Source organism: Cuculus canorus, chromosome 3 (assembly GCF_017976375.1).
Source record: "Cuculus canorus isolate bCucCan1 chromosome 3, bCucCan1.pri, whole genome shotgun sequence".
Classification (NCBI taxonomy): domain Eukaryota; kingdom Metazoa; phylum Chordata; class Aves; order Cuculiformes; family Cuculidae; genus Cuculus; species Cuculus canorus.
The window spans coordinates 56,070,446-56,358,803 of NC_071403.1; the positions used below are offsets into that span (position 1 = coordinate 56,070,446).

General features: G+C 38.7%; 1 protein-coding gene and 2 long non-coding RNA genes across 9 annotated transcripts; 1 reads left to right on the forward strand and 2 right to left on the reverse strand.

Annotated features, from left to right (window-relative positions):
• Positions 1-1,796: 1,796 nt before the first annotated feature.
• Positions 1,797-8,965, reverse strand: LOC128851779 (uncharacterized). The gene is made up of 2 exons (XR_008449219.1): positions 8,829-8,965; positions 1,797-8,243 (listed from the first exon to the last, which is right to left on the reverse strand). It is a non-coding gene; the product is annotated as an uncharacterized LOC128851779 (long non-coding RNA).
• Positions 8,966-9,543: 578 nt separating this feature from the next.
• QKI (QKI, KH domain containing RNA binding) lies at positions 9,544-162,417 on the forward strand. Of its 7 annotated transcripts, none has more exons than XM_054063932.1 (8): positions 9,544-10,062; positions 47,612-47,754; positions 71,364-71,480; positions 111,877-112,020; positions 149,280-149,367; positions 151,687-151,983; positions 154,677-154,751; positions 159,256-162,417. In XM_054063932.1, exons 1-8 carry the CDS (start codon positions 9,921-9,923, stop codon positions 159,270-159,272), a joined length of 1,023 nt encoding a protein of 340 aa, XP_053919907.1. In that variant the 5' UTR covers positions 9,544-9,920; the 3' UTR covers positions 159,273-162,417. The 7 variants fall into 7 exon arrangements, 6 of the variants coding, with proteins under 6 accessions (XP_053919907.1, XP_053919908.1, XP_053919903.1 ...); XR_008449392.1 differs by having other exon boundaries at positions 9,789-10,062; positions 153,902-154,751; XM_054063928.1 differs by having other exon boundaries at positions 9,789-10,062; positions 151,690-151,983.
• Positions 162,418-228,927: 66,510 nt separating this feature from the next.
• LOC128851889 (uncharacterized) lies at positions 228,928-236,741 on the reverse strand. The gene is made up of 3 exons (XR_008449421.1): positions 236,579-236,741; positions 234,880-235,083; positions 228,928-229,044 (listed from the first exon to the last, which is right to left on the reverse strand). It is a non-coding gene; the product is annotated as an uncharacterized LOC128851889 (long non-coding RNA).
• Positions 236,742-288,358: the final 51,617 nt, after the last annotated feature.

A 288,358-nucleotide genomic window follows, 5' to 3' on the forward strand; every position in this document is an offset into this window, starting at 1 on the left:
TCACAGAATCATTTAGGTTGGAAGGGATCTCTTGAGAACATCTAGTCCAATCACACACCTGGAATTCTGCATTTTCTTTTTAATTTTTAAAAATGAGGGAATCTGCAATACACTCAATAATTATCTAATTTTTATTTCACTATCTGAGATCAAATTACTTCTGAAGGATTACATCACACTATCAACACAATAAGTTGTGATCTCTGACCGCTGTGCTTAGGTATCCTTTTCACCCGAAAAGCCACAAGGGCCACTGAACAGCAATGTTTGTAATTAGATGCAAATAATATGTATAACAGAATTCTTGATAATAAGGAGCCAAAAGACAGCACTGTTTTGGTTGTGAGGACAAAAAATGAAATAGTGTAACTCAATTCATCAAGCTCCACATCAATCATATTAAGATAGAACAGGAGAATTACATCAATACTATACACAAAATGATCAGGTTTAGTAATTTAATATATTTGTAATAGTCACTTATTTTATTACATTGCTAATTACCATCTTGTACTGATAACAGAAAAGTCCATTTTTTCAAGTTAATCTCTGTATTTCAGCCTCTTTCTTAAATGAACTGAGCTTTTTTTAAATTTTTTTTAATTTAATTTTGGGGTTTTTTTATTGGTTGGTTTTGGGTTTTTTTTATAGTGGTGTTTGTTGTGAGGTTTCTGAATTACTTTTGTTTGGTTGCATTTTTTGTTGTGCCTTTTTTTTTTTGTGTGTGTTGTTCTTTTTTTTCCCCACCAGATCCCCCCCAGGTCCCTAGTACTGGCACAAAATAGTGACCTTATCAATGCAGGATCATGTCAATCCTGATGATGCAAGCTGAGCATACAATGCTATGACTCCCCCTCTAATCACCTGTTGTCTATCTAACACAACGGACTCCACCTACTTTGACACAAACTTCTAATGAAGCACCAAGATACATCCGTAGCCAAAGGCAATAATTGATTTCACTGCTAACCTGTAAGGCAGGTGTATACAAGCTTCAAAACAGGACCAAAGATCAATTATGCCTCTAGTAATGAAAATCAAAAGACTAGTTGTAAACAGACTACCTGGAAGGAAAAACAAAATAGGGTTGAATACTTTAACTGACTTGCTAAGGGGAAAGACAAACTTCTGGCATGCAAATTGGCCATCTCATTGGCTATGTCATGACTTTTTAAAAGCAAGCAGAAAAAAATCTAGAGAAGGAGAAATTCTTTAAGTCTAGTAGTGCATCCTCCCCATCTCTAACAGAAGTAGTTTGCTAGCTTCCCAAATAAAGGTGACTTTCCAGACATTTCTAAGATAGGAAGAAGGAAGGCTGCCTAATTTGCATTACTTACCTGCTTTCATGCTGACTTTCTTTAATCAAAACAGAATTACAAAACTTCAAGTTAACTTTTTTCCTGCCTTGCCTCAAGTAGTTCCTGCCACAACCTGCTGGTTTTGAGCATACTGTCAGATCAGACCAAATATTTATTTGTTAATACATAAAACAGTACTGTTATGCAAATTGGGAAGTGGAATATACTCTTTCAGAAACTTAGTTTTTCATTTCTCTGCTCCTTAAGCTACAGCTTAAGACAACAGCTCTTCAGTCCTATCAGATCTGGAGCGTGTGTGCTAAAAAAACAGAGACAACTGTCACACCTGTTCTGTAAAAAACAAAAACCTGTAATCAACAGGTGTACTAACTTTTCAAACTAAGAAAGAAAGGTTATGTAAACACCTGAAAGGTGAAGGAAACTGCCCATGAAACTTTCAAATTATATTTTTAAACAAATACAACACCAGAAGAGATGTTAACATTTCAGTGATCATCTTTATTTATGAGTGATACAATTCCATAATATAAAGCCACCTAAATTATAGGAAAAGTTGTAACATGTACATAGAAGCGTCTCATATTCTAAATGAATAGGAATACCTAGACTTGTGAACTGAATCTGTACAAAAATCATTTGAATAAACAGAAAATGCATTGTTTCCCTTTGCTATATTTCAGTCACAATCGGAGATCAACCATTAGACATTTCAAACTAAGAATAATAATAAAAAGTTCAGAGAATTTGGGAGATTGTCAGCAGGGTAAAGTGTAATTTATAGACACTTCAAATTTCACTGCAGTGATTTTTTTTTTAAATCAGATGACTATAAAAATCTTGGTGATTACTCCATTTTGCATGCATTTTTGCCTCTACACCATTGTGAACTCTTCAGCTTACTCCCATTCCCCTTTACTCTGTGGTCTGTCCAACATAACGACTTCATGAATGTAAAATATGAACACACTTCCGAAAGCCAAAGCTAGGGAATGACTGTATTCTCAACAGAGTAATTCAGCTGTGCTCAAAATCCTGAACCCGAATATTGTTTAGACTATTCTGAGACCAAAAGTAGTTAATAGAAAAGTGTTTCTCTATGCTTACAGTGAGATTAGGCTGACCATTCAACAACTTGCAGTGGTGACTCCAGATGTCCAAAAGGTGTAAGAGACATCTGCACAGAGCTGGTATACCTGATATAGGAACTAAGAGACAAAAGTGACCTCCTCGAGATACAAACGGACACCAAAAAGCAAGCAAATCCCATCCTTTATTGTGCTTATAAACTTCTAACAAGGAATTACTGTAAACAAGCAATGGATTAATTTTAAATAATAATCAGAAACAATATTAGCTAAATAAGGTCATATGATCTAGTATGACTGTAGCTCAAAATGAGTCAGAGTTCCTAGATGAGCTAACAAGCCAGAAATACTCACCTTTTAGCTTTGGGACTGTCTTGTTTTACTGATTGGTATGACTTTCCTGTGAGCTCTAGTGACAGATGAAGACTTATGATGCACCAGCCTACAAATGCCAACAAAGATGGCATGAAATTTGGAATGCTTCCTGTTTCTATGAGGAAGTTCTCAATGTACACCCAAGTGCTCAAGCAATAACTCTCTGCACTTTCAAATTAGTTTCATCCACGCAACTTGAAGTACTTCAAAACAAAGCATTTCATATCTTCTGAAAAGTAGAAAACTGTGAAATGGGCTCTGGGGCCTATGATATTACAATATATGTGGTTACTATATTCCGTGAAAGACAACCTACACTCAACAGAAAGACAGTAAGCAATATATCATGTTTTACCAAAGGATGCTGTACCTGAAAAACAGAACATACTGGTTTCTTTAGCTGCCAGCTCTCCGCCATCATGGTTGCCAAAATAAATCTGCAAACCTCCCTAACATGAACATCTTTTTTTTTTTTTTTTTGCAATCCTATAGGGAAGGCAAAATGCTTCTCATTATGGTGAAAAGCAAAAATACTTTTGTTTATATATCTTACACAGAAACACGTCTTTCAAAATTGTCTTTTTAGTTATATGTAACAAATAAAAAAGAAGCTGCTGAAGGCACTACTGTAATTGAGATGACTGCATCAGTCAAAATGCAGAATGTTATCCTGGACAGTTTTAAGGTTAGGTATCTAGCACAAATTGGATAGAAGGTAAAGAACAAAACAGGTGTGTCTGAAATAACAGCTAAGATCTCTTAACAGTCTTAATTTCCAGATACCCTAGTCTTTTAAACTAGAATGTATGTTAACAGGACTCCAATTACAGATATTACATTTAGCAGTGGTCAATTCAGTGCCTCCAGAGTTACACAGCACTTAACAGTACACGTATTAACTGCTACTCCCACTTCTGCCACACATGGCACAGCCTCGCCTCCACAGTGTTTCCATACATGAGTGCTCCACAAGGGACAAACCAGAAGCCATTTGAAGTTCTACCCTATGCAAGCCTGCAGCTGTATAGCTAAGGCAGCAATTTCGTGACTATGCAGATGGAAAGCGTAGTACCTATCAGGCTGACTAAAGCCGTAAGATTGTGCACAGGATTAGCAACACTAGAAACACGCATGGTGTATTTCAAGAGATTATTTGGCTTCTTTTAGTGAGCTTGGAAGAATAGTGACTAGTCATAATCCAACAGTAAAATGCACAAAAAGAATGCAAGTGTTTATAAATTACAAAATGTAGGGAAGTTTATAAGCTTAGAAGTAAAACATACCTTCAAAATACACAATTCAAGTACATTCTGTGAATCATTAGCTTTCTCCCCCAGCTTTTAAATTTAAGTGCTGTTATGGAGATGATAAAGTGGGCATATGTTATGTTTACAATGTAGTACCTTAGTTTAGTTTCCTCTCTCTAATTGCTTTTAATTTTTTTCTTTTCTATGCTTTCTCAGATTGTTTTTCTCTCCCTTCTCTCTGCATTTTTATTTTACAGCAACACTGTAATAAAACTGGCATACCAGACTTAAATTTTCATTCCCTACAGATGAATAAGAAGTGAAACCAATCTAAACTTTGGTTTTCATGCACAGAGATTTCTTGGGAACTTAGCAGAGCTACCACCCTCTCTAAAGAGATACACCTTCCCCACTGGTAGAATGCTATCTTTCCCGGAGAAAAGCCTACACAGTAGTACATGAAGAAATAGCGTGTACAGCCATTACATACCCATGGAAATGATTTACTTAAAAATACTATCTACTGGGCAACTACACATACCGCAATCTTGGAACACTGATACAATACATTCTCGACCATATTGATTTACATCTTTTCTGTGCGTAACCATGACTATTTAGTAGTTAGATACAGTGAATCCCAACACAGAGATACTGAAGCCTTCATTAACTACTGAGAGTTAATCGAAATGCTTAATAATTTATTAAGCAGACTTTAGGCCCTTCCATCCTATCTGTGTTAACAGTATCCTTTCACGGTAACCTAAAGTATATGGAATACAGGCCTCATCGAGAGAACTGCCAGGTACAAGATTCAGGTCAAAGGTGGGAAGTACTTTTTTGTTTGACTCAGCTTTTTCTTTTCTTCCCAACTTAATGACTGCATAATTAAAACACAATCACAAGAGCAGTGTGAATGCAGCTCCTCCTACTCTTGTGTAATTGGATGAATCACAAAGGTATCTCTTCTGTCTCTTTTATTCCAACCTGAGGAATAGCCAGTTCTAACAGGACTGATACTGTTGGTTACTACATCCTTCTTCACAGCTGTACAGCCTGAAGTACCTTAAGCACAAATCTGAATCCCTCCAGACTAAGGTGTGCTTGAGACCTTTTATCTTCCACTTCTTCAGCAATCACTTAGCATCGAGAAGATTTAGGCATTCTCTTCCAAGATTACAAACAGTGCTCAGAAATGTTCCTTTTCTGGAATACAAACACAATGCCTTCTGCTTATTACTTTGACTGGTGCACTACTATGGCTTCTATTTGAACAGTTACCTGCTGGTTTGACTTAATGTCAAAAGAAATATGTTCTTGTTGTCAGACACATCACAGAATTTCTATGTAATTTGTTCTTGAGATTTTCAGTCTAGCTTTAGCCTTATTTTATCTTAATATACCTCGCAGAGATGACTGAATGTCATACGTCCATCTGGTGTGGCCATATCTGACTTTTGCATTAGTTACAGCAGCTACAATTTTGCACACCATGAATGATTCAATACCGAATTGCAAACACAGTATTTTTTTTCCGAGTGACCATAGTGGGTAGATGAAGAATTGCTTCTTTCCCTAAAGAGCAGTGGTATAGCACATCGGTACCTTTCTGTTGTGGACAGCATTGCAGAAGGCTGATGACATCCAACTGTATATGCCTATGATTTGGTCAACAGACATGCTGGGAGTAATAGACAACCCTTTAACTGAAAGAGTATGTTTCCCAGTAGTCATCAGCCTTCAGCTCTCCCATTTCCCAAGATGCTATCAGCTATGAACATTATAACAGTAATTGAATTTGCTTTTTATGATCATTGCAGGCCTTTATTGTAACATACAAAGGCTGCCGCTGGCATTATCATAATTTTTCTTACTTCAAGATTAGATCAATGCAATAAAACTTCACCTTAAAAGAGAAACTGTTGGAGAATACTACAGGTTACATGATACAAGAAGGGCTACCTAGATCAAAACCCAGGAGTTGAAGATAGACTTCTGCTTACGCCCAGACAGAAGTTAGGGTGTTAGGTAGCTACCTAAAAAACTTTACATGGACCACAGGACCTGGTTACCTTGAAACAAACAAACCAACATTCCTCTAGCCCCGAATATCAATAACATATCAACTCTCTCCCTTACCCACAGGACCTATTTACCCAGCCCTGTGTTGCATCCCACCCACCCAATTTCTTTCCCCATGGGAAAGTCACAAGTTCAATACAGTGCAGGAGTATTTCTAGTGCCTCTGTAGATACACCAGTTTTGATGAGAACTATCTTGAACCAGAACGAATTTAACTTGCATCTTCCAGGCACTCTTAAAATAGCCTTTCCTGGGATGCAGAAGTGTGGTAAGGTGAAGGAAGAGAGAATTAACGTGAGGTGTGCCGAAAGAGGCTTTTGGTAGCTTTTTTGTTTTTACTGTATACTTGATGAAGAAAGATACCATGCTGATTTGCTTATTTAAATAATAAATTAGTTTTAACTAATGGTGAGTTATCTACATTTTGCTAAAACACTCAGCTTGTCCAAGGGTAGTTTCCAATGATTTAATTCAGAATCTTGAAGTATTTATGGAAAAACCATGGATGACAATTTTCCTTAAGTCATTTATGCCTAATTACATGGTCAGCTTCAGCACATGGCTTTGCCTCTATTTCTATACTCTTCAGACTGAGAAAATAATTCAGATTAACACAAAGCAATTGAGAGCTTGAATTTTGCATTGCACTGCATGAGTGATTCCTCAATAACTGCTGTTGTGCACCATCTCATTCTCCAGTAAATAAGTGCAAAATAGCTTAGGATACACTACAGTACTGCTATTAGTAGGTAGGACAACTGACAGCTACTGCACAACAACTTGTGCTGGTATTGCTTTACCTTATATTATCCACTCATATTCAAGTGCTGGAAGCACTTTATGTGCGGAAAGCAATAATGAAGTGGTATGGAAACAGCTGCACCAAATGTCTTGAAAAAAGTCTCCATATGCTATTTTTACTGTGAGAATCAGCAGTCCGGAACAATTATCCTAATGTTATCCAAGTTCACCTAATTTTAAGGCGAACGCTTGCCATCTGACAGATGCCCTTAATCAAATTGAAGAATTCCACAGCAAGTTTTCTCAGGGTTAAAAAAGAGCCTTCACTCACGGGTTAAAAATTAGCAAATCAAGGGCTACAAAAATGCATCATCCTTCAGACTGATCAACCATAAATAAAAGATGGCAATTTTGTTAAACATATAAGGTTGTGTTTTAGCTTGCCACAATTCTAAAGCAGGGTTGTAAAAGGGCACACACAATCTTGCTACTAGACAGAAATTGTTTTGTTTCATCATCCATAGCCATACTGCAGTGTGCTTTGGGCACACTATCGATGCACTACGAATCTACATTAAAAAATAGCTGGTTTGTAACATTGCTACTCTTTCTTTGATAACAAAGATAGAATTTTCTTGCTGAATATAGTGTTTTAAAATGATGGAAGCAGTAAGTCTAACTTACCTTAGTTAAGTCATTAATTTTCAGTTAATGTAAAAAAAACCCTAAAATGAATTAAAAATGTTCACATCTAAATAATAAATTCTACACGTTTAAAGGTGAAAAATTCTACGATCACTAGAAGGAATGCAATAATCCAAGACATTTTTACTATTATGAGAACTACAATTTTTCTGCATTTTTGCCAATACACACCTTTCTGGAAAAGCAGAATAACAGAGCCTGACAATACCCAATACAATTGCACACCTGTTAAGGTGACGACGCACCTGTGCTTGTTCTCAGTTTTGGAAGCATTGTTCGTTGCTAATATATAAAGTTTCTTCAAATACCGTGCAGTACGTATGAAAATATACTTGAGTTTATACAGAACTCCAAACAATATCTGATTTTATACCTAGTCCTATTAAAAATACTGTTTTAAGAGAAATAAATGAAGCACATAGCGATTTTTTATCTAGGTTTCTAACATAAGCTCTACCAAGCTACCAAAAATTACACCAAAGCCCTCTGACAACCTCCTAAATAACAAAAATCAAGTAAGAACACTAAGTAGCGACGCGGGGAAGGAGTAATACGTACAAGCAGCCGCGTCGCCCTGCTTTGCCTCGGCGGCTGCAGCGGACAAGCACGCTGGCTCTGGTGCCGGACACCGCTGCTCGCATCCCAACCCGTCAAACCAGCCGCGCCTGATGCCAAAACACGGTGCGGCCCTGTAAGCGAAAGAGCGTCTGAACTGCCTGCCGGTGGGGTTTCAACAGAGAGGCAGAGCTGCGGCCGGAGCGCGGGACGGGGCCGTCGCTGCTGCGCGGGGCTCGGGGCGCCCCAGCCCACTTTTCTCCCGCGGCGGCCGCGACCCCCCTCTCCGCTAGCACCCCTCCCCTCAGCCGCGAGATACCGCTCCTCTCCGCGCCCCTCCTTCTAGGGCCGCGAGACCCCACTCCCCGCCTGCCCCTCTCTCTCTCCGAGGCCGCGAGACCCTGCTCCGCACCCCTCCCTTCCTCCCACCGCGGCCACGAGACCCCGCTCCGCGCCCCACCCTCCCCGTGAGGCCCCGCTCGGCTCCGCGCCCGCCCCTCCCTCCGGGGCCGCAAGACGCCGCTCCGCACCCCTTCCTCCCTCCCTCTCTCTCTCTCTCCGAGGCGCGAGACCCCGCTCCACATCACGCCTCCTGCCTGACAGAGAGGGCGAGGGGAGAGCGGCTCCAACGTCCCCCCCGCTTCTCCTTAGACCTCCCGGTTACGTTTCGCTTCCCTCAACCCCTCAACCCCTCTCCCGCCCCCGCGGCCGCTTATTACCTATCAGAACGTATTCAGCCGGCACCTCTCCGCCACCCGCGGGCGCATGCGCGGGTGTAAAACACCCACACCGCCCGCCCCACTTCCCCACACACCCACCACCAGCACGCGGGACAGGGGCCGCGCGCGAAGCGGCAGCGCCGTCGTAAAAAAGGCGGGCGCAGGCGCGCGCCCCGATCGGGCTCCTCCCCCGCCCCCCCCCGAGGAGGGCGCACGTGATCCGGCCCCACCTCCCCGCGCGCAAACAGGGGGGGAAAAAGCAACGCGACTTTTGTTTATTAGTAATAAGAGTTCCGTGCGCGAGCGTTTCCGCGGGTGGGGAGGGGCGAAGAGGAGGCAGAGCGCGACGCTGCGCGCCCCGTCCACGCGCAGGCGCTCGAAGGGAGGGGGGGCGTGGGCTGGGAGGGGAGACACCCAGGGCAGCGTCGTTTTCCCTCCTCTCCGCTCCCCCCCCTCCCGCCCCCCGAGGCGGCAGCAAAGGGAGCGGCGTCCGCGGCTCCGCCAAGCGGCGCTGCCGCTGCCGCGCGCCCCCCGCGCGCCCCGCCCGAAGCCCCGCCCCCCCGGCCATGCCCCCGCCCCCCCCTCCTCCTGCCGCCGCTGCTGCCGCTGCCGCCAGCGCAGCCTGAACTGAAGCGAACTCCGGAGCGAACTGAGGAGAAGTGAGGAGGAGGCGGCGGCGGGGCTGAGACTCGCCGGGCGGCGGCGGCGGCGGGAGGGAGGGCAGGCGGGCGGGCAGCGAGGAGGGCGCAGCGCGGCGGCACCACCGACAGCGAGAAGCGGCACCGGCGGCTCCCGGGAAGCGGCAGCAGCGCCCGCCCGTCCCCTCCCTCCCTGCCTCCCTCCCCGCCGCGGAGGCAGCGGCCGGGCGCACGGCGAGGACCGAGGCGGAGGGCGCAGCCTCGCACCAGTTTCCCTCCGGTTTTTTTTTTCTTTTTTTCCCCCTGTGCCTCGGCGGGTCTGCGTGGGTCTCTCTCCGGATTTGAATCCTCCTCCTTCTTCCTCGGGGAAGCTCCCCCCTTCCCTTCCCCTCCCCTCCCCCGCCCGCGCCCCGTGCCGCGGCCGCGCTGCTCGGCGGAGCCGCGGGATTGGAATATGGTTGGGGAAATGGAAACCAAGGAGAAGCCCAAGCCGAGCCCCGATTACCTGATGCAGCTGATGAACGACAAGAAGCTGATGAGCAGCCTCCCCAACTTCTGCGGGATCTTCAACCACCTCGAGAGGCTCCTGGACGAAGGTAACGCCGCTCGACCCTCCCCCCTTTTCCCCTCTTTCCCGGGGCCTCGGCGCCGCTGCCGGGATCCCCTCGGCTCCCCGAGCCGGGGCCTCTCCCCGCCGTCCCCCCCGCACGCTCTCGGCGCCGAAAACAAAGGGGAAGTGCGGGCTCTCCCCGCCCTGCCCGCGGTGCGGGGGAAGGGGCAGCCCTTGCCCGCTCCGCTCGGGGGGTTTCCTTTCCCTTCAACCCAACCCCCCATCCCCCTTTTCCTTATTTTTCCCTTTTTTTTTTTTTTTTTCCGCTTTCCCCGCACCATCTCGGAGAACCGGGGAAGGGTAACCGCGGAGGGGAGGGAGCGAGGAGAGGCGCTCAGGAATGTGCTCTGGGGGAAGGCAGGGAGGAGGGGAAAGGCTCCGCCGGGGGGAGCGGGGTCCTGCCCGCCGGGGAGCGCCACTGGGGGGGTGGGGGGGGCGGGCTGACAGGGTGTTCGGTTTCGAGATTTGGCCGTTCTGGAAGCTGCTTGAACTTGAATGACTAAGGCGGAGGGGCCTGAGCTTATTCTTCAGCTCTACCCCACCCCAGACCGGCCACAAACTAATTATAATTTTCCTGCGTTGCAAGGGAAGCGAACAAATTCTTCTTTCAGCTGTCCTTACCTTTTAAAGAAACTTAACTTGAAAGACTCCTACGTCTGACTTTAGTGAAGGGAGAAAAAAGAAAAAAAACCAACAAAAAGAAACTACGAAATTCCCTCGTCTTCCCCAGCCAAATGCTAGCAGCCCGCTCCTGCCGCCGAGGGGCCGCTCCTGTGGGTCCCCTCCCGTGGGTTCTTTCCCCACCCCCCTTTTTTGTCCAGAATAGATCCCTTGAAGGTTACGTTTTTACAAATAAATAATCGCATTTTAGAAATTAAAAAAAAAGAAAGTACAAGTTAATGCGTCCCACATGTCTTCCTACTACAGCACCAGACCCACTGTGTTAAAAATAAGGCCATACGCTTGTTCTTAGTATTTTAAGTTCTCTTTATGCTTGGGTTCACGGGTTTGTTAAAAGCATTTCCTTTATGAACACCTTAATTTAGGCTTTCTGAAGAGTTACAGAGACCCGTTTGTTTAATCGTATTTGGTGGTTTTGTAGAATATGATAAAACTAGAAGTTATTTACACAGTTTCCACTTGTTGGTATTCTCAGCGTTCACTGAAATACTGAATTTTGAGATTTCGAGTTAGGATTCTTGTTTGCGGGTGTATTCCTCCTTGCTGAAAGAAGTTTGGGAAGTTATTGACCTCGGAAGATGAAAGAGCTGGTTGTATTTGGTGGAACAATCCCCCGCCCTCTCCCAAGACTGTAAAAATGAGATAGTGACTGTAGTGCAACAAAAATTAGCATATCGAGAAAATGCTGCCTTCTGAAAGAAATGATAGAGGAGTGGAAAAAAAAAAAAACCAACAGCAAAGAATACTGAAAGATGGACTGTGGGAAACAATATAATGGGAGATTCTATTTTTATTTTGAAGATTTTTGGTGAAGTTTGAATTTATATTGGAGCAAGTACAGATGTGAAAAGTTAAACCATTTAAAACTTAGATTCTTGGTCACCATAGGAAACAACTTTGTCAGAATAGTTAGGTTTATGGTATGCATTAAGAAACTGGACTGAGAAGCCTGCTTTTTAGCACGGATGAGCTTACCGGAGGCTTGATGCTGGATTTTTAAATTCCTGAACCTCTTCAAGTTTTTGTATTTGGCCAGAGGAGGCCAGATTTTTTTTGTTGGAGAACAAAAGAAAGAAAAACGATTCCCCATACAAAAAGGACACTGCAAAAGGAATGTCTGAAATCCTTACATCTTTGAAGTATTCTTAAATATTGAAAGCTTTGGAATTCTGTCTTGTGAAGTGTTGGAGTTCCAAAATGAGGGCCGTGGAGCCTCTTGCTGAAAAAGTTAAGGATTGCGTTGGAGTTACTCTTCATATTCTTTAACAGAAAAAAATGAATAAAATACTATCTGTGTTTCTAAATAGTCTCAGGAAGAAGTCTGCTATTCCTTTAAGCTTTTCTGCTTTTCCTGTTTACGTTGGCAATTGGGTGGAAGTATTGTGGAGGCAGAAAACTTTATGGAATGTTGAAAAAAATGTTTCATGCAAATGTAGTAAATTGCTTCAAGACTTCAAAATTTGAACACTAAGGGGCGCCAGTTATTTTTCTTCCTGAGGCGTGAGACTGGCCTTAGAACACCATTTCTGGCTTCAGTAGTGAAATTAATATATCTAGTAGAAGGTACCAGAGAATGACAAAATACCTGTGGATTTGTGCAGGTGTCTGTGTTTGCATGGACTTACATATGTTGTATGCTTGCACGCAGTGTTATGTAGGTGCAATAGTCAATAATGAACAGTTGAGAAGTTGAAATAACTGTTGTTCTGTAAAACACCTATCGCAGTATCCAAGGGACACTACGTTAAATATCTTAAAATGTATGCTACACTGACATCCTCCAGAAGTGTTCTGTAGTCTGCTGGAAAGGTTTGCAAGATTTGAAATGCTTACTTAAAACTATAATATTTAATAGTTTCATGGTTGTTTCATGGCACCTTTGAGAATAGCAAATATTAGGGGCGGGTGTATGTATAGATTTTCACTTATATATACGTATATATATGTCAAAAAATAAAGCTATGGTGTTCACGTTCCCTCTTTGCCTCCCCCCCACCTGTGATTTGTTGCTTCTAATTTGTTTTGTGCTTTAGGTAGGTGGTTTTTGGTGGGTTGTTTTTTCTTTGTTTCTCAGGTTTTTTTAAGTTTCTATACCATTTTTCTTATTGTATTTAGGTTTTGTTTACGCTGGAGGATAATACTATTATGATCAGCCTTTGTCTTTTATTTCATACTAGTCAAGCTGAAGAAATAGTCATAACCGTGAGAATTCCAACATGTAAAACATGGGATTGCTTTCTCTACTGGGATCCTAGGGCCTTTTTTTTTCATTTATTTACTTTTACGTGCCAGTATTTAAAAACAACCTAAATGGGCCTCTGTTGTGATTACATCTCATAGTTGTGTGTGAGATAGAAATATAGCTGTTGGTTTAGATGAAGGACGGTACATCTAATCTAGTTAGGTTTCAAAATGTACGTCTGCTTTTTTTTTTGGCCCTGTTCTGTGCTGTGTGTATTATCCAAAACACATTTTTCTTTCTGAGCTCTATCCTAGTGTTTGATCTTTGAAAAATTGTAGCGCTTAACTTAGTAGATGGTCTGTGCCTTACAGCATTTTGTTTTGAAGACCAGTTTAAATGTGAGAGGTATGTGGAGGAAATTTCTTTTAAAAAAAAATCTACTTTATAATAAAATCTGAAAGTCATAGTTTTGTTTAGGGTAAAGATACTTTTGCATATGTGTGCTTTCAACTTCTTATGTGTAAATAAGGCTTTTGTGAATTAACAAGGATGTTTAAAGTGTGCATCATAATAACTAGGAAGCTGGATTGTTTTTATCAGACTAGTGCAAACCTGTGGGAAGAGAGGGTTCTTCCTGAATGTGGAATAGGCTGTATTTCCTGTAATTGTTTGCACCGTCAAATGTGACCTGATTTTTTTTTCTCTCCAGCTTCTCAGATACTCACTTTTATGATTCTAACCTAGATTATTTTTTTCTGACAACGTGTGTATTTTAGTGGTCCCCTTTGTGAAAAGTGAATAAAGCTGTACCTTTTTTCTTGTGCTTTTTAAAAAATAAATTTGGCTTTGCAAACTCTGCAGTTGCACTCTGACTTAGGGAAATTAATGAAGTAGCTTAGCTTTATTCTTCCAGCAGACTATGAACAAATATGCCTAAACAATTAACTGAGATCTGAGTAGTGTGATTTTTATATTTGCATTTTGTTTTCTTGAACTTCTAAGTGGTGAGAATGTTGTACTTGATTGGAACCTGTACAGATCAAACTGGTGGCCTGAACTTTTTTTAAAAAGTTATTGACGCAGACTTTATTGGGATTTCATTTTTGCTCTGCCCTATCTTCTGCCTTCCTGTCAAACTTGTGTGGAAGGTGGCTGAGAAGTGTATTCTACTTTTAAATGTAAATTTAACGTTGCATCTGCTGTTTGGAGACAAGTGTAATTTCATGTCGAATAGGCTGTGTCTTTCTGACTAGCAGTTACACAAAAGCTAACATCTAGGTGGGGGTTAAGGAGCATAAGCTTTTCTTGGATGTTGCTCTCTCCATTTACTGTACTTTTTGAGAAAAGTGCCTGTGAACTTGCAAAGCCCAGAAATGGAGTTTTCACGTCAGTCTCATTATATTAATGAAAACAGCTGCATGAGTTAGGACTGAAGAACTGTGTTCTGGAGGTGTAAATAAGTTCTTCCTGAGAAGTTATCTGGTTACTTTTGTGCATAACCTTATTGTTTGTGATTATGTAAATGTAGCCTGTGATTAGCTGAGGTTTTGCTGACATGTCAGATTTGATGAAGGGCATTGGCCACAGTGTATCTGTTTTTCATTTTATCAGATCTTGCAATAAAACCCCATTATTTTATTACAAGCTATGCCTCTTAATGCAAACTTAGGAGAATAATATTCTATAGGATAAAGACCTTATGGTACGGTTTTTTTCCAGAGTCTCAGACTAATTTTTAAACTTTGAGTTTTAACATCAGCATTGTACAAAACAGTATGCAGCAAGGACATTAAGTATTTTGTGTGCTGTTTTTCAGTAGCACTGTTTTGAATATGGTTCTTTAATCATCTGTAAATCATAAGATAATGGTCCGAGGGAGTTCTCCGATTTATATGTAACATGTTTTCATATATATATATAAAATAATGAGGTGGTAAAGTTTCTGCAACTTACGTGTTTAAAATCTTTGTAGGAGTTGTTCTGAGGTGTGGTCGTTTTTCTGTTGTAATTCCTTGGCATCCTCTTAGAACATCAAAACAAAATATCCATTGCACTTAGGAAAAAGTTTATTTTTTTTCAGCTTGGGGAGAAAGATTCAAAACTACACCACTGCCTCCCACCCCCCCATTCCCCTCCCCCCCAACAGTTCAGTACTTTTAAAATAAGTTATTTTTGGAGCTGTATCTGCAACATTTATAGCATTGCAGTCACCTGGCTTGTAACTTAAAAAGATGTGTGCTATTTTCACTGATAAAATGTAAGTTAGCAAAGCAGTTATTTTAAGCTCATGTTTTGAAAGCAGTTTGTTCACTGTTGCTTGCCAGTAATTGATTATTAAAATGTCTGTCAGAGTTTTTTTTAAATAAGGATAACTATAGTACACTTAGTTCTGTACAAGAGCTGCCTAACTTATTTGTCTTTAAATTGGGAGAATTTTATCATTTTTGTTTAGTGTTACTTCTTCCTTTAAGTTAGAATTAAGTTGTATTTTTATCACTTTAAATTGTAGGCAGTAGTTTTCAAAGTAACTAGTGTCATAGAGAAATCTCTTGCTACAGTTAGAAGCGACTGACCAAGTGGGAATTAGGTTAGGGAGTGGAATGTGATGTTCTCATAGTGCACAAAGGGAAAAAAATGAAGATGTGTTGGTTAGTATTACAGTAGAGTGACCCCCCACCAGCAAACAACAGCTGAGAAACGTTTAAAAGATTTTAAGAGAGCACTTAGAATCTCTCAATTATTAAAATGAAATTTACATGCCTCAAAAGAGAAGAAGTCCAATCGTAAAAATGTTGCTGCTGTTCTATGGGCATTGCCTGCGTGAAGAGAAAGCTGGACATTAAATGAATGGTAACTTATGTAGCTCGGTAACTTCTTTGACCGGATTATCAGTTTGAGTCTTTCTTAAACTTTCTTCCTCTGGATACAATAAACAATGCTGAATCACAAATTGAATACTTACAGTGATTTGAATTGTGTAGACAAGCAAGTACATTTTGATTGTCTTTAATTACTGTCTGTAACCTTACAATGCTCTCCTTTTTTTGAGAATGCAGCTATCCTATTAATTAGATATATTATTTGATGCTGATCTAGTGTATATTCTGTGGCTGTGACAAGATAGACCTGTGTCCGTGTTAATTACCAGACTATCCTTACAGCTCAGGCTGATTGAAGTACAGCAGGAGTCTGCCATGGAGACCGATGGTTTATATTTGACTACTTATATGGAATGCGGGGCGGGAGGGGAGAGAGAGGAGGCAGGAGAAAAGCCTTACTTGGAAAGCTGTGAGGTAATGAAATGCCCTCATTCACTGACCGGTGTCTTTACTGAAAAATAACTTGCAACATTTTGTTCAGGCCGTGTGACTTTTTCTGTATTGATTTTTATCAAAATGCATATTATGAAAATCTTCCATTGGTTTTGACATTTTGTTGAAATTTAATAACCCATTGCTAAGAAAACTAGTAGGAACAGTAGAAATGCCAGTGTTTTTTATCTCATTGTGCTTAGTGCAATTGGTTAGGCCAGTAGCTGCACCATCTAAGATACACCTGTGGCTTTGTAGCAGGAACATCTAGGTTTGTGAAGCATATTGGAGCTGTTTTTTGAATCCAAAACAGGCAATAGGTGTAGTGTTTACAAGCTGAATTGTATCCCTTTGCTCTGGTGAGACGAAGAGTTGTGTTGCTGAAAATTAGGTGTTATTGCATTTCTACTTTGGACTTCAGAAAATACACTGTATTACCATTTGCAGTGCAGTTGAAGTAATTTCTGGGTTTGGGTTTCTTTTGGTTGTTTTTCTTGGAAACACTTAAGAGAAGTGGAGATAGCTTTTTAGTAGCAGAGCTTAGATTTTTTTTAGACCATTTATGCTTGCATGAACAGAATGGTGAGGACAGTTTAAAGAGAGTTAATATCCAGCTTCATTAGCAGAGCTGCCCCTCCACTGTGGTGTTCTTTCCATTAGAAATTTGTCTGTTGCAGGCTAGTTGGGTGGCCGAGAACACCAGTGACATGGTGCTAGTTAAAGCACTTCTATTCGGGTGGCTGTGTTACTAAACCTCTGTCATCTGTGTCTGGTGCTAGAAGTTGCGGCTTTTTTGATACTCTGCAGTCATTTTAGCTGGTGTTAGTGCTTGGGATGACTGTGGTAACACTATCAGGTTTTTAATTTTATTCTCCTGGTTATACTGCTGATTAAAAATTGAAATTTTTTTTAATTACTTTACATTTGAGAATTGATTTTTATACTTACTAAAATAGTAAGTTTTCCTTAGTTCATTTAAAAAATAATTTCCTTGAAGGGAGATCACAACAGTTAGCTATTAATGGATTTTCTCTTAGCATTTTTGGTGGGGTATAGTTGATTGACTAAATAGCACACTGGAAGTCATTTTTTTAATTACATTTTTTATTAAATTCTAAATATTTTTTGTTGTTTTGCAGCTGGACTGGAATACTTTACCCCATAGTGTGGTGGACTAGGGAAGACTTTCTGTGTTTCCAGCACAGAGTGTACCACAGCAATGTTTCAGTTCTTTGTAACTTCATAGCACTGCTCCAGGAAGTGCATGGGTGGGAAGATCCTCAGGATACCCTTTTTTAAAGGGGGTAAACTGTGAAGTGATTTGTGTGGTAGCTGACTGACATCTGAGCATTTTAATAGTGAGGCAGTTAATACTTTCAATGGTTTATAGCCTTATAAGTATTTACACTTTAAGACTTGATTTGAAAAGGAAAAAAAAAAGTTGTATCGTGACAAACAAAGTCTTGTTACTTCCCTAAGAAGTTAACATGGAGGTAGTTGTAAAATGTGATGCATCAGAATGGCTGCTGATGTCAGTGCAGAGGCAGAGGAAGATAATAAAGCATTTTATACTCTGATCTTCTGGATGAGTTTCTGGCTTAAAAGGCCAGCTGCCATTCTGGACTGGTGTTGGGGTGTCTTTCTGTGGTGTTGGCTTTCTTCTCAGTCAGCAGAGCTGCGATCTAACTGTCCATATGTGATCTTGGAGTAGTTGTGTTGGCGCAATGGCTGAGGTAGCTCAATACTGAAGGTATAGAGCAGAGCCATAGAGAGAGAAGTACGTTTGCTTAAACATTTAATTTAAAGTCTTAATTGATATCAGCTGATTGTGCATCTGGTCCATTCAAAATATAAAGGATGTGACTATTTTCACACTAGCCAACACTAGATGGAAGCCAGTCTTTGTTGAATTCTTTAAATCCTTCAGCTGTTGAAACGATGAACCTTAATGTTTTACCTAATTCGGATTAAAAATCTATTTTAGAAATTTCTGTAACCATTGCTTGGTTGAAAAGTCCTATCCTAACCACATTGTATTTTCTTCATTAGGAGACGGAATACACCTGAACTCTTAAGAAGCAAGCAACAGATCTGTCTAGCAGAAGTAGTAATGAAAACTTAATGTTCTGATTCATTTATTTAAATGGAAACTTAACTAGAACATTTAACTTATTTCATGGTGTTTCCATTTATTTATTAGACTTCAAAGCAGTAGCTTTATTGGTTAATATTATTTTTAATACAACTTAATCTAATAACCTGCAAATAATTATCTCGAAAGTTAATGCATAACCTTCAGATTTAAGATGCAGAGCAAGCCAAATCCACTTTTGTTTGCTGTGGAATATCTTAGGTGTCTTTGGAAGAATGGGGAGCAGGAGAACACAAGGAAGAATTCCCTGACCGGGTGCTATTTGCTTTTCAGCAGTGCTGCTCATTTATGTGCACTGTTTTAAGTTAGTTTCAGTTTGTTTTATTTTGAAGTATCATGAGCTGCACCCATACATCAGAAATTAGTAGGAAACGTTTTTAAAAAAAAGTTGTCAAGCTATTGTCCTGTCCTCCCCCACCACCTTCCAAACTAACTTTACCTAAATAAATGTATGATCTATTGACAAGTGTGTTCTCTAACAGTTGGTTTGTATGTTGAAGGTTAAAATGCTGTAAAAGATTCAGCTGTCTTGTATAAAGTATGATATTTTTATGGTGAAGACTGTGTGGTGAGAAAATGATGTGTGTTAGATGATGGTAGGGACAAATTGTTGGTTTTTCTTTAATTGTTTAAGTATCATATCTATAAAGATAAGAGACTCATGCAGTCAGTTTACGAGGGAGTTACTACTACTTTAAATTGCTCAAGGCTTTTATGGAAATCTGATACTGTGAATCAAACTGAAACAACGCTCTCTAAGTTTCTTTTGTTTCTGCTTTTCACATAGTTCTGTCAACTTTTTGCTTAACAAGTAAATAGACTTGAACAAAATCTGGGCACATGATATGATAGGGATGAGAAATTATTCTAATCAAGAATCTATCAGGAAAACTGATAATACATACTTCAGTATCTCTCAGGTATAAAATTAGTGACTGCAGTTGGTTTTAGAAGGAAAGTGTATTTAGCTGTTGTGGTATTTAGATTTGAGTCTTGTTTTGAAACTTCTTGTGATGTTTTTGTTCTCTGTAGATAAATTTTGTTTTTGTGACAAGACTAACATAATCCTTTGGGAAAAACTCTGGAGCAAACATGAGCTAAAGATCAAATCCAGCTTGGAAGAAACTAAAAGTACAACTGGCTTTCTTGAGAAGAGCTTATTAAGCTTATGGACTTCAATGCACCTTTTTCAGAGAGACCTGTGGCCTTTGAGAAATATACTGATATTATGAGGAGCAAGATCGGAGAAACTTCTCTATATCAACTTAATATAGGGCTAGTGGAGGTTAAATTCTATATGTATCAAAATACTTAGAGTTTCTGCTGATTTGAGTATAGCTTCCAGGGAAGCAAAGAATTGTGCGGAAGCTCCGTCTATAGGTAACGGGCTATATAAGCCTAGTGCTTATTGATTTAGTAACTGTGTTTTATTCATAACAGTTCATGACGAAGCTTGTTGGTTCCAAGTGGGAGGTTTAATGCACACTGAGGGCGCTTGGTAGTGCAGAGTTTTAATACTGTTAAATGTCTTCAGAAAGGTATTTTTGCATCAGCCTCAGATTAACATAGGATGAATAACAGAGCAATTTATCAACTAGGCAGCTCAGAAGAGTGTCAGCAAGAAAGCTGATGATGATGAATTGGAGAAAAATGGATGCTGCAGTAGATAGCCACTACAGCTAACTCTGGGGTGTTGAGGGATGGTGGTTGGTATTTAGCTGTATGCCGAGTAATTAAGCAAGGAGGGACTGCACTCCTTTGCTCAGCTGAGTAGAGAAGAAACATGTCCATTCTACAATTCAAGACAATTACTGAATTTAACAGCTTAAAATGACAGATGAAAAAGTGATTTGTACTTATTGAAAAATCTTAAGGACTGGTAAATGGGAGTTATGTTTTGAAGACAGACTCCCAAACTTCCCTTGATGCCTGCTGTTTTGATGGCCTTATTCAACAACAAAAATTTGGATAAATTAACTTTGAGGCTGATTTTGTTTTTCTTAATTTTATTTCAAGTTTTGCACTAACCTCTCTTAGATCTCACAGCTTTCAGGTACTTCCATTAACTTCAGTTATTGGTTACTTTCAGTTTCAAGTTTCTTTTGATCTCTGGGGTTTTTTTCCTTCTATCAATGTAATAGCATAACTAAGTGGTTTTTGTCTTGTGCATAGGTCTTTTTAATCCTGTTTAATATGGTTTGTGCTAGAATAGTTCTTGACTGCTTGTTGTATTAAATTGTTGAACACTTGACACATGGAGAACAGTTTAAAACAATAACATTCGAGTTCTTTACTCTGGGGGGGGCTATTTGTATGTGTTTTTTCTGACTTTAGTTGCTGTAGGTAACTAAGCCTATATGTGCAGGCTTTCTCAGCTGTGAGCAGAATTCAATATTGAGGTCAGCATCGAAGACAAGTGTTTCAGTATGTTGTGTAGTGGTCATAACTAGTATAGTATGATGGTATATTATAGTATAAACTGGTATGAAGTTCAATCTATGTTTTTATTATACTTTTTTCTCTCTGGATTAAGGAACTTTGCTGCAGAAAGTTTTGAGTGATTATCGTCTCTTTTCTGATTTTAATTGTGTGCTGTTAGTATAAATTTCAGATACAAACCCAAGATACTACTAAAACAGTAACATTTAAGGTGCATTTTTCCTAGTCTAGTTATGGATTAGTAGATTCTGTTAGTATGTAATGTATGTAGTTGAAACACAGCTTATGCTGCTATAAATGCCTTTTTTTTTTTTCTTTTTATGTTGTTTGGAAGGTGAAAGAATGAATATTGCTAGTAATGAAACCTGGATAATTTCCAGGCTGTTAAATTAATGAATGCCACAAATCTGGATGCAAATACCATGTCCCTATCAATATTGGTATCATGAAAAAATTAACGCAAAGGACATAGTACACTTTAAGAACTTATTACTATATAAGTAACTACAACAATTATGTATCGATCTTGAAACTATTCAATTAATCAAATAATTATATGAAAGGAGCAGAAAAGTCAGAATACATTTTCTGGAAGTACTTCCAATTTGTACTAAAATGTCTTTCTGCTCAGACAGTGTTTCCAGTTTACAAAAATAATGTAACAGTTTAATTAGCTTTCAAACATTATAAGATTATACACTACATTTGATGTAGGAAAAGATGATAATACTGAGGCATAAAGGTGTCAGTAACTGTTGTGGTGTGAGATTCCAAGTAACCTGTCATTTGATTCGGTTCACCTGTTATGCAGAGTATTTGTGTCTCTTTATGCAGCACACTTTTAAGGCTTAGCTTGACAGGATGTTGGGCCATCTCATTTAAACTATGTATCACCTAAAAAGGTTGGACTAGACGGCCCTTGAAGTCTCTTCCAACCTGGCATTCTATGATTCTCTGTTATTTCCTTAAGATGGGAGAGATGGAGGTGCTTCATAGTGAAGTTAATATTTGTTCAGTCTAATCAAGATTTCCTGTGCATGTTGTCATTTTTCAACTTAATCTATGCTGTTTTTTCCTCCTGCTTGTCACACTGACCTACTTTAACCATTCCTTGTCCTAAACTTTTCTGTCTCAGCCAAGAATTGCAAAGCAGGCGTATTTTACTTTGCAGCGCTATCAGTGAAACTTGCACAAAAACTAACATCAAAGATTTTTTTCCTAAATTTAACTCTTGGGGATTTATATTTTGATATTGCATGAGAACAAAATAGTGTTTGATATGAGACCTCTGAGACCACATTCACTCTGAAACAGACAGCATCTTTTTTGTTTGCCAACTTAATGAGCTAAGTGAAAAGCAGTATGAGTTACCAGAATGGTGTCTTTCAATCTATGATTTGGAGAACCGCTGCATATGAAAAGTTGCTGAAGATAATGAAGAAGAAGGAAGTCTGTTGTTGGGAGATTTAAATAGGCTACACTGAGCCTTCACCTCTTTGGGGAATTTTTTTTTTAGTCTCTTAAGTTGAGAAGTTTGAAGACCAGTGATTTAAAGGCATTTTCACTATAGCAATTGCCCTAGTCCAAGTGCCACAGTAAGATTTGGAACAAAAAACTTAAAGGAGGTCATGAAAACAGATTGCATTCACCTTTATGTAAATTGAAACTTGTTTCACTTATCTGCATTTACTCTTTTCTTAGGTCTTCCTGTTATTATGTATTTAGTGAACTAATGAGTATGATGATATTTTCTCCAGATGAGATGTTAGAGGATCTAAATATATTTATTGATAGAGTCCAGTTTGCAGCACTGGAACTACGGAATATTAAGATGTTAATTACCAAGAATAGATATAAGAAATGTAACCTACTAAATTCTGTTTGCCATGCTATTATTATAGAATAATTTTGGCAGTAAACTGCCTTTAAGGACATCTGTGACTTTCAATTTCAATTTCATTAAAACAGCCCCACTGTTGCCATTTATGAACAGGGAGCTCAAAGAAAGTTCCAGGTACCTTTAGCTGTAAATATTCAGAAAATGTTTTTTCCCAAACTTTCTCCCCAATGTATAGCTCTGTAAGGTGATAGGACCTGTTTGGTGTTAGTGATAAATGAACTTTAAAAAAAAAAAAGAAACTAATGTATAGCATCGTTTAATACATCATAGTCCAAGTGCAGATTCTGCGGATGTAGTAAATGCAGTCTTTAAATCAATCCTGAATATAAAGAATTAATTTATACTGTCCTTTCTGGTGGATGTGCGAGATAGGTGGAAGTAGTGTAATTCAAATCTATGTTGTATTAGAAGCTTATAAAATTTAGATTAAAAAATGTGATTTCTAGTTAGCATTCAGTTTAGATATTATTTACATGGTGGGTTGCACTTCTTTTTGACTGTTTAGTTTGCTGTTCTTAAACTCCCTGGAATTTGTCAGCTAAAGAGAAAATTGATGATTCTGTAGCAACTCAGTAAAAACTTAAATTATCTTTAACAGTAGGTAGCAGAGATCTTGGCTACCAGATTGTTAAAATAAGTATTAGTTCTGTTTTAATGTTCTCTGTTTCTGCCATGCATGTAGGTAGTCACTCTTTCTCCCCCTCCCTGCTTCCCCTTTCTTTCTCTTATAGTAGTGGTACTGATCAGTACCTCAGCTACTGATCAGTACCTCAGTCTTACAGTAGCAGGAAAAGGTTACCCAGTTATGAATGTTGTCTCTGCAGACAAGATTAGATTATTAGAAATTGTTTGTTCTGATGTAATGAAAAGTTATGCATGAGATTACTATAGTTGTAAACCTAAAGGAGGGGGAGGTAGAATCTGCTGTTTGATTAACCATAATGCTATCTTTGTGAATGAAGAATGTTTTCACGTAGCTTTGAAATGTCAGATTTAGAAGGTTTTACTTGTATTTTCTTTAAAAATAGAACTTGGTGTTTCATAATAAGTGTAAATACATTTTGAATTTTGACAGCAAAAATGAAACTTTTATTTTGTTTTAAAAACACCATTATTTTTAAAATACAACATTGAAACTTAATTGTGGATTGTAGCAGATATCATTGTGCGAACTTGCACACAATTTTTTTCATGCCAATTGTTGCCCGTTTTCTGATGATATTAGTGTCTCGTGGAGCACTTTCCTTTGTGATAAACCACATTTGTGGAAGTCCAGAGAATTAACCTAAACCAGTAATCCTCTCATCGAGGTTTCAGTTAGAAAACCTCAAATCTCAGCTTTTGCAGTAATGGCAAGAGGTAAACACTGATGCTGCATTATCTTATCTGGCTGATAATTTCGTCTAATAGCCCCGGAACTTGATGTGCCAATTGTTAAATGCACTGGGCTGTGAAATAATTAGAACTTCGGCTTGCAAATACCAAGCTTTTGTTTTCAATAAAGTTGAGTTGAAATCAGCTTTCTATGCTGCTTTGCAGTGGAAACCAATTAATTAGTGTGACAAGATGCCATTTTTTTATTGCCAAAAGAAAGTTTCTAGTATTATCCTGCAATATGAACAACTCTTTGGCAGTTTTGGTTGAAATTCGGAGTTAATTTCATAGACAAAATTTAAAGTTGATTTTATAGAGAGCCTTTAGTTATTTAACTTTGATTTTTAGATTTCATGTTAGTAAAATATCTTCTCAGGTAATTTCTCTAATTTACACTGCTGACAATGTCATGGAATATGTCCTTTTTTATTAGTCATTCGTGTCTGGATGGCACATCTGTTTTATTTCGCGTGACCCATCTGATACGGTACAAACATCAGTTGTGCAAGTTTTAATAATTTGATAGGTGTCCATGATTGTCTTAACTTCTACCAGTTAAATATCAGTGGTCTGTGGTTTATGAGGTTTTACCTATGCTTTAAAAAGGCATGTAAGAATTGACCAGAACAACATCACTACTATTTCCAGTGTTATCTTCACTTGTGTGGCCACATAAAGTGAAATGAGTAAAGATATCACAGGATAGTTGGACTGTTGAGATACATCAGCTTTGCATGAGATACTGTTTGCTACTGTTTGTATTTTTGAAGAACTATGCGCAAGAAATGCACCTTTTGAAATGCAGCATTAGTTAATGACATACATAAATAAGCTAACATGAAATGAAGTCATACTGTGAATATAGATTGGTTAGCTCTAATACAATTCGATTACTTTTCAATGTGACCGATATAACTATTTCATATGCTAAAAATTATTCTAGTGAAAAAGCACAAGAATGTCAAAGGCCTTAATATTTTAAGTTGCTGATTGCATATTAATTTTCTTTTTTTGTAGTTGTTTTATTGTAGTTTCAAGTCTTTTATTCAATGAAGCACAAACTAATATGAATTTAATTCCCATGCTTCATAAAGATTTGGCATATGGCTTTTACTTAGCTCTTATTCCTGTTGATGACTGTCACTTTGCTGCTGTGTGTTTCCAGTAATATTTTTTTGTTTTCAAGTACAAATTTTATATTGAATCCCACTTATTTCAGGTAGCATTTATAAAGAGAAGCAAAATGAAGATGGAATATTTCTTTTGGCTCTCAGCAGAGGAGGACATTAAAACGTAGTAAAGTTTGCTTGAATTGTGTTTGTTCCTCTGACTTTCATATCAAGGGATAGCAAATATATTCAGTGTTTTGTTTCTGAGTACTTGTCAGGCTTGCCTAAAAACTTCTAAGGAAAAGTAGGTCATGTTGAGGTGGGAAAAATGAGTGGAAATTTGAAAAGAAAGTCTGTGGGAAAGGGACGCTTAATATGAGTGAAAATGTACATTAAAAAAATCCCTGTAGAGTGGTTACTAAAAATTACAAATGTTTCAAGGCAATTTCATGTGTTTTAGTAAGGATTGCAAGGTTTATGTGAACACGTAGCCAATATGAAGACTGATTTTATTCTCAGAAATGTTTTGATTATTGGAAGTAGACAAGTTTAATGCCCATGTATTTGCTTTTAAACTGTTGACTTCCAGAAACACTTAATGTAGGAGTTTATGGTGACTTTTACTGAAAGAGTTGAACTAAAGGCACCTGTGAAGAACTTCCTCTGAGGTATACCTGCTGCTAGAGCTGCTTCATGTGAGTGATAGATCCTTACATTGCATTGGAGACGCTAATGTCTGAATGGATGTGATGGCTGCCTCAGAATGATGCTGCTGTTAGCAGTGAAAAATGTCTTCCTTACGATTCTTGTGCAGCAGGCCGTGGAGTGCAGCACATTTTTATAATAAAGGTGATGAATTTAATCGCAAACTGGCAGCCAAATGGAAATTGCAGACCTTGATACTGGGAGAAAATTGCCTATAAAGCAACTCCTGAGAGAGCAGGCTTTAAATTTATCCACCCATTTCGACATTGAGGAGAACACAGGAATTGCAGGGTATTTTGGTTGGCCTCTTTAGTTCAGATGGATGACACTTCAGGCTTCCTTTATTTAAGAACTACATACAGTGTTGTGCTGGGTTTTTAAAAAATAGAAAGAAATTGACCTTGCTGCTTAATCTTTACACAATAAGGCTTTTGGAAAAAATCTATTCCTTTATTAGCTTGAAATTTGCCCCTGTTATAAAGTAGGACCTAATATGCATGATTAATTAAAACTTACTAACTGCTTCACAGATTTCCCCTTAGGTAAGATTTAACCCTAATGTGAATTGAGATTTAAAAAAGCATATCCGTTTATTTGAAGGCTCTATGTAGCATTACACTGGTGTCTGAAGCAATGCCATAAAAGGTTTAATTGGCCTTGAAGTCTGACTGGAAGTGGGATACTTTCTTTTAATAATATGTATCATAATTTCTGATACAGACACAGCATTTTTCAAAATTCTTGGTACTGATGAATTTCAGCAAATCATCCTTCTAATCTCTTATTTTCAGTTGTGTCAAATGCTGATATTCTTCCTGTATGTTAAGTAGGAACTGAATTTACAAGTATGCTTCCCATGTATGCTAAGTGCTATATTAAAAAAAGAAGACTAAACATCCTTTAGGGGTCTTACTAAAAGGTGATGTGCTTATCATCTGTTCATAGAAATAATTGCAGATAAATTAATTTAGAAATATATATTTTATTAGAGACTTAACTGAATGTCCATATTGCAACACTTTTGGACTGCTCTTTTGGGTGCTTTAGATGTGATCATTATTCAGGCAGAATTAAGATTGAATAGCATTGGATTTTGTCACTGTCTCTAAGGTGAAGAGAATAGGAACACTTAATCGCAAAATATTGTGTGGCACTTGGAACAGTCTGCCAGGAATATTGTTTCAATATTTCATTGGTCCAGTTTCTCCTCTTAAATGTAGTCAGAAGTATGGTCTCTTCTAGAATGATTGTCTTGGCTGTATGATCCCTAACGTAAAATTCCTAAAGGCAGAGTATGGCCTGATTTCTGGGCCAACATTGAGAGTCTTTTTAGCAAGTATGTGAAATGGGAGCTGCTAACTTCTTACTCTCTATTTAACTTTGTTCTGCCCTTTAAAAAAAAATCAAGTCTGTTACCACTCCTGACATCCATATGTCTGTCTACTTATTTTAGTAAAGTAAAGCTTCCTAAGTAGTACCTTTCATTACTAGAAATCACAAGATTAAGTAGTTGTGTGGTGAAAACACAGCCTCATTCTGGCAGTTGTTGGGAGTCTACCACGCACCATTTCTGTAGTTAATGAATAGCTTATCCATATTCTTTTGTTTGAAGTATAGATTTGTAGCAAAACAAAATGAATCTTTGAAAAATGCTTGAATGTATTTCACCGGTTTTTTTTTTAATTTTTATATTTCTTTGGACTATATAGAATATTTTTCTGTTGAAAATATAGAGTAGAATTTCTACAGAATGTATTTTCTGTATTATTTACAGGTCATTACTGTTATTTACACAGGAAAATTGTGGTGTAACTTGCTGGAGAAATGTGCACTAGCGTTTATAATCTTGTTTTATGCTGTGTTAATTTGCTGAGACTGCAGTAGATTCACATGATCACATTGACTGGGCTTTGATGCTTTGTAAGAGGGACCATCTTTTCCTCAGAATTCTTACTTTACTGCAGATTGGCAACTTCGGATGTATACACATATCCAGAGTTGGTGTAACTTTGATTCCTGCTTCTACACTATCATTACTTTTGTAAGCATTCAGAAGCAGCCGTTCAGTTAGGAGAGACCAAGTCAGGTCTTGAGTACAAACTGGAATGTATGGAAAAAGGATTGTGGGTGGGTTTTGAACCTTGGAGGGAAGTTATGGAAGATAAATTAAATTACTACTACTAAATTAGTAGCACAGTAAAGCAAAAAGTATATTCTTGTTTGGAAAGGTATACCTTTTACTTCCTTTCACAGAATCACACAGAATCACAGAATCACAAGGTTGGAAAGGACCCATTGGATCATCGAGTCCAACCATCCCTAACACTCCCTAAACCATGTCCCTCAGCACTTCATCCACCCGTTCCTTAAACACGTCCAGGGAAGGCGACTCGACCACCTCCCTGGGCAGCCTGTTCCAGTACCCAATGACTCTTACTGTGAAGAATTTTTTTCTGATATCCAACCTGAACCTCCCCTGACAGAGCTTCAGGCCATTCCCTCTTGTCCTGTCCCCTGTCACTTGGGAGAAGAGGCCAGCTCCCTCCTCTCCACAACCTCCTTTCAGGTAGTTGTAGAGAGTAATAAGGTCTCCCCTCAGCCTCCTCTTCTCCAGGCTAAACAACCCCAGCTCTCTCAGCTGCTCCTCGTAATTTCGGCTAATTCTGGCACTCAGTGGATTCTTCAGTGATCTCCTTTAGCTTGGTAACCTGAAAGAAAGCTAATAAAGCAAAAAAAGAGAACTTCTTTTGCTGGATTAATGAGTTGAATTAGGGAACTATGCAGCTGGGAATGGGAAGACAGACAGTGATGACTGTTTTTCAGTAGCAGTGTACTGTTAAGATTAGTAATTTTTCTTACCCTTCAAGGGAAGGGTAAGCATAGCAGTCCTGACTTTCTGGAGTAGTGCTCTTCTGATGGCTTGGATTTCTGATTTCTTCTGGACTTGTGTGTAATTTGGGATATGCAGTCTCCCATCTTTAGAGTAGAGAATTTTCTTTAGTGTCATAATTTTTTCTCTATTTTTTACAGCTTTCTCAAGATCTGTAATTCTTTTCTGGGCTGAGGAGTGTTCAGCCTTTGTAATGATGTAGTTTTTTGCTTTTGTAAAGGAGAGCAGGCCTAATTTCATAGAGTTTGCAGTGGTAGTTCTTTAGATCTTCGGTTTATGATTAGTCTTATTTTCATTGTTCTTTCCACTTGTTGATTAAATGTCTCTTGTAGACTTAAACTTCTGTGTTGGTATTCATCTTTCCTAAGTTTCAGATTAAAACCAAACAAATGTAAAAACCTAAAAAACCCAAAAGAAAGTAATAGTCTCTTAAAAATGAGTTGCAACTCATGTTACAAATAATGGTGAAGTGTAGCAAAACTGGTGTTCCTAAGGCTTTATTCTCACTACAGTGTATGATTAATGCTCTGGTTTCTTCAAACACTAGTGTAGATTGAATTTCAAGTTAATTTTTTTTCCTACTGGCTTTTGTTTGTATTGCATTTATCAACAGAGAGCAAATCAAGGAAAAAGGGAGTATATTCCAACTTCTTGTCACTATTTATGTGTGCGTGGGATATACTTATGTACCCTCAAGGTCCATTTCTAGTGACAGTCATTACATTGGCGTTTATCCTCTGTAGTTGCATAAAGTCATGTTTGCAGTTTGGCAGTATTCTCTGTATTATATCAAAATGGGTTTCCTTTTGCTGCTTTTGTTTCATTCGCTGGTCTTGCCCTTGCTTTTCAGCAAGGGAAATTTGCTTGGTTTACTTTTTGTCATTCATCCTATCTCATCTTTACCTTTTGTCTAAACTGTTTTTTCTTTTAGGTGTCTCCTTGTAACCAGTTATATTGTGCTGACTACTTTCACCTAATTTTTCTACTTCCACATACTGATACCTACATTATAAGCTTTCTGGTAGAGATTTTTCATGAGATAGAGCAAGAGATTATCTCTACAATGCCCAGTACAAAAAGTCTTGCTGCTGTTATAATATGAACTGCAATAAAGACGCTCTATTTTTTTTGTCTGTCTTACTTATTTCAACTTCTATGTATTCTGTGCTGCTTATTTACTCTGCAGTGGTAACCATTCTTTTATTTTCAGCATGCTCTGTTGTTATTTTCCATTATGTTTCTTTAGGAGTCCTAAAATTCATTATTTTTAAAATGTCTTTGTTGTACTACTCAGAATGACATGGATTTTTTTCTGAATTGTTACTGTTGAATCTTAAAGTAATGTGTAAGAGAACACGGGGTTTTTTTCATTAATGCAATTTACTTTGTATGTAGCATCAGATTTAATCTGCCACCTTTTAGATTCCAGTCCTGCTGAAGAGTCTCAGTGTATTCTAACACTTCATAGCTTTCATAGGCTTTGTTTACTGCAGCCTTACCATTCATGGTTGAGCTTCAGCTTTGCTTTGGCTGAATCTGAAAAGCTTTATTTTCATTTGTCTCTAGTAAATACATATGTTGGAATTTTTCATTAAGGAAGACTTTTAAATATGGCATCTGGTCATTCCCAAGTTTAGGAACTGATCTATATGTCTGACTGTGGGCCAAAATCTGTTGACTTGAGAATTAGTATCTTTTGAGAAATCTGTATAAGGAATTTTGAAAGTCCAGTTTCTGTTGTTCTTTATTTAATTGAAATATTTTTTCAAAAAAAGAAACACCTTCCTATTTGCCCTCCCCCCAACTTTTTAGCTTTCATATTCTTAACCAGATGTGAAAGTTATGTTAGGAGCGGATTATTTCAGAAAGAGAAGATTGATTGTTTAGTACTATTTAGGTATGAGAAAGAACTAAAACAGTGAGATGTGAATCTGTAAAATTCAATTAGCATTTTGGTTGACGGGAAAGAATGGAAAATGAAGGGAAAGAGATAGATAAGTGAGTTTACTTCCCGGTTTTACTGATTGCTGCTACTTCACTAAGTGGACAAAACTCAGTTTACTGAAATCCAGAAACAAAATAAATTTTAATAAGCTTCTCCAATACAAGCTATGTGATTCACAGTCTTAATATGATTTGGCAAAGTCTTATGAGAAGTAGGTTGCTTAAATACACTGGTCTTTTTTTTTTTTTTTTTATCTTGCTGCAGAATGTGCTTCTATATTGATACCAACTGAAAACTTTAAATTAGGTTCTCCTCCTAGTATTGGAAGTCCTGAAGAGTTGTCCAGGTATCTATATTATTTGCTTTTCAACCTTCATCATGCAATCTGTAATATCTCCATGCTTCATTTTAAATTCATTAGTGACCTAAAGGGGAAATGCTGCAGGTGGCAGATTATTCTCAAAAATATTATGTATGGTGGTGTGTTTTTTTGTTTTTTCAAATGTGATCCTTGACTTGGCAGATCATGGTAGCTACTCGCCTAAATGGAGTGCAAGGCCCCCGATATTTATATTCCCGTTTGAAGGGCACAGCTACAGTTTGCAGTTCACTGTTAATTTTTTAATTATTATTTTTGAGGGGAAGCATGACAGATGATATCAATAATGCTGAAAAAAATTTTTTTTTCAAAGCTCAAAAAATTATACCAACTAAGATCTTTTCATCCAATACTCATTATTACAATAATGAGGGAAGCTTAATAGAATTTAGTCATGAAAGCTTTTCCTGACAACCTAAGGTGTATTCAGCAGGTGTCCACACTATTTTGAATAGCAATTGTAACTAGTGTTATTGGTTGTATTTCTAGTTTCTTGCTACACTGTATGGAACTTCATAAACTTTACCTACAGTACTTGTTGGGACTTTCAAGAACACTTCATGGTTGGATAGTCTGGTTCCATTTTCTCTAAGAAAATCACGTTGGAATGAATTTTTGAAGTATCAGGAATGGATAGAGGACTCTAAAAAAGTTCTTGTATGCGCTTCTGTTCCATGGGGATATTCTGTTTGTTTGGTGGTTGATTTCGCCCCCCCCCCCCCCCCCCCCCCCCCCCCCCCCGGCACAATGTAATTGAAAGCAGTTAAGCTCCTATCAGATGCTCTGCAGGTCTAGTGGCAGGAGGGGACTGACTATTTGCCTATGCTTTTCTCTTTATCCTTCAAAGATGATTTCACAAGAGAATTGTTTCCCTCTGCAGCCAGTAAGTGGGAACAGATGGGTGAAAAAGAGTTAGTGGGAAAGATGGAGACTAGAAGAAAATATAAGCCTGAAAGGCTGTTTCAGTTTTTAGCTGTCTTCTTACTCAGAGCTTATAAAACCAATTTTTGAATGTTAAATGGAAGAAGAAAACAAAACTTTTCTACTCTCATTCAACACAGTAGGTGTTAAAATTTTAGTTCCTTTCTGGTAGTGCAACCTCAGCTATATGCCACTGGTAATTGTGCGTGGCTGTGATTTAATGAGCAATGGTTCATCTGCTTAGGCCAGAATATAGTTCTGGGCAATTAACATTGGAAGGAGTAGTGTAAGCTGGTGCATGGTTGAAGCCTCATTTCAGTTCCGTTTTGATACTTTGTATTTAATGTTGAACTACATCTTAGCATAGTGGGGGTGGTGTTTTTTTGGAGGGGCAAGGGTAGGGAGGATTATTTGTGGGTGGTTAAGTGGTGGTTGGTTTGGTGTGGTTTTGTTTGATGTGAGGGATTTTTGGTGTGTGTTTTTTTGTATGTGTGTGTGTGTTTCTCCTTAAGATGCATAACATGAACCATGAAATGAAATTCAAATACTGAAGTTTTTGGCAGACTGGCACGTATGGTATTATTGTTCACTGTGGTATCTGGTCCTGAACACTATTCCTGTTGATGTGATACCAGCAATCCTAGTACTTATAGTGCATAAATTGAGGTCGTATTTCAGCCATATAGGATATGCCTGTGTTTCTGAAGAAGTACCTAATTCTGTAATGTGAAGCTGCTCTGGAATGTGCTGTTGTATGTTCATTACGTAGCTCTAATACAACATATGATTAAGGTTACATTATATGTTCCATTCGACCTATTATGGTCTAAGTAACTTTGCAGAATCACCTAAAACTTCTCATCCTGGCTGTGTGCTTTAGGCTGAACTATGCTGAAATCTTTAATTAAAACAGTGAAAATGTTTTCAAGAATGATCATAGGGGATAAAGCTTTCGTATTTTAAAACAAAAGCCCCCACTTCTCAAAGTTTTCTCTGAGACATTGCTGAAGTGAGTGAGCTTTTATTATTTTGACTAGCAGTCTGCCTAGATCCAAACGAGGCAGATTGCAGGTTTGCATTGGAGCACTTAAGTGTCCAAAAAGACTTTCCTGTTCAGTACATGCTGCATCTCCATCCAATTTATCTTATTGAGCTATCTTGTTGTGGATATGCATGCTTTACTTCAACCAAAGAAGGCCAAGTAATTACGGCTTTCAGTTTCTGTGGATCTGAGGAAGGGACTTCAGTGAACAGACTCACTTTCCTGTGTTGAGAGCGATTGCTTAGCTTTCTTACAAAATCTCAGGTTTTGAGAGGATATTTTCTTTTATAATAAAAGCAGGCAAGGAGATGCCATGTTTGGACGAAGTCTGGTGGTGTAGCCATCCTTCTTAGTTTGCAGACTGTTTGGAGATATAAGGGAATGTTGGACGGGAACTAGAACTGACTGAAGAACTGAAAGAATAAAGAAATAAAGACTCTTATCTTCCATAGGTAAATAATGGGACTTGAGCGTGGAGAACAGAGTAAGTGAGCAGGAGAGGTTTTGGAAAAACAGGCAAAAGTGTATGTCTAGTAGAGGAAACAGCTTTCCAGAGCCTGGAGTAAACTCAAAGTTTTGGAGTCTAGCCATGTCTTTGCTGTCAAGAAGTATCTGTGAAACCCAGAGGCAAATTGTCTCTTTCTTCCTCTGCTGCTGGACAGTATTTTCTGTTGATCAGTTAATACCTTATTTCATGTGACAGAGGTCTTTGAATGTAAAAATGCCTGCTTAGCTGACTGGTTATGTTTAGCAAGTTGCCAGATAAGAGTGCAGTGGTGGTGATAAAACTGATCCATAAGGGGCACGCAGATGAGACCTTTGAGGCAGCTTTTCTTCCTCACAGGAAGAGTGATATTTCTTGTACTGGAGGGTCTCAGGCAGCAGTTCTCTGAACTTCGGGTTTGTTTGGGTTTTGTTTTTTTTTTTTTATTTTCTTTTGGCAAAGGAGTAAGGACCAGGCCTGTCTCTGAAAGGTGCAGTATCCTACCATCTTGCTTGTGGATTTGAGGGACTGTGACAGGGATTCACAGAATAATGATGAGTTCATTAAGGAAACAAAGGATAGGTAAGGACACTTAAAAAAAAAAAAAACAAACCAGAAACAACCCTCATACTTTTGCTTCATGAATAATAGTTGCAATTACCTGAAAACTTGTCAGTTATCTTAACTACATGCATCTGTGGTTTTGTTTTGCTGTGTATGCTTATTGTGCTGGATTTTTCTGTCTCCAACTTGTGAAAAGAAAAAAATCCACCAAATGAAAAGAAAAATTAATCGTTTAGGTAGAGAAGATTTATTTAATAAAGGGTCTGAATGCTTCTGTTCACTTTTCTGCCCTTAAGTGTGTTGTCTATAGGCCTATACCCCTAATAGGGTCTAACAGTGATAAAGATTTATACAAAACAGTGTATATTTATGTATGTGGGAAGAAGTACTGTGCTTATTCTTGAAGATATCTTGTAAATGTGTTGTCTCAAGGCAGGGACTAAATATCTGATAATGGTGGTAGTTCTTGTTGCAGATTAGTAATAATTTTTGATTAAAAATCTGAAGAACAATTTTAATTATCAATGGCATTTTCCTCCATATTTTGGAATAGGGGGTATATGAGAATATGATGATAGTTATGTGGTGCAACTCTGAAAAAGTTAGTAGTAATTGGTCAAGAAATACCTCTTCACATGCGTGAAGAGAATGCAAATATCTTCTGGTGAAAGGCTGTGATTTCATTTTATTAGGTTTTAGCTGATTGCTATTGTAACAGTGTACACAGTTGTGCCACTTGAAGTCTTCTGGCAAGGTGTGTAAATCAACTTTGATGTATCTGTAAAGTGAGATGTACCTTTTTGAAGATATCTTCAAGGTAGTTTTGACTTGTATTGACCAAAATACTTTGGCTACCTCACCTGTTAAGGCAGATCTGCCCAATGGGGATCTGATGTTATATGCAAATCAAGTATTGTGTGTAAAACAGGAAAAAAGGATTGGCAGGCCCACTGTAGTCTATTTTATTTTGATTACTTATAGAAGTAAGAGTAGTAACACTAACCAGATACTTACTACTGTTTACAGAGTAGGCAGGCCATCTACAGTCTCGTTATTCTTAGTGAAAACTCTTATGGTTGAAGGGAGTGAGCATGGTTCTGTGTTTATTACAATATAATCTATCTGCAAGAGCAGCTACTCACTTTGCAAAAAACTACAGTGTTACTTGTTTATCATGTAAAGGAGCAAAAAGATTGTGATTCTACCTGTACCTCTGATAGTCAACAGGATTTTGTTGTAGTATAAAAATACTCTTACTGGCGGGTTTTTTGTAGTTGAAGAGCTGCTTCTTGAAGGAAATTCAACTTGGAAAGATAGGCTAAGTATGTTTTAATATACCCAGCTACAAATTAAATTGAACATTCTCTTGACTATGTGGAAGAACAATTAATAGAGCAAATAACAGCTAGTACCCTTCACCGCAGTAAAAGAAATCCAAATAGCAATATTTGTTTCTCACTTTATCAGAGGTTGATGCTTTACTGGTAGTTGATTCTCTTCATTAAAGATATGCTGGCTGTGCATGTTTGGAAAACGATAGTTGCCTTGCTGATTTCCTGCCTGCTGGTAATGTGTTGAGTCAGATGGCTGAACTAATGCATGGTACAAAAGGATGGATAACAGTAAGATTAGTATACTAGTGTGTCTCTTTAGTTTAACTTATGTTCAAGTCTGGGAAAAATACTCAAGTCTAGTAAAAATGACAGTTGCAAACAGCCTATTCCTTTAACCTTGAAGTTAGACCTCAGTTGTGTAAGATTTAGTTTGATTGTTGCGAGGTTTCAGTTCCCTGGAGAACCATGTTTATATAGGTATATTTATCTTTTAGAAGATTATTCAGGTGTGTGTATTTGCAGTGAATTTAAACACTTTTTTTTACACTGGGTTGATGAAAAATGAACAGCTTTTCAAAGCTGACTGGTTATCTTAATCACTTCAATGTGAAATTGAAGTTGTTTAACAGTTGTAGTAGAGGAAATCGGTGACAAGTCTTAAGTGCCATTTTCTGTATGTACTACAGCATAAGTACAAGCAAGTTTGCAGATGGCACTAAGCTGGGTGGAAGCGTGGATCTGCTGGAGAGTAGGGAGGCTCTGCAAAGGGATCTGAACAGGCTGGACTGGTGGGCTGAGACCAATGGCATGAGGTTTAACAAGGCCAAGTGCTGGGTCCTGCACTTGGGGCACAACAACCCTGTGCAGTGCTACAGACTAGGGGAAGTATGGGTAGAAACATGGCTAAAGGAGAAGAACCTGGGGGTGTTGATTGACAGCCAACTGAACATGAGCCAGCAGTGTGCCCAGATGGCCAAGAAGGCCAATGGCATCTTGGCTTGTATCAGAAACAGCGTGACCAGCAGGTCCAGGGAGGTTATTCTCCCTCTGTACTCATGAGGGTTTCACTGTACTGGTGAGACCACACCTTGAGTACTGTGTTCAGTTCTGGGCCCCTCACCACAAGAAGGATGTTGAGGCTCTGGTGCGTGTCTAGAGAGGAGCAATGAAGCTGGTGAGGGGGCTGGAGAACAAGTCTTATGAGGAGCATCTGAGAGAGCTGGGGTTGTTTAGCCTGGAGAAGAGGAGGCTGAGGGGAGACCTTATTACTCTCTACAACTACTTGAAAGGAGGTTGTGGAGAGGAGGGAGCTGGCCTTTTCTCCCAATTGACGGGGGAACAGGTCAAGGGGAAATGGCCTCAATCTCTGCCAGGGGAGGTTCAGACTGGACATCAGGAAAAAATTTTTCACGGAAGGGGTCATTGGGCACCGGCAGAGGCTGCCCATGGAGGTGGTTGAGTCACCTTCCCTGGAAGTGTTTAAGGGACAGGTGGATGAGGTGCTGAGGGGTATGGTTTAGGAAGTGTTAGGAATGGTTGGACTCGATGACCCAGTGGGTCCCTTCCAACCTAGTCATTCTATGATTCTATATTCTTTTTATCTTTTCAACACTTTGAGTAAGGTATTTAATGATATTAGTGAAATTTTTACTTGGTAGTTCTCATATAAATTTCTGTCACTGATTCTTCTTGTATAATATGATTCATGTGTAACTACAATTTGCAGCAAGGTAAAACTGTTTATTAGCATATTTAGTCTTCTTAATGGATTCTTTTTAAGACTGGTGCTTGAAAAAAGCTTAATTGTACTGTACATATTGTACAGCAGTTTCATAAGCCATCTCCACAGGTTTTCTTATTGCTGTGTAACCTGTCTGATTTGTTGTAATTTGAAGACTGTCTCCGTAAGGAATTGCAATCCCAAGTTATGTATCATAAATGTTATCTGAAAACAAATAATATTTTTGTTTAACATTTGTTTCCCACCAAAGTAATAATGTGTCTCAAATTCAGAATTTTTTTACTGTTACACTTGTGGCCAGTTAAAAGTCTATTTAATATTACAGCATATGTTGCCCTTTTAGCTCTTATTCTGGTGGTAGTTGGCAGTATATTAATAATGAGAAAATTTCTTGGTGAGTGTTTTTTTTTTTAAAGCTAGTAAGTCGATGCCCATTTCTACAAGATCCAAATATCCTTTCCTGTCTGAATGAGGATGACCAAATTTCATACAGCATTTTAATGGTTGTACATGGATTTCTTCCTTTCTTTGTTGAAAATACCATACAGAGCTACATTAGTTAGGATATGTACTTTTTCACTACTGTCATTGCTTGGTACTTCTTGATCAGTGTGAGATTCATAATGGGTTCACATCCTGTCATTGTCAAACAGAACATTCTTCATTGGAATGTGTGTGTGGGGAAACCTCCTAGTTTTGCAGCATTAACAATTAAGGGCGAGATTCCACTTTCAGTACTTTAACTTTAGACATTATTCAGTTCACCCTTTATGAGGTTTTTCAGTCACCTTTGATCTACCTCCTTTTAATTGGTTCTACTTTTAGCACAGCTATTGCCACTTTGTTTTAGAATCATAGAATCAAAGAATGACCTGAATTGGAAAGAACGGTCAAGAATTACTTAGTTCAACTCCTATTCCTGCATAAGACAATCTCAACATTCACACTGAGTGCTTTGTCCAAATGCTTCTTGAGTATTGTCTTGCTTGGTGCCATGACTACTACCGTGTGATAAGGAACAGTGTATTTTAAAGCAGTATTGTATTACTGTCATACATGGTCAGTTTAAAAAATGTAAACTGGGAATGAGAGGAACTAGTCAGTCCTATTCAGATGGGTTAGATTCCAGTTGAACTGATGCGAGCTGTCAGGTCAGTCACTTCTGAAACAGTATTTTATGTAGAGACTTTGCTTTTAAAAGTACTGGTATAACTTTGGTTTGTTATGCTAGCAGGTGAGAATTAGAGATGTTCACTTTTTAACTGAGTCATTAGCTTATGAATAGGTATGTTTGCCTTCTCAGTTTTTCATGTCTTGCTCTATTGGGTAAATTGCTTGGTTGATAACCAGTGATCACAGGTCATTTTTAGATGTTACAGGAACAAAAGCTTGATGCCAAGATTCAGATTGATATGATTATGAGGTGTCTTCATCAGCATCTCAATAGCAGTTTATTTCTTTAATATTTAAAATGCATAATATTCTTCACGACTAATCAACTAATGCTGACTTTTTCTTTTTTTTTTCCTTTAACTCACCTAAATATGTATGTATAGTTCAGGTATTTAGCTTGTTTAATGTATGACTTTGTGCATATGCTGTAGAAGATTCAGTTTTATGACAAGGAAAAGACTGATACAAAGCTATGTGGAAAATTTAGAGAGGATATAGAATATGCATCTTCACTTGCGAACAATTCCTGAAATTCATTTTTAGCTACAAAGTTTTCTGTTCCTTCAGGTTGCCTTTGTATGTGGAAGATCTCCTTTGGCCTTAGGGGTAAAACTCCCATGACATTACTGTGTTAGTGAATAGTTAATTATTTTTGGGTGATCATGGAAGTAAAAAAGTTCTCCCTTCATACAAAAGAGAGTGTATTAACCAATGGATTGCTTTCTTGTAATTGCTAACTCTGTGCAGAATGGTTTCCAAAAGTTTGAGAAAATTAACTGTGTTAATGTGCTTTATGTTATTCTTTGTAAAAGGTGAGTTTTAAGATGCATCCTTGGAAAGCAGGAAAGAATCCAATGGTGCTGTTTAGATCTTTGAAGCAGTTTTTCTTTCACTGTTTGATTTCCTCTCAGTTCCAAGAATAAACAAAACTGAAATTGAGTTAAGTCCATTACCATTTTAATTCTCCACTGAAGTTCAAAACTGGTTGTTTTGGAGGGTCTCAACCATGTATTTGTTTAGTTTTTGCTTTAAAGGTTGTAAAAGAGCATCTGTCTTTTACTTTTCGACACTCCTTGCAGGACAGCAGAGAGTGTGGAGATTTCTTTGCTGATGCCAAGGGGGATTCTGATGAGAGTTAGGCTATTGTTCTCTGAAGTGCTCAGTATAGTTTTTGAGAGAATGTCATTCTGGCTTTAATTGGATAGCTTGCTGTTACATGACTTTGTATTTGTTCAACTTAAATACATTTCTTACGCTGAAGATACCTGTAGAAATTGGACAGCAATTAACTCTGTCATGAATGGGTGGATTTAAACATGGGGAGCATGGAATAGTATCTGGGTAGAAAAGGTCAGTTGCAGACCAATCAGTCTGCATTGTTCACAAAGAGCAGTTTCAAAACCAGACAGTAAACTGAGCTAAAAGATTGTTTTTGCTTTAAAAAAAATGCAGCTGAGGAAATAAAACCATGGAAGTTCTGTCTGAGATGATATTGTTAAGCTGATGTTTTTCAAGTATCAACAAGTGATGTTGTTTAAATCTCAGAATGGATAGCGCATTTCATTTTTCTGATCAAGATTAGTATTTTGTACAGAATCATGTTACTGCTGATTCCCCTGCAAAGTTATCCAAGTTGCTTTTTTATTATGGTTAGCTGCCAAACATTTGATTCATGCTACTGGTTATGGATAGAACAAAATGTCAAACAGATTTAGCGGCTTAATGCATGTGTAACTGCGCCACTTGTAACTAAGCGTTTGAGGGCAGCTTGCTGCTAAAGGGAGCTAGGGTATAAGATTTTTTTTTTTTAAGTGTAATAATTTAAGTTCTGTAACAAGCAGAACAGTAAATGTTAATTTACTTTTACTGAGCTATTGTAAGTTTGAAGCAATATTGAGACTTAACAAGAGATGAATATTCTGGATCCATTTTCCTAATTTTTAATGTTGACTTTAAAAACATAATTTTCCTTGACTCTTAGAAGTTTTGTTTAGTTGTACTGTTTTCTGTCTGTTGGCTAGTTACCTCAAGAAGTTTTCAATTTTAAAAAGATACTCCTTTGGATGTTTATGGATACTGTTTGTCAGTTGCTAGATGATGGCAGTTTAAAATACCAAGTAGACTGTTGAAAGGATTGTTCAACTATAATATTAGGAACTTATCAACTGATTTTTATGTTAAAGATGTTTAGGGTTTTTTTGGAGTGTAGTGCTGGGATGTGAGGAGACAAAGGATTTAATCTCAAATGTACTTTTGAGTTTACCAAGAAAATGAGACTGTTTAATCCTCTTATATTATTTTCTTAACTACATGCAGATTGCCACTATTGGATGTAATGCAGGGTTGATGAACTTTTGGTCAGACCTATTCTGGCTCTTCTGACATACCACTGTATTAAATAATGTAAATACAGGGTGTAGTATGTGGAAACAAACACATGACTTAAGCTTGCCAATTACTTATGTTAGAGTTCAATGTTGTGCTCTAAACCAAAACTACTGAGGTATGAAAATTTGTCAGAAGTGGACTGGCTGTTTTATCAGCTTTGATGCTTGATCACGCTTGCCTGAATTTTTATTTTTTTACTCTGTATTTATTTATGAAGGAAAGATGATAGCAATATTCTTTGCTTGATGCTCAGGCAATACTAGCAGAGGATGGGTAGTGTAAGTGCTTGCCAACATTTTAGTGTGTTCACTGATGATGCGTGTAGGGTGCAGGTCCACATGGCACGGTATTAAAAATGACTTGTTTTTTTGCTAGCGTTGCTATTTCTGCTGCATCAGCAGAATAGTAAATCACACTGGTGTTAAGTGAAGACTGTTAAAATTGTGATGAATAAAAACAAGTATTTCTTTGCCAAGTAAGCATGCTAAAGCTGCTAGATTAGAAAACACGAGTTGCAGTGTTCCACCAATAATAAAGCACTTAAAAGCTTATTGTTGACATTTATACAAAGAGAATAGATGAGTGTGTTCTACTTAGTTTTGAAGTCACTTTGATGTAAACCTTACAACTACCCACAACAGTAAGTTTTGCAAACTGCTCTTGTAAAAAGAAATGGCTGAATTTTGATTCTGAGAGTGCTGACAAATTGCTGAAAGTGCTGCCCACTTATCATTGGACTGACAGTTTAATCATCAAAAGTGTACTGCTAGATTGGGCTCAAAGGAACAAAGGAGAACAAACTAGAGTTTTTCTAAGGCATTAAAAGATGAACTGAAATTTGAAATGCAAACACTTTTTTTCCCATGACACTGTTGCATGACTTGTGTGCCATATTCTCAGTGGTTGTGTCCAGAATTTAGTTAATTTTCATTTCTTCTGAGAGAAAGTGCTGATCCAATATAGTGCATAAATGTGGTGATGTCATGGTTGTTTTGGTTCCTGTTTTAATTTTCTATCATAAAAGTTGTATTTAGATTTGGTATGTGCTGTGTCAGCAAGGTTCTTTTGGGGCAAGGGGTGAACATCAGCACGCTGCTTGTCTTGTAGTTTGAGCACATGCTCTGTGTTAGCCTCTTTTTTCTGCCTCCCCCCCCCTCCATTCTTAGTTACAGTTTTCAGGTGCGTTGTTTACAATATTATTGGATGTTGCTTGGAGAAAACCTGTCTGTTATATAAAACTGGTATCTAGTTTCATTTGTCTAATTGATGGGTAAGGCCTCAATGGAACATGAAATAGATGGTCTGCCTGGATAAACCCTGGATCTGTATTCAGTGGATTTGGATCCTCCAAAGTGATTATTGTACGTCTGTATGTTAAAATATTTGTAACCTTTGTTTGCTAGTTTGGGGAACTGATAGCAAAAGAGTTGGAAAAAATATGTTTTGATTAAAAATACCTCTTAAACTCCTGAATGGATGATCCAGTAACAGTTGCGTGTAGTAAAAGTGTTTTGTGAAAATATTAACTTTCTGGCACGCATTTTGTTGCATTTCACATTTTATAAAAACAACAAACAACTTTAAACTTCTTATTAGCGAAGAATAAGAAAAGACTTGAATCAGTCATTTTCACTACCCGACCCTCAGCTCCTTGTATGCTTATCTCAGGAATTTTAATAGACTTACTAAAGTTCTGTGATGGATAGTTATTGGAATTTTTCCCAAAAAATTATTCTGGAAAGGTTGAAGGCATTACGTATGCTTGGTTTTAGTGTTGTAGTTTGCAAGAAGCATTTATAGCATATATTATATAAGAATTAAATTTTCCTGTCAAAATACATAAAATTATGCTGTTACTTAAAAAAAAATCGGTGTCATTGATATTTTGGGCATAACTTTGATTTCTATGAAAAAGTAGAAAACTGAAACTCGGTGTTCTATGCATCACTGAGATCCAAGTACAGTGTAGATTTTTAGCTGTATGAACATGACTGTTTTTCTGGCTGTACCTCTTAGATTTCTAACTGTGAATACTTTGCTCATAACTTTTTTTTTTTTTTCACAGAAACCAGCTTGTGGTTGAGAATCTAATTGTGCAGTGCTTTGCTTCCTTAAGGAAGTGTGCTTAATGGTGTTATAAGATGCTTAGCGTTTGGAATCATTCTAAATCTCTTGCTGATTGTGGCTGTTGGTTTGTTCCACCCACATTTGCTGTGTATTGTAAGAATCAAGAATGATGGATAATTAGCTCTTCTGTGACAGATAAACACTTCTTATTTCAATAATAAAATTCTGTTTGCATTGATGGCTTAACATTTTGTTACACTTAGGAAAGGAACATAGGCTGAGAATGGCATTAGTTTAGCTCTGTTTAAATGACTATAGCTAAATTAGAGCAAATTGTTAATGTCAGAAGATTTATTTCAGTTCTTCAAATTCTTAGTTATAGTTGAAATAACAGTAAAAAATGCATTGGCTTAAAAAGTGTCCGAGTCTGCTTCTCTTTCAAAAGATAAAGCTTTATAACTTAAGAAGAAGCCTTGATGAATAAAAATTCTAAAGCTGAGGGCACCGGGGAGAAGAATGTTTTGCAACTATGAAAGTGATAGGAGAAGAATAATTTGAACCTTTTCAGTGATTTCCTGCTTTCAATATGCATGCCGAGTGGTTTATGTAAACCATTTTACATAGCAATTGAACAGACTTAAACGCATGTGCAGAATCTTACTTCCTCTGAGGGAATGATAATTGACAGCTGAAAACCAGTAACTTCTTGGTAGGTTTTGATGTGATGACAGATATTCATCTGAGCACAGTCCTTCATGTGTTCAAGAGGGAAAGAATACCTTATTGTTGACTGTCATGAAGAAATCAAAGTAGTACATCTCTGAAAGCAAATGTAGTCAGTATAAACAGTGTGTCCTGCTTCAGATCATATCTTAGAAAGGTGTCAGAGAGGTTGAAAAATACTGTGTGTAGATGAAGGAAACAAAAGATTACATTACTTGCATAGTTTTCAGAGACAGTGAAAGAAAAATGTTCTCCTGGATGAGAATGTGTGTCATTGCCACTGTAGGTGACTGTCATGCTTTATTAAGGTGGAACAAGATAATTATATTGAGACTAGTTCAGCTTTTTTTTTTTGGGTCTGTTCCTTCACTGCCCTGCTGTGAGCAAGACAAATTTGTCATTTACTACTAAACTTATTACTTAAAACATGGGCCAGAGTATTGCTAAAATTGAATAATGTGGAGTTTAAAATTCATCTGAATTACTGCTTCTACCTATAGTAGAGATGAGTACTTAGATCTTTTCAAAGGGAGATTGATTCCTGCATTTGCAGAGCTCACAAGTTTTAGTGATAGGGTGAAGCTGCTGTGTGCTTTTTTTTTTTTTTCTCCATATCTACTATTGTAATTAAGTATCTGCCTTTATTAACTCCTTTTAAATCCCTGGAGTGTTGTACAAACTAATTACCACTGCGGAGTTAAGATAGAAGTAAAGTAGTTAGAACTGTACTTAGATGTTTGCTTTGAAAGCAAAGCTTTCCTTGTTTTGGAATCAGTTGGCTTCCTGTGAGATACCATGATGGAAGAACTTGTAGAGAATTGTAAATGTAGAGGAGCTAAAGCCTTGCAAATTAACTTGGGAAGTGTAATTTCATGAGGCATACCAAAGAAGCTTTTGGGACAGAAGCTTGGTTATGCATCCGATTATGTGAAATAAATCTAAATAAAAGTCCATTTTCTTGAGTTCCTCTTACTGCAATGATGGGTGGACTCAGTGGTAAAAATCAAAGAGGGGTGCTTTGAGGGTGTGACCTTCCTACTTTTCTACTGCTCCTGTCCTTAGGTTTTTAAGTATTTTAGAACAGAATAAACCAGATACTTGATAGAGGTGTAAGCATTTTTTTCTAACTTTTCTAACGTGCTGATGCTGAGACTTTCTGAACTCTTACTGCTGCACTTCCGATAAGCTGCTGAAGGAGGTGCTGGAAATACAGTAGCGGATAGTTCTGTAGATAAATGTAGCTATCTAAAGTGAGTGACAAATTTGCAAGATACTGAAGAGACAAGAAGCTTGAATTTGGTTTAATGGAAACAGTCAAGGGAAAGGTGGTCAAAATTCAATACTTTTATATGGACTCTTGTTGAGACACAAGAGATGTGATTAAACAAGAGGAAGGTATCCGAAAAAAAATGCTGTTAACAGTAGAAGAAAATAAATAATCTTCAAGATCTATAAAAAGATTGAGTTGAATCTGGAAAAACCCAGGATGCACATTAAGCAGATAAACTTCAAGAGTTGTGGTTGGCTGGGCTAACAAGTTCGTAAGAGAAATAGATCGTGTTCCATCTGTAGTTAGAAGTGAGAGAGAATGGATGAACTGGAGATTCAATCTATTTACTTTATAATTTAAGTAGTAGTCCTTCAGTTCTGCTAAATTACAAGATAAGTGAAGAGAGAGGCTCCTAGGTGTGTTATACAGAAAGGGAGTTTGGAGACCTAATCAGCAGTTAAAAGAAAAACTGGAAATACTTGCTTGTTATTTTGCCTTTTGCTTCTGAATGCTTATTCTGAGGTCTTGGGAAAAGTATCTAAGGCAAGAGAGAAGATAAAACACCAAGAAGAAGAAGAAACAGTGACACTTGAAGAGCAAATGATAATGCTGAGTTGACTCTGTCCCTGTGCTGATGTTAGTCAGTGTTACCATTGACTTGAATGCAGAGGTGTGATAGAATTTGGTGGTAGTCCTCAAGTCAGCTCATCCTACTGTCTATGCGTGTTCTGAATGTTTGGCTTTACAGTGTCATGAATGTGGTGTTACAAGCGTTTGCAAAGGAAAGATTAAAATAAATGTTCTTTCTCTCCTGTGAATACTTGGGAGTGTAATGTTTATGATGGTATTCTACATGAAAGACACAATTCAAAACGAAATTTTCAGTGCAGCTACTCTGTAGCTGCTAAATATAAATAAAAATGACTGTGTTGCTACTTATGCTTCAGTACTTCAGCAAACTGCCTAACTTTGTTTCAGTGTTGTGTAAGTTAATGGAAAATCTGAAGAGAATGAAAAGGAAACAAAAGTCTGCCAGGAGATAATAATATTTGTTCAAAGAGATGTGCTAAAGAATTTCTTTATGTACTGAAGCCAGTATAAATACTGCTTGTAGTTCTGAGGACTTTGTGCTTCTTGCCAAAATTCAGTGTAGAAGCAGCTGTGGATTTTTTCCTTGAGCTGTGATTATATGATGATGAAATCTGTGTTGTCAATTTTAAACAGGTGTTAACCACCAAAACATTATACATGATTGAGTATATCAGTTTCCAGTGGAGAAACATCTTGTTCTTGAATATGCAGAGTAAGTTTCTTAGAATTAATTCAGACTAACTTGGTTGAAAATTAGGTTTACTGCATTTCAGAGATTTGTCATTTCTATTGCTCTCCCCCCCCAAGCTTTTCAAGTGGTGAAATCTCAGCTATAAATCATTTGCCAAAGAAGAAATTGATTATGAAACAGGCCTCGTTAATGTCTTGTCTGCTGCTAGAATTTCATGTGGTTTCCTGTGGTCAGATGAAACTATAAAATTTCTGTTTCCAGTTTCATTTCAATTCTGGTATCTTGAAAGCAGTGGTAACAATTCAAAGTAAAAGTCTGGAATTATTGATATCCATTTTTGCTTTACAGCACGCACTATCATAAGTCAGTGCTTTGGGAACAATACCTATTTAAACGTTAGTTTTCAGTTTGGAACTTGGTTAAAGCATTCATTTTAAGTAATTATTTAGTGATATTGGAATAAACTAATAGAGGAAAAATTTATACTAGTTGGAATTCTTTTAAGTTACAAAATGCGATTTTTTTTATTCTTACAACAGCAAATTAAATTACAGTTTAACGGTTCTAAAAATGAAATATAAGCTCTTGTTAATTATGGGGTTTGGCTCAGTAGGAGAAAGCTGTGTGTCTGTTATCAGATTGTGACAGTATGCTGGATTTGAATTGTATCCATTTTTAACTGTCTGGGTTATAACTACTCAACTACATCTTGAAAGTAAATAACTCTGTGGGCAATACAGGTTTAGTTGGTAGAAAAAGTACTTGTAAGTCCACTTGTCACTTTCCCTGGTACTGTTGAGGAGTTTCTCATTATGTTGCGATGAAGTAGTAGGACTTTTGGGCATGTATAGAGGTTCCCTCGTCCATGATGCTGTACTTGGCTTCATTTTTTTTATTATTTTGCTAGGGGTTGTCAGTAGAACAATATTTGCTGTGTTTTCACACCACTTGCTCAGTAACAGCACCCTTGAGTTGTCAAATTTCTCATTGCTGAGAGATGCACCATTTTTTGTTTTCAAATGCTTTAGTTAATCTCATAACTAACAAGTAGTATTTTTTATATTAGGCACAGATTTCTAGTTTTTTTCCTATAGTTTCTTTATTGTAAAAAAAAAAAACTTTTATACACTTTTTAGGTGATGTGAACAGAAGGAAATGCAGATAATTTTAACTTCAATAACTGAATTCCATAAACAGGATGAGTAGGCAGCAAATGTAGGCATAAAGAAAATGTGTGCTGCAATTTGAAAGGAAAAAAAAAAACAAAACAAAACCCAACCATTGTCCCTTCCTCTCCCCCTAAAAAAAAACTAAACAAAACCAGACTAGATTTTTCCTTTGAGTTACCATGATGCTCATTAAGAGAGGAAAAAAAATGACATTAATCTTTGGGAAAGATTAGAAAGATAAGACTGTCATACTAGATTATAATCTGTCACTGTTTTTAATACCTAATATACCTTTTTTTTCCTCCCACAGAAATTAGCAGAGTACGGAAAGACATGTATAACGACACATTAAATGGTAGTACGGAGAAGAGAAGTGCAGAATTACCAGATGCTGTGGGACCTATTGTACAGTTACAAGAGAAACTATATGTGCCTGTAAAAGAATATCCAGATGTAAGTATATCTTTTTAGTCCCTAAATTATTTTTTGATTCTTGTGGTTGTCTTAGATGTAAATTTCATGTTATGTGACTGTTGGATCACACTGAATTGCTTTTGATAAGATGCTTCTTAGGGAAGCAGTTTTGGCTTGATTTGTAGTGTGTGAATGGAGAAAGGTTGTGTTAAATGCCAAACTTTGTATGGATTATAAAACCATAGGCCAAGTGTAATGTCCTATACCTGGGTTGGGCAATCCCGTTTTCAGTACATGATTGGAGATGACATGACTGAGAGTAGCCCTGCAGAGAAGGACTTGGGGGTGCTGGTCGATGAGAAGCTCAACATGAGCCGACAGTGTGCACTTGCAGCCCAGAAGGCAACCGTGTCCTGGGCCACATCAAAAGAAGCATGGCCAGCAGGTCGAGGGAAGTGATTCTGCCCCTCTATTCCTCTGTTGTGAGACCTCATCTGGAATACTGTGTCCAGTTCTGGAATCCTCAACGTAAGAAGGATATGGAGCTGTTGGAATGTGTCCAGAGGAGGCTACAAATATGATCGGAGGTCTGGTGCTACGAAGACAGGCTGAGAGAGTTGGGCTTGTTCAGCCTGGAGAAGAGAAGGCTCAGAGGAGATCTTGTAACAACCTTCCAGTTACCTGAAGGGGGCTACAGGAAAGCTGGAGAGGGGCTGTTCACAAAGGCTTGTGGTGGTGGGTCCAGGAGGAATGGCTATAAACTGGAGAGGGGCAGATTTAGACTAGACATTAAGAAAAATTTCTTCACCATGAGAGTGGTGAGACACTAAGATGAGTTGCCAAGGGAAGTTGTGGCTACGCCATCCTTGGAGGTGTTCGAGGCCAGGTTGGATGGGGCCTCGGGCATCCTGATCTACTGGGATGTCATGTATGTCCATGGCAAGGGGGCTGGAACTAGGTGATCTTTGAGGTCCCTTCCAACCCAAACTATTCTATGATTCTATGATCTAATATCGGAATTATGTTGTTCATTCAGTATTGTCTGTCAGTCCTGAGACACTTCGTAGTGAGTTTTATGAGGGAATTAGCTCTTGGGACAGTGGTTTTTTTGGTCTCACTATGTCTCTAAAAGTCAGTTGAAGAATACTTGGAGACCTCTTAGAAACTTTCTAGAGACTATACTTAATCTGAATTACTGATTTCTTTGTACCTGTGTAACCGGTTCTCTTGCGTATTGAAGTGTCTTTATCTTGCGATTGTTCCCCCCGCCTCATTAAGCAAAGCTCCTTGCTTGTATGCCAATGTTATGTTCTCCATTATATGTACTCTTCTCTTTTGAGGGAGGATGGTTTCATTTAACTAGAAGAACTATTTAGAACTGTGGTCTGAATTGTTTATTAAAACAACTTGGGAAAAATAGTCCTGTGAAAGTCTGACACAAATATTTTCATTGATCACTGGCAAGATCAGAAATGCTGTTATTCCTCCCTACTAGAATCTAACTGTCCTGTTGCAGTGGAGGAATGCAGCGACTGAGTGAGGCATTTGCACATAAGTGTTTTAAAGTGGAGAAAAGTACAGAACAGCAAAAAATGGAAGTAATGCTTGTGTATTTCTGTGGCTCCTCTTTATATTAAATTAATCTCTCCAAATTGAGCTTTATTGTTTTAATAGTGCTTATAACATACAACCTCAAAGTAAAGCCTCATTGTGCCATACTCCATTAAGAAAAGTGCAAGTCTCTCAAAACGGAATATTTTAGACAAATGTAGTTTCTCCCTTTGCAGCGCTTACAAACTTATTTTGTTGCTTTTAGGTTAAGATACCTGCACTGGAATGTACAAAGAACTTGCATAGGGACAGTAAGGACATCTTTAATATATATATGTTCATATACATATATATATAATATAATATATATATATGTTCATATCTCTGCACATATGTATATGTACATGCACACATATCCCCAAGCCAAAACTAGTGATTCTTTAGGAGCTTTGTGAAGCTGCAGATTTTTGAGAGGAACTATGCTATGCAATTGTTCCGTAAAGTGATATAAGTAGCTCTGTACTTGGATATCTCTATATATTAGAGTTATATTGCATACTGGCTTTATAAAACATAGCTTAGTTTTTGAACTCTTTATTTTGTGACTCAACAATGCATCCTTCGTGAAGAGTTGCCTTAGTTATCAGTTTTAGTTTTTACAGAACTTGATGTTTGCTGCACCAGTATCATGAGATAGGAGAAAATCAAAAGGGTTGGATTTCCTAGAATTATTGTTAAACTTGTTCTTCTAGAAATCAAGGGTGGAGTAGCTTAGCTCTTCACTGCCATTTAATTATCAAATACAGTGTAAATAAGCAGGAAAGAGTTTCTCTAGTTGCTGTCAAAGCACTTGAGTAACTTCAGGCGTACAATTTCTCTAGCTACTGCTACCTCTTTGCCTGCCTTCAGAATGCCCTTGAAGTGGTCTAATTTATTTTAATAGTCTCTTGAAATTCTGAATTTGTAAGAGTTTGATTTGTATACATGTGACTTGGAACAAAAAGATAGTTGGTTGTTGTGGGATTATGTGAAATGTTTGCCAGAAAATGTACAAGTTTGACCACTATGGTGGTGCTTGGCAGTTCAAGCTTCACTCGGGAGCCAAGCCAGTGTTCTCTCCATGCTTCTGCCCGTCTACATGTTGCCTGGATTTGTTCCTAGCTACTCAGAATGGGATCTGTGCTGCACAGCCTCAGTAATTGGCTAAGCAGCTAGAATATACCACTACATACGAATTAAAGCTGTGATTTTGTATGTAGGCCCTTTTTAAGTTCTTTCTGCAAGTTAGAAAGCAAATAACTTGCTTTACATTCAGTCGGGTACAGTGTTCAGAAGGTCTGGAGTAGAGCAATTCAGACTTGTCTTTAAAAAAAACCCAAAAACTGTAAAGTTCACCTCTAAAGTTAACTTCATAGTAATCACACAGTGTTATGTGAAACTTTGAACTTAAATGGATTTAATTGCTATCAGATACAGGGAAGACATGCTGTGCAGACTATCAGAGTAAGTTTGTCAGATAAATCCAGTTAATTCTATTGCCATCGTTATTTTCCAACTGATAGCGTTGTATACCTTATGAAGACATGAAGATGGATAGAGTTAAAGATTATTCAGAAACTGTTTTCTGATGTAGATTTAGTAATAATTTTAATAACAGAAGTAAAAGTATTCAAAAAACTGTTATGATGTTCTAACAAACTTTTATTCTGGTAAATATTTTTTGCTTGTAATTTTTTTGCATATAGATTAGTTGACTGTAGAGAACACTGAGTAGTATTGTTGTGCTATTTTGTGCACAGAATCCGAAATTAATTGTGACGCATAAGAATAAGTCTGCTATAAGTTTAAATGAACTTGTGTTTTTATTTATGTATATATAAACATAGGTATAAAAGATGAAATGTTACATTTTCATAGCTTAGATCGCTTCATTATTACAGTTTGATTGTCCTTTGAGTACCTACGCGGAGGAAACAATATATAAAACTTAATTAAAAAATCTAAAATGTATATATAGAGACCCCCCTATAGTCTCTTAATAATTTAGGGGTTTTATTATACAAGTATATATTGAGTATTTTTATTCTAATTTTTTATCCTAAGACGGTAGTTGATGCATGGTCCAACTTCACAAAAAAACCCTGTTGTCTGAAACAGCCTGTGGTTTTTAAAAGCAAACTGCATCTCTGCATTTCTATGTCTGTACTAGTAAGTAGAAGATATGTGAAAATCTTGCTAAAGAATAACTACTTTTCTTTTTTATGTCATATTAATAAGGAACATTTTTCCATGCTGCAATCACAACCAGATAAACTGCATAGTTATTGAGGTGGTCTGCTTTCTGGCTCATTATTTTTGGAATGCAAGCCACAGTAATGCAGTTGGTTTTATTTGTATATATTATTTTCTTATAGCACTTATGGTGTTGTGTGGTTATAGGTGTTAGATTTTTATAGACATTTTAGTCTTAAAACTGAGATTTGAGCTACTTAGTTTTTCTGAACCATGCATGTGCGCTTGAAATTTGAGAGAGGAATTGTGCAGAAGGCACCTAGAAGATTAAATTTGCCCTTCACTTAAAAATGATTTTTCTCTGTAGTTAAATCTTTATATACTCATTTAAGTCTTTGGTGTTACAGTTTGAAGTCATTTCCAATTCATGGAGAAAGATCCTCCATTAGAGTTTAAAGAAGTAAGAAGAGAAGATATTGGGGAAATCAATGAGCTATTAGTAAGCAGAATAATTGAGGATATGCTATTGTTTGTGGGTGAATAGTTAATAGTCTTTAGCATTTCTTATGCTTCAGATAAATGATTAATTTTCTTGAATTTCCCTAAAGAGCTCAGACTAAACTTTGTCTGATATCAATTTAAACAGTTTTTGGAATTAGTGCCTACAAATGTTAGACTGAATAAATGTTTTTCTATTATAATCATGGCTTTATTATTAATAAGTACCCTGTTAGCTCTGATTAATGTGAAATTCTCTGTTGGAACTCTTCTGTGCCTCTTCAGTAAAAATGTAAGAACTCAGTAATTATCGCATCTAGAGTAGCGTGTCCTTTGAGTATACTGAAGCTCAAAGGCCAGCAGTGATAAACAGCTTGTGCGTACTTTCTGACCATTTTAGTTTAAACTGTTTAATTAGTACCACAGAACGATGAGCACAGGGGTTCATTTTACTATGGGGAACTTACTGACAAAACGTTTAAATCCTTTTTCAATTTGGTAATATCAGAGTTTAATAGCATCCGTAATATGGATTAGGAAAATGATAACATCCTCTTTATTTATTGTTCTGATTCTTTTACTTAAGCTCTTCATTCCCTAGTGGTAAACAGAGAAGGAGGCTAAAAGAGCTGGTCTTGTTTATGCTTGCAATAGAAAGGATATATAGAATATACCAATCTCTGTGAATAAACTTAGGCTACAGAGTACTAGCAGGGCTGTCGGAAGGTTTGGCCAAAGGTCAACTACTGGTACAAGTACAGATGTATATGAAAGAACTAAAATAGTTTGATTACTAATTTCCAGTCTGAGTGAAATATTTGCAAAAACATTTTAGTAGTAGTAGTGGGAGCAAAAAAACTTAATTTTTCAGTTGGAATACAAGAGGCTTTATGCACTCTGGCTGCAAACGGTAAGGGAGTGGACTCATTGAGAAAGATCCCCTTTGTTTAGATACCATTAAAACTGAGACATGACTAAATATTTTTATGAAGCTTTTATACCCTTTCTGGCTAATGTTTTATTGGGTATTCTTCCTTCACTGACAATCTGATTCAGGTTTTGAATTAAGGGGTTTTGACCCCTTGTTCACATTCAGTAGCTTACTTTTTTTTTTGATTGCACGTTGCTGAAAGATAACATATGCTGTTGTAATTCTATTCAGAAATAAGCCTGCCACATCTTCAGAGTGTGTTTGTCCTCAGAGGCAAACAGATGGAAGCTGGTCTAGAATAAAACCCCTGTCCTTTAGTCTGTAATGGTAATCTTGCAGGTTCAGCATCAGTTCAGTGGTACCAATGAACTTGGTCTGTATTTCATCCTTGTGAGAGTTTTCTTCCTCATTTAATTAACTCTTAGACAAGTGATTACCTAGTCATTTATCAATTAATATTCTTATTCTCATTTAATTCTTACTTAGGAATTTTGCTCTTTTAAATGTTTGCAGATATTCTGTTTTGTGTGTGTGCAAATAAAAAAAAAGGAAGGCAGGATTGGAGGTAAGACAAGTAAAGACTAAGTAAATAGCTCTTTCTTTGGCTAGGGACAATATTTCCCTTAATACTTTTCAAAGTATACTTTTTAAAAATACTTTCCAAATCTAAAATTGTAGTTGGGATAAATGAATCTTATGAAAAATGGCTAACTTCAGAAATTACAAAATTTGAAGTTGTAAAGGATGTGTCATGTGTCCAACCGAACTTTTTGAAGAGCCATTTAAGACCCTAGTGGTCAACAACTGTCATGCTTGTTTTTTTGCTTGCAATGTACCTTTAGTTGTGGCTCATCTCAATTGTAATTGTCTCTGCAGAGTTAGGCTTTCAATGGGCAATCTGTTTGATCGGAGCTGTCTCCGAAATACCCTCCTTTGTTCTAGAATTCTCACTTTATGTGCATAAATTTCTTTAGTTCATGGACTACAAAAGTATTTGGGTGCATGCTTTTAGTTGATCGTGTACTACAACTCTGTGTCAGTTTGCCTTTTGCTGACGTGTTTTCTCTCAGAACTTCTGCTTTGTGTAGTAGCCCTTGCAAGACTAAGTACTGAAGAGTTGTGTGCAAATATAAATAATGAAAGGTCAAACGTGGGGCAGAGAGATTTACGGAGTATTGATTTAGTTTTTCATGTTGTGGGTTTTTTTTGTTCAATCTGTTCTTTCAAATGTTTATTGTAGTAAAGAAGAGTTTCATACATAGAGAAAGGCATGCTTCAGTATGACTTTTTGATTGCTGCTATGAATAGCTGACGTACACTTGGGTACACGTGCTGAACTTGTTGGTAGTTTTTTGCGAATTAACATGCTGTATGCTTTAACTAGGATTGGGGACTGCAGTAAGTATGGAAATACATTACCTAATACTGGTAAATTGGAAATACATACTTAATAGAGCAAGGTAGGCTGTGTTTAAAATACACATTGGATTTACAAGGTACTGTTTAGGCATCAGAATCCCTAGTAGATGCACCCAGTTATTTGAAGTCAAGAACAGATCTTCCCTTTTCTTCAGAGAGCTTAAGCTGACTCCTGAAGGATGGAGTTTTTAGTTGAGGAGTACAATGTTTTAAGGAGGTAGGAAGTACCTAGGGGAGAGAAGCCCCCTTTCTTGAGAATGAAGAGTGTTTCAAACTTTTTTTTTTCCTCTCTGGTTAGTTGACAAAGAGACTTATAGTGCTAAGCTGTGGCACTTTCCCCAGAAAATTAACCTGGCAGTTATTGTACCATGCTGTTTTCCTTTTCTATTCCCTGCCCCCCATATCTGCTGGTCAGTAAGCTTCTGACAGGCATATTAGGTATTTCTTCCTTTTTAGTAGGTCTGTTTGTATTCTCAGATTTTTATGAAGTTGCCCTTGCAAAAGTAATTCAATACTTTGTTGTCAGAGGACAGCATGAGTTCTGAAACTTTGCGTAGGTAGGTATGTGAAATACAAGTCTTCACTAATTACGCTTGCTCAGTGTTTCACTGGAATAAGAAAGGACCAAGCCTCATCCTGAGTTGCCATTAAAAGTAGTTTCGAGTACCAGTCAAAATATTAGCTTGATGTTTTCCTTGTATCTCTTCTAAATTATACATTCAGGTTAAAATCAGTTCATGTGTCCTCAATACTAGAAGAACTCTTGTTACTAGAATAAATCTGTCCACAAGTCGTCATGGTGCATTTTAATTAAAAAAGGTTGCCTTTTAAGCAAGAACATGGACTAGCGGTGTGCTTGTTTTCAGTTCTGCTGTTTCTGAAGTTCTCAACTCATTAATACATTTTAAAGTATATATCGCTTGTCAAGGAAGAATCTTCAGTGTAGTTCTATATTTATAGCATTCATTTTTGCTTTGAATTTGATCCATAATTTAAATGAGCAGGATTGGTGTTAGCTGTATTTGCATCTTGCCAATGTTGGTCACCTGGTCTTTTTCTGTGATTCTTGTTGAGACGAAGATTGTACTCGCATACCAGCTTACGGAGTAAACTTTCTGTTTAGATCTCTCCTTTTTTCTTCTGTGTTTTGTTTCATAACCATATAACTGCTGTTTACTTGCCTTTAGTTTTGAACACTGAATTTAGAATAAAACACAAATGCTACCTCAATAAGTGTCTCTGTTTTGGAGATTAAGATTTTGTAGGTAATAATAGGTGTTTGTCCATTTTTTTATGGATCTACTCAAGTTACTCAGTCTGCTATTTTTTTAAAGCTAAGAACAGTAGTTGAACACAGTTATTTTGTTTCAGTTATTCTGGCATAATACTAATTCACAATTCTAAGCTTTTATGTTTGGTTTTTTCTTATTAAGAGCAGTGAAAATAGTTGAATTCTGTGAAAGCACTGATTACTTTTGAAATTTTCTACACTTTTTTGAAATTGTGTCCTTTGTTTTTCTTTCATATACACTCAATATTTTAAGAAAAATAATGCTGGTTGATGAGCAGCCAGCTCCTTTTTACACCTTATGTGCACTCATTTTAGTTATCTCTTATTGCATTGCGTCTTACTCCCTGTCTGCCAGGAGGGCTTATGCACCTGTCCTAATGGTGTACATTCATCCACCCAACTCTTAGTTTTAAGTTGCTTAGGTTGATTAAAGCTTTTTCAGAAGCTTCTGTTTCTTCAGATGACTGATATAAGCTTGTGCAGTTCATAAGCACTCGGAACATACTGGCCTAAAAATCCATGTTAGTTCTAATTACAAACATTATGACTTGTGGGGTCAAAGGACACTGAGGGCTTTGCCCTGCTGTCAGTGATACAGGGACTGCTTGCTGAGGAAGATCATCAACTGAATTATGATTTGAAGTCTTATGTAGCAGTTTCTCTTTATTTTTTTTCCCCACCAAATACAGGTGGTCTGAAATGTGAATGCTGCATGAAATGGATATCTCTCTTGTTTTAAATTTATTATTGTGATTAGTGGAAATGACCAATTGTTATCTTGCTAAGTACTGTTGATAATCAGTGTATTATTGAAATTAACTACATTTCTGGGTCATACTGTTTAATGTAATTGAGTGGTTTATTTTGAACTCATTTAACTCTGATTACTGTGGTTTTTAAAGTGAATGTCACTAACATTAAAAGTAAAGCAAAGTAGCTGTCACTCAACACATTTCCTAAAATAGTGTTCCTTGGGCTTTGATCTCTTCAGTTTTTTTTCAAGCTGTTGTGGCCAAAATAATATTTGCCCGCTTTTTTTTTCCCCCTTTTTTTCTTCCACAAGTGCAAATTTTGTTCTTGATCTGGAAAGTTGTAAACAAGGGTTTGTGAGTCTTTCTGAAAGCTTTCAGTTTCTTCAGGGAGTCAACAGATGGGCAAACTGAATGACAGACACCCGTAACTCTGACTTGGTAGCATCAATAGGACTGGATGGTAACTTAGGATATAGAGATAGATATTACTGACATGGCATGTGAACTTGAAGCGCATCTCTGAGTTTTATGATCACTGTTAGGCCTTTTTCCTGGGATAAATATGGAAAGATAAAATAGAAGAGGAACAACCTCTTCTATTGTAATGACTGTGGTGGTCATCACAGAACTTTGCAGGGCTGATTCAGTGATTGGACTCAATAATCTTAAAGGTGTTTTCCAACTGAAGTCATTCTGTGAATCTGTAACTGCTGAATATGTTGATGTCTGTCTCTCTCCTTGCTTTAAAAGTTCCAGTATAAAAGGCAAAAGCTAGTTAGAAATGAAGCCTGAATGTATTAATTGTTTATATGCTGTTATTTTAGAGTGTTGGGATTGTAAACGTTTATGATAATAGATTCAATATGACATGGTATGTATAGGTGCTGTTACTACTATAATACCAGACTGTGATACTGCTGCTTTTTTACTGCTGGCTGAAGAACATAACTCTATAATGCATATGTTGCGAGAGTTATGGCATTAAATGCTCCTAAGCACTTGGGCTTTTAAAGAAGCTTAAGGCACCTTTCAATTCAGTTTTGCCTTATTTGTCTTTTTATGTATTACCTTATTACAGATAGAGCACAGAGTTAAGGTTTGGTAATATAATGGCTTTTAGCAGAAGTAATTTAAAGCAAATAAGGTGCATTAAGATCTTAAAGCACTAAAGGAAATACTCAGAGGGCCGTAATTTAATATCACTTCTCCATTTCTGACCTGTTCTCCTGCAGTTCTAGGCTTGAATTTTGCAACCTTACAGATTCTGGCAGCTGTGCATGTGTATTGAACACTTTTATAACAGCCTTTTGAGAAGGTGAATGGAGTTGACACTGAGAAACCTACTTAGGATTTTTTTTTTTAGAAGAAATAATTGGGCAACAGCAAGCAGGCATTGAGAGCTACTAGTCTTCTTTTCTTTTACACTTGATTGAAGCATGTCTTTTAAAGTCTAAACTTTTGGAAGGGGGATTGCTTTTGTTTTGATGAAACATTTAAAAATTATTTCTGTGACATTTTTCAGTGTTTTCATGGGATGAAGTTCTAAGACCTAGTTGGTAAATCGACTCCTAGTGAATCTAATGCAGTGCAAACTATGTACGTAGAAATTGATTGCAAAGTACAAAGTTCCTTTGGCTAAGCACTATCACCCTCTGTTTAAATCCTGAGTTTTTTACAATTCTGATGGTTGACATATTTGGAGCCTTTTCATAAAATTTAAATATATCAGTAGGTATTTCAGAAGAATTCTGGTAAATCCCCGCCATGTGATATAAAGCAGAGTTTATCTACTGATTCTATGAATCAGGTTGTGTTACCAATACTCAAATGTATGTAAAAGTTAAAGGAGCAAAGCAAAAATTATTTAATATCAGTTGTGATTATAAATTACAATTTAGTCAGCTGAATTAGATAATTAAAATCAGTCACAGGAATGGAAAGCATGTTTGTGTTTCGGAAGGCTGAATACCTCAATTCGTCACTCACCACAGAACTTTCATGAACTCTTCTTTCTGGTGAATATCTTGCTTAAACATGGAAATTTTCATCCCGGCTGTCATTGATAATACATAAAACAATATTATCAGTCTTTTTTCATGGATTTAGTTGCTCTGTTTGGTGTAGTGCTTTACTTTTTTTTTTTCCCCCCTAAACTTTACTTAAAAAAAATGCTAATGTGGAGGGAAAAGCTAATTATTACTACTTTATATAATGAAACTTTAATAACTTCTCATTTGTGAGAGTGCAGTTTGTTTCCTCCCACCTTTCAAGGTGACTAATAAATTTAATTTTGGAACCTAGAGTTATGACAATAATTCAGCATAAAATCTGTGGGCTGAAAGAGATGCAGAACTTCGTTTAAATTTCCAGTAACTAATAAAATGAAGTGGTTACTGAGCACCTCTCGTTTGAATTAACTTAAATATAGCCTCAAAGCCTGTTTCTGCTCGGTCAGCCTTTCCTTCTTAAGGGGAAGAAGGTGACTGCATTTCTCTGATAATATTAGAAAAGGGAATCATAAATATTAAGAATTTACATTTCAGCTAAGTATTTGTGACAACAATGTCACCATCTGCAATGGTACTCCAATTTAAACGTATCTTTCTCACTTCTAATTACTGAGAATGGGAAGTAGTCTGCAGCAAAATTGCCAGCTTTAAGCACCTTGGGTAATGTCACATGTAGTCACATCTAATTAAAAGGTATTATTATGGAAATTAGTTGTTGGACTGTATATCCTGAGGATCCTTTTTATTGGAATATGAGTTTAATGATGTAAACTGTGAGGCTTAGAGGGCACTGCTGGAACCTGCAATTAGGTTTTGTAGACCGATTTACACACAGCACAACTTGTTAATTCTCTAGATAAATGTATCACAATTCCCAAGAAGAGCATAGAATTGAACAATTTTTACCCGTCTCCTGGTGTTATTGAAACTGATGTCTTGTCACTGTTCTGAAAGCCTCATCTAAGTGAGCAAGATGAAGCAGATTATTCGCTATCTCACTTAAGCATGCCTACTATTAGATTGTTCATGGGATCTGCTTTCCTGGAAGAGTTTCTGTTAACAATCTTTCAATTACTGTTTAAAGGTTTTTATGACCACTTAAAGGAGGGAACTACCAAACTGTACCGTGGTCCTTTAAATCATTGCAAATGGGCCTCTAACGATAACAGAGATTCCTATTTTAAAACCATGAAATTGTTAATTTGTCTATCTTTACAGCTTTCTCACTTATGTTGATAATTCTAAGCAATTTTAAATCCAATTATTTCCAAAATATGACAGTAATTAGATTAGTGTTTTGGCATGAACAGAACATGTAGCATAAAATTCATTTAGAGAGATACTATTTTATAGTTACTTGAAATGGAATTGAAACTATGCTATTAAGATTTTCTTTAAACTTGCACCGAGAGGAAAAGGGTTAATATTTAAAACACTCTTAAAGGGAAGGCAAATATGACTTTAATGCAAAGTTTCTATTAGTGTGTATGAAGAGCCTTGAGGAAGCAGAAGTGAAGCAAACTGCAAACTAATACAGCACAAACAGGATTTCTATCCTATTAGGTGAAGGTGAGTAATGCTGATTAAACATGGTAGATGAACAAACGACTGCTTTACTGAAGATCTAAAGTTACTATTTATATAAACAACTACACAATTTATGAACAGTGAAAATGAGATCAGAAGCTGGGGGGTGGGATGACAACACCAAAACGCAAAATGTTTTTCACCTTGAATACCTTTGACAAGGCATGGCTTTTGTCTTTGATAACTGATAAGGTCTTTGCTTTGTTGTGTGTTCTTGTGCCTCCTGACTGCTGATCCAGCCCACACTGTTGTCAGCTAAGTGAGGAATGTTAGTAGACTGGAGCAAAAGGGGCATTAAATAGTTGGCAGTGAAGGGATGGCAATAAATGAGATAGGAGCTAAATATATAGGTTTGTGACATTCTAGCAGCTGGCTTAAGTCCTGCTGTTTGTTGCTTGGGTATACTAGCCTTAAAAAGGAAGAGAATGCATTGTAGCACGAGGAAGTAAAACAGCTGGTGGCTTATCAGTCAACCCTAATGACAGAGAAGGTTAAAGAGTTTAGAAGGGCAAACTTTGAAAGAGTGCTTCTATTGGTAATATAAATTCCTTAATTTTGTATCAAGTTTTATAAAACTAGTCCTAAACTTTGCAGTTTTCCATGGCTCGTTCAGTGAAAAAAGAAAATGAATACCTCATCAACTGTCCAAAGAAACTTATTTCAAAAATTAACAACTTTCCTTGTGATTCAGACAGCTCGTTAGGTGGTTTTACAGTAATGTTCTTCAGATGTTTTCTGGCTCTTTAATGGGACTTTGGAAACATTTTGATGCTTGATTAAGTATCTTGCAGTTTAATACTTAATTTAGGGATGAAATGTTTAATTTTGTAATAGAGGAAAGCATGAATGCTCTATGCTCTTGAGTGGAATAAACTTTGTATCTTAATCCCAGTCTTTTCTTAGGGATGTAGAAAAGTATTGTGATTTAAATGATTTTATATTTGATACATTTTCAAAATGAATATTAGCATTTGGAAAAACAGGGTTTAATTGTGTAAATGCCTCATTTGATGTCACTTAAAACTACATCTAGGTTTTCTACGTGCAGTGAAGGCTATTAGAATATAAGCTTGAAATGAGTCCTGCACTTAGCTGAAAAATGAATCCTGCTTGGTATTGTTTGCTGCTGCTTGTTGATTGAGGTTTCTACTGTTTGTTCTCAAGAACTTGTTTAGTTTTTGAATCCAAACTTGTTTGTTTCTCCCGGCTTACTGCTGTCAGAGAACCGAAGCACAAAGCCTATTTTATAGTTCCTCAACAGATAAACTAATAATTGACAAGCCTTTCTGTCCTCTCTTTTGTAATAAGCGTCTTTGTTGGTGGAGCACCCGGGAGGCAGTCCTCCCCTGGGTTTAACAGATGAGAAGGAATGGGCCCAGCCTTTCCCTGAAAGAGGTTGTGGGATGAGGAGGGTGAAGCTATACTCCTGCCTGAAGTAGTGGAGAGGATTTAGACCTTTTTTGTTTGTTTGTTTGTTTGTTTGTTTGTTTTTAAATGTGGATAGGGTCCTTGTGCAGCAGCATAATCTGACATGGTGGGAAGAGATCAGGAAATTAAAGATCTCCTCCTCTTGGGAGGAGCTGGTATGTCCTCTTTCTTAAAGTTATTTGGAGTGTTTGTAGAAGAGAAGTGTAGTGCAGGAGCTTAGTAGTAGCTTTTAGAAGACTGCAGTAATTACAGTAGAGTCTTATTTGTCTTAATGTTAAGAGCTGTTTTTTTCACTGTGATAGGAGCAGCTTCTTGTTATGACAGCACTATAAGAGTGGTTTCAGTTAATTTGAAATGATCTTGCATTGATTTGTCATTGTATGTGTTTATCTTTTCTAAGGGGAGTAAATAAAATAGGGTATCCATATTTCACGTGGCCTGTACTTGGCATGATGATGCACCAAATATAGTTTTCGGGCTTGAGTAAAAGAGATTAGAGTGATTTGAGCTTCTTTGCTCAGGGAATTTGATGTATTATTTTTAGTCAGATTTACTTTTTTTTTTAATATACTTCTCTAGAGAGAGATTTATGACCAGGGAGCTATATAGACATTTGAAAATCTTCTCTTACATTTAGTACATGATACCTTTTATGAAGTGCTAGTTACCTTTTGAATTAGCACAGCAGCCCTTTGTCAATCTCCGTTTTGAATTCTCTTAAGTTTTTTAGGTCAATGCAAATATTACCTATGTGATATTTATTAAAAAAAAATCAGAATAAATGTCAGTAAAAATTGTGGCTGATTTAGTAAATTTACCTTTATTCTTTTTATTTATCTAGTGTAAGTGCTGATTGTTTATAATGTTTTTTCTAGTGATTATTTAATCTGTACAGTAAAAAAACAGAAGCACAAATTTTATAGTTTTGTATTAGAAGTCAGTAATTTAAGAGTTATTCTTAAATTCTGTCTGACTTCTGCTGCATCTTTTTAAAGCAGCTTAAGCAGTGCAACTTCTGCAGTTTTTTAAAGTTTATTAACTATAACAATATAAGGTCTTTATAGTGGCAGTATATAATTTGTTTTCACAAAAAATGTGAATCTCCTTTTCAGTTTGCTTAGATCACTTTGTAGCTTTCATCTTAAGGTTGTATTATTTTAAACCAAAATTGTATGATGGAGATGTAATTTTTCTACAGAAATATGAAAAAAAAACCAAACCCACCCTCCTTTTACAATTCTAGGACAGTAAAACTCCTTAGTATTCACTTAACTTTAAATGGGAAATGTCTTGACATAAAGTTAATGTATTAAAGTTAATCCTGAGAGTTTTTTTAGAAAGCTTTTAGAAAATTAAATTGAGTATCTAGTAGGTTAGGATATTTTTTTTTTTTTGCATGCTGTTAGATAGGATGGTCAAATAAAGCACAGAATTTGTGAACAAATGGTGTTAACTCTAACAGCTAATTTGTTTTAGCAAAATAGTGCCCTTGAGATTAAAGATACTAACTCTGTGTTAATGTATAAAAAAATATTACTTTTGTCTTTTTCACCTTTAACACATCTACACATTATGTTTAAAAAAAGCAGGTGAAATAATCTACGTAGAGGAGCTGATAACATATTTTTTTTTGAAGACTGTGTGGTGTTTTGTTGTGGAATGTGTGGATGAAATGTCGGTACAGTAGATAACAAGAGAAACATGTTTTGTAGATTTTGATTTTTTTTGAATGTACAGGAATTACTGCATCGTGAATTCCTATGACTGCATTTAGATGACAATTTTTGATGGATACCAGTTCAAACAGATAAAGAAACTCTGGATAGTTGTAAATCATTTATTTAACTAGGTTTAGCTGCTGCTGGAGTGATTCTGTTGTGCATTATTAAAAAAGTTGAATGTCTGAATGAAATACTGAGAACTTAATCTAAATACTTGATAATTTACCTCAGGTTATTTTATAAAATGCAAGTTAAGAATTTGGAGAAAAAAGTTCTACAATTCATTGTGTTACTTTGCTCTATTACCATTATTAAAATGACCTGGAAAGTTAGCATGATTTTTTTTCCCTTCCTTTTTTTTTTTAACAGATCTGATCCATTGTACTTACATGGGGTTTGTAGAGCTATTTGTCAGTTAAACAAGCTCTCATAGCCTTCAGCAGAGAGGTTATTAGAGGTGAATAATGTGGATTTGATGGATTTAGTAATTCATTCTAAATCCCAGCTATACTTTTAAATGCATTTTGTTTTGTTTTGTTTTGTTTTTTTTTTGAAGGAGCATTTTAAGCGTTAGCAAGTGGTCTGCTGAGTAAAAGCTATATTTTATTGACATCACATGGATAATCTGGTTGTCTAGTTTACAGCTACAGTGATGAGAAAAAGATCTGGAGCTTTGTGAATGATCACCAGTGGCTGATACTCTACTCAGTCAGAAACAAATGTGAATAATCTGGTAATAGGCAAGTCAACTACAGCCAGAAAATTAACCTTACAGAACTGTGGCATCTTTAAATGGAATAAAGTGATATTTTTATTTTTAGATAATTATGTTCTTTAATGTTTTGCTGTCTTGGGGATTAAAATGTCCAGTACTGCCTTATTAAAAAAAAAATTAGTTTTTACAGTAGCTAACAATAAATTTATTCAAATTGGTCACTTGATTAAAACAGCCTCAGTGTTCCGTTTGAAATTATATGGTGTACTGTTTATTTTGACATATTACTGAACACAATTTGAAGCAGTTTTTAATTTGTTAAATAATATTGTGTTGTTGGAATATAGGTACTAACAAAGAGAACTTCGTAATTGAGTACAGCTCGGGGTTGCCTTTTGGAGAATGTAGTACCTGTGACTGTTGTAACTAATAGAATTACTTCTAAGTGAAAAAGAAAAATCTAAATTAAATAAAAACCCTGATTTCAGTACTAAAAATTCCTAGAAGTTCTTATTTTACCACCTTTTTTAATAAACTTCACTAATAAGAAATAGTAATAAACAGGCAGTTCCTAAGTTTAGACCAAACTCTTTATTATGGTAATCTGTCCTTGAAATTATGAAAGCTTGTATTGCTGGTGTCCTAGAGGAAAGGCTGTAATTCTTAATCTCACAGGGAGAATGAGCTGTTACTGTTCATCATGGATTCATTACTGACTTATTATTAAAACTTTACTAGAAAACATAGATAAATCTGTATCAGCATTTCTTATTAAAAGACTGTGTGCAGCCTCTACATAGGCAAGGCCTGTTGACTAATTGGCTAACAAATGCTAAATATTATGCTCAGATTTGGTTAGACAACTGGCTTGCAGATGTGTGTGCTCTTTCAAGAGGTTTGAATTCTGAACATAATGTTAACTATTAAGTGTCTGAATTGCACTGATGCCATTTTACTAATTTTCTAGATGAAGTGAGTTCAGCATGGAGGAGGACTGACTCATGGTTGCCACACAACATAAATACCCTAATACTTAGAAGTGAGATTTAGGTATTCTAGTCTGCATCAAATAGTGCTCGTTAGGTGAGCTTAAACTTTCTGGAGTTCTTTCTCCTTTTTGGACATCCTATGTGTGTCTCTGACAATGGAATCTATACTGTTGCAATGGAATTAAAGGTTGTCCTTAAAATAATCTAATTTAAAGGTACTTGAAATGTTACCATAATTACTGCTACAATACCTGCATTATATAATACCTAGGTTAGATATAGGTTTGGAAGGAGTAATAGATGTAGGTATTTGTATGAGGAGAACTCATTTCCTCTTTGTTACTGGTTTTTCATTGTAGTCTCTGAGATTTATAACATGCATAACCTCTGCACTACTGTGTTATTTTCCTGTGCCTCTGGATGCTGATATTTTTATGTAATATATTATGGACTTCAAACCACTGAATGTTAACTTTGTTCTCCTGCTGTGAAAATATTATGTTTTAGTAATATATTGCAATTATGTTAATCTCTTTTATTTTTGCATTAATAAATATTCTACTTACAGGAGTTCTTGAACTAGACTAAGCTTGTATTACTCCCACAATAATTATCAGTTCTTACCCATAACAAGATAAGTTTACTCTTTGGCTTTGATGTTGAGAAGTGATTCTGGTAACTGAATTAGGAACACAACAACAAAAAAATATCCTGTAATCTAAAGTATACAATGAACTGAAAAAGATATAAGCAGTGTTACTGAATTACATATGCGCTGAAAATGATGCCTGGGCATTTACTAAACTAAGAAAAAGAAATCTTTTTGTTACCTCCTTCTTCACCTGTGATAAAGATTTTTCTGTTTTCTTTGTGACGACTCAAATTTTAGGGAGTTTAAATTACTTTAAGTATTTTTAGCTCTAACCATCCTTTTATTAAATGTCAGGAATTAAATTTCTCCCACTTGAAGTAATCTCAAAGGTATTCCAAATGGTGTGCTAGCGTCTTTGCTTTTGCTTATCCAGCACAAAAGTGCCTAATTGGAAATATGACAGATCCTAACTTTCGGAGGGTTGCTACATTCTATATTTTGTTCTCCTCTACCTTAATGGTTTTATTTTTGTGTTTTAAGTAACGAGGAGATTATTTAATGATAATTTATATGATTGTGTTTCTTACAGCACAGAATTTCTAATTTACTACTTCGTTGCTTAGGTGCTTCATTAGTGCTCATTTAGCTTTGAATATAGTATTAGAATGACGTATGTTGGATATGCTCAGCAAATACAAGTGGATGTATTTGAAATAAGCAGATTATATTGTCATGGTGGGATTCACTACATAGGTACTTTTGACATTTACTTGGTTATTTTGCTTAGAAAATATGTTGTATTAAGGGATGGAGGAAACGTTTTTCCATGCATTGTTCTCTGCAGCCTTTCTTTTATTACTTCCAAAACCAACTTCATTGCTGTCACTAGCAGTCTTAACAACTACCTGAAGTTAGTTTGTATGTAAAAACTGACTTCTTTATGTGGTAACTATTGTCTGTGTTCACTGTATTGACAACGATAATACCATCTGCTTTGTCAGCCTCCCCTCCCTGTAAAATCTCACTGGATAGTCTGTTTTTCTTAACTAGGGAAAACACCTGCCAGATTCCACTGGAGCGTATTTAATCTTCAAAATACATGCTAACACGGTTAATGAAAGATTATTTCAAAATTATTTTATTTCTGAAACAGGATAATTTTCCCACTTGATTTCTTAGATGTGTACGAGTGGCTTAATTTACAAACTTTCCATTGTTAGTTTTCAGTTTCTGGTGTGGTCACGGAGTAATCTGTGTATATGATGCATTTGTTTTTATTTGGTTCTTATGCCTGCTTTTCCTCAACAGAAGCAGTGTAGCTGTTTTCTTTTGTGATGAGTGTAGTGTTGAATCACTGAAAATCCTTAATATGGCATAAAATATATTTGAGGTTTTCTGTTAAAGGGAGAAATAGTATTTGTTTCCTTAATCGCCACTTATCAAAAATCTAGTGATATCATGTTCTGTACTGGATAAGATAGTGGCAATAGTTTCTTGTTGCAGTTTCTGTGTGACTCTTAATGACTTCATTTCCATGGTTAGCACTTTAGCATGTAACTCTGTTGGATTAAGTTATCTCAGAAACAGTCTTGTAATAGGACTTCTGTGATCTGAAGACACAGAAATTCCCTCCAAAATGGCTAAACTGTCAGCATTAATGCTTAGGATATAATGGAGAACATCTGGTAATTTTAAGATCTAGTTTTCAGTTGCTTCTTAGCTTTGACTGACGTACTTTAACCACTGAACGTGCAGAGTCTTGGTCTTCAGCTGCTTTTTATTTGATAGGAAAAAGCATATGAAAACGAAGTGAGCAGAAAATGCTGCTGTGTCTTTAAAAAGCAAACTAAACCACAGAGACATTTCTAACCACATTTTTTGGATGTTTTAGTTTGTTCGATTTATCAATATACAATCCGAAAGCTGATTTGGTTATGGGAAGGGTGAATACAAGGTACAGTTTTCTATCTTCATGAAAATCCATTTACAGCTGGCAGAGATATCCAACACTTAACAAAGCTGTAAAATAAAATCCTGTAATTTGAAAGAAATGTGAATAACGTAAGGGCTAAGCTCCTTTCTAACCGATGTTGAATAATCTGAAGTTTTTATGTCCTGTTATTGTTAAAAAAAAAAATTCATTATATGTAAAGGAAGTCTCAAAATGGTGAACATACTTTCATGTGTGGTATGACTGTTCTGAAGGTGACTTCTGCAGGCAGTTAAGAATTAAACATCATCAGGAGTGGACATTTATGGTTACAAGTACTCAGTTGTTGTATTTCCACTGTTTTTTAAGGAATTCAAAGGGTTGATGTGGCTTTTCCAAGTTAGAGATTGAAGGAGAGACCAAATGCCAGATTACTAGACACACAGACTTAGTGCAAATCAATTGTGGCGGAATGTTGATAAAGGAAGGGCTTTCTTTTCCAATTAGATTTTTTTCTGAATTTAAACATCTATTATTATAACTTAAAATATTCTTACATGAAGTCAGTGTGAAGCATAGACATCTTTTGGGCTTGGTATAATGAGGTACTACTGAGGTTTACTTGATACTTTCCTTAAAATAATGATTAGGCTGTGTATAAAACATTTATACTCAAATACACATTGTATCTGAGGAACAGATAAGCTTTCTAAGACTTCTTTTTGATTTCCTTAAGCTGAAGTGGACTCAAAGAACAGCTTGTTTTGGCTTTTTTCCAGTGATAAGTAACTAGCTCTGCGCATTCAATATATAGTAAATCATTAGAACATTTGCTAAGGAGATGGTAGAATAAATTAGTTTTTAATTGAGCAAAATAATTGTTTAACCAAATGCATGTACTTGTGTTCTTCTTGCTAGATTTGGATATTTTAATCCAATTAGATTTTTTCAAATTCTTCTCTAGTAACGGAGGAAAGAATTTTTTTTCATCAGATAAATTAGATCTTGTCATATCTTACTGTTGTGTTTCAAAGGAAAACCCACAATACAAAAGGCATAATAATAGTATGAAATTTATTACTGCTGGACTCCCTCAGGTTCCTCAGATTTTAACTTGCATGAAAGTTTCTTAAACACTGCCTATGCCATAGCCTGTAAAAAAACAAACACGCTTCTTTGCAACCTTTTATTAATCAATGGCTTTGAGTCTTTAGCATAGTTTGGTCTTATTTTCCTTTTCTACATTTGTTATGAGCATAGGGGCTAATGAGTCATAGAAGACCGTGAAAGCACCTGATGAGCTTGGGAAATAGTGCTATGCGTACAGAAAACAAGCTGTTTGTATTTAGGACTTCCTGATGCAGTGGTCTTGTTAGGTAGACACCAAATAGAAATTTTGTCAGCTCTTGGGACAATCAGTCGCTGCGAAGTAACCATTAATATTCCACAGTAGGTACAAACATTAGCATTTAGAGTAACTTTTCATAATACATTTGGTTCTGCTGTAACACTTTTAGGAATGAAGATCCTAATGGAGAAAGGTATCTGGGGTCAAGGAATGTTGAACTAAATATCATAACTGTATTTTGAGAGGAGGGGAAAAAAGTAGAAGGTGTGTACCAATAGGAATGTGGTTTGTAAGATATAGTTGTTCTGAGTAACTTAACCTTGTTGAGGTCCAAGTTGAAGTATTAAATTGTCCATGCATCCTGCTTTTAGAAATTAACAAATTGGAGGGAGGACCCAAAAGAGGAAATGAGAATGGTCAGAATTTTACTTATCCAAAAAGGTTCAAGGTAGTGGTTACAGTTTGGAAAATAAAAAATAGGGTGGTGAACTCCCTTGGAACAATTTACGAAGGCTCTTTTTAAGGAGAATGTACTGGGAGTAGCTGGAAAAGAAACTGGCTTAGCATTTTCCATAATGTGTTGGTCTTTAAGACAGCAGTTTCCCAACTACAAGCCACAGTTCTATGTAATGTTCAGACAATGTGAATGAGGTTGCAAGCTAGGGAGTAATACAAAATCCCTGCTTTTTTTTCTTAGTAGCATAAATTGTTCTATTTAAATTTTTTATCGCGGTGATCTAGTCTTAGGATTTGATTATTCTTCTTATCATAATCAAAGTTAAAATATTCGAGGCTGCTGTTTTTCTTGGGAGATAAGAGAATGTAATGGTAGTCACCTTGTTTGGTTAGAAGAGTGACTTAAAGTCAGGTTTGCTGTTTTGTTTCAACTTTACCAGTGGAATGGGATAGATAGCTAAGGATTTAGTGGTGGAAAAAGGCAATAAAGATGCTGTTTATGTAAAATACAGTATGATTTTGGTACTGAGCATGAACGTGTAACAAATGCAGGATTTTGATAATATTTCAAGGCTGAACTGTAGCACTTGAGCCTATTTCATTGCTTTATCTAGTCTTGGTGAATCTTCCATAATTTCCTATGACTCAGTTTATGTGTATGTTCATAAGTGCCTGTAATCTTTAGTATTTTCCCCTGAAGGTTGACTCAGACTTCATAATATGTCTTTGGTTTTTTAATTTGGAATACCAAATAGTTTTGGGAGTCTGTGTTCCATATGAAGAATATAGCCGTTAATAACACAGTGATTTTCATTGAAGAACTTGAATCTGTTTGTGTTTGCTTGTGAGTTTCTGTTCAGCTCTAAATCTTTTCTGGTGTTTGCAGTTCTAGAAGGATTTCAAATGTGTTGAGTTGCAGTACTCAAAACCAATTTTAATTAGCTAAGGAAATGAATTATGAACTTCTTCATAATTCCATCAACTAGCTTGTTTACCAGGATCTAAAGTATCCAGGCTTCTGTCCTTGCTTCAGTGTCTTTATCTTCCTTGAATTTAGTGTTCAGCCTGAAATGTCGAGGTTTATGTATCCTTTGAGCCTGGTGCTTCATGTTTGCCCTGTAGCTGTCACAGAGAACTGCTATATGTTCTTAATGGTACCTTCACTTAGTGCTTTTTTTGTTTGTCATAGTTTCCAGAATGTGTGGTTGAAAATGAAAGGTAAAAAATACTGGAAAATAACTGAGAAATAATGTTATGTATGCCTAAATGGCAGTATTACTGCGTTAAGCATAGGCACGGAGTTTTTGGTTGGTATTGAAGCGAGCCAGCTAAACATGAAATACTTGCGCTATTTCTATGCACAACTGAGTAAAAGGATACAACTTGGAAAAAATGGTGTGCTTGTTATGTGTCTGTGTGTATACCAATATACATACATATACACACACAACTTTGGTGTGTATGTGTGGCAAATACAGTGTTTTCCAGGAAAGTTACCCATGTAACCTAAAGTGAATATGTAACAAATATTGGGTGGGTTTTTTTCAGAGGAGAGGGTTATAGCACAGATAGGTAAACAAGAGTTTCTGCACGTGAGTGGCCAGCCAGCAGCGTACTGACTGAACCAAGCCCACCAGAACAACACAGGAGGGTGAAAAAGAATGTTTTCTTCAAGCTCCTCTATCTGTAGGCAGAGAGCTAATGAATAGTGGGTCTAGGGGCCTTTCCTGAAGGCCCTGTGCCATTTGGGTATGAGGTGTAGGTCCAGTCCCACATCAGTCCCACCAGCTGGAATTTGTGTGCTTATCTGGTCATGTAACTAGAATCTGTATGTTTCCTGTGATGTGGTGCACACTGTTGGCCTACTAATGAGTATGTCTGGTCATGTTAATAGTGAGGAAGAGCGGTTTGTAGTTTCTGTATGAGCTTATACAACTTAACAAGGAGGAAATTAGGAGTGCCACTGTCCTAGATTACTGGGTGTTAAACTTAAAAACCTATTTTCACCTGAAAACTGTATGCCTCATATTAGGGTCACATGTGTGTCTAATGTACAGAAATAGCACTTACATCATTCTTTAACTTCAGTGTTCTAAACTGATGAACACTTGATGATATTTTAAAGACAGAAATGCATATGGTGAAGTTTTAAATTAATTTTGTATACTGGCTTTTATAGACATAATATTTTTTTTCCAGTTTAACTTTGTTGGAAGAATCCTTGGGCCCAGAGGACTAACAGCTAAACAGCTTGAGGCAGAAACAGGATGCAAGATAATGGTGCGAGGGAAGGGCTCGATGAGGGACAAAAAGAAGGTAAGCTCTTGAGAGGTGGTGGTGTAGTTTCAGGTGCATGTTTTCATTTCCTAGTAGAGTAATATCGTGTCTCTCTTGTTTTCTTAATATGTTTTTTCATTATCTGTTTGTTTTTTTTTTTACAAGCTTGGTAAATCACACAGCCTACCCTAAAGAAGTTAAACGTGCATGCTCCATAATGGTGTAATTGGGAGTCTAACTAGCAATTATAAAATATTCTTCAGTAATAACTAACTTCTAACTGTGTCACATTTCTCAAGGTAAAGGTAAAAATTGAAGTTAAATTGTATTTTTTAAACAAGAGTTGTTAACCTTAAAGGTGTTCTTAACTTTCTTGTGTTGAAATATCAAACTAGTTTTTTTACAAGTACTATGGATTGGAAAAAAAATGTACAGTGTATTTCTGGCAGTGAATTCTGTCCAAGTTAAACAAGAAGCACTATGTTTCTGGATTTGTCTTCTGTTCAGGTGGAGTTGCAATGTAATTAAGGCTGTTACTTTGCCTGCCCTGTAATACACATACTCTGCCTATATAAATAGAGTAACTACACTTTAAAGGACAGAGCCATCCTGAATGTCAATTTGTTCTGCTGGTAACTCCTGGAAGTAATTTATTTCTACAGATCTATTTTCTAGCTATTCCCCTCCACCTCTCATTACTACTGGTGAAGTTGCATCAGCCTCTCCACTGCTGGTTTTCCTCTTTGTTTCCATAAGAATTATTTCTTTTGGTTCTTTCTTTAGAACACCCTCCCCCCTTCTGTTCATTATCTGATCATCAACATAATACAAACTTTGATTCAAATGTAGGACATAAAATAAAAAGCTAATTTTTACCCAGTTAAAAATCTCAGTCTGCTTCCTGGAGCTTTTGACTGCCACCTACAAACTTCATTTGAAGCCTCTTGTTTTCTTCATCTGCAGTAATATTGTCACTACCCTTTCTTTTATTCTACCTATAACTTTTGGATGTTTAGATTGCCAGCATTTGAGCAAAGATCCATTTTGACAGTATTTCGTTGTCTGAGTTCTGTGTAAGTAAGAGGATGATATTTTCTTAAATGCTTGATTTATATAATTATAGTTTATAAATAACTATAATTAATAATTATAGTTTGTCCTGAATTCCTTCTGCCTCATGGCTGGGGGTACATTGAATATATAAATGAGTCCTACTGTTATGGGGCTTTAAACTGTAAATGGGTAAATAGACGTTGGAAGAGGTGATACTTTTGTACAGGATTTTAAAATACAGGTATCCCATAACTGGAGGAGATGGGGGGGAGTGTGTCAGAGAGAGACATTATAATTACAGAGTATTAAAATTTCAGTATGCTTCACCTGACATGCCAAATTCTGTGGATGTAGATGCCATGTTTTGAAGCCAAGTGTATGGTTGCCAATGTGGGAACTATCTTAATTACATAGCTTTGTGGCTATTAATAGTAGTCAGGTTTTTACATTTTTTATCTTTTTTTCTTTAAAAAATGGTTATCTTAGGGCAGGAGGTTTAGTGGAAAATATTGCTTCCTTTTAAGAGTTTGCAAACTTCACCTGATTTTTATAGAAGAAGAACATTTGATCTACTCTTGAAAACTACCACTTTTTAGCTGGTAGATTAATTAGGTGTTAAGACTTCTGATTACATGTGTAACAGTAAATCTTCATTGTGCTAAACTAAAATTTAGTTTGTAATGGATAAATTTTATCAGTTTCCAAGAAATGTACTCAGACCTTAAAAAGAAGTGAAGTGAGTACTTTAAAGTTCATTAGCTTTTTTTACTTATTTAAATATAGTTCTTAAAAGCTATAGGATTTTTATTAATAATACAATTTCTACCTTCATTTATGGGTAGAATTTAAGTTTATTGCTGCTCTCTTTGTGTTTTAGGAATGGAAGTTCTAGGTCAGAGTAGTTAATCAGGAGTTAGTTTATGTAACCTTTTCCTGAATAAAAAGGTTAGTTCTGGTTCATTTATGTTCATAGATATCATAAGCTAAAACATTTAGGCATCTGTTCTTCAGAAAGCTTATCAGTGTAGATTGAGGCCCCAAGCTTAACAGTCCAGAAATAATGTCTCAGTTAACAGTGAACTTTATGTATATAAAGATAGTCATTAGCAATAATGGTCTGATACAGCCTTAGAAGTTCTGCAGGTTGGCTTTGCTGTGTGGAAATGCACACTTAGTTGTGTTAGCAACAGCTATCTTGCAAAGAGTTTACAGTGGTGTAAAAAGAAAGAAAAAAACAATCTGCACTGAGGCTTCAGTTTTTCTTCTGAAGATACATGTTCCCCTATAAATGTTTCGTTTGCAGACCCTTTTGTCGAAAGCAATTACATATTACTTCAGATTCCTGAGAGTTGTGTTACTTGGGCCATGTCATAATCCCTTCCCCCAGTCTCTTCCCTTTCCTTCACTTCATATTATCCTGAATAGAAACCAAAGTAGACCAAGGAATTCCATGTCTGGTATGGTAGCCATTTTTCAGGGTGGGAGTAGTAGTGCATTTTTGTTAGAGCTGTACAGTCTTCATTCTTTGCATGCTTTTGTATGTCCAGCTTCTGAGGACATTCTTTTCCTGTCCTATCAGCAGGGCAGGCAGTTATACACCACCAGCCAGAGTAGTACATGTGCATGCGCTATGTCCTTCATTACTCTCAGCTGCCATCTAGGATAAGCACATTCTGTGCGATGTTGTTAGTCACCACTGTGTGTTCTGACCTGTCCATTGAACATTCACGTAAGTCTTGGAGTCTGTGTAACGTCTGTTATAGAACCATAGAATGGAGGAGGTTGGAAAGGACCTCTGGAGGTTCTTTTGTCTAACACTCCCTCCTCAAGCCAAGGTCACCTACAACAGGTTACCTAGGACCATGTTCAGATGGCTGTTCAGTGCCCACAACCGCTTATCACTGTGCTTCAGAACCTGCCCTAGCTTGAGCAGGTTTATTGTCTGGGGAAGTTGTATTTTTGGACTAATTGCCCCCACTGTCCACACAGTGTTTTTTTGTTTGGTTGAGGGTTGAAGATTTTTCCAGTTTTTGACTGAATTATTTTGACATTTGGAGAACATAAGAAATGCAGGTTAATTTGTTTGTGTCTTTTGTAAGTATATTTCATATCTACAAACATGGTCGCCCAGTGCTAGTTACAGCAGAAACCTTATTGGATGTGTGAAGGAATTAATTACTAAACCAGGGTCAATCTGTAATGTGGCAGCTACTGAGTGCTAAATACCATCTCCTAGAGTAACCTGTCCATCTACTTTTCTCTTCCTACTTTGGTAGTGGTTGCTGAATCCAAGAGAAAATACAGACTGACATACTGGGAAATAAACCATCCAGACTTGCCCTGTTGAGAGTTTTACTCTTCCTGCATGAACAAGTAATGAATTGGGAATCTTTGTCAAGACACTTGAACTAGCCTCAAATCTTGAAACTTTCTGACAGATTTACCTCAGAAAGCAAGGGGAAATCCTCAAATTGTTTGTATCTGAGGCTCAGCTGGTAATCAGAACATCTCTCTAGGCTGCTTTAGACCAATTTAAAATCAAAACCTTAATTACTGAGAATATTGTGATTGGAGCCTGGAGGTACTTGAAGGAGATTATTTGGGAGGGGAGAGGGGTTGCAGCCATTAATCAAAAGTTAATGAATGTGTAACTTTATTAAGACCAAGCGATTTTTTTTTTTTTAACTCAGTCCAAATGCACTTCATTAGGTAGTGAGTAAAACTAGTAATTTTCACACCAGTCAAAGAATGCTGCTTCAAAAAAGGGAAGACTGTCCAATGGTGGATAAGCAAAACATTAGTTTTTTTCATCTGCCTTGTCTTACATGAATTCCATTGAACAGATTGACACACCCGTAGAGACTCAGCTATGTGCTCTTGAACCCATTGACTTCTGTTATCTAACTTAAGAGGGGTGTGCAGCTTTATGGCATCAGGCTGCTGGCTTTTTGCAGCCTTGGTCAACTACATTGTTTTTTTCCCATTTTTTCCTACTTTTAGTCAAGGATCTGTAGAACTGTGTGAGGAGAGGGCGTCATTTGGTTTTACTTCATGAGGAAGCATCTTATGTTACACAAAATTTTTTTCTTGAAGTCGTTAGTTTCAAAGAGAGGCGGGCATCTATGCCATTCTAAATTTGAAGAACTCTATGCTTTCATTCACTGCAATAGCTTCAAATCTGTTACAGTTTGCTCCATACTAGATCATTTGAACTGATTTGTGCTTCCTGACGTACAGCCTACTTGTTCCTACATCACTGTTCATCTTGCAAGCAGAAATTACATAAGGTTTCACGAAAGACAAGATCTCAGCACCAGTCTTGACCTTTGGCTGGTGCAGAGTTGTCACACTAAATCAGTAATTCAATTTCTTTGAACTCTCTGGTTTTGTGGGCCCTTTTTATTGTGTTTAGTTTGGTCAATTTGAGATCTTGGGTTTTTTTTTGGTTTTGGTTTGGGTTTTTTTTGAAAGGCTAAAAAGAAATTCAAAAATTACACTTGGTACCTATGCAAAACTTGAGGGGGAAAAAAAAAAGTAGAAAAATTTGGCTAAACTCATGTGTTTAGCATATGGTAGCAAATGGTGATGTTGGTCTGCCCTTAAGAATGAAAGGTTGACCAGCCATCATTATTCTTGTCTTCTGGGAATAAATTGCATGGTTCAGGCCTGCTGATTCTAAAATTTGCCTCTACACAAAACCCTGCTGCCACTCCTGTTTGACAGTTTCATATATCTGTGTTTGAGAAATCATGGCTGTGGTTTCGAATGGCAATTGAAAAAAGAACTGTAGGTGGTTGTCAAGGTGGGATTTAAGTATTTGTCAGTGCTGTCAGGAGTAACAGAAAAGATGTTCTAAGTTGGGGACACTGGCATGTGAAATTGAAAGACAAGACAATGTACATAATGCATGATGAGCATTGCTGTCCTTTTATTTAAAAAAAAAAAAACCAAACAAAAAACTAACCACAAACCTCTCTTTCTAATAATGCCAGTGGGGTTTCTGGAGGTCAGATGCTTATTCTTCCACTTTGAACTGTAACTCTCAGGATTCCTTGTCAATATCCATTTTAAGGCTACTGTTCATTAAAATTAATTGATTTCTAACCAGAAACTTGCTGGCTGAGGCAGTGTGTGGTGGCAGGTCAGCATGTTGGTTATGGATCGTACTTTGTTGCATATGAAAGCTGCGACTTGTTTATATAAGAAACTGCCAAACCAATGGTTACATTCACTTGTAGTTGCTATCAGCTTCTGTCACTGCTCATTAATAGTGACTGCATGAGCAGGCCACACAGCCAGGATTGAGATAGTACCTTTACAGGATGTTCCTGGATCTATTGCATTCCGGTTACAAACTTTTAATAGAACATTATTATGTTTAAGACATTCAGAATGCACTATTTAAGATATTACCCTGCGAATAATTAACTTTGGCACTTAGCATCTTCTACAGTGACAATTTTCTCTAAAATCAGTCTCATAAGTATGCATGTCAGCATTAAGGTTTGATTTTTTTCACACTGATTTACCAAACTTAGGGTTTTTTCATAATTTTTGACCACTGTAGTAATCACCTTTTATTCTTAAACTAACTTTAAACAAAAATGTCGTAGTCATATAAAGTTACTACTGAGCTTACATATTCAACGTGTCACAACTCCCATTTCAAGACACAGTGAAGAATGTACCATATTAAACTATTAGAATTTGTGTAGCTGTGTAGTGAAGAAAAGTCCTGTAGCTTAGAGCCCAAACCTGTTTAAGACTGTTTAGTGGTCAATACCACTTTGCCTTCCTAGAGGTTCATTGTAAAACATAAGTTGTAATGAAAATAATTTCGGTTGCTTGTAGGCTAGTGTGTTTTTCCAGTAGTGAGTACTTCAGAAAATAGGCTTTTCGGTTCCCATTTTAAAACCTTTATTACGTTTGTAACCACTTCTTTTGAATGCAGGAGGAGTTGTAAAACTGGATATTGTTATTGTTGTTGTCGTTGTTGCTTTTTATTGGAGAATGACTGAAGATGTCCTTTTTCCCTTTTTACCCACAAGACAAAAGTCTGTTGAGTTATATATATCCCTGGTAGTCTGGGAGTGGTGACCCTCTGAAAAGGCAAGTTTACAGTATTAACTAAGATATAAAAAAAAGAGTAAGTCATGACAGAAAATAAAAAAAAGATTCCTCTTAGCAAATTACTGATTTAGTTACATAATTAAATACTAAAAACTGACTGGTAGAAACTATACTTCAGGAAATTTGAAAGGCATCAATGTTGAAGGTAGCAAATGTTCTTTCTTAAATTACCCCTGACTGACTCCTTTTAAGCCTGTTTTATGGGAGTTTCATCATCCAGAGCCTCTAGAATATCATCTTTGAAATCCTACCTACATACATCTTTAGGTAAAAAATGTTCATTTCATATTGACAGTACTGAAGAATACACTGTAGGCACAATTAGCGTAGTTGTGTACGGGAATGTGGATTTTACAAGAGGAGAATGTTTTCCTTAAAATTGCTTATATTATTTGACAAATGCTTCTTATTTCAAGTAATTTATTGCAAAACACTTTTCAGTTTAACAGTCTGAGAGATGCTTTCTTTCAAGAGCAGAATGATTTTATTTTAAAAGTGAGAAAAATGTAGGTGCCTAAGGGCCATAAGAAATTTTGCAAAGCAATATCAGACTTCCAGAAAATATGTATCTGATACAATGAATCTTATAGATAGGTTTATTTCATATATGTCTTTACTTCTTATTGGCTACATACTGAATATATCCAGTATATATTTGGTGTACTGGATGCATATTTCATTTCTGCATGCACTCAATACAAAGTTGCAGCTTTGAGACGACTTTAACACTATTAAGACACATGTTTTCCTATATAATGTGTAAAGTAGCTGAAGCCTTTGATTATAGAATCACAGAATGGTTTGGGTTGGAAGGGACCTTAAAGATCATCGAATTCCAACCCTTCTGCCGTGGGCAGGGACACCTCCCACTAGATCAGGCTGCTCAAGGCCCTGTCCAACCTGACCTTGAACACTTTCAGGGATGAGGCATCCACGGCTTCCTTGAGTGACCTATTCCATTGTCTCACCAACTTCATTGTGAAGAATTTCTTCCTAATTGTGTAGTCTATAAATCTTCCCCCCCCTCCAATTTAAAGCCATTCCACCTCATCCTATCACTCCACGCCCTTGTAAAATGTACCTCCCCAGCTTTCTGGTGGACCTCTTTCAAGTGTACTGGAAGGCTGCTCTAAGATCTCCCCAGAATCTTGTCTTCTCCAGGCTGAAGAACCCCAACTCTTTCAGCCTGTCCTCGTATGAAAGGTGCTCCAGCCCTCTTATTTTTGTAGCCCTCCTCTGGACCCCTTCCAGTAGTTTCATATCCTTCTTATGTTGAGGATTCCAGAACTGAACACAGAACTCCAGGTGGGATCTCAGGAGAGGGGAGTAGAGGGGCAGAGTTGATTCTCTTGACCTACTGGCCACGCTTCTTTTGATGCAGCCCGGGTGGGATTGGCCTTCTGGGCTGCAAGTGCACATGGCCAATTCATGTCAAGCTTCTCATCAGTGAGCACCCTGAGAGTGTTAAAATGTTAAATAATTAATTGGTTATTGAGCTAATTAGGTATGGGAAAAACAAACTTCAAGGAAATTGAAGAAGTATTTTATTAAAGATACTGGAAACGGTAGACTGAAAGAGTGTAATCAAAGCCATGCTAGTAGAAACCAACTTCACTTTCCTTTTGTTTGTTTTTATATGTCTCCTGTGAGCAAAACTCCTTATCATCAAGAGGCAAGAGAATCTAGATTATCTTGAAATTGGAGAAAAGTTGCATGAAATGTAGTAGAAAATGTATATGTCAAGGGATTCTTGAATCATTGCCTGAACATCTGTGTATAAATAAGTCTCTTTTATGGATTTAAATTCTGTGTTTATTGTATAGTAATTGACTCATCTTATTCTGTACCGTAGTAGAAACAGTCTTTCTGCAAAATTATTTCTAAGCTTTTGCTATGTGGGAGGCACCTAGAGTCTTAATTGAGTTCTATGAAGTTGACTAGCCTACAGCTCACAGCTGTTTGTATCTGGCATTTGAATAGAAGATTTGAAGGGCTTGGCAGACAATTATTACTGAATAGTTTTGAGGCATCGACAAAATTGTTTGTAGATCTACCTGGATTTTACTGTGTCTAGCAAAGTAGTGAAAGAGGTGAAGGGTTTAAATAGTGAGAATCTACTGTAATCTGGAAGTTTTTCCAGACTTATTCAGCAGAAGAAGATGAGACACAAGTTACTGAACTAGGCAGGATTTTGTTTTGGTGGAGTAAGAGTATTGTTATTTACAGTCATATGATTTCAAAAATTTAAATCTTTTTTTTGCAGAGGCAGTAGAGTTGAGTGTTATCTAATGAAGGAGTTGATTCTTGTGAGTTTCCACAAATGATAGATTCAGTGATATTTATTGTCATGATGCGCTGTGAAGGCTACTAGTGGCTTTGCAGACTTTACTGCTGTTCTCATTTATCATCATTGCTAAACTCTTTCTGGATTCTAGGTTTTTCTAGGCTATAACCTTAACTTATTGGGCTGCCCTTCAGTGGATGATTTCATGTTTGGTATATGGCTGTCTTTTTTGAATTTTCTTTAAAATTGAAGTTGTGATATTTTAAACTTCCCTACCAGAAGTAAGTTGTGTTCAGGGTTGTGCTTCGAGTGTGTTTGCTGAGTGTCGTGGCAAAGACTGTACTTAGTTTGAGGCTTATGGGAATTTCCCTGTCCTGCATGAAGATTGAGTCCACTTAAATGTGAGAATGGGATTCAGGGAAGAAAGCAGTGTGCCTATGTGTTTCCCAAGTAGGTATCAGTTCTTGGCAGCTCTTGGTTCCCCATATTTTTAGGGGGAGCTGCTGGCAGGTTTACCGTCCTGCATATGGCTCTTGAGGGTCAGATTTAGCAATTTTATTTGAGACTGATAGGAAGGCTCTTTTGCGTGGAGCAAAAGAGAATCACAGAATAAAATACCTCTATTGCTGAAGCTAAATACTGTAAATGCTAATTGAGCACTTTGAAGGTAGAGATATTTGACTTTCTGCTACTTTTCTGGTTTCTAGATAGAGAAAAGTAACCTGTAGTGCTTCATTGTGGCAAGATGCGATTCCTTTCCAACCTTGAAAAGTCAGCTGTATGATAACAATCACAAATTGTAATTCCTAAAATGTCTGAGTGGTTTGCCATTTAAACATTTTTAGATGGTGACAATTTTCCACTTTTCTTACATCTCTTGGCTCTGTGTTAGCCTGTCTTGCCTATACTTGGATTAAGATGGATGTTATTAATCACTGGTTACCCTTTTGCTATATGTGGCCTACAATATATTAAGGATATGAATGAAATTCAAATACCTATGTGGATGTTAATGGGTATGCAGTGGTACAGTATCCTTAATTTACAGTATATCCAATTATGGTTGAAAGATTTGTTGGTCTTTACTCTTTTCTGATATAGAGAGGGATTTATTGACATTTGCACTTTATTAGTCTTTCCTGATAATAATTAACAGCTTCTTTCAGCTAATTATCCACATTTTTCACATCTTTTCAGGGCAGTAAATGGGGAATGTTTTGATGAACGTAGGACTTGCTGAAATGCTTGCACACTGTGAATATATCTTAAAAAACCGCATGTGTTTAAAACTTGTAACAACTCAGTTTAAAATCTGTGGTAAGTACTTCCATGAAAGGATGAGAACTTACTCCAATTTTTGTTAGGACCAGGTGCACAAATCTGGTTTTCTGTTAAGGATTCCTTGTTACTCTTTCAGTAGTAGAACACAGCAATGGTCAATACTGAACTTGAGTGGCATTTGTTTAGCTTAATAGAATCTGACATTCTTTGTCTGATTTGATTAAGTGCCACGAACTTGCTATAGAACACACACACCACACAGTATCCATGCATGCTTGACGGGTTTGTTAATGTGAATAATTATTGAATGGAATTTGGATCATAAATCAATTCAGTACTATATTCCTATAAGACCACCACAGTCTTGCCCTTTAGCCTGAATAGCCTGAAATGGAGAGAACATCAGGCTGGTTTTGGCTGTTTAAAATAAAATTGGTAAAACAATGACTTCATTCAGACAATAGCTTGTGTGCCTGATAGAATGGAATAACTGGCAGCTTTTTCTGTCTTGGTTCTTGCTGGCCTCCTTCTGAATGGTCATGGGCTTTATGAATCATCATAAAAGGAGGGTTAATTTTTGTGGTGCTTCATTTATCCTCTGAATATATGGTGAACTGCCTTGAACGTGCACTAAACTGAGTTTTAGAGTTCTAGCAACACTGAATATATTAGCATGAAGGCAGTTAAATAATTAAATACTGGAGTTAAAATAGTGTTACAACTGAGGGACTTGAGTCTATAATAACATGAGGTATTAGAAAATTAATAACAGACTTCTCCTGCTACTAACAGTTAAAATGATTTAGCATCCAGAAGACCACCTGAAAGGGAAGAAAAAATACAACAGAAAAATTATAATTAAAAGTATTTCTTAAGAGTCAGGGCGATTGGTAAATTTGCACTCTTTACTTGCCTCAAAGCTACTGGTACATGAACTCTGATTGCAGTAGCTTTTGAAGAGACAAGAAGTGTAAAAAGTAGATACCGATGTTGCCCTCAGACTTGGCTAGAGGTCTGTATAGGTAATTTGTAGATGTGATGTTAGGAATGAGTAAAAATGAAAGATTAAAATTAATTGGTAACTCAGCTAGAAGTCTTGAAATCCTTTTTGATTCCTGACAGAAGTGAAATAGGCAATGTAATTATGAACCAAACTGTACTAGCTTTTATGCATAATTTGAAAGTATGCTAGTGATGTTTTTTTCAGACACAAATGGAAGGAATTTTTCTTCAACGATAGAGTTGAGTTAATTGAATGCCTTGTCCTGACATGTGGCCAGGGAGTGCATATAACTGTTTTGCGGAATCTTCTGCTTATCATAACCTAAATTTTTCTGTAGTTAGTAAGTCTAGTGCAGGTGTTACTTTTTTTTCCCCAGTCTTTTGCGACTGTTTTGACCATGCGTTGTGGTACAAGGTTGGTATGACTGTTTCCAGTGAGGAGAGCATTTCATGAATTGGATGTTCTGATGTGGAGTTATTTAATTATTTGGAAGGTTTTTTGAAATTACTTTCTTTGAGTGTTGTATTGTGGTGGGATTTTTTGCTAGATTTTTTTTTACGCTATTAATAGCAATATATCTAAGTGTATATCTTTCAGCTTGATACCTAGCAAAATTAGACCCCCATGTTATGAATGAAAAGTTGAAAACTGATGTTCCTTTTCTCCTGGCCTCTTTTAGTATAGTCTGTGTGTTGTACATGTATTGTCTCTGCAGTCTGGAGCTCTGGGAACTGTTCCAAAAATCGTGTCCAAAGCATGGATGTGGTTATTTTCTGGCTCCCATGTATGTTTCTCCCTGTCAAAATCCTGATTCCATTTCAATCCATAGGATCTTTAAACTCTGGATGATGCATCTTGACCTTTGGGCCTAGATGAACCAGGTTTTTTTTGTTAAGTGTGGTCATGTACCATAATTTATTGGTCCTTATTATTTCTGTGGTGGCACTTAGTATAAGGAAAGAAGTGCTGACTACACCTGGTCCATTGTGTGAAAACCTGTTCACTTTAGCAATTGCATGTTTGTCTTGAATAAGGAAGAGGTGATTTTTTGAAAGATGAGACCTCTAGCACATTAATACCAACTCTTGTCACTGCTTGTGTACTATTCAGAGTATTTTTATAAGTGGTTATCTGGAATGTTTAGTCCTGCAGCCATAGAAAAAAAAGATAAATTCTTCCCTGGCAGTCAGATGTTGCTGAAGGATTAGAATGCCAAACTACATATAACTGCCTGTCTGAGTCTGTCAGAAGTACCTGACTGATTTAATTGATCCATTTGATGGAATTATTTGGGAGCCACTTAAGGTGCAGGACTACTGATTTCAAATGCCCCATATATTTACAACCATATGTATTCAAAGAAATTTAAGTTTTAAGTTGCTGGAGGTCTTGGGGAATATTTGTTTTAGCTAGCTTGCTGGACTGTCATAATATGTTGTAATTATACAATTTGAAGAACTGAAAGCTGATAGTTGATGAGTTTAAGATTTAGAATGAATTTTTATAGGGTAAAGCATAGGTTGCTTTGTGTTTATTATATATGTTGTGTTTGCTTTCACTAGTGAGTGAGTCTCAGATGACCAAGCAATCTTTGAGGTGCCTTTGTAACAATCATGTTTCAGATTGACAACACTGGAATTGAACCTTCACTTATGTTATATGTTAACTCACACTGACTCATAACACCATTAATCAGAGAAGGTCTATAGATAAGCTGTGTTACAAGCCAAAATAAGCGATAAACTTCATAGTTATTAATACCATTGGAAATACTGAAGCTAATCTGGGAATTGGTCAGTATGTGGTGAGGAGACAAGTGCCAGAATTCTGGGGTTTTGCAGCCTGACTAGTGAAATTTTTCAGTATCCAGCTTTTTGAATGTTCAGTTCAATTTAGATTGAAATGCACTTTTTATTAATGGTTAATTTAGTACCTAATTAGCTTCTGAAAACTTGAACACCTCTTCCTTTCTAAGAAAAATCTGATTTGCCATGTCTTTTGTATACACCTGAAGAAACAAATGTTTTGAAGAGAAAAACAACTTTCCCGTTGATTGTGTTTCAGTTCTCTTAGGGAAGCTTATTTTATTTGTTTACCGTAGGCTTCAGACCTATTATTTACAGTCTAATGGAATATGTATTTCCTGAGTTATAGTAGAAGGATCTACCAGGTAGAATAAAGTGTAAAGGTTAAAAATTAATCATATATGGCCTGTTAATTTACTGAACCCACTTTCCATTGGCTGTTTTTGCAAGTTGGAGTATTAAATATAGTAAACTTGACTAGATAATACTGTACTACCAATCTTGCCAAATGCACAAACTGGCGAGAATGTGATGTTTTGAGTATGCTTTTTGGATCCTGGGCTTTCACAGTAGCAAGTACCGGATTTTTCTAGCATTTTCCTTGGAGAACCACATAATACAATAGGGGATTTTTTGCAGGGGCTTCACTGGGAGGGAATACTCAGGCTCCCCTGTCAGCAGTATCATTCACTAGGTCAGATTTTAGTGGGTAGGAGTTCAGATACACAGGTTACATTTGCTGCCTCTAGCAGTTGTTTATAGGGACCCTTACTGAATAAGCAACAGAAGGTGTATAAACATTGCATGGGCAACAACGGCAAGCTGACAGACAGTGTGTTTTGCCTTACTGGCTGGTTAAATAAGGCTGCTTTATTGCGAGAGAAAGGAAAGATAAAATCAAGTTGAAGATTTGAAGGAAATAAACAAGAAATGAAGTAAATTGGAAGACCCTCAAAACGTCAAAGAATGTGTCACACACATGCATGTATTATCTCACAAATGTCAGTTTTTAGAAAAAACCTTTCTAGCCTTTCCTTGGATTTGAGTTTCCAGAACATTTCAGGGCCTACAGCTGGGCTTCAGACTTAAATTGATTTTTTTTTCAGGTTTTTAAACAGACCTCTGAATCAAGCATCTCTTACTTTTGCTGGTTGCCTGACCTTGAAAATGGGTCTGTGCTCCTGTGAGAAACATCTTGAAGAGTGATTGGCTATCATGGAATCAACTGTTTACTTGAGCTGCTTGGCTTGAAAGCTAAGCCTTAGGAAAGAACTATTTCAGTTTCCTTTGTTAGTGTATCTTTCCTCACAGTTAGGTCACTGAAAACACAGGCTTGCTTTTAGGGATCTTTTTTCCACTCTGTTGTACTGGAGGTGATTTTGTGATCATTTAAGGAAACAACTGACCATCCTCGCCCCATCCCATTTTGTTCTTGCTTCTTTAGAGTTTCGCAAGAGCAAGCTTTCAAACTGTCAGTGGCAGACCATAGTTGTAAGTATGTAATTAGTCCATCTAATATTACAGTAGTTCTGCTTCCCTGGGCTCTTCAGAGTTGCTGCCAAACATCCTTTCCCACCATTTTAACCTGTGATCCATGGATCTCTGAAGCAGTGGACTGCTTCTAGAGGCCCGTGAAATGTGTCACAGAGAACCAAGCTTGTACATGTAGGACCATGAAATTTTATTACTCCCAACTTTAACCACTATCACGTATGTATTAAATGAATTGTAAGATCATTTTCATTCCCTGATCGACTGTGTTCTAGGTAATGTGCACTCCCGTATTTGCTTCTAAACCCTTGATAAATGCAATCTATTGGAATGCTTTTAAGACAATAGCTATTTAATGAATAGCTTGTGTGTACAGGAGAAAAGAATAAGCTTGATTGCTTACAATCTGACATTTGAAAAAGCGTTTTTTTAGATCTCTTGTATTTGCATATCTAATTGCTATGTAATCAAAACTAAGTGAACTGTAGCTACTTGAAACTAAAAAATGAAAGGCAATCATCTTTACGGGGGAAATATCCCACTCTTATGCAAGCCTGTCTGAATATTAGAATTATATTCTTCTTGTGTTTAATTATAGGTGTCTGACTGAGCAGTAAATTTATGCCTGTGTATTAAAGGAGTGAATGTGACCCTGAAACATCAGCTTTCCTTTGTTGAAGCAAAGCATTGGCATTGAGAGAACTTAACAGTGTTGTGTATTTTGGTGATAAGGGATTGTGCCAGAATAGCTGTTAATTACCTGCTTTGTTTGATATGGAAAGTAGTGGTTCTGCACTTTTCTTCCCACCAGTGACAGTACTCAATTAAAACTTGTATTAAACAGTGATAATGCCCTCGTTTATCTGGTGGGGAAGACGTGAGGTGAAGAAAATGAACAGAATTTTTTCAGCTGTTTGGAAGTGGCTTTGGGTTTGTTTTTTTTGTTGTTTTGGGTTTTTTATGAAACTAGTGACAGTGAAGAAAAACTAGTTTTGTCTTTTTGGTGTGGTGAGGTGTGGGGTTTGTTTTGGTTTGCTTTTTTAATTCTTTGACTCTAAAATCTTGCACTTTACGAATAGTAGCTACAGTAGGAATTGAGAAGATACTTAATTGTGATGTGGAAGTTATAAATTTGGAAGACAGCTGCCTTAACGTGTTCCATGTCATTACTGTGTGAAGTATCTATTGCGATAGGTCCTTATTTCACATTTTTTCAGAGTTTTATTGAATTGATTATACAACAGAAAAAGAAGCATTTTAAAAATCTGAGCATTTCTATTCCAGGTATTGGAAGCATGTTTTCTAAAGAAGTTGGTTTTCTCAGCTTCTGTTAATATCTGTTATTTTATAAAGAAATGTCCTCGGATCTGATTTTGCAAGACCTTGTTATCAGCTTAATACTTTGCTCTTCGATTCCTCAAGTATGTGACAAAACTGAATGCAGTATTTTGGCTGGGAACTCTTTAGTCTGAGACAGGATTCTCTAAGCAGCAGCGGTTTTTTGCATATCTAAACAGAAATAGTGAGGAGGAGTAAGGCAAGGAAGCTAATGGAGAAAAAAGATTTTGTAATCTCTGTAGATCAGGCATCAGTACTGATGAACATTCTAATATTGAAAATGCGCAAAATAAATCGGTAGACATTAAGAAAAGGTATAAAATTGTTGCAGTAACACATAAATGCTTTTTACTTCATCCAAATTAAGGTATGGTGTGATTGTTTTACTTATGAATTTTGGAAGGTCTGTGTTCAACAAGCTTGAACAGCTTCATACTGGAGTGAAAGGAGAATATTTGGTGCTAGACTAATTTGGCCAAAAATGTGAAACAGTAAGTGAAAGGAGTAATTACTGTAATACAAAATTCTTTTGAAGATTTTAGTGGATATGGCAATGCATGGCAATTCAGCTAGAACTTCAGAGCCTCAGCTGTTTGGTGAATAGAGGTCATTTGCAGAAAGTAGGATCAGTTGCCTGCAATAATTAGGCGCAATAAATAATTTTTTTTCGGGTGGTATATGAGACATACTGAGTGGTTAGCAGTAATGACTAGCTGTAGATATAATCTTAGAATTAAGCTGAAAAAATCATTGCAGATAAAACAGTACCTTAAAAGGCTTTGTAAGCTGTTGGTACACTTGAAAGTTTTTCTTGTTTTGTTGAAAACCCAAACAGTGGTGGTGTTAGAGTAGAAGCTACCTTTTATTTGGTACTGGAACTTTGTAGTCTCACGGGATGAAAGCAAACTGCAGTGAAAAGTCAAGTTTAAAAAAGAGGGATTTTGTATGAATTTATCATGGCTTACAAAAAGAACTGTAGAAAACCTTGCTTAGATGAGATCTCATAAATGGTGTGGTTTTGAAGTAGTCAGCCTTTCATTTGAAGTAAGTGTGCTTTTGGGCATACTAAGTGATAGATTTCATTAAATTATTTATTTGCGTATAATCAACAATAAATTTTAACGTGACTATTGATTACATTTTCTTTAGATTATTCATAAAGTCAGTAAATGGAAACTTGTTCCTACTTGCCACACATTGTGAAAAGGAAATTCCGCTTTCACACAAAGTAAACAGTGATAAGCATTAAATAGCATCTTATAAGGTGTTTTATGATCTAGCATTTTGAAGCAGAGTTATCTCTGCTTCTTTAACTGTTTATCAAATTCTTTCTTCTACATGGTGAAATTTTTTTAACTATTTGAGGTACATTTAGATTGGCAGAATTATTTCATGGCATAGCAGTGCAGGAATACATTATTAGTATAACTATGTTAGCTGATCCATGTAGGATTAGGTTCTGCAGTGATTAGGTTGCTATGATCAGACATGCTCATTGAATAGTGATTTAATTTTATAGGTGAGTGTTGCAACCCACACTGTCCAGTCACAGATAGTTTCTCTAATATCAAAGATTATGTGAGGCTTCCTTAAGTTTTCATGTATTTAATATAAAATCCCAACTTCAGATAAAATTGAGGACTAGAGTGAGATTCCCAAGACTAACACTGAATGGAAATTCTCTTTTCCAGTTTAACTTTTTTTTCCATTTGAAAGATGCCAGCTGGAATGAAAAAAATCAGGTAGTTTTCTGTCACACCACTGACAGTTTCTCCTGAATTTAAGTTTTAATTTGGCCCAAGATGTTAAAGTCATACGCTTGTTCAAGTAGCAAAAGCTTACTGTCTTGGTAACCCTTGAAAAAAACTTTCATATTATTTCTACCAGGCAGCTTTAGGACATGAAAAATCTAGAAGCTGAGAGTTGATTTTCAGCTCTGCAAATAGTCCTCCAGAAGAATACTCTTTAAGCATCTTGGTGACAGGGTTTATGTACCACACGAAGAAAAGTCAGACCCCTTATCTTCCCCTGTAATCTGAGTTGATGGTATTTATCATTTGAAATACATTTATACATCTACTAAGCATGTTGGTTTTTTTTTTTTCTCTAATGCAACCAGTACTGCTGAAAGCATGCAATAAAATTTGGGTTTATTGCAGATGTGCTCAATGAATCATTTCCAGTAGGCTCAGGTTCTGCCTATGTAGAAAATACATGATGATAAATGGTTTTTTATGGTTGAGACCTGTAGAGCATGTCTCATGTTTTTACTTCTGCCATTTAACTACATAACAGCATACTTGCATATATCTGGTATTTGAAGTGTTCTCTCTACTGAGGTCCTTCTGAGAAAAACTGTGTAAGATTTTTGAGTAGATGGTGATGATATGGGTGTTCATCAACCCCTCTCTCCATTCTGTGAGTCATTTGAACAGTTGAGAGGAGAATGCAGTTCTCTAAGGGGTAAAAATTTACTGTGAAAGTAAGTAAAGAGAATTTTCCATTTAGGACTTGGAGTGTCTGTGCCTCAAAGCTAGGGTCTTGGGGTTTTTTTGTGGTTTGTTTTTTTTTTTGTTGTTTGTTTGGTTTTTTTTTACTTTCTATTAACTAGACTTTAAGTGATTCGGAATTCTCTTCAAGAAAATGTGAACAATCTATCTAGAAACAAACTTTATTTCTATCTGTTAGCAGAGTCAAGTTATAATGACTTTGGATGTACTCTAAACCAGCTTTTCTATTGAAAAGTGTTGGCCTATGATATATTGGAAGCTAGATTTGATCATCCTGATTATTCTTTCTGGTTAAACTCTCTGAAATTGTGAAAAACATGACTTGGAGTTAAGCTTAGGCATAAAAAGAAAGATAACAGTAAGGTGTAGTGAATAAAATTTCTAGAGAGTTTAATGGAACGCTTACTTTATCAAAGTTTTATATAAATCACAAAACTTTTCATTCTCCCTCTACATATAGTGTATGTGTATGTTACTGAAGTATGTAGCAATTCTACAATCAGATTGAAGAGTGTTTTTGCTCATATCTAGCTCTGAGTATCATGAACTTCATGCATATATTTCTATAACCCAAAATGAAAATAGTTTATTGCTGAAGATCAAGCTAAAGTTTTTGAGGGTCCAGGATGGTTTGGCTCTATGTAATCTCAGAGAAATTAATTTTTTTCTCTTATATTATAATATATTTGTATTGTTTTGTCATGCTCCAAATACGGTGCTTCTCTAGTAGCTAATGCTCATGAATCCTGAATTCAAGAAGAGTGTTCAGCAACAAGTTTTAATGATTAAAGTAGTGGGCTTTTGTACTGTGCATTGTTACTGGGCTTAACTTAGCTTAGGAAAATGTCTTAAACAGGTTTAGCAGGGGTTTGGGACAGTTTGTTTGTTTGTTTGTTTTTTATTTAAAAGAACTAAAATATGTTCACTTGTGTGACAAATATCTTCAAGGATTTTTACAGAGAAAAATGAAGCGAGGCATGAATGAAGTGAGGAAAAATGAATGATTGTACTAATAGGTAAGAAGAGATAAAATTCTGCAGCAAGTTTGGGATGAACAAGATCGGGCCTGAGAGATCAGGAAGAGACTAAGAACAAGGTGTTAAGGCTCCACAGAATACTTAACGTAGCAGAAGGCATTTTTCCCCCTAAATATATTCATAAATACTGCTGTATCTCTGGTTTTTAAACATAAATTTTATATGTTGATAAACAATTTCTTGCTTTCTGCAACTGAGAAGAGCAATTTTCGTAATGTATCAAATGAGATATTTTGCCACTTGAAATTACAGTCTGTTCTCTCTGTCTTCAGCTGCTCTTTGGGCTCACGTTGAATATATACAGCACAAACTTTATTTCTTAGTTTAATTCTTTATTTTCTTAGTGCCTGTACTTACGTGCCTTTTCCTGTGGGGCCATATGGTTTTGCAGTAAGAACTTTTGAGTGTGTGGCCTAGGCACTATTTGTAAATTACAGCAGAAGATAAATTTCTTTGTTACTGAAGAGCAGAGCATCTAAACTGATAGTTGGGATACTTTGATTTAATTCCCAGTTCTTTTCAAAATTCTCTTAGTCACTTATTCTGTTCCACGATATTTAAATGAGATCTAGTACTTTGTATGAAATAGTTGCATAGGTAGGAGGGTATCGACATGAATACTTGCATGGGTAGGATATGTTGTGTAGTAAAAATAGTATTAAAAGCATTGCTTAAAAAAAAAGATATTTTTGTATTATTGGTGTGTTTAGTAATCTTAATGTGAATTCAGCTCAGTATAAATGTGTTTTTATTTAAGTGGGATGTACGGTGGGTATGGAAATAGCCACAGATGTCCTTAAATCAGAATTTAATTTAAAAGGTCTTTACTTACTTTTTCGTCAAATTATTCAGGATTGAACAAGCTCACACACTCTTAAGCAGAGTAATGCCTGAGCTCTGCAAGTTAATCATATTAGTAGTCCTCAAAGGACAAAATCTTCCTGCTGTCACAAATTGTTGTGGGTTTTCTGTGAGTGGTACGGCACTATATTTGGATTGTTCTAATGGTCAGTTCCCATGAAAAGCACCGCTTCATGTGTATCCTCAGGAGTCAGTTCAGTTTGAGTTTCTTAAATTGTCCCCTGCACGATTGTCTAAGTGGCAGGGGCAGCTCAGTGTAAGCAGCAAGGTCAGGGCCACTGTTTTCAGTGACAGCTGGTTGTTAAATAAACTTCATTTGCAGAGTTAAACTTCACCTCCACATTCCATGGTGTGAGATACATGAGCGTTGACATTGAGATGTTTCTATTTTAACTCCTAGTTTGCTATTTCACCATTAATTTCACCCAGTAAAATAAGAAGTTTTTGATGAAAAGGGTTCTTGTTCCACGTTAAAGAGAAAATAGTATAATTTTGTGAATTTTTTCTTCATGGATATAGAACAAGAATCTTGTGTATAATCCTGTAATCTTATGTTTTGTGGACCTCTAAGTAACTCTTCTGGACTAAACTTGTTTTTTGTTAGTTTTTACTTATTTTCTAATCTTTATTTTCAGTATTTGCAAGAATTTATTTTTTTTTTTTTTAAAGAGTTTCATTCTCTGGTTCATCTCTGGAAATCAAAAAACCCTTCAAACACCAACACAGAGGGAACCCCATTTAAAAAAAAATCAATGAAAACAACAACAACAAAAAAAAGCCCAAACCAAAACAAACCACCTTTGAGTTAAGCTACTGGACTATTTAATTCAATGCCAGTACTGTTTGAATGGGTGCCTGCTGCTTGTTGCAACTGGAAAAGTAACACACTAATTTTTGGTAATACAGAGAACTAAGTTGAGAAATAGACACGGAGGAAAAGGATGTCCAGGATTTTACTCACTCTTGTGCAGAGTTGACATTGTCTGAAGTTAGTTGCTTAAGCCAGTCCTGTCCCTGAAAGAAATACTACTTAGACTGTATCTTGCGTGCCCAGACATTCCTATCTGAGTATATAAAACTCAAATACTCTTTTGTTGGATTATGATATTGGGGCTGTCTAATACTGGTTTAGCATTTCAACAAGGTCACATTCCATGTATGTAATGACGAAGAACTTCAGCCATTTCACTGGTTTGACTTAAATAATTGACTACAGTGCTGTACTTGTTAAGTGTAGTGTGTCTGCGATATATAATTTAAAGACAACATAACTTTTCGTAATATCATTTTAAGTATGTACTTTTATGTACAAGTATGTACTTGAGATATATTTTTCTTATTTTTAAGCATCTTGCTTTTATTTTTCTTGTTGACTGCATGCTTTTCATAAGCAACATTTTTAACTTCTCTTACCAAAAAATTGTACTTCCCTCTTTCATATATAATAATTACATAGTTGTAGTGTGGGTGAAAGGAATACAGAAGGGGCTTTAAACCATTTTTTTTTGAATGGATTACATGGTACCATCCCTTCGTGTTTAAAATTAATGAGCTATAATGGTTTCTTCATAAGTAACGGGTATTAGTTAAAATAAACTGTCCTCTTTGCGCAGTTGCATCTGGTATGAATTTGACTTCTAATTCTGTTTGTTGTTTTCTTTTTTTTTTTTAAATTAGCCTTCTGCTGTCAGATGAAATGCACAATTTATTAGGAAAAACAGATGGCAGCAGCTTTTATGTTCTGATAACCACATTGCTGTAGCATACATACAGTCTTGCAGGCATGTTAGTAGAAGAGAAAGTCATGTTTGTCTGTTTTATGGCTAGCTACCTCGTGGTTTTTTTCACTTTCCCATTTGCAAAGAACTCTAAAAATTGTTTCTCTATTTACTTCGCTATTTTGAAATGTGAAGAGGCCCTGAAAAAGCACTTGAGCTCCCTCCCCCCCCGACTGCTTTTTTTATCTCTAAAATTTTAGAATACAGACTCAATCAGAGTTGATTTTTTTTTTTTAGCATGTATAATATTAATTCATAAAACTGAGCAACTTGCCAATGGTGATAGTGCAGAAGTACTTACCTCTGGAGAGAGATTTTGTTATTTGTCACTCAGATGAAGGAGAAGTTAAAGGAGGTGGAAGTGAGGGGAAGAAAACTGAAGTGTGACTTTTTTCTTCTGACTTAGCTTCTGTTGATTTTTGAATTGTTTTCTCTTAACTAGGTTGTCTTATATTATGGCTTCTTGGGATTTCAGTCTTAAGTGTAAACAAGAAGGAGTAAATTGTGTCCATCACAAGATAAAATAAAAATCCTTACTCCAACTCTTCATGCCCCTTAAAGAAGCAAAATAGGGCACAAGCCCAATTTTTTTTGCTTTTCAGGTCTCCTTTAAGAACAGAGACAACCATGATCCATCAGTTTTGGAGGTAGAGGCAAGTAAATGTTTTACTACTTGTAAACATTGCAGTAAGCTTTTACAAGTCACCTATAATTTGAGGAGACCTTGGTTGAATGAGTCTCAACTCCTCCTTCCCTAAATGGTGAATTTGCTCTGTATGTATGATGCGAGGAAAAACAAGTTACATGCAGTTGTAATATCTAATTGGTCTAAAAATATACCAGTTTAATATTAATAAGGAGTTTAGTGATAATAGGTGGTGTTTTTTTTCTTTTGAACCTGTCTTCAAAATGTAAATTGCCTTGGGTGATTAATCATAAGTGATTTTTTATGATTTTTTTTAAGAAAGAAAAAGTGGCTAATATTTGCTACTTCCAAGTGCTGGTGTTCAAATCCGCTCTTCAGCATTTTCACTAAGGGCATTTCATCAACCTCTTATGGAGTGAGTTTAAACCTGTAATTATTTCTATGCTGCGTACATTTCTGAGAGCTTATGTAATGTTTCTGCTGCAGATAACACAGGTGTTCTTAAATTAGTATTTTTACTCCTTTCTGAGGGCTATATTGGAGGTACAGGAAGGAACTATGCATTGCTGAAGTTTTAAAAATCAGTCAGCCTCTGAGTGCTACTGTTCATCAGGAAATTTGACTTCTTTTTATCTCAGGCTGCAGTTCCAGGGCTGCTCTTATGACAGTGGAAGTCAACACTTGTTGTTCAGTACCACTTGCACAGCCCTGGTTAGGCGTATTTGAGACAGTTATTGGTGATTAAATGGCAATGAAAACCTGCTTCAGTGCTAAGCCAGCTGAAAACTAAAGCGGGGAAACTTCCTGTTGCTTTTGAGAGCTGTGAACTGAATCGCAAGCACTTTAATGCATCAAGGTGAGACTAGCAGTGCTGACTTAGAATAGCTTAAACTCTTGTGGGACTAGAGGTCTTAGGCAAAATGCCGTAATTGTTCTTGAATTAGTTAAACTAAATGAGTTTAACTAGTATTCTGTGGAGGTGATGCTTTTTACGTCTTCAGATGGTAAATGCAGGGCGCCCAACTCATTTTCTAAATGCGAAATATGGAACGGACAGGCCTGTGTGCCCTTCCGCTACTGAACATTTGCTGTGTTTCATTTTCTTCTTTAAAGATGCAGACATTTGAAACAGACCAGACTTTTTTACTGTGAATGATACTAGATGGGCGTTAACTGAGAACAGGGAAGCAAAGTTGTGAATCCATACACTTGGGTTTTAGTTCTCTGAAATATCAGATCTGGTTTGGGGGAAGAGCTGGAATTATTCAGTGTCTTTGGCATCTTTTTCCTGTTTGAAAGTAGTAAATTCTGACACACGTGGATGAAGTCACAATACAGAGCAAAGATTAAAATGTAATAGCAAATATTGGAGTTGTTTTAATTTTGTTGGCAGCCTAAAATTGTAACATGGAGAATACTTACGACATGTAGTGTGCTGACACTGTTAATGCTTATCAGGTTTCTTTGAAATTTTTTAAAGTGAACCTTCTTTAAAACGTTTCAGGAAAGTATAGTTATTTATTTAGACCTTCTTCCATATCAGTAAAAAGATACAACTTGCATTGTTTTGTAAAAATACAGGAATACATGCATTTGCGACAGTTGTACTGGACTTCTCTTTTGGGCAGTGGAGGGAAATGTGCTGTTTGATGTTAAAGGGTTATAGTGGGGACAGGAAAGAAGATGGATTTTGGTCAGCTAATGCCACAGCATAGTTCAATGGGATAAAAAAATTTTGCTAGTTAAACCCAAATTAATACCGCTGCCAGTTTGAGAAGAGAGGGGCAAGGAAGGAGAAACTAGCCAGGTCAGGAAGTGCGGGAAATCAGCACCTGTCAGCTGGCAATAGAACGTCGTCATCTGTTAGAAATACATTTTGAACAAAGAAATTACGCTTTTGCTTTCCTGAAGAGTAGGAAACATTTAGATTTACCAAAGCCACCTTTCTTTTAGCTATCTCTCTCGGATGTGAGCAGACCGTGTAATTATTTTTGTCCTCAATTCATGCACAATGCTGTCTTATTTTCTAAGATGGATGAAAACATTGTAGAATCTAAGAAAGGCATGCATGTAATGAGCTTCTCTCCGCAGCCTTACCATCTTATTTTGACTTTTGTTGTACAGAAGTGTATTAATTTAAACTGTAAAACTTTGGTTTGACTTTTGTGTAGGGAGATAAGCATGCAATCTAAAACTGCATATAATGGACATTTTAACAAAACAGGCTTGGAACTTTTCTTCTGAAGAGTAGAAGCAGTTTTAACTTTTTGCATGTTTCTGATAGTGTACTAGAATCTATTAAGAACTATTCACTTTAAATGTGTTCAGACTTAGTTAACCTATCAAGGTTTAGCATTGCTTCTGTAGCTTTGTCCTGTAATGACATTCTGTTTGGTTCTTTAATCTGTCCAGATTAATTTGTGATATTTCTCTCTTCATTAATATCTTTGTTTAGCTGAGGGAAGTGGCTAGATCTACCCATGCTTCTCTTTGGACACTGTGTCAATAAAGCAGAGCTTAAAGTTTTGCATCATTAAATAAGTCTGTCTTTTTCACGTTGGGTGTGATCTTGAATGACATGTAGCTAGACACTCTCTCTTAAGACCAGTACACGTGTTTGCAATGTAAATATTGTGATATTTGACTTTGAATTAATATTATAAATGGCTTTCACTTTCTTTTGTGTTTGTGTAATGAGCAAAGTTTTTATGATGTTCTGTTTTCAAGTTAAAGTGATCAGAAATTTATTCATGATTTCTCCTTTACAGAAATGTTATGTCAATTTCACTGAAAATTACTTTTTCCTATTAAATATTTTCACAAGGTTTTATTTTAGATGTTGCACACGTACTATATAAAGAACTGATGATAGGGTATAGTATTTTAAATGAACTGAAAAATTTGTGGTTTTCAGCTCATTAAGTAGAAAGTGAATAAAGAATTCCAAACCTTGACCTTAAGGACAGATGCAGTTAAGGACTAGAGAGCTCCCTGTGAAAGTCTGACCCAGAGTACTGATGGGTTGCAATATTCTAAATCCTATGGATCAGTTAAGTAGTAGTGCAGAAGGGAACTACCCACTGGCTTAGTGATGTTTTGTTTTTTTTTTTTAAATCACTGGATTGATGTCACCTGCGATGTAAAGAGGACTACTGATCCTGAAGGTCCATTGACTCTGTACTGTAGGAAAGGCTTCCCCAATATATTATCAGCAGTATTCTTAAGAGACATTTATTTATTGGTGTCAAGCTGGTCCTGAGCTATACAGTCTTTAACTGGCATGACTGTTGCTACATGTTAATGTAGTCTTGAGAACACGTGCGACATGGTAGATACCCCTCATTCTACAGTCATTGTAATCAATAGAGTTGTTGCATGAAATTAGCTGTAAAGGAGGTTTGGAACAGTGGTCACACTTTCAAGTTATCTAGGTGGTAACTTGGGTGTTTCAAATCCCATGTAATTGTAGCAAGGATTTGAGGCAACTGCTGTAATAAAAAAATGTAATTACAAGCTGTGTGCAAGTTTTCAGTCGTAAATACATGAAAAATTTGTGCGATCACTTGAGGCAGTAGTACTGAATTCTTTCAAGGGCTCAACTTCAGTTCATTAGCCTAATATTTATTGTCATACTTATTGTCACTCAGTGACAAATTTAGGGAGTCTTCTCCATATTTTTTATTTTAAAAGTAGAAGGTAGTATTGTTTTATTTGCATTAGTATCTTGCCTGTTACTTTCCATTTGTCTTTAACTGTTGCCCATGTTACTTGATTACAAATAAAGTTATTTTGTAATTGTTGCAAATGAGTAAATATGGAAAGAATGCGCCTATTTCAGGAGGAGGGAGTAAAATTATTAAAACCCAGAGGTATTTAAATATATGCTTGTAATCACCATAAGAGTGCTTTATTTCACTTTTAGAATAAATTTGTTGTTTTAATAGCTTAGCAAAAAAAATAAGAATGGAGATAAAATGTAAAGACTGCTATTATTAAATGTGTTTTTCTTAGCAGTAATGCTATATAAAATGCTATATTCTTTGTTCCTCTCAGTACTGTACCGTGGGTCACCATTGAATAAATCATGGATGACAACATAGTACACTATTTACGCACTGCTCACAAGTGTTAACATAATATGAAACCGAATGAGACAACACAGAGCTCACGTAGCCCATTCCAGATGGGGAGCAGGGTGAGGGGGAAGAAAAAAACAAAAAACCCGAATGAATTTGACTGTTCATTTTCTCCAAAAGACCCAAAGACTGTAGAGGGGAGCCACTAGAGCAGAGCAAGCCACCATCTAAACAGTGGGATGAGAGATGTGGGCCGTCATCTGCTTAATAGTATCTGGTCATTAAAATAAAGCCCTTCTGTTATAGATAGTGCTTCATGAGGCCTGCTGACTGCATAATTAACTCTGAGGATCACTCCTGGTCTCGCTCCTCTCTAATCTGAAATGCAAGAAATCCTTCTTCGGTAAATCTGAAAATTCCAGAATTTAGTACTCTGGGAGGAATCACAACATGAAGCAATGAGAGTGCGAATAACTGACTGACATATTAATTACATAATTTGTTAGTGGAAAGTGCTCCAAAGTGATTACAAAAAGCTTTTTTGTTTTTTAAAATAAAAACCTTATGTAATAGGACAGTATTAGTGCTGCTGTATGATGAACAAGTAAGCACAGCCACTGAAATCCAGTTAATGTCTTCTGTGAAATAACACGTTTTTACTAGTGCTGAGACTGCAAATTCAAATTAGATGGCAGAGTTAAGGTCCCTAGTTATGACTTTTTTGTATAAATAACCTTTTAATCACAGTGTTGTAAATGACTAGTTATTTTCTTCCTTATCTAACAGAATGGGATGTAAAATGTTCCTTTCTCGGGTAAACAATGTAACATTTTAAATGGAAAATGTTGATTGCTTTGCACACCTAACTTGAGGTGAGTGGAAACTTGTTTCAGAATACTTAATTTTTAAATAGTGATTTACCTACGATAGTAAAATTATATTTGACGTAAGTGGCACTGATAAGTGCCCAAGATGTCTACAGGCTTGCAAGTGAGGTAGTAGGAGCAAGGGGCTCCCTCATCTTCACCGCTGTTGTGAGTGGTTTGCTGAGGCAGGGGAGTGCCTGGGCTGGCTGTGCAGACTGCTGATGGAGAGACTGACAGCTGGCAGCTTCCTGCGGAGGGATATGCCTGTGCCATCCCTTATGCTCCGTCTGCTGCTTGTGAGTTGTGTCACTGAGCCAGTTCAGCTTGTTAAACAGGCAAAACCTAATCTGACAGCAGTAGTTTGTTTGCTGCTGTGCTGAACTGGCTCTAGGAGGACCCAATGAAAGCTGTTGCTGATGCAAAGAAGAGGGAAAAACTGTAGGCAGCAAGAGGAAGGAGAAAGGAATGGAGCTACTTGTTTTTGTAGGAGTGAGCAGTTTATTTCAGCTTTGCTGTTGAACTGAACTTGATGGAAGAAACCGTTCTGTACAAGAAAACTCAGAATTGTTCAGACTTGTGAGTAGGGAGAATTTCTCTGAGGTGACTATGCAAGATCAGTGCTCTAATCATAAGCACAGACATTGTGTCTAAATCGGGCAATATTCATTTAAGCAACCACTTATGAAAGTTTGGTTTATGTTTAGTGCTATATTTTCTTGTTGGCGTAATTCAATGCAATTATTCGGGCAAGCACTTAGCTACCTTGAATCTTCTGGCCATCCCTGCAGACGTAGAGAAAGCAGGAGTGATTCAGACACCTGTTCTTCATTATGCATCTTTGAGAGAATCTTCGAAGTGGATTCATCCCAAGGACTGAAATAATAAAAAGGAAATAAGAAAAAGATTAGGTATAATCATATAAATGCTGATAGCCTGCTTTTGTTAAGGTCAGGATTCCACAAAGCACTTGAGCTTATGCACGAGATCTATTGTAACACTGATTGCTCTCCCTATCTCTGTTTTTTTTCAGTCTGATGGCTCATGTTCTGTCAAAACACAGCTGTTGTTAACTTACACGTTTATCCAGGACAGAAAGAGCCATTCCCAAGCAGTGGAACATAGGTCTTGAGCTGAAGCTCTGACATAGCAACCAAGTCAGCCTGGCCCTGGCGGCAGTAGCAGCTTTGCTTTTCTGTGGATAGCCTCTGTTCTGTGTTTTGCTGTGTATTTGTAGCCCAGCGGTCAAGTACTGTTGGCAAAGTGTCACTGGTTAAAGTATTAAAGTTACTCCCCTTTCTCTACCCTTTTTCCTTGCTAACCTGTCCTGATCCGATCTAAAAAACCCTTTTATTTTTTTCTTCTTCTTAAACTTCCTTTATGGCTCGGGAAGTTATTCAGAGCTTAACTACTACCTAGGTATGTTTGGTTTGTGTCACGAGTCTCTTATTTTTGTTGCTTTGACAAACAGTAAAAACCTAAAGATCACAATGTCCTGAAATAAAACTTAGAATGTATTATTGTAGAGATAACTTTATGTTACATTGCAAGTCATCTGGTTTTAAAGAAACAATGGTAACTGTTCATATGCTTAAACAGAGGTCAGTTTGCTCTTTTTTGCATGCAGAGAACAAAAACTACGAACTTGTTCTTTCTTACTTCATTTGTTTTGAGGAGGTGTGGGGAACTAGGCAAGAGTTTTCCTTTTAATTTTCTTAAATTTTGCTGGCAGTTCTGTGCAGAGTTTTGTGTCTGAAACTTGTCTGTTACATTGAGAGTTAAGAGGTGGCACTCTTCATTTTTCTTGACACACAGGTCACGTTAACATGTTCAGTCTCAGTTTCTGTTCAAAATGTGACGTCTTTGTATACTTCTGTGAAAAGATATGGAGTAAGTGAAATTTGACTCTTCTTACTAAGCATTAAGCAGTTTCTGAAAAGATGTTAGGGAGGTTAGTAACCAAATTGCAAATGTTAGCAACATGAGAAAATGGGGAGTAGTTCTCTTAAAAGCTTACAGTTATTTAATGACTTAAAGTGAAGGGTTGATGTGACTATCTTCATCTTACACAGGTGTCTTTACAATTTGCTCCTTAAAGACCTTCACCAAGATCAATACAGAAGAATCCATACTGATATATCTTATATTTTTCATATTTATATATATGTGCGTATATATGTATATGAAGCATTTATGTGCCTCATCCTTGAGGAAATACTGAATGCAAAATGGTTGGATTTTTAAGTAGAGGCTGAGTCACTGGACTCCGGAAGTTACAGACAAATTGAGATTAGGAAAGCAGAAGTGTGGATATGTTGGCATTAAAATGCAGGGTGTAAGAAGCTCTATTTATTCTGGTAGCTCCAAAAGGTCACGTAGCTATTACATCTTTTTCTCTTTGTATTTCTTTTTCCTCCTTTTCTTTAATGGTGCTATAAATACAGGGTGAAATAAAGAATTAAAAAAATTGCTCATTTACTCCCGATTATACATAAGGAAAGAAATAAATTAAGCATGAATTAATGTAGCTTTTCCTGTTTCTTAGACTTTTAATATAAATGATTGAAAATTTCTGGAATTCTTGCTTAGATTAAGCAGGAATAGCATCTGAAGAAAATAGTGACTTGATTTTATTATTTCTTGACCGTCATGGTTTGTTCAACATCACTTTTATGTGGAGCTCTCATGGAAGGGCCAGAGCACAGGGTTTTGAGGATGAGCTTAACTGGAAATGGATTTAACACTGAGCTCAAATTGTCAAGGACAGGAGTGTTCAGGCATTGACCAGCTTTGCTATGCAAGGCAGTAATCAAATCTAAGCAAGGCAGAGGGGAAATAAAATATGGATTAGAGAAATAAGAATGGTTGAAAATTAGTAAAGACGGATGCTACAATTAACTGAGACAGTTAATGTTGATGAAAGTTACATGCTAGTACTTAATAAGAGGAAATAAAATGTTTGGAAAAATGTAAAATTATATTTCCAGCCAAAGAGCTGATCACATTCTCCATTTAAAAAAAAAAAATCATTTGTTTGTTTTTTACTTTTTCAAGTGCTAGTGACATACTACCTTGATTGCAGTGTTCAAAATTCAGTATGGTGTGAACAGTCCAAATTGCAGTCAAGAACAGCGTTTGGGGGTTAGTTGTTTCTGTTTGTTTTCTTTTTTGTTATGTTGAGTTTTTTAAAAACTGTTAAAAAATCCCTTAAGAAATATTTGGGGAATGTTTCTCAGAACCTAAGAAACTATTGAACTTTTTTTTCTTTTAAATACAGCTGAGGAGTAGTGATAGCACTTCTATTCACATGATAAGTAAGTATTCAGAAATGTGAAACCACAGTTCAGGTATTTCCCATAAGTTTCCACATCATTAAGCCCCCGGTTTTGATGATGGTTTCCATCTTTTGTGTTCATTGCATGGACGAAAGTGCAAGTTTCATTTAAATGGGGAAGGGAAAAACTAAGGGACTCACCTTGAAGTTGCAAATAAAGGTTCTCTGCAAAGTAGTGTTGTGTATGCTTTTACCCACTCATTTACAAGTGCAAAAAGCCTCCAGTTATAAGGAAAAGAACAGGAAGCCACCTCCTGCTGACATTCTTTCGTCATTGGGCTAGAGATGTCTACAGCAATTTTGTGCATACTTTTCTTTTTCTCCCCACCTGGGCAGTGGAAGGTGCCTTGCTCAGCCTTCCTTTGGCTTGATGTTAGGACACTCCTGGAACATCAGCGTTGTGATGTTGATGGATTTTTGGCTGAGGCGATACTGGGATCTTGATTGTCATTTTCTGGGCCAGTATCCCAATTGCTGGACTGCTACATTGCATTTTCTTGGAGTTGCAGCTTCTTTCTTAAAAGAATAACTTTCTTGAAGTTGCCATGCCTTAGCTTAGTTTTGGGAAGTATATTAGATTAGGTCTTTATGGATGTCAACACTTTCAGCTCTCCTAGTTTGAGAATCTTAGATGAAAAACAGGCATCAGACTTTCAGTTTAATTAAGACTATTTTGCCTTCCAGCATTTATTTTAGCTAAGTTTTAGACACTATGGTAAATTTTTGGGTGGAATATAGAGATGTGTTAGCAAGGCTGGTAGCCTGGTCTACTAATCTTTCTTCTGGGTAGAAACATAACGGCAAATTAAAATACAGTAAAACTAGAATACTGCTTAAGTGAAAATTGAGATATACAGAAGGATCTTTATGTACTTAAAAGAATAAATTTAATAGTATTATTTTTTAAGAAATATTTTTTTAGGCTATGGCTGTGGGAATAATGGGTGTTCTGGATATATTTTGTTTTGATTTTAACATCCTTTAAAGTTAGTAAAATAAAACTTAAAAGTATGTTAAGACTCTGTAAACAGAGTAGTTTGAAAGGGCGTGATATAAAGATGCTGCTTGATACTAAGGTAGATAAATAATACTTTTGTCAGCTTTTCTCCATCTGAAGCTGAGTATCAAAATCAGCTTTGTACAGATTAATAATGCTTGTCAACTTAGAGAGAGATAGGTTTATGCAGAAGTGATGTTGGTTGCAGGTTATTTTGAAGTTAATTTCATCAGTGACTGCTAATGAATGGACTTGAGTCATGAGTTGAAATAAACACTGCCTGTATTTCCTTATTAGAGACTGCTTTGAGGAATGCGTCTGGTGTCACAGATAGGGTTTTGTTGATTTACGCATTCATTTTAAAATGTTTTTTGTATCTTGAGATTCAGAATAGGGAGGTACTTGCCTTCAAAAAGCTGAAGATAACCCTGAATGAAGACAACCATCACAGTCAGGTTTTATTGGTATTTCATTTTCTTTGGAGGGAATTCGATACTTATTTACAGATATTAGTACATTAACACTGGTTAATATGTGGGAATAATCACAGTATTGTGAAATGCCTTGTAATGCTTATTCACTTTTCTGTAGGGGAATAAAATTATATTTGGATATCAGTGTAACTGTTTATTAAGTTTACTACTTCAGGAATACCAGTACAGTTAAAATATTAAAACTCTTACCCGTAGTCCAAAGTGAGAGAAATTAGCAGCCTCACTCCTCTGACTAGGTGGAGTTTGACACTTCATGGTAGTTTTAAGTATTAGTATTAATAATTGTATTCTTCTCTAACAAATATATCCAGGTACTTTCATACCAAAACAGTGAAATAGTCTTAATAGACCTCCTGAGTTTTGATAGCACTCAACAATACAGCTCATTCCACGAGTCATTGCTGCTGTTTTTCACTGCCACAAACCAACTTTGTTGAGATAAATATGCATAAAGAAAATCCTGGAGAAATGTAGTCCTGTTGCACGTTTTGCAGAAAATTATCCTTTGTGGTGGTGAGTTTCTGCTGCCTCGGCTCTGTAGAGCAGTTTCCTGGCCCCTTATAACCCTGCCAAGCTGGGTGGGTATGAGTGAGCTGGCTTGGGCAGCAGCAAGAGCTTCCTCCTTTGTCAGCAGACCATAGTTGTTGGATCAGTTCAGTTGTGCTCTGAAGACAGTTTTTAGAAAGATGCAGTGTGGTGTTGGTGCATGTAGGAACCATTATGACTGCAGGGTAGATCTGAACTTGAGGTAGCACCTGGTTTGAAGTTTCCTGAACACAAAGTCTGTGTTGAGACTCTGAGACAGAGAACAGAATCCTCTTCTTTGTGTTTAAACATTGGATTGTTTCATGCCATGGGATTTTTTTTTCTGAATAATTTTTAGAAGATTGTTTTAGATAATACCCTTTGACAATGTTTGATACCTGCCAGCTAGTTTAATGTGAGCTGGAAGATGCCCGCTTCTTAATCCAGAGTTGTCTCGAAGGGAGCTTAGTATACATATATATATGGAGAGAAAGAGAGTAATAGATAATTTAAGACATGCTAAATAATACTAATGTGTCTGACATCCAAAACAGTAAGTGTGTGACTGTTAATTTAAGCAATTACTCTGTTGCTTCCATAGGAGAAAACTTACATCAGAAATTCTTAATGTGTAGTAAACTAGTGTTTTCCCCTGACCAGGTGCTACTGCTTCAGCATTTCTTTTGTTACTTTATTTTTTCCATCAGCTTCCTACTTGTGAATTGCTACCATTAGAAGCTCAGTAGGAGCAGAAGTCTATGTTAATTTGCCTGACTGTAACTGCACAATTAAAGCAGTTTATCAGCAGGGATTAGGACAATCAGTGTGTTCCAATGCTTCATGTTATAAAATTACTTCTGTTGTTCAAACAGATACTGTAATTAGTGCATCATTTTAAACTGGTTTTCTACAGGGCTGGCATGGAGTTTCATCTGATAAAACCCTCCATTTTTGCTACTTACCTAAACACTTATGTTGTTTGCAGGCCTCTTCTGAAGTAACAACTTGCATTGAAATATTAATGTCAGGATTATATCACGTGGATACCGGTTTGGGGGACATGAGGTGGTGTTTTTCAGGTTTTGTTTGTTTGTTTTCAGCCTTAATCCTGTCAGGACTTAGATTGCCTGGCAAAAATGGAAAGAACAAATTCTATGTTTGTATTTACAATTATTACTACATAGTAGCATTTAATACCTACTTCTTACATAGCTGAACAAGTTAATTCATGTCAGGTAATAAAGGTAACTGTGTATTGTGTCCCTGGCACATGCATAATTAGATTTCATCTAGGATAGTTTCATGAGACGTGGTCAGACAGTCTTTAAGTGGCAATTATGTGTTGAAATACGGTACCTAATCATCTCCCTTTCCCTGTTACAGTGCTGACCTTGTGTTGGCACTCAATAGTCCCTTATGAACTTACTCAATTCACTTGTCCAGCAGCATTTGGGGATTGAAGGGAATGTGGTTTTGCTGTATCAGCATATTGGCCTGGCTCTCTGAAAGGTTGGTGTGGTGCCAGGGCTGGTCCAGTGGAAGAATGGGAACTGCTTGCTGAGGGGAGTGAACCTTCTGAAGGTGTTAGGTAGGTCACAAAAGGATACAATAAGACAGCGCTATGAGACTATTCAAGTGTCTCTTACGAATATGTATCAGCTAATGTGGAGTTATTTGTGTATCTGAGACATTGAAATGGTTTATTCTTTGCACAACATGTTACAGACATCCTCTCTCTTCCAGATGTTTGTTTTCAACTATCTCTGCAACAGAGATGCCAAAAAAATAAAATCAAAACTTTGTAGCTCAGCTTGGCAGAAAGAAGAGTTACAAGAATAAAAGTTACATTGATCAATACAGTTTGGACAACTCTTGTGGCCCATGAAAGGCTGGAAGTAATGATTTAGTTTAGAGGAAAGAGAATCCTTCTAAGATTCATCTGGCTTCGTTTTATCAGTTCAACTGTGTCGGTAAAAGAAACATTGAGCTAGAACTGCTCTGAATTGTAATGTGCCTAGAGCATAATTTATTAGACAAAATATAATGTGGTAATTTTACTAAATAACTGAATTTCTTCTCTGCATATCTTGCCTCCTCTGTTTGAATGTGAGAAGTGGCTATGAGTGATTATATTGCTTTTTATATCTTAAGATAATTTTAATTAAAGTTCTTAGAATGTACTTGAACTAAACCTTTGTCTGGTTTAAAGGACTACAGCTATTCTGGTGACTTTTAATCTTAGCGTTCCATTTGACATTATATGAAAATATTCTTCCCTTTTACTCTAGCTTTTCTGTGTTTTCTGTCATTCAGTAGGGAGAGCAGCTTGTTGTAATAGGTTAGTGAAAGCAGGATTTAATAACCTATCACTTCAAGGTGAGTGAGGATGCTAAGGTTCATTCTCTACGTTTCCTTGAACCTTTATTTTTTTAAAGGGTCCCTGCTGTTCGTACTGAGCTGTATTTCTGTTTGCTAGTGGTGAATATTACTGGAAATTGTATGAGTCAAAGGGAAAAACTGCATAGGATGGGAGTTGTATTTTTGTGATACTGCAGGCCGTAGCTTTCTGAATAAAATGCCAGTGTGTAAAACTTTTTTCTACTCTTGCCACATTGTATTCATTCTTTCTTTATTGTATAACTAATATATCGCTGTCTGCATATAAACAGATATTAGGAAAGAATTTCTTTTCAGTGTTCATTTCATTTTCCTTTAATGGCATTCTCACGGCTGTAAATTACTGGATTCTACTTTACCGTTTTTTTAATTTGTCAACTTATTTTTAGTCAGTTGACCATAATGTGAAGGCCTTTAACGCTTTCTGTTGAAAAATAAAGTTGAGGTTTTGAGTTCTTGATAAAATATTTTGTGATGGCTTGCTTTCTGAAAATATTTCCCCTCTTTTACCATTTGAATCTTTGTTTTTTGAATTTCAGTCAAGCTTGACAGTTACTTTTTTTTTTTTAAAGTTTGAAAATTATTTACTAGATAGATTTACTGCTAGTGAGCAGCTGTCTGTTTCTTATTAGGTCAGTAGTCGAGGTATTAAGGAAGCTTTGGGATGGGTTATCAATATGTAAATAGCAATAGCCTTTAAAGGATTGGGATGCAGGAAGTGTAAGACCACAACCTGGAATTACTGTGGTAGGATGGTATGGAGAACACAGGACACAAATCAACAGGGAGCTGGATGTAGGATATTTCTCCTAGTGGAACAACTGTTCTAATATTAAAGCCTGGCTGTTCAGATGCAAATCTCTTACATCCTCTGCCTGCTTTTTGGCTCCCACCTATATCTGTTCCCAGGAAAATAAAAACAAAAATTTGAAAACAACTGTGAAAAAAAACCCTGTAATTATGTTACTTATTCTTCCATCTTTGTGCAAATCAATTTTAAGGAGTTGTAGCAAGCTGGGGGTGGGGGGGTTGTTTGGGTTTTTTTTTGTTTGTTTGGTTTTTTTTTTAACTACCTGATCTATTGACCTTAATAGCAAAACAAATACTGAGCAGTTTCTTCAAGTCCCTTATTTTCTATAGGTACACTTAGGATAATGAGTGTATGTGCACAGGCAGCAGAAGGAATGCAAAATCTGTTTATAGGATCAGGCTACATTTAAGGATATTGAAATTTCTGTCAAACAAGGAACACAGTGAAATTTCATCTACCAGTTATGTTGCTCTTAATGTTCTTTAATTTAGTAGACAAGATAGTTGGGTTGTAATTAAGCTTTTCTGATTTTGTTGTTCCCCAAGGTTGTGGCATAAATCATTTTACTCTGTAGTTTCCTGCATCTTCGCTGCCTCCATTTTTCCTGTATAATTCTTCCATAAACAATCTCTGGGATGCAGGAAAACTTCGTGCTGTAAATTGCTTCTTGTGTATGTAATATAATTTTGAATATATGCAATTGAACTTCTTCTTCCTGACCCTTTCATTCAGGTTTTCTGGTTTTCTTGCTGCACAATACCCAGCCTACAGTGGTAACAAATGCTTTTTGCCCAAAATAACTCTTATGGCAATTTCTGTTAATCTTCGCTGCTTTTTCTATAAGTAGACCTGGCAACCAGGCTGAACTGCTCTATAGTTGCCACTGAAGGACAAGAAGCGAAGGGCACACAAACATGAGAGAAATTACATTTAAACATAAGAGAAAGATTGGGTTTGTTTGGGTATTATTATTATTATTGTGACTGATCATTGATCGAACACTGAACAGGTCACCTGAAGAGGTGGTTGAGTCTCAATGCCTGGACATATTTAAAACCTGGCTCTTAGCAATGTACTAGAGTTGACCCCGCTCTTAGCAGGGGTTTGGACTGGGTGATGTTCAGGGTCCCTTCCCATCTCAGTCTTTCTATGGTTCTGTGAAATGACCTGGTTTGTCTTAGCTGTGGTTCACCTCAAGACAGCCATAGTTTGTAGTTTTCTTTCTACATTATGCATCATGGTGAGTTGTAGTTATTCTCTTCTGCGTATCTTTTCACCATTTCCTCCAAAAAAAAATTTCAAAAGAAAACCTTAGCCAGCTCTTACAGTCTTGGACCGTATTTAATGAGTTTTAAGAAAGACACCTTCCAATTTCAATTCCAGATATATTCAATTTACCCATTCATCCTTTCCTGTAATAAAACAGTGTTGGCAAACAGTGTTTTCAAGACTTGTTACATAGGGGACTAGTTTAATTAAAGAATTTACTTGAGGGAAAACTGTTTTTCCAAACAATCCTTTCAGTGTTTAAAGAAAGATTGAGGTAGCATAAGAAAACTGCAGTTCTTCACTGCTAAAGGCTGCAGGTTATCTTTCCTCTCATGAGCCTAGCCCTGTCAAGCATTTTGCCTCTGACTTTCTGTTTGAATGAATGACCTAGTGTAAGTCTGAATTTCCTGCTTTTGGTAAAACCAAATAAATAAATAACAAAATTTACGTATTGGTGTAACATTTTTCAATAAGCTAAAGTGCATTTCTTGGAAAACTGTTAGCCTCTTAAGCAAGCATCCTCATGGGACAGAATAGAAGCAGTGGTGGAATTCAAAACCTGTGTTGAGGTAGAACAGAAGGAACTAGGAGCCTGTTCCAAACTCTGTTTTCTTATATTTTTTGTCTGGTTTTTTTTCAGAACATATTTTGTGGACTTATGTTCTTCTTAACCTTTCTTTCAGGCTTACCATTTGACTTAAGAAGTAGTACTGTACACAACAGGACTTTTATTAATGTATATCGTGACCATAGGAGAACATATATAGAACAAGTCATATACTAGTTCAGTTATCTTTCCAATAAGTATGATTTTTTGGTGCTGTGAGGTCTGACCATAGTATGTGCAATTATTGACCTTATGCACAATGTGTTCCACCTAAAAGCAAATTAGGGGATGTGAGGAAAAAATAATCTACAGTATCATCTGCGTATTCTTACGTGTAGATTTAAAAAAAAAAAAAATGAACAAAAACTGCTGCAACAGAATTACTGGGTACAGCACTAATAGTTAATCTGAAGTATTTAAATACTGAATAACAGGTAAGCAGGCTACCTTGTCTTATACAACAAATATAAGTTATACTTCATAGAAGTGTTCTTCTGTGTTGTAGAAGTTATACTTTATAGAAGTGTTCTTCTGTGTTCTAGAAGTTGCAACTCGGGCCTAAATATCCTATTAACAATTTGGATTTTATTTTTTCTTACTGACAGGTGGTGACTGCTCCAAATCTTCAAAAATTTTGAGACTTTGCCCCATTTTATTTTCCATTGTGAAAGTAACGCATCACAGTAAAGGCCCTTTTATGTTTGCCCACACTATGTATAAGCATGTCGTGTTCCTTCTCTTTTAGAAACAGAACTTGCTGTTTTACTTGGGGACGTCTTTTGTTGTCATTTGTCCCTCTTGCTTCTTCCACCAGTCCCCGCCCTTCCTTTCCCCTTCCTCCCCCGTGGTAGTATAGTTATGCAAGTTATCATGCATCTTATGTGTTACTAACTGGTACCTTTCCCATGCCAGCGCTGGGTCCGCTCACCAGTCAGTGCAAGAAGAGGTGGCAGCATATTTCTTGCTCTGCCCTCTGCTGGTATAGGAACATTATCTCATTTATTATACCTGTAACATAATACTTTGTTCTACCTCTTATTAATATAGCTTGTCACGATCTTAAAAGAAAACAACTGGCTCCTGCTTTGGATTAAAAAAAAAATTAAGAAATAAAATTGTTTAAATAGTGATAGTGGAGATTTGAATAGTGGAGCTTTGGAGTGAAATCAGCTGCAACTGTAGGTACTTCTCTCAAAGACTGAATTACAGCAGAGAACATGTTATAACTCAGCTGAACTTTGTGTCAGGTTTTGTTTTATAGATAAGGGTTATTTTTCTCTTGTTTTTTTCATCTTCTGAAATTCAGATATATTTTCACAGCCACTACTGTTTAGAAAGTTGGCTAAGATAACATTTTTTTTTAAAAAAAAAAATCACTATAGCTGGTGGTATAGAGAACTACGTATGTGCACTTTACATGAGAAATAGTGAAAAGAAATTTCATTCAAAGTACTAATTCTTTTACATAAATTTTCCCTATATATCTCATGATTTTGTTCCCCCTCCTCAATTCTTATCCTTGTCTATTGCACAAAATGTTTCAGACTTAAAGCAGCTGAATTAAAGAGAGAACATTCTAAGGAACAGTGCTCCCTCAGGTATATATGAATATAAAATACTGCAAGCATTTGTTGGTATTAAATCTTCAAACATTTCCTCTGCATGTCTGATTTCCTAGAAGAATTTTAATGAAATTTCAGGAAAGGGACACACTTTGTATTAAATTTGCTTGCCTTAATTTTTTTAAAAATATGATTTGTGGTTAAGGCACAAATGTGTGTCTTATAAATAGGAATCTCTTTTATTATGCCCAGGAATTTAAGTTCTAAGTAAGTGGGATTTTGTTCATGGGCCTTTATTTAGATACAGAAGTCATAATAAACCTTTCTTATTTACTAAAGTTTTGATATCCCCCACATTATATTTTAACTCATTTCACTACATTTTAAATATAGTAAAATTTAAATTGTGTTTCTGGCAAATATAGCTACCTTTATTCACCATTTAATAAAAATTGAGTTGGAAAGCTTCATTTTGTCCACTATCTTATATTTTGAAAGACTGGATGCTCAGATGTATTACTTATTTTTATTGATTTCAGTTGTTTAAAAGTGTTTACATTAAAAAAAATGTATTAGCATGTCCTCCCTTTCTGAAAACCAGATACATCTTTGGGATTATTAGTGCTGTCGATGTAACTGAATACATGTATCATGATGACTGTCTTGTTACGTGCTCCCCTGTCTTCAGTATTAAAGCCTTGTCATCTGCTCCTCTTTGCCCTTTCTCCAGTACAAGTTGCTCTGCTTTGAAAATGACAACTTCTGTTCCTTCCATAATGTTTGATTCTTGAACCTTTTCTTCATGAGTATTTAAAAGTGATTTTTAACACTGAAGAATTGACGTCTTTTTCGTGGCCTTTGGAGTTATTCAGGTGGAGTTTCTCTGTATTGTCTGTTACACTTTTCTTGAAAATACTAGGTTGCTTAACCACCAGTAAGTTTTATCGGTTCGAAACTTTAAAGGCTCCAAAGCATATTGAAAGCAGTACTGTGCAATATTGGGAAAGGTATGCATTTGTTTTGTAGTCTAAAACAACAATGAAAAAAGAGTATGAGGTTCCAAAACACAAACAAAATCCCTCAAAAGATATTTTAAAGCCTAAGTTCTTACTAAGTAACTCCATAAAACAAAACAGTCTCCACAGCGTAAAGAAGTCTTTTCCCATTTTGCTGGAAATACAACTTATACTCTTCATAAAAATTGAGTTTGTCTGCTGCTTATGTGATTGCTTTATCCAGAAAGTAACAGTGCTTTATAGCTTCTGTGTTTTAATTTTTTGTAGGAAGAGCAGAACCGAGGCAAGCCCAACTGGGAACACCTGAATGAAGATTTACATGTACTCATCACTGTGGAGGATGCTCAGAACAGAGCAGAAATAAAACTGAAGAGGGCTGTTGAAGAAGTAAAAAAGTTACTGATCCCTGCAGTAAGTACTTGTATGCACAAGTCTTCAGTTTCCATTTCCAGTAGTTACTTTTGAAATACAATTAATACTGCATCCAGTAGAGTGGCATCCTAAAATGAAGTTTAGGTATTATTTCGTAATACTTCAGTGATCTTTAAAATGTCTCGTCCCAGATCGAATTATTCCTCAGAACAGAATAATATTTTTAAGAGACGTGAGGGCTTTTTTTCCCTATTTTAGATACAGATGAAGGAAATACACCCTTAAAAGGCAGTGCTGAACAGTTGCAAACACTGGCTTTCTCATCTTCTTTCGGTATAAGGACACTTCACTTTAAGGCTGGGGAAGTACAACATGCTTTTGTGGTTTGCGTTGAGGCGATTCTGATACTTTAAGCAGAGAAGGTGTGTTTTCTTAGATTGTCACATTAAACACCTTCCAAAAATAAGAAAACCCTGCAATAACCCACTATCAAAAACTTTGCTGTCAATATACTGGGGAAGAATAAACATAGTAAAACTGGAAAATGGGTTGTCTTTCTCATTTCCTGGTAATATAAACTGCCTTCTGCCCAGCCAGGTGACCTTGGGCCTTTTGCAGGGACCAGAACTACCATGTGAGAGCCCTTCTCTTAGATCTGCTCTGTATTCTCACTCAAAGCAAGGCAACTCAGCATGGCTGTGTAGTGCATCCCATGCCATTAACTTGCATCTTGTGCTGATTTTTACCACCACTTTTGTGCCATTATAAAGTGATAAAAATGACCTTTGTCTTTATCAGTGGAGGAAAAACTGAGATTGTCTTGTGAAAGAAAGTAGTAGTAGGTATTAAAATGACCGTGTGGTTTTGGGTGCTTAGTGAATGCTAATAGGTGCTGGATGTGAGGAAACTAGTGGTGACACATGTTGTATAAGCACATTTATTCAGAACACATTTTTAAGTTACCAAACATCAGAGGAGAGACTTAATTTTTTAATTAATGAAATATGGTAAAATATTAATCAGGTAAAAAATTAATAAAAAACAGTGATTTAGACCTACCTCTTCATGTTGCACACTGTCGAAGCAGAAGACAACTAGAGAAAGTACATCTTCAAAACTTATTCGTTTCCTAAAGAGATCTTGAGTACGTTAGGGATGAGTTTATAATCAGAATTAGACATGTTATTAAGAGATTTATTTTTTATATGGGCAAAACTTGAAACCCTTGTGTTCATTCTCTAACTACTATGCAGGAAATAGTTTAAAAATTGCATAACTCAAACTTCCATGTGATACAGAATTAATTTTGTGAAATGCCTGTTGATTCTTCTATCTCACTCTTATTGAATAATATGACTGAAGTGTCATGTTCAAGATTACCCGATAAATCACAAACCAGTATGTCTGATGTACTAATGTGTATACTATGTGTATTTTTGTCTTCTGCTTAGTTTTTGGAGCTGGTGGATGAGTGTGTTTTGAAACAATGAACATAGTAGTTTTTCGTTGTGATAGCATCAGCTGGCTCTTTGTCTCGAAAATATTTTGCCTCATTTAGTAACTTAATCAGTTGAGGGAGCTCTCTAATCCTGATTACAGAATTCTTTCTTTCCCTTCAGAAAAAAAACACAGAGCTAACTACTGTCCAAATATACATCAGTTGAAAAACACTGAAATGAGCTGAAAACAGTTCATTTCATTAGCATCTTTGTATCATATCTGTAGACCTAAGAGATCTGGGCGGTGCTTATTATATGAGCAAGAGTTAAAGGTCTGTTGGCTCTCATTGCTGAAAATTTGTGCCTCTTTGAAACAGGCATGTGTAGTACATAGTAATGAATTAGTATATTTGTGAACTCGTTTTTTGCACTACCTATTGCATCTGTTCAACTAGTATAAAAAATATCTGTTTAATCAAATTATAGTTGCAGTTTGAGAGTTGAAAAATTCTGTTTTAGCATTAAAAGATACAAATAAAAAACTTTTATGAAGGAAGCCATAAATAGTCAGGATAAGCAAGAGGGGAAAAAAAGAAATCCTAGCTAATGATAATAAGATGGTGAAAACTGCATGCCGAAGATTCCAAAGATGCTCTAAAATGTATGAATGGAAAATTGGAAATTCCTTTCTAATGATAGAAAAGCAGCAACTGTTACTGTTTTCCAAGTAAATTTCAGAGGATTACAACTGATAAAAAGATATTAATTTATTTCTGGTTTACCTTTGTTCAACTGGAATAAAATTTGAGACTATATAGGAGAGAATATTCAGTCTCATTTTTGCTGTATATTGGCAATGCTTTGGTTTTTGAGGTACATTTCAGAAAAGCAAGTTAATATTAGAGATGTGAATGAGCTACTAATATCTTGGAATAATCCATTAATTTTATACTGGAGATATTAAAAAGCCTAATTAAATTTTCTAGCAACAGTGAACAAACAGGCATATTTCTAAAATGGATTTCTACTTGAAAGTACTTGGGTGAACAGAGACTATATCAGTAGTAAACTGTGTTTCTTCTCATCTTTATGAATTGGGACTACTAGTAATTTTTTTTCCCTTGTGGATGTGAATTATTAGTTTTCCTTTCCACTTGCTCTTGGATTTTTACCAAGATGGTGGTACAGTCAGACAGTTTAGGAATAAAAAGGACTACTTGAGGCAGAATTATGTCTCTCTAAGGAAAAAAGCCGATTTTATCTATCTGTCTGTCTATCTATCTACATATTTAAAATTACTATTATTTTGTATATAATTCATATTTCTTTGTTATTGGCCTTTATTATTTTGGCTGTAGTTTGAGTTGTATAGGACTAACTCTTTTCCCGTAGTTGAGTAGATACTGGTCATTATCTGGACCTGCAAGATCATATGGTATTGCTTCTTCATGGTTTTCCCTAAGAAAAACAGGAAGAATAAAGCAGTCCGCAGGCTTTTGGGATTACTTTGAGCTGTACCATCCTTATGCCTCCTTCTAAAGTGAATCCTACAGTTTATTGATCTGTTTTCATTGTGAGAGCTTTGAGAGTTTGTTATTCACAAAAGTTCAGTAAGGATGGGCAGTTCTCTGGCAAAGGAAAGACAAAGTATGCTCTAGATTTTGCCCTGCAGAATATAAGAAAAAACGCAGAGCCCATGTAAGGGGATGTATGTGATAATTAAATATAGCATGCTGAGTTACAATGTCATTAAGGATTTGGAATTATTCCTTAAGTCCTGGGAAGTAGGGGTGAATTCCTTTGCTAGAAATATGCAAGACTTCTGCATGTTCTAAGAAACTGTTTAATAAAATCTTTTAGCTGAATGTGTTTTCTAGATACTCCATTTGTTGTATAGATGCCCAGGTCTCTTTAATTACTACTTCTCCTTTGTACTGACTGTCTTTCTATAGGATGAGACACATAAAACAGATTTCAAATTTCAGACAAATACTTTTTACTCCTTTTCCCTTTGACTCCACGTACTTCCTTTCTGAGGAAAAGATCATATTTCTAGCTTTTACGTAACTATTCTAATTTGGTCTGGAATAGGTGTTTTTCAAATTCTTTGTATTGCTCTTCTGCTTCAGGCAGCTGTAGTTTTACTTTTTTCCTGCCTTCATCTCCTCTGAAGGCATCTGCAACATAGTATTAGTTGGTGATGCACCCTGTCAAACTGGGTATCGTTTGCCACATCAATGGAATTTTAAGATTTTGATGGATAAGGGATAATGGTTTCAGTAGAAGATTGTTTAATTTTGTTAGTACATTTCATTCTTGCCTGTAATAATAATTGTAGGCTTCTCAGTCTTGAGTATCTTTAAACTCAGCTGTATGATATGGGGGGAAATACCATTATTTAAATAAAAGAAGAGTTTAATTAAAATACTGTAGCAATATTGATTTCGTAGTGTCCAAGTCCTTAGGGTAGATGAATGTCAATGGCAACGATATTTTTAAGATAATTCAAACAAAAAAAAAACATGCTATGTAAGAGATAATTATTCCTTAATATGCAGTAACGTTAATTATGACAAACTAGATGGAAGTGAACAAACAACCAATTTTATATTGGTAGTATTTTTATCGTTTCTAGAACCTTTTGCATTGGACAACAATTACCATCAGTTTTTGATAGCGTTCCCAAGCATTTTATCCTGTTTAGTAGTAATAGATGTTTCAGTGTTGCAGTTGAGGAATTTAAAGTAGGAGTAAGTAAATTATGCAAAAGAAAGATGTTACTAGAACACAGTTTCCATGCCAAGGTGATGTATAACGTAAATTCGTAGAATCCAAATTATCTAAAACTAAGAAGTCTTTTAATAATAGAGGAAAGTTTGGATAGCTTTTGCTGTATGGAGGACCTGAAGTTGAAAATAAATTTTGCAGTCTTGAGGTTAAATTAACAAAACAAAATCAATGTTGTAGAGCTACAGAGCCTCAAAAGTTAAAGCAGAAATACCAAGCAACCCTTAAGTTAACCCTTACTGGGTTAATTGGTGTTACTGTCTTTTAACTATGTTATAGTTGCTGCTGTGACTGTCTTCAGTTTCCAGCAAGCTATTCAGAAGACTGAATTAGTGCAACTGTGAAATAAAGGAAGTAAAGCATACACTCTCACCTTTAAACACTTTCATAAACAATAGAGAGAAAGTAGCTATGCTTAACAAATAATAGAATAGTAAAAATCAGAATGAGAACGGTGAAGATACCTGAAAACTGCACAAGAGGCTGAAGCAGTTGGTGAAAGTGATTGAATCTTCTTGATTTAGGGTTTCATTTTTGGGGTGAATTTAACTTTGGCTTGAGTGGCTGGTAAGTTTAAGTGCAATGCATTGCTAGAGAAGTAGAAGTATGAGCAGTGAACAGAATGCTTAGAAGATCTGTTAACCAGGGTGGTACCATTTGATATACTGGCTCTTTTCAGAGGAAAATAAGCAACCTAACACTGTAAGGTCTTGTATTTTGCTTTACTTTTAGTACAATAAAACCAGCTTTGCTGTGTTGCGGCTGAAGATCATGGAGAAAGCGGGGAAAACCTGTGCTGGTGATGGCTGCTTTCAGTATCAGCTGTGATAAAAGATGGGACTGGGAAAAACCTTAAGAATTAATTTTTATTTCAAAAGATAAAAACAGATAACGTACGCTGTTTATAAAAACAAAATATTGTTATATTCTTGTAATACCTCTGATTTCTACTTTATAGTTAAGTAAATAGTGGAAAGAAATCTGGGGAAGAAAGATTTGATTTTCACCGTGAAGATAATTTTTATCTTTTTGCAACGAAGAAAAAGTACTGAATGAACTATTCACTGTAAACTTCATGGAACATGATACTCTTAGAGTTCGGTGTCTTGAAATATAGTATGCGAACAAAAATCACAGCAAATCCTTGTAAGACGACACAGTGCAGACAGATATAACAGATCTATACGACCCAATGGTTAAACAAAAGTATCTGTGTTAAATAGGATACAATCTCCTCTTTGGTAGCTGCTGCTTTAAATTGTGAAGGGATTTTAACATAACACAGTACAGGCATTTTGTGGTTATGCCGCATGGCTTGCTTTGCTAAAGAAGTGAGTGTTTTCCATGGTAGTCAAGCTAGTGTGCAAGGATTTTACTCACAGACTTTGTTCTTCCAAACGTTTGCTGTACTCCTTATCAAAGCAGCAGCAGAAAATGACATTCTAGTGTTTCATCTAGTTTAATGTGCTCTATACTGGATGACTTTTACAAATTGGAACATTCTTTATAGTGATGCTTGGTATATAAGTGCTTGCTAACTGACATCTGTTTACTCCCTGTTAATAGAGATGTTATTTTTTTATTTCTATTTTTAGTCACTCCTATATACAACACATTTTCTTTATCTAACAAGAGAGAATATAATGAAAGGGCAATAACATTGCAATAGTATTGGAAGAAAGTTTTATTTTATAGGATCAGTTAGAAACATTTCTTTCACAAAGGCTGCTTTCAGCAAGTGTGATGAGGTGGGGCCTTATTTATTAAAGTAAATTTTTAATATCTGCTTTATAAGTGTAGGTGTAGATATCTGTTGTGATTTATTTTCAACTCCTTACAATAAATGGAAGGATGTATTTATTTTGTGTGCTGTGAAGTCCATAGCAAAAACTTGATACAGTAGAAATAATTTTAATTTAAGAATTTGTAATCCTGCTTTAGCTTTAGTAAAAATAAAAAACTTGATATTGTAGTAACATTGTACATAATTTGTTGCCCTGTAGCTAAGACCAGTAAAAGCTTGACATCTGAAAGATATTAAGAGAAGATTTCATTTGTTTTAGCTATCTAAAAAGCCACAATATATTCTGCATGCAGGTTTGACTTCCCTGAATAGCTCTTTCTAATTCATTCCTGCATGGTGTGCTGGTTTTACATTTTTGCTCTCACAAGTGAGAATATAGTGCTGGCTGCTGTAGTCTCCCTGTTGAAATATTGGTCATGCTGTGCAATCCTTTGTTTGCTGCTTGTTCAATTAAAGTTATGAAATGAATAAGTGATACAGTAGCAGAAAAAGGACACTGCTGTCCTTAAAAGCTTTTTAGGAAATACCTGTATTACATCTTTCTTGTCAGTTCAGATGCAGGTCTCTCACAGTGCACATCATATAAATCATAAAAAGGGAAGCTCTGTAGGTAGGCTAATGAAGCATCAAACTTCTTGGGTGTGACTGCTAGGTAATACATGTAAACTTATTTTGATGTGGAAGAGACATGATAGTGTGTTATTTTTAGTAGTGTGAAGTAGAATTAATGTTTCCGTGACAGTACAAACCAAGGGCTGCTGCAGTCCTGCCATTCCTTCATGATTTGCTGTTCCTGCTTCCTGTTTTGCATCAGAAAATACTGGCCTTCATCTGACCGTGTAGGGAGTCCATTTGGTGGAGAGCTTAACCTTGGATTAGCTGACTTGCTACAGAGTCAGTTTTGTTTTAGCACTGACAGAAGTGACGGAATGAGAACACATAGCCAGGGAAAAAAGGGATTGCAGCAGACCACCCTTAAATAAACTTAAACTTCTTCTGCAGAACTGCAAATGAGTATGTTCATTTGCAGATAGGATGAGAACAAAGTAATCAGAAACTCAGTGTAGCAGAATATGACAGTGGAAAATAAGAGGAAAGTCTACTAGTATGTAGGTTTTCTTATTTTGTTTTCCATAGTCCAGTGTGTTTAATACTGGTAAGTTCAGTAGCTTCACAGGTTGAGTAGTTTTATTGAGCAGTCTTTTAGGAAATTCTGGCATGCTTTTTAATAGTTCTATTATGTGGAAAATTTTTACTATAATGCAAGTGTCAGTTTTTAAAATGAGGACAAGAATCTCTTACAGCTCACATAGGAACATACTGTATTTGGTATGTTAGCGCAGTGTTAAATTTTGAGCTTACACTACTATTGACTAACAACAAATTTATTTCAGGCCAGCTACAAGCTCTCTCCATCATTGTGTACTGTGGTAGAAACTCTGTAGATCAGTGGCTCGTTACCACCAAAATAATACCTGTTGATGGGAATGATTTTTTGAGACAAGGTAGCTAAGTGATTTGCATCTTAATTGAATTAAACCTTGTCTGTTAAGTTCCTCAACTCCCTTGAAATGATCTTCATAGTGCTAAAGAGAAAACTAATATTATTAATTAGAATATTATTCGTAAGAAAAATTTTGAAAGGAGATATAAAATGTGCTCTTCTATATTATTATTATAAATCTGTTTTCAACTTGCCCTTTTCAAAAAGTAGGCAAATAATTAAAGAGTAGGTACAAATTTATGGTGATCTGTGCCTTCATATATTTCAGCTGATTGTTTTGCAAATTTGGACATGTAGTCATCAGATAGAATTATGTAAATATGTCTGGGTTTTATTAGCTTATAACTTCGGTAGCAGTTTATACTGGTTCTTGTTCTGCCTAGTCTTTCCTTATAATAATGGGAGAAAGAAGCTTCTCTAATAGTTATTCCTACGTACCTTAATTTATCTGTTACTCTGAATCTTCTTCAGGACATCTTTAGCTTCTAGAACCCAGGGAAATCAGTCAACTGTGCCTACAATACAGTCAGTGTTAAATACCCTATCTTTTTCCCCCTTTCCCTTCTTCTTCAAAATATTTACTGGAGATGTATACCACCCTCCTCTGTATCCATTTATTTAAGCTGTTACAAATGTAAAACTTGAGAAATGGTAGATTGTAATTTCTAAAAAAAGACCTTGGGAAACTTATGAAATAGTCTGTTCTCAAAGAGAAGTAAAGCAGCTCTGTTGCCTGAAACTTGGTAGGTGTACGCACTTTCAAAGCAGGATTGTGTATTGATTAGGAGCTCTAATTAGGTTCGACATGGGTGCTGTCTGTCTTCTAGAATGTGCTCAGTTTATTTGTTTTTTCGTAGACATAGCTTTTGGAGAAGAAATTATATTGAGTTATTCTGTTAATGCATTTTGTGCTATCTGTAACTTATTTCATTCTTCATCCCATTTTTTAAACTTTTCCCCTCTATTCTTGACTATTTTTCCAGTACTTCCTATAGTCTTTTTTTGGCTGTTGGGTTTTTTTTGTTTGGGTTTTTTTCTCCTCATCTTTGTTCTTTTTCTGTTGATGGCCCTGGAGCAGAACATCTAAGCTGGGATCTTTATATAAAATCTTAAAAGTAAGAATATTTCTTCCCTTATGCAAGAAGTAGATAATGAAGTTATGATTCTCCTTGTCTGTCCATCTTGATGTAGATGATGAGAATACCATAACAAATTACCCATTCATTATTTGCCTTATCTTTCATTTTTAGTTACAGTTGGTTTTTGTTTGGTTAGCTGATTTTCTTTTTTGAAATCAGTCTTATGGAAAAAAATGCTAGTTGTAGAATTATATTCTTGGGGAGACATAGTATAAAGAGTAGAAGTGTGCTGTCCTGTGCTTTTGACACGTTTTTATCTTTAGTATTAACTGGGCTATATTAAGGACGTCAAATCACTATACACAAATCACCTCGGCAGTGGTTTCTCGAAGGATCTTTGCAATTGCAAAGATTTTTGCGTGAAGTAATAGTAATGAGTAAACATTTCCCTTTTCCCACTATTTAAAGGAATTTTTTTTTATTACCAGTGTTAGTTTTGAAGTCTAGGTTTCTAATTTTACAAAGATAAAGCTTTACAAACATCTGTGGTTTAATGCTGACTGATGATTTATAGTCATTGAATTGCTCTACATAGTGCTATTTTAACGTCAGAACTTCAGAAAATAATAACCTTTGGAAATGTACCCAGGGTTTTTCACTTACTGTTAAATAGAAAACTTAAGTGTTTCTTTTTAAAAACAAGACAGAAATGCTTGAGCTTCCGGTGGAGGAATAATAAGATTTCTCTTTCATAACTTTATAGGCTCAGACTTTAATATGGGAATGTTCTGGACCCTGTTATTAGGAGAAACATAGGTGAGCATGATGTAAGAAATTGGAGCTAACTATTTTAAATCGCTTACGTAATTTTGTACTAGGCCATTTGTAACATACTTTAAATGGGAGACTGGTAAACTGTCCTGGAGTGATTATATGATATGCTACTGGAAAGTTGCATTGCTTGTAACACAGTTATTGAAGAGAAGCATTTCAGACTACGAGTAATACATTTTCTTTTGTGTGTATCATTGAAAATGGTATGGGTTATATTTTTCTTCTATATTACCTATTTTATAAGTATTTTAGAAGCTCTGCCTTATTTTCAAATGTACTTTATTAATAGAGATAACTTAATGAAAACAGAACTGTCTTCTACGTACTCAGTGTTACCATTATTAGTTATTTTTTAATATTTCCACATCTGTGTACATAGTAAGTTATGTCCATCAAATACAACTTATGTTGGAAATTCAAGTGTGTTTTAATTTGCAAATCACTTGGAATTATCAGATAGAAATACATCTTAGGAAAAAGTCAGTGGTCTCCAAAACTGTATCCAGTGCTTTGATATTGGAGCCTCTGATAAATGGATGGGAAGGATGGGAAGATGTGAAGTTTTCTTTTTGACCAAACACAGCTGTAGATACTAAGAATTTCAGTTTATAAAGAAAGAAATCCAGCCTTTGATATAGATAGTTTTCTGTAGTCTGCAAAATTGTACATTGCAAATCCTTTTTCATTGGACTGAAAAAAATTCAAACCCATGATTTGAAGTTGGCTGTCTTAAGATCGTTTATAGTAATTGCAATGAAAACTGGTTTTTTGGTTATGTAACTGCATGCACCACTGTGCTCTCATCTTAGAAGCAGCTTCTTCAGGATTTCTTTACTCTCTAGCCTCTGTCTTAGTTTGGAAACAAAATTTGAACTTCAGCTACTCTGGCTCTCTTGGGAACCATAGTAACTATACTGATATAGTTGTGTTAATGCAAACGATACATCTGGAAAGGTGAAATTAAACTAGATGAGGGACTAAAGATTTGTCATATGTACTCACAGCATTTGAATGCTGTAGCAATGGAAATTCGTGATTGCAAGTACGCAATGCTAGTTCTTTGCTAAGCCTTTTTGGCTATGTTAGGCAGCCAGTAGCCTTATTTTTCTGTATCTGATGGTCTGAGCTTTTAGTTTTTAATGACCCTAACCTATAGCTGCTGATTCTTAAGGAAGAATTTAAAAGTTTTAAAATGAGAGCATGCTTGCTTCATTTGTTAGAATTTATAATCAAAACTAGTGCTATCAACAGAGTTGTGTTGAATAATAAAATCCTTACGTCATGTTGTGCGGGAAATCTCTTTGAGAGAGTATAACCTGCTGTTTAGCCTTGGAAGATAAATTATGAAAGACAAAGAGAGCTAAGAAGAATGTCTGAATTTCTCCCACACTTTTAACCCCCTGTAGAACATATGGTAATAATGTGCTAATCTGTTTTTTCAGTCAATGGTATTTCTTGTCATTTGGAACAGAAACTGTTGCTGTAGTGTGGAGAAGAATACTGTTTTTTCTTAAGCCTACAAAAACAAAACCCATGTTTGCCTTTCAGTAGTCATTTCTGAAATTACTGATTGATTTCCAATGATGATGATTTGGCTGCAGAGAGGGTCTCCTTTACTGATCCTTGCAGTATGAACTTGTCTCTTAGTGGACGGTGGAGAACTCTGCAAAGAGCTGTTTTATTTTTTCAGCAGTGAGAATAGCTTCAGGGGAGTCTGCTATTTTTGAAGATCCAAAGGTCAATCTGACTCAAGAAAGAAACACCAAAAAAAATACTTTTACGATTCCCCTGGTCATAGAAACACTTGTTTTCTCATATGCTAACAAAGTTAGTCTTTAAATAAATGTTAACTTCCTCATCTGTTAAGTGTGGTTCTTACTGATGAGTAAAATACTCAGAGGGGTAAATGTTTGCTTAAAAAAAAAATGTATGACAGTTTATTACTGGAGCAGTAATTCTTTTACAGCAAACTAGTTTTGCAGGTGGTCCTGAAAACAGAAGAATGAGCAAAGTTTATTTTATTGTAGAAGATTATAGAATGTAGGAGAAAGTCTGAAGGGTTCTTGGTGCTCACACAGAAGGCTGTACTAATAAGAAATAGTTTTATTGCTTTCAGCTAAGAATTAATTTAAAATTTGCATAGAGCATAAGTTGCATAAGTCTTCATGTAAATTTTATGTATTAGTGAAATATTTTTGTGGAGAAACTTTTAAAGTTATGAATGTATACACTCAGCTATGTAGCCTTTGTGCTTTAAGGCCTAAGTAAACCAGATACTCAGCGATACCTCTTGTCTTCCTTAGGAAGTAAGTGGGAAGGTTAAATATTTTGTAGTCACCTAGGAGTTGTGTTCAACTGGGCGGCCTTAAAGGGACTCTGAAAGTACCATCTGAGAAAACGTCATCTCTTGTTCCTGGGTAAATGATGTTTAAGTGCTTGGAAAATAAAGTGAAGCATGTAAGACAGTAAAGCTGATAAATAGTGCGATTTATTCTTACTCTGGTGTGCTTTACATTCTAGATATTTTACAGGAGTCTCAACATATCAATGTTAGTTATCATTAAATAATACTTTCTTTCATTACTTACTGTAGCTGGGATCTTTCTTCAAAGATCCTACGTGAGTCCAGTAACTACATCTCATTAAAAGTAAAAGTATTTTGTACATCTGAGGTATATAGACTCGTCTAAAAAATCCTAGTCTAGATTACCTTTAGGATCTTGAAATAAAGATGCATGATTGTGTGGCTATGATAACAATGAACACTGCTTTAGTTTTGAAATCTAGGAACTGATTTTTACCAGAAGTCTCATTCATTTGGAAATGTTAGTAAACTTTACCAAGACAACTTCTATGATGTTGTACTTCAGAAATAATCCCCCACGTACTTGAGATGCTGGTTTTATGTTTTGCTGCATTTGAATCAGTTAAATCCGTTTCCTTCCAATGTGAATCACACATCTCCTTTCAGCTCAGTTTTAGGGCTGAGAGGAATGAAGGAAACTAGATAGATGATTGAACGTCATTTAATGAAGAGCACATAAGGTTTAAGACATGCTTTTCTTTCTAGGTTCAGTAAACTCTTTCTGATGGAGGTGGCTCTACTAGCTCATAAGAGGGGGAATAAAAACAAAACGGTCCTTTCGCATTTATGAAGGAAAAGTCAACCTTCCTAGTTTTCGTATCTGTTATAAATCCTGGATAGTGTTTGTAAAAGGATGCAGTTTTCTTTCCTCTGTGCAAAGGATAATTATTGCCTCTCATTGGCGAACCTCACTTAAGATCAAATGATACAGGTCTGTAGCATTTCAAATCAGTAGAGGCTATACATCCAGATCCTGGAACTGGGGACTATGTGTGTCTTCCAGCTGCTTTGTGTGGGCAACATATGCTGGCAGTAGTGTAAGGTGCAGCAATGATGGTTTCATGTCAGGAATAATTAGATAGTGAAAGATCCTTCAAAAGATGCAAATAATCAGTCAGCACCAGTTGTCCTGACTATCCTTCCGAAGCTAAAAAGAAAAGCCACTCGGTGGCCTTTCATACTCTTTTCTATTGCCAATCAGGTTCATGTCTGATTCAGTTTTTTTAATACTGAATTTCTTGCTCTCAAGAATTACTTGGGCATTTAAGATAAGGGTGGTGTTTCTTGTGGCAGCATAACTCAGCTCATTTTGTTTTCTGAGTGTCATACTAGCTACAGAAAGGAAAACATTCCATAATAGAAATATGTTATTCATTTGATGTATCGTTTTGACCTTTTAATCCTAAAATAATTACTGCATTGTAAGGCTTCTGAAGATTTTCCTGATTGTTTTGAAAAATAGAGAACTCTAAATGTGTTCTGGATTTGTATTTCCCAAGACCATATGTCTCTTCTGCATCACATAGTTAATAAAAAGTTGCGATAAAGGAGTGTTATTTGGAAGAGAATTCATTAGGAACATTAGTATAATTCATCCTTATGCTGTTTAATTGTAATTTCTGGAGGTTACATGAGGGAGTTTTCCCTTACAGGTAATTTTCTAAAGACAACTTTCTGGAGAAAGTTTTGCTGTTACAAAATCAAATTTCTACAACAGTTTACATTAATGTCAGTAGATTCAGAATTTTGAGGAAATATCTTTATTGAATGTTGTTTCTACTTTGATTCCATGGAAAACTTTTCCACAGAATGGCTGCTTAACCTTACCATGAAATGTTTTCAGATTTTGTATTCTGAGAGTTTAAACTGTGGAGGGGTAGATGGTTAATTTATCTTATAACACCAGTACTGCTAATTATATCCCTAACAAAACGCTTGATTAAAATTTCTTATTAATCTGTATGAATTTCTTTGTATGGCAGGAGTTTGAGATGAAATGTAGTTCACTGTAAAACATACACAAGAAATTTGTGGTAGGGAATAGAGCAGTGGCATTTCGCTAATTGGTGACGTCATATGGTATGATACATGTTTGCACTTAATTTAATGTGTATTTTGTAATGCAGTGGAGATTTAGGTGAATGCTCTCTCTCTTGTGAAGAAAATTCCTTCAAGATTTTCGTTATAGCAGATGTTTCTACCCCCCAAAAATTAGTGTTTGTATATAGGTAGTGGAAGAAGCAGCAGGAAACCTTCCAGGTATGCAAGTATATGGGTTCAAACTAAAAAAGGCAAAGAAAACTATTGAATACCACCTTTGAAGGTCTTTTCTTATTTAGCATGTTTAATTATATTTTTTTAGACACTCATTTCTTTTTGCAGTTTTGCTTTTCTGAATGTTATCCAGATACATCTTAGACTATCAAAATAAGACTTTCCAAAGGGTTAAAACTGGGGGCACTGATGATAATAAAGTTGACTTGAACCTTTTTAATAAATGGATAATCTACTTTCATTATAAAAACCAAAGCAAAACCAACTGGGTTTTTTTGTTGTTGCTTCCTGGCTCGTGGGGTAACCAAAGAAAAGAGAATAAACTTAATGCAATACAAAATATGAAGCCATATTACAGCCACTGATTACAGACACTGTCCAAGTGGGCTGATTAACTGTTTACAGATGCTTAAAAATGAAGTAATGTGAGGAAATGTGGGTAGTAATTGTGTTTTAATGTCACGATAAGGCAGATGGAGCTTTCTGCTCATTAGCTGCCGATATAAGCATATTGCATAGTCTTCAACCTAGAAAATGATCAGAAACCCCCAAATGAAAATGACATTATCTCCTTATTAAAATATTAAGTAATAATACCAGTAACTAATTCTTATTCAGTTTAAATGAAGACATACAATAGTTCTATAGTTGAAGTTTGATGTCACACTCTTCTTAGGGAGTATGGTAGAAGAATTTTTATGCAGTACATGGGAACATACTATATTTAATATGCATAGTTGGTGTCTTACATGTAATATGCTTGTAAACTTCAATATCTGTCTAATAGGCTGAAGAGAAATTACATACAAAAGTATTACAAGACCTGCTTTCTTGTATAGGCTTCTCGCACTATTGCACTGTCACTCCTGTTTACAGGAGCTGATCTATTCCAGTGGTTGTACTTAGACTCTATATAGAGGAATACGTGTAGTGTTTGATGCTACAGTACAGGTATGCATTGAATGTTTTACAGGCATATGAAGATATGTAACAGACTTCAAGAACATGAACAAGCACTTAAGAAAAAATGAATATAATTTGGGCAAGCATAATTAGTGTGTCCGTATGGGTTTATCTGAAATGCTTCTTACATCTCAGATTAAAGCACACCACTTTAGATTATCTGTACCTTTTCTTTCGTACTAGTCCTGACTTCACTAGCACCTTTATAAACCACTGAATGAATTGCATGTAGGGGTCCGGTGGAGCAACATATAGGAGCTACCTTTTTCTTCCTTTTCTGTTGGTAGAAGTTGTAGACTTTTCTTCACTAATTGGGCCAGATGGTTCTCACTGGTTTCTTAGATGAGTCAGCCTACACTTAAAAGATGTTTTTAACAATATGGCTGTATTTCCTTAGAAATGTTTCATGATAAGATCGTCTGAATTTCTTGTTTCCTATTAGGATTTTTAGAACTGAATTGGTTCTTTTAAAAAATTGGAATGAGTTTAGAATATCAGTAATTTTTTAAATGAAAGTTATTGAAAGTTTAACTTTCTCGTATGTTATGAATTGAGCTAATAAGGAATTTAAAATCATACTTTGAGAAAACATACATGAGATATTATCTCTTAGAACATTTTAGATGACATGGGAAAGCAGGCAATATCTTTTGAAATTAAATGTATTGCTTGATGTCTCTAACATTTTTTAAAAGTTAGCTTTGCTTCCATTTTGTGTAACTTTCTAACTCTGCCCAGCTCACACCTGTTGTTTCTATCCATGCTGTCATCTTGTCCTGGGCATGTATCTGAAACAGCTTTTGGACTTAAGTTCCGAGTTCCCTGAAATGACTCAGAAAGCATCAAGTCGAATTGATTTTATCTCATCAGTGAAATATTTAGTGATGCCACATCATTCTTTTCACATAGCTTTGATTTGGTACTTCTAAGTCATTCTTAAGCGTTCCTTATGCTGTTTGACTGTTTCACTGGATGGAGTCACAGTATTTAGTGGAACCTGGTATTCAGGCCCATCAAAACCAGTCCAGATTCATTAATACAGTCTATCACTACCTAACTAGGATATGTTATTAAAACAGGTTTTTAAGAGATAATCACGTAAGAGTGAGGAGTTGTAGGTTGCTTATAAAGGTACTGTGGAACATTAAAAAATAAATGCAAACATACAAACTTATTTTCATGTGCACAGAATTCTTGGTAAATAGGTCATTTTTCCACTGGAAAAAAATACTTAAGGGTTCAGGAGTTGGTAGACACAGGGATGTAGTGCACTTGCTGTCTCCTCGTAGCTTTCTTTTGGGTTAACTCCTGTTTTCAGGGTCCACTGGGGTAGGGTAGTCACTTCCACTACATTGCAACTAGAAATCAAATTGGCTAAGTCTGTGAAAGATAATAAAAAATCTTTCTATAAATACATTAACAATAAAAGGAGGACTAGGGAGAATATTCGGTCCCTATTGGATGCAGAAGGAACAACAGTGACAGGGGATGAGGACAAGGCTGAATGTACTTAATGCCTTCTTTGCCTGTCTTTAATAGTAAGGAAAGTTGTTCCCTCTGTGTACAAACCCAGGAGTTAGAGGAGCAGAATGAGACTCCCATGATCCAAGAGGAGGTGGTTAGAGACTTGCTTGCCCAGCTAGACACCCACAAGTCTATGGGGCCGGATGGGATCCACCCAAGAGTATTGAGGGAGCTGGTGAATGTGCTTTCCAAACCCCTTTCCGTCATCTTCCAGCGGTCCTGGCTGACTGGGGAAGTTCCAGTAGACTGGAAGCTGGTTGATGTTATACCCATCTACAAGAAGGGTTGCAGAGAGGATCCAGGGAACTACAGGCCTGTCAGTCTGACCTCAGTGCCAGGGAAAGTCATGGAACAGGTGATCTTGAGTGCTATCATGAAGCACATGCAAGAGAACCAGGTGATCAGGCCCAGTCAACATGGGTTCACGAAAGGCAGGTCCTGACAAACTAACCTGATCGCCTTCTGTGACAAAGTGACTCGACTATTGGATGAGGGAAAGGCTATGGATGTAGTCTTCTTGGACTTCAGTAAAGCCTTTGACACAGTTTCTCACAGCATTCTGCTTCAGAAACTGTCAGCCTCTGGCCTGGACAGGCGCGCACTCCTCTGGGTTGGAAACTGGTTGGATGGCCGGGCCCAGAGAGTGGTGGTCAATGGAGTTAAGTCCAGCTGGAGGCCAGTTACAAGTGGGGTTCCCCAGGGCTCGGTACTGGGTCCTGCTCTGTCCAATGTCTTTATCAGTGACCTGAGTGAAGGCCTTGAGTGCACCCTCAGCAAGTTTGCGGATGACACTAAGCTGCGTGGAAGCGTGGATCTGGATCTGCTGGAGGGTAGGGAGGCTCTGCAAAGGGATCTGAACAGGCTGGACCAATGGGCTGAGACCAATGGCATGAGGTTTAACATGGCCAAATGCCGGGTCCTGCACTTGGGGCACAACAATCCTATGCAGTGCTACAGACTAGGAGAAGTCTGGCTAGAAAGCTGCCTAGGAGAAGGACCTGGGGGTGTTGGTTGACAGCTGACTGAACATGAGCCAGCAGTGTGCCCAGGTGGCCAAGAAGGCCAATGGCATCTTGGCTTGTATCAGAAATGATATGACCAGCAGGTCCAGGGAGGTTATTCTCCCTCTGTACTCGGCACTGGTGAGACCGCACCTCGAATACTGTGTTCAGTTCTGGCCCCTCACCACAAGAAGGATGTTTAGACTCTGGAGCATGCCCAGAGAAGAGCAACAAAGCTGGTGAGGGGGCTGGAGACCAAGTCTTAGGAAGAGCAGCTGAGGTTGCTTAGCCTGGAGAAGAGGAGGCTGAGGGGAGACCTTATTGCTCTCTACAGCTGCCTGAAAGGAGGTTGTGGAGAGGAGGGAGCTGGCCTCTTCTCCCCAAGTGACAGGGGACAGGACAAGGGGGAATGGCCTCAGGCTCTGCCAGGGGAGGTTCAGGCTGGACATCAGGAAAAAGTTTTTCACTGAAAGGGTCATTGGGCACTGGCAGAGGCTGCCCAGAGAGGTGCTTGAGTCACCTTCCCTGGAGGTGTTTAAGGGACAGGTGGATGAGGTGCTGAGGGGCATGGTTTAGGAATTGAGATGATCCAGTAGGTCCTTTCCAACCTAGTGATTCTATGATTAAAGAGAAAAGAAGGTAGTATGTAAGGGAGAGCACACTCAAATTCTGTCTGAAGATTTTGTACTTATTTTTATGATCACTTGGAAAAGATGCTGATGTAGTTTAAGATTTTTCAAAAAGCATAGCTTCAAATGAGTTGGAAGTTGCTATTCTAGGAAGGATGTTGGTTTTGTTTAATTCATCCTCGAAGGGAAGATGTACTCTTGCTTTGTTTGCCAGCTGCTGTACACATTTGTAAGATCCATGCCTCCCATTTTCCTAGTTCTTCAAAAACAGAAGTTGCCTTCCAGTTCTTCAGAGTATTAAGAAAATAAATTTTATGGGGGAACAGTGAGACCACTGCCTTCATTCTTCTAGAAGACAAAATTAAGCAAGAGTTTAGGCTTTTCCTTTACAATAGACATTGGTCCAGAAAAAAAGCAAATATTTATTCTATTCAGTATCTAGCTGCTGTTTACATTTCAATGGCAATGGGAACAGCTGGGGCAGAAGAGCAACGGAGCAGTCATTAGTTTCCTTCGCATTTTCTTGATTAAAAATGACAGGGGAAAGAAGTTTTGCCATTAAAAAAAAAAAAAAGCCACACACCCTTCTAAAAATAAATAATGCTGTAAAAGGACCTGGGTGGCGTGTTAAAAATTGAGATGTTCTGGTGACAGTGAAGCAGTGGGTACTTACACATTCAGTATAATGACACAACACTATTCAGTAGCGTTTTGATTAGTAGTAGTTCTTTGATCTGTAGTTTGAACTATTAAATGCAGTGTATAATAGCAAAAAAAAAAAAAACCCAAGCAAAATAATTAATTTCATTTGCGAGGAGACGAAATATCTTCAGTAGTCAGAACGCTTAAGTTAGTAGTTCAGTTTTCTGCTTTGCTGTCATGCTCCTTTTTTTTTTTTAGCTTCCTTAATGTTTATTTTGCGCAGCTTAGCCGATAGAAGAGTCTTTGTCTTTGCGATCACGGAGCCTCTCCTGTAAAAAGCCGTAATGTGAGAATACATCCCTTCCTGTACACAAAGGTGTTGCTACTGTTCTCTGCCGTGCACAGCCATTTTAATCTGAATGGGAAATCTGTCTAGGGACCCGAGTACAGTAATTAGCAGTCTCTTCAGAGTGTCAGAGCAGAATTACCATTGTAATGGTTTAGCTGGAGGATAAAAGGATTGAATTTGGGTCTGCCTTCCTGCCAAACTAAATAAGTTGCCATGGGAATCTTCAAATATAAGAGGCGTTTACTTAAAGCAATTTGGCGGGTTTGAATAAACTCATAAATTACAGGGTTTAGAGGAGAGATCCCTGCTTTCTCTGGCATAGGCTGAACAGCAAAGAAGGCTGTTAGAAAGCTGCTTACATTCTTAATGGGAATAAGTTGATCCTTGCTCCCGCACAGACTATCAGCTTATTAAGGCTAAACTGTTTCTGCTAAATACAGTACAGTAAGCACATTTTAAGAGACAGAGTTTGCAACAAATCCCTGGAGTGAATAACAAAATCTGATTGCTTTAAACATAAATTGAATTTCCTTTGCTTGATTAGATCTTTTTTCAAGTAATGCTATTAAAAATGGTTCTCTGTATTGTTTCAATAAACATTAACCTGCTATTGATTTCAGCTTTCCTCTGTGCATGTAATATTTATTACAACACTTGTCAAACCTGCTTCTGAAAGGGGAGCAGGGCGTTGAAAGATTCTTTCAAAAACAAATCAGGTGTTACGGCCCTTCAAACTGGGTTTTTTTCGGGTCACATGTAAATGTTTTCCCAGCTCCAGCCTGCTTTCTCTCTGAAGAGAGCTGGGCTTTGACCTGATGACTTCTTTGTCAGCACCAATGCTATTGAAATGTAAGAAGATAAACTTGGTGCTTTCACAAGTGCCGCAAATGATGAACATCACTTATGCTTCTTTAACCTTCAGGTTTGCTCGAGAAGACAGCTGTAGTAGAAAGAGCCTGATGACCAGTGTTTTGCACAACTTCTTTGGAAGCGTGTATTAATGTTCTCCTAGCCACTTTGATAACTTACAGAAAGAAATAGGAAAACTCACACGTGCTTGAAAACTGGATATGAAAATGTGTATTCAAGGACGTGGCATACTTGGAATAGTATGCAATATTTTTCAAAAAAAAAAAATTTGCATTGGGCTTGTAGCTTAAGGCTTAAATGTTTCCTTGTTAGCCTTTTTAGTATGTATTGCAAATCTTTACTCATCCTAACTATTAGGGTATGGTGGGGGAGCTAATTAAAAAGACAGCAGTACTGCCCTAATGGCAGTAATTTAGTTTTTTGTTTAAAGCAGTAAAAATAGCTTAGAACTCCTTGATATAATCTTCCATCACTAGCAGAAATCCTGTAAATTAGCAAAGGAAAATAGTAAATTTGTGCTAGTGATTCAGTAGTTGAACAGCTGCTAAGTTCTAACAAATTCCTGAACTGTTACTAATGATGCAGCTGAAACTGTTTGGTAGCCTCAGGGTACTGTTTCTGTGAAACTTTAGAACTATCTCCAAAGAAATTAGATTAAGACGAGCAGCATTTACATTAGTAATACTCACAGTTTTAGCTGTGCATTTGAAGTTACTTTGAGACGTGTTGGTTCCTCAAATTAATTATTTGTGCTCCAGAGTTCGTGTGCTTAAAATTGCCAGTGAATTGATTTCATGAGACTTGATTCCCACCTGCATGCTTTCTTAGATAAGCTAGTAGAAGGTGACAGCAAAATTTAAAGGTATTATCTGTTTGTGAAGGGCCTTGTGAAACTAGGAATACTTCTAGGCTTTGTATTGTAAGAGGGTGGCTAAATGATTAGAGGGCATTAACAGCATTTAAAAAAAATAAAAGGCAGTGCTACAGAAAACTGTTCTGGTTACTGGGTTGAACTGAGTTGTCTATTTACAGAAGCTAGGCAGTAAAAAAAAGGACTTACTGGTATTACAGTTTTCAAATTTCATACTGTGGGATTTTTTTCTGTATTTCAGGGTTTTGGTTCCATTGGTTAGGGAGGTTGATTGGGACTTGTCTTGGTTCTGGTCTTATGCCCTCTTCCTCTCCTCCCTTCTTGTCTTACACAACTGAGATGGAAATATGTGACAGCCCGAGCACAGGAACAGCTTGAACTGTTTATTTCAGCAAGGTTGAATGTTGGGATAGGGAAGTTTGATAATTACTGGTAACTGCAACTGGGCAACGTGGTATGATTCTAATAAAAGTGATCTAATATTTCACTTTTATTAAGGGTTTTCATAACCTGAAAATTATTGACCAGTCGCATCAGAAACATCATACTCTGAAGTAAATGAAGATATGCATCAGAGAGGTTACCTGATGGAAGATGAATGTTTTCTTTGAAGGATATCCTGGTTTTTTGTCTCACAACCACTGCAGAGAGAAACTGTATGGTTTTATAATCCAAAATTAACACACAATAAATCTGGATAGGAGTAAAGTAATCTGTTATGTTATCTTAGGTGAAACTGAGTTGGATCTGCTGAGATCTGAATCCAATTCATTTTACGGTATGTTTTCATGAGATGAGATCAGCCAGTTTAGAAACAAAAAGTCCTCTTTCTGCTTCACTACTCAATCCAACTTTAGACTACTTGTTTGTGGTTGGATATCACAAAATAACACTCATTGGACCTTTCCACCAGCTGATTTTATTTCCTAAATGGTAGTAAAGTAACCCACAATTTTCTGATGATTTTTGAGAGGTAAATCACTTTGCTTGAATGTCTCAGGCTCCACAGCACACAGAGGAATTGTCAGGGGCTCATGAACACAGAAAATACGGGAATAACATGGCGGGGAAGAAGTGGGAAGCTATGCAAGTATTTGTTCTCTGTGCTGAATTTATTATATTTCTAGGGTTCTTGGGTCCTGCTGATCCAGGAATCCGAAGAATCAAAGAAATGTGCCATTCTCACTTAGGGTAGTTCTATAGAAGAATATAATACAGAAAAAGGAAAATATTAATAATGAAATTGATTTTTTGTAGGATCCTCACACTATCAAATCCTGCATGATTTTCAGTTTAACACAGAGCTTTGTAAGTATTGGGTATACTCTTAAGCTGTTATGGATTTAAAGATGGTGGTCTAAGGTCCAAAAATTACCAGTTTAGGATGAGGATGTTCTAGAAGAGATTTGAAATTAGACTTTTCCAGTGTTTTTAGAACATGGGGTGCAAATTCCAAAGAAGCTTAAAGGTCTCTGCAAAACATGAACGCATATAGATATTTACAGTAGTAAGTAAATGGTTGTGATTGTAGCCTTTGCTTCGCATGAGTAAACCTGTAAATGGATAAAGTGTACTTCACATAGTGTAAAGTAACCACAAGAGGAGTGTGATTAGTACAGTTGGTCAAGGAAACTGTACTGCTATTCCTCCAGTCCTCAGCATCAAGAAAGAAGGAAATCAGAAAGGACAATGATCGTAAATAAAGAGAAATGGGCATAAACTAAGTAAAATTAAAAAATCAGTATTGCAGGAGAAAGAAAGAGGAGTAAGACAAATGGATTAAAATTTTAGTATGAAAACAATTCAGTTGATTGTCAGGTGCTGGATCCTGGCTATAAGAGAAAAATCCATGCTTCCAGTCTGGAAATCAGACTGCTGGACTTAAGAATCAGCAAGACATGCAGCTGAGTCAGTTGACAGCTGTGCACGGGGGGAGGTCTCAACTTGCCTCAATCTCTCCTCCTTTATAATGGCACACATTTGAGCCTCCAGTCAGCTTTTTCACTTTTGTAATCTGGCAGAAAACTATTCATATTTAAATACAAAAATTGTCTTGCTAGCTTAGTAAGTTGATGTGGCTCAGTCATGGATACAGAAGAGTGAAGAGTGAGCAAGTGAGGATACAGTGAGGAAAGAGTAAGGTTGTGGCCGCTACCAGTTAAATTGACCTGAAGTACCATAGGAATGCCAGTTGAGAGGCTTTTTACATTTTCAAAAATCATTTTTTATTCTTTTGAGTAGTTTAAAACCTCAGCCTAACCGTACAGAACTAATTTGTAACCTGGGAAAAAGTTTTCAGATAGCATTTCAATTTTTCACGCTCTAGCATTGGAGGTTGTATTTTCTAGGTAAACTTGTCCGAACATGTTTCTTCTGAAATTATTCTCTGTATGTTTTCCATCCCATTCCATTCTTTGTTTTTTTAAGGTTTTGACTTTCTGAACTCAATCATGTGCAGGTACACAACAGCTTATTTTTAGAGATTCTGGAAACAAAATTCCATTCATTTTTCTGTTTATTTGAATTGCTTCAGAAATGCTTTTGCTTTTTCAGCATTGCTTTTGGACCTTGATGGTTTGCATTTCCCTTGACTTAAGGGACAGAACTTCATTTCTTTCTTCCTATTGATGATGAGTAGATGAATATTCTTCAGCTGCTCTTGGATATTGTCTAAAAATCTGCATTCTTTTTCTGGAATCACAGAATGATCTGAGTTGGGTCCCACAAGGATCATAGAGCCCAACTCCTATTGTCCAACTGCATAGGACAACCTCAAAATTCAGACCATGCATCTGAGGGAATTGTCCAAATGTATCTTGAATATTTTCAGGTTTGGTGCTGTGACTGCTTCTCTGGGGAACCTGTTCCAGTGCTCCACCACCCTCTGAGTGAAGAACCTTTTCCTAATATCCAACTTAAGCCTCCCTTGGCACATCTTTCTGCTGTTCCTATGACCCTTTGAGACTGACTCATCAGCCAGTTGTTCATCCACTGCATTATGTGTTTATCCATGTGTATGTTGGACATTTTGCTTAGGAGGATACTGTGAGAGACGGTACCAAAAGCCTTGCTGAAATCCAGAAAGATTACATCAACTGGTTTTCCTCAGTCAGCTAGGTGGATAACTTTGTCATAGAAGGAAATTAAGTTTGTCAGGCAGGTCCTTCCCTTTATAAACCCATGCTGGCTGGGGCCTGCGACTGTGATGTTTTTCAGGAGTTTTTTGGTTGCTCCCAGACTAATCTTCTTCATAATCTTTCAAGGCACTGGAAGTGAGATTCACAGGCCTGTAGTTACTGGGTTCCTCCCTGCTGCCTTTCTTGCAGATTTGCTAGCTTCCAGTCAACTGAATACCTCTCCAGATTCCCAAGAGCATTGAGAAATCATTGAGAGAGGTTTCGCTGTGACATCAGCCAGCTCTTTAACTATCCTTGGTTGAATCCCAACAGGCCCCATTGACTTATAGGAATCCACCTGGAGCAGCAAATCCTGCACAAGTTCAGGATTGACTGGAGTTTATCATTTGTACGGTCTTGGCCCTCCAGCCTAGGGCTCTAGGGAGACCGAGCCCATCATCAGTATTGAAGACAGGCAAACAAAGCATTAGATGTCTCCACTTTGTCTGCGTCCCTGTTTATGAGGTGTCCATGCTTATCAAGTAATGGGCCAATGTTATTTCTGGCCTGCTTTTTGTTATTAACGTGTTTTAAAAAGCCCTTTTTATTATCCTTCACAGTGCTGGCCAGCTTCAACTTTAACTGAGCTTTTGGCTGCATGAATTTCTACCCTACAGTAGCAAACAGTGTCACTGTAGTCCCCCCATGTCACCTGCCTTGTTTCCACTGGCCGTACACCATCCTTTTATGCCTCAGTTTGAGTAGAAGATCCCTGCTTGGCTAGGCTGGCCATCTGCCTTGACTGCTTGACTTCCAGCATTTCGGAATTGCCCAGTCCTGTGCTTTTAGGAGATGGCACTTGCTAAGACCCAGGCACCTTCAAAAGTTTTTCCAAGGGCGACTTACTTAGCAGTTCCCTGAGCAACCTGAAGGTTTAGGTTTGCTTCTTAATTTTTCAGCCACATCTTTTAACTGAAAGCTTTAATTGTACTTTTTTTCTGGGTTTTTTATTTGTTTATTTACTATATATTTGTCTCTATGTATAATTTTTACACAGATTAAAGGAGTTTTTTTAATACAAAATTCACTGTGTAAGGGTGTAATGCATAAAGTTAGAGGATATGTGAGTTTAGGTATTATTTTGAAATATTCATGAGATTTCGGAGTTCATGAGATTAAGAGGCGCTAAGGTGATTTATACTGTTGCAGAAAACGTGTTTTAAGCTGCTTTTGCTTATGGGTGTGCACCTTGTCTACTGTAATATGAAATGATAATTCTACAGTCTCTGAACGACAGTTTAATTGTATTTCAAATATGTAAATGGAAAGTGTTGGTTTCTACTAAGGACTGAATTAGAACAATAAATGTTTAGAGAGCCAGAGCCTGTGAACAATATTTAATAAGATTTTTACTGAAAGATGTGAAGAACAATTGAGAATGAAATTTAGAAATGGCAAAATGGGAGAGTTTTACTTATATAGCAAAAACTCAAAGATCATTCTGAAAACAGGTGGAAATTGCATATCAATACAACATGGAGTGAGAGTGATGGACAAGGCACTGATGGTGACTGTGTAGAAAAAAGTAAGTTACCACTTGAGCTGTTTGGTGGATTTTTATTTTTTTTTTTTTTTAAATTAACATTGCTTGTTCTCTGCAAAGTTGATGCGATATGCATCTGGCATTTAAGATTTTTTAGAAGGCTACAAGGAAGATCCTACGTAGAAAAATTGTAGGATTATCCTATCAAGAACAGTTTCCTGAGCGTGACATGACAGCATTGATTCAGGGTGGCTTGATGACTGCATTTTGTTTCAGCTACAGTTCAGGTACTTAGCTGCTTAGAAAATGAAAAAGGAAAACCATTAAATGAAATTTTGTTGTAATAGCTGATCCAGAACCTGTAGGAAACTGTTCAGATACAGCAGTATAAAATATGCGGACATGAGCAACAAATAGAAGCACAGAAGCCTTGATTATGTCTGTCCCAGTATAGAATTTAACTTGAAGTGAAGTTTGATCTCAAATTTATGCTGTGAGTCCTGCTAAATAGCTACTTAGGTGTATTAGCTGTGTTTCTGCTGAGGAGGCAGATTTGTAAATTAGTGTGCAGAGCAGCAGGGAAGGGTGGTGAAATTAATTATTCAAGGTAGGTCTGGTCCATGCTTCTTTCATTCTAGAACAGAAAATTAGACTTAAAGAGCTTAATTGTTTTATCATGTAGGTTCATTTAATTATTATATAGAAAACAAATGCTAATTAGTCGATTTTGGTAACGTAGCATTTTAAGAAAGAAAAGGTGAAAATATTCTGGTCAGTAAGACTTTGAGATAGGTTAGCCAGCTCTCTATTTTGGTGAATTTCTCGATACTTGGATGTCTCATGATCCCAGTCCCTTCTGGATAGGAGACTATATGGGGTTTATTATACTCCAGTCCCTTTCCTGTATGTGAACTGTCACTATCTATAATAAGCTATAGGAGATACAGTTCTGAAACAGAACCTGTATAAAAAAAAGATGGATTCTGTTATTTATGCAAAAAGGCATCTGAATAATCTTGAGTGCGAGGTGGGAACGGGGAAATAAAAAAATGAGTAGATTTTACCCCGAACTCCAGCCAACACTTTTAATGGAAACTGTTGTCTGTGGTTTGGTTTTGTTTATGTTTTTAATTAAACAACAGTAGTTTTAGGAACATTCCTCTGCCTATACTATATGTATATAAATCGCTGAAATACAATTGGTGCAATTTTTGGTTCAAATTGGTAAATAAAGGAAAGGTGTTTTCATTGTAATTGTGTAACCTTTTTTCAGAATCTAAGGAAGGGTTTAAATGTGCTGGTGATACTTCCATAACTAAATTATTGTTACTGTTTCTGTCTCCTGAATTTAAGATTGATCTGCCCGTAAAACATGCAGCAAAATAAAATTCCGTATACGAAGTTGGATGTCATAAGAAACTTTTTTTGTGTTAGTACATTATGAAAAATAGGTAGTTCTTATTTGTCAAAATCTGGATGTCAAATACTGACCTTTAAATATGTGGTAAATTCCTAAAGGCAAAGAAGTTAATAAGCAGCTGTTTTTAATTTAGCACAACCAGTGGGTCTTACAACAGCTTCAAGTTCTTTTTTTTTTTTTCCCCAAGAACTATAATGAATAATTAAAATGACTTGCATATGTTTGAATTAATCTGGCTGATTACACTGGGACTACATGTTATCTGACTGCATTTTAAAAAAAGTCAAATTATTATCTCTTCTGCTATTCTGGAGCACTTAAAAGAAGCTGAAGTATGTTGCATGATTTTTAATGATTTACTGAGTCCACTAATCTTTTGTAACTAAAGTTGTTAAGATTAAAGTAGTTGATAACAAAATGAAAATCTATTGCGTGTATGTTTTTCTATAATCATTGTAAATGTCAAAAATCTTTTTGCTAAATGTGTGAGTCTTTGCCTTAAGGCTTTTAAAATTATTTTTAATGCTGAACTTATGTAGAAGTAAAATAATGATACAAACTGATGGAAGAAACTTTCATGGCCACCCTCTACTTTTATGTGATGGCACAAATAAGTGTTCAGAGCTAATGGGAGTCCAAGCTATCTTTTGTCAGTTTGTCACCAAATGAGTGCTTTAATAGCTGATGCTCTTACCTGATAGCTCATAGCACACACATAGGGCTGCTCCTTGGTAGCACACACTCCTAATAGCAGCTTTCAGAAGCAAGAGTGTCTCAGCTTTCATTCTTGGGGCCGGAAGGGTTATAATTATACCTGAGAGGTAGCCACAGGTTACAGCTCTGTTTGTGAAGAAGGGGGTGTCCTTACTTGGTCAGGTGGCCCAGCAGTGCAGCTCCCTGGGGAAGATGTGCTCCTCAAAAGCCGTTTGTGCCAGCCTCCACAGGGCTGAGTTCTCGTTCCTCTCTCTGGAAAATATACATTGACTGGTCTCTAAAAGCTGAAAAGAAAGCTCAATAAATAGCAAAGAAAACCGCCTCCCTAGCAACACACTGCCTTGAGCAGCATGAGACTTCAAATGGAAGGTCATACAATTGACATATTTGTCCCCTCGAGAGAGTGCACACAATTCATTTTTTCACTTCTCTGTATTATTAAGCTCTGTGAAAGTGTGTTTTAGCCAGCTGTACAAGCAAGGAGACTAACCAGTTGGAATACTACCACCCCCTCCTTCTGGACTTCAGCTCTAAGAGTTCAAGAACAGTAGAGGCATCTATGGTTTTTGTAGAAAAATTAGCTTCAACTTTTTAAACAGTAGCATTTGTATTAGTGTACTTATAAAATGCATATAAGATGTATGTGTGCTATTATGTTCTACAGAGCTATGGGTTGCTCATATCCTGGAAAGCATCTGGAAGTAATTGTGAGCTTTTAGTACTTAATTTTTGCAGCTGTTGAGTATTACTGAAAGTATATACTGAGTGCATAGGTCCTTTTAAACTTTCAGTGTTGTGTTTCCTCAGTTGGACTGGAATTTTAAATCTTAGGTCACTTCAATTTTTGGGCTTATATTAAAATAAAATTGTTATTTGTCTAGATCATAGCTTTATATAGAATTCTAAATCAGTCATTAGACAACTCCACCTTGGGGATTTTGTCTTTGTAGAAAAAGTGTTATCAAAACTGTGCTGTTGCACTTTCTGCTATTTTGAAAATAGAACAATTTATGCAAATGTTTTACGAAAGGGAACATGTGAAATGCAGAAAATTCTTTTAATCACATGTAGCTGTCATAATTCTTGTTGAAAATGTGACAGACTAAGAAGCTGTTGGAAGACCGCTGCTCCCTGAGTACTAATGTTTTATGATTGGATAAGCCTAAACAGTCATGTTTTCAATTTGTATTTGAGTTTATTTTAATTAGCCATTATTACCTTTTCAGGTAATAATTTCTGAAGCTGAAGATAAAAATGTCTTAAAAATTACTACTGCAGCTTCGATTCCAATGTGGCAGTCTGCAGCCCTGAATCTTGTGTTTAATGAAATCTGTAAGAGAAGGTACACTTGAAAGATGTGTACTAATTTCACAGCAAGTCTTTGTACTCCTTGTCACCAGCGGTTAGTTTTCTTTTATTGCTTTAAAGAGAGAGACTTCTCACATTCTTTCTAGCTTGCTAAATTTGATATCAAATGTCATTTTTCTTAGATTTTTTTTAAAATTACTTCTGGGTGGGAACCAATTAAAAACGTAATGGACATGTTTTCCATGTGAGAACATGGGATCATATTTCAGTACTATTTTGAAAATGAAAAGCTTTATGTACGAAATAGTTATCATAACTGGAAACAAAATTAGCTGGTGCTGGTATCTCTAGGGTTTAAAACAAAATACTAGTTTTGAAACCCCTTAATGGGGTTCGTATGTTTGCTGCCCCAGCACCCTCCAACCCCAATATGAGAGTCCGGTGTCTTTGCACTTAAGGGAAATTTAGAGTGTATAAACTCAAAATTTGAATAGAAGCCTCCTGGGGATGATAGAGGAAAAATAAAAATTACATGTCAGGCCAGACTTATCTACAAGTATTTTAATTAATGATTGCACTGTGTTATTTCTAACAACTGCCTTTAATCTGTACCTATTAGAAAGACCACCTTCATCAGAGTTAGTTGTGTAGCGTAAGTTAGTGAAGCTATTAGTATAAGTTAATTAAAACTTGGGAGGAGTTAAAGCAGTTTTCCTCATATAAGTGGAATGTCAACATTGTCTCAGAATGTTTTGGCATTATTCAGACTGTTCAAAAGGCTACAGCTGGAATAAAGACCTGTATAACATAGCTTGTGTTTCATTTCAGGTTCCTAGAATGTTCCTGCTACTCAGGATGTTGCTGGTAGAGCTGTATGTGGGAAATTTGTGTCAAAGGCTTGTCTGGTAGTAGTATGTCATTCAGTGTGCTTATGGTTTAGGTCCTGCTTTCAGACTTAGATGGAGCAGCAAGGAGGAATTTTGAGTGTCTGGCATTACAAAATTAGAAATATTGAAAGTGAAGTGTTTAGCTGTGAAAGTGTTTTAACTGGGCTTGCACATTGCTAAAAATAGATGTGATACTTGAAATTGTATTTTTTATATATAACTATATCATTTGAATCGTTACACAAGTGTGTGCTTGTAGTTTATATCTTTGCTAACAAATAAATTTTAGTGTATTTCATTACATTTGTGTCTTTCTGGAAACATTTTAGGAACTGCTGTATAAATGTTTTTTTGTTTTAAGATTTTTGGGTGTATGTATGTCCTGAAAGATGCACTCCTGTTCTGGACCTTTGTGAACTACTGAAATTTTATGTGATGTATAGAGATTCTTGTCACTGATTTTATTAACAGCTTCAGAAGGTTGAGGTGTCAGGGAAAGAGGAATTATAATTCAAAAATAAAAAACATGGCTAAACGAAGAGCAAATTCTGGAATTAAGTATTGTTGAGTTTTTAGTGTAACTGACCCAAGGGACCTCATGTCTTTTAAAGTCCAAAACTCTGTGATTTAAATATGATCCTATCACAGCTTTCCTAAAGAAATGTTAGGACAGATTTAAAAATCCATGAAGGTCAAACAGAATCCTGCTGGTGATCTTCCTCCAATAAATTAACTACTAGTACCAAGAGGGTATATGGTGAGGCAAACCTGTAAGTTCCAATAATGCTGTATTTCAGTCTGGCTTATAAAATGTGTTTCATGCTGATTTTCTGTACCTTATCTGTATTTCCTTCTTGCAGAAACGGGGAGTCAGGGAGGGAGGGTATAGGGACTGTCAAAAATATTAGTGGTGTGCCAAGTATCATGATTGAACAAGGATATGTCAGATAACGTGATGAGAAGTGTAAAAAGATGTGCTGCCTTTTCCCCCTAGTGTATCTTTAACATTATGACCAATGAATTTGTCAAGTGAAACAGCACAGTGTTCTTTGCATATCATTTGAACTGAGAGCTTGCTTTGAAGAAGATAAGCAGAGTGTGTTGCCCAGAAGAAATAATGATGCTAATTTATCTTTGCCTGTCCACACAGACATAGCAGTGTGTGTCAGCATTGAAAAGGAAATAGAGAAATAACTGAGCTAGAGTTTGCAACCTATTCAATGCCACAGTATTGTTGATGGCATGCAGGGGCTCAAAAAGATATGGATGGTTTTAAAGTAGTGATCTGTTTTGTGGTATCTCAAAGGTATTCGGAAACATTTCCTCTGATAGAAGAATAGCTGCCAAATTATGCCAGAAAAGGCCTCTTTGGCAAATTCTTCTCTGCATGAAAAAAAACTATGTTGTAGTCTTTCTGCTCCATCACCATCAGAAATGTGTAATCAAGAATGAGAAAGTCTAAGTACGTTCTGGGCAGGGGAAACATGTGAGTCTGTCAGCTGTTTTGAGGGGAAGGGATGATGGGATGTTTTCCTTAACACTGAGTAATAGAGTAGTTTAACAAGAGTAAAAGCCTTTGCGAAAGTGAAATCTGATGTCTTGCAGTAGGTAATTGATTAATAGTTTAGGTGCTCACATTTAGTTTCTTTTCAAAAGCTCTTTTCTTTGTGTTTTACATTTGGTTGCCTGTCATCTTGCCTAGAATTTCATTGCCGTAGGTAACGTCAGTGTTTTAACAAGTTAAAAAACCCCTTCCAAACACAGAATAGATCTTAAATGCATATACCTTAGCTGCAAGAATTCCAATGTGTTTTATTTAGCCTGTAATATTTTGTAATATATTTTACAATATATTTTGCAATATATTGGTGTCTGAGATCTGGTTTTGGTTTAATATGTGTATGTCTAGGAATTTGTAGTATATTGTTTGTGAGGTTTTCGTTTATAAATTATGAGTGGAAGGGTTTTGTCCCTGAATAGAGACATTCATGTATAAAGACTGTTTGACTGGTGCATGGTATGTTAGGAGTACTTACTGATCTACAAGTGAATTGCAGTGCAACATTTTTCTTTGTCAGGGAGATAAAAGCATTCTAGAGCCCAGGGAGTCCAGCAAGTGTCAAAGCACAAGCCTCCAAACTGCAGCTGTGCAGTTGTATAGCAGCTGGGGGGACTGTAGGAAGGCAGGGTGACGGACTGGGGTGGGGGGTGGGGGGGGTCGTGTGTGTCAGTATGTACTAGGTAAGAAGGGTGAGATGACCATGCGTAAAATATTTCAGTGGTGCTATTGTGTTTTACCAATATTCTTACTGAATTAATAAGTTGACGGTAGCTTTTACGATACAGTTATGCAGTTTAAAGAATAATGAAAGTCTTTCTGGAGATGTGGTTGTAGAAAAGTTTTTTATTGTGAGTTGCAATTGTAAATTACTTTCCTATTTGAGGAAGAGTTTTAAGTATCTATTCTTGCTCTTCAGTGTAGTGTTATTCTTCAATAACTGTAAATTCTTTGCCTGTCAATTTGGAGTGTGTGTAAAGTTATTTAATGCCATACTTGTATATTAAAAAATACAATGTGTTATTGGTAAAATTCTCTACCTGAAGTAAATGCGGGGAAAAGTATATGGAGTTGGTCAGAATGTGATAGCTGGAAGAAGTGTCTCCAAGGGTGTCAGGGAAGGTGCCAAAATGCTGCTGCATATTTCTATTTAAACAGAGGTTGAGTGAGGCAGGCAGGCAAGTAGTCTGCACACAAAAAGTTGCTGAGGTGTTTAGAAAGATAAGTGCTACTGTTTGGTGCTCTTGCATTGCTGAGGCTGCTTGGTCATTCTTTCTACGAACCTGGTGGGACAGGCCTGCCCTTCAGTTTGCATCCAGCAGCAGCTTGGCAGGGAGTGTGGCCACTGACTGGCTCCACTTGATGCTAGTTTGTGGATCTCTGCTCTGTACTAAACATTGCTACTTGATCCTTCTTTTCTTTTAAGATAGTATCTTTCTTTCCTTCTCTAGCTTAATTTATTGTAGACTTCTCAGAGTTGACTCTACACAGAATCTTAAGTCTGCCCATCACCTCTGAAGACTGTCATCTTCTGAAGTCTTCATTGACATAGCACAGTGAATGCAAATGCCTAATAATAATTTTAGAAACATTAGTTAAAAAAATTCTCTGAGCATCGTGGGGTGTATGAAGTTGAAGTATAGCTTGGGCACTGATAATGAAAACAAGTAATAAAAAAATTGAATTATCCGAGCTCCTATTTCATGACATAAACCAGGCTTACTGATAGTAGTTTATTACATTCCTCCACCTCCCCCACTCCCCCAAACCAGACAGTATATCCCAATATATGAGACAGAATTGTGGGTTTAATTGGGCATCAGTATGGTCAGTGTTGTGTATTTCATTTGAAATTGTTTTATTTTCGGAAGTGTTTTCCCAGAGTCTTCATGGCATTTGTGATAGTTACTAGCATTGGAACCTTGTGACACTTAATCCTACTCTGATAAAGATTAAAAAGCATGTTACTTAGAACAATAATGGCCACTGTCATTTGGTTTCCTTCAGGTCTTTTTATTGCTAGCCCAAGTAGAGCTGCACTACTGTGAGGAGTATTGACTGTGTTCACAGAACAGTAGCTGCTGTTGTCTGTGCACAGTTGGCTTTGTTATGATTTACTGCTTGCATCTCTTCAGTATTTGTATTCAGTGAGCAGTTGCAAGTGCTTACGTTTAAAGAATTATGTTTCAAGTTACCATTTAAGGTTTTTTCTTAATCTGCATGTTATATTGTACATTAGAGGCGCAAGGAAATCACTGGAGATTCAAGAGGATGAGAGGTTTGAGTCACTTGAGCTTTAACTTAGTAATGCAAATCTGGCTTTAAGTGACCTTATTGATGTTTGCTCAAAGTAGCTTCCTCTTGGTACAAATGACAGAGCTTTGTTGTAGCTATTGTACAGGTAATGTACTGTCCCTTTAGAGATTGCCTTTGTATCCCTGATGCAACCTCTCTTTACTTTAACAGAGAGTGCCTGCAGAAATGCCTGGAGCTAAGATAGATTGCATCGGTGTGCCTCATTTGATCATCTGTCAGCAAGGAAGAGAGAGGCTAGGACAGGCAAAAACTCGCTCATTGCTGTCCCAGCTCTTGGAAATGTGAGGTTTTGGCTATTGGTGAATGATGCTGAAGTGGACAGCTTGATACGTGACAGCATATCTGAAAGGCACCTGACCACTTCTGTGACTTACATGTTGAAGAGAGGTGGCAAGCGACTGTTGCAAGTTCAGGGTATGAGGAGGTAGCAGGGTTTTGAACAGTACTAGAAGGGTAGTGCAAATAGTGCTAAGCACCCATGTCTTAAGGAGACAGTATTGTATAATAAACAGTGCCATCTTCAGGGAGGAGCCAGAATGATGTCCTGGTGGTCACCATTAAAGATGTTTTTAAAGCGCTGGGGGTTTTTTTGGGCTGAGTTGGGTTTTTTTCTTCTCTATCTAATAAATGGTTTGAAAAACAAAATATCAGAAGTTGAAAGACAGCGTTAATGACTAGTAATGCAAGTCTGCGTCTTACATCTGTGAATTATCACTGGTACAGTCTTTAAGGGAAAGTTTAAACTATATTTTGGAGTCTTTCTAAAAGAACAAAATTTGTCAGCTTCTAAGCAGTCCTTTAGATTAGTAAATCTCAATGATAAAAAGTAAAACCTTGGTCTGCTTTGTATGCTGAAGTTCATTGTTATTTTTGTAAACATACTTCGTAAAACCTAGGTGGTTGCACCATCTTTTCCCATAAGAAGCACAGTTCCCTATAGGGAAATGTCACAGGTCCAAAGAAAGAATCATTACTTTATCTGTCTTTTATTGCTTTCATGTTGTTATAACTCCTTCTTTTGGGGATGTCAGAAGGGAAGAAGTGTTTTTAGTTGTAAAATTTTTATCCTATAAATAGTTACATTTGGGAAATATTCGCTGTAGTGCAAAATCTGGGATTAGAGTTACTAAAATTAGCCTAGCAAGCCGAATGTAAGATTCAGCAGTAACTGAGACTCATTAGTGGTGTCAGATCAATCACCTGAACCCTTATTTGGAGGAAGTGAGCAATTTTAGCAACATTAATGGAAGTATATGGGAATTGCAGCTGACATTGTGAGGAGGGTTTTTTTGTTACACACTTTCAAATAAATAAAAGATCCCAAGCAAAAAGCCAATAACAGAGTATAACCATCATGGGGGGAGCGAAAAAGAGGAATCAATGTGTTAAAAGTCGTTACTGCTAAAGTCATAGAATCATAGAGTAGTTTGGGTTGGAAGGAACCTTAAAATAAATTAGCTAAGGTATATCTAGAATGACAAGAATTTGTGAGCTCTGTATAGGCAGATAGATTTGGAAATTATTTTATTGCATCATCATTTTCTAGGTCATTTACTAGCAAAGATGCAATCGTATAATAGTTTCTTAAAAATTATAAGTACATTGTAAGTATATTCTGAGTATGTTGTATAAAGCATGCTATAATCAGTACATTTTGTATTCCAGAGGGCCTGATTTTAATGACTGTGGAGTTTGAGGTTTCTGGATAGTACAGTACTTAACAGTACAATTAATTTGTAGTTAAAATGGTAGTGTTAGCTTGGTCTTTGACACAATATTTAATATATAAAGAAAATGTTTAACTTTTGGTATATTCTGACAACAACATCAGTTGTTACTGTGTGTAATCTTTGTGTTTCTGTAAGTCCTCAGTATTACAGGTAGGACTTTGATTTCTGGTGTCTGAAAGTGATTTAGTGTTGACCCTCTTGCAGTGTTTATTTTAAGTTGTTGATAAAAATCAGGTGTTAAAATTTATATTGCAAGGGGTGGTGGTACTTGAGCATACCTAACACTGATTACCATATTTGCTTAGATACAATTTAAAAACTTTTTCTGTCTTGCAGTTTAGTAAATTACTTCTCTATAGTTTGAGAGTAAAGTTTTGGTTTTAGCAATATATTGCTGCAAACTAGCCTGAAAAAATATTTCCCTGTACATTTGGAATGCTTTTAGATAATCCTATTGGCTCTTAACTAGTTTGAGATGGTGTTTCACCTGGGCACTGCTGAAATAGACATAAAGATATTTAATAGAGTTTGTGTTGGTGGTGATGGTGGTGGTGATTGCTATTCTTTGTGGATTTTAGTTCCGAGTTTGTAATGACTCACACTCTTGGAATTCCTAGTTCAAACCATCTGTAAGAGTGGTAGTTTTAGGACAGGTGAACAACTCTGAAATCAGACCTAATGATTTTCAGAGTGAGAGGCATAGCATGTTTTTGTCCAGGTTCCCATTAACTTGGACAATGCTGTTCCAGGTATCTGGAAAACTTTGTGCAAATAGGCAAGATAAGTCAAAAATATAAGAAATCTTGCTTAGCAGTGGAGGAATGCAGTGTAGCTGACACTGAAGCTGCCATCTTTTCCATCTGATTGAGAATTTCAGTGGTGGCATTCACTACAAGAAGCAAAGTGGTAACTTCTCATTAAGTAGATACTTACCATCTCTCTTGGGCTTCCTGTATCATAGTCTTGTTTTCTGGTTGACACAATGTAGTCCAAACAAACTTTGGTATTTCTAGAAAGACAGATCAGAAAACGTCTGGTCTTAAAACTAAAATTGTACCAGTTAGGAATATTTTTGTCAGTAGATGGAAAAATGAGCTTTTTTGTTCAATATTGAGTAGTGGTTATACAAGATGCAGGATACCAATGGAGTAGGTAACTTCAGGGAAGTAATTTATATTGAAACGAAAACTAGAATAACATATACTATGTAAATTGTAGTTATAGCCTAACCAGAGTATACCTACGTGTGCCAGAATTATGGATGCTGTCTCACAGTGATTGTTGATGTCCTGTTTAGACAGCTACTAAAAGTTTGTTGTTTATATTTTGTTTGGGCCCCTCACCCCTCCAGTATCAACTGTGCTGGAGCAAGTTAGAATAAATTGAAATTTGTGGTGTCTATTCTTCCTCTAGCCTAATAATACCTGATTTATTTTTTAAGATTCCTGTACAACTAGGTGAAAATGTTTACTACAACTTCAGAAAAAACTTAAATTTCTATCAAACACTACACTTAACTCTATTTTTACAGTTTATGATGTATGTCTTTTTCAAAATTCTTAAGATATGTATCAATACCACTTAATGATAGACAACGCGCGACTTGCAATTAATTTTAAGGAAAAGCTGACAAAGTTTACTGGTTTTGTCACTAATGGTAAGCAGGTGTTTTGTTTGATTCAAACTTGAAGACATTTTATTCTACGTTTCTTAGATCTTGTGTTCTAGTGAATTAATAAGCCTGACTTTCTTCCCATCTTTTCACATTCAGGCAGAAGGAGAAGACAGCCTTAAAAAGATGCAGCTGATGGAGCTTGCAATTCTGAATGGCACCTACAGAGATGCCAACATCAAATCACGTAAGCATGTCATAAGCTGGAGGGTCAATACCGTAGTAATGTTTGCATGTTTTGTTTCCTAAAGCTACTTTTTGGCAAATGTACAGCACCAACTATGTTGGACAACGAAAGGCAGTAAAAACCCAACAAAACAGTAGGTCATTGTTGCAAAAGATCTCCTGAAGATAAGTTATGTCCGTGTGGGTTTTTTGTTGCTGTTTTTTTTTTGTTTGGTGTTCTGCCACTCCCTCTGCACCCTCCTTATTATTTTTAAACAGTATGCCTGGGTTGAAATATTTACAAGTATGTAGTTAAAAAAACCTCAAACCTTAAGCCAGTTTTTTTCTATTTTACAATATGTTTTTCCTTAATACATTAAAGGGCATTAGACTCCTTTTCAATTTTATTTTTAGAGATTTAATTTGAAAATATTACAGATGTTCAGGATACTGTGAATACATTTTTCTGTATTATATGCCTTCCTTTCATCTTGCTTGCATGTGTCCCCCCAATGTTGTGTTTTTCCAACAATTCATCAACTGATTTCACAGCTGAGTTCACAGGGATCAGTGATGTAATGAGCCATTTTTACAATTCCTTCCATTACGTTTGTGTGAGAATGCTTTTGCAAATACATGTATGCACAGGTTTATACTTGAAAATTAATTACATACACCGTGAGAACAGATACCTATTATGTGTGATACAAATTATTTTCTCTAGTTGAAAATATCATTTCTCCTCCTGGAAATGTAGTTGCTGATAGTGTTCCAAAGTAAATTTTTGCTGTAGCTGTGACACAGATGTCAAACGTTGGCACAGTTAAATCAGTCTTTTCACTAAGGGCCTACTGATATTTGCAAATTTGTCTCTCCACACAGTCACCATTTCAGTGTTGAATATCTTTAAAGGTTGGAATGCAGTTAGGTCAATTTGAGAGTGCTTACACCAGTGTAACTATTCTGATTTGAAAAGGCACATAAGCAAGGGCTTTTACCACTACAATGGTGGTAGTTAAATCTTTCAGCTGTAATGAACAATGTAATATTTAAAGCTTAGATCAGTTTTAAATATATTTTAGTCTCTAAATTATCACAAATTTGTGAGTAAAATAGCATTCAGATTAACTTAAATTAATGCTAAATGTTGCATAGAGAACTTAATATTAATTTGAGCAATTTCTTTGTCTGATCTTTTCCCATTGGTCTGTTGTATCAGTGTAAGTGGAAAGTGGATTTTTTTTCAGTTTTGACTAGAGATTTCCATACAAATATTCACTTTTTGATAATTAGACAGCTTCACTGTTTGTGTTTGATTTTACTGAAAACTTTGAGGTGTAGAAGCCATACTGATTTATTTCCATTTAAGAAAGGAAACGAAAATGTTTGAGGGATTTTTTTTAAATTATTCATCCAGTCTGAACACTTCTGTTTAAAAAATAAAAATAATTTAAAAACTGCAAGTCTTAAATCTGAAAACCTGCCATATTTCCCTTTTCCTACCACCTGTAACTTAATTAAATCAGTAGATCAACAATAGCTCGTAGAAATCTATAAATTATAACCTTTTACGACTCACTGTTACCAGCTGATGTGTTAGTGTTTAAGAAGTTCCTCATCTCATGTGGCAACAGGCTTCAAGTAACAGTTAATGAAATGTACTAATGCTGCTTAAAAAAAACTAAACAAAATACATGTTTTCTTTAACCTAAACAAGGCCTTAGTGAATTTGGAATACAAAGAAAGCTTTTTTTATTTGGGGGACTTTAATATGGAAACAATTTTTGAGTCCTTTCTGTTCATGCTAGAGTAGGAGAGGAGGTGCGTTGTGTTTCTAGGTCACTTTAAGTTCACTGATCCTGGAAAGTGGAATTGTGTGTATGTTTAAATACAGTTTTAAGCTGTATAAAAACTTTAGACTCATATGACAGCTCTGCATATAACTGAGTATCTGTGGACTCTATAGTTGCACTAAATTTTTGTACTCTCTATTTGATTATGACAGTATTTTCCTTGTATCACCTGCATGCATCTTGGTCTCATGCAGTCTTGATAGCATAAGTGAAGAAATGTGGTTTAAATTGAGCTTTTGTGCCGTGTAACCTGTTTGAGAAATCTACCTCACTGTTTTACAATGGCTTTTTTATTTTGCATGTTCATACTTAATCACACTGGAAAATGGAAAGCTGTTTGCATTTGAATGGTGTGCTTTGGCACTGTGTGATCAGCGCATGTACTAATGATTTCCTTTTATTTTTCTTCTTTCCTACTTTTCCCCTTTCTTTCCGTGTTTTGTACTGCTATCTCCATACTTTCCTCTGAATTTCTTTGCTTACTGTAGCAGCCCTTGCCTTTTCTCTTGCAGCAACAGCCCAGGCTCCAAGGATTATTACTGGGCCTGCGCCTGTTCTCCCACCAGCTGCCCTGCGTACTCCTACGCCAGCTGGCCCTACCATAATGCCTTTGATCAGACAAATACAAACCGCTGTCATGCCAAACGGAACTCCTCATCCCACCGCTGCAATAGTTCCACCTGGACCTGAAGCTGGTTTAATTTACACACCATATGAATACCCCTACACGCTGGCACCAGCTACGTCAATCCTTGAGTATCCTATTGAACCTAGTGGTGTATTAGGTAAGATTTTTGTACGTGGATGACTGGAGAGTACATTACTTGTGATTTTGTGATATTTGCAAGGTAGAGGTCATGGGGCTTGGAGAACCAAAAATTGAAGCAGCAATCTTACCTCAGGTATATTATCAAAACTGTTCAAATAGTGTCAATTAAACATTTTAAACATGTTTTACATTACTAAATGTGTGTTTAGTGTTTTAATAAGATTACTGAAAATAAAATCTTAATGTTTGTATGAGTCTAGATGATGGATACATAGGCAAGAAAAAACCCTAAATTAAAGTTGGCATGTATGATATGTCATTTGGGCTCCCATAAATACCTGGTTTGTTTGTGCTTTCTTTAACATAAGTTAATTTTCAGTTAACTTTGGAAGAGAGAGTTTACTATTTTGGTATACCTTTTTAGTAGCAGAACTGGAGAGAATGGAAAGATATTTCTCAGTTTGTTGGAAGTTTTGCTTCTTCATGTAGTACAGAGCTGATAAATCTCCTCAGTGCCACAAAGCTGTAAATCATTTTATAAGCAGAAAATAATTTCAGAAAATGAATATGAAGCAAACAAAGTTCTGACCAAAGGCGGATACAACTAGCGACTTTATTGATGGCTTCTTTTATATACATTGGATAGAAATGTCCATCATTCCCAATATTTCAGACCACTGACTTACTCTCTGAAGGCAAAAATGATAAAGCAGCAGTGACAATTCAGTTAACTGGTCAATATGGAACGAGCAGTTCCAATAGTTTCTTTCTTACCCTCAACAGAATCTAAAGAATCTTTTCTCTTCCTTTTTTTCTGAAGTGCATATGACCTCGGTGCTGCATAATGTTGATTTTATAGGACTTTGATCTTAGTTTGTTCAGTGGCAGTTATTGATTTACACAAATTCTAAACATCTCTAATGAACACTGGACAATAAGGTTCAAAGTCAATATTTTGTTGAAAGTATTGAAAAAAAATCAGAGTTTCACTTACCTGACAAATATTTGTTATCTGTATGTGTGCGTATTTCCACGTTATATCTTGTACAGTCAAAAAGAAAATGTATTTCAGATGTCTGCCTTTCGGGATTACTGAATCAATAATAAAAAATTTAATAGGATAAAAGTATGCAGTAGGTATGTCTTTGAGCAGCTTATGGTTGTTGTCTGTTACTCCGTAGCCAAAATTCAATGATCATGTGATAATGTTGTCACTTACTAATTTCCCACGAACATTTAAATATTCTCCCCAGCTCCTCCACCCCCAATCTGCAGGTCCATTTGCAATGTGTCTTGGAATAAAGTCAGTTACAGGCATTGTCACAGTAGCTGTCAGTTGCTGGTTAGTGGCGAACCCCTCTCCTGAATTCAATTAATAGCAAGTAAAGAAATATATCATTCCATAGTAATAATTTAATACAGTGCAGAGAACTTTGTCTTGTAGAATTTTCTATAAAGAGAGAAGAAGGGAAAATTAGTCCTGAAATTGCATCTGAAACCCTTGCATACTTTTGGGCTTAGCTGTGAGAGCACAGGTGTTTGGTCCAAAACAGATCGCACGAAATAATCTTTTTTAAAAAAGGAAAAGGGAGGAGGATGAAAAAAACAAACCAAAACAAAGAAGGACCACTTTCTCACTTAGGTAGCATAGAATCAATAATTCGTAATACATCTACTCTATTATAATCTGAGCAATTGTATAGGGTAAGTTGAATTAAATAAGTTTTTGGTTGAGTTTTATTTTGTAATACACTCTTCTCATTAATAGTATGCTAAATTTTGTCCATTTCTGTGGTGGACCTTTAAGATATCTTAAAGTAATTCTGTTAAAAATGGCAGAGAAATGCATCCCTAATAGTATTTTGGGGAATATTGATGTTGGAATCAAAATTTAGTTGGTGACTAACTTTTAATTCCCTTCCTTTTATCTTCAGGTATGGCTTTCCCAACGAAAGGCTAAGAATTCAAGAACGGTCTTAACTGATCCTTCATCAGATCTGAATTTTAACAAATGCTTAGTTTCAGCAGCCTTGAAAAAAGCTTGGCCTAGCAGTCAGTGACTTACTTGCACTTTTTTGCACATAGATTTAAAATAAAATAGTGCTATTAATTTGGATTAGCTCCTATTATTACAGAGTAGCTGTAATTGATGAGTGTATAGTAGTATACTGACTGCTAAGTGTTCTATATAGTGTTTGCTTTACTAATCACCTAATTCATTGCAGTTCATACTTACTGACTTAAAGTTAAAAATCACATTCTGTAGGCTTGAAGAATTGCTTTAAAACTTTTTTTTTTTTTGTGGTAGAACTGGAAGTGATCTTAAGGTTAGCAAATAATTGTCAGTATTAAAAGATGGCATTATTTAAAATAGTCCTGCTGCAAGAAAGGCACTTCAGTGAATATGTGACTAGTAAAGCTTAAATGTGCTTGGGTCTAATAGATTTCATGAAATACTGTAATTTTGGGATTGTAAATGAATGGATTAAACAGGTTAAGGCCAGGATGTTTAAAATAAATGCAATATTAATCTGCACAGATAAACTTCTTTTTAAGATTAAGATTTGAAACTACTGTGCCTTAACTTGTTGCTTTTCTTAAAATGAACTTTTGTAGTTAATGATCATTTAAATCCTTTTTGATAAACCTGCTGTTAATGTTTTCTCTGAATGTTTTCTAACTTTGTCTTGGTAATTGCAATTTAACTAGGTGCGGTGGCTACTAAAGTTCGAAGGCACGATATGCGTGTCCATCCTTACCAAAGGATTGTGACCGCAGACCGAGGTTAGTTTAGTTCTGCAGTTCTTGTTTGTAAGAAGTGCTTTGAGTGTACATGAGATTTGCAACACCACAGCTGGTTAACCAAATACCCTATTTTGACCCATTCGTTATTTTTCTCAAAAATCTGAATAGTTAATGTTATAAAGCTCTGGGAATGCTTGCTGGTTTAAAAGCATTTTGTAAACTTGGATCTCCCAGCTCAATTAAATATTTAAACTTTGTGATATGTTTAATATAATGCTATAACTGTTTCCCTTTAAAAACTTTTTAAAGATCAATCTGCATCAGAGAACACTGAATTCAGTGGTGCAATAATTAATTTGGTCATGTTTCCCTTCTCTGCCCCCCAATTTGTTCTTTTAATTGGTGTGGAAATATCAGATTGGTGTTGCAAAAAAAAAAATGAATGGATGGTTGCTTAATGAGAAAGAAGTAAAGGAATAAATGCCTCCTGTCTGTGTCTGGAGAAATCTGAAGATTTAGATTCCTTTTTTTCCAATAAACTTTTGAGCCACTGTACTGTATATTGTCAGGAGGATGCATGTTCTCAGATACCTGACTGAATTCAGAAAGGTAAGGGCTGTGAAGATAATACTTCAAAAGTTGTTTGAGTTTGAATTACTGAGGGTGGGGGTGAGGGAGGGTGTTTTAGTTTTTTTGCCAAAATCTATTTCTTGGTATTTGCCTTTTGCTGCTAAAATATGTAACCTGAAGGAGAAGCAACTTTTGAAGTCCTGTTGGTGAGATGACATCCAATATTTGGGCATCTCTCTTTAACCCTTGAATGGAAAGTAAATCTTCATTTTTCTCCTGTTCCTCAAGTGTAATGCCTTTGGACCCCTGAATGAAGTATTTAAGCTTATTGAGAAAAGCGATATTTTCGGTTTATTGACATTGGCTAGGAAGCAGTGTGTGGGCTGCATTCTTATCCCATCCCTGCTGCTGACTCACTGTGGGTTTCGGCAAGTAATTTAATCTCTCTATGTATGTTTTCCCATCTGTAAAATAAGGATAATAATACTTCCCTACCTCACAGGGGTGTTGTGGGGGTTCTTGTTTTGTACAGGGCTTTGAGGATGCAAAGCATTATGTGCCAAGTATTATTATTCTGGTCTCATCAAAATCAATGTTGTGCAGGCTTCCATGATACTGTAGTATTCAAAAGCCAAATCCGGGTGACAGATCTGACATCTCCTAACATTGACTACACTTCACTTCTCACAACCTTCCATAAATTAACTACAAGAAACAATACAGATTTCTTTCAATACAGTAAAAAGGGCCCTCTTGGATATTTGCTATATTTATGTAACACTTCTGTCTTTCATATGATCTTACGCTTTACAGGAAGTGTAAAGCTGACAAGATGACACTACTTAAGTTTTCTAGAAGGTTGCTTTTATATCACTGCACGCTATTTATACAGCCCTTTGGCTTGTTCTCATTTCTTGAGAACTCTTCAGTGGATAACAGGGTATAATCAGAATAAGGTCGTAGCCCATGATCTGCAATGGTAGTTTGAGGTTACTGGTGAGACTACCTGTCTGTTTAATTAGATATTTTCCAACTACTAAATATATTGATACAGCGTACAGAGGGGTGGGAAGGGTACCAATTTGTAGTTTAAGTTCATAATTGTAGTTATTCATCATTAATCATCATTAAAAACTACTTAATGTAATTTTGAATATTTTGTGAAGGGCCTAGCTGTTTCATCTGAGTCACTTATAAGTAACTGGAATGAATTATTGGTATCATTTCACCTTTTAAAATACAGCCATTTTCTGATAATACAGGAATATCAGAAGGCCTCTGTCTTAAGCAGATAAATAGATACTCATGGCTTATCTCCTGTGGAATAAGTCATGCATACCTCTCTTTTAGCATGAAAATCATGATGATGTTACAGGAGAGCATTATTTTAAAGTCTTATCTAAATAATCCCAGGGTGTATTAGCAAACTTAAAGTTAAATTTTACAATTGTACTTCATTTTATTTTGAATTTGAAATCTTGGATTACCACTGCACAGATTTAACAGTTTCACAGAAGGTTTTGAAGAGAACTTTGTTCAATAGAGTAGTTTCTTTTAATATGCTAAAATTATGTTGTAGGATTAAAATACAATATATGCAATACGCACCTATATTTGGTTGTTCTGTCACCAATACACTTCTATACAGCCATGAAAAACAATGTCAGCAAACCGAAATCCTTTTTTAAAAATGTGGAAACTTTTGTTACTGTAGTTAAATGTCACTAAATCTATATTCACATTCATTGGGTCTAAAGTTTTTTGTTTTTTTTTTAAATTCTAAATCAACTTTCAGATGACTTTGTAGTACTACTGCATTCACTTTTTAAGTAGGTTTTTGTTCTTTGCATAATTGTTTTTTGGGTTTTTTTTTTTTGAGATAAGCACTGCATTTAAAGCAAGAATCCCCAAATGTGTAAATGTTTTACAACTAAGCATTTAGAATTGGTGAAGGGTTGAAAAATATAGCTCATTTTAACTCTGAATAAAACCCCAGTTTATAAATAATACAAAATTGAATTTGATGCATATAACAGAGAGACTGACTGATTTAATTGTAATAAACTGTAAATGGTGTTGCACAGTTGACAAACCTGTGTGTACTGTAGAAGGCCAGAGACTTGGCAGAGGATGTATCACAGGTGTACTGGTATTTTTAAAAGGTAGCTTGCTTTGATTATAAAATCCACAAGAAATATTAATGCTGAGGATTTTCTTGAATGTTTTATCCGAACCGTCACATAATTTATATATAAATTTTAATACCATTTAATCAAAATTGTAATCAGTATCAAAATGCTTTAAGAATCTGTTTCTAGTATACCTGTAAAGTGGTGAGATTGTGCCACATGAAATATTTATTTTTTTGCTTATTTTTGAGACAGCAGTTTTAATTTAAACAAATCCCAGCTAACATGATTCTTAGGAAATTCAGGGAGCATGGGGTCTCATTTATGTTACAGTAGTAATTTTTTGTAGTCTTATGAACTGTATCTGAAATGATAGGCCATTTTTATGCGAAAGTAAAACAACCCACAAGAAAGATTGCTAAATCGATGCTATCTGTGAGTATTACACCTACTGGACTTCATTTTATGTAATGGCACAAATCTGACTTTGCACTGAATACCTTTCTCACTTTCATCTCCTCTGCCTTAGTCAAAATGGCAACAGTACAAAAACTTTATCAACCTCAGAATTTATTAGCTATAATTAAGCTGTTGAATGAGTCTTAAAAAGAAAAATCATACTACTGTTAAGTGGACCAAGTTTGGTGAAGGAGAATGTGAGAGAATGATAAAAGAAGGAACAGCTCAAGAACATTGCGAATGATAACTTTCCACTTGAGAACTTTTTTATGTTTTACTGTAATTTGTTTGTGGTTTTATTTTTTTGTTTTGGTTTTGGGTTATTATTTCTGTTTTGTTTTTGTTTTGTTTTTTGGTTGTTTTTTTTTTTGCAAAAGAAAATAGTATTTACAGGTGGCTTCTTTTAAAATATAAAAATATAAAGCAGGAATGTATATGAAATGTCAGATTTTATTGTATTTGCAGAGTATTAGCTTTGAAAATGAATAAAGAGAGCTGTTTGTAGTTTTAAAATGCCTTATTAGTATCAATTAGATATTTTCTCTATTTTTTGATGTACTTAGAGCTTTTTAAGTATAGACTTTAAAATGGCAGGACTTTTACACTGTTTACATGCAAGTGCATTTTATAAGTGTCCTATATGTGTAAAATAGTATTTTGAGCAGGAAAATGCTGGCTAAAGTAGCAGGCTGAGCGTTTTCCTGGTTCCCACGATGATGCCTACGTTGCTAGACTACAGTTTAGTATTGCTTTGTATCATGAGGCCAAGAAATTCCATGTTGTTTGTAAATAGAATAAATGAAAGGCAATAAAAAATTTATTGAACAAAAACCCTTTGTTTGGCCCATAGTTTGTTGAACCAAATTGTTTCTCTTAAGTCCAGAATTCCTTAGATGACTCCATTCTTTTAACAAACAGTTATTAATAATCACATTCATCATTAATAGTTGCTTTAATGCTTGCACCTGGGGAGGTACTAATGCTTAATAGCAGTCAGATACTGATGCTGTGCACTGACTGTTGTTCCAGAAATCTTCTACCCAGTTCCAAAACTGTTCATCGTTTTTTGTTTTCCAGTTTCCTTCATCGACTGCTACTAACCATTAGTCGTTAGTTGTATTTTATCTCTATTTCTCCTGTTAACCGGTTTTGTGGGAGTGGGCTTCTCCTTCACGTGTCCAAATCATGATGGAGGGCTGTCATGATTTTATTGCATTCTGTAGATGGTGTCAATCAGTATGTCAGAATTAAACATGCTTGTTTTTTTTATTAGTTGTGATTAGTTTTCATGTTGTCATTAAGCCGTCACTAGCTGGAACTAATCTCTTCTCTATCTTTTCTTTCTTTTTTTTGTTTTGTTTTTTTTTTTGTTTCTAACCACCCAGCCGCCACCGGCAACTAACCTATGACCTTCTGACCTCTGAACTCTTCACCCAATGATGACCTGACCATGCCTGCCTGCTGATCAGTTAACTGGTAAACGCCTTTGCTTGCCTGTCTTCAGTGCAGCGAGCTGGGGCACTTGTCCGTTCGTCTTACCATCTAACAAAACAGACAAAGAAATTGTTGTCCTCCAACTCCGCTTTTTGTTGTTCTCCTGTTTGGGTGAAAGTGGTTCTAGAACCTGCACTGAATAGTAGTAAAGCAATAAGGTCCAACTCATCCCTCCGCACTGATCATCCTCTAGTGTCCCGCCCCAAGCGAACGGTAAGGAGGCCTCGCATGAGATGGAGACAGATGTCCCTTAACTACCCGATGACAGAGGCAGTTACTGTGAGAGACTTCTAGGAATATTTTTCTTCTCAAAAAATAAAATTAAAAAAAAAAGTAGTCAAAGCTCTCTCTGAATGTACTGTGTGATGATGCATCATGCATGAACCTTTGGTCAGGGATGTCACTGGGGAAGGGATTCCAAAAAGTATTCAAAATTTGATACACTGTTTAGTCACTACCAGTGCCCTCAAAGGGCAGAAGTTGCAGCCTTTTTTCTATTGCCTGCCAAATTGGATGTTTTAAAGGAAAGTGTGCCATGAAATGCAGATTATGATGACTTTTCAGAACTACATCGATGCAGAGAACAAAACAGCAACACTATTAAAGCAAAATCTGAGTTTAAATTATTTTAACCATATTTTAATCTCCTCGGAAGATTACATGAGAACAAGGTACATGCATTATGTGTCACATTACTGGGCAAACTGTTCAAATATTTTTTTTAAAACCTCCCTGTATAGAAAAAAATTTCATTAAGGATGTAAAAGCCATGCTTGCCTATTTGCTGTATACATGTAATGAAATTGTAGATAAAGTGTAGTGCATTGAAACAAGATGAACAAAAAAGTAGATACTTTTACTATCAAGGGTGCTGGTGCAGAAAAAAATATATATTTTTGGAAATGTAGCATTTTATACTTTCAAGTGTTATAAAAAAAGAAAAAAAGAACAAAGAAACCCTTTATTTCATTAAATGATTTTTTCTGGTGGTTGTCAAGAAACAAAAGACCAAAAGAGCCTTTTAGTCTTTCTTTTTTATTTTTTAAGTATTGGAATAAGTCTAAAGAAAAGGAAGTGCCTTATTTTCTTCATGGTCATTTAGTCAAATGTCTTGTATAATCAGCTTCTCCCTCAGACAAGTTACTGCATGCCACTCAGTCGCCCAGTATGTGAAAGAAGCTGTGAGGAAAGACAAATGATGAGTTGACCATATTAATTACCTGATTTTTGCCATACTAGTGTGATGTGACTTTGCCAAAATCTCATTACATAAAATATTTGCTAAGTTTTTCTCAAAACCAGCCCGTCGTTATTTCAGCCACTCTACTTTTTAAATCATAGCAAATGCCGTACTCATACAATGTAAAACCAAAGGGTTCTTTGATACAGACTGTCTCATGCTAAATGAGACTATCAGCTGACAAATGTTTGTAGAGGTGGAAGTCTGTCACTTTTGTTCAGGGGTGGAGAGGAGTTTTCTTGATTTTGGTTGGAATAAATGCGCATCAAATATAGTAGGCTTCAGTATCACCCAGAAAACTGATCTTCTGTGGATAATAAAATTTAAAGTGCTTAGCTAGTTTTCAGTTACAGTCTGAGTGTGTCCCCGGTTTTTACAAATAGCTCCTGCAGTGGCAAACAGCATGCAAGTTATTTATTTTTCAGCTCTTCTTTTACTCTTGTTAGATCTGCTTGCTGGCTTGTCTTCATAAGATAAGCAGGAGAGGGGCATCAGCTAATTGTTTGAAGTCCAATCATAACTTTATTTTTAGACTTTATTTCCATATGAGATTCCTATAGCTGGGCAATTGCAAGAGCTGAAGCTGTTGAATACACAGTATTTAATTCTGAAAACATTAAGTATTACTTTGCGTGGGGCTCAGTACTAAACTTGGCAAATATCAGGTGATAACTTTATTCCCCTCCTGTCAACTTACTCTCCTCCTGCAAATCTTCACAGCTTCCAAATGAAAGGTCAATAGTAAGCTAAGAGGGCTTACATTTTTAAGCACCTGCATGGTGAACTCATCTAACATCTTGTCTCACCTGGAATTAATTATCAGTTTATTTACTATGCAATAGATATTCATCTTTTTGTATTCAGCTAGCTTTTTGTTTATTGTGCCACTGGCTTTGTCTTCCTGTTACACATACAGCTGTGTTGATTTTACTTACAGTATATGCTGTGCCATTTTGATTTTATTTTGGTTGGTTGGTTGAATAAACTTGCGACACTCGAACATTTGAAGAGAGATTTGCTAAAATAATACCAGTATTTGATCCAGTTTCATCTCAGCTATGATAAAACCTGGACATTTTAGATGTTTATCAAAGGTCTTTTAGTAGGGGGGAGGGGAAGCGTATGAAATAGATGTGTGACATGTGAAAGTAATGTTTGCTCTGAACAAAATTCTGAAGACTTAGTTGACAAAATTTTGGATCAACTTAAAAATAAGCATGACTTTTGAAATCTCTGAATGCCTTGGTTCTCAGTATTATCATTCTTTAATGACTTTCTTTATTAAAATAAGTAGTTTTAAGACTTCTTTCTGACAGTATTATGTAATTTTTTTAGAGTGGGTAGATGGGAGTGTCGCTTGTATGTAACCGTACAGATGACATGTATTTGTCTATTCTTTATTATCTTAGTAGTTTCATGCTATGTATGTACCATAACCAACCTATTGCCTATGAGAAACATGTAAGATAATGTATTTACAGCCATTGTTACAAGTTTATAATGTATTTTTCTATCTTGTTTTATATGTATGTTATATAACATTCAAAAGAATTTTTTTCCTGATTGAGAAAAAAAGGATACAAAATGCAAAACCCACAATTTTGATAACTGAAAAATTGCCAATTGTTTTCCAGTACTTTATTATATTGGGAGTGTTGTCTTTCTTGGGCTTTTAGTTAGCTACTGGATGAATACATTAGACATATTTGGGTTTTAGTTGGGTTTTTACATAGCTTGCATTTTAATTCTTTGGTTCTTTGCTGTTTCTATTAACCCATAGCATTATTTTAATAAATGTTATAATACCAACCTACTAACTCTGGACTATGTCTGTTTATTAACCATTACATGTTTAATTAAAATAAACAAATAAAGACAGAAGAATGTAAAGTCTTGAGTTACTGGACTAACCCTGAAGAACGTGACCACAGATAACACAACGTGACTTGTTTTTATGTTGTTTGTCAGCTGACGTTCTGCACACTACTATTAAGTTGGCTTTGGTCATTCTGGCCTTCTACCTTGGGGAATAGGTGCCAGTAGAAATGGGAACAAAGTAGCATTTTTTGAGGTATTCTTGTAGAGTCTTGCCACTTGCCTTTCAGCATCTGCATTACTAATTCCACACTTTCTTTTTCCTTCTCTAAAATAATTACTGTCGGCTCACAGCAAAAGAGCAAAGATGCCAGTGTATTGGTAAATCATGATGGTGTACAGAAACCAGTTTGATTCTTTGTTGAACCATTCAGAGGTTGCAGTTAATCTCGTAGGAATTTGTGATTTCTTGGTTTTGGCACCCAATTCACTGCTGCATCATGTGACGTTTCTAAGCACAAAATACTTTCTAGATAGAATTACCATATATCGAAGTACAAAATTTAGGGAGTTTCCTTGCCAAAAGTGCCTTGTTTTCTCCGTGCCACGCTATTTTTAAGTAACTGGGGTGGGGTGTTTTTGTACTTCTGTAGTCTATCACTATTGCATAGCTCAGGGGAGTACAATTTCTGTAAGCCAAAGGTCAAACTGGATCATTTCCTGTGACTGCAGAAAGTACAAAAATACATCTTTCACTAAATTACCAAGCAACAGCCATTTCAAATTCCAGGTCTGACTTTATGTTATCTTTATCCCTGTGGATGACTGTAGTAACATGAATGCAGGGAATTGAAATGGTGAAAGTACCGTTTTGAATGTACATCTATGCAAATATTTTTACAGAAATATTTCTCTTTCTTAAAGCATCTGCTGTCTGAGGCTTCTTTACGTGTCTGGGGTCCTCCTCCTGCATTTGTAATCTTAAATGGACACTAATTACAGTTAATGTCGAGGGAGATCCACAATGTAGATCACTCTGAGATATCAAAAGTTTTGTGAAAGCCCTTTTCCCTCCCTCTTGATAGTAAAAATTCAGTTGAGGAGTCTTTGCAGCTGTTCAAATGCCTTTAATTTATGATGCTTCGAATTATGTAACTTGTCCATGTGATATAAAACTTCAATTTTAAAAAGATCTCTCAGCATTGGTAATAATAGAATTTGTCTTTATTTTATGGAGGTAAAATAGTCTAGCTCTGATGAAGATGTTTGTTAGTTTTTTAATGGCATGTAGCTCTTTGTTTTATGAAAATATATACGTACAGCTGAAATACCAATGTGTTTAGAGTAGTTTCACTTGAACAGAAATCTTAACAGATCATGAATATATTACTATCCTAAAAGTCAGCCACAGGCACATGGTAAAAAAAATTAGATATTTACAACAGGACCTTTTGACTGGATAATGGCACAGGTGTCATTTCAGAACCAATAATTTATATTCCTTAACAATTGTATAAGAGGCACACATTTACACTTGGTGAAGTACTCTCTGCAGTGTAGGTGAAGCTATTCAGATAGGAAAAAAAATTAGTATTTTATATTGACTGATACTTCTATTCTCAGAACTGCTTTTCTGTAATATTTTTATTGTTTTATATTTTTATTAGATATGTGCTACTGTTATACTTTGTCCACAGTGCATTTTCATCTCATTCTTCATTATAGGCAGTAGTGAAAGTTGCTGTAACTTCTGAAATACTTTAAATCTGAAGGACAGCAAAAAGAAGGAAGGCTGAAGTCAGAATTTTATACTAAATATCGTTTTCCTATATTTTCTCATTTTACCTGTCTGAAGATATAACTATTTTATACTTTGGCCTGCTTATAGGACAGATACAAGCTGGTTTTAGAACTGAATTTGAGGGTAGCTTTGCTATTGCTACATCACTGAAGTTCATTTGTTCTTTTTATTTATTATTATTATTATGGTGTTAAATTGTCCTAGCATTGAAAAAGCATACATTCAAATCAATTAGAGAGTTGCTGTTCCATCCAATAAAGTGGGGTTTATTTTAGGGTTTTGGTTTTTTGGGTTTTTTTTTTTTCGTGGCTCAGAATATAAACAAACATCATAGAGCCTTTTTGAAGTGAAATCTGAGCAATGCTATTCACTTCATAAAAGTGCACTGGTTTATTTGTGAGTACTTTTTTTGTGTGTGTTATCAATCCAGAATATAATTCATAAAGAGTCTTCAGGGACACCTTTCAAATGTTTTTAATAAACACATATTCACTATATGCTGATGTTATTTTATTTGAATGTATATGTAAAAACTGTGTCCAAAATCTGCATGTAATGAACAGTTTATTCCCAGATTGTAATTTTTGAGGGGGACCACTGAAAAGTTTTCTGCCCTGAAAATGCAGAGGAATATTGAAGTACGAGCCATCCATTAAGAAATTACTTTAACTTGGGGGAAAGATGGGTATATGAAACTGAATTCTTTGTGTCCGAGTAAAAATAGCAGTCATCATAAACAGCACATTGTACAGAATGGAATATGATTAACACATACTTAGAGTTGCAAATACATAATTGTTATTGGAATTTCTATTTTGTTCTTAACATGTTTGATATATTTTTCTAAAACACTGTCCAAATAACACACGAACCATAAAATTAACACATGGTAGTCAATGTTGAATCAAACTGGTTAACAAAAGTACAGTGCTCTTCCTTCTATGTGCCTGTGCACTAATTGCAGGTGGTATAGTTCTGCATAGGAGGTGGGTGTTAGTGGCAGAAGGCTACACTGCTGGTTTCTTAATGCCAGCAGTTAGAATGTCCATCTTTGAAAACAGACTACCGGGAAGGAATCTGACTCCCAAGGCAAAGATTGACTGAGATCTGAAATTCTTAGAAGAATTAATTAGGAAAAACAGCAACAACAAAACAACATATATACATATATGCTTTGACTTGTATTATGGCAGTTTGTGTGAAACATTTAAGGTTTTGTTTGTGCAAAATAATGTATTCTGAGGGGAAAAACAAACATGGACATTGCCAAAACACATGTAAATAAAACATCATTTATGACTGTACATTATGTGCAATAAAATAACTGGAAAAAGTGCATGTACTTTATCCTCAAAAGCAAACTGACAGCTCTCAAAGCTGTAGCTATAGTTTTATTTTCTGAAAAGTGAAGTTTTATTCTGTATCTAAACAGCAGAATAAAGAATGTACATTTTTCACTCTTCAATTTTCATTGATGCTTTTAGCAGTGTTATGAAAGATGTTAATTCTTGAAGAGGCTTAAATTGTTATGGTCATCTGTCAGGGTATTTTCTGCAAAGAAGTTTCTTATGGCATATACTGTTGTTGTTTGTAAGTATAAGTGAAACAAGTATGCATTATATACCATAAACCCGCGATACACATTTTGAATATGGATTTGTGGATGCACTGATTCTATAAATTTCTTGAAGGTGACCAAGTGATTTTGATGTTACTGTACTTCTGTAAGCATCACTGTTAAATTTTGTTTTGAGGAAATAAGAAGAGTACCACAGCTAACGTATTGCCGGGGGGAGGAGGTTCTGGTTACTATAGAAAATAAAGATAACAAATCTGCCACTGCGCCTAGAATGAACTAGTAAGAAACACTTAGGAGAAGTAGAAGTAGAAGATTATGGGGGTTTGACATTTTCATTAATATTTATGTGATGATACCTGGTTATAGTTTAAGACGATACCGAGGTATTCTTTCCTAAAAAGTCCTTGTATTATATACTACTTAAATAAAAAAAAAATGTTTTGCTGCATTCCTGTCCTGCACTCCTCAAGGCAGGAAGAAAAAATGGGCATATTTAGCACTCAAAGATACCTTCAATGATGAGTATTAACAAAGTGGTGGCATATAGTCGTATCTGAGCTAGCTTTAATCTTGGTAGTTCATAAAATCTAGAGATGCTATTCGGTGTGTCCTGCTCAAGGAGGTAAAGCAGCCCTTGACATCTTTGCTGTAACTCTGCGTGCAAACTGAAGCAGGCCTGCCTGTGCGCTGCATTCCTGGCTTGAAGTGTGGGGTACAGCCTCACATTCTGTGCTGTCTGACTGCTTTGTGCAAACCCCCTCCTTCATCCACCCAGAATCTTAGAAAACAGGATTGTTATGATCTTCTTTATCTCTTGCACCAAGTCAGTAATACCTATTTATGATCATATTCATGCTAGGAATTGCATTTATTGGTCTACAAATTAAAGTTACATGTGGAATTTAATGACTGGAAAACTTCTATTGACAGACTTTACTACTGTTCTACCAACACTTTCTGAATAAGGATTTTGGGATGTTTATGGAGGATGGCCTAATGTTACTAGATATCTCCTGAATGTTTTTAATACAGTTACTGTAGTTCCCCAAGGAAATACAGACTCAACCATTATCTTTGTCAAAATAATGAGAGGCATTCATACCAAAGTTGCAAAATGCAGTGTTTGAAATGAAAGTCTTTCACTTGGACATTCAGATCTACCAGCAATAGTGGATATAGATGTTATCCAATTGTTTCCTCAGTATCTATATCAAGTTCTCAGACAGCTGAAAGTGAACAACTGACAGCCAATTCCTGCCGAGTTGAACTCTTGTAAAAATTATCAACCACAAATAACCAGTAACTCCCTCAACTATATGTTTTCAATCTTTTGTAACAAAATAGCATAGCATATATTTGCCTTTTTAAAATTTATGACACTGCATTTTCAAAGTGTTTTCAGCAACAAACAAGGTTGACTACTTCAAATAGTAGACTGGATAAACACAAAGGTGATGTTCAAGGATTTCCAAATAACGGCACACCTATCAACATCACATCATTTCAGCAGCTCATCAGTAAATGAAGGTGTTTTGTCTAAATTTCCTATATTTGTAAATGCCTTAAGCAGACAAGAGGCCAAGTGGAAAAATTACTTTTGTTAGTGAGAGCTTTTCAGAATTGATTCTGTTGATTTGCAGTTCACCGAGGGTGGATTTTCTGAAGCAGGTAGTTCTTCCACTGCCTGAATCTAGGAAAATCCCATGTCCTCTTGCCATAGTTCCTCTTGCCAAGCAAGCGGTTGTCTCAGTTTGCTTTCATGGTCGCTTAAATTAGGAAAATGAAATCCCATCATTTATGTCTAGATCTTTGTGTCATGAAAGATGTATCAGTCTCTGCCTTGTAGGGCAGTGTTTTAAAGGAGTATTTTTTTTAATTGGAAGTTATTTTAAAAAAACGGATTCTGTGGGCAAGAGTATAATGGGAAATGTTACTGTACAATAAAGATAATAGCATGGCTTTTTTTGAGTCTCACTGTATTATGTACATTAGAAATGCACAAGCTAATAATAGTGTAATACTTATTTGTTAGTTGCGTACACCTTTCCAACTATGATATCCAGATTCTTTTGTTTAATAGTTTGTAACAATGCGCAAAGTAGTTTTCATGGGAGTAAAATTGTACCTTGCACAGTTCAGTGCTAGTGAAATGAGAAGATACTGCAAATCACTTCTATATATGTGCCTTCTTCAGGCAATGCAGCCTTCTTCAAAGGAAAGTTTTAAGATCCCAGCCTTAAAATAGGTAATACATGGTAAAATTGTGCTGCGGGGAGCGTAGTTTATTTGCTAGTCTGTCTGCTGATCTCCAAAAGTTTAAAACATCTGTTGGCAGTTCTGAGATGTTACTGCATGTTAATTGTCATGGCAAAATCCATGTCTTGTATTTAACATGGATGCAATCTGGAGACCTTTACATGTATACTTCTTTAATAAATATCTTCATAGAGACGTACTGTCGAGGGGTCCACAGGGCCATTGCTTGCATACTGTTATGTGACTTTTCCCATATACAAAACCTTAGTGATGAGACAATTTTGATTCCTTCCCTGAAAGGCAACAAATGAATCAGATCTTCAGTTTTGTCAGACTTTTGAGTCCTCTCCTGAACAGATGAATAAAATTAATTTGGACTTCATATGAGGCAGAAGGAGACAAACCTAAACAAGAGCAGAACTGTCAAGAAGCCTATACTATGTTGACGAGAAGTTCATCAGATGGAGACTGTAGGCTGTAATTTTATGTGACGAAAATTGAAATTATCTCAGTCCTTGAAGAGCTGGTTTGCCATATCTCTCTGTTATATTAAGCAAACTTATTACTCTCTCTGTTGGAAATCTTTCCCTTCTTCAGCCTAATTTGAATGTCATGTTCTTTTCTTCTAAGGTTCTGCCCTGCCTCCTTCTGTACTGTCTTACATTTCGTAGACAAATTCTCCCTCATTAGGATGGCCAGGTGGCACAGTTCGGTCTTGGTGTCGAAAGACTACAAACAAGACTTCAGGTCTTAATAAGGATGTGCAAATGTGACATTATTTAAAAAGCCTGTTTTAAATATATGTGGCTCCAGTCAAGCAGATGGAAGAGGAATGTCTCGATGATGAGAGCACAAATCTAACACTTGGAACACCTGGGTTTGAGATGCTTCTTTCGTTGCTGACAATTTGTACAATTTCGAGCAAAACTTTTGCAGCCAAATCCACAGAAAAAAACAAATCACCTGAAGTGGGAATTAGGCCTTATTCAGAAGTCAAAATATGGAGTGCGATTACCTAAGTTTTCAAAAGAAAAGTCTTTTTATGTTATTCCATAAAAGAAAACACCATCACCTTATCTTCTGGTTTTGTCTGTTTTTTAACATTGCCAAAAATGAAAGTCCCTGGTACCCTGAGACAATGTACCTGCTCGTGTGTAGTGGGGAAAAACTGATCAATAAAGCCTCACCTTTCACCTACACCCATAGTAACTAACTTAGCAGCTCAGCTTGGGTATGTTTCTCTCCCTGTTTTCGCAATGCCAACATGTCCGGTTGTAACTTTACCTTTTGCTTTTCCCAGTTACCTATAAAGAAGCTCAGTACTGTTTCACTCAAGTACCTTCGTTGCTCTAATTCCGAATCTTTGTACCTCAGTTCTCTGTCGGTGAAATGACATCGAGTACCCCAGTACAGTATCAGCTGTGGTTGACTGCATTAACGACTGTGGAGTGCAGACAGTACAATGCTGAGTGCTCTCTAGTACCATCACGGTGTCCAAGTGTCTTACGATCTTGAATGTACTTAAAAGAACACGAGCAAAACAAAATACCTTTGACTTCTTGCTTAGTGAAGGTCACTGTATAAAAAAGCTGTACAATCTCCTATGCCGGCTGAGTCCGAGTCTCAGACCAGATTACCTCAGTGGGTACTGGCAGTGCCAGAGATGGCTGTCTCTCGCTTTGGCTTCATTTGTATTCATAACTTTTTCCATTGTGCAGACTCACTGAGCTGCATTCTAGTTTTTCACAGTTGGGGAGTCTGAGTAGATACAAAGGGACAGATGCAGATGCAGGGAACAGCGCTGCTTTGCCTCTTCACCAGTTGAGTGTACAACCAGCGAGTTCTGATTGCGCTTGAGACCCAGCAGGACGGGCAAGATGGGTTTGTATTGTAAACCTGCTTCTGAAGGAAAGGGATAAAAGCTGTTTGTGGGAGACAGAGCTTTGGGTTTCTTAAGCAAGAGCATTCTCAAGCATTAGCTGGTAGATATAAAACAGAACCACCTCATCAGCCACATCACTAGTCTCAGCAAAGCCCAATATTAGCTGATTTGTCCTTGGTCATGCTCAACCACAAGTCAGCTGGCATCCAAACACTGTTAGCCAACCCTAGTAGGTGAAAGCTGAAGTGGCAATTTAGACCCTCACTCAAGACTCTTCCAAGATTTTGTCTTGTTGAAGTAAACAACTGCATTTTATTAGCTGTCAGGTACGTCACAGTGATAATAATTATATCAATGAAGTAGGATTTTCACCTACTCTGTTGTCTTATGACCTCTCTTTGTGATGGAGCCTTGAAATAAATTATTTCCACTCTGGCAAGTTCCTAGTTTAAAACAAAAATGAATGAAATAGTTAAACTCTTGACTCCTTTTAGGAGGGAGGGAAGTAGTAAATGTTTCTTAGAGTGATTTTCCCTTGTCATCCCTTTTCCCCTTGCAGTTTGCTGCCACTAATCACTGTGATCCAGACTGTGTACGTTGATGAATCCTTCAGACAGAGTCAGTGGGGCTGCTCATGTGAGTAATTTGCTATGCATGCAGACTGGGCCATCAGGCCCTGTGCTGTTAAGTCTCATTTCAGCTGTAAATTCTCCAGGCAAGCACTTATATTTCTTGTCAGTAAAACACTAGGTGCAATTCTGGTGCTGTGGGGGTGGGGTTTTATGTGGTTTGGGGGTTTTTTTATTGTTGAGGTTTTATGTTTTTTGGCTTTTTTTTTCCCCTTTCTACGACTTCTTATTTTCCCCTCACCATTTTCTTCACACACGCACACAGAGAACACTACAAGAGCAAGAATAGCAGCAGCTCTGATGAGCAGTACTAACATGCCTCTTTTCTCTGAGGGACTCCTTTGGACGATTTAGCAATATCAGTCTGGCTCCAAACATTCCTTTTGAGTCAAGAGCCTCCCTGCTGACAGCAGGTTGGGAAAGGGAGGGCACAATTGCAAAGGCAGGAATGAAAGTTACATCACTTGGCTGGCAGCAGCAGGAGAGTCTAGTTGTGCCGGTGAGTCAACCCAACCGCTCACTCCTCTTGCTTATCCCAGCCACATCCAGGCATGTGCAGACAGGGAAAAATCCTGGCTTTGATTGTGTGTGAGGGAAGGACTTGCTTATGTTGCCACAGTAAATTCTCTTCGCTCAGAATAAAATCTCACAAAGCATAATTGCCAAAATCCTGGAATGAAATGCTTCTGCTTAATCCCTGACATATCTTGCTCATTTCACTGAGAGAAAAGTAGTCATTCATGGGTTTTTTTCCAGATTTAATTACCTGTTTTGGTGTGTCTCTAATGTGAATAATGGCAAAGAATGCAAGGTCTACTCTTTGCACTGCTACCTATACACTTGTATACAAATAGCGCTTTTGTTTCATGGGTTGGAATGATGGCTGAAGAAACCAACAGTGCAGCAGCACTTTTCCTTTGTACTGGTTCTAATAGGCCCACAGTAAGAAAAATATCACTTATACTTTGCTTTTAAGCTGAAACTCACCCTGTGCAGAGTTCTAGCCCAGTGCAGAGGCCCTTTTAAATCTTGCTAAGCCCTAAGATAGGCCTTTCAGGTGCCTCTCTGATGGGTACAGGGATCCAGAGGGCTTTGCATTCTCTTCATGGGTAAAGATGCATACCTTTATGACTGAGATACGTCTTGAAACATGCAACCTGATGGCAATTCTACTTTATTGTGTAAATAGTTGTTCTGAACCACATGGCTGGTAAGTCAGGAAATGTTAATGATCATGCAAATCTCTTTGACAAGTTTTTCTGTGTTTCTGACCCCTGACTTCCTTTAATCATCTTCTGGGGGTGTGGTCTGTTACTATTCTGACATATCTTGTGAGCAAGGGAAAAGTAATTACTTGATCCCTGCCTGCTGCCTGCTGCAAGAATTTTTCTGTAAAGAAAATGGATATAACTTGAGAGATGCTTCCTCCTTGCCTTAAAATCAGCCCAGCTGCTTGATTCACAAGATTTCTCTTTTGGTGCCTGAATGCAGCCCTATTGTGTTTGGTGTTGTTTTCATGACTGTAAAACTGGAATTCTTGGATCTCTTCAGTCATCACCTGCTGCTCCATAGATGAAATACAGTTTCTGGTTAGATGTTTCTGGAGTACCTGCCATACAAGGACAGGCTGAGAGAGTTGGGCTTGTTCAGACTGGAGAAGAGAAGGCTCCGAGGGGACCTTAGAGTGACCTTCCAATACCTGAAGGGGCTACAGAAAAGCCAGGGAGGGACTGTTTACAAAGGCTTGTAGTGATAAGACTAGGGGCAATGGGTATAAACTGGAGAGGGGCAGATTTAAACTAGACATAAGGAAGAATTTCTTCACCATGAAGATTGTGAGGCACTGGCACAGGTTGCCCAGGGAAGCTGTGGCTGCCCCATCCCTGGAGGTGTTCAAGGCCAGATTGGATGGGGCCGTGGGCAGCCTGATTTAGTGGTAGATGTCCCTGCCCGTGGCAGGAAGGGTGGAACTAGGTGATCTTTAAGGTCCTTTCCAACCCAAAGTATTCTATGGTTCTATGTTCTCAGCCCTTCTCTCCCTCGCCTACTGGTTTTACTTAAGGTATCCTTACAAATAAGCTACAAGCCACCAGACGTTTCATTGTGATTTGTTACAGGAAGTATCAAAGATCTTTCAACCAGCGGCTGTAGTGCTTGTTAGTTCTAGAGTTATGTTATCCCCCTCCCTAATAATTACAGGCTAAATTAATGCCCGAGACACGCAGTTTCTTAAGAACCGGGGCATGTAGTTTTGGCAGAAATCTCTTTTCCTTTATCTACCTCTTCTCTGACATCCCAAATGCTAAAAATAACGATGTTACCATTGCGGGAAAATATTCAGATGCTTCCTAACTCCCTGCCAGACATAGGAGAGAGAATTGGTTTTGTGCCACACGGGTCTGACAACCAAAAGAAAAGCAGCTGTACGAGCAATACAGCTGGAGAGAGAGAAGTAATCGTGGAAGAGTGTTTGCTATACAGGAGCTATTTTAGAAAGCCAGCATGATGAAAATATAGACATGAGTATGTATTTTTACATGTGAGCTTGTAGTGACTGCCAAGAACGTAGTGTAACACAAGGACAATAATGACCACACAATTTAACACAAGGTTATTAAATGTTGACCTACAAGTGGTTTCTGATTTCTGGAGCAATTTTGCACAAGTGCAGGCATCAGCAGTGCGGCACCAAAAACAGTGCTTTGAAAATGGTGGTTTCATGTAGATAAGGAAGTGGGGAAACTAGCAGAAGTCAAAACATTCATTATCAGAGCAGAGGAAAAGCAGCCGGGATGCTTCAGGTGTTTGTAGTATCCCATTCTGTAACACCTGGGGTGAAACAGAACCTTTCCTGGGCCCTGCCACTCAACCCTCAGTCAGCCTGTGTTGTTTCTGTTCCAGGTGTCAGCCTATGAGGAATCCACAACTTGAGTTTTAAGAGTTCGAAGATTCCTAATCTCACCTTCAATTTCAGTCAGCAGTTGGGTGCCTACATGTCTTTAAGGGCTTAGGAGTCTGCCAGACACCACTTATCAGACTTGTGGTATCATTTGTATTTTTCACAGCCTTCACTCTTGCCTCTGCTTTCTGGCTGCCCAAACTTGTTCTTCATTATTATTTTTTTTCTTTCACACTTTTCTTGGGGTATTTTTTCTCTTGAAATGACCCCCATAACTTCTGAGTCCTGTGAGAAAGGTAGACTCATGACTTGGCTGACACAAGTAACAGTTGTGAAGCAATGTTATTCAGTGGCTTAAAATATGGAGTCTCCAGCCCAGGGACAACCTGCAATTTGACTGTGCCCTATGCAGGGAGCAGAAGCCACTCACCCCGTGCGATGGAAATCTAACATGCCACCAGCCAGTTAGTGCTGTGGGAGCCATAGAGAAAGCAGCTAGAGCAGAAAAGCCAGAACATCCCTCTCAGCCTTTTTACAGCACTGCAGTGTCTCACCACAGGATGACTTATACCTGTCTAAACCATGGTTATGAGTCCAGCTGCAGCTGCAGCCCTCCCTTAGCTTGCAAAAGTGACAACTGTTAACTCCAGTTTTGGAAAGAGATGGGCTCTGATCAGCTGAAAGGAACTATGAATAATCTTCATGTACGTGTCTTTGTACCTAAGCTGTGAGTCACTCTAATGAGCAATACTAAAAGCACTGACCTGCCCATCTCATGCTTCTTCACTTCAGACTCCAAGTTAACCTGCAGCTTTGATGCCTCAGAGCTGCTCTTTGGGCAGAGAAGACCCTGGGATGGTGATTTTAATGCAAACTTTAGTAATGGAAGAAATGGTTTTCTAGTATTCCTGTATGCCCAAATAACCAGTATAAGTAATAAGGAAGCTTTGCATTTTTTTTCTGTACTTGCCATTTCCTTCTAAAGCTGCAGAATTTGTTTGTATTTGAATAACCCTTTCTTACCTCTCACCATCAAGACTTCAGTTGCAAATCACTCTCTCTTTCTCTCTTGCTCACACAAGCTCTGTCAGCTAGGGCTTGTGTTCAGCAACCAGGCAGAGAAGTGCGTGGGATTGTCTCTGGGGAAGTCCATGGCCCTGCATTTCTGTGGACAGCAAGAAGTACAGCAGCCCTCTCCTTCTCCATTCTTCCTGCTCTTCATGTGCCCCCACTGCAGGGCAGGGCAGTGCCCATCCTACTCCTTCAAAGGCTGCTCTGCCACCTTCCACTCCCCTGGCACAATATACTCGGTCTCCTCACTTGGCTTTAAGCTCTACCTATGGTTCTAGTATGTCAGAGAATATGAAAGCTGTTTGCCTTTGGTTTGAATGAAAGACATGGGCTGGCTCAGCTGCACGTAGAAAACTGCACCACTGGATGTTTTCAGCTGCTTTCCTTGAATGCCTGGCACTATTTGAAGTGAAAGCACTTCTATTTGGAAAACGCAAGGATGAAGGTGAAAGCTAATACTGGAAGTTTTTAAACGCAGCTGACATTATAGCACTTCATGTCTTTCATGACATCCTTCACTTACTTTCCTTGTGCACTCTCCTTCTCTTTTAATGCTCTACTGTTTTTCCCTTCGTGAGCATAATGCTGCTGAGAGTAACTGGGGTAGCTGAGTTTGATCCATTTACATGCTTGTGGGTATAGTGTAGGCTGCTATTTTAACCCTGCAAGTGAAGCAATCCATGAAACTTCTATGGTGTCCTGCGCTAAGGAACAGTATTTCCTAATCTGTGGATTATTCTGAAAATAGATTCAGGTGTTAAGATCTATGAATTCTTATTGCTCACGGGTATTAAAAAAAGCCCTGTTGTAATTAAGAGCTTTTAAGAGAGACCCAGCCATGTAACACTCCTATGTGGATGTGTATTGTTGGCACCGGCAGTGGGATGCCGGACTGGTCCTGATCTGGGCTTCTCACTTAGGTTCCCTCCCTCATAAGCTGCAGGACATGGGCAGCTCTAAGGGCAGTTCATCTTAGATTAGAGGAAAAGTCTAATACAAACAGAGAGAACCATTCTCCTCCTCTGTTACCTGCCCAGGCTCCCCATCTAGTTGGTGTGGCTGAATGCACGCCCTTCAGGCAGCAAAGCCTGTGTTAGGTGAATGTGACTCACGCTGAAAGTCTCTTGAAGCCCATGGCAGGTGAGGGAGGCAAAGGGATTCTAGTCCTGTACCACAGCCTTGAAACAGGACTGTCTCCCCTCTTCTGTCTCCAGAACTTCTCTGTCCCTCCTGCCTCTGCTTTGCAAACTTGAAGTCCATCAGGAAGGTATACAATGGTGTGCACACAAAGTAGATGTTTTTCACAGAAGCCTCATGTATTTGTAAAGTTGACCTTCCCTGATGTAGTGCACTTGTTGTCCTTCATGTCCCTAGGAATTTCCTACGTCACGTGAACAGGTGGAATTCCTCTGCCTCAAAATCAAAAAGCACTTGCTTGGAGCTAGCAGGAGGCAAAATAGTGTGAGTTCTACAGCTAAACTCATATCAGAGGAATTATTTCAAGCAGTCTGTACATTCCTTCTACTTATAATTTATTATTAACAGTCTGAGAGGGAGAAAAATAATTCATTAAACAATCAGCAAGGCATTCATAAGACATTATTGAGATCAAGTCTCAGCGAAACGCATGAGGCTTCACAAATACATTAGGTTTTATCTTGCCAGTTAAGTAATTTTACATAAAAAAGTGAAACAATCCAACTGCTCTGTCTCTGTAGCTGCTGCTCAAGGGGAAATGAATTCAAATCCACCATAATCTGAGTAATAGTTCCAACACCAGCTCCCACTTATCAGAGAGAAAGAAGCGGTTTAATCTCATAATTTCTGCAGTTTACCCCATTTCTATTCCTTGGTGGCCGGGCACCAGAGCAGACCTGACAGTGGAATCCTCTTCCAGGGGCTGGAAAGCAAAATGCATCACCATGAGACTCCTAACCCTCCCCTCTTGCTGCAGCAGGCTTGCTGGCACTTTTTTTTCTGGATGGGAGTTGCCCATATCCAGATGTGAGAAAAAGGTTTGAAAAAGTGGAATTTCTCCCTTAGCCCAAATGTGTATTTTTGTTCTGGTAAGCAACAAGGCAGCAAGGCGCTGCTTGCTAAAACTTGCCCCTTGGAGAACCCTCTCTCTTCAATATCAGACATCTGGTGTACTCACGTCCTAACCATGCTGCTGTGTGATGGGATGATTTGGTTTGTTGAGAAGCCTCACTTCTCACCCCTGTAATTTTGCTTTCTGAACCTCTACCATCTGTGTTTGTGATGTGCAGTGAAGATCCTGTATCGGAAATTACTTAAAAAACATCATAAAGATATTTCTGGGAGCAGTGGAGTCTTCAAAAGAAAATTCTTAGGAAGCTGGAAATATGGTGGGAGGGAAAATATAATCTCTCTCTCATTTCAGATGAACTTCTGCCTTCCTTGGAACTCCTGTGAATTTCAAAGCCTTTGATAGTCATGAAACATCAGAGGAGCCTTTATGCTAAGTAAAACCTGTGTGAAAGCAGTGCAGCTTCTGATCCTACAAGGAACTGCAGCACTCCCTGTTCCTCCTCTTTATGTTTGTCATTCCCTTGACCCATGCAGTCAATCTGCATTTGTTTGGGGTGGTCATGGCTATGTGCTTGTGCTATGTCAGATGACGTTGGAGCAAAACCCATCACAGGACATGCCTGTAGGAGTGGTGGGCTGCTCCAGCCGCTCTCCTGCAGGCCAGCCTATCTGCTCCCTAGGAATGGCTGTGCTCTGGGATGCCTTGCCTGCAGCAGAGCACATGGCACAGCTTGTTTTTATCCAAGCCTCCCTTATGGGGTAAGCAACATACGGAAAGGCCATGGCAAGGGGCTCTCCTGGGGGATCTCTGGTGCCACTAGGCATGGATGGCAGATTTACAGGCAGCCACAAATCACTGTGAGTGCAGGCTACCAAAAAGGACAGCATGACTAACACAGGCTAGAGAAGCCACTCCTTAGGGCTGGTACAGCCTGGATATATCCTGGATAATAGGGTGGGGAATTTCTGAACCAGCAGCAGGAGACTATGCAGGGGATGCCATAGAAATTGCGAGGGCTGCAGTGCTGGAAAATGACGCCCACAGGCCTCTCCTGAAGGGGGGAACTCATCTGTGTGAGAGCAAACACAGTGCCACGACTTCCTTCTCCTCACTTCCCAACCGCTTCCAACAGCACTTGTGGATGTCCTACTATGACTCCTTCAAGGAATGTTGCTAGCTGGGAACAGCATCTTTTCAAGTAAAGCAGGCGAGAGAAGAACCAAGAACAGAGGTCGTAAGAGGGTTGTTTTCCACCTGGCCAATTGTTATCCCATTCACCGTGAATAGCTTCGTAGAGGCTGAAGTAGCAAAGATTGATGTGTTCATGCTTTCTTCATCTAATGGGAGGGAAAGGAGTGGGGGTGGCTAGGCAGTAGCATGGCCAGGCTGGTCCCAAGCAGAGGACAGCCCCTGCACAGAGAGGCATGGTGTGCCTCTGCCTTGCACTTCCTTTCCCTAGGTGCCAGCTGAGTGGAGAAGCTGTAGCCTAACAGGGCAGGATCTTGTGTGGGCACCCCCAGAGAAAGAGTCTATGAAAGCCGAGCAAACAGCATCAGGAACCTTGCTGGCTGAAGCCAATAGACAGACAGTGACTTTCTGCTAAGGCAAGCCGAACTATGGAGTGAGGAAAGTTGAACCATGTTTTTCCCCCTTTTTTTTAAAGCTACCTTGGCTGAATTGCTGCCTTGAATAAGGGCAGTGAGGTCCTAGGCAGGTAGGGTACACAGCTATACAGGGATATAGGCAGAGCTGTGAAGCATGTTAAGAGTGGTCAAAGACCTTAGTGACTTTTTGTTTGATATAACACAGAAGGACAATGTTATGACTAGAGTTACATGGACCAAGGTCAAGATGAATTTGTAACTGAGGCAGAAGGCTGTAAAATAAAGCAACAGCATTGTCCAGTTCTTCACATGACTAATGAAGCATCACTTGATAATGCAGATTGCCACTGCCAAACACAAATTTAAGTACAGCTCCCATTTCCACTCTGCAGTGTTTACCAAGCTGGTCCCCTCCAAATTGAAGTTGCTTCTGCAAAGCCAGCAGACATGACTTAGTGGTTAACCAAAGCCCATGCACAAGAGGGAAGAAGAGTATCAACTAAAATTGCTCCCCATTTCTTCTATGGGCAACTTGCAATGTTTTTTGAGTGAACTGTGTTTGCAACATGGTACACTAGTCTCAACCCTAGTGGTTCTGTTGAATGGCCAGGGCGAAAAACCAGAAACCTTCAAGGAAGTCTTCCAAAGGAGCTGAACAATTGTGGGACATTGGTCTTCACTGAAGAATAAGACAGAGATAAAACCCCAAGCTACTATTCTTAAGCAGTAAAACCCAAGGAGCAGTTGGGCTTGTGGTAGCCAGACAACCCCCTCACCAATTGACTGCTATCAGCCTCCCTACAGAAAAGTTCATTGCCTTTTCACAAAATCCTCCTATGGGGTTTCTCATTTTTTCCTGAATCTCAAGCAGAGATTCGTTGTCTGATCTGTGTCATAGTTTTTAGATGTTTTGGAACAGAGGTGTAAGTAAAACATCATGCACTTAGCAGATCTCTGTATGAAGACTGCTGGACTTCACACCTGCAGCTGAGCTCTGGGAGAAGGCAGGAAAAACTGCGTTCCCTGTACAGAGTTGTGTTGCTCTGTCATTAACAGGCAGTGCCTCCAGGACTGGACATATGGAAAAGAAGAGAATGAGGTTTCAGTTGCAGGGAAAAATGAAGCCCTTTTTTAAAGTGGATCCAGGGAATTTCTCCCCTCCCACCTCCCTAAGCAAAACTTGATCAGAAATAATCTGTCTGGTTTCTAGTGCAGCCAGAAAGTGGTAGATGAGAGAAAAGCCCTCCCTTTGCTGAAGAATTCAGTGACTTCATGTCAGACAGTACAAAACTTGATTCCAGCTCTAGATTTCAAGGCAATTAACAAATCTGGTAGGTGGTACTTAAAGGGAATGTAGGGGATGATAGGCTGGTTGGATTTTGCCTTTTTTAAAAATCCCTGTATAATATTCATCATGCTTATTCTTCATAATCCCATAGTAAATAGCCATGATTTTCCCATTTCACAGAGTTAAATGCCCGTGTGCCCACTTGCACGTAGAAAAATCAATCCAGGTTCAGCCTGCAGAGTTTAGAAGGTCATTTTCAAGACAGGAGAGATTGAGAGTGTTGCTGTTAATTGAAGAAGGGATGTTTAACATCTTTCTGACAATAAACAATGCAAATAACAGTAGTTCCACTGCCATCCCTCTGGCCTAGAAGTGCAGTTAAGACAGTTCTAGTACTTAATATAAATATTAACCTCTGTAGAGTACTCTGTCATCCTGTCTGGGTTGTGCAATGTTTAGTGGTGCAAAATTTCCACTACTGCTAGGGATCACACCACTGCTTCAAGTCTGGCCTTTTTTGCACTCACACTTCTTGCCTCCAAATCCAGTTGCAGTGAGTGCAGGCAGTCAGTCCCACCTTCTCTTTCACTAACTCTGACTCTGCCCAAGTTTTCGAGCAAGCTCAGATTATTTGCGCTCTCCACATATAACCCCCCCCCCCCGGCCTGTAAAATCAACAGACATACCCACTTTCCCCATTCCCATCCACCTTCTCTGAATGCTTAAAACATTGGAACTTAGCACCACTGGTGGGATTTCAAAACCTAGCCCAGGCGCAAGGGTCAGATTGGAGCTAAACAGCTGCTGCTGTCAGATCTACACACTACAATGATTCGTACAGCCCATTGCTGAACCAGCTAGAATCATTTGTTTAAAAAATAAAGAGACAGATAAATTCAACTCTTCCTTTTCTCCTAGCAAGCTGATATCACGAGTCTCTCTTAAAAATGGCTTGCTCCAGAATGCATTAGAGCTAAATTATCATTTATGTTTGTCACAGGGATTGCTAATGTGTAATGAGATTTTAGAGTTAATGTTTTGTACAAAGCACTTAGCGGAGCTGGGATGAAATTGGTTCAGGATTCTGATGTGCTGTTTTAATTAAAGATATTTTCCAATCAGGGCCGAGCAAATGACTTGTCAGAAAATTTTGTACCCACAAGCCAATATACCAATGCAATGGTGGTCTCGCTTTCTGCTTTTGGGTTTTCTACAGGGAATTAGATGAGAGAGCCTCTCTGAACCTCATGCAGAAGAGCCTTTCTTAGCTGCAGCCTTTATAGAGGAAGAAATATGTATTTGATGCTGTGAAACTTTCACCTGGAAGTCAACGGTCTGGTTCAGTGCAGCGTGACACTAGCCTTACACTGCTTTGATTTTGTTGAGCTTGCAATTGCAGATTGGTGCAATACTTGCACACAGACTGAAAGCAATGGCAAGCTAGGTCATGTGAGGTGAGTCAAGCTCTTCTGTGCCGTAGTAGGGTCCTGAGCTTTGACTGCCAAAAACTGTACCTGGTAAAAAACAGCACAATGATGACCAGGTTGTGTCTGGCTTACAGGCTTCAGCTGTATGATTCCATGCAAACATCAAATGCATATTAATAAGTACAGATTTTATTAACTACTGGACAATAAGGATCATTATTACCAAACTAACACATTGTTTTCTAAGCTATCTCTGAACCATGAAGGGAACTTCAATCAACATCAGGTCTTAAGGTGGGTTACCTGCTTAAAACAAAATCACAAAGCTATAACCAAGCACGAAGTGCAGCACACAGGGCTGGGTTTAGACACAGGCAATGCAAGCTTCTGTCAGAAAAATAGCTGCCATCTTCAGAATTTGCTTTGCCCATCCTACAACCATGAGAAGCTAAACTGAGTAGAGCCATAGAGGGAAGGCAGGGGGGCATGCAAGGAAGTGGCTCCTACTGGGAAGTGACAAGAAGGAGTTGTTCTCAGTAGTCTTCACACTTAACCTCTTCACCTTTCCCCTCCCACCTCTCCAGCCATCAGTGCTGTGACCAAGGCCCCTCTTTGCCCCCCAACCCCTGTTTTTGTCCCACTCCCACTTCCCCAGGCAAGAAAGGGCACTGGCCCTGCGGCCTCGGGCAGCACCTCTGGAGTCTAAGTCAGCTCCATGGATGCAAAGCAGCCCTGCTGGGTACCAACCCGGCACAGGTGTGCAGCTGTAACACGACAGCATCATTAACTTGGATAATAAGACCGAGCCATTGCAATCCACCCTGGATTTGTATAGCTTCATGTTTGGTTTTGCGATGTTTCTAACATAAACCCCTTTAGAGCTGCCTTGTGGTGAACCTTTCAGAAGTATATGTTACATCCTGCTTGCTACGATAATAGAAACAAATCCTTCTTTATATGCTCATGATTTCAAATATGTCTGATAGGTTGTTTTATTTGTTTGTTCGTTTTTCAGGAGAAACTTTCCATTTTATAGACAATGTCAATGTTTTAATATATATGTATGAGTTTTTTCTTATATTTTTCTTTTGCAGGTTTGCCCATCCACAGGTTCCATGAGTGTTTGGATGCGCATGAGCAGTAAATAGGGATTTTAATCCCCAAAGTTAATTGTACTATAATCTGCTCATTTGGGGAACTCTGTAGGTCAGCACAGAAATTCACCTGAGATGTGTGAAAGGATGCTCTTGACTAGAACAGAGTTGAAGGTGAATTTTGCAGAAATAAATCTTACATATATGTCTCTACTGTGTGGTGGATACATGAATATACTGGATATTGTCATATCCTCTGTGTATAAACTTTGTCTGGCATTAGAGGATCTCAGGAAAGATATAAAGACAGGATGAGAATAAGCTGCCTATTCAGGTCAGTACCTCAGTGAAATAGCAACCTACTCCATAAAAGACAATACACACCACAACTTCGTTTAACATCTCTGGTTCAGCTGTGTGGGTGCTTGATCCACAAGAGCATCGATACATCACTTAATGAGCGGTGTTGATCTTTTCAGAGATGGCAAGGTACAAACATGTATGGGGGGCTTTTTGCTGTCAACCCCAACCGTTCCAAAACCATGAGTCAAATCTTCCTGACTTGTAAATTATAAGACCAGCTGAAAAAAATGTTCATGAAAATGCTAAACAAATGTGTTGGTGTTCTTCTCTGCCATGCATTTTATTGAGTCCATGGTTTTGAGCTCTCAGAGGTCACTCAGATGAATTTTTAAGTCTTTTGTTCTCTATAAGCAATACAAAATTATGCTGATGTTCCTATCCGTTCAATTACAGGTCTCAGTTACAGAAACTGGGAATTACAGTGAACTCTGAGAGGGAGGTTCATGATACTTCTGATGCACGACTCTGCCAACCTGTGCTAAACTGTATGAATTAAATTCTGCAAGAAGGACTACCAGGCCAAAAGCATTAAGAGAGCTGCATTTGTGTCTACAGGGACAGTGCTAAAGTTTCTGAGTTTCCTGCTTACTGCTGCGAGGACACTGAAGCGGTTGATAGGTTTACATCCCTGTGGTCAGAGGTCTGGGTTGGTGGAGAGCCAGGATAGTGCACCATGGAGGAAAGCTCCATCTTTGGTGTGATCAGCACCTGCAGGGAAAGAGTATACTTTGCAGGAACTGAACACTCCAGTGGAGAGGCTGAGGGATTATTTACAGGACCCTTTCACTAATGCAGGTATTTCATAACAAGCACCCACCTTCCTCACTCTGGAGGGTGTAAAGGCCAGATTTTAGCACATTGAAATGGCACCATCAGGCACACTGTGGTGCTGAGCGATGGAGCAGGGGTTTCAGCACATCTCTTTGTCTTGGAAACACCCCTTTCACCATGGCTTTAGGCACAAGCACCATCAAAACAAATTAAAATCTTCTGCAGCAGTCCCAGCACTGAGGTGTTCTGGTTTGGTGTTCGTGAGATGAAGGACTTCACAATGCGTTCCCATGTTTGGGTTTTTTTCCACTTTTACACTCACATTTTCATCCAGCATCTGTTTCTGAAAGGTCAGTTATCATCCTCCTCTGCCATCTGCTCCTGAGAGACTTATCCTACCATGCCCTTGACACTGCTGGTAGCCCCAGCACAAGTGAGGTGGCAGCAGCAGCAGGAGGAAGGCAAGAGAAGGCAGCTAGTTCCAGTGGGTGTACCTGTGCTTGGGAGCCAGGCTCTGAGCAACCTCCTCCCCCTGTCCAGCCTGCAGCAGTGTCCCAGTGTTTCTTGTGGTGTTAGAGGAGGAAAGGTTGAGGGATGTAGCAGGGAGAGCTGTGTGCAGGCATCATGCTTCTCTGGCACAGGAGAGGCTGAACATGAGGATGCTCTCCAGGCATGTGTGCGCACATGGACCTTGAGCTGTGATTTCTCTGCTGGACCCATTCAGGTGAGGATATTCAACCATGTCCTCTTCTGAGCCCCATGTCTCATGATATTTCTGCTCCCAAGTGCTTATGTCTACGTTTTGACTTCTGGTTCAAGTTTGCTGCTCACTCCCATAAGGTGTTTACTTTCCTCCTCTCTGCTGGCTCTTACGTTCCAGAAAGCTTAGATAGCTTCAGTTTGAGATGTGCATTTTCAGCCCCAGAATCAGTGCTTTTGGACCCTCCAAGTGTCTGGTCTTGAATTCTGCTATGTGTTTGGGTGTCACAGCTGCTGTGGAGACTGCAGCCATCAAATCCTCAGTGTGCACTACTTTAGCACATTTGGCTGTGCCCTTTGGAAGCCTTCACTCGGTGCCTTGACATCAGAGTTTTGATACTAAAAGCAGTGTTTCCTGGGAACATTGCTTTGATTTTTCTCTCAAAATTTCTTATTCTATGAAGTGATATGTTTTCCAAGCTACTGTAGAAGGAGTCTTCTTGCTCCAGCCATGGATTCATGGGCAGCTCATACCAGTGTGTCTGTTTGGCAAGTACAGATGGAAGATGCTGTTGCTTTTCCTTCATTGATCAGTATCCAAAGCATCTGAGGCAACAACAGAAGAGCCCAAAGGGAGCAAAGTTGCTCCTCCCACAGCTTTGGTACTTCCTATCACAACTCAATTTCTTTAGAAGTTACCACACTGTACTTTGGGTTCCTGGCACAGCAGTGGCAGTTTGAAGCAAGCAGTTTGGCTCAGGTGTAGGATCACACAGGTTTCTCCAAGCCTAGGGTCATGTTTGTCCTTCAACTATTTTCTCTTTTTTTCTCCTTTCCCTGTTGCTGGTGCAAGTGGCTGGAGTATATCATGCAGTTCTTCTGTTTCAGGTAGTTAAAGACATCTTTAGCTGTCCACATCTATCAACCCCGTCCCTCTGCCATTTTTCTTTTGTTGTTTTACACAGACTTTTACAAGTGGCTCCCTTTCATGTTTCTGGTAAAATGAATAATGGCAGCTGAGCTTGTAAATCTGTTTTCCTCTGATGGGGGAGGAAGACACCATAGGCATGGAAAGGCTGGAGAGGCCAAGTATGACACAACTGCAATTAGGCCAAACAATTACAGAAACTTTCCCTGATTCCTCTTCTCTCCTCCCCTGGCAAGGTGCTCTTCTGCTGCCTGTGCAGCCTTCCCTGGGGAGGGTTTTCTTTGATGCTCTGACCCAAGCTTGAGAATCACATTGGACCCCTGACACCTCATTAGCTTGAAGTCTTACTGCTTTGTTTAGGCTTCTCTCCAGGTAAAGTTTCTTCCTCACTTTTTCTGCTTTTGCCCATGACAAAGCGTCAACGTTGGGAATCATGTCAAGGTGCCACCTGCTCTGACAGCAGCTTCAGCTGTGACGGTTGAAGGGGGTATCACCTCTGTCTACCTCCACTTGCCCCTCAGTCACAGCTCAGCACGCTGCTGCAAGCCGCCATCCCCTCCTGGCAGTTGGGTGCACTAGACCCCAACCCAGTACTAAGAGCACAGCTGTGTCTGCAGGGTGGTGGAGGCAGCCAGGTGCAAGGGAGCTAGCTTCTATGTAAAAGCTAACATCTTCTCATTTATGGGCACCTTCCCTCATAAATTGCCCCTGAAACCTGGTCTGACATCGTCTGCTGCCCTAACAAGTTGCAGCTCTCTGCTTAAACAGGCACCGCGGCACAGCAGACAGCCTCTTCTTTCCAGGGCCCTACATTTGCACCTGTGCCTAATTACATCTGCAGGCAGAAGCTCTAAACAGAAGGATGTGCCTGAACAGCTAGACTACGCTCTTGGAAAGCTTCTTTAATTGCTATTTTGATCTCTATCACTCCTCAGAAAACTTCTCTTTGTCTAAAAGCAGCTAAACTTTTACTAAATAAATCCATCAGGTGCTTTGCCATTCCTTCTTAAAAGTAACTTTCTTTTTTCCCTGCCCACAATGGGCTAGCTGCTGGGAACTTAACTGCCTGGGAGGTCGTGGAGGGCTGCACCAAACCTTCCTGGTCCTCTCTCTCCTCTTCCTGCCAGCTGTGCTTGCCCTGGCATGGGCTCTTGTTACAGGAGATGTGGGGGTTTGTCTTGCGTGCAAAGCTCCTTCTTTTCAAAACCCATAAACTTGTGACTGCTTAAGTGATGCCCAGCCTTGCTGTGCAGCCAGGAGTGGTTTATTATGAGAAATGGTCTGTCGGCTGCTGCAGACTCACAGTAACATAAATGTGTTGTCTGCAGAAACAACAAGGAGCAAGGGGAGGCAGGGAGAGACTAGCTGTGAGTGGGAGGGTGAAGATATGGGGAGTGGAGGTCAGAGGAAGCGCCGGTTTGAAAACAAGACCAGAATGTAATGGCATTGCTGGATGATTTTTTTTTTTTTCCTGAGTAAAAAGGCAGATAAAACGGACATGTTTTAACACAGGCAAGTGCCCCAAAATGCCATTCAATGCTAGTAACTTATCTGTATCAGTTCTGCCACCCACCTCGCATCACCACTGCTCATCAGGGCATCAGGAGAGTGCTGCAACAGGACTGAGTCACTTGCTTCTCAGCTGTCAGATCACAAATAGAAGTTGCTATTTTTTGAGATCTGGAGTAAATTGGAGAAAAAACACCAGTGCGTCCTGGTCTGGCCACTGACGAAATCAAAACCTCACTTCAGTATGGGAAGACTCAGAGAGGGTTTTAAGTACTGAATATTTGTCACTGACTTTTTAGGCTCCATTGGTCTTACCCCTAATCTTCCTCACTTGCTCATGCTGTGCATGCAGAGGCAGGGAGGGATGATAATGGACTTGCAGTTGTACTTGCTGTTCTCATAACAAACTGCAGGATCCGCACATAAATTGTTTGAACAAGTAACACTGCTCTTATTTCTTAACGATAAGGGCTTAGGAGCTGCCCTTTTCCAAAATGAAAGAAATGAACCAAACGTTATCTCTTTGTTTTAAAAAATGATCCGTGCAGCTACAACAACAAAAAGCCATTACGATGATCCTTAAAGGTCTTGCAAGCTTTTATGGGAGAGATTTTCCACTCACCAAGTCTGGCTTCGCTCCCATTCTGTCTCCTCAACCCACGTGGCTCAAGCTTTCTAGGGCAGCTTGAGCTCCTGAATACAGCTGAGTTGAACAAGCTTGCCCTGGAGGACATGTCAGAGGTCAGACCTGGAGGGAGAAGTAACTCCTTTGGATACTGTGTCTAAAGCCAAGTGCTCTAGATCTCGCTCCAGTCCCAAGTGCATCCATCATCAATTATATATCTATACTCAGTGTTTACACAGGTTTCTTGTTTATCATGAAATATTTACTTTGAGGCTCTGCATCTGTTGTTAAGCCCAACAGTTGCGTCTGTTGCTTATGCTGAGGAAATCAAATTTCACCATAAACTTTTGGTGCTACAATACAGATCTATTAGATGGCTGGTGCCAGTGGTGCCAGGCTTCTGCCAAGCCACAGTAAGCTGCCTAATGACTCTTCCCTGGACCAGCGAGCACAGTATGGGTATGTTTAAACTTGAAAATTTCTGAGTCTAAAAATATCCCACCCACGCACTCACCCTCCCCCGCCTCCGTCATGCATTTAATAGGTCCATGTTTCTGGAGGTATTATGGAGAAATTAAAAAAAAGTCAGTTTGAGCAGCATATATCCATAATATACGCACACACATATAGGTTTGCATTGATGAGTCTGAAGTAAAAAAAAATGTGATGGTGTGAAGTTACTTTACTGCCATCCCAAGACAGAGCTTGAGCCCTTGGAGCTGGTTTCACAATCTCCCAGACAGAAGGCCTGGAATCTTAACCTCTCTGATTTCTGCACAGCCCTCCTAACTTAAACATGCTTATGTAGGTTAATGCACGCACCCATTAACTTCCCCACTGTCAACTGCTGTTAGCGTAGCTGCTTAACACCCTGCTGGGCAGGAGATGGATGGGCTACTCCAGATGCTATCTTGCTGCTGTTTTTTTTTAAGTTGAGCCCCAGGGGATACAGATCCTAGATGGCTCTCCTGGAGCTGTATGTGGCAGTGCAAAGAAGTCCTTCTGCTCCCTAGGTGGGGAAAAAGAGACACTAAGGGCTTCCATGATTTGGGCTGAACCAGCTGCAGAAGCGTATATTGGCTACCCAGTTATAAAAGCTGCCACTCAGCCCTGTGACCAATCCACTGAAACCTGGAGTGGGCTCAGGAAGGTGGAGAGGGGGACAGGGAAATAAAAAAAAATGTAGTGCATGTATGAGAAGAATGAGGCATGTGAAAGTAAAGTCCATATCTGTCTCCAGAGGCCTTACAAGTTAACTGAATGGCTTCTAATAAGAACAACTTATTTCAATGAGTTCTGTATCAGCTATGTATCACGACTGTGTCTTAGCATTGTTACCCTGCACAAGACTGTAAGGAGATGCTCAGCATCAGTACACTGCATGTAGTAGAAAGCAGAGAAATTTTCTTAGCTCTTTGGGTGGCAAAATGTGGGAACTTTTTGTGTTGTCCAGGCAGGAGTTAATATTAATGCATTTTTCACTGTGTTCCTTCAAATGTATCACAAAATCAATCTATGCTAAGAGGAGAAGGGGAGAGAGAGATATTTAAAGCCAGTGCAGATGGGAAGCATGGCTGAGTGATGAGGAGAGAGAGATGCTGACCAGGCTTAGGCCACACACGAAGGCCTGGCTGCCCTTCCTGACCCTCTCTAACCGTGGAGGAAGACAGACCTCAACAGAGCTGGAAGAGATCATGCTCTTTTCCGCTCATGTCCATGTGCGAGCACCATGAACTGTGGGGTCAGTGCTGTCTTCCAGAAGAAATCTTCTGTTGGCAAGGAAGAGAAGTGGGTTTTGTTTGGCCCTGTACAGAGTTGTTAGGAGTGCTGTTTTCCCACCACTGAGCTAACTAGTTGAGTGGAAGGCCTTCCAGCTTCTGGACATCCTGCTGGAGCAGCTCCACCTTTCCTTCTCAAGAAACCAGTGTGCCTTGGAGGTACAACCTAAGGATGGAGACAGGCTCTCATGGACTTCCAAAACCCAAGCAACTTCTGGTGTGCTGAGGTGTTGCCGCTTCGTATGATTCATTTCTGAGCTCTTATTGACAACTGCCCTAAATTAAAATGAATAGGCTGCAGCACAGTGCTGTTTGGTACAGCCAAGGCTGCTCTGGCAATGGATGGAGGAAAGGAAGTGAGAAAGATGCTGTGTCCTGACCCACACCTTACTCCTGCTACTTAACCTGAGTTTGCATTGGGGAGCGGGGAGAGCACTGCTGCTCTGGACATCCTCAGGGTCTCCATACAGCATTGTCCTGTACCTAGACTCTGTGCAGCCCAGGAAAGGACTTGCTACAGTGTGGGGACATCCAGCCACGCTGGCCAGAGCAGACAAAGTGCCTTCTCAGTGTGCTTAGTTTGGATATGAACTCTTGAAAGCAGGGGCAGCAGGGTGGAGGATCTGTCTGTGCTGGTCTGGCCCTGGGTTGGTGTTGGGCTGTTGTGCCTTATTTTCATGGACACACAGGCCCAGCTGTGCCTTGCTGCTGGCCAGTTTTGGCAGGTGGACAGCACAGGAAGGAGGGATCTCAGTCGTGCTCTCTTGCCTGCACTGACTCACAGGACTCCACACTAGATGTCTGGCTGGGTGCCTGCCACCATTTAGGAGAGAGGTGGGCATTGCCATGTGCCCACACCTCCCCAGTGTTTGCACAAACACCTCATCCCCAGGCTGGTTGAGGTGAAACCTGGACAGATGTGTCTGGATGGAGCTGTGGCATCCCAAGTTTGGGGCTGCGCTTCCCAGGGGAGCTGTTCCATACTATCCTATTTAGGCACTTTTTATTACCTCAGTGGAGTTGCTGGGGATTGCCTGTATTGTCCAGCAGAGCACAAAGTGACATGACAACAACTGGGATGTATCACTGTTCTTCCCTCTTCTTCCAGAAAGAATCCTGCACAGAAAAGTACCTGGATTTATCATCCCACAGAAAAGCATATGCAGGTGCGTGTGGGCGCACTCTTGATGGCGCATGTTTAGAGGAGGGACAGTCAGGGCCGTGCCCTCTGCATGGAGCTGGAAGGGGAAAACGTGAGGCAGCCCATCCCCTCTCTGCAGGCTGAGCTCAGACTTGGAGGCAGCTCTGACCCCGTTGCCTTCCCCTGTGCTCTGCAGCCAGTGAGAACAAACACAGGGAGGTGTGAGGGCACTGGGTGCAGGCCAGTGTTTATTTGGTTTGCCGTGGTGGATTTTGCTGTTTTCTGAGAGCAGGAATGCTGTCTGCTTGTTCACCTCCTCTAGTGCAGCTGCACCCCTCTGTTCCAGCATCAGCTGCCGCAGCTTAGCTTTGCCTCAAAACACATTCTTGTGCTGGGTGCAGTGCCTCTACACTCTGGGATTGAGATAGGCTTTTAGCCGCCTCTGCCTGCTTGGCATCTGCTTTCCTTTGCCTTTTTAATCCTCTGCATTTTCCACAACCTAAAATAAACCAGTAGCAAATCTGGGATGCACTTCTTCAGCCAAAGGGACAGATCTGGGACTATGGCATTTGCACCTACTGTGATTTCTGCAGCAGTCCCTCTTTCTTTTTCTTTTTTTCTTTTTTTTTTTTTTATTACATAGAAGACTTGTGAGAACTGTATTCTTATGTCAGTAATACTGAAAGGTGAAAAAAAACCTGCCAGAAGACAGCCTGAAAAGTCTGACATGTTATCATTCAGAGGAGAATTTTCAGTAGAATTATGCTGGATTTTTTCCAATAAATAAATTCTACAGTCTTTTAAGGGAGAGCTTTTAGATTAATGGAAATATTACTTAAATTAAAATTCAACCCATTAAGCCATCAATTCCATTGTCATTGCAGCATCGTGTGTTTAATGTTAATGACATGCACAAATAAAGAGGAAGAAACCTATTTGTTTATTGTGCCAAAAGCTGGGTATGGTCTGCTGGGGAAAGTTAAATACAAGTCAGAGTGGGCACAAGGCAGGATTAACAGAGACATGGTTAAAATGCACTTACAGAAAGTATATTGCACAGTACTGTGTGTGGAATTCTAAGAAGAACATTTTGGCTTGTATTTTCAATGAACTGATTTTTTTTTTTCTGCTCAGTGACTTCAGGAGGAGACCTTCTGCAGCGTACTGGCCCTGTCCCTTTGTTTTTGGAGCCTCACATGGAGGAGAGTTAGCCCCAGTTGCCAGTTGGGACACAATCCAGCTCATTGATGCACCAAAGAAACAGTGGGCACCTTGGAAGAGAGCTGCCAAATTCAACTCATGTCTTGAACTCTTTTCACTTCCAAGATGAGCTCTCATAAGACTAGGTTTCATGCCACCTGTGCAGGAGCTTTTGCTTCCAAACAGAGTAGAAAAGCTTAGGGACAGTTCTCTGGGCGTTTTGAAGACTCTGATTCCCATCCTGGGGAAGAGACAGGGGCAGAGGGACAGGTGAGTGTGTAGAGGGGAAAAGCTAACTTTCTTCTGCCCCTTCTGTCTTTTGGTATGATTCATGCTGGACTGGAAGTGGGGAAGGTAGCAGAGAAGGTTTCTATATTTTCAGGTGCATTACTTGTCAGCAGGTCACAAGGCTCTTGCTTGGGATGGATGTGAGTTTGGCTGATCTCGCAGTCTGAGGGTTTTCTTCTTGAGCCAACAACTGTGGCACAGGTATGTGTCCTTGGGGGGTCATCCGAAGTGTGGGGTCTGCTGCTGGTGCCCTGAGGAGATAGGGTGACAGAAACAGCCCAGGGAGGATGTAAGTCTCCAGCAGATGGGAAGGACCGTGTCCCTTTTGGACATGGTAACTACTGGCAGCAGGGCCATGGGGTGTAAAGTTGTACTGGACTAGCACACATGGAACTGCTACACCACAGCCATTGGTGCTGCATTGCACTCCTGCCCCTGAGTGTTTTCTTGTTGAAAGCTGTTGCATTGCAGTACACTGGGGTGTACCGGCTCTTCTGCACGTTGCTGTGGAAAGCCTGGCTGTCTCTTTGGCATGCAGGTGCAGACAGCACTGGAGACTTACCCTGAACCCTTGCTGGAAAGCAGATGGGCTGCCAGCCTGGGGTACAGAGTCCAGTATTCAAAGCACTGCTTATAAGTAAAAAACCCACAAAGTTCAAGTCTGATGGCTTTACACAGGTTTGCTAAGGATGGCTCCCCAGTATCTTTTTGTATCTAGATTAATTCTTCACCACAGAACAAGTAGCACAAGTAGAACAAGATGTACTTTCCTTTGATTCCCTTGAGTGTTCCTTGCTTGTTGTCAATATAATATAAGTTCACAGCGAGTATGACTGCTATGTGTTGTCATGGCTATTTTTCCATAGCTCAGTTTCTCAGCCTCCTGAAGTAAGGGACTTTCACTCAGGGGCAGTGGAGTTCATGTCTGGTGGGTTTTGGTCCTTATTCCTCATGAAATTCTCCACATCCTCATGAAATTGTTCGTGCTTTCATCTCTCCCTCCTGCTCCCCTTGGGTCCTTGGTCTTGATTCAAAGGGACTTCTTCACACTTGGTGCAACCTAGGGAAAGAATGAATAGTTCATACATTCCCATTGTCACCAAGAGCTTCCTGCGACATAAAATAGCTTAAGGTTTCCAAGGCTCCTTTCTCCCAGAACTAAATTTGGCCATAGGCAGATATACAATCAGGACATCTGTATTTGTCTTGGCCATGAACACTCCACAGTCAGTGTTGTTGTCTTTGGGAAAGCAGTGAATTGTTTTGTATTACCCTCTGTATCGCTGTACTTGGATGTACTTGCACAGTGGTTTTTTTCCATATGGTTCCTCTTCTTTGGTTGTGGTTGCCACTCGCCACTTTTGTAGGGAAAGGCCTGCTGATAGGCCTGTATTGGTACATACGGACATGGCAATTCTTCCATCTGTCCAAGGAGAATTATGAAGAAAATATGTTAAATTATCCTGACCTCTGGTCTATATGATTAGTATATGTGGTTACTGCGTGTCAACCAAGTAGACACACATAGCAAGGAGGCATAGGACCTTAAGATAGCCCTTCTAGCTATGGGACAACTCATCAAGTGCTTGGTGCTCCTTTTCACCTGAGAGCAGAGGCAGATGACACACTTCCTTTTTTACCAGGAAAGCCCATGCCACTTGAGGGCAGGAAAATGTCTCTCGGGCGTCATACAGCAGCGTGAGGCCCATATCCTGTGGGGAAGAATTCAGACTTCATCCAGTACATCTATGCAGCAGCCACTTGTAGTCATTGCTTATCCAATGAGAATGATAAATACGTATGAACTCCTGCATGGATTTATTGGTCTGAGGAGAGACCACTGGCAGGGATAAAGCGAGGGACAGTATTCACCAGAAATAAACGTTGACATTTATGGAAACCTGGAGTGTGTGTTCACATCTATTTTGAGCTTTTTCATGAGAGCTACCTGGGAAGCCTCCGTTGTGTATATTTCCCGAAGCATAATGAGTTTTTCTTGTAAACTAATATTCTAAAGGGATAGATTAAATTAAAGGTTCATTTAAAAACTATTTCTTTTCTCCTGTAAGGTGAATAATATTTTTCACTTACACTGCTGCCGTCCATCATAATGTGTTTACTTGCATGTGTAATTTGGTTATCTGGCTTTACTTCAAACTCAGTATTATTAATTTCTGATGAGAAAAGAACAATTTGGTCACTGGTCCTTTACATTAACTTCAGAAATTAATCCCACCTGATAAAATTGTGCCCCCATTGATACTGACAGCAAAACTGCCATGGAAGTCATTGATTCTAGGGTTTCAGCTGCTACTCATATGCTTAAACACACATCTAAGGGTTTACATAGTCCACATTCTATGAACCTGCTGGGTGCTAGAGGCTCTTCTCATGTTCAGCCAGCAACTCCTGTCCTCCCAACAGTGATGTGATGACCTCAGGAGAATAAATCTTTTGAAAAAAATCAATGTCCTGTTGCAAAAAACCTAACCTACTTTTTACCTTCGAAGAGTTGAACAGGTTAAAGGAGTGAAATCTAGGCTGTCCAGACCATTTGCACATGGTTGTTACTCAGGGTTAGTGAGTTAGTTAGTTCCTTGTGCGGTCAGGCAGGAATTGATTTTTGTTTGCATAGGTCTGTCTCGCAGCAAAAGAGAAAGATGGGAAAATTTTGTATGGAAAAGCTGGCAAGAGAAATCGTTCAGTCTTGTAGGACTAATATATAAACATGCATATAATGAATGGTATATTATGTAGCCCAGAAAAATTATATTGAAACATATCAAAATTGTGATATAAAACAGTGGTCTGTGGATGAATGGTGTTTCTTGACTGAATAAGTATCCTTTGTGGTTGGCTTGGGTTTATTTTATCTCTTTGTTTTTCACTTTCATTACTCAATAGAGGGTTTGGGGTTTCCTGGACTCTGCAGTGGATCAGTCACTTTCTCCTCGTGGCAATCTCAGCAGAGTATCTTAATCCTCTGAATATTTACAGCTGCCTGGGTGCACCAAAGTGCTCTTATTCTTTTTGTTTTCTGAAAAACAGTTGTAGAGAAGAAAATAAAAAAAGAAGGTCAGTTAACTGGGCAGGTCCCTGTAGGGAGCTCAAGGACCTTGCTTTTGTTGAAATTCCTTGGAGCTTCATGATGTTAATCTTTTCCACCTGATAAGTTAGCCAGATACATGAGGTCATGGTTAGTTTTTACTGAAAGGAAAAGATGGTTATTTTGTTGGGATTTTTTTTTGTTTTGGATTTTTTCTTTGCTTTTCTTTTTTATTTTTTTTTTTAAATGCAGGATAGGCTTCTTTGCAAAAGCATACAAATCTTGACCACAGTCAGAATCAAAGTACAAATGACAGTATCTTTGCACCTGCCTTTCTGCCAGCACTAGTACAAAATGCTTTTTTTTTAATCTGCCCTGGGTATAAATTCCCAGTTCTTGTTTCCACTTCTTATGTTTTCTGTTTCCCTGGACTATTGCCACTCTGCTGTAGGTACAAAGCAACAACCAGACAAGCTCTTTCGTTTGTACCTGCATTTACTCACCTGCACTTAGGATGGAAGTAGGGAAGAGTCCTTCACAAGGGCTGTGCACGGAAGACAGAAAGTACACCCAAATGGCAAGGGTCTCTGCACACGAAGTGGTCCTCCCTCTGCTTCCAATAACAGCTGCCTACTCTGCAAATTAATCTTGGGATGCCTGAAGGTGTGCACCCAGAAAATGACGTACAGACAATGGCAGTGTGTGATAAATTTAGATTAGGAACGCTCTGTCACAGCCAGGGGTGTTATCCATGTCTGAACTCATAGGCAAGAAACACTCATTGACATTAGTGGGAGCACAATGGGGGTCTGGCTTGTCCACAGTTACTATATTAAATGACCTCTAACTCAAAAGGTCTTGAATAAAATTTATTATCCTCCATCCAGCACATCAGTCTGCAGTGTCACTCAAGACAAAGTCTGAGGAAGTGATAAGCTGGCAGAAAGCAGGGGAGGAAAAAAAAGGAATAAATTAAATGCAGTTAATTTTATTAATGATTCTTTAGTTTAAATACCTATATGTAATTCTCCTAGCAGTCTGATGATCTTTTGGTAGTGTTAGCCAACAATATTGACCCCTCTGTTGTCTCCAGTGATGTCTGTGTTGATATGTGTGTAAAATGGCTTCTTCAAACACTGGTCTATTGCTTTTTCAGTTTGGGTATTAAAATATAAAGCACATTCACTCCTTAGTATAGACAGAAAAATGTAAATGTTATTTTAAAATATTTAAAGTGGTTAAAATAGCAATGAACATGAAGTGTGTTTAGTCCATTTTTTTAAAAGCGGTCCCCTAATGGCAGGTTTAAGGCTGTTGTAATTTTATCCAATCTCCCTTCACATTTTGATGAGATTTCATGGCTCTTTCATTCATTTATGGTAATACATCAAATTATGCTTTAAGAAAGTTAGAAATGAAGACAAGACATGCAGCTTGCTTAAATATATTTTGCATAAATGCAGGGACTTTTAATTTTGGGTAATGTCACAGATTGATAATACAGTCCAGAAGCAAATAAAACGCTGGTGTATTCCCTGCAAGCTTATCTTCTATTGATAAATATCCTTGCTGCCACAAACACGTGCATCTTTGTCTATCTTTGTCCAGCTGTGTGCTGTAGTATAAAGCCATCACTTTATTCTTTGGGCAGATAAAGGTCCTGAATGTGTAGTCCAGTAATTTGTTATATTTAAGTATCAAGATAGAGATTTCTGAATGTTATGAGGACGTTTGGGACAGGGCAAAGAGATGTGGGTAGTTTGATGACAAAAAGCAACGTGTACAGCAACACATATTGAGCAGTACTTTGGTGTTTTTTTCTAGCCCGAATCTAGCTAATGCTTCAGATGTGTATATCAGTAGTAACTAAGATATGCTTTCATAACTGCAAATGGCAACCCTGCAAGGATTGTACTGCATCTTTAGCAGATACTGTTTCCTCCCAAAACAGTTGTTTAGAAAAACTGTGAATTATTTAACTTGTGCTTCTACAAACAAAACACATTGAAATTATTATTTTCTCTTTTCTTTTTGATGTTTTGTTTAGAAGCCTGTTTTTTGTGATACTCTTTCTTCTAACTCTGTTTGGTAAGTGTGTAACAAAACCCTCTATTTGACAAGTCACAGAGAAATGCTGGCTAAAAGGAGCCTGGGAAAGTACTTAGGTCTGTGAGAGTGGTTTTTTGTATTTGCTCTGCCTGCTTATTGTAAGGAGTCAGGGTAATAAGGGGAAATTTTACTTCCCTCATCCCTCTCTGCTCGTGGGTATTGCAAAAGTACACAGATGTGTTGCTGAGCCAATGCAAAACCCCATTGAACAGAGGGGCACTAGAACTGAACCTATCCATCCCCATGTGAAGATGTGGATGCAAATGCCTCAAGTCAGATTTTCGGGAAATCACTGAACTAACAGCTTAGCAGGAGCAATGGTGATGCCCAGGTCCATAGAGGTCTCACACTCTCTGGTAGTCTGGGAGGCACACACCCCATGGACCCCCGTATAACAATAGACCCAGCTAGGTGAGTTTGGAGGTTGGTGATCAGTGTTCATGGCAACTGGGTCAACATTCAAGTGTTGTCAGTGATTCAATGCTGCAGAATCTTAAGGTCAGACGGTGACCTATTAACCAAGAATAAGCTGAAGGTCTTGACGTGCGGTAATAGGGGATCAAAGTGCTCGTCAGTGATTAAAAGCAGGAGTTGCTTGTGCTAGATCATAAACATCACACTCAGCATCTTGCCTGCTCCCAGTAGACCTAGATACCTGGCAGTGTTAACTCTGTTTTAGTACCGCTGTATCTATGTCTGAAATCATCACATTCATGCAGGGTAGTTTTCCAAGAAGCTTACTGAATATGAAAACAAGTTCCTGGGTTTTCCCCTTTCGTGGAAGCAAGCTGAAGGTCAGATTTACAACATTTCAAGCTACATTCTGTGCTCATTTACACAGCTGTAATCTTGAGTTATGTCACCGAGGACAAGCAATTGCTCCAGACTTACAGGGATATAACTGACAGCAGAATTTAGCTCTGGCTTGCCAAAGCTCGGCAGAAAAGGAGCTATGAGGGTGGAATTTGATGTTCATGCAGTAGTTTGTGTATATACAAGGAATGCAAGAGCCCAAAGATTTATTAGTAGTGTTTCGGAGCATTATTGAAATTAGGCTTAATTATCTGTGTAATTTGCTGGAACCAGCATTTTAGCATTTTTGATCAAGTATATGCCATTAATTTTAAAAAGAGATGTACCAGGCTTCTCTAAAAAAAAAAGTGAGATAAAAAGATTTAAAAAGAAAGCCCATAAATTCTAAACTGCATGTTTCAAAAGCTTCAAAGGTTGTTGTTGGTCAAGTCTCTCTCCCCTCTTCACAAACAAACAGTCTGTTCACAGTTTATCCATATGGAAGAAAGTTCACATCACCCCAGAGAGTTATTCCAGCAAGCAGGGAAAGGAAGTGCCTCCTTGTTCCCAGGCTTGCTGAGCTCTGCCATCCCTCCTGTCCTTCCTCCAGCCCCACAAATACAGAAGACATGGAACTGTGAGGAATAACACACCCACTCCTTTGCAGTGATGAAAGTGCAAGGCTCCTGCTCAGACCTGTATTCTGTCCTCTCCATTCAGACACGCTTCTCAGGTACCGCTGAGTTTTGAGGTATCAGCTCCATGCCTAAACCTTTGTTTCTGTGCTGCTTTCTTGCCAGTCCTCTGGTAAGCCCATGGTCACCTGAGCTCCTAGCAAAAAGTGATGTTCTTGGGCTGGAAACAGCAGCCACATCAAGGTGCAGTGGACTTTGCTTTTCTGTTGGTTTCTATGGAAACTTTGGAGAAGACCCTTAGCCACTCTCTTTGTCATGTATTAAATAGCAATAATGATGTTTCCCTTTTCCAAAAGAGTGCTTTGAGGATACAGACATGAATATGTATGAATAGCTTGAAGCTTACATGAACACTGTAACATTGAGGGCTAAAGGAATGCCAGCACTGCCAGGTTATTAGCTGTCATTTTGCCAAACCTCTGCCCAAACAAGTCTTAGTTTTCAGTACAATTGCTGAGTGGTGCTTTTCTCTGGTAAGTACTTCTCTACTTCAGATTTTAATTTCTTTTTTTTTTCCCTTTATACCTTCTCATTCCCTGCTTCTGTGTAGGTCTCCAGTGGCACAGGTGGTCAACTTGGGAGGCAAGCAGGAAATATGAAAGGGGTGATGCTGTTATTGAAATGTTCTATGTCCAGTTCAAATGATGGAGAAGCAGAAGCTCAGACTTTCCCTGTAAATTATTAACTTTTGTTTGCACAGAGGACAGAGCCACAGTAAGAATGCAATTAATTATGCCAACAGCTCAGCCAGGCCAGCAGTCAGTGGTGCTTTCACTTGCAGCTTCTGGCTCTGCAGGTCTGATTTGAGAGTAACTAATTAAATGCAGGTGCAGGCTAGAAGACTTGTTGAATTAATGCACAGTGTCTTCTTTTTCTGTGTTCCTAAGCATTTGTAGCTCACGAGAAAAGAGCAGGAGCTTGACGCTACAAATAATAAGAGAGTGTTTATGATGAAGGTAATTAATCCTTTATTATTCTGATGTGATAGGATGCTGCTAGGGCTGTCATTCAAGTACTTCTCATGCAAAAACGTGTATCAAAGGTGAAAGAACATGGAGTAGGAGAAAGACTGAATAGCATTTTAAGATATTTTCTGGTGTAATGGGCATAGATACATCTTCAGGCTTTTGGCAAGACTGGCAAGACTTGGTAGTTAAAACTCAAGACTGGACATTGACTGTACTATGTTCTGGGCTTTGTCTTTGACTCAGTAAGGCAATTTTAGCAGGCAGCAGCTTAAAATGAAAATTCAGGCTGGTTCAAATGACACACGGACGTGGAAGAGAAACATAAATCTCTTTTACTACTTCCTGGACGTTCTCTTTTGGTCACTGTCAGTAACAGGCTACTGACCTCAGTAGACTTCAGGTTAATCCCAGTGCTGTTCCTAAAAATGGTGCAGAAGGTGATGGTCTTATCATAGGGGAGGCTGGCTTTGAGTAGAGGTAATGGGGAAATCTAAGGAGCTGCAGAAATAACAAGTACTATTTTGGGTTACTTATTGCCAATAACAAAAGCTGCAAAACGGTGTTTGTTGCTGCTAACTTTCTGTTTCCCAAGTAAGGAACCTTACTGGTTCAAATCAAACTCCAGGACTCAAATATCTTTTTCAGTTAAAATTAAGAGTAAATTATGAAAACATTGGCCTTCTATTCTCTCTGTTGTCATTTACTTGCTCGTAATAACTCTTCCTCTCAGACACAGGAATTTTGTGATTTATTGAGATGGCAAGGAGGATATAAACTTTTGCAGTAGAAGCCACATGGAGTGCAAGGAATTAGGAAACTCCTGCCTCAACACAGAAGTAAAAACCCCAAAATGTAATGTATGTGGGTTTTTTTTAAAGACAGTAGTGATTTTGTGTGCTTCTTGCTACTTCATGACATAAATGATCCAGAGCTATTAGGAATGTTTATAGTGAGAATATAATGCTGAGCCTAATAAATGGATCAGACAAGACAGACCATGTTTTATTCAGTGTGGGAACGAAACACTGCCATATTGTACAGATTTGCTGATCTGGAAGAATTGTAGTTGCCTTATGGAATGCAGCTTGAAAGCCAAGTGCATGAATATGACAATTTTCTGGTTTTTAATGCAGAGAATTTTAAGACAGAAACACTGTTTAGAGAGTTTTCTAAGAAATTCTGAATAACTTACATAAGTTCAGGAAATTGGCAATAATTCATTATCCTGCCATGTTTTCCAGTGGCTTTTGTTTTCCTGGCATCACAATTTTGAATCCACTCGGAGCAAATTATATTCAGGTATTTAGATGAGTATTGTACTCTGCTACAGATTTTAATGTTTACTTCACGTTAGGGGAATAGACGAGGGCAGTTCTTTGGGAGAGGGTGGGGTTTGCTTCTTCTTTTCCTCTTTGCCAGTTACCTGTGGTCTTGTGGGAAATTTTACATGGTGGAATGTGTGCCCTCACTGGGTGTATAGTAGTTTACAAAAAATGCTATTCTACCACTGTTTGTATTTAACAAGAGGAAGAACCCTTGCTGACCCACTCATGGCAGTGGGTCCTAATGAGACAGAGCTCAGGAAGAGTGAAGCCCTAAATTACTGAACAGCTCCTAGGAAATTCAGTTCTTGCCTCTGTGTGTGTGCAACCACATGTTGTGGCTGTGATAGGTATGGTTTTTGTTTTCTGAACAGTATACCTTTGAAATTTCCAGGAAGCTGCTCTTGCTGCTGACAGTTGCTACAGGGGCGACTGCAGCAGCGATATGGCTTTTGTTCATACCTTCTTGTCTTCATTAATTTCTAGTGTGTCATTTCTGCTGAAAAAATGCAGTTGCTGTTGATGTGTTTGAAAGTACAATGTTGGCTATGTTGCTGTTTATGTCATATTAAATATTTGATGAAGAGTTGTGTTATTTTTAGCCACAATCACAACGTATTATTGGGATTTATAGGTCTGAAATATGTCATCTAACACATGATTATTAGTTACCTTTATGGTTTCCTGTTTTTTTTTTCCATGTTCCTTCATAATTTGAATGGAAGAGATGGTGATTCAGAGAGTTGGTATGAACGGTTGCACATAAGCTATATCGTAGGGGGAAATATTGAGCCTCCAATTGTGGGCCCCATGCTGATGGGAGATGTTGCAGCCACCGAAGCAATAAACCCAGAAAGACTGTGCAAATATGTGACTGTACAAATGGATCTCAAAGCTGTGATTTTCATATTGCAGCAATCACTACCGTAGGAGTGCATGACTGACAGCACAAAGGACTTAGATTTACTGTAGAGATATGTAAATTGATAAGCCAGTAGACAGCTATCATTCTTCCTTTATTCTCTTGCTGTATCCCCTGTCTTTCTCTGCCCGCATAATCAAAGCTGACATAGTGCACACTATACCAAGTTACATTTTTCGTAATTATAAGACAGTACATGAAATCTGAGGGTGTTATTCAAGGAAATGGCACAAAGTCGCTGAAATACAGGTTTTCAAAGTGATCGTCTGATAATATTGTTTTTCACATAGCTTCTTGATACTCAGACTCTACACCTATGTCTTCAAGCCATCTGAGTGCTTTAAGAAGGGGTAAGGACAGCGGAAAAAATGAGGGAGCTTTTCCTTTTATGCAGAAGAAAAAGTACAAAGTGTGAGATATTAATTTTCTTTCCTCTCACCCTCAGCTGACTCCTAAGCATTTTGCTACACCATACATGTTTCTAAAACAGTAGGCAGGGGGCTTAATAGGGAGAGGTAAAAGAAATCAGGAACCCAAAACATAGAGATCTTCTGGAAAGACCTAGAAGATCAATCAGCCCCTCCCTTAGCACTGGCTGATGTGGCACGCCTTTCATGTCTTCAGGCAAAATGGTCCTTTTCCACTGATCCATCTCATCAGGCTTAGCTGTCTCTGACTTGAGCTGCAATATCATTAAATCTAAAGAGAATGGACTATGAGATACAACAGAGTTGTTTGGATGCAGATGCACTTGGAAATCTTGTTTTTCCTGAAGTTTGAAAAAGTGTGGTAAAATCTGAATGCCAGTATTGCAGCTCTTTGACCTTAAATGCATACACTAAGTATTCAGATCCCATGTGGATTTAGTGAATGTGATACTTGGAAGAAGGCAAATGAATGGAACTTTCCTCACTCTGGAGCTCCAGCCGGGAGGTGCTGCAGACCCCTTGGACAAATCCCAGCGCTGTGTGTAATTTTCCATATACTTTCATTTAAAAAATTTCTAAGTATTTTTAGTTAATTAATTAAAAAAAAAAAGAGAAAGAAAAATGACATGCGAACTTATTTACTTTGGTCATATTAAATTGAAATAATACAGAAAATGGTACTATCTCACTTGATAAAAAAGAGATTATTACTTTCCATTCAAACACAGCTATCCTTTCCCATGCCATCCTCCCTCAGACTTATTTGCACTTCCAGAAACAAACTGAGAAACCTATAGCTATACTTCATGGATGCTTATGGGCAGACCTTGTTTGCTTACTGTGGCATGGGGTTGCCATGTGGGCAGGAAAGCACATTTCTGTGCAATACAGGTGCATAAGCTATAGGCCCGTAAAGAGAGAGTGTGTAGAGTGAGCTGTCTACTTTGCACATAAAAGTTGATAAAATAGTCTCATATTTAGCCAGAATGCAGTTCAAGCTCTTTCTCCTGTCTTTGCTAAACCTGGGCTGCCTTCTGTGCTTATTTCATTCCCCTCTACAAAGATGGGCAAACTCTCTCTGCTTGACCAGTATTTATTGCTGCGAAGGATGCTGTAGAGTCATTGGCAGATACCAAAGCAGAAAAAGTCCTTCTTACTCACACAAAGATTCTGATATTTGCCTTGACCTACAGCTCATTGTCTCTTTGCCTAAAATGATTGTCACAGACTACACCACTGTCTTTGCTCATTGGGGTCCAAACTCGTGATATTTCACATCTTGCTTTTCCTCACCTACTGGCATGCACAATAACCATGAGGTAGAAGGCAAGGTATTTCTCTCCCTTTTATCTTTAAAACGGGGAGTTTCTTACATCCAGTAGCTCCTCTGCTTACACATAGCTAACAGGTAGTTTCAAAGAAGCAGAACTGATTATTTTTTTTTTCTTCAAACAGAAGAAATTAGGAACCTATGTATGCCAAAATCTCTCTGTAGTTGATGGAGAAAGAGAAGAGCTTCTGAAGGGAGATTTAGCTCTTAGGTGCCCTTTGGAAGTGTCTGGTTCCTGATGTGCACAGTCCTTGATTTCAGCATCTCACTTTTAAATGCTTCCAATTCCAAAGGATGAACCTCATCCTTTTCGTGGTCTTGGGAGTTTGTTGAAAACATGTAAGGAAAGGCACTGCTGGTCATGCACTGCTGTCAAAAGGCAGCTCCTTGTCTTACGGCAGCTCATGTAGTTACAAAAGAAAGAAAAGAGTCCAAATATTTTTGGCTATAACTAGCAGCATGTCGAACTGCTAATAACTTAAGTGAGAATGGTTGTCTGAAATATTTTTAGAGATCAACTCCAGGTGACTCCCATTGGTCCAAGTGCTATTTAAATCTTTTGCTTGCATGCACTGGTGAATTATTGCTTCTGTCATTGTAGGACTTTTCACCGGAAACGAACTTTTCTTTTGGATTATAAAGAACAGTCATAAGTACAGAAATTTCTCTGTAATTATTGCAGTGCACACATAAAGACTGTCCAAATCGACATGCCAAATGATTTTGCAGAGGTCACTGAAAAAACTTTGGAGTAGCTGTGCTGAAGAAGAAAAGATGCAAAATCTCATTACCAATACCTTAGGCCATGAAATTCACAGGATACTCATGCCAAATATGTGTTTACTGGACTATTTTCTTAATAGGGTCATTATGTTTCGTTCAAGATAATTCTTAAAGAAAGGGTTTATTTCTTCATACTGTTTCTTGTCTGTTGGTCTGACAGGAATAGGCCTTTGGGAGATTCTTAGAAGTGAAAGTATAATAAGACCATCTTCCAGAATGTGTGCTGTGTGTTTGTTGCTGCATATTTCTTCAGAATTTGCTTTTAAAATGCATATTGGTTACAGAATAAACCTGAATGAGCCATTATACTTTGGTGTGTAATTATGTATTTAGGACACATACTACACAAAGCTTTAACAGAAACCCGTAAGGAAACAAATTGCCTTAGTTTTGCAATAGCTAAAGGTAGTTGAACAGCAACACCTCAAGTCTTTCAAAATACTGAAGTCATTTATACCATTTTCTGAAGTAATTATCTCTCAAGCCTTGGATTCCAGTGTAGGAGCTGTAGAGGCCTTAATATAGCATGAAGTGCCTGGGCTCAGCTGTATCATAGCCTTAAAGTAGATTTAGTGTGCTCCTGCACGATGTACCAGCTCAGAGCAGGATTGCTGGCCTTTGGGAAGGAGCATAACGTGGGTCTAACTCACTGCATTCAGAGTGAAAATGTTCTGAGAGGCACCCCTAGGTGCAAGGGTGAAACCCAACTTTCTGTGTCTCCAAAGATTAGCAAGGAGCAGGAATTTAAGTTGGGCACAACAGGGTGTGGTATTTACTTGTGAGAGGGGTGCATCCATGTGGCTGGCCAAGAAGATGGAAAGGTTTCTGGATTTTTCATTCAGGAATTCAAACAGCCACTAGAGGAGTACAGTTCAACTTCCCAGCACTGATAGTGCTGTACCACATATTCTTTCTCTTTGAGTGATACTTGGCAAAGTACTTGCTTCCTGGAGTTCTGATCCTTGGAAATTGTCATATGTAACAGAAGTGGCAGCAGGCAACCGTAAGGAAACTGTGTGCCTGCCTGGGTCAATGGTATGGAGCAATATCAAGTGTGCTTTCTTGCCTTGGGACAGCGATTCCTGCATTAAATCTACAAACTGCATTTCTCTGCACAGTACAGTTGGAAATGTTAAGAGTGATGCTTATTAGCACTGGCACATATAAAACAGAGATGCAGTAAATGAGTTAAGCGTCCTGAGGATTTGAGGGCTGGGGTGTTTTTTTTTTCCTTTTCTGGAGCTGAACACTCAAGAGACTTGTGTTAAACCTAGGACTTTGCAGATCCTTATGCTGATTCTGCCATTTATTTATTGTTTGGCCTCAAGCTAGTCACTTAACCTCTCGCTGCCCTAATTTCCCCATCTGGAAAATTATATTTACTTACTTCTCCTGAGGATTGCGTAGGGTTTAATGAATGCCTGTAAGGGATTTGGAGATCCTCAGATCTGAGATGATACAGGACTGCAAAAGATTCACCACACATGCAAGGAGAGACAGAGCGGATGCCCAGGTGGGAGAGCTTGCCTGCATTCCTGTCGTGAAACGGAGTCTGAAAGCATAATCAGCAGGGGAGGATCGTACTGCCTGTTTTCAGACGAACTCCTCTTCCTTGTGGTCTTTTCAGATTCACTGGAAGAAAAAAGAGGCAAGTGACTGAATAGAGAGCAGGGTGGCTGAGGTTAACTGCTTTCTCCTGTTGGTCCCCTGGATCTTCTTGTCAGTTCACTAACAGCTGGATGTCTTAGGAAGGTAATGATCTTCCCGGATGCTCCATCTTGCTGCAGGCCACTAGCAAAGCCAGGCAGCCCCTTTGCTGTCCAGTTCTTTAGCAGGGAAAAATGAATCTCTGACCAAAAGAAAAAAAAGTTCCTCCATATAATTAAGCAGCATTAGAATGAGGCCTGTGCCTTTGCTGATGAACTTCAGTGAAAGCAGATGGTCACAATGGTATTAAAAACTAAAGACTTCAGTCAAGCTTTTAATTGAAAACAATTGGACCCTGCTGGATGGTAATTACCTTGGCTGCTTGCAAATAATATCACAGCACTGCTACCTATGGAGGAAGAACAGAAACTGAGTTAATAAGAACTGCTTCATCTGCATATAATAAACAAGGAGCATCCAATACTATTTTCTCTGGTAACTTCTCTCCTGCGAGACGCTTTCAAGTGGTTAGCAGTGTGAAAAGGAACACAGAGTGGCAGAAATTGAAATATGTGAAGCATTAGCTGCGTTCATAAAATAACTTCAAGAACTTTTCTTCCTCCGTCTCTCTCCTTTCTTTTAACAGTTGAAATCCAAGACATATCTGAGAAAAACAGCAAAACAAAATAAAGTAGAAAAGCTCTAGATTATCCAGAGTTCCTCCTCTTCTGAATGGTAATGATAATGACAGGCTGCCTTTATCATGTTTTATCCATTTTCTCCTTCATCATGTTTTATCCATTTTTTCCTTCTGTTGCCTGATGGACTGGAAGGCTGGGGCCTTCTAAGCACCCAGAGTGTTTTTTTCCACTATTCTTAATTGGATTTTAATGATCATTAACTTAATATGCCTCAATCTCTAACAAAGCAAATGTACTATGTGCCATATTTTTCAGTGCTTCTAAAAGTGACCTGGCAATCTTCTCACTCCTCTCCCTTTTCTGTGCTGGGATCAGGTGAGGTTTCAAGAGAAGGCCCACCATAAGGATTCCTAAATCCTGCTGTGTTATGTATTTGTTGACACAATGTGACATTAATACCACTTTACAGTGTCTTTCTTGCTTGGGAAAATGACCTGTATTGCTGTGGGTATCTGGGTGGAAAAAAACAGTCCTAATGTCATCTCTTTCAAACATAGGTCCTGGCAGTGTATAGAGTGAACCAGACCTTGACACCTTCCACATTAACACTATTTTTCATGTGATATTACTCTTGGGCATCTCTTTTTGTCCTCTTATAAGCAGGCAAGACACTCTGCTGCTTTAGAAGTTGTCAGAGAGTAGCAGCTGCTCCAGTTTTGAAAAATTAATGAGTAGCTGTGAACTTCTAGTAAAAATTATGCAATGTTTTTCCACAACATACCATTTTAGAAGCAATGACTTTACCAACTCTTCCTTTCCTATCCAAATATTTGTCTTTTCAAGGCACCAGCCAAGAGTTTGTCTTGTCTTTTCTGGCAGCATGATGAAATGGACTTTTCCAGTATGTTTCACCTGGATTTGATGATTTTATGCCTGGAGTCCAACTTTCATCCACCTAACTCACCATGATTAAGGCAGAGAGTGAAGTCCTGGATTTGTGGAAGTCAGCAGAAGTTTTTGCATTGTCTTCAGTTAGATTTTGCTTATTTTTATGTAATAAAAAATACACTAAAAGCTCTATTGATGTAATGCCTCTGAAACTCCTGGCTGAGTGCAGTCACAAGACATAAGCGTATCTCACAGAATCATTAAAACTATTGTTTTTAGTTGTTGCACCACTGTCTAAGTTGGAGTATTCTCATTTATGCCTGGGACTTCCTGGCAACCTTGCCCTTGACTTTTCCTCTGCTGCTGGGCTCTTGGCGTACAGGGCTGTGATTGATGGGGCTGGTGGTCCTTATGGATCTGTCTCATGGGCCTTATCTTCAAGCTAATAGAAGGCTGTGAGCAAAGTTTTTCTCAAAGTCTTTCCAGTCTCTCCTTTATATTGGGACAAAATTGCGACTAGGAAAGGCTAACTTTCAAAAGTGTCTTTCACTAGTGGTTGCGGTAATTTTATCAATTTTACAACAGCTACTTCCTTCTAACTCTACAGAGTATGAGCACTTATTGTAATTACTGCTTGTAGCTTCAAGGGAGCTGGTATAGAGCGTACTATTTTAAAGGTATAAGTAAGGCATAAGCTCTATTGATCTAAAGTATTCTGAGCGATAAACAGCTGCTAGGTTTGATTAAAGCTGAAGGGAAGCCAAAGTACTTAATCAATCTCCAAAGCTGCTCTGAGTATATTACAAAGCAATTGTGATTATTGCTATTATATGACAAGTTATAGCATAATAAAGAAAGAGGGATTGTTTTTCTTGGAATCATTTAGAGGTGTTGCAGTGTTTCTTCACAGCTTGCCTGATGCTGTCACCTCTGAAGCTCAGCTAAGTGACAGAGCATGCTGGCTCAGGCAGAATAATCTCTAAGGGAAAATGCAAGAGCAGAGCCCTTCAGCTCCCCAGAGTCTTCTCTTCCCTGTGACTAACCATGGCCAACAGCAAGCACTTGGGCAGGGAGGAGAAGAAACAAGGCAAGCAGACAATAAGGTTGGCCCCATGATAACCGTCTCTGATACTTCCATCCTGCACAGCTTAGGATGTTCTGAGCTGCGGAATATGTTTGCACCTGCCTAACAGCCCTGAAGGGACCCTTCTTCCATTACTTTGTTTAATCACTTCTTGAACCTTTGGACAGTCTTGGGCTTCACAACATCCTGCGGTGGTGCATTGCGCAGTGTTGTCATGTGCTATTCTTGTTTTTCAACATTCTGCCTGACAATTTCTTTCAGTAACTTCTTACTCTTGTGTTAAGAAAAGCAATGGATGATGCTTAGCTGTTCGATATTCCTGTTTTATAAATATAAAGAAGTTTTCCTTGTCCTGCTCTGTTGTTTCCTTCTTTTCCGAGGCTTAGTCTCCCCTATTCTGAAGCTGAGGCATTCCTCCGACCATCCTTTTCATCTCTGCATCAATCCCCTTCCTCATGTTGCTGCATGCTTTTTGAAAGGGCATAAACAGGATTTAATGTATTACTTTAAGTTGTGGGCTTTTCTGAGTTTATTATTTCCTCCTTTTTTCAGGCATTCAGTGATCTGTACTCATTACATAGCTTATAAGCAGCATGTTTTGAAGACATAGATGTAAAAAAGATTTCTGAAAATTATGGAGATGCATGAAATAATCTTAGGATTAAAATTTATCTTACTTTGCTTTTAAAATATAATAATGGAAAGTCTATGAACAGAGTAGGACTTCCCCTCACCCACAATGTAATATGAAAATAAATTAATAGTTAATTTTATTAAACAAATCTTAATAATTAAGTATACAATTTTATAGATAAGTTTATTGAATCTTGCCCTTGCTGTATTTGCAACAAAGAAGTTGTGGCACTTAAGCCTGGAGAAGACAACATTTGCAAAGGGTAACTTTTGCCAAGGGTGTCGTGTATCAGTCCTCTTGGTCATTTCTTCAGTCTTTCTCCACTGAATACAGGGAAATATAAACTTCCATGGGCCATAGCTGAACTGACATTTGAAATCAGAAAATAAAAAGACCCAAACTTAAATGACTGCCCATTGCAGGGGGGGTTGGAACTAGATGATCTTTACGGTCCCTTCCAACCCAAATGCTTCTATGATCTGATCTTTATTATTCACCTGGGGAGAAACACCGAAAGTAAATGGAGCTTACATAGTGATTAATTAGTCAGGGAATTAGGCATAGATAAAATAGAACGACATTAAAAAGTGATAGGATGTGCTTTTCTACCTATGCTAATTTAAAATTGACATTGTTCTGCTGCGTTTTATATCCTTTTGGGAGAAGGTGTCTTGCACTGAATACCTCTGATCAACTGCTGTTTGCTAGTCAGCCAGAACTACAAGCTGTTCGTGGAGATAAACTCCTGCGAATTAACTCTTTGAACTAACTTTGGAAAAGCAAGGCTGAGAGGCTAAGTCTCCTGTTATCCTATATTTCTCAGCCTGCCTTCCTTTCTCCGCTGCCTTCAGTGTGGCCCATGCTGTGGGGAGATACCTTCAAAAATCTGTTGTTGCAAGCTTTGCCTTTGCTGAATGAATCCCGTACATGAAAGTCAGATCCCTTTGGTTTAGCAGGCAAATGCAGGATGCCCCTGCATTTGTCTCTCTATTATGCCTCCTTTGAAACTTTAAAACATTTGAAGCTTCTTATGACCTTCATGTGGAAATGTATGCATGGCTCTTGTGTGCTGGAGGCTGAGTTTGCTGCAGTTATCTTTGTTGTGTAAGATTCCTATTGCAACAATCATTAAATCTTCTTTATAGTGTTTTCACATGAAAGTCACAAGTGTTCTGGGAAACTTATCCTGAGTTTGAGTTTATAACGATATGAGAGTCTTGTGAGTCTTGTGAATGTAGGGTTTTAATTGACAGCTTTTAAGTAAATAAAATTTCAGTTGAGAAATCTTGGAGTTTTCCACAAATGGCCAGAGCTGGAGCACTAATTCTGTGAGTGGAGGCTGTGGGACCTGGGCTTCTTCAGCCTGGAGAAGAGAGAACGGCAGGGAAACATAACAGCAGCCAGATGCTCAAGTCCTTGACTTGAGTATCAGTAGTTTCAGAGTGCTGAATGGGTTGGACAGTTGAAACTACAGACCCAGCTGACAGATGTTTCCTATTTGAAAGTGGATCATAGCAGTCTACTGATGAGGATGCCTTGCTTTCCTTAAGATGCAATCGGAGAAGCATTTCCCTTGTAGCAATGATAGCCTTGCTTTCCTGCAGTGTTAACTCAGTGGCGTTAGCAAAGGTCTGGTATGGCTAGACGGCAAATCATTATGGAAATCTGTTCATATTAAAAATTACCTTTTTTCTTTATTTGTTTTTACCTGTTTTTAAGTTGATTCCTCCCATGATTCCAAGAAAATTCATCTTGGTGCAATTGAAGCATGGTGCAAATGAGGCATAGATCAATGGTGGTAACAAACAACAGAGAACTCTTCAGCTGGTGCTGAGTTTCAAAGAGGCACTTTTCAGGCTGTGTCTTTACATAGTTCTTGAAAGCCACCTGGAAATAGCTCCCAACTCCACGGCTCCACAGATAGCTGTTGAAGGTGACCATTTGTGAAACCAGAATTCAAGCCACATTTGTGGCAAAAAACGACTGCAAAGAGCAATGAAACCAAACTAAACACTGGTGCATAGTACTTCACTTAGGCTGTTTTGCCATTTTTTTGGGTTGAAATCTAACAATTTATTAGTTGGCCCCATCATGCATTGCTACTGAGCACTGAGATTTGTTGTAGGCATACAAGATGATCAGTGTCTCCTGAGCCATTCAGGATGGGACCTTGCAGCTTTCCAGGTCCTGCTACTGTTTTAAGTTGTTTGCTCTGAGACTGACTAGACTGGCTGATGCCCTCTATCCAATTGCCTCAACCGTGTTGCTATTTTATACCTAGAGATTGTGTCTGAGCAGAAGGATGTGAATGTATCAGCTACTTCCAAGAAAATCTATTTGTGCCAAGGAAAACAGGATTTTCAGGAGATGCGACTGTCAGCTAACCTTACCTGGAAAGAATGCATGATGCCTTGCATGTTGCAGTGCCTGGCCCTGCACCCTAGTGCTCAACGTTGGCACTGCTTCTGCTCAGATCAGAGTGAATCCTGGCCAATCCAAGACCCACTTCTCTTTATCTTTCTAAAACTAATCTTTCTTTTCTCCACTACTCATATTTCCACCCTTGTGCTAATGAAAGTGCTGGATTATTCCAGAGAATCACATGGAATGCATCTGTGACCTTTGGCCATCTCTATGAAATACTGCAGTCGATTTGGTGTTTGCTTTGCCACATTGCTGTGAAAGATTGTAGAGTGTGTCTGTTTATATGCACACGGAGAGAGAGTACTCCTGCTCACTGTGGCTTTGGGAGGCTGCCAGACAGTCTGGCCTCATCTTTGTACTGTAAATGAAAAGGCCCTGTGAGCACTTACTGAGCGCTTGGACCAGGGGTCTTCTAGGCACTCCACTTGGAAGAAGTTCTGTCAGCTTGAAAAATCATTGTTGTGCCTGAATACTGCTTATGCCCCATTGTAACAAGTAACATGTAAGGTTACCTGTCAGTGGAGAAATTTTTCTGTCTTACCATTGTTTCCTCTATGTACTGGGCAACTTTGCATACAGTGCATTTTGGTAGCATTCCTGTACCAGTCAGACAGTTCCTATTTGGGAATAGAGGGAGGATCTTCCATACAGAAGCATGGGAAGTAGTGTCTCAAAGCCAGCAGTAATATGCAGCCCTGGCTGAAAGACCTGGAATTTCTCTTGACAAAGGACTTATTTTCCTCCTGTAGGACATTGCCTTCTGAAGAAAGATGAAACAGAGGTTTTTAGGTGGAAGGCATTTCTGGCCTAACTAAGATTTCTCTGCTCTGTGTAGAGAGATACCGTCCATCTGAAAGCTCCCACAGCACACTTTGAGAAGATGAAGGATGACTCCAGCAGCCCATTAGTGAATTTTCCTGCCCATGAGAAAGCTCTTTCTAACATTTGATATCTATGAGCTCCTGCTGAAATGTTATGAGCCTTAAGAACTGTACTTGACTAGTAATTATAACGTACTTTGATACTGAACTTGTAGCCTGAACAGCTGTTTATAGGGCTCATGTCTTTTCTTTTTCTAGTGGCAACAAGCATTTATCTCAAATTCCCTCTTCTGGAAGGAATAGCTGAAAACAAACATGCATTGACAGGGATTGCCAAGTAACTGGACCCAACCTGCAGCCCATCTGGTCTTGAATCTTGTCTGTAATCACAATGAGTATTAGAAGATGAAAATATTGCTGGAATGGATGACTGCAAACGACCTGTGAACAAACTTGTCCACTGCCTCCTTGAGAGTTCTGTCTCAGCTTTTGTTTCAAGTGGCAGCTCTATTAATTTCAGCAGGAGAGGCACAGGAACTGATGTTTAACAATTAATTTTTTTTTTTTGTTTCACCTGTCAAGCTTTGCTGGCCAATTTTGCTTTACAAAATCTAGAAATAGAAAACACTGGTATTTTCTTTTGTACATGAAGGAATTAAAGGGTTCAAGATTGTAAAACCTTCATGAATAATTTAGGCTCTGTTTCTAACAAATATTCCCTTGGCTATATAAACACTGACACTGGGCTCAGACGTTTGTGGTATCAGCAACAGTGCCAAACCCCAGTGAGCCAAAAGGAAATAGGCTTTTAGTCAGTGTCAGCCGTCAATCTGCTTCCAACCCTCAGGACATACTCTTGTCAATTAGGGGCTTCTGCTACAGAAACCTGGCCTCTTAGCGTACAACAAAAATAGATAGGCCCAGGCACATTAACCTCGCCTGTAACACATTGTGCGGCCCAGTCAGCCTTGTTCCACTTCTCTGCTTCATGTTGCTCTTGTGAATAAATATTGCTGCACATACTTAGGCCAATGTGCACAGTTTCTCAGCTTCTCCTGCTAAAAAGGGGTTGAACTACCTGTGACAGAAATGGCAAGATACTTCTCAAAAAAAGCAGTAAATGGGTTTAACTCTGAGTCTTGGACTAATGGCTTTAAGGGATCTTCTTAGTATTATAAAGATAGATGAAAGCCTGGAAATTTATAGTTGAGAAGCAGCCTACATCAGATTCTCCTATTCCTGCCACTGATGCAGTGTGAGACCTTTAGGCAAGGATTTTCCCTATTGTAGCCTTTAGGGATCTTTTTGGATTTGATTTTTTTTTTTTGGTTGGATCATTTGGTATTTGTTTAACATTTGGGAATATTGAAAGGAAATACACTGCTTCACTGGCAGGGTAAGCAGGTTTGCTTCATCATGAAAGCACCTTACAAAAGCTCTGCCTAGTACAAAAGGATCCTCAAACTCCCGTGCTATTTCATACCCTGTGCTTCAAACCGTTGACCACCCAGCTAGCATCAATGACCATCAAGCTGAGAAATGACCAGCAGGCCCTTGCTTTTCACTAGTGCCAGGATTAAACATCTGTTTCTGCTTCTCAAAGTGTTGTTGTGCCTGCATGCGTACCTTCTGCCAGGGCACGGGCACATGCTTCTGTAAGACTTGTCAGAGGTAAGGTGCAGCTGAGAGCTAGGCAGCATTGAGTGCTCTGCAATGCGTTCATGAAGATAAACGAATAGGGAGGAAAAGAACCTTTGCTGTGCTGTTGCTATTTCAATGTGAAAGTGAAACCCTGAAATGCTCTGTTCTCCTTCAATAGCTCTAAGAGGAGCCTTTCTCCAGTGGTCTCCAGTACCCAGATTAAATGAAATAACTCCAAAGGGCTCAAATTCCTTGCCTCATATTTGCAGTCTCTTTTTTTTTTTCCTCTCGTTTCTATACCCTGTCTTGAACAAAAAGCTTTAAAATACTCTCCTGCAAAGGACTCAAATGTAATTCAGATGAAGTTAATGTGAAGTCAAGGTTGATTGCTCATCTCCCTGAAACCACTGGCAGTGGCTGAGCGTTGGCAAATGTGAGACAGGAATTCAACACAGCTGGGAAACTCGTGAGCGAATGGAACAAAAAGCAGTCTGGAGGGCTGGGAATCACTGCTCCTCCTCCTCCCCATGTGACTCTCTCAACCCACGCTGAACCCTTTGATCACAGTCCAGCACAGGGTTATGTGGCAGGCTGGGTTGAGGCCAGTGATGTATACACTGGTGGAGGATGCTGTAATCTGTGTACGCTCTTGATCCACCCTGTGCTCTTATTTCCACAAACAGTGCTGCACATAACAGTGGGATGCATTGCAGCTTGTGCTCCTTCAGCTGAAACCCAGGACAGTCCCGGCAAAGCAGAGCTCCTTTTTCCAGAAATCACTGATAATATTTCAAATAAGTATGCCTGTATTTTGTAACCATTACTCTATTTTTGCTGGGTGCATATCTATCTGATTCTGAAGTCTAAGACTGTGAGTACAATAGTGCTATTCAGTGCACTGCATTCAGGTCTTTCAGAAGTGGCCGCTCTGGAAGTGGACACTGTTTCGCTTAGAATGTTCCAAACATTTTTGGCTGCATTGCTGAGCACAGTTATCTTGGGAAGGTGCTGCTCGGCCAGAACACCCTCAGGATCTTGCCTGAGGAAACACATCCAGACCACCTGCTTTAAACCAGTATTTTAGTTCCATATTCCTCTAATAGGAATTTTAGGGCTGGACTTAGTGGCTATAGAGAACTCCTGAGTCCTAGAAGAGTTCTTATAGGTGTGCTACCACTGTAATTCATAATTAAGTGTTTACATGGTAATGTGCAAAATGAGCAGAAACTCTTGAAGACAAAGGCTCACTGATTTTAAAGCAAAGTGGATGGGAAACAGCGGCGGAGGCGCAAGCTGTGGTCCCTTATGCTTTTCAGTTGCATTTGTTTGTGGCCATTCCTCCAGCAGCCGGTGGAAAAAGGACTTCATTACTCCTGTCTCCCTCTGCCTCCAGCACGGTGGCACAAGTTTTTGTGATTGAAGGCTGAAGATTGAAAACCTCTGTTTTCTATTAAATTCTACAGTGAACCTGATATGGGTTTCACTTTTCTCTATTATTTCTATGAGATGCTCAGGAGATCCTAGAGGAATTATACTCATTGCCCTCTTATTAAATGGCACCAGATTTTCCCGGATGGTATATCCACTGCCTCTACCAGGTTGTACAAAAGATGTTGCAACCCTGCAAGTATTATTCTTGTAAATGCTGAAGTTGGTTGAAGAAGATTTAGAAATCTCCCCCTTCTCTTCACAGTTCCCTCCCACAAATTACTTAAAAAGTCGGTGAAATAAATTTTGCACAGACAGATTAAAACCAATTTCATAGCATCTCCTCATTACTGCAAATTTCTGCACAATGTGATTGAAACATTATACAGGCAAGTGCCTGGAGCAGGTGACTTCAAAACTGCCATGAGCCTCCCAGTGCTGCAGCTCGGAATCCAGCTGGTTCCACCAAGAGGGGTCAAGATGCAGTGAGGTGATTGCCTGTGGCTTGGTCATGGGTAGTAGCGTGTGCCGTGTGGTCCTGGTGATACAGAAAAGCAGGTGTGACTTAGTGGGGGGCTGCCACCTGACGTCCTATGAATCTCCTGCCCTTCCTCTCTACTGCCTGTGGTGGGGGCAGCAGTTGGGTGGGCTCAGCCCCTGCCCTGGGGACAGCAGTGCTAAGTGATGGCTGCTTAAGAAAAGGCTGTTCTGCTGGAGCATCCCATCACCATACCCTGGTGTGGCTCAGTAGTTGCAGTAATAAAAATCTTCTGTTGCAGATGAAGATAATCAACCAGTTTGAGTCAAACTCAACCAGTTGAGTTTGATACTCAACCAGGGAATAATCAATCTTTTTGTGCAGGGTAGAAGGTGAAGCTGTAAGGAGCTTAGAACACCTTTTTGGCTATTTACCTACTATTGTATCCACACCGGAGACTGTGGTGCCTCAGAGACAGCATTAGGAGACAGGAGAAATGCCCAGAACTGCTCGATGTGGCTTAATGTCACCTCTGGCACAGCCCCCCAGATTGTTTGGCAACACTCATAAGCCCAAAAGAGGTGGGCAAGGATGTAGTCCTTATTCTGACTCTGAACTGCAAGACTGCCCTGAGATGAGATGCAGTGGAGGGGACAGCTTGAGGGGAAAATTGATCTGGTTTAGGAGAGCTACGTGTTTTTAAGATGATTTTAAATGTTCACATCTTATATGCAGCAATTTGGAGTGTTTCATTTGGAATTCAATTCCTCTCCCTGTTAATCAATAGCAGGCCTTAACAAAACAATATCTCACGGGAGACACAAGCACACAGTGCTGAACAAAGCGAAACAGCCACTGGCTTACAGCAACAATTGCTGCTACACAATGGGTTTTCAAAGCTCAGTATATATTTTGTCCCTAGTGAGAAAACCATAACAAGACTGAATTAGTGGCTAGGCTTGCCAAAGGGAGAAATTAAAATGTGACTGCTTGTCTGACACCTTGAGGTACCTTTATTTATTTTGAGGGAGAAGACAACATGAGGAAATAAGATGCCTATCAGGGAAAACTATTTTCTGTTGCTTTCCAAAGCATACAGTGGTTCTGCACACCCGAGGGCTTGGTGCAGGTCAGATATCAGCAGTACTTTCTGATGAGAGGGCTCCTGAGAGGCACTGACAAGCATGGGGATGCAGCCTGCAGAGCTGAAGAGGCATAGGGATGGAGGTAGGAGTGTAGCATTCAAGGGGAGGATGGGCTGGGAGTACTTTTGCCCTGCCAGGGGAAGCCTGGGGCTGGTTTGCAGGTGGCTGCTGAGGGAGAGAGAAAAGGGAGAGGCTATGTGAAAGCAAACCAAATTCCTTCCCTGCACCCAGTCACCTCTGAGATTGCAAACTTAACTGCTCATCTGTGGATCTTGACAGTTCCTTGTTCTGGCACTAATGGGCTTCAGGAGCTCCCAGTGAGCTGTAATGGCCCTGGTTCAGGGCCCAGCTTCCACCTTTACAAGCACCTTCACCCCTTGCTGTTAACCTGCGGTCTCCTTTATTTGGCAGCTAAGCTTGTAAATTCATGTAACCAAATAGCTGTGCTGTTAACTGCCTGCACAAAAGTGAACAACACATCCGTCTTCCAGTGCCCAGCCAGCAGCCTAATGACACTCTCTGCCGTACTCACAGGTACCCTTCCAGACATAACTAACTCTGGCACTGCAGAAACAATTGTTTCATCACTTGCACAGGCTGTGCAGCTCATCCAGGCAGAGGAGGGAGGTCACCCACGCAGAAGGCTTCCTAGTAATGGTAACTGTGTACCAATACCCCACACCATCACCACCCCATGCCATGGTCTGATGGCTGGTGAAGGAGATAATTCACCGTGTTGGTGAACTGTGCCTGATGCCCTGAATTTTGCTTGCAGCAGTTTCATTTAGGTTGTGACCAATGGTTGCAAATCTGTTGGCAAAAATGTTCCTCAGTTATCTTGTCCATAAACCGATCATAATTTCCTGAAGTAAAGTGCTACTGGGAGGACAGCTGTTAACGAAACACTAAAAGATGCCGAGGTTTTCTGGCCTCTGTAGTTCTTACTAGAGTCTGTGCTTGAAGCCTCTAGTCTTGAAATTAATCTTGGCAAGAAGGAGGTCGTCTTAATGCAGACCTGTTTTCCTACAAAACAAGGCCCATGCAATTGCTCTGTGCATATGTCGGTAGATGTGTCAGACCCCTTCTAAGTCATTCTCATCAGCTAATTTCAGCCCAGCAAGGCAAAACGGTACAGCATTCATGGACAGTAAATCCTTCAAGCTCTGAGGAAACTGTCAGTGCAAGTTCTTTCTCCTGCTTCCACCATAGAGGTGGCTGGGCTGCAAGATTATCCTTTGCTGGAGACCCCATACGGTAGCTCAGCTGGGGCACCACTCCTGGGAAACAAGGCTTTACCTCTTCTGCTGTTGCTTTTGTTAGTACATGTTATCAAATGAGAAAAAGTGCAGCTTTCTGTCTGCAAATAACTTAGACCTGCCAATGGAAGAGAGATCTGATATGTTCTCTTCCTCTCCACAATCTCCACAAGCAATCACAAGCAAACAAAATCGGTAGCACATGAGCTGGCAGAGGTTGAATGGACATTGCATTTATTTGCTGGCTGCTTACCTGGTGCAACAGGCAGTTTGAGAGAATTTCTTAATTAACCAGACTCTGTCCTGGGTGGTACACGTACACTGCCAGTAGGCATTATAAAAGTGTAGTTATTGCACTTTGGCCTGGGAGAGGTCCCAGCATTATTTTTGAGGAAACAGTCTTGGAGAAGGGAGGAAAGGAATCTCCACTCCAAAGGCTGTTTGTTATCTTTATTTTAAGCATCGCTGGATCTAACCTCAGTGGATGGTAAATTTGAAAACAATTTTGAGCAATGTGCAGCAAGATCTCAGGGAAACAGTGTTTATAATCTGTATCCTGCTCACTGTATAGGCACCTTACTCCTGCCCCACTGCCAAAATTAGCTGCAGTCATCAGTAAGCAGCTGGTGTTCCAAGCATGGGCCCATGTGTTCAGCCATCACTTGGGAGCTTTTATATAGTTATAGAGAGAGAGTTTTTCCTTGTTATTAAACATCTCCTACTCATTGCCTTTGCAGAGGCAGCAGGAAACTTCTCATACGTAGGGCCTAACTATTTTTAATCATGCGCGCAGTTTCCACGGATTTTAGCAGGAGGCTTGCTTCATGGTGCATAGTGGAAACGTGTCCCTCAAGAAGCAGACTGGATAGAAATCCTTCCTGAACGAGGGTGGGGAATCCATTCTGTGCCAACTGTCTCCCTGTACATCACCATCCAAAGTGTACAAGCTATGATGCACAGCCCTTAGGTTTAAATAGCAGTATTAGGGATTTTGCCAAGCTAGGTAATATTGAATCAAGAGTGTTTGTTGATTAGCCTTCCTATCCATTAAATCTAGGTTGCTTTCAGCTTTTAGTTCAGTCTACATAAATCAGTGCATCTCTTTCCTTAGTCCTTTTGAAAATAAGCAGCTACCTCTCCCTCCAGTCTGGACTTGGGAGTATTTGAAAAGTGGCAGTGCATTAATTTCTATCCCAGAGGAACTTTGCAGGAGAAACAGCTCTTTAATTTCTTCTGTTGCCACAATACATTTGAAAGAGTTGGTGTCAGGGCTTTATGAAATTGTTTAAAATATTAAATAATGCAAACTAACAGAAACAAGGCAAAATACACAACTGAGGTGGGTAGGAGGCATTCCTCTTCTGTCCCTCTGCTCTTGCAGGTCTTACTCTGACAGGCTGGCTTTGCATTCCCCAAGGTAAAGACTTACCCTGTTTTCTGACTTGTTAGCTCCATTTTTTCTCCCGCGGGGTGGGGAATGAATAATTCCTGCTTTCCTTCCATTTCTTCACATGTGATGGCTTCTTGATGGAGGAAAGAGGAGACAAACAGTGCCAGGGTTCTGCTCATTCTTTATTATTTTCCCTTTTCTTTCTCATCACCAAGACAGAAGGGGGAAAAGATGGCAGACACTCAATATCCACTCATCTTTTCAATTGAGCTTTTTAACTGCTTTTGTTATCCTGTGGCATGATGGTCTTTGGCTCATTATTTACTGCCTGTTTAATTTAAATGTATTCCCCATCAGGGAGCCAAAAGATCCAGTCTTAGATCTCTTTTACATGATTTGTCTAACCACTCTCTAAATTATTTATCATGGCTCTGAATGACTGGAGATATTTTCTTTCTTTTTCCTTTTAAGCCCTATAATTTGATTCAAAATGTGTAAAAAATCATGACTGGCCTCCCATCTGGGCAACAGCTCAGCTCTATTCTAGGGCTGCGTAGTGTCAAGTGTGTGAGCTCTCTTTCAAAAGCCTAAAATTCCTGACATGGTTAAATTCTTTTCCTACATATTTGTTGACAGAAGGTGGGAAGAGAAGGGAAAGGAAGGGAAGATCAAGATGCTGTACTGCAGGGCCAGAACTGAGTGGAACATCTTGTTACGGAAATGGCCATGAAAACACTCCTCCCTGCATTAGAAAATTACCTATCTAAAGAAGAATCAATTGCCAGTCCTCTTTGCTGTTGTTGTCATTTGGATGTCGCTTGTGTAAATAATACTTCCTCATGAAAGAAAACTTCCAGTGATGGCAGTGCTCCTCTAGCCACGTCCTGTCCCAAAGGGGAAGAATCAACTTGTCCCTGAAAAATGGTATCTCTCTCTGAAGACAAAACCCAGAATTTGTATTTCTTTTTCCCCTCTAAACTTTAGAAAAGTGAATTTTGATCTCCAAATACCCTCAGAGCATCACAAATGGGGCACAATTTCTAAGATGCATATGGGCACTGGACTTACATAGGACAGCATTCATGTGAAAGTAAAAATATATGGAGAAAATGAACAAAACTACATCACTTAGAGCAAAGCCTATTTTCCCGTAAGATCTGTTTGATCAAAGTGGCAGTACGTGCTTTAAGGCTGTTCATCAAAACAGATTGCTTTAACTTTACAAATGTCAGTGAGGAAAAAATCTTTTCTTTTTTGGCTAATCACAGTTCCTGACTCTTCAGGGGGTGGGGTCATTTCTTTAAAAAAAATGGAGTTATCACATACAAAGAGATGCAGACTTGCCCTTCTATGTTTTGTTAACAATGCCTTGCTTATGTTTTTTCCTTTTCTCCCTCTTCATGTTCCATTTTCCAGGAAGATTAACCCATGCCTGGCACCCTTAAACTTCCCTCAAGTTGAGATGCACATCTGGACCTGAGCTCTACAGCCCGAGCAGTTGCTGTTTGTTATTGTTTGCACTGCTTCGGGATTCTACAAAGTGTTCTTTTGAATAAAACAATATATTGAAATATCTGTAGAGCACCTGAGAGAAATACACTCCTTCTGTAAGGTGTCATAGCCTGATTGTTACAGAAGAGGAGAAAAGAAACTTTGGGGACATGAGGGGCATAGGGGCTCCAGAAAAAAAATGTGCAGTATTAGGGGCTTGAAGTCTTCCTCATTTCTACGTAAGATCCTGTACCAAGTGAAGGGTGAGCACCAGGCCTTTGAGGAGCATGCAGTTGTCCTACGTAAGGGAACTTGGAGACTTTGCTTGGCACAAGGATTTGAGTGAGATTTAGGCCAGCCGAGCCTGGCTTTCAGAGGTAAGGATCTGTTCTTGTGCTGTTTAATGAGTCCTAGCAGAGAAAGAGGGGTTGAGCAACCCTATTGCAGAGCCCTGAAGACTACAGAAACATGTTGGAACTGCCTTACATGCTGGAGGTACGGATCATCTTCTTGTCTCTCCTATATTCATTCCCTTTACCCCAAACTCCTTGTTTGTTTTTTTTTAATTGGGATTTTCTTTGGATGAACCCTATTAAATGCATCACTAGCACTGAAATTTGCAAATGCCAGTATACCCATCTGTTTTATAAACTAACCCCAATCTCCGGAGTGTTTCTCACCGGCTGAGACATGAGCAGCCCTTTCTGCCATCTCCAGGCTCTGTGTCAGCCCTGGGAACAATGGGAGGGGACCCAGGAGGTCGCTGGCAGGAAGCACCGCTTCCCCTGGATAATTAAGCGGCTAGGAGACTGAGGAATGAAGATAGCACATGAGACACACACAGTACAAACTGTTGAAACAATAAACAAACAAACCAATGAACAGCACTTCCTTTTCTTATATTGTTAAGGCTTCTTCCTTAGCTCAAGTTGCCCCAAACCCACCCCTCAAAAAGCAGCCCTTTAGGCTCACTAATTCTTAACCTCTTCACTGCCAGTTCTTGCCGTACGTGTAAGTGGAAGTTTGCCAGGGTGAACATGATAAAAATAGTTTTACCAAGAATTGAATGAAGGGAGAATTAGTTTGGCCATAAGGCTGCACAGCTGTAAAACCCTGGTACCAGGAGTCTGCCCTGTGTACGTAACAGCATCCAGAGCAGCAGGTGACCCAATCTAGCTCTTAAAATGTTCATTTCCAGAGAAACTGGCCTCAGAGACAAGACTTGGAGGAAACCTTGGTCATGGCTTTGTGGTTCAAACCCAGCTCACATATCACCCCTGCAGCTGTTCTCCAATGTGCGATTCTTCCACTGTCTCTGTTAGAGGGGTGTCAGCTGTGCCACCAGTGCTCCCTATCCACTGTGCTGGTGAACATCCGAATGCATGCTTCCACCGGGATCCTCTGCTCTGATTCCAGGGTAGACTTCTGCTCACAGCCTCCTCCCCCATCCAAACCAATCTTTGGGCAGGTTGCTTTGTTAACACCAGAGTTACGAAAGCAGAAATTTGTCAGCTGCAAACACCTCCATCCTGGTTAAATTTTGCAGATGTCTCACTGAGCAGGAGATTGTCCTTGCTCTTGTGGGTATATTTTTTCACATGGAAGCTGGTGCTAGTTGCACCCAGGAGCTGAGGTGATGACGTAGTCCTGCATCTGTCACACACTGATACTGGTTGGTGGATCTTGCTCAGCTCTGTTCTCAGCAAAACATGCCAGGGAGAAGATGCATCCAGGGACAGCAGGGAAGAATTAGACTGATGCCACTGCAGCTGGGAAGGTGTTTATCAAAAGATTTCCATCAGTCTGCAGATTTGGAGCAAGGTGGGAGCGGAGGTGGCTGAGGAGGGGGCCTGTGGCCCGTCCCTGGACTGGCTTCCCCTGCAGTACCAGTACAGGCAGCTCCAGGGCAGGTTCTGCTTGTTGCCGAGTGCTCCCAGCTGACAGCCTATTTGTTATTACTTTAAATACCGAATTTGTGTTAAAGACAGCAAGAAGTCTAGTAAACCAAAATGGTGACATTTAAAAAAAATGAAGTCTCTCAAGTAGATGTTTAATCTTTCTAATAAAGAAGTTATCTGCTAAATACCAAGTTTAACAGTTATGTAATATATCCATATCAAAACACAGACAATGACTGGCAGGGTACCACTTAGCAATTGGTATTTAATCAACCTTAAAGGCTTTCCTGCTTAATCTAAATCACACTTAGAGCCCTCAGACTAAGGTGCAGTGCTGGAAGTTTTGTCAGTAAAATAGTTGCTTTAAGTGTTGTGAGACCTGAGGCTACGTGATGGCTGTGAGCATGGGAGTAGCTTTGTGCATGGACATGCCTCTCATGGACCCTTCAAGCTGGTTTGGAGCCTCCCTTCTGTCCTGCCCTTCCTGACAGAGGAGCTGTGGCTGCTCTCATTCTCCCTGCCACCTCCTCCAGAGTCCTCCTTGGAGGCTTTTTGGACCCTGGACCACAGTTAGAAAATCTGCTGCATCATACAACATCTGCCAGGTCCAGCACACCTGATACCCATCCCTGAGTCCTGAAGAGGGGTCCAGCTTTGTCACCTAATGGGGTATCCATCACTTTTTTAAAGGAGAAGGCCACATCTGAAGGAGAAAGAGAAGGTATTAGTTTTGGATTGAGGTTTTGGGGAAGCCAGGACACAATGCAAAGTGACAGTGTATTAGTATACAGTCAAGGACAATGCAAGCCTTGGCCAAGACACAAGGTAAGGGCAGAGAGATGAAGTAAACTAAGACAAAGTCTAGGGTGGGGGTGGGGCTGTCTGAGCAATAATGTAGACAAAGTAGGGCATAGAGTGAAAATCTTCGAGGCTTCCTGTGCCTCTGGGTGAATAAAAGAGCAGGCACACGACAACACACAGAGGAATAATGAAAACCAGTTATAGAGATCAGGCAATGTGATAGGAAACCTGCCACAATTGTGCATTATTACAGAAATTAAAAAGATTCTCTGTCATCTGCCACAGACACTGTTGGATGCCCTTCAGCTCTGCTCAAAACTGGAGTGCGGGCAGCACTCTGCAGTGCCATCAGCCACGACGAGCCACCCCAGCTCAGGTCTTCTCCAATGTGCTGGAACTGAGCACCTGGAGAAATAGTGAGTGGTGTGGAAGGGATGAGGGACAGTGGATCCAGCTGCTCCGCTGTGGCAGACATCTGCTGTGTGTTCATGGCATGGTTTGTTGAGAGGAGTGGGAGTGGGTTCTTGGAGAACAGCTCTCCCTCTTGGGGAGATCAGTCTCCCTCTAACTGAGAAGTGCTTCTCCCTGGCAGAAAGCAGCACCATCCTTAGCGCCGGTATATTTTGGCACACTTCAGGGCTCAGTGAAATGTTTTTGAAGCTTTTTTTTTCCTTCTGTCAAAATTCTTCTGTGTCACAGTGTGTGTTTCCACAGCATGGAGTCAAGTGGAGTCATGATGAATTTGCACATACAGCCTTCAGCGAAAAGGAAGAAATGTGGAACGAACTCTTCCTAAGCACAAGTCCTTCAATTTCAAGGGGCTTCCAACTCACAAAATCACTTTTATGATGACACTCCCCTGCAATGTGCAAAGTGATGCTGTGTTCAACCAACTGCTGAAACCCGAAGAATGATGCTGTGAGATTAGCTTTGAAAGGAGCTGGAAAGGGGCAGGTGTGCCAGTATGTCAGAGGTACTCTAAAAAACCCAGTTGCTGTTTTCATGTCATGAATCAACACTTCCACCTAAATCTCCTTGCTAACTGATTCATTACTGTATGTCATGCTAACAGCAGGCATCTGCTATATGCCTCTTTTCACAGTGTTAAACAAAAAGCTAAGTTTTACAGTTTAAATAAAACATCTTTATTTCTTGTGGAAAAGATAGCATATACGCTGTTTAGTACCCTACGTATGGCAGAGATGATTCGTGCAGAGATGATGCATACTATTTTTCAGGCAGCAGCAGTCTTCCTTTGCCCTGTTAGTAAATGCTCAGTGATTCTGTACAGCGAAGTTGCTTCAGCAGCCTTGAGGAACAGCACAGGTAGACATGGAAGCCAGCTCCCTGTTCTCAGAAGACCAAAACACAATCCCTACCTGGCTGTGGCACTGAAAATAGCATGACAGCACTTTCATCAGCGGCCCCAAGATCCTCAAAACTCTTTCTTCACTGTGCTTGAGAGACTCCTAAAAGTAAAGAAACTTTATTTGCAGTCACTGGATTGGAAAGGCAGATGTTTCCTGTCCTTCTCTCTCTGCTGTCTAATCCTCGTCAGTTTAGTTAACATCCTGAGTCTATGTGAGACAGCAAATGTCATTCGGGGAATTGCTAGGGTAAGGGGAGCATGCATGTTCTGCTGCCAGTTTTTTTTCCAGCCCTTATACATCTTACTGAAGAGTGGAAAAGACACCCAGCTTTGTACATCAAAGGACATAATAGCACAGGTTGGGCCAGTGGGGAGCTTAGCTTTTGTGTCAGCTCTGACTGTAAACCTGGTGGGATGGCTGAGGAGGATGAAAGAATGAGAACTGGAAAATACAGCCAGATGTATGTGGTGACTTGCCTCCTTTCCAGCTTTGGGTGATGAGATTGTCCTGAGAGCTTCACTTTTGTTTTGTGCTGAGTGAAATCCGTGTGAGTTCTCAGATCTCACTTCCAAAGAGAACATGTCTCTGGTGAGCCGATTGCAGGGCACTGGATCCTGCTAGAAAATATTTAGCAATTCTGTACAATTCCACCTACTTTAAAGTTGAAAGTAAATGTCAAATCATGTATGGGATGCTGGAGTATTGTGAGACAGGCAAGACATTGTAATAAACTTCTTGATTTATCTGCTTTATTTACAGTCAATTTGACCTTTTGATTACACATTTACAAAATGAGAAACTCATTCATAAGTGGAGAAACAATATTTTCCTGGGTAGCAATAAGTCTGATGGAGGTGTGGTAGACTTAAGACAAAAAATTCCTGTTCTAACTGATGTGACTGTCCTTGTCCAGAAGACATTCACCTCCATTTGTATGACATCTAACATAAAGAAGATACTGTCCATGAAATGGTCCAAATCTGAATTTTACTTCCAATAATGCCTTGCACAGCTGCATTTTGTGTTTTGTGGAGTCAGGCAATAAAAAAAAAAAAAAAAAAAAAATAGACTTGGTTTGCCACTGACGATATGGAGGAATGTTCAGGACGAATATTCAGGTTCTACACTGAATAGGTAGACCAGTAGTAAGAATTAGTCCTCTCAAAATACAAAACAGCAGCTAAATGTGAGGGCAAAGGGTGTACTGCAGTTGTGCAGGTGGTGGATGGAGGCAGTGGTGCCCCCAATTCTTCCCTGCATCTGCACCAGCATGATGCCTGAGTTGTACGGGAGATTTTGAAGCTCTTGGATCTTTGGCCTTCCCTTTCTTCCCCCATGCCTGGGTTTGTAGTGCTGGGTAGGCAGCTAGGGTTGGTGTTTTTTCGTACTGAGTAGCTGTTACATGATTGCACTGACTGGAAGGGATTGGCCTAGAGGAGCCTGGAGATGCCGCCCCATCCTGTGCATCCTGTGACAGTGAGTGCCAAGACCAAGATGCTTATGCCAGGCCTGGGGTGTAGAGGATCATGCAGCGGCATGGCAAGTGGGTCTTGTACTCCTGAGAAAAATGGTTGTGCCCTGGTACTCCCGGCCTCTCCCTGAAGAGTGAATAGGTCTGCTGCAGACCTCTGAAGTAGCTGTGACACTGACCTAAAGCCCATGTGTATTCAGACGTAGAATTGGCCAGAGCTAGTATCCCTCCAGACTGGGATGCACAGGATTTGTTTGAGCTGCATGTGCTGGAGGATGATTTCAGCTGCTTTCTGCAGCGTGTGTGACCTTAACACGGTCATGGGCAGCAGAGAAAGGAGACAGAGACAGGAGATGAGCACTGCTTCTTTCTAGCATTGTCCCTGACGACGACACAGCTTGATTCAACTAATGGCAGTAATTAGGGATAATACTTTGGTAAGCGTTCAAGATTTTCCTTATAATTAACCCCAGGAAGCTTATATTTTTTCTACCTACATAACCTGCCATATGTGTGGTGAGAATTTCTTGGCTTTTTCTTCATTTTTTGGTGGTTTTTTTTTTTTCCTTTCTCCCGCTGTCCCATTTCCAAACCAAAATTTTATTTTCTCCATTCATAGATAAAAGGGACATCAGTGATGAAAATAGCTCCCTTGCCACCTCTTATATCTGTGAACTGATAAAGAGGAAGGGTGTTTTGGCATCCTAGCTAGGAGTGGCGCTTATAAATGTACTATTAATAGCTGCTATTCTGAAGGCATAAGCCAAAGGTGGGTTGGACATGTTAAGTAGCTTGGTGATACTGCTGCTAGAATTAGAAACACTCCAGAGACTTGATGTGGTTAGTCCTCAAAACACATCTGAGAAGAAAGGTTTTGTGGTACCTGTTTTCCTGATGGTGAGATTAGCCAGGACTACTAAAGCAGAATTTAAGTTTATATGCCAATTAATAACTTACTCAGATTGCTAAATTTGTTACCTGAATGAGCATTAATGCACTCAGATGTCTGCTCAGTGGCTGTGTCAGCCCTTTTCCCAGGATATCTACAGATAACCTGCAACCTTATGAATTTCCCGAACTTTAGGCTAGGTCCACATCTTTGTATTTAGCCTCAATTTGTGGCTCTTTCCTATAAATTTTTATATTAGCACCTGTATCTGCTTGTGGTTTTTATCTTTGCACTATTCAGTGGAAATGAGTCCCACAGTTTAACTTGATGCTGTATGAAAACATATTTTTTTTCTCCTTTTTACCCTGTAGCTTGATGAGTTCTGTGACAACCTACACCTTTTGCATTGCAAAGAACAGTGAGTTATATTCCCCGCTGAGTTTTTAAAAGCACTTCTGATAATCATTCTTGACATCCTGCATGATTTTCTTCAATCACATATCTCCTTTTTCAAGCTACAAAGACCTACACTGTTTAATGTGTCTTATATGCCAGCTGTATCACTGCTAATAATTCCATACTTGGTAAAAAATCCAGATACCATAGTTCTTTTATTAAGAACTAATAAACTGCCCAAACAGACTGAGCGAAAAAATTTGTTTTCAAACTTTTTCCCACAGAAGCTGCGTTCAAGACAGGAGATGCAAAGTGAAAAGAAGCTGAAGTGTCTGTGGTAAATGCCTGCCTTAGCATAGTATAATGTATTGTAATATTTAGAAACCACAGTTTTCACTACAGATTCAACAGCATGGAAATCAGAGCAATGACCATAAAATTATTACCTAAATTAAATATTTCTGAGCACTAGCCTTTTTGTGGTAAGATCGGAAATGATCATTTCATCTGAAATGAGCAATTTTCAAGTGTTTCACATGATACATGCTCACAAGAACAAATTATATTCATTATACCTACCAACACCCACAGCCTTGTATTTTTAGTTTAACTCAGATACTGATGTCTGTAGCCAGAAAGATAACACAGATGCTTTTGGTGTCAGACCCAGATGTTTTGGTCGCTGTGACGACACCTGTGCTGACTCTGTTGGCAGCACTAACAGCCCCCAACACAACTGCTGTCACTGCACAGCCCTCAGAGGAGAAAACAAGCCTGTTCTTCCTGTGGTGTGGGCCTGGGTAGTGGCCTGACTGGGATGCAAAGGCTTTTTCTGTTGCAAAGTTACTTCAGAAGCTGAGGGAAAAGCATGCTAATATTTTACTCCCTTTGTTCTCTGAAAAGCAGGGGGTAGAAGGTGTTCTTGCTTACAACAAAGCATGTGGGGTTTTCTGATTTTGGGCTTTTTCTCTATTTACATTAGAATTTATAACATGCAAAGGGTCAGAGATGGGAGTATCGCAGTCAGGCACCCGTGCTAAAGCGCAGAAGAAAGAGCGATGGCTCAGAAGTTTTGACAACCAGCGACACGGGGAATTCATCTAAACTGTGACATAGTGAGCAAGTTCCCTTGCGAAACCAAACCTTTCACAGAGTCATTGGCATGTTTTCATCTCAGTGGTTTCATTTCACATTCATTACTAAGAATGATTTAGTATTTCTTTGGATGACTTTGCAAATATACCATAAGAAAGGCAGGGTGAAGGTGAAGAAGCACCTGAAGTACACTAATTTCAGACCACTTCTGTTTATTTGTGTTAGTAAACACTTTATTTCAGTCTCAATGCATTATGTCTGCATGAACACAGGTGCTATGTGTTGCTGTTTTTCCATGCCTTCCAGAGAGAAGCAATGCTTGATGATCCAGTGAGGCATCAGTGCTTTATTAAAATTCTCCAGGTATAATCAGATATTTTCCTATAATCAGTTGAGTAGGTTGAGGATACAGGGTTTTGTTTTCAGTATTTTTTTTTCCACAGGAAGGTGGTTATTACTCCTGAGAAGATGGGAGATACAATGCAAATGACAATCAAGATGATGGCTGTAACACTAAGAACCAGAAAACACAATCAAACAGAAAAAAACAAGTAATAAGCCAAGTATCCTGACAAGGTCAAGCTGCACGCCAAAGGAGCTGTGTGTCCAGTATAACACACAGCACCCAACCAAATTAACAAGGCTATTTAAATCTAAAAAATCTTGCTTTGGTCAAAATTTGACTGAAAACATTTGACAAAAGAAGGCCGTTAAAGATTAGCAACGGAGAGCAGGAAGACATACGTGTAAATTTCTTGTCAGTAAATTATTTTCCAGTCATAAGAGTGTCTTGTGCCACATGCTGATCTCACAGATGGTGCAGTAAATCAGAGCTAACTCTGAAAGTGTCAGTGGAATTATCTTTGTGTAAATGGTACCAAAATTGGTTCCTAGCTGTGAAAGACAGGGATTGCCTTGGAGCATAAGCACAGACAGGAGAACTAAAGGGTTTGGTTGTTTTTTTTGTGGATTTTTTTTTTTTTTTGCCTTAGAGTATGACTCATTTTGTGGCTTCGAGCATTTTACATAATTCTTTTGCTTTGGTTTCCTCCCTGCAAAGTCAGCTGATAGTTCCAGAGGAGCTCTTGAGTGGAGAACTTTGATTATGGAAATTGCTATGGAAATGCTTGTTTATTACCATTAATGGAAGTAACATAATAAATTAGAAAATTTTAGCTCAGCCAGGGGAGTTGGAGGGCAAAAGGCACCACAGATTCACCACGACCTTTTTGTTTTTTGAAGTACCAGCTATTGTTCCATATGATGAAGAGAACATTCTTCAAGGGAGAGATATCACCCAAGAGTGAAGCAAAGAATGCAGTCCTGTGACTGCACGGGCCAGACTTCAAAACTCAGTACAAGTTCCTTGTGACTTGCATATGAATTTAATGTCAGGCAGCAGTGACCACAAAGCCCTTCTTCTCCGTCTGTTTGGCTTATACTAAATTCAAGGATGTTCTGCAATATCTCTATAGATGAGTAGGATTTGGAAGTCTTCTTTCCTGAGGAAAAACTATGGGCTTATACAGCCTGTTGCACTCTTTTCTTCTCTCCCATTCCTCTTCCAAAACACACTTTAAATTTTGGTTAAAGAGTGTGTGGAGTGGGGTCTCTATTGGTTGTCTGTACAGTGTCAGGAATTTTCATTAAAGCATGTGGGCATGTTACCACAGTAATCTTTTTTTGAATTTTAAACAAGGGATGCTCACATATAAAAAAATCCTACGTGTATACTTCATAGGAGCTGATGTGCTGCCAGAGGGAAGCAAACTGGCAACTTAGTAGCATTGACAGATCAAAGCCAGAGACTGACGTTTTCCTAATGTGTCAAATAAATAATCATGGTCTAAGCAAAGGAAAAGAGACTTCTGAATTCACACAGTTTCTGGAAAGAAAACCTCATAAGCCTGCTTACCATAAACACATCCTTCAGCTTTCTGATAGAGGATGCTGGGATGTTCCAACAACAGAAGATTCCTGACCTTTACTATGACTCTGGACACTGAAGATGGGATCAGTTTTCCCTAAACATGGCCAGGTGTCTGGACTCCTTCCACAGTCAGTGGAAGTAAAGGAAGTGAATTATCCAACTTCTCTCTGTTCACGGGATGTAGAGGGAACCTAGCAGACCACATACTAACTTACTGACAGATAAAACTAGAAGATGCATTGCTCTTTAGCTGCTTCATATGTTTAACAATTGTGTATAAAGTCTCTGTTTTACAGGGAGAAAGTGAGGCTGAGATGAACTGATTTCCCCAAAGACAGTTAGCAACAGAACTGAGGTTCAAATACACATGCATTCAACCCCAGCACCACCCCTATATCCTCCCCTACTTTCCTCCTCTTCTTCTTTCAGATTATACTGTCTCCCAAAGACAACAAATAACTAGTCTATGTGCAGGAAACCATTTCCACTTCTCCTCATGGGCATAAAGGGGGTTAAAATAATATGGCTGAGTGAACACGGCTAGCTCCATCAGGCAGGTTCTGAGATTTAAGGCTGCTTGTGGGACATCCAGAGCTGATTATTAAACTCTGCTAATTTCACTTTCTTAAAGTCGGGTGGCAAATTTCAGAAAATTGTTCTTGTGAAGAAATATGCAGTGATTTACCTGCCTTGTCTGACAACAGCATTGCATCATTGCTGTTGCTCTCTTTGCCGAGCATATGGAAGCTGAGTGCTCCCTGGCTAGTATCCAGACATCCAAAAGTTAAATTGATGGGAATTGCCATGAGGGTTCTAACTAATGGGAGAGATAAAGAATGAAGCCTGTTTTATTTTTGCTTGTTTCTTTTCTTATGAGAGTTTTCTTCACAGAACAAACCTAGATACGACTGCATGCAGAATAACTCTTCTGTGTTTCCCCCCTGGGGATGACTTATGCCAAGTTGTGATCTGTTTTGTTGTTCCAGCCCATTGGGCTCATCAGTTTATTCAACTGACTTTTTAAATGACCCTATTTTTCCTGACTCTGTAAAAAGTGGCAAGAATCTAATCGCGCTTTTGGGTACAGGGTAGTAGCAGCAGGATGAAGGGATGGGAGAACTCTGCTGGGGAAGAGTTTGCTGGGCAAACCTATTGGAGTGGCTTGGGTGATTTACACATCAGTCATCAGTATACAGGATACGCTTTAAGCCACATAGCTGGCGTCTGCAGAATCCAGTGCAGGATGCTTAGTGGTTTCTTATCCACAGGGACAGATGTTACAGAGAAGCTTAGATATGCACCTGTAGTTAGATTAAACATTCGAGGGGCCTATCTTCTTCAAGCCATTAGAGCTTGGGTTCCCTCTTCACAGTCTGCACTCTGTGGACCAAACTGCAGATTAACTTTTCCACAGATGGAGATTTTTTTCCCCCATAATCATAGTTCTGTTTCATTTTTATGTTGCTTGCTAGATTAAGTTTTAGAGCTCTCTGAGTTTTTTTTCAATATGCAAAGTGAGACCAGAAATTTTAACTGTTGTACAGTTTTGAAAGTTTTTTTTCTTTTTGCTGTAAGCAAAGCTCAGGAAATCAAAGGTGATTCATCTTTAAGCTCCAAGTGATTTAAACCAAACAATGCATTTTGATTTATGATAATGAAAAAGATTGCAGAGTGATGACAGGGCAAATGAAAACTCACATTGCAATGATTTTTATGGTAAGTATCATTATATTCATGCACTCAACTAATTCTTCACCATCAGTTTTATTTGTGGGTTTTATTGATTTTAAAAGTTTTTATTTACGGAATTTATTGGTAGGGTTCAATTGACAGCCTTGGAAAAAGAAGTCTGCTATTCAGAGAAGGGATATAAAATTTTCTCCTGCAGCCCTGCAAGTACGGCTCAGCTCATCAGGACCACAAGAAGAGAGTAACAGAGCATGAGAACATTTTTCTGTGGTCGAGATTAAAAGTCTGGCTTGGCATTCTGTCTTCAACAGTGATCTGTAAGAGCTTCCTGTGGGGTACCATGAAAGAGAAGGAAACACAGGGTGATACTTTCTCCCAGATATTCCCTCAGTCACCAGCAATTTGTGGCTTGGAGAGTTCCTTCACTGGAAGATCACTTGCATAGGCACACTCACAGCATCACCTCGCACACTGAGAATGTACAGCATCCTGTGGCAAAAAGCTCTTAATTGCATTTTTTTTTTTTTTTGTGACAACTAAACATTTTTTGGCTTTTGAGTTCTAGGGTTTTTTTGTTTGCTTGAGGTTTTTTTGTCACCTGCCGGTTTCATTGGGTGCTCCCCAGTTTTGGACTGGAAAGGGGGTATGCATGTCCCTGTTTCTATGTCACTTACTGGGAGGGACATTGGTTTCTGAACCTTTCCTTAGGCAACACAATTTCCTTTTTTCTGATTTCAGGCCTAGTCTTGACGCACAGGATGACCATTTAGAACAATAAAATAAATGAACATTAAAACATGGAGTCAGTCCCAATCATAAGATTTTTTTAATCAATCTATTTTTTGTTTTTTAAAGCTAAGTAGTTTATTTTACTTCTGTTATATATTTATAACTGCTGTAAGTACTCCTCTGTCATGCTTTTAATCTGTTTTATCTTATTTTTCCTGCACCATAAATTTAGACAGCTTTCTGCTTATTTAAGCTTATATTTCCTGAATCTGCCTGACTCCAGGTGCCAGGGTTTTAAGAAATGGGTCAAGTACAGTGAGACTGAAGACAAAGCCGTAGGATTTGCAGCACTAGGATTTTTTTGGTTTTGTAGCTGTTTTCTTTGTAGAAAGCTCGTTCAGGAAACATCTTAGCCTAGGCTGTACCAGAAAGTCACAGCTGGATTTTATGTTTAGAAATCAGCAAAAGAGACTCTGCAGAATCTCTAGATAACTTATTCCAGTTCTTAACTACCCTTATCGCTAGAAATTTTTCCTAATGTCTAAACTAACTCTCTCTTGCTGCAGCCTGAGCTCATTATTTCTCACCCTACCCTCCACACAGATGAAATACATTTACTTGCTTGTTCTTAACAGCAGTTTTTTAGAAAGTTGTTATCATGTCCTTCCTCAGTCCTCTCTTCCCTATACTAAATGACAACCATTCTCCTCTCTCTTCTCACAGGTCATTATTTCTAGATCTCTGATCATCCACCCTAACTTCCTTTCAACTCCCTGGCCTGGCACATATCTTTATTAAGGCATGGTGCTTGAAAGTGGACCTGCTGTTTATTCAGAAAGGGTGTCATGACTGGGATGGTGCTGCGGGAAGGGGATGGACCATTTCTCTCTTCTTACTAACAGAGCCTCTCTACTCATCCTGCGATGACATTTTCCTTTTACCCACAGCAGCACTGCATTGTGTGCCCAAACCATGCCAGAGAGCTGTTTTACTTTTATGCCCAGCCCTTCATGCAGAGTTGCTGCCCTGCCAGCCAGCCTTCACCACCTATCCACTCCCATCCAAGGGCAGCCTTTCGCTCCTACCCCTTCTAAATTATACCTCTGTGTGTAGCAGGGCCCCACACAGCTGTCTCACACTTGGACTGGGAGACCTTCGAGTTTCAACTTGACCCACTGGGGACAAGACAATGCAATATACAGACATAGCAGTGATTTACCTGACCACAGTCGCTATATTGGTAAAAGCACTTCAAAAATAGTGGAGGCCTTGACATTTCCCTGTCTCCTCTCTCTTGCACCTAGGCAGTGCTACAAGATAAAATTTCTTGCTTCTCTCTCATAAGACATGCTTCCAAGTAGTGGCCAGTAATTTACATTTCTTACAGCTACCCGTGCTTGGGACTTGTATCTCTTTGGGAATGCATTCAGTTGTGAGATTACAGCTCCCATTTCAGCCAGGCTTGTCCTGTCCCTTTATAGGGACTCAGCTGATAGTCCAGAATACTATACCTAATGTGTCTGGACTGCTGTCCTGACACATTTTAGGGATAATCCTCCAACGTCCTCAGACATTTTTTCTGGGCCATCCTGTTTGGAGTACACCGTAAACACAGTTCTCACACACCATGGACATGTGTCCAATACATTGTAAGAGATGGAGTTTATTGATAGGTACCAACGTACTACACTCAATATACTTCAATATACAAGTCAACTTTTCATTTCATACACAATGGTTTTAAAAATGCAGTGAAACAGCATTTAAGTGATCTTAATGATGGTGTTGTCAATAAAATGAACCCTCCTTCTTTTCTGCACTGGTCAGATCTGCCCAGCCCATTGATAGCTGACATGCTTTGCAGCTTATGTAAGTAAGGCATTAAAAATATTTATCCACAGTGCCTTCAAAAGACATAAGTGGGTTCTGGTAGTCAGTGTTTTTTACCTGTCTGATCAGAGTTTCATGGGTAACTGCTCCATGCTGGTCTCGTATTGCGGAGTGTACACCATACTCAGAATTCTTTCATATTGTACAGTCCAGATGTCTCTGAGCAGTCAATGAGTAAATTTGGTAGTACTTCATGCTATCACAGCTCCCAGTTGTCAGCTGAGCCTCCTAGTAGAGAGATATTTGGCATTTCTGACAAATCTGAAAGAATTAAGTGTCGACCTGTTATTACTGTCCATAGCTAGGACATCATCAAACCAACATGATCTCATTCCTACACAAGCACAGAGCCTGAAATCTGATGTCAAGGATTAAGGGAAATCTTGGAAAATTTGTGTACTAACGCTGACTGGATTCTCCTTCTTGTTACTCTTTCCAGCTTTCTCTTCTCAGTCCCCCACTCTTCATGTCCAAAGAGGACAGGACAGAGATAAGGACAGTCTGACAATGTGATTGAAAAGGCTTTTTGCAAGACACCTGATAAAGTTTATTCAGTTAAGCAGATAAACCTGTCCTTCATGAAAAAAAGCATTAACGCGATCCATCAATGTTGAGTGTGCTGCTCTTTAATTTTTGCTGGTTTTGTTTATTGCCAAAGGGAAGCATAAACCTGGCACATGGGTAACAGGTGAAAGCAGAGTCAGAATTGGAAGGTAGAGGAGATATTTGGTTTTAAACAAGGCTATCTAGAGTAGACAGGTTACAAGTTTCATGATTTTCTGCACAGATTGAGACTGAACCAGATGAGGCAGCAGCTGTATTACCTTGAACTCAAAACATCTCATTGACAGTTGTATTCTACAGGTCTGTCAATTGCTCACGCTTGTCAAATTGCACCATGTCACTTTTATTAGCTTGACATCTAAAGAGTTATCTCAACCACTAGAAAAGATGTCTAAAACTACATAAAATTATTTGTATGTAACATAACATCGCTGTCTGGTGACCAATTGTTCAAAAACTTTATCATGCCTTTTCCTGTGCCTTGTTTCTGGCTGAGTAGTAGCTTTTAATTTAAAATAAAAGCCATTAGCATTTCAATGTGCTAAAGTGCTCAGAAACTGGCCTTACTCATATTTTGTTTGGTTGCCAATAGCTTTAATCAGAGATACCTTTTCTGAGTCATTGGTGTGACTAATACCCTTGTGAGGCCACCTAGAATAGACTTCCTCTGAAATAATTTACCTCTGATGCATAAAGACAAATTTGGCAAATCCCTTTGGTCTTCCACTGTATCATGTCTACATTACATAAATAAGATAGGTAAGTAAAAATGTTGGCATGTTTCCTTGGGGACTTCATTAAGTGTTCTGATGAAAGGTGTTTGTAATTTATAATGCAAAATAAAATGAGTAAAGTGACTTGCCCAAGCTCTCATTCTGAAGCAGTGGCAGAGGTACAATTAGGATCAATCACCTGAATCTCAATACCAAGATTTAGTCACTCAAAAAAATATAATCCAGACTTCTCTACATCCATCATACTGGATTTTCAGATTCTGTCTGATCTGGAATGTTGACATATCATTCTAAATATTCCACCCTATTATTTATACCTCCCCTGCCTGCCCAAGTACACCTCATTTACCATATTTCCATGGACCACATGTTATTTGCAAAAAAATATTTTAAATCAGCAGAATTTCAGCTTGTTCACAGACGTGGCAAACAGAAGAGTCATATTACTAAAGACTGACCTTTCCTTCAGAGTCAAGAGGAAGATTCTTCTGATTCAGAGTCACGATCCTTTCTGTCCTTCCTGCAGATTTTAGGTTATTTGGGGATTAAGGATGTTTTAGGGAATGTTATTTTTAACTGGGTTCAGTTTTTCTGGGAGGTGGGTTTTACATGCTAAATCCATGTGACTCCAGTAGACCTTGTTATAGACACTCTAGATATTTGTGTGCTATGAGTGGTTTGAGAATTTTTAATAGCAACCTAGGGATTTTATTTTTAACCTTTTTACTGATAACAGTGAACAGTTATCTATGAGGGCTGTGAACTCACGTCTAGCTGCCATGATACGTAAGTTACTCACATCTGTATGCACAGCCATAGGTTACTAGAGTCTTAGAAGACTCATTTTCATGTGTGTAACAGTGTAGTTTCACAAACATTTATTTTAAAGGGAGCATTATGTTAAGCATCTCTCTCCCAGTCCTTTATGTGAATGCTAGTCAGTGGAATCCAAGGACTACTAGGCTAAAAATGAGTTTGCTGTGTGCTGCTGTTAATCCAGCACACAATGAAAATGATTTCTTTTAGCTTAGCACATGGCCTCACAAAACCAACTCGGCAAGCAACACTGAGTTGGGGGCCATAAGAGAGGAAGGACCAGGAGGAAGCATGAGGGATGATGGAGATGGACGGTCACAGAGAAAAGAACTTCCATACTCCCAAGAACTGGTAAAAATTCCCCATTTCGGTGCCTTGTGAGCACATACATTAGAGCAGTTGCCTCTTGTTCTGTTTCAATATTTAAATGATGAAGTCACTGGAGACCATGGAGGATGGCATTAGTCACTGGTAGACAGTGTAGTCTGAGACATTGCTGTGTCACCTGAGCCAGTCTGATATAAATGCATATATAAATGTGTGTATATATATATATATATATATATATATATGTGATATATACTTGCCACTTAAAAAAGTTGTATGCCTTCTGCCTCCAACAGTACTTCACAATTCAACAGAAAACTGCAGATGTGTTTGTATCTAATTAAATAATTTCTGATCTGGGATTACCTCTTTTCCCCCTCTATTCAACAAAATTCCTCCAGCAAGATGTGGGAAATAGTGCTTTTATTTTTTTCTATTGTGTTTTAAACAACCTTTTTACTCCCATATGTCTTACATGGCTCAGGCTTTATAATTTATAGATTACAAAGCCACAACTAAAGTCCTAGATAAAACTAACAAGTTGAGCATAGAAAAGAGAAGCACTTTTTTTTTAAAGTGAAATTATAATTAAATTTTAAGTCTGCAAAGAAGGCATAAATTCACAGTGTAATATTGATTACAAAGAGTTAATTTGTCTAATGAGTTATTTCCTAAAAAATCTGTGATGCCTAATAAACGAAGGTTGCATGGATTGGTGTGATCATGCCCTTCCCTACCCACTGCTCCATCATATCATGAAAACTGTTATTCTTTATAATGATAATAATTGAAACATTTAAGGACTCATTCTTTAAAGTAGAAGATTTTTTGACTGCATATTACCCTAAATACTTATATGCTGTTTCTGCAGTTGTCATTCAGCAGTTTTATAGTTTCAGCTCTTGGAGGAAAACTCTGATTTATTATTATTTGTAATAAACACGTGCTGTTCTGCAGTAAATAAATCTGTTTCAAGAATACTGACTTAGGACGTGCTTTTAACTTTTATGTTAAATTCTCATTACCTCGGGGTTCAAGTAATCCCAGAGAGATGTTTATACTGCAGTGCAGAATGAAAGGATGTGCTGTGGCTGGAGGATGAGATACACTCCTGATAACCTCTTCTACCTTTGTGCATTTGCTTGAAAGATAATTGAGATTGGCAAATGTCTGTTCTCTTGCTTTTGTTAAATGTAACCTTACTTATCTCAGCAGCAGCTCTCAGTCCAAGCTACTCCTATCTTAGTAGATGAATAGGTTTATTTATATATTACTTTTTATCACGTTGAGAATAGATTAGGACAGTTAGAGGGAAACCTCCTACTAAAGCCCTTAGATGATGCAGGACTTCAGACAAGCCTTCTGGAGTATTTTTAAACAAAATATATAAAATCCGACAGTCTCACAGAATCACAGAATGGTTGGGCTGGAAGGGATCTCTGGATATCATCTAGTCCAACCTCCTTGCTAAAGCAGGCTCACCTAGAATAGATTTGCACAGCAGTGTGTCCAGGTGGGTTTTGAATATCTCCAGAGAAGGAGACTCCACAAGCTCTCTGGGCAGGCTGTTCCAGTGCTCCGTCACCTTCATAGGAAATAAATTTCATAGAAAATAAATTTTTCCTCATGTTGAGGTAGAACTCTTGTGTTCCACTTTGTGCCCATTGCCCTTTGTCCTGTCGCTGGGCGCCACTGATGAGAGTCTGGCCCCATCTTCTTGACACACGCACTTTAGAAGTTTATAAACATTAATAAGGTTGCCCCTCAGTCTTCTCCAGATTAAGCAAACAGAGGTCACTCAGCCTTTCCTCATGAGAAAGTCCCATCATCATCATCCTCCTCCTCCTCCTCCTCCTCCTCATCATCATCATGATCATCATCATTGTAGCCATCGTGGTCATCCTCCTCCAGTCTCCTTATTATCTTCATGGCCCTCTGCTGGACTCTTTCCAGTAGTTTCTTGTCTTTCTTGACATGGGGAGCTGAGAACTGGACACAGTACTCCAGATGGGGCCTCACTAGGGTGGAGTAGAGGGGAGGATAACCTCCCTTGGCCTGCTGGCCCCACTCTTCTTAATGAACCCCAGGATACCATTTGCCTTCTTGGCCATGAGAGCACATTGTCAGCTCATGGTTAGCATGCTGTCCACCAGGACTCTGTTACACAAAGTGGTAACACCTATCTGAGACTATGTCTCCTACCTGTGACAGCATCCAAAACCACACCTTATTTTCTCAAAACCCACTCATCTAGTCTCATTCCTCATCTGCCTTCTTTCACCAGCAGGATGCCTGTGCCTGTGCCTGTGCCTGTGCCCACATGTTTTGCTTTAAGACTTCCTGTTCATTTGCGTTGTCATGTCCTCAGTTTCCACTGGAAAATGGAAAAACTCATCTCAGCTGTGAAGGAGGTTTTTGCCAAAATTAATCTTGGGGAATTTCTGGAAACATCACTTCTTCCCAAGGGCAAATGATGCCTTTTCCTTCTCTAAGAAGTGACTGAAGAGAATCTGTTGCTTTTAGAGCTGTCAAGTGCATCTAACGATATTTGTCCTTGTATTCATGTACATGCTGCAGAAGGCTAGAGTAGGCAGATGCTTCGTTCTTTTGTTTTCAGACTTTTCAATATTGTTAAGGGGTTTAATATATCATAATTGCTCAAGACTGCTGTTTCCTTGTGGGTCTTTTTCTCCCTCACTATGATAAAGTTCATGGTGAAGTTTAGATAAATATGACATTTAATGCAGTCCTATTCTTGCTGCTATGGAGACATGCCTTGTGGAGTGTTACCAGTTCACTTTGGTCTATCACAGCATGATAAGTTCAGCACACTTCTGCCAGATCTTCCCAGCTCCTTGTCTTTGTTGTTAATAGTTTAACATATATGCAAGTATAATACTTGGCAACTTAATACAATGTTTGTCTTCATTAAAGTGCTTCACAGATCTCAGTTAATGAAGCCCTGTCAATGTGGTTTTAGGTGGGAAAGGGCTTTTATAATATAGGAAAAATAGTGAAATTGAGGGACAGAGACAATAAGGTTGGATCTTCCAAGCTGGTGAAGAGCCTAGAAGCCAAACTTTGTGTTACAGTTTCTCCAGAGGCAAAACTATTTAAAATTTTTTCTGTTCTCCCCTACAGCTCCACTTGCAGTTTGTCCTTCCCCTCAGCCACAACAGTTCTGCTGTTTGTGGGGCATTCTGGAAAGCAGATTGGTAGCAATATGTTGCTAAGACTATGTCCTGGTCCCATCTCCTTATCCAGCCTTTAATAAGGGCTGATACCAATAAGATTTCTTGCTTGTTTAAGATGGAAGCAAAATCAAACCAGGACTTCAGATTTTGCTGATAGAATCATAGAATGGTTTGGGTTGGAAGGGACCTTAAAGACCATGCCGTTCCAACCCTGCTGCCACTGGCAGGGATACCTTTCACTAGATCCAGTTGCTCAAAACCCCATCAAACAGGGTCTCGAACACCTCCAGGGATGAAGCTTCCGAAACTTCTCTGGGCAACCAGTTCCAGTGCCTCACCATCCTCACAGTAAAAAACTTTCTTCCTAATAATCTAAATATCTCCTCTTCCAGCTTAAAACCTCTACCCCTCGTTCTATCACTGTGCTTCCTGTGATAAATAGACCCTCCCCAGCTTTCATGTAGGCCGCCTGTAAGTCCTGGAAGGCAGCTATAAGGTCTTCCTGGATCCTTCTCTTCTCTAGACTAAACAAGCCAAACTCTCTCACTTCCTGCTGGTATGGGAGTTGCTCCAGCCCTCTGATCATCTTTGTGTCCCCCCTCTGGACTCTCTTTAGCAGGTTCATGTCCTTCCTGTGCGGAGGACTCCAGAACTAAGTGCACTCACAGTGCACAGGATGACGATTCATTTCAAAAGAAGTATGTGCCTCTTGCTGTGCATGCAGAGAGTGAGAAAACCTTTCACCCTGTCTAAGGTAAAGAAATATTTTGTAAGGGTGAACCAAAACAAACAGCCCTTTCCAAATTCCTGTGTTTCGGCATTTGGTTTTTCTTTTGGGATTTATGTTTTTGTTTTATTTTGTTTGCTTTCTTTTTTTGTTTGTTTTAAATCTGGACTTCAGTGACCTCTTTAAGTCATGACTTTACAAACAGGGGACAGGGAGGAGTAGGAATTAGTGCCTGAGATTGGAGGGAGTGTAAGAACTTAATTATCCAGCTTTGCGAATGAAGAAATTATATTTTGGAATATTTTTCATGGCCATCAATGGAGTTTTGTATAAAAAAAACTAAAGGGTTCTCAGCTTAGCCGATGTGCATGCAGATCTGTCCATTTTAGGTCGACATGAAGACTAAAATCCCCTCGTTGTCTAGCTGATTACAGATCCCTACTTAACAATTTAGCAGCCTGTGATATGGGGCCCCGCACTTGACTTGTTGCTTAAGGTTGGAAATTCGCCACATGACTCCCCCACAAAAGTAAGGGCAAAATGCCATAAAGCCAGCGTATCACACTGCTTACACGATGGTGTCCATGTGTGGTGCAAGCTTTATGCAGTTTCTTGTAGTTTTTATTCCTGCCCTACACAGGCTTTAATAAAGGACATCTTAATGAAGACTGAATGGCATTTATTATCCAGATAGCATATAGTGGTTGGTTAGCCTGATGGACTGGTAAGTACATGTCTCAGTTCTACACTATTTTTCAGTCCTTAATTAGGGAATTTTTCCTTGGTAAGGGCTGAACTATGACACCATGAAACAATTTCAGATTTACGTTGTGTTGCTTAGAAGGACTAAGGAGCTATTATGCACATTCCAGAGAGGACAGGCTTCCACCAAGACCCCTGAAAAGCTTTGCTTAGATTTCCCAGCAGACTTCAGTGCTCAAGGGCTGTGTCTGCATGCAGGAGACCTAGGCAAATGTAGATACACTAGTCTTTTAACTCCTTTAATTTTAAAATGTGTTAGAGGTAGTTTCCAAGTATGGAATTCAGGACATGCCTGCATTGCTCATTTAACTGTAGTACATATCCAGGTATTACTTCTAGATGGGTTCATACACTTTATATTCCTGGTCCTATTAATTGGGGTTTCTTTCTTTTTACTGGACCAGCAGACCTCTAGCTGCAGAGTCAGAGACTTGTTAAACTTCTCTAAGAGCTAGGCTCCCTCTTTTAATGGGGTCAGAACAAGGTGCTTGTTCTCTTACAAAAACACTTTGGGCACCTGTGGCCAAAATAAAGCCCAGTGGCTTGGACAGCTATTGCATCAGAAAAAAAAGCCTTGCAGAATATTTCTTTCTGTGAGCAGGTGATGCAAAAGGACTGTAATAACAGAGTGTTAACAACTACTCAGTGCGTTCTGCCAAGTGAAAGAAAAATGTACTTAGATCCTTTGGGAGATGCATTTGGATGTATCTAGTCATGGGATATTTAAAAGAGCATGGGTGGGAACTTCTGTTGAGAGAGTTTGGTTTGCAGACACTACTGTGGTAGCTGCAGACTGTCACATTTATTTTTCCTCTTGTGGGGAGAAAAAACCTCAATGTCTGTTTTCAGTAATGATGGGGGCTTGCCTTGTAAAACAACTTTCTCTATGAAACTTTCTCTGTTGTGTAATATTTGTGGGGAGGCAAAACCAGGCAAATCAGGTTTGTTTACAATGAATAGGACTTGCTCCTTGGAGGCTGTTGTGATTCAGCTTCCCTAGTTCAAAATTATGCTAATTAGCTCCTGCCTCGCTACCAAAGGGAGGCTTTGTGATTTCAGGTATGTCACCTACTGGAAATGACTAGAAGACCGAAAACGTACTCAGTTCCTCAGGCAGTGAGTTTTTTTATACTTTTAAATGAGTTTTTTGTGAAGAGGTATTAGATAGAATATCCCTGGTGTAAGATAAATGGTTTCCCTGAGTTCACAACTAATTATCCTCAGGGATACAACAGACTGAACAGCTAGATGAGCCAGAAATAAAATGATATCTTGTGGCTATAGTGGGAAGTAGGCAGTTATACTCCTACCATACATGATTAGATGGCTATCGAGCTTGTTATTGTCAGAGAGGAAATGACCAGCTTTCCCATACACAGCCTCCACAAATAACTAAGTGCATTTGCACTGCAGTAGATCACTGTCTCTGTTGTGCATAGGCAGATGTACAACATCAGTAGGGTTTGCTAGTTAAACATATTTCAGACCAGAGTCTTTACATACTCAAAAGAGATACCATTTTGTACCATGCGGTATTACACATGCTTTTCGCGTTTTTATGATATATATATTTAAAATACACATCTCGTACTGAAGGATGAGAGAGCAGGCTTTTGTTATTCCTTATAAATCCAGGAGGTTTTATCTTGTTTGTCCAATGCTTGAGATATTTTACTGTTTTCTTTATCTTTCCAGCTTTTCTCAGCTATTTCTCATTGACAATTAGTTTGACATTTGAGCCTCCAGGTTGTGACTGGAAGCAGAAGGGTAAATACATGTTGAAATTCTTGTAGTCCAAATAAAACCAACCACAAATCTCATGCAAATTTCAGAGAAAAGTTAAATATTGCAGCTTATAGTTCAGGTGTTTTATTGTTGGCTTTTTTCCCTCCTCCTCTTCTCAGCCAAAACTCTCATTAAAGCCAGCTGCAGTTTTGCCTGAATAAGTACTGCAAGATCTAGCTAATTTTTGCAGAATGAGAAGTTCTTCTGCTCCTTAAACTCTGGATAAGCATCTGAACTCTGTGCCACATGCCTAAATTAGATCATTCCCAGCACGAGCCTCACTCCAGGAGAAACTTTGCCAAGTGGTGTCACTGGGCTGTACTGGGGGAGGCTCCTGCAGGGCAAAGAGCTGGGTTTGTGGGGAGCCCCAGGACCTCGCAGCAGAGGAGGGAGCAGAGGAGAGGGCTGGGAGAGGGAGCGAAGGGCAGAGCACTGGTGTAAAGAGCATGGCTCTCTGTATTTGTTGTTATTTGTCACATCGCTCACCAGAGCTGCAGCATACACTCTGAAGTGAGAAAAGCCTAGAGCATTGCAGAGCCAGGAGGGATGGGTGCAATCTCTTGGCTGGTTGAGGGCACGCCTCAATGAGACTGCTATTTATATCTGGCGGAGATGGATTGTGACAGCACACACTATCTCCACGCCACTCAACCTAACAGTTTGAAGGGCAAATGCCTCCAGTGGAGAGGGCAGTTTCCCTCTTAGCTGTTTTGTTCTGCTCAGAAACTTCTTTTTCTAGTGAGAGCTCATTTGTATCGGTCTGCTATAACTGGGGCTTGTGTGAGAGCTCAGCGCTGCTGGAGCAAGTGCAAGTCCCAGTGGTCCTCCACCCTGCCTCCTGAGGTAGGGCAAACACTTTGGCAACCTCTAAAGGACTGTTAGGAAGTGTTTACTGCTGAACTTGCTAAATAGAGAGACATAAAAAGGAGAAAAGCCCCAGTTCTAGCCAGTGGATTCATGCTTAACATTGTATTTTAACGAACAGTTAAGTCTGAGCAGTCAGAGTGCCTTTGAGGAAGGTGTGCTTGGGGAAGTTTGAAAAGAGGGCTTGTCTGAGGAAGTAACCATTTTGGCACTGTCCCTTCCTCCAGGCTCTCCAGGTCTCAGGACACGGGAAGTTGTCTCCCAGCATCTCAAGGACTCCTACATTTTAAATGTATGTCGTGAATGTGAAGGTGGAACTCATAATTTACAATTCTCTAAACAGAGCACTTGTGACTTGTGTATTCACATATTGTATGAATGTTCTGATTTTTGTCAACACTGATAAGATTAAAAAAACACAGTTAGATTCGATCCTGATGACTGAGTTGCAGAAGTAATTTTTCGTTCAATTGAAATCTAAAACTTTGGAGATTTCATGTCTGAATGAAAGATGGAAAGTAATTTAGCAATTCCCATTAACTTGGGCCACATATCAGGGAAGTTTTTCTTTTTGTTCTAGCAAAAAGGATAATGTATACCACTTACGTTTTATACACTGACATGAATTTCTGAAAGCAAGCAGCTAAAGCCGAGCTTTCTGCCTGTTTAGAGAAAAAACACTCTTTTTTCTAAGAAAAACAAAACTTTGTGTTCCTCTACGAGGAAGAGAATACAACAGTCAAAACCTGAATGTACTGAGACTTGTCCATTTTAAGTTAGTTTGAACAGCTCTGTGAGAGCTTGTGGCCTTTCAAGCCTCTTATTTTTGTACGTGCACATCTGCATTTCTTTTGGGAGTTGCTCTTGTAACACATAAACATTTACTAATGGTCTTACAATGACTGCAGATTACATTTTTTCCAAGGCCCGCAGGCAGAAAAGGAGAGGTTGCCAATCCCTTACAAAAACAAGAACAGTGACATGAACTGTGCTCATTTCTTGTAAAGATAAATAAAACTCAAGAAATGCAAAGAAGAGGCATTGTGAAGGTTGTTTTAATTCCCTGAAATTCCTATGCTAGAACATTTGGAAGAAGGACAGACTTGCTATTAATCAACTGTATTGATTTCTGCCACTGAGGAAAGTGGGAGAAAAAATATTTACTGTGCTAAACCGCTGGAGCTTTCAACCATTTCATATTGAAAATTGTCTCCTGCAGTTTTCCCTCCACAGCTTTTCCTTTGCTGTAGGGAAGACTGGAAGACATATCAGGGCAGAGCAATAAGAGGGAGTTTCTCTGTGCCAACCAGCTTCCTCAAGGGAAATGCACTCTGAGAGACAGCAGTTGCCACCTTCTTGTTCTTAACAATGAGTCATGAAATGGTTTTCGTGATCACTACAAATCAAGTAACACTACAATTAAAAAGTGATCATCATTACCTTTCAGTCCTCTTGGCCTTCTCAGGTACTACAAGTACTTGCAAGCATAGTTGTTAAGGTTGAAAAAAAACCCGTAGTCATTTTATTTCAAGCTGCTTGACACTTCAGCTGAGTTTCATTGGAAATCACGTGATTTTATGTCTAGGAAAACTGGAATAAGTGTCTCAGTTGTTGAGGTTTATTTCACAATTTTTTGTCTGTTTAATTTACAAACATTGAATATTAAATATTTGCTCTTTGCTTTCTTAACAAAAGATGAGCAAAATCAACCTCAGCCATTTCACTTAACTCTTAAATGTGAAGGTTGATAGATGGATAGATGTATTTCATAGTGAGGCTCTAGTTGAGTAATGATGGTGTCTTCTTCCTCAGCACGACTGCTACTTGTGTGCATTCAGTCAGATCTTCGACTTTATGACAGAAATAAGTCTTGACTGCTTTTTACACTTGTCAATGCTGTAGAGACTACATAGCTAAGGAGCAAATATAGCTAAGAGATAATGAGCTACATTTTTCAGTGGTGGGCATTGAAACCTGAGACTTCAGCAGGCTATTGATTACTCCTCACAACAAGGGGGTAGTAATTTCCAATCCATGGCATCCAAGCCAAATAAAAACAGGAAACATGGACAGTAATTGGCAAAGGCCCAATTTGTCTGACAGATTGTGGTTTTATTTCTCACAATATTAGAAATGGAAGGGACAAAGTTTCATTGTTACAGGCCAGGTAGAACTTGAAGGACTTAGTAGAATTAGTAGTTTTTCACTTGTAGAATTGGTGCATTTGAGACTGAAAAACAGTGAGCGTGGAACAACAAGAAAAGCTTGTCTAGCTTTGTTGGTGATAAAAGGAAGACTAGGGAAAATATGAGCCCTCTCTGGAAGGAAACAGAAGACCCAGTTACCCAGCATATAAAGAAGGCTGAGGTACTCAGTGACTTTTTTGCCTCAGTCTTCACTGGGAAGTGCTCAAGCTATGCCACCCAAGTCACAGAAGGCAAAAGCAAGGACTGGAAGAATGAAGAACTACCCACTGTAGGAGAAGATCAGGTGCAAGACCATCTGAGGAAGCTGAAGGTGCTTCAGTTCACAGGACTGTGAGTTCATGCATCCATGAGTCCTGAGGGAACCGGTGAATGAAGTTGCTAAGCCACTATTCATCATATTCAAGTTATGGCCGTTCTTTTAATGCAGATTCAATTTTACATCGACACTAAATAGATGCTATATTATATGTTACACTTCCTAGATTTGATTCTTAAGGTTTTGGCTTTAAGAATTCAATGCTGGATCATTAGTGTTTGAAATTGCAGTACATGGTAAGTTGCTCTAATAGATTTTCTGTGACGTTCCTGAAATTAGCCCATGAATTTGTGAACTCTTTTCAAACAGCTGAAAATAACCTCTGTGGCTATGGAAATATGAGGCAAACACTGAGAAGAAGATGTGATATTTTGTAATTTTTGAAAGTTATAAACATTACAAATATGAGAGCCTGGGGAGCTATAAAGGGAGCTGCACATGCTAAGTCCATTTTTTTCATTAGTAAAATAACAAAACAAAAGTTAACATTTGACAGCTGAAGAGAAGTAACACCTTTGTATATATATAAAATAATCCCTGACATAGCAAAGTGATGTTCTTTTTAAAAAAAGAATAATGAATTTGTAGCCAACTGTAATGATGGCTTGACTGAAATGCATCTATTTCTCAATAATAGTAAAGAATTTTATATAAAATCTCCAAACCTGGACAATTATTTCTTATTAACTTGCATATAAGCATTGTCTCATGCATGGAAAGAGTCTAAATAGATGGCGGTGATTTGCAGCAAAATATTGAATCCTGGGAGGCACCCAAGTGCTGGGCAGTGTGATGTTAGATTTTGTTTACGATGTTTATTAATATTTTGTGAGAGAAGTGTAAACCGTACATTAATTATGTTCCACAGGGACTAAATGGGGAGGTGTAGCAGAGGATGGACTAATCACTTTATCACTTGCTGGGCACTCTGAGCTGGTGTAATTTAGTACAGACCAACTAAAAATGGGAATAAATTCTCCCTGATAGGAAATTTATTTCCTAGGCTTGGATGTGGATCTGTGTTTTATTCCCTTCAGACTCTATATATCTAATCTTATATGCCAAAGCTACTGGCTTTTCTCTTTTTCTGGGTCCCGCAAACACTGTCTAGTTCTTAAATTGCTTGTAGAGGATGAAAAGGGCAAATAAAATGAATTTATTAATGATTAATAAAAGACACAAAGAATACAATAGGATACTGTACTAGTTTTTGTAGGAAAATTTCTCTAGTTCTTCCAGTTCTTTTTCCAACCAGGCAAGGACTCCTTGATCAAGCATAGAGGAGACTTTTCTCCTTCGTGAGGAGGAGAATGAGGATGGGGAAGACAGAGAACAAATCCCCTGCATAGATGAGTCTCTGGCATGTTTTTGGATTACTGGTCTGGAGAGTGGACACGTGTTGCCAGTACTTTGAGCTAGTGAGATGTCTTATTTACTCCTTAAGAGTTTTCCATATCTATTTATTGCATAAAAACTGCAGTAAATTATCCCTGGCTCCAAAACACTCTTTTGCAGTCATTCAGCATAGATGCTTTCTGCCCAGCACCCTGTAAATCAGGTACCATATGGCAGTTTTGAGTTACTTCCCCTATTTTGTCTACTCTTTGAGCAAGTGCTGGAAACAATCACGTTTGGCTACATGCACAGTCATCTGGGATCTCCCCTGTAGCTTCAAAGCTGAAAAACTTGAAAAATAGAAGGCACTGGGATGGGGATTGAAATCATTCCTCCTGATCTTCAGCCTCAGGTTCAAACCAACAGAGAAGCAGCTGCTGGAAAGAATAGTAAAAAAATATGGTGGATTCACATGATGGCAGGCGTCGGGCAGTTACTCTCACAGATCTTGAGGAACATCCGCCTAGCAGTGCAGGGGATGCACTTGGGGTTTTTCTAAATACAGAGGAAGCTCATCCAGCATAACAGATCTTCTGTGGTATCCTCTGGGATGCTAACGCTGATCTAGGTAGGGCGTGTGTGGCCCACTTGCTCTTGATTGCGATATGGGACACCATCTACCCACAGAGCAATGAGAAACAACATATTCATGACCATCTTTCAACATGAAGATTGCAACTATTCTTTTGCTGGACCTCACCAGTCAGGAGTAATTTTCTTCCCTCTTTTCTTACAGATGTAAGGACCATCAGACTCTGCCTCTCATGAGGTGGCATTTAGTGGGTTACCCCATCTTTTCATTGGTGGAGATCCTATCAACCAAGATGCTTATGCCATTGGATTCACTTAACCATGTCTCAGACGCACTTGGCAAGATGTTAGTGAGCCACCAGCACTCATCTGATTTTCTTTTCCTTCTCTGCTGCTGCAGCACAAATTGTGGAAAGCACAAAAGACTTCCATGGTTCTTAGACTCGGATATATCCTGCAAACCTTAAATATGGTATAATTATAAATGCTGCTCCTTGGTCTGATTTAGCATGCCTTTGTTGGGCAACCTCCTAGTGACACTAAATGACTCCCTAAATGAGGAAAGGATTTCAGAGGGCAAATTGTTCGAAACATTTGTTGGGGAGCTAGTTTGAAAAGAATAACAATGGGAAACCATTTTGTGTGGAAAACTTTAAATTCCTAGCTAAAGTACATAGCAATTTTCATGTAAGGCTTTATATATATACACACATATATATAATCCGCTTGAATAGAAGGCTTGGGGATTTAAGCTTTTGAAACAGTTCTCTCTGTCAAGGGCACAAGTTCACGAGTTGTGAATTTTGGATCACTACTTTTCTGCTGACTCTGTCTAACCCGGGAAGGTGGTAACGGTTTTAAACTGGCAGAGATATGCCTGAGGCAAGCTTAAGGCACATTGGCATCACAGCTGTCTTGCTGTTTTGCCAGCAGAAAAATGGCACCATATAGACTGATTAGAGAAACATGGATAAAGGAGCAGTGGATGGTGACAGATAAAGTAAACAAATGAAATCTCCAGGAAGAAGCAAATTTTTTCAGATTTTTTTTTTTTTTTTTTTTTTGGTTTTTTTCCTGGAAAGGGGTTTTACTACTTTATTTTGAGATCTTGTGATCATTTGGTTTGCCACTTTAGTCTGAAATCATGTGAGTTGGCAGATTTTAAATAGGGCTATTGGTTTGATCTGATGTGAATGAGAAGTGTTGCACATAAAATCGAAACCATTTCTTGTAGAAACCACAGTTTTATGTCAAGTTCTTAGGTGCACATAACAAACCAGGTAAGAATGCATTTTGTACCTCGTTTTCGATGACACATTGCAACACAAGTAATTTGTGAAATTTATATCCAGCTTGCCATGAGCTGACAATAAGTGCTTGCAGCTCAGAAGGCCAACTGTATCCTGGGCTGCATCAAAAAAAGGGAGGTGGTTCACCCCCTCTACTCCAGTCTTGTGAGACTCCACCTGGAGTATTGTGTCTGGTTCTGGAATCCCCGATATAAGAAGGATATGGAACTGTTGGAATGGGTCCAGAGGAAGTCTTCTTCACTTGTCAGAGGGTTGGAGCACCTCTGCTACGAGGACAGGCTGAGAGAGTTGGGGTTGCTCAGCCTGGAAAAGACAAGGGGAGACCTTAGAGTAACCTTCTATCACTTGAAGGAGGCCCACCAGAAATCTGGGGAGGGGCTTTTTCCAAGGGCATGTAGTGACAGGTAGAGGGGGAATGTCTTTAAATTGGAAGGGGGAAGACTTATATTAAACATTAGGAAGAAATTCTTCATGATGAGGGTGCTAAGCCACTGGAACAGGTTGCCTGGTGAAGTTGTGGATGCCCCCTCCCTGGAAATGTACAAGACGAGGTCAGATGGGGCCTTGAGCAGCCTGGTCTAGTGGGAAGTGTCCCTGCCCATGGCAGGGGAGTTGGAACAGGATGATCTTTAAGGTCCCTTCCAACCCAAACCATTGTATGATTCTATGATTCTTTGATTAAGATTTCTAAATTTGATGATCTTTTTCAGACTTCATGGTCTTTGATTTAAATCTATGTAAACATTAAACCCTGACATATAATGCTTTGAATCTATAAATATACTTTTTCCTTTTTTTTCCCAGTAACCATAGGAAGGTTATTGACAAGATAGAGCTAGGTTCCTCATAGCATTATGTGCAGTGTGGCTAAGAAAATAGGCATGAGTTGAAATGAAAGATTCAGACAGCATATGGTCAAGCAATGGAGCAGGTTGTCCAGAGAAGCTGTACAGATTCCATCCTTGAAGGCTTTCAAGATCCAACTGAAGAAAACCCTGAGCACCCTGATCTGATCTCATATCTGATCCTGCTTTGAGCGAGAGGTTGGACCAGGGACCTTCTGAGATCCCTCTGAAGCTGAATTATCCTAGGATCTTGTGATTAGTAGTTGCTAGTTTGTCTGGTCTAATTAAAAAAATGTTTATGAAGAGTGTTAGATAAAGATGGAAATAATTTGTAAATATGGAAGCATGGCCGGGATGCTGTCATTGCTTGATGAAGATTGATATTCATGAAGACATATTATAAATCATCAGGATGAGGGCTAATCTCCCTCTGGCACTGTTTGAAATGTGATTTCTATATCTCCTTAAAGTAGTTCTACAGTCAGCTTAGCTAGGGCTGAGGAAGGAGATTGATAGTTCTGGTCCATTCCTCTTTATTTCCTGGCCTCTCTGGGGCAGCAGTGCAGAGGTTAATCAGTGAGCAGTTTTATTGGGTTCACATGTTAGTAAAAGTGAGGACAAACTAGGTAAGCTGAGTTAATACTGACAAATTATTTGCTGTGTTACAGTTATTCTCCTGGGACTTTCTTCTCTGAAGTCTTCTAAGTTCTTGAAGAAACATCTGACCTGCTTTAGGCTCTCTGTTGGCGGTGAAAAGGACATTCAGATCCTCTTCTAAAGGTTTTTCACCTCTTCCATTTAACTTCTGCCAGCTGAGCTATGACTTCCACTTCTCTTAGCAATCCCCTTAGACCTCCTCCTCCTTCCTCTGGCTCTGAAGGAAATGCTAATGAACCATTCACTGGGAACAGCTTTTGCAGCATCCCAAATGATACCTTCAGGTAGCCTTTCAGAAGCCCAGTAGTCCTCCATGTCTTCTCCAGGATTTCCTGCTTAATCAGAAATCCTTGTCCTGAACACTCTTCCAAGACCCTCTGGGTTATTTTTTTTTTCTCCAAAGGGCAAGAAAACTCCAGCCCTTACCCCATTGACTTCAGTAGATTTATTGCTGGAACATGAATATCTTATTGTCTTTCACTTCTGAGTACCAGTAGCACTAAGATAACCGCAATTTTATGAGCTCTGTGTTTAGTGACTGCCATTAGAAAAGAGGCACTTTAGTGCCCTCTAATATTTGAGCTCTACTGTGGTATACATAGTACCCTGTATAGTGAGAACAAGAAGTACTGCAGTAAAGACAAAATCTGAGGTATCATAAATGTTAAATTTATTTTAAACGACCCACTGCAGCCTGACAAGAAAGATATACTTAATACTTCAGTCTATAAATATAAAAATTGATCCAAGACTATGTCCCAGGAAAGTGAGAAAGTAGTAATATTTTTCTCTTGGAAAAGTTGCTTCTTGTGTGAACGACTTACCTCTAAACCTTCCAATTTTTAGGTTTTTCCATGATTACTGACCTTTGTCCCACAGCTTGTTTCTACTGGCCCAGTCTGCTGTTAGAGGAAGATCACCTTTGCCAGGACCTGACCTTGTCACATGCAAGGGAGCACACACCTCTAAACTATGATTTCTCCAAGTCTGAAGGAAGAGTGTGTTGTCTGAGGCTTTCAACCAAAAGCTCTGACCAACCGTAACTTCTGCTTATTTCATTATGATGTATAAATAGAGCAGCTTCAAATGTTTAAATCTGGCTAGCAACAGAGAGAGATTAATTGTAAAAGCTGCTAGCATAGGTGGATACTTACAGAAAATTCCGAGACACTTGAAAATTGCAAGGTATTTTGCAAATATTCTTAATGAGAGGATTTTTTGCATATATTTCTTCTTTGGATGGAAGACAAACCATTTGGGTTAATAATGAAAAACAATACTGTTTAGGAAGAAATTGTTGACATAGAGCCAAACCCACTCTTTGTTGATGCAAGAATACAACTGCTTTTGTCACAAACCCTTGAAGACTTCTGGTATTTTTCTACCGATGGCCATGAATGTGTGAAGAAAGAGAAAGGGAGCTGATAGTCCTGTAGCTCTCTTTCCCTTTGCTGCTTGTGCCCATGGGTGGCATATATGCCACTGCACCCTGCAATGCAGCTGTAAGTGTGGCTCTGTACGTTTTCATTTAGATATTTGTTTTCTGCTTCAGCCTTCTATCACGCTGATATTGCCTAGATGTTTTGACCTCTGAGGATCAAGACTCTTGCCCACCTTCTCAGCTACAGCCCATGCCAAGATCAGCATCCAAACAGACATAACAGCATGTGTAAGCAGATGGACAAGTTTAGCAGTGCATGGTGAACCCTGTTATGCATGTTTGGTTTCCTCATGTGGCCTAGGAGTCTGCCACCTCTGCTTTGAGGTGTCTGCTATGAGACATAGTCTGCACAGAGATGCAAAAGAGCTGTTGTAGTGCCCCACTGTTTCATGGATTGAGTACTATCATTAGCAGTCCTGTGGTGCTAAGAAGTTCTGTAAAAAAACAAAAACAAAAAAAAACTTGGTTGCAGATGAACGTTTTATAAATGGAGTACTACTTTCCATTTAGGTATATTTGTAGTGTTGGGAGGAGAGCTAAATAAAATGATGTCTCTTGGTTTGAGCTGACAAGGTGGCTCCTGTTGTGATAGTTTTAATCCAAAGTTGTGGAAGGTGACTGGGAAATTTTGGTGCTCAAATGAAAACATTTTAGAGAGCTTTAATTTTAAAAATAGAGACACAGCATGTTTTGGAAATTGCATAGTTATGGGGGTCTCAGAGGATGCTCAGTGAATCTGCCAGCCTTTAATAAAAAATTAGCCCATAGGCTTTTGAGGAGAGATATCTGTATTCCCTTTTGTTTATTTGGACAGGCTGGTCAAATTAACAACACAACTTCTCTAGGACACTTTATAAAGCAATGGAGACACTGTTTATTCTAAAAACAGTGCAGGGGAACGGCAAAGAGTATACTAGGAGCTCAGAGACTACGCAGCTACCACGAATGGCTAAGATAGGTGGGTGAGCAGTGCAAGCATGTCTGAGGACTTCTTTAGTTATATGAGTGCTGGATAGCAGCACTGTTGTTTTTTATAATTTATTATATAGTTATGTGTAAAAATGTTTAAATGCAGTTGTGTGTCCTAAAAAGTAACACTGTAAGTAGTATTCGAATGGTGTACCAGCTTCTGCATTTGAATGTTACAGTTTGTGCTTAATCATCCTCAGTCATTAAGGAAATTCTATGTATCCATGGGTCTGTGGGCATGCATATACATTTAGCTCTTTCCAGAACCCATCTGGTTGACTTTGTTGCTTCTTCAAACAGTTTACAGTGTCTTTCAAATCTCTGTTTTGCCACATTAATTTTATTTGCTTCATTTTAAGGTGAAACACTCTTCTTCTAAACTTAACCCCCCTCCCAAACTTTTAAAAATATCTTTCTATAAAGCCCAAGTCTCCTTTGACATGCTTTAAAAGTTTGAAACAACAGCAAAAGCAAACCCAGCAGTTTTCTCAGAATTACAATATGGAGAAATATTCTTCCATTACAGGCATAAATCTCAGCTGTATCGTCTTCCCAGTCCCGTTCTTTTCCTCTCCCATTGGAGGCCTGAGGAAAGAAAGGTACTTGCAACAGGAAGGAGAGAAAAAATAGGTCAAGTTAATATTAACCAAACATGACAGAAGAAGCAAGGAGTGATTTCTGAAGTCGGAAATTACAACTTTTTGTCACCAGCAAATAGAAGACAATTTAGTCTGATGCTTCTTCTGATGAAGAGCTGCTGTAGCAAGGCAATGGTTTGAGCCTCTCCCCTGGCCTAACAGAAGGAATCTATGTGTGAATATCAATTCCATCCAGCTCTTTTGTCAAAGCCTCTTCAGGTTCTCATATTTAGAGGCCAGAAAGGCCTATGTTGTCCTCCCACATACAGCAAGTCATGGAATTCAGACCACTAATGTAATTAGCTTCTGTTTGAGCATATGCTTTAGTAGACATCCAGTTTCATTTTAAACACATCAGATAATCAGAAATCTACTGTATCCCGCAGGAAGCTCTTCAAATAGTTGTCTCTTCTGCCTCAAAAGTATACATTTCATGTTGTATTTGAACATTTCTAATTTCAGCTCCCTGGTGTTTTGTATCTCATTATCCAAAGATGTTAACACGCATTCAGCATTAGGCTTAGATGAGATCACTGGAGCAACTGTTGCCCCAGCTGCTTACCCACCCCCTTCCCAGAGGTTGCTGCACACTAGAGCAGAGATGGCTGAGCATCTCTTGAGCTGACATGACTTACAATGATAAATGGAACCTAGGCAGCAACCTGCAAGAAATGAAGACCGAACTGGTTATTACTGCAGCCATGCAGTTTGATCTGCTGCTCTATGCATACCAGTATTTTAATGTGCTAGACTGAGGTCCCTCTTGTCTCCACAGATGCAGTTATGATCAAATGTCTTCCTAATCTTCTCTTTGAATAGACTGACCTCTGAATCCTTTCACTGTAAAACATACATCTGAGATCTCAAATCAATTATATAACTCTTTTTCTGAGCTGTCTCTCAACATGCAGACATGAGGCTTGGGCAGCCATTCCTGGACAAGCATTCTGCAAGCTATGCTAATCTATATAAGTTTCTCCTCAGTGAAAAAAAGTGAGCTCTCCACACAGAGACTTCTTTTCAAGTACAGTTTCCAGTTCTGCAAGTGTGATCTGGCACCAGACTCCTGCAGAAATACATGGATGATGAAGCTTTGACATTTTAACCCTCCATTTAAATACGTCTGAAAAATAAATATCAAATTAGGATAATTTGAATTGTAATTTTTTAGTTGTTTTTTTTTTTTTTCACACTACTGTGTTGGAAAAAGTTAACAGGATACAAAACTTCAGCATTGAAAACATTTTTGTTTGATTTTTAAAAATAAGTACTTTCTTCCAACAGGGAGCTGGCAGTTTAAAGCAGGACATTAGGACTGTTCATTTCCGTGCAGAAGTTCACTGGAATAGCTGTAATACATTGTGTGACCAAATTAATATGTATGAAAATGTCCAATATGTGCGTGCAAAACCTCATTGTTTTTATGGAAGCTCGTTATGCAGCAACTCAATGAAGTCAGCAGCGCAGTTTGAATTCAAGGTACTTTGCAGTGAATTGGAAATCAGGAGAAGTATGAGCCACCTTGCATTGCTGGTGTAGGTGAAGTTCATTAATGTTCATTTTGGGAATGATTTAATGATGAGCGGTTGATGCATTGCCAGCTCATAAAGTCAGCTCAATATCAACTCATTAGCAGGAAGCTGAACTCTGTCTGAGTTGTTCTGAGATTTGTACCTCAAACAACTCTTAAGGGAAAGTCATAATTTTATTAAAAGAAAAAAAATTCTTCTATGTAAGGAATCATTTTTAACAAATACGGCAAGAGTTTGCAGAAATAATGTTGGAGCTGCTTTGAAATTACTTTTTAGGAAAGCTCTCACCCTTAAAAAGTACAACATGAATAACAAGGTATGTCAATGTCTTTCTCATGTTAACACAAACCCACTATTCTTTGTAACTGCTAGAAGTTGCTTTTGTAGAAGGCCTGCTATCTTATACTTTTAGATCTAGGAAATTAACACTGAATTTAGTTCAAATCCAGTACACAAAAACAAGTCAGTACCGCCATATCAAAAGCACAGACTATATCTGGTTTCAATCAGTTTATGTACAACATTCAATGCACTTGAAAGCACATCACCCACAGCAACATCTCCCACCATTCTGAGAGCTTCCGATGTTACCTTCCTTGCTTTTTTTCCCCTTATTTAGAGTGTGTTCTTTCAAAGCAGACAAAAAAATACACTTCATTTTCATGATTCACATTTTCCATAATCTTGGGTCTGAGGCAATGGCTCCATGTTTTTTTAAGCTGTTCCTTCATTTGTCATCCCAGGCATCAAATAATGTGATCCATAAATCCCATTGATTTAGCATGTACTTTGCAGCTCCTCAGACATTTAGACCCCATAGACTCATATCTCTTTCCAAATATGTTATTTGGGGATCCCAAATGCCTGAGATTATCTTTTAATTGTTTGTTTAACCAAAGTACTGATACATTGACTTAATTGTGTCTGTTCCCTTTTATCTGCTTAAACAAGCAAGAAATACTAAAAGATAACAACACTGTTGATTGATTTGACTGTGTGACATTTGATGCAATCCATATGGACCACAACGTCAGCATTAGGTTTGCAGTCAGAAGAAGTCATCTCTAAAATCTCAAGGAAGAGAAAAACTTGGTGCAAGGAAGAAATTTGGTTCCTGTAGTAGAGAATCATTTGTTTTGGTTTATTTACCCCAGTGACATATACGAAGGCAATGTCAGTAAATCAACTGACAGCAAAAAACTTAGCTCCAAAAAATAATTGCAAACTAGGATCTGCCGGCTTCATGCATGGTAGTTTAAAAACACTAATAAAAATAGGAAAACTTGCATAGGGCAAATGATTTATATAAGCACCAACAAACCTCTGTTATTTGTAATGCGTAGCTTTCTGCCTCTTAGAAATGATCCCAGAGAAAAATTCATAGTCTGAAGATCTCATTATCCTGTGGATGTATTACTATGTATGTGCCCAAGACTGGACTTAAGGGATAGACGTTATTTTTTCTGGCCATGCCAAAACAGTGGCTTCTTGGGTGGTTTTTGCTTCTTGGGTGCCTAACTGGGTCCTGTAGATTAAGAAGAAAGAGCTGAAGCAGACCATGTTTTTGATGCAGAGGTCTTGCAGTTTCTCTTTGCAGGCAAGCCAGAAGCCGTAGAAAGAATGTAAAGAGAGGACAGAAGTGGAGCCAGAAAGTCTTAAAGAGAATACGTGGGAAATTCTAGCTGAATTTTTGGATGATTATATCAATTTTGAGCACCTTAAGAAGCAATTTTGTTTTGCTCCTGGTATATAGTGTTTGTTCAAGTAGAGCTGTTAAAAGCATGGGCATAATAATTTGTGAAGCAGCTTGTGACCTGTGCTGATTTTTCTTGCCTTCTTCACCCTAGTTAATCTTTAAAAGCTTCCCACATTATTGTGAAATGCTTCTTGCAGTTAAGAAGATAAATGCAGCAAATCACCTCCTGTTAACAGGTGAATTACGGGTTCTCCCTACTGGAAGAACCAACAAATACTTTCTGTACAAAGCAACAGTTTGTTTTCATTGAGCTTGGAATGGAAAATGCAGATAAACTCTGCAAAGTGAAACAGTTTTGAGAACAGAAAAATGGGAAAATTAGAAACTTGATGTTTCACCATGTACCAAGAATGGCTGTCATATTATGCCAGGCACTTTAATGAAGAAATTAGCAATAAACATTTAGGACTGTATCTCCAAGAGAATTGTAACCAACTTACCTGTAAAAAAATATTTGCACTGGAGGCAGTGCAAGGTAAGGTAATGAAGAACAGATACAGTGCTACATCCAGATCAGGTAAACTGAGCAGGGAAAGAGAGGCTATGCATTTCTACCCTACAAGGTACCTCTGTTCTACAACTTGTAAATTTTTCCTTATTTGCGTAGTCTCACCTAAGCACCTGAGTCTCTTTTAGGCAAGAGAAACTACACAATGATCAGGAACATATTTCAGAATAAGTTTTGTAGGTAATAGCTTTTCCATGCTTAAAATGTGCTGTTTTTCTAGAAATAACATAGAGTTGCGATGGCAGGAGTTTGGTTTCTTGCAGGATCCAGTTGTTTGAAATTGCTGTTAGATGCTGTGGATACTGAGCCACGGGTTCATCTATAAACGGTACCTGGCTGTAGGAGTTAGGTCTCCAGGAAGCCAGAGGCCATGGTACCTCCTCATCCACCCTGCTACATCTCTATCTGTCAGCTGCTGTGCAACCTTCCCTTGCTTGGCCACGTCTTTGACCTCAGCTTCATCAAATGGTATTGTTTTCCTGTCTACTGCAGGAGGCTTTCATAATGAAGTTAAATATGGCTTTCCTAAGTTTTGTGAGCTATTCATTTCATTCAAGGCAAAACAAGTAGAACTCCTGCAATAGCTCTGCTATTTTCCCTTCACCCTTTATAATTTTTAACCTTTTCACTATCCCCATCTGTCTTGAGTTGAGTGGTGAATCAGTGCTTCCTTCTTGCTAATGCCAAGCTGTAATGAATGCATGTTCTACACTGAATTGCAGCCTTTCTGCTGGATTTTGTTCTGACATAAGCTGGTGGGACAAGTTGTCACTTGTCACTCTCACTATGTTTTCCTTGCAAATAGGTTCTTTGGCATCCTTTTGCCCAAAAGACTGTCAGACACACTTCTCTCACCTGCTCCGTTTGTTTTCTTCCAATGCTTATGGCTCTGTGTGTGCCTGATGGAGAGAGGCAGTTACCATCCTTTAGAAATTTGCAATAGGCATCAATCTAGGGCACTGACACAGGTATTTTTGTGATCCAAGGAAGGCATTAAACAACTGAGGTAGGAGAGGGGATGACTGTACCTTTGAATGAAGCTGGTGCACTGTGAAAACCTTGGCTAATTACTTCTGGATGAAGAAATTGTCAAGGTCCGCTGGGCGGGACCCTGGAGGCTCCTACCTTAGCAGTTTCATAGACCCCAGGCAATGAGCCGGCACACCTTCCAGCCTCTGCTGGCCCATTAGCTGCAAGCTACTGATACGACACATCCCGCGACTTGTGTCCTCTAAAGCCAGTGCTGGAGTCAATCCCAGACCTGAGATCCTACATCATACATTTTTTTTCCAGAATTTCAGGTTTTTTTATGAGAAACAAACTGGGAGGAAAGAAAGCCTATCATTCCTTTCTGCTTAAAAAGCATACGCAGTTGATGCTGCGATGCCTGCTTTGGTGTACAACAGTTCTGGTGACAGATGAGCATAACGGGAACCTCACTACAGTGCTGATGCTGTCACCCAAAGATCCATGAGACCCTTGCCAAATCACCTTGCAAGAAGACTGCATGGGAAAGATGTGGTAGCTCCAAGCCTGCACTTTCAGGGGAATATCTTTACAGGCCTGAAGAACCACTCAAATAAGTGGAGAGTAAAAGTTTACCTAGTCTTTTCCTGCCTGGAACAGGAAGGTAACTGCCAGTGCTAATGCTTACTTAGGGGCACCAGAAGGCAGCAACCCCAGCACAGCATCCCCTGGCAGTGCTGGTGACAGGAGAAGTAGCTTAACGACTGGTGCAATGGGCTTCTTGCCAGTACAATTAACTTACACATTTGTCTTCTAAAAGGATACCTCTCCACCTGTGTAAGGCAGCTCAAAGCTATTTTAAGCAGGAATCAGTCTTGTCTAGGAAAGGCCAAACAACACTGACATTTCCGAGAAGAGGAAGCAACTGAGATGAGTGAATACAATAACAAAGGGTCAATAGCCCAGCCAGCCAAAAAGCACAGCATCTTCCCACACTGGCCATTAATCTCACAGAGAGTCTGGGGAAGCTCCTTCCTTTCTCTGGTGGAAGGAAGCATCTGAGCAGAGCCCTGCCACAAACATAATGCTGGTCAGGCTGTGGGTGAAAGGTGCCTGACTGATGAGCAGAGGTGTCCTAGAAGAAAGCTGCCGTGCACCAGGGCCAGGGGCTGCACTGGAGGACCATGGCATGGGCTGGCAGCACTGCTGGAGCTACGTTGCTTTGAAGGGGAGAGGAGGTGCTCACCAGCCTGCACAGCAGCAGTGACAGGCCAGCCTGAAACAGCCATGCAGCCATTTGAAGCACTGCTGCGTCAAACCATCAACCATTTGTTTTTTGTAGTTTTGCTCTCTGCGGACTTGTCTTTTATTAAGGGATGAACACGTGCCTCAGCGTATAGCATTTATGAACTTTTTCCTTTCTGAAAACTACTGCACAGGAAATCTCATAGTAGGGACTGGAAAGAGTTGGAGGTGTGCCTGCATGCTGGCTTCAAAGACCTGTCACATACAGAGCATTTGTAACAACCTAGCAGTTTTAGCCAAGAGTGTTTCTTTCACAGGTCTTTGCAACCCAACAAAATCCATTCTACAGACTTTTTCATACCAATAACAAAGAAGCTGTATATAGGCACTGCCTGGCACTCCCTCCATCATGGAATGGCAGCTCCATCTGTGTGTGTTGTGACTCTTCAATTGTAACAGATAAGCTGATTGTCTTCTGTATAGGCAGCAGTGGCAGCAGGTGGCAATGGGTCTTTCACCTGAGGTAACCGTTTTAATGATGGAAACAATGGGGCCCACCTGTGGTCTTTCCATCCTTAGGCTATTTGTTACTGTTCTTCAGCAGGTGGCTGTCAAGCCAGTAGCTGAGCTGATGGAGGAGCTTAGGAAAGCTCCTCAGTGATCCTGTGCTGGGTTCCTGGGGTGCTTCGGTTGCTTTTCTTTGGTAAGTGAAGTTAATCTAGTTGGGTTGAGACCTACCCTTACAGTTAACGTTGCTAGCTCTGTTGCATCAATTTGGACCTTCAGCAGCGGCACAATAACTGATGGTGAGCATTCAAATAATTTTTGTACTTGCACAGCTGTTTCTACAATAAGTGCGTGAGTTAAGAAAGGAAGGAATTTGATCCATATGTTATGTCAGTTTTCTCTGAATGCACCTATGTTGCTATTAACCCTGCTTTTGATTTTCTGACACCTAGAGTCCTTTACTATTTGAACACATTGGCTTATACTCAGGAGCAGGCTAGGCTCACAGTTCTTTCTGTACTACTGTGGTTTTCAGCCCAAGGAAATGGTAACATACACTGGTGTGTATTTTCAGTTGATTCTGACAATTGGATTATAAGCTTGGACAGCTTAGTCCCAACAATTGAGAAGCTATTTCTACCCTTCTTTAAATATTTTGGAAAATAATATTAACCCATGAAAACTTAACTGTTCAGATAATGATCACAGTATACCAGGTGTGTCGGTGTTTAGATGTCCAGGAGGAGAAAGCTTATGTTTTCTTGTGTATGTGTATTTCTGACTGTAGTGTTCCATGAACATTTTTCTGGATGTGTGTACAATTAGGTATAAGCTTCTGTACTATTAAGCAATTTTTGATAAGAGCAGTCTTCTATTTTTGTGGTAGCTTTCACAATTTTTACAGCTGCTGTTTTGTTTGAATTGGGCTGTAATCTTTCTGAAGAAAATATCTCAGGAAAATTATGGCTCTATCAAAAAGCAGCAGTTTAACTTTATAGGCACACCTGTGAATTTAATTCTCTCTCTAAAATTTCTCTTAAGTCCTTAAAGTGTCATTCCAAACTCAAGGGGGAAAACTTTGATTGCATCGTTTCAATAAGCTGCACGATATATAGACATAGCGAACCTGACAAGCGAGTGTTCGTTAATCCTGAAACTTGACTGAGTCAATGTAATTCCAAAGGGCACTATATTTAAAATGAGAAGTTCCTCTTATGATAAATGCCCATTTTTATTTATTTATTTCATTTCTTATTGCTGTCATCCATTAGTAACTGCCAACAGCTGCTAGTAAGGTCATTGATAGTTAAAAGTTTGCTCCACTTGAGAAAATGTCAGTGAACTATAAATTCTAGGATGTGAACGTTCTCCCTCACCCCTCTGTTTCCTAAACTGAAGTAAAAAAACTTTTACAGACTATATCAAATCAGCTCATAGAGTAATTTCTACCCTCCTGAGGATTATGCTAAAGGGAAGCGGGACTTCTGAGCTGGAGCAAATCTGCCTTCTAGTGCAGCCTCCTAGTTCTGCTTTTAGAGAAGATGCACTTGAGGCTATCGTTAGTAAGCGCTGCATATGACAACAGTATTTTTTTCCTAGAGTTTCACAAAAAACCCCTCCCTTTTCTATTTCATGCAGTAAGATAAGTGAGAGAACCCTTTGTCTTGAAAACTTGAAGGTAGCTGTAGAACAACATTTTTTAAAGCTTGCTTTTAAAGCAATTTTGCATGGTAGTGAATGTTTAAGTCCACTTTTCTTAACAGTGGCTTAAGCCAAGTCACACTTCAGATGTATCCAAAATTTTCCCAGAAGTGAGAAAAAGAAGAAAGCAGATAACAAAAATGTGTTTAGACAACACTTAAAGCTCTGAGGAGGATTGGCATGACCAGACAGAGTAAGTCACTTGAGCACTGTTTAAATTGTGACTTAAACATTTTTGGTTTATAGTAAAATAAATGACTATACATTTCTTAGTGTGTTCCTTTTCACTTAACTCAAAAGTGCTTACAAGCTGTGGCCAAGTGTCTTTATGAGGCACTGATAGCTTGATTAAACAAAAGTACCTGAAATTGCTGGACTATCTAGTCTCATGGATATTCACTTAAATTTTGTAATTTTTGGCAGTTTAGGGAAGGCAAAATTGCCACTCTAAAGTCAATGGGAGCTCTGGCACTTATTTCAGTAGCGGCAGTATTTCTGAGACACTATTACTTGAGAAGCTCCCTCCTTATGAATGGTAAGTAGTCAACATTGTTATCTGAATACATTACATTTTTATCTTAGCTTGTTGAGGTCTTTCTGTCACTAAATATAAAGCGTATCTATCTTGCTTTTTGGTGGGTACTATTTTATTGTTTTTCTTAAATACTGAAAAAGGCTGAAAAGCCAAAGGGAGAGGATTGCCAGGATTAAACATGCACCTTGTGGAAGCTTCTGTGCCAGCCCACGTAAGTTTATAATACTAGCTCAAGCTGAGGGAGTGCCAGAGATCTTCTGCAGGGTAATTTGTGTGCTGTAAGCAAACCCTGTGCTTCCAGAGGTTGGTTAGATCAGAGCTCATTAAAGCTATTACTAGGCAGAACAATTTACTTTCTCTTCACTGACAAGAAAGCAGTTTTTAACACAGCACAACTTGTACCGTGGCTGTTGTACAATAAAAGGATAGTGGATGCACAAAAGCATTTTAGTTTTACTGGGAGGTGAATTAGCTGAGGTTGAACCATTGGGGTCTTAGAATAGTGCTGACCTTGCCTATCTGTTACTAAACCCTGCAGACATCTGTGCCCCCTTGGATTTTACAGCAAGATAAACATCTCAAGTTTATCTTGGTTTAAATAAAAAAAGCAAATGCCCTCCCCCATTCAATACCTTTGTGGTAGAGGAGACAGCGCCCTCAGTCCTGAGAGACCTGTTAGTTGTCTGGCCTTTTATAGAAAAATTCTCTTTATATTCTCCGCAATTGAATCTTGTCACTGGGAGAGGAAAAGTGAGGGAAGAGAGACAACACGAGATTGGAAAATGAGAGAGGAGGTGTAGAAGAATGGAAAAGAGATACCAGAAATGTAGTTAATATAAAATCACACTGGAAAGCCCAGAAGTATTCCAATTTCTATTTTGTCTTATTTATATGGCTTAACACTGTTTTCTCTTTGTTATTTAGTTCTAGAAAATTATAATTGCTCCATACTTTGTAAATACTAATGGCTCTAATCGATTAAATCTGTGGTAACAGCTAAGCAACCTAATAAAGCTGGGTAGTTTGTAATGCAGTGCATTAGGAATTTTATCATTACTGTGCTGACAAGAGGGAATATGACAACAAGTGAAACAATTCTAAGAGCACGCAAACAAAGCCCAGGAAAGACTTGAGTCTTCTGACTCAGAATAAAATGAATTTATAATGAAAGTCTTCACAAAAGGGAGCCTTTGATTCTTCACTGAGTGTTATTTTCTAGAGGTATTTGACAGTGTTGCTCATGTCTTGGAATCTAGAGAACAAAGAGAAATGATTTTTATTTCTTTCCCACTAAAACATTCTCTTGATGTTTTGAGTTCAGTTTTGGCTGCACTTATACAGCTTTCCATTTTTAAAATCCAGAGTATCATACGTATACTGAACTAAACCTCACATCCTCGTGGTGTTAGGCAGTAGTAATATCTGTGAATCACAGGATGAAAGCTAAGGCATGGAATGTAACTTCCTTATTATCTGCCAGTATATCTGAGGTAAAGTTGAGAGGACAGTTTAACAGATTTCATCTTGTTTTCTCTTTTTACCTCCACGTATACTGAGAAGCTGGATGCCTGTGTGACTGTATGAGATCCCCTCTGCCTGGGTAGATTTTCTCCTTTCCCAAAGGAAGAGCCTTGGATTGAAGAAACATGTTAGTGAAGAGTAGCAATGAAAAAGACTGATAAACTTGTCTACATCTTGGCACTGAGTGTAAGGACAGAACGTGGCACAGAGATTAGGATTTTCAGAGATGTATGGGTGGATCTCCTTACAGCAGTTTAGAGAAGTACTTGAGCCCGACAGTCTGACCAGCACGCTTCCCAGTACCTAAAGGGGACTTACAAGAAAGCTGGAAGAGGGACTTCTTACAAGGTCATGTGATAGGACAAGAGGTAATGACTTTAAACTGAAAGGGAGTAGATTTAGAATAGATATAAGGAAGAAATTCTTCACTATGAAGGTGGTAAGGCACTGGAACAGATTGCCCAAAGAAACTGTGGATGTTTCCTCCCTGGAAATGTTCAAGGCCAGGTTGGATATGGCTTTGAGAAACCTAGTCTAATGAAAGGTGTCCATGCCCATGGCAGGTAGGAGAAGATGGCTTTAAGGTGCCTTCCAAACCAAACCAAACCATTCCGTGATGGCTCTTAATGTCTACAGACACTACTGTCCCTTGGTGTCCTTCCTGTGCCTGCAAAGGAGGAGGTCTTACCCTTGCCTCAGCTGGTCCTGTGCAAACTGTGTGGAACAAACCCAAGAAAATGCCCGTTTGGGAGCAGGTGTGGCTAAGCAAGGGTATGTGATCCTGTCAACAGCTTCCTACAGAAGGGGCAACTTCTGGCAGAATGTGTATTTAGCTGGAAATAATAGTGTTTTAATGTACTTTGTGTGTAATGTGGAGCTTGCAGAGTTGAAAACTAATAAGTTTTTTTTTTTCCTCAAAAAATCTTGTATGTAATACTTTAATGAATTGTTTCATTTCGTCTGCTCCATAGACTTTATTAATCTTTATATAAGTAGAAGTTTGAATTCTTTGTGGAATTTTAGGAGGAGATACTAATCAGATTGTAGGTGTACTTGCTATCTATCATCTGTTTGCATACTGTAAACTGCTTTTGCTTCTAATTAAAATAATCGTGATAGGTTTATGAAGCTGCTTTCCAGAAAACTTTGATACTGAGCTGGGTAAAGGAACAAAACTTCTGAAAGCTTCACTTCAGTTATGTATATTATACATAGCCTTTGAAGAAGCTTTCTGAATTGCTGCTTCTTTGACTGTAAATTTGCTCATGAAATAACCTTTATATGCCCACTGCTAAGAGCCAAAAAGTATTGTGTGTAACTATTATGTTCCTTGCTTTCTCTGCTGTATACCTATAAATGCCTACTGATTAACAAGAGATCATTTTGTTTAAAGTCCAATATTGGAGGGAAAGGACAGGTAAAAGCATGTAGTCTCTCACACAATTTCTTTTTGTATCATTTAACAGAGTTATTCTTAGCAGCAGGAATAATTTGGGGGGGTTTGTGTGTGGATAAATGTGATAGGATTGAAATATAAGTCTGTATCCACAATACCTTGAATGCTTTGCCCTAGAATATTACATCAGATTTATTAACATATAGGACTGGATGGACAAATACTTGTCTGATCTTCTTCCACTAGCTTTACTCACAAAGAAATCTAAAGCAGGGGTTTCCTTTCTGCAGGCTTCGAGGGGCTGTTTCCCTGTTTTTACACACTAATGCTCTGCTGTAGCACGCGTGGATGGTAGCAGATGGTAGTACTTAATTTTACCTCTGAGTTGAAGGATCAATGAAAACTGCTAGCAAGAAGTTGTTCATGCAGTGTTAGATCCCATTAGGAGATTTTTTTTCCCTGTCATGGAACTTCTATTGGAATAGATCAGTTCCAGCAAGGAACAATTATACGGCGGAAGCCAGAACAAGGGTTTGTGTTTTAGTAGGTATGGCTACTAGAGATTAATCTACTGATTACTATCACCATTTAACTATTCCAAAATCATATTGGTGGAAAAGGAAGCTTAGCTCCTTATAGGAAACACTTACGGAAGTGCTAATTTTAATGATTACTCTCTGGCTGACTACTAGGTGGTCTCTATTCATCTTTGTCTTCATGGTGCCTACTAAGGAGAAATGGTATGGCTGCTTCCTAGCCGAACTTGGGGGTTATTGAGCTGGAGTTAACTAGTGGTATCTGTGCAGGTATAAAATAGCAGTGTTTATTAAATTTAAAAAAAAGTCTTTAAATACACAGTTCCTGTAGGTATAACTGTGCTTTGGCTGACCTCTTATGCTCTTCCACTTGCTATACTTAAATTCCTACAGGTTTTGAATTCAATAAAATTCCCTTCATCAGATTCTACTGTATCTTTCCTACATCTTGTACAGTTTCTCTTATTAATGAGAAAGAAGTCATTTAGCATTATTAATTCTTGTGACTCTTCAGTCAATTGAATAATAAGAACCCATTGTGCACTTTACAGTTATTCTGGGTAATAATAGCCCTAATAGCTATTTGGAAAATATTTTTTTTGTATGAATCTTCACCTCCACCCACAGGTTTTAATACTTCAATGACATGAGAAGTGAGTTGCCATTGTTGTGCTAATGCAATTTTTAATAACTTAATAAGGGCTTATGAACTTCTTAAGCATTAATTATATTGTGGCAGGACATACATACGCATCCAATAACTATATTTAAAAGTTTTCTACTTATTCTTTCCTGCTTTTATCCCTGATGAAATCTCTTGGGGAGTTTGGCTCTTGTAGGCCTAATATAAAACTGGAAAGTGTACAGAACTAGATATACTTAATTTTTTTAGTCATGGATACAGTGTAGGTGGATATTCATGCAATGATTTTAGTCTAGTTGTGCCATCTCAGATGGCAAGTATAACAGCCAAAGCCTGAGATAGGGGACTGCATTACTATGGGCTTGGAATAGGGTTATGCAGATATCACAAGGGTGTCTCGAAGAGCAGGGCTGACTAGAAGAAGGTAAGTGAATTTTGAGACTACAGCCTGTTTCCTCCAGTCTTTCAGTTTACACTTCACTGTTCAGAAACATTCATAATGTTTTGTTGAAGGAAATTCTGGGTAATATAATCAACTTTGGTTGTTGTTGGAAAACTATGACCAAGCACCAAGCCGATACTACATGGGTCTGAGCAAAAATTCTATTTTAGCCTTCAGATTCATCAGAAAATCTGATCTAAGATCACTTACTCTCTGGCCTGGGTTCTTGGAAAGCTCTGCAAATATTGGTGCATTTTAATAAGAAAATTTGAAATAGCTTCTTGCTTTTTAGGATTTTGATTCGGCAGTTTCATAGTGTGAGCATGTCTTTTTTTCCCCTCGTTTTTGTACTGCCAGACAAGCCTGAGGCATAAAGAAGATGAATGTTTTTTTAGGCCCTCCAGGTAACTTTGCTTGATTTTGATTTTTTTTTTTTTTTTTTTCCCTTGCAGTAAACAAACCAGAAAAGTCCTGGTATGTTTTGTTTTCCCACTTCCTCCTTTTGTCAGCAGTACCCTATAGGAGGCAGTACATCACTTTGTTTTCCCTTTCCAGTCATGCTTTACAGCTAAGGGCTTCGACTTGTGCTTCAATTTGTTCTACCTATGTCTTTCTCCTCTTTACACCACTCCATCAAGTAAAACAAGCTGCCTTCATTATGCTGGACCTCTGAAGAGTGGGATGTCAGTACTCGGGCAAGCCAGAAGTCATTCATAAACAAGGAGATATTTCCTTTATGCTATATCCTTTTGCCATTAGATTTGTATTGTCCTGCACTATCATGACGATCCTAAGAGCATTCCTATTATTATGCAGCATTCTACTCTGGCAACAGTCCTCTAGAGCAAGGATACTTAAGGATGACTTATGAAATAGTGCAAAATTAGTAAAGAAAAGGATTGCATTATGTTTAGAGCCCAAATGAAAATTACATTTTCTCATCCTTTGGGATATTTGGGAGAAGAAAAACTGTCCTTGATTGAAGCAGAATTTCTGAAATCTTTGTGGAAAGAAAAATCTGAAAAAAAACAGGTCGGAAAACTTGGAAACAGAATTTTAGCATAGTATCCATATCCAACTCCGGGGGCTGGTTCAGCTAAGGTCTCCGGGTTGCCAGATTGATGATAGGCAGGACACAAGTCCAAAGCTTCTGGTGCTCCTGTCTTCTCATTAAAGACTGCTAGCATAGTTTGGGATCTCAGGGCTTAGTCTCAGGAAGACTGGGAGACGTCTTGCCTTGTTTCAGAAGCATTTTGATCAAATGATCTGCAGGGGTTCTGTGTTGGCCATTTGGCACTGAATCTGGCAAGTTCTTACTTTTCCATTGGAAGTTGTCTGAAATTGCTGCATACCTACAAATGTTTTGATTTGCAGGGAATGTCTGGGTTTCAGCAACAGCAATATATTTCGTTGAAATATTCTTCACCTCATAATTGCAATATCCCTGACCACAGAAAAGGAAGTCGCATATCCAAACTACTGTTATATTTCAGGTAACAAGGGGAACTACTAAGTGCTTCATTGTTTTCTACTCTGTTTTCTTTTTACCACTGTAATAAATACAGTCTACTCAAAGATGTCTTTTGCAGTTCCTTCTGAAAGGACATATAATTAGTGAAATATAGTTCTCTGATATTTGCAAAACTTTAACATCACACAGATCTATAAGACCTCAACATCTCTCTTGTCTCATGTGAAAAATGGATCCTATTTGATGATTGACCTTCCAAGGAAGACAAGTTTCTCCAGAAAGGCATCAGATCTATTGGTTGCCAGCTGCTGCAGAGTAAAAATCATTATTAGAGCACACAAGGGAAAACTAGTTGCACCGCTTGCTTAACTCAATGAATATATTTCTAAGAAAAATCCCCAAAATAATATGAACCAACTCAGACAGAATATGCAATTGCATTTCTGGCCCTTTGAGGGGGAAGAGAGCTGTAGCTCAAAATTTGTAGGGCTTGTGGATGTGACCAACAGGCGTCAAGTAGTTGAAAAACCCAGCCAAACAAAACGCCCAAACGCTTCTGAGTTTAGACTTAATTTGCTGTTTGCCTGTACTTGGAAGGGAGTAGATGGTACAGGGCCAGAAAGTCCCTCCCTTGTTAGGCAAGTTGCTTGCATTCTCATTTCATGTACAAATGGAGACAGCATGCACTCAGTCTGCATAATGGATTAGTTACATTAATCATTTTAATTCCTTATTAATGGGGTAGCTGATGATTGGCTAGCTAGGCCTAATGCTTTAGTCAGAATTTTGGGATTGGGGCAGAACTGGCATGTGATGGTAAGAATCTGGATATAGTATATATTAGGATATATCTGGCTGAAATAGTGGGACCTTAGTCTAGTCCTTTAAACTTTTATTGTCCTTTAAATGCCATGCATTGCTTGACCTCATTGAACTGGGCTGTGACTTTATAACTTCTCCCAGCAGTAGGCTGAGGTGAGACTTCTCACTCTTGACGTTGTGTCCCTTGCTCTGACAGTATCATGCTGCAAATGAGTGCAGTGAGAAGATCTTGTTTTACTGTTCTGGCCTGGTTGAGCTGGCTGCTGCTAAAGGCAGGAAGTGACAGTAATAAGTTAAGGTTTTCTCCTTACACTAAAAGAAGGGAAGAATAGTTTCTCCTTCACTCAGAAATGCAGATTTTTTTTTTTTTTTTGTGTGTGTGTGGGCAGCCTTTGGAATAAGGAGATTTCTTGTCTTACCGTTCTCACCAAAAGAGGTTCTAATGGGTATGCCCAAGTCTGTCTCAGCAACTTCAAAGCAATGTTGAAGTACTGTGAAGGTAGTGGATAATTACATCCTATTATCACAGCCTATACCTATTTCCTGCTCCCTGTGAAACAGCTGAGAGGAAAAACACTTCTCTCCACTTTTTGAAGAAAATTATTGTAGTTAATGTTTCTTGAGACTAAAGTAAGAAATAATAATTTGAGAAATGTTTGTAATTAACTCTTGTTTGTTCACTCCTCACTAACATCTCCCACTCCTCAGACAAACACCCCTACACGTGTTGCTCTCCTTCTCCAGCTCATACTAAATTGTGTCCTCTGGTGAAATGCAATGTGAAGGAAGATATAGAGCACAAATCCAGTAAGACTGTACTTGGTAATCTAATTATGGGTTGTTTCTTATCCTTTATTGCTTCATTTTGCCCTTATTGAAACTCCAATACATTACCTGTATTATTTTATATTCCCCAAATTTTCTCTCTAATGGCTGGGTATGCCCAACACTTACTGCCTCTTAGTTCTGTTCCTTTCCTTCAGAACAGGAAGTTCAGGGTTTTTTTGGTAGGCTGCAGAAGTTGCATCATTTATAGTCCTCCAATTTGATTGCTGTAATCACCTACTGGATGGCTTTGCAATATCAGGACTTGCATGGAAGCATCCCGGGAAGGGCCAGGCAGAACTGATTGCTTTAGATTCAAGTTGGATAAAATCCTCTAGCTATTGCCTCTTATAGAAGAGTGAATGTGGAGGGTTGTCTTCTATTGGATAGTAAGTCCTTAAAATAAATTCTCTGATGTTTTGTGTAACTTTACACTTTTTACAATTTTTTTTAAATCTGAAAGACCATTCAGGTGATGATCTGAGAAATACAGAATTATTCAGCTTCAAAGGTACAGCATATGATGCTGGAAATTCAGATATAAGATTGCTGGCACACTGACAATAAGACTTTGTAGATAAGTTTAGGAAGAAATCCTATATTTAGTTAAAGTCTGTTATCATGAAACTGGAGTTCTTGATTGCTAATTATCCACGAAACTACTGGCAATTTTGAAACACTGAGTTTTGACAAAAAGCTCTGTCCACTGGCATTCAATAAGCACGTCTCCATGAATTATTTTGAGCTAAAATTATATTCAATCTCTGAATTTACACTGTGTGAAATCAGTAAATGTTGTAGAAAAGAAGCTGATGATAAATATTGAAGGTGTGCTTTTATTGCAAAGTTGAGGTAATATATGTTTTCATTGTCAATACAGCACATGAGATTGGGGATGCACTGAAATTATACTCGTGTGGTTGCACCCAGGTCAGTGCTGTGCTCACTCCTGTACATATGAGACTGAGACTTCTAGGGTTCTGATGATCATCACTGTTAAGGAGCTGAGCCCTTTTCTGGTGACTGAACTTGGCAAGGGAAGTAAAGACCAACAAGAAGGGCTTTTACAGGTACATCAATCAAAAGAGGAAGATCAAAGAGAATGTACCTCCACTGATGACTGGAAATGGGGATCATATATCAACACAGGAGGAGAAGGCTAAGGTACTTAACTTCTTTTGCCTCAGTCTTCACCGATAACTGCTGTCCTCATCCCTCCTGGGTCATGGGACAGCAAGATGGTGACCAAGGGTGTAGACCCCCTCCTACAGTAGAGGAGGATCAGGTTTGCGAACACCTGAGGAACCTAAACATATATAAGTCCATGGGACCTGATGAGATGCATCCTGGAGTCCTGAGGGAATTGGCAGATGTGGCTGCCAAGCCACTCTCCATGATATTTGAAAAGCCATGGCAGTCAGGAGGTCTCTGGTGACTGGAAGAAGGGTAACGTTGTGCCCATTTTAAAAAAGGGTAGAAAAGACGACCCTGAGAACTACTAACCTGTCAGCCTCACCGCTGTGCCTGGGAAGATCATGGAACAGATCCTCCTAGAAGCTATGCTAAAGCACATGAAGGATAGGGAGGTGATTAATGGCAGCCAGCATGGCTTCACCAGGGGCAAGTCCTATCTGACCAACTTGGTGGCTTTCTATGATGGGGTAACTGCAGCAGTGGACATGGGTAAACCAACAGATGCGATCTATGTAGACTTCTGTAAAGCCTTTGACACGGTCCCCCACAACATTCTTCTCTCTAAATTGGAGAGAGAAGGATTTAATGGGTGGACGGTAAGGTGGATAAGTAACTGGTTGGATGGCCATATTCAAAGAGTAGTGGTCAGTGGCTCAAAGTCCAGATGGAGATCTGTGACAAGTGGTGTCCCTCAGGGGTCTGTACAGAGACAGATGCCGTTCAATATCTTTATCAATGATATTGACAGCGAGATTGAGTGTACCCTCAGCAAATTTGCGGATGACACCAAGCTGAGTGGTGTAGTTGCCACACTGGAAGGACGGGATGTCATCCAGAGGGACCTGGACAGACTGGAGAAGTGAGTCTCTGAGAACCTCATGAGGTTCAACAAGGCCAAGTGTAATGTCCTGCACCTGGGTTGGGGCAATCCCCATTTTCAGTACACAAAGGGGGATGATGTCATTGAGAGCATCCCTGCAGGGAAGGAATTGGGGGTGCTGGTCGATGAGAAGCTCGACATGAGCCTGCAATGTGCACTCGCAGCCCAGAAGGCCAACCGTATCCTGTGCTGCATCAACAGAAGTATGGCCAGCAGGTCAAGGGAAGTAATTTTGCCCCTCTATTCCTCTCTTGTGAGACCTCATCTGGAATACTGTGTCCAGTTCTGGAATCCTCGACATAAGAAGGATATGGAGCTATCGGAACCGGTCCAGAGGAGGGCTACAAAGATGATCAGAGGGCTGGAGCAGTACCTGAAGGGGGCCTACAGGAAAGCTGGAGAGGGGCTATTCATAAAGGCTTGTGTGGATAGGACCAGGGGGAACAGGTGTAAACTGGAGAAGGGCAGATTTAGACCAGACGTTAGGAAGAATTTTTTCACCACAAGAGTGGTGAGACACTGGAACGAGTTGCCCAGGAAGGTTGTGGCTGCCTCATCCCTGGAGGTGTTCAAGGCTGGATTGGATGGGGCCTTTGGCAGCCTGATCTAGTGGGATGTCCCTGCCCATGGTAGGGGATTGGAACTAGATGATCTTTAAGGTCCCTTCCAAAACTAACTATTCTATGATTCTATGACTTCTGTCTCTGGTCCTGCTGGAGAGTTAGGGAAGGAATTGAAGCTAGTAGCTTTGCAGTGATGCTCACTTCCTTCCACTCTGAATTATGATTATGCAAATGTCTCATTTGTACTTTTTGATCTGGCTTGTGTAAGTTCAAAGTGACACAACACACAAACTGAGGGTTGCTCAGGTATTTTTTAAAAGCAGGCGAGTTCTCCTGTAAGTCCCTATGGGCAAGATGTTCGGCAGAGCTTGCTTAGAAAAAAAGACACAGACTGAGGATGCCTTCATGCTGGGCAGGAGCATTAGCAGACACACGTGAAACTCCTCTTAAAAAAACAGGGTTCAGTTTGACTTGGATTTGTGTCTGGATGAGCAAGCACACTCTCATCATGGTTGTTTTTTTGGGTTTTTTATTGGACTTTATTCAGATGTGTGAGTTTTGATGTGCTCTCGGGAGAAGTTTTGTTGTCACTGCCTGTGACTAATTACAGTTCCCCTGCAGTCACTGGCACATGCATTTTTCTTAAATTTTGGGCACATACCTCACATAACAGCAACAAAAGCCTCTTAGGTTGCTAACCTTAGCTGTGCCCTCAGCATACGTGCTGAGTTGAGAAGTCATGACTTTTTTCAGTTTTTTATTTTTCCTCTCTGCTTCATGGTTTGATGTGCATTCATTTCATGTTTTCAGCTTTTCTCCCTGAGAGTGTAAAAACTTAGTAGAAAAGAAACAATGAACATGAGAGATGCTTATGCAAGTTCTTATCTTTCTGTGATTAGAGCACTAGATTAATTTTATAACCCTAAGGGCTGGCACTGCTGCAGAAGTATGGCCACATTGACTCAACAAGCCTAGTCAGGGGATTAGAAGAAAGTGTGGGGATGGTACTAGCAAGAACGTAGCACATCATTACATTAACAGAAAATGACTCTGAAGCTGTCTCTGTGGGTCAACAGCTCATTCTATGAAGAGATAGCTCAAGACTCAGAGATCTCTGTCCAAGACTTTGAAGTCCACTGTGCTATCTCTGTGTGCATCTTCTGCATAATGCAGTCCATGCTGGAAATACTTTCCTTTTGAACAGATGGTTTCTAGAATGATGAACTTTTGGAAAGCAATAATGAGACTTCTGGAGGGAGGAGACAATGAAATATCAGGCAACAGAAGGTTCTCCAGAGTTCTAAGAGTTTTGGGAAGCTATGGTTGTAGCTCATCTACCACAACTCGACTCTCCCAAGATTGCCTTGCTGTCTTCCTCTCCATGAAGCCACTGGCCCCTAATGCATCTCTTGCTTTGTGCAGTTTTCCTAGTAAGATGGAAGGAACTATGCCTTCCTTCTCTTTCCCTAAGCCCTGCTCCCCACTGGTGCAGCCACCAGGATGGAGAGAGGCTGGGGTATACTGCTGAGTCCTGCTGGGTTGTGGTGAGGATGAGAAGAGCTGGGATGCAGGCATTAAGCAGAGACCTCAGTTGTGCTGCTGCTGGGAGGGCTGACCCCATGCATATGATAACTCTTCTCTTAGCAGTGGGAGTTCTGCAAACATATGGTGACTGTTCAGGTTGGAATGAGGATTTCTTATTTCTTCAGATAGAAAACAGGCAGATTATAGCTCACTGCGTGGTGCTGACTTGTGCAGCTAACTGATGTGCTGTTGGCTTGCTCCATGTTAATTTTTCTTTGTTGTTGTTACCAGCATATTAATATTAATTTTATTTATTAAGACAAGTAAAAGTGGCAGAAATCACCTGGGTCACCAAATCTAGTCTTTTCCTACTACAGACAGCCAGAGAAGAGGTGTTAGTCTGGAGAGCGTCTGCTTCTGTGGCTTCTTGAACACCTGTCACAAACAGGGCAGCTTTTGGTAATGAGGGTCAAGATTAATTTCTGTCCAGAGTACTGTAGTACATAAGGATTTTGCATTCAAGATAGCGTATTCATTTAGATGTTAATAAGATTGTTGTCTTGTTTTGAAATGTAGAGAGGATTTTGCTTCTTTAGCCTTTATTTCCCTTTCTCCTCTTATTTACAATCTTGCTTTAGTAGTTCAATGTAGTTCTGCAAATATGACAAATTCTTGCTTTGGCCAGGGGGAAAGTACATTTTCCAAATGTACTTTTTGGAGATGGCTTAAGCAGGGGTAGCAGAGCTCTCTCCACCTCTTTGAACTTACTCCACCCAGGACACCAGCTTTTGTTTTGCTTTCAGAGCTCCAGTCCTGAGAACAAAAGCCTGTTTTACCAAGGTATCCTCTTAAAGATACAGAAAATGCACCTTTGAGGCCTCCACAAGTGGTCAGTGAGGACGTGCTGCTTAGAGAGGGTGAATCCAAGATAATGGCATAGTTTGTGTGGGAGCTGATTTCACTTAGGAGAGGATGGTGCTTCCCCTCAACGTTGATCCAGCACCTCATATAGAAGAAGGCATCTGTGTACCACATGGTTTTAATAACTTCATAAAAATGACATGAGTAACCCTGTAAGTAGACTGTAATGGTGACAAGAAGCTGAAGATAGAGGTGTACATGGCTTTCTCATTACATATTCTAGATATAGAAAGTAACAGAACACGAATGCAAAGGTAGGAGTGCTTAAACCTTTTTGGGCACTGTGATGTTCTTCAGGTGGTGGTCTATATATATATATGTATATATATCGGTGTCCAAGTCAGAGGAGCATCCTTCAAGTATCTACAGAGCAGAAGAAACACTGAGGCTTGGGAGCGGCAGGGGAGAGAGGCACAGAGGAAAACTTTGAGCATAGCTACTTGTGTAACACTGAAAAGGCAATGAGAAAGTGTTTTTAGATTGTGTGATCTCCTGTCATGTGACACCTGGCGAACAGGACTTGGTGTTCCTTGTTAAAGAGCAGGGTTTCTATAACAGATACCAGACTCCACTGCCAAATCCTTCCTCCTGACAGAACAACTTGCAAGATCCCAAATTTGGGGGGAACTATTGAGTTCAGAGAGAGTAGCAACACAGCTGAAAGTGTTATGTAAACAACATATGTTAGATGTCTGGTATGCAGAGCTGGTTTGCTCCACACAGAGCACTAAAAACTGCATTGAACATAGGAGCCCAATCTTCCATTTTAACAGTGCAAAAGCACACTAAAAAGCAGAAAGATTAATCTCTGTTGAACTTTAGAGTAAGATTATATTTTTTTCTTCTTCTGTTGGATGTTTGCAGAAGGGAAACCAGTACACGAGTTGGATTTCAGTGAAAAGGCTCAGCCAGAATACAGGCTCAATAATTAGGCTTGGATTTGTCTAAAAATTACTTTTGCAGCCTAAAATGTAGTCATCAGGCATAAGCTGGCTGTCTAGACACCCTCCATAGCTAGAAGAGTGGTATCTCCTGAGGTTAACTCCGTCCTTCTAAGAAGGACTTCTGAAATAACCAGGATGATATGGCATCAAAAGATGATTTTCTCTCTCTTCATTACAGAGTAAACTTTAGACGACTTAATTATTCTTATGTGCTTACCCTTTACACAGCTAGAGTTAGCTGAGAGGAATCTTGTCGTAAACTGTCTAAGACTGTATTCAGGAGGGTGCCTGCACAGAACTGATCAGAAATCAGTTCTGGCCATGTTGCTGCTTGTTGAGCTGCTGTTTGAAAGCCCAGCCTTGCCAGGCCTGCTGCAGGTTGGGCACAGTTCTTTGTTTTCATGACGTCCAACAATGACTAACTGCAATGACACTGAAAAGCCCCCTGCACACTGTTATTTTTCTCAGTCTTGACTTGCGTGTTCTCAATCGATTGCAGTTTCTGCTTTGTCTCCAGATTCATATTCAAGTGCTGTCATTTTTGCTAGTTTTCTTATGAATTGTACTGCTGGTGTTCTGACAACTCAGTCCTGCCTTGGTGGTGGCATTACTGCAGGGCATTTTGTGCTGTGCCTACAATGACAGGGCCTGACATTCAAAGCTTGGCTTCATCCAGTTGCTTGAGGGGGGTTGAGAGTGAATTCTTGCCTGTGAGCTGCAGCCTTGATGCTAAATCTTTTAAGAAAGCCTATATCTCGGAGGTGAGAGCTCCCCTTCTTCCTGCTCATTAGGTGGTAGGATCTGCTACAGTGGTTTGACTTTTACAATGCCACAGGCAAGAGTTGCTGCCTCTTTTTGCATTTTTACCTGGATCATTGGCATTCTGCCTTTCTGCATTTGAGACTTGGATTAGGTATCAGATTGAAGAGAAGGCTGTAGGACACAGAAGTATGCTGAGTGATTTCTAAATCAACCCTGATTAGAAATGAAAAATTCATTTATCTCATATATAATATATATTTATGTAAGCATTTCTCTGCAAACATTAGCATTTTTACCAACTTATAGGTCGCTCAAAATGGATCATTGTTTGTGAGAGTGTGTATTGTTAAATGTGCATGCAATTTTTTGATTTCTGAATGTTTATTTTCTGTGGTTTGTTTTTTTCTTTTTTTTTTCTGTCTTGATGCAATTGACCTTACTGCCTTGTTTCTGATACCTAGCACTTGTGCTGTAAAGGGGAGAGACAGAAATAGAGCGTCAGATCCCTGCTTGGTTAGGAAGGCATTTGTTCCCTTGCAGTGACAAAGAGGGTGACAGCTACTCGAATGGTGGTGAGAGAGTGAGCAGACATGCGAGGGAAAGCCCAAGCCAGCTGTCATTGCAAAGACACTGTGATAGTAGAAACCTTATGCACCAGAGCAGTATAAAGGACTAGAAAATAGGTAAAAAATTCATGCGTTCCCTCCACCCAAATAAAAATCACATGTAGGCATGTGGGTCCAAATGGAAATAGTCCGATCTGAGGCTCCTTGCTGCTCCAGGTCTCCTCAGTGAGCTAGCTTGCTGCCTTGCTTCCTCCTTTTGCTGCTTCCTCCTCCTTGCTTGCCCTCCTAGGTGTGGAAAATGGGTTTGCTTCCTTTCAAGTTTCTCACGCTCCACTTTCACTGACCAGTTAAGTCTTCAATAATTCCCTATTTCTGATTGCCTAATTGCGCCCTTTAGTGACCTATGAAGTCTGTATTTCCTCTATTTGTTTTACTTCTGAGATCCATCAGAATTTTGCACCATAAATAATGTGTTTATACAATTTTTCTGAACCATATTCTTGATTGCTTCACTACTTCCTTTCTTGTGGTCATTCTTTATAGCCTTACGTGGCATGTGCTCATTAAAAAATGAGATGCTTATGAGTACCTCCCTGTCTTTTTATATTAGCATTTTGAACGTGTTAACACACTTTGAGTCTGCAGATGGCCTCACAGCTTATGGATATATTTCAAGTAGCCACAGATAGAAGGAACTTTTGTACCTCATGTCTTTGAGCTATAGAAGTTGTGGTAGATGAGTTCAGGGTTTATTTTGTGTGAGGTGATCTGTGTTAGAGACGGCTTTTGTGTGGCTTCAACTAAACTGTGTACAGCTCCACTTGCTACTCAGTGTTCCCTGTGTTACTCCTGCCCCTCCCTGGAGGATACAAAGCAAAAAGCTGAAGTTCACCCTTTACTAGAGCAAGAGCAATGGGATGCAAAGATGGTCTGACACTTCCTTACACTAGGTGTGCCAGATGGGAGCATCATACATTGGGAGTGAGTGGCAAATGCATTTGGGGAAAGTAGCTTGCCACTACCCCTGGAGCTCTGCTGCTGGCACTGGCTACTATGGATTTTCAGAGCTGTACCATCCATATTGCTGGTGCTGTTTCATGAGATTTGGCAGTAGGAGTCCACAGGGACCCAAGAAAATGTCATGAACTCCATCTGTTGCCACATACTATCAATGGGTCCTTTGGGTGCTGGTGTCTTCCACAATTTCCCATCCTCGTGCCAGTAGCTCCACAATCTAAAGCCCTGTTCATACCATACTCTCAGGGCCATGCTCTTCAGCATGACTTCTTCCACCCTGTCTTACAGTGTCTGGAAACAGTTAAAAAGGACACAGGTTAAAACATAACTAATTGGTAAATACAATGGGAATTTTGAGATATCTGAAAAAGGTGTCAGAGAGGAATGAGCCCAAGTTCTCAGATCACACCAGCATCTTCAGGTGCTCAGCCACAGGCTCAAACCACACTAGTATCTTCAGGTGCTCAGCCACAGGCTGCTGAGTTTGGGACAGAGTTTACTTGTGTTACAGCAATGCCTGGACATCTGGTGAGGAACAAAACTACCGCTGTAAAAACCGCATCAACACCTCCAGATCACCATCCTACCCCCATACCACCCCTATGAAGGAACAGAACCTGCCCTGGCTTAATTCATATAAAATTTTTTTCCTAAGAGTTTCCCCTGCTATAATTACGTAGGACCAACTAAAGTATTCATATAGCTCTGTCTAAAGTAGTTTGAGCTCCTCACAGGCTGGATCATGGTGAAGGCATTGCTGTTCATGCCTATAAAACATCAGCAGACAGTTTCCCCTGAAGGGGCAAAACTAAGGGTTGTCTTACCTAAATTTGCTCAGGCTTGTGTCATGAAAGAAACTTGGGCACAATGGCCTGTTTTGGCTGTCCTCAGTGGGTGAAGCTGAATCATGGGTAAAGCATATGAACAAGGAGTTGCACAAAATCAATATAATCCAATATTTGCCGAGTGGTGCTTGAATGGCTTTTGTTGGATGGTGTGCCTGTAAAAGGTTTGCAGTCCCAGCGAGGTTTGAGAGTAGCCCCGTGCTATCAGGGAGTCCATTGGTATCTTACTAGAAAAGCAGAATATCTGTGTTGTGTTTATCTTCTCTTTGTTTGATAAGCAAACTCTACTGCAAAGGTGTAAAAATACTCTACTGTATCCTTGTGGTTTTCTCATGGCAGTAGCCTTGCACAGAGAACAAAAGGTCTAACAGACAATTTGTCCCACTGTTAGATCATCAGCGAGGGCTGGATGTACACAAGGAGATGGACTGATGTCAGCTTGAACTGCAATTTGCACTTGTTAAGCCCCTGAATTAGGACAAGCCAAAACTAATTTAGGTTTTCAAGTTTTCTTGGCTGTCAAATGGGGAGAAGAGGGATCTGTCATTGTAAAACGTGATTTCTAAATCAGAAAGTATCTTGTCATGGAAGTATTTTTACACCTTTGCACTAAACAATTTTTTTTCTTATTTCTGTTTCTTAATGCAATGTTATGCCTTGAAAAAATATAGTCATTTCTCTGTTGTATGTAGTAGAGTAGCCACTCTTGAGCAGACCAAATATATTTTGTTCCCTCCCTGTCCTCACTGCAATACAAAATGGCAAAAGTAATTAGTCCACAGTATGGATGAATTGATTAGATTTTCAGCTTGGGGAACAGATACGTTTTGAAATGAGAACCTCTGGAGCGATATCTCCCTCCTTAGTACAGAAGTTGAATGGGACTCACAACAGCACTATATTCCTGGTTTTTTTTATGTTTTTTTTTTTCTTGTGCATATCTATTTAATTTACTGTGCAATTTAACTGAGGCATTTAAACTCCCTGACCTTGATTTATCGTGTGTTCTGTTCCACTTGGGGAAAGCAGAGCTGCACAGAGTCAGGGGTTCAGCATACAGTGAATATGTAACAACTCTTCTTGACAGAGGGGGTACTCTGGGGTGGATCAGGGTGACAGGAGAGGAGCTACTCATCAGGACCCCCATGGTGCTGATTCTATGCTCCCCACTGTCTGTCCATGGTTGCTACTGAAGCAGCTGGGTATTGCAGAGTAGTGTGAAGAGCCACGAGCAGCCTGTTTGAGGGAAGCCTAGGCCAGCTCCTCTCTGTTCCTGCTCTGAGGAGACTGTAGGGGGGAACAAACCTCTCAATAGCACTCTGTGGCTATGGGATACCGCAGTACTTAAAGATCTTTGGATAAAAGGTGTTATTAAATCCCGTTATTATTCTGTAACTTAATGATTGAAACTCTGCTTAACCCAAAATTTAATTAACTTTGTTTTAGATAAAGATTATTATAAAACTTTTATCCAGCTGACACTTTATCTGCCAAGTTTCACTGCGAGCTGTGCATTTGCATGGTACAGTTTTACACACTTGAAATTTGTGATTTGCAATGGAAAAACTTGCAGACTCAAGTATACCAGCGTTAACAGACATTTAGGGTAATTGCCAAAAATTGAATTGTAAGAGTTTAACAGATTTTTATTTCCTTTAGGTCCTTTAACTTTAGTGATGGAGATTGCTCCCAAGTATGTGCCTACGCTTTATGACTCCCTTCTCCTGTGTCTTCTACCCATGAGCTTGGGGTGAGAATGCAGCCCTCCGATTTAAGAGTTGTAATACTTCTGCCCAGTTTCCTGACAAGGTTGTGTGTATGTGATCAATAGCTGGGGACATTTTAGAACATCCCATTTCTCAGGTCAAGCAGTATGATGCCCTGTGAAAATCCCTATGTCAGGGAAGAAAGGCAGAGGGGAAGCTGGGGGGATACTCATGTTTCACAAAGTCCACAAACTGCAGCCAGACTCAAAAGCGCTAAAGCACAGCCTGACTGCAAAAGGAATTCAATATTCCATTCGCCAGAGTGAATGACGCTGATCAAAGAAATTCTGTCTAAGAAGACAAACTCTCTCCCTTGTCCCCTTCACTTCCAGACTTGAAGAAAAAAGTATGAAAGATCACTGTGCTACAAGAACTGTCAGCCCCCATTTCTGTGGGGAAAATCCCATTTCTTTTTCTTCTGCCAACCTTCCTTTCTTATATCAAAATAGTATTTATTTAAAAAAAAAAAAAGGGAAACACTTCACTTGTACTGCAAAACTGGCTTCAAAAAGGATAGGACAAATTCAGGGCAGAAAAATCCATCAGGAACTGTTAAGCAGCTTTAAACAGAGCTGCAATTGTAATCTCCAGATAAATACCAGGAGGAGATAGCACAGAAGTGCAACTTTGCTTGCCCCTTTGCCTCCAGCCACCTGGTGATGCTTATGCTTGGCCTCAAGCAGCTGCCACTGCCGATGTCAGAGATAAGACAGCAAGACAGACCTTTGATGTGACAGAGGACAAATATCATATTGCCTTACTCTGGTAAATGTGGAACATGGTGTCATCCCGTGCTACAAGGAAGGTCCACCATGTCATGGTCCTGCCCATGTCTGTCTCCCAAGGACTATCCTGCACATTCTAGCTTTCAGGAGCTGATAAAGCTGTCGGTGACGAGCACCTTTCCTAGGAGCATTCTGTTCTCCTTGTAGAGCAACTGCTGCCCAGGGATGCTCTTGGTGGCTGTGGCCACATCTGTGGCTGCTCAAGCTTGATGTTATCAAACTTCTTGTCCTTGCATGAGAGCACAGAATATTGGAAATGCTTCTGCACAGTGAGCCAGATATAATCTTCCAGCCTCAAGAGGGCCTTTGGAGAGGTTTACATTAAAAACACCAGTGCTGAAAATATAAAAGTGTAAAACTGCATCAGATCAAATAGTTGTAATTATAGCAAGCACATGAGACAAAACCCATTGTAATTTATCTCTGGGGACACCACACTTTTTATTTGAGCCCTATTATTGGCAAAGTATAAGTTCTAAAATTATAATAATTAAAATGATAATTATAAAGTATCAGGGATTGTAATTTTTTTTTTTATAGCTGGGAACAGTCTGTTCATTATTGAAGCAAAGATTTGGCTGTAAATTCACATCAGTTTAAAAGACGAACAGAGGGGGAGCATGTTAATGTGAATGCAGTGAACATCTCCGAGTGCTGAGGCCCCTTGTCGTGCTGCAGACTGGATATCCTTTCTCCACTGTCAGGCACGGAGAAGAAGGGGCTTGTGGTGAGGGACAGTCCTGGACAATGGGCTGGGAATCTGTCACTGCTTGACTTTCTGGAGTCCTCCTGGTGATCTCTACTACTTGGTAAATACCAGCTGGAGGGCTGCTGCAGCCCACAGCTGAGATGTGGGACTGGGCAATACATTTTTTTTTTCTCACTTTTTGGAAAGACATGCTGAGCATAAAAACTGAAGAAAACCACTAGAGGCATCAGCAACTGGATCACAAAACTCCTTTAATGTCAAATGCATTTGTAGTTCATTCCTTTACATTGTACGACTGGTACTGTAGTTACTTCTCGTCATGAAGCCCTGCTCTATCTCAGGGCAGAAAGTGGGGTGTCTCTGGCCAGGGCAGCAGCCTCTGCTAGGTGTAGTTACATGTCTCAAGGAGTTGGCTTTCAGCTTTGTAGGTTGGCAGGGCTAAACTGAGTAGCTCAAACGAAAGAATGTCTGAGTTTCAAAACACATTGCATTTGCAGATTGGCTCAGCTTTGGGGATGAAATGGCCCCAAAATGTCATCTGTGTCTGTTACGTGTCAGAAATAAATGAAAGCTGAGATGAGTGTTAGCTTCAGGCACCCATCCAAAGCTGTGAGGGAGAGAGGAAGAAAACTAAGCCATAGATTTCAAAGAGTCCATATGTCTGATCTAGGACTCAGTGTTTTCCATTGCTGGATTTGGCCCACCTCTGTGAAGAAGAGGCTGGGTAGCAGCTGGGAGATGGAGGGGAAGAGGGGAGAGAAAGGAAAAGGAATTGGAGAAACATTGATAAATTCTACTTGGTGAATAACACAATGCATGTAGCTGCACAATGGCCTTTTCTGCAAGCAGATTATCCCAGCCAGAGTCTTTGCTACATTAAAAAGAGGGGGGAAAATGGAGCACCAAAGAAAAGGAAAGGCGGGCTGTACAGCAGCAATCAATGCTGCCCTTTGTGCTGCCTGACATTTGAGGGACTTGTTATCAACGATTGCTGGCTGCTTTATCTAAATGTATCTCCCCAGCTGCCAGGTACAGGGCTGATAGGCAATGGGATGTGCCGATGGCCCTAGCTGATACCAAGACCTCCCAATTCACCTGCCTGCTTTGCTGTCAGGGGCTGGATGGCTTCTATCGCTCTACTGCTGGCATGCTTGTACCTACTCCCTAAAGAAGAGAGAGAGACTATTTCCCCCACCACTCCTCCCTTTTCCTATCAGCTATTTCTTTGTCTTTCGAAGGAAGGAAGGAAGGAAAAAAGATCAAAAAGGGACAAATTGAAAGAAAAAAAAAAAGCCAAGAACTTTAGATCAGGGAGAGATGCATCGGGGAAAGGAAAATTTACTTTATTTTTTGTTTGTCCTGCAACAGCTCTGTCATCTGCTGCTCTAGCAGAAATTGCCTTATGTGCTCTCGCCTTCTCTCTCCTGCTTTACTGCAAAAGAGTGATAAGAATAATCTACTGCTTGGCTGCTAGGATGACTCTTACTGTGGAAAATGCCTCTCTCAAATATTTTCTGTTTGTTTGCACCTCCTACATTCTGGAGGATGTATGTATTTTGTTCCCCCCCGATTTTTTAATAAAAAAGAGAGTGTGTTGCAATCCGGTTCCAGCCAGAAAGTAGCTGCTTTTAGGTGTAGCTGCCTAAAGGCAGTTTAATTCTTGCTAAAAAGTAGCCAGTTATTGACAGATTTTAAGGTACAAAGGCTCCGGATTTGTGTGGCCTCTTATTTCAAGAGACAGCTTAAATTATTACTTTTGCTGTTAGAAAGGTTTGAGGTCTGCATGGAAATGTCAGCTCGTAGGCTTGCCCGAATATTTACTCTTGCTTGGTGCTAAGAAAGCCATTAAAAATGCAACATGGCACAGCCGAAAGATTTCCCTGAAAATGAGCATTTTCTGCTGCCTGTGACTTCTGAAGAAGCATTTGGAAAAAAAGGTAATACATAAGTGCAGTAATAGAGACCACTTTATTACCTGATCTTCTTTTAATTATTCTTCTCCAAAATATGAAAGTAACTAGAGCCCTAAAAAAATGGATGACTCAAGGAGTATAGAATAAATTCTCCCCTGTCTCATGTTCAGCTGTCCTATGCTAATTTGTATATTTAGCACACATTTATCAGTTACAGACCCAATTTTATAGTGTATGCAAATTGTTACCTTGACCATAATTGAAAACCTCACATGCATGTAGTAAAAATTAATCTTGGTAATATATTTTGAGGAAATTCAGACCTATTTTTCCTGATCATCTCTGTCTCAAGGAAATACTTTTGGCATCATTATCCTTGCATTTCATCTGTAGGGAGTTAGGCCTACTTCCATCAAAAGACCCAATGAGAAGAAAAGTAAATGTGCAGAAGGGGTATTGTAGACCAAAAAATCCCTCTGGGGAGCCAGACCCAAAGACCAGGTACTAATATATACTTGTTTAATAGAATAATAACAAGATATTAATAAAACACAAGGTTCAAGCAGAGTGTGGATGCTGGCAAAAGGTCCTTGATAAAGCCCTGTCTGAGAAAGCAGCATGTTGAGAGTCCAGGTCTGACCTGTGAACTGGATACTCTTACTTTCCTCTGCAGCTACCGCTTCTGGCTAAATTATGGAATTCTTTGTAGAGCCAATGCTGTCCCACATGAGAAACAGGAACAGTTTCACCATGCACTATGAGGAGTGATGTTTAAAGGAGGCAGTTCTGCCTAGCTTCATAAGTCACACAAAATATGACAGAAGTGTTTTTAAGCCAGTGCTGAGTGCATTTGCCTTGCTGCATGACCATGCTGGACAAGCAGAGAAGATCCTGCATCACCCAATACTCCTCAGCCCTTCACAGCCTTAGGCAGCACAGCTCACACAGCACAAGCTCAGATGTGCACATGGTATAACCTTCCTGAGCATTTCTCTTTCTGTGGTATTAGGAAGCCAATTCCTCCCAGGAGTATGTTTATATCAATCTAAAATTCATTTCAGCTGAAATATTTATGATTCTGTTGGGGGGAGGCAGGAGGTCTGGGAGTTGAGAGTGGTCAGATCAGGTTAGCTTCAACTGGCAAGGTTGACAAAAGTAGTAATCTCTCTGTCCCTCCTCCTGTACCAAAATGAGCATTTATTCCAAGCCCTTTCTTAATGCTGTAACATAATTCATTAGGACAGCCTTAATGAGCTGGTAATTAGTCTGGTGGGAGGGGGTGAGGAGGGGAAATAGAAATGCTAGATGGAGAGAAAGTCGAGCAGGCTGGGGCACCTTAAAGAGCCCTGAGAGAGCCTTTTGTCAACAAAATGGATCAGGCTTGCAGGCAGTAAAACTTTCAAATGACCTTCATGTCAAAATATTAGGCTGCTATTTTTTGCTAGATGGTAGTTTCATAAACATAAAAAGTACACATATCATTCAGAGTGCTGTAAAATTTGTGTCAAAGATGTGGTGTTTTCTTCCCTCCCTTCTTTTATTCTTTTTTTCCTTGCAAGACAAATATCACCTCTACGTGGTTTGAGATGGGGTTGGAATAAGGGGAATGGCATCTAATATCACAAACTTCTGCTTAGTCTGAAAACAATGTTAACAGAAGCTCATCTTTGTTCTGATGGTTTTGTGTGCTTGCTCTTTCTGGAGAAAAAAGAGTAAAATGCATATATCAGTCTACAAGCTAGAGACAGATAGCGAGAGATGGTGACTTTTACGGTTGCAAAATTCAGGAAAATTATTTAGATGTTCATAATCTATGGTGAAAGTTAGATGTTAATAATATTGCTCTGTGATTTAGAATATAGATGCATTGCAAGCGTATCAAAACAACATCTCATTTCTGGAGAAACAAAATATCAAAAGTTGTCTATAGTGCTTTTCCTTCTGTGAAAACTTTATTTCCAATGTAAATTTTGGCACGGGGTTGGAGGGCAGAAGGGTGACTATTTTACACAAGGCAAGGAAACAATTACTCAAAGCATCCACTCATTTTTCGTTGTGCTTGCCTTTAGGCTGCTTTCCTTTCTGCCTTTATCTAACAAGACCCAGAGCAGTGGGACTTGTGTAACTTGAGTAAGTAGCAGAAGACTGATAAGGCGTTGCTTGAATTGAACCATAAGAACATGTAAGCAGCAATAATAGGGGGTAAGTAGGCAACTTAATAAATCAAAAAGTTAAGGAGACAGCAGAAAGACAGAAAACTTGACTTGCTGATCTGTCGTGCTGTTAACTGTTTCTTTCTCTGCCACCACATCGTGCAGAAGTGCCAATCTGTTCCATCTCTGTCTCCTGTTTCCCCTTGTATTTTCCCTTCAAACACTTGAACCATTTATTGCTTGTGAATAGCCATTACAGGTGATGCACTGGCAGCCAGGCCTACTGCAGGGAGGCCAAATCTTGCGTAAGGGAAAGCTGGGGCTTAACAGAGGTTGGGCTTAACAGACACTTGGCTCAGCTGTCCAGCCACTAGTTTTGGACTTGATACAATGGCTCAGTATTTAAACAGGCATCATATGAAATGTTTCTTATGTGACTGGAAGTATCAGGACCTGACCTAAAAAGTTTAAGTCTGCAGTTTCACATGGGTCTTCCTCATTGTGTG

Bases quoted from the DNA above. Each gene is read 5' to 3' on its own strand.
- QKI (XM_054063932.1), top strand. From the start codon at position 9,921: ATGGTTGGGGAAATGGAAACCAAGGAGAAGCCCAAGCCGAGCCCCGAT. The intron at 47,755-71,363 runs GTAAGTATATCT...TTTTTTTTCCAG, and splicing joins CTGTAAAAGAATATCCAGAT to TTTAACTTTGTTGGAAGAAT. The intron at 149,368-151,686 runs GTAAGCATGTCA...TGCTTACTGTAG, and splicing joins AGATGCCAACATCAAATCAC to CAGCCCTTGCCTTTTCTCTT.